General features: G+C 42.8%; 1 protein-coding gene across 6 annotated transcripts; it reads right to left on the bottom strand.

Annotated features, from left to right (window-relative positions):
* Positions 1-26,459: 26,459 nt before the first annotated feature.
* SOCS5 (suppressor of cytokine signaling 5) lies at positions 26,460-190,770 on the bottom strand. Of its 6 annotated transcripts, XR_007718797.1 has the most exons (4): positions 190,258-190,507; positions 39,915-40,860; positions 31,655-31,721; positions 26,460-27,389 (listed from the first exon to the last, which is right to left on the bottom strand). XR_007718797.1 is itself a non-coding variant. In XM_050754288.1 (3 exons), the coding sequence occupies exon 3, from the start codon at positions 129,773-129,775 to the stop codon at positions 128,165-128,167; it is 1,611 nt and encodes a 536-aa protein (XP_050610245.1). In that variant the 5' UTR covers positions 129,776-129,787; positions 157,158-157,278; positions 190,258-190,507; the 3' UTR covers positions 125,643-128,164. The 6 variants fall into 6 exon arrangements, 5 of the variants coding, with proteins under 5 accessions (XP_050610245.1, XP_050610246.1, XP_050610243.1 ...); XM_050754288.1 differs by lacking the exons at positions 26,460-27,389; positions 31,655-31,721; positions 39,915-40,860 and adding exons at positions 125,643-129,787; positions 157,158-157,278; XM_050754289.1 differs by lacking the exons at positions 26,460-27,389; positions 31,655-31,721; positions 39,915-40,860; positions 190,258-190,507 and adding exons at positions 125,643-129,787; positions 190,596-190,770.
* Between the last annotated feature and the right edge of the window lie 71,389 nt (positions 190,771-262,159).

Genomic DNA, 262,159 nt, shown 5'->3' on the forward strand with positions numbered 1-262,159 from the left:
GACACATTGACGGCCATGCAGGATAGTCTCACATCCTTCATATGAACCACCCGCACAGGCACCGTCTTCCTCGACCGGATTCCTTGCCTGCATTATGGTTCTCTGATCGTCACCCCCATCTTTGTAGGAAAAGCAGCACTCAGGCTGAAGCAGCGTTTCTTCCTCATTCCCTTGGCTGCACTTAGCCTCTCAGTTTTCTCCAAGACAAACATAAAATTCCTGAGAGCTGAGACTGTCCACCCTGGGTGTGAATGCAAATGGCGATTTAGCTTTTGGTTTCTCAAAGTCTGAACTTTACTGCCCAAGCTGCTTATTGACTTATGAGCTGATTAAAAGAAAGGAAAAAAAAAAAAAAAAAAAAAACCTCTCCCAGCTGAAAACACGCCCCGGACATTTCCAAAGTTTAAGTGAAGTTGAAATTCAGCAGCAGTTGGGCTGCAGTTGAGACAAGGGGCTTTGAGCCAGATCCAGCCTTCATAGTAAGAAGGTATTAAAGGGTCCAGCCTTGTAGCTCCAGGAAAGACAGTGTCTTCCCTTTAAGAGAGAAAAAGTTAGCTTTCAAAGTGGGTTCTCTCAACCTTGGGCTTTGTGGAAAAGGTAGAAGCAGCTACCTTTCCTTTCTTTCTTCTTCGTTTTTTTTTTTTTTTTAGAGTCGGTGTCTTGCTCTGTGGCTCAGGCTGGAGTGCGGTGGCACCATCTAGGCTCACCGCAACCTCCGCCTTCCAGGTTCAAGCAATTCTCCTGCCTCAGCCTCCCAAGTAGCTGGGACTACAGGCGCCCGCCACCACGCCCGGCTAATTTTTGTAGTTTAGTAGAGACAGGGTTTCACTGTGTTGCCTAGGCTGGTCTCAAACTCCTGAGCTCAGGCAATCCACCCGCCTCAGCCTCCCAAAGTGCTGGGATTACAGGTGTGAGCCACCGTGCCCGGCCCCTGTCCTTTCTTAAAGGAGCATGCCACTACAATTCAAAGTTGCCACCATTTCCCAATTTTTCCTGCCACTTCACTCATCTGTAGAATAGACACCCATTAAAAAGTCTTTCAGCTTAAGATTCCATGATTAAGAGATTTATGATTCATCCACATTTTGAAATACTAAAATCATTTTGTTAAAAAATGCTTGCTGATGTGGGAAAATGCTCACAATATAATGCTGTATACAGGGCTGGTACTGGAAAGTCATGCACTAAAATGTGAACCATGGTCATCTCTGGGCTTTGAGATCACCAGTGACTTGCGTTGTTTTCGCCGTCTGCATTGCATGTCATTATAATGATTAGTTTCTCTCTGACACTCTACTCTCGGGGGGACTGTAAGCTCTCTGAGTACAGGGTCTTTGACTAATGTATTTCTTGATATATCCACATCCCTAAGAACCAGAAGGCACTTGATACATATTTATTGAATGAATGACTGAATGAAAGGCTTCTTGAATTCAATAAATCACGGCACAATGAGCATATATAACTGTTGAAGGGCAAGGGAAGCAGTAGATGCAAATATTAATTTAAAAAATTAGTGTGTTCTGATGAAAATTCATACCCTTAAATGCTTTTATTAGAAAACAACATCAGAAACGAAAACCCGCAGAAGTTTGAATATTGTGTAATTAACCAATTGTTAAACAGAGCTTATCCTGTCACGTCAGTTTCTAGGAGAAGTCGTCAAGTCAAGTCCAGGAAACTGTAGGCTGGCGTCTCCAGCCATTGGGAGTCTCCCAAGAACACACAGAATCTTTCCAAGGAGTCAGTGCTGAACACACCTGAGAATCCAGAGCACAAGCAGTTTAGGAGCCAACTCAGGCCTGATCGGGCTGGGAGTTGGCAGGGGCAATGTTTACATTGGGTGAGAGTTTGAGCCTTTGATATGCAATTGAACTAGACTTTTTTATTATAGAAATTGGAGGCTGGGTGCAGTGGCACACGCCTGTAATCTCAGTACTATGGGAGACTGAGGCAGGAGAATCACTTGAGGCCAGGGTTTAAGAGCAGTCTGAGCAACACAGTGAGACTCTGTCTCTACAAAAGCAACATATGTATTTATATACGTATATATAAATTTTAGTATATACATATGTAAATATATATGTGTTTCTATATGTGTATATGAAATACATATATATATATATAGCTGGGCATGGTGGTGTGCCTGTAGTCCCAGCTACTAGGGAGGCTGAGTGCAGAGGATTGCTTGAGCACAGGAGGTCCAGGCTGCAGTGAGCTGTGAGGATGCCACTGTACTCTGGCCTGGATGACACAGGGAGACCCTGCCTCTTCCTGCATCCTCCCGTTCATCAAATGAATGGATTCGCCCCGTCATGTGATGAGAGTCACTGTGGCCTTGAGGGCACAGGCACAGCCTCCTTTACCTCTGTGTCACTAGCTCACATGGGCAGCACACTGCCCAGCACCATCCTGGTGCTCCTCACATGCCTGAGGTGGTCTGCGAATGTTTGTAAATGGAATGAATGGGGATTCTCAGGCAGGTGGGTCTGCTGCCTTTGGATATTTGATGAAAGGCAGAGGAAAAAGAGAGCAGGACCAAGAGGACGTGTGCACATGTGACGATGGCATTGAGGGGCAACGGTTGTGTGCAATGGTGGGAGCCCCCAAACAGATCCAAGTTCTATGAAGAAAAATAGAATTGGCGAATGAGGCCCAGCAAGGAACAAGTGAATGAGAAATGAATGCATGTGAAACAGGCAAGGACAAAAGCTGGTTTGCTGGGCCAATAGGTATTGCCTCAATTTCCAAAGCTGAGAGTGGTGAGCAGAAAACTAGCGCGATCCCCACGTGGCTCCCAAGTGCCCTCTGGGCCTCTGGGCTTGGATTGGATACAGCTGCTGCTCCCTAAGGTGCTATGTATGCCCTGCACTCTGGCCTCCTCCCAGGGTCTCTGTTGCCCATGGGGGCTGGGAGTCAGCAATCTGGCATCATGTACACAAGCCGCATGGTCAGCTTCTCCTGGGTAGAAACTCTGTCCTATTTCTGATTCCCTCCCCAGTTTGCTCTTGCTAGAAGCTTGCTGCTTGGTTGATTGGCCACACAGGGTAAGGTCCATTTAGCTTTCAACCTCAGCTGTGCATGAGAATCACCTGGGCAGCTTTTACAGTCCAGGGCTCATGCTCCACCCAGAACAATGACATCAGACTCTCTGGGGTTGGGACCTGGGCAACAGGATGTTTGAAAGCCCTTCTGCCACCCTTTCCTTCAGAGTTGCTGCCAATGAGCAGCTGAGGTTGAGAGCCAGGGGTTTACCTGAACTTGGCTCTTTATGCTGCCTGCCCTGGCCTAATCCTGCTCTGGCCAACCCGGGGTGCTCCCTCCAAAGGCTTTCCTGGCAGTTGGGAGCTGGGGTGACCCTGCCGGCTGTCCAGGGCAGGCTGCCTCTGGCTGTAGAAGAGGTAACCATGGTCACCAGCCTGCGTGCACTGATTTCTCACAAGTGCAATTTATCAGGCAAAAATTTCTCTCTATATAGAAAAGTCCCACGCTTTGGTCATGAAGGGTAATTGAGGCTTTTAGCTTCTGTGTCACAGTCATTATCCATTTTCTCATGAGCCTAGTGACTATTGCCCACAGGGATTTAAGTTATATTCTCGGTCAATGAGTAACAGAGAGGATATGAAATGGGCATCCAGGCCAGGTGACTCAGCCAGGATCCCAGAGGCCCTGGCAAGCATCTCTTCCTAGACCCAACCCCTTGGTTGAAGTTTAGAATGGGCCTCTGCATCCTTGTCTGTAAAAGGGGGTGAGCGTTCACTTTTTGAGGTTGTGATGAGGGTTAAGTGAAGTAATAAACGGGTAAGTCTGGTGCATAGTGAGAGATGGCTCGTTTTAGCCACCTGACCACTGCTTTCCATTCCATTGCCTCCCCCATACTCCACGGGGCCCAAACACATGCACCAGCACACAGTTCATTTGCAGCAACAGCAGAGTAAATGTTTGGGAACCGAATTCCAAACAGCTGTGAGTTAGGGTTGGTGTTGCAGGACTTCCAGCCCATGCCCTGGTCCTGCCAAGGCTCCCTGTCCACCTGTCAGCATCAGCACACAGTCCAGACAAGGCCTGCCCCTCCTCCCACCTGAGGCTGAATGGCCCACAACTCCCAGCCTGCCTCCTCACCTCATCTGCAACCCTGTGTGGGGTTGAACCTGGGAATAAAATGTGTATTATTCTTCGTTCTGACAGATAAGGAAACATGCATCAGTGGAAGTCAGCTATTTGGCCAGGTCACAGAGTCAGTTTCTCTTTTCCAAATGTTTTTCCAGGGCTGTCTGCACTCAGGAGCAGGGCGTCCCCTGGAGGATACTCCCCCTTTTCCCTGGGGGAATGGAGCCTGGGAGGGAGAGAGCTGGTGCTGGGTCAGGGTAGCAGCTGGAGATGGGGCGGCAGGGCACATGCGGAGACAGCGTGGTGCACGTACGAGCATCTGGAGTTGGTCCAGGCCAGGTCTACTGCTCCAATGCAGCACACCTACTCACCCAGAAAAAATGGTCAATTGCTGACAAATGAGTGGGGTTTGTTCCTGGAAAGAGCCCTAGAGTGGAACCAGAGACACCTGCATTATGATTTCAGGGCTGCTCCTGGCAATCTCAGGACACTGAAACAGTCATGTTTGGGAGATAGCATGAGACAGGCATGGCAGGGGCGAGAGGTTGGACTAGGCACAGGTGGGAAGGGTTTCTAAACCTGGCTCTACCAGTTACCAGCTGAGCGATCTTGGGCAGAGTTAGTTAACTCTCTGTGCCTCAGTGTTCCCATCTGGAAAGTGACTATCTCTGGAAAGTGACAAATTTCCATCTAGAAATTGACTATCTCTGTCAATGAGTTGTTATGAGGATTAACTGAGTTAATACATAAAAAGCACTTGCAAAGTCCCTGACCCAGAGCAAACCTCTGTAAACGTTTGCTATCATTCTAATGTCCATGAAGGTGCTGGCACATAGAAGGTTCTTGTTTCTCAGTGATTCTGAATTCACTGGTTCTTTTCCAGGGAGCAGGAGACAGCAAAGCCCTCTGTCTCCAGTTGCCCCATCCCATGGCCCCATGGTCCATGTCCACGACCCAGTTCTGCCTGGTCAAGGTGGGCAACAAGGTTCAGGCAGCCCAACCTGGTTTCAGGTTTCAAGCATAGAGGACGTTCTCTGTGTGCTTTTTGTCTTTGTTTGTTTTGTGTTGTCTGGGTGAAATTATAATTTGTTATAATTTGCATTTTCCTGAATACCAGTTCTACCCTTCCCCCACTCCACCACTTTATTTATTGGGTTGCCTTCTAATTTCAACCCAGAGACATATGTAATTTTGCATAGCATGTGACTTGAACTTTACAGTTTACGAAGCACCCTCATACATAAGAGCTAACCCAGTCCTCACAACCAGGAGATGGAGGTTTTCTTATTGTTCCCATTTCACAGAGATGTGGAAAGCAAGGCTAAGACATTACAATGACTTGTCTGAGATGCAAGTGGCCTTAATACAGTTCTTCTAATATCCAAGCCTGTAGTGTCCCCTGGTCTACCAAAATACCTGTCTCCTGGTTTTCTGCATAGCTCTACACACTTATGCATTTTAAACTCTTTTCTTACCTAATATTATTTTCAGAAATGTGGTTATCTTTGTCTATGCTACCACTCTAGTCATCATCTGAATGGCTGCACAATTTAACATTTTAACTTAATTTACTCAGCAGCCCAGGTCATGGCTCAGGCCACTCTGATTTTGCTGTATTAGAAGCAGTGCTACTGCAAACTTTTGGGACCAGAACAATTTTCTTCTCCTGAATAATTAAAAAATGACATTAAGGATTCAACAAGTATGAATTTATGCCTCTTGATTCACCTTAGTGTTACTGGCCTAAATAAAAAACCCTGGGCCTATTTACTCTTACCCTTACCCATAAATGCATGCATTCATTACTTCACTTAGCCATCCATCCATCCACCCATCCATCCATCCATCCACCCACTCACCCACCTACCCACCCACCTACCCAACCATATATCCATCCATCCACTCACCTACTCATCCACCCATCCATCCATCCATCCATCCATCCATCCATCCATCCATCCACCCACCCACCCACCATCCATCCATTCATCTACCTACACATCCATCCATCCATCCATCCATCCATCCACCTACCTACTCACCCATCCATATATCCATCCATATATCCATCCATCCACCCATCCATCCATCTATCCACCCACCCATCTATTCATCCATCCATCCTTCCACCCATCCACCCACCCACCCACCCACCTACCCGCCCACCCACCTACCCACCCATCTATCCATCCATCTACATATCCTCCCAATATATGCCAAATTTCCTCTAAGCCTTAAATATATTGCAGAAGTTCCAAAAAAGTGTACATTCTGGCATATGTGTGTGGATGTGGGATTACTGGGGGAGTTCCCTGCCCTCCATCCTATTCCCCAATGTCTACCCTTTGGCTGAGGGACTTTTCTTAGAGTAGCCCTGTCACTGCCCTGGCAACCCCTGCCAGCAACATGTTCCCAGGCTCTGCCTCCACCTCACTGCCCTCAGCAGACTCCCTCATTGATGCTGGCAGTCCTGGTTCCCTTGACTTTCCTTTGCTTATTTTGGAAGTCCTGGTCATTTAGCAGCAGGCACTGCAGTCATTTGGTTCCAGTTGTTTCCCTCAGGCCTGGCTGGTGGATGGTCTGTGCTGAAGACGGCTGGCCTGAGTTGGGGGAAGTCGGGGCCCTGCGGGTCAGAGACCAGCAGAACTCTGGGACATGCTCGAAGGCCAGTGGCCTGTTGTGGGAGAATTGACTGGGGTGGGCTTGGCTCCAGCTACCGCTTGTGGCCTTTGAGGGTCACAAGATATTTCTGAGGCGCTCTTTCTCCTGCCTATAGTCTGTAGCCCACCCAGCCCAGGCGGACACTGTGTGTGTGTGTGTGGTGTGGTGTGTGTGTATGTGTGTGGTGTGTATGTATATGTATGTGTGTGTGTGTATGTATGTGAATGTGTGTATGTGTGTATGTGTGGTGTGTGTGTGCTATGTGTATGTGTGTGGTGTGTATGTGTGTGTGGTGTGTCTGAGTGGTGTGTATTTGTGGTGTGTGTATATGTATGTGGTGTATGTGTGTGATGTGTGTGTGGTGTGTATGTGTGTGTGGTGTATGTGTGAGTGTGTGTATGTATGTGTGGTGTATACGTGTGTGGTGTGTGGTATATGTGTGGTGTGTATGTGTGTGGTATGTGTGGTGTGTATGGCGTGTGGTGTGTATGGGTGTGGTGAGTATGGGTGTGGTGTGTATGTATGGTGTGTGTATGTGTGTGTGGGTGTGGTGTTGGCACAGGCGTGTGAATGTATGTGTGGTATGTCTGTGTATGTGTGTGTCTGTGAGTGTGTGTGTGTTGTGTGTGTGGCATGTGTATGTGTGTGGTGTGTATGTATGTAGTGTGTCTGTGTATGTGTGTGTGAGTGTGTATGTGGTGTGTATGTGGGTGGTGTCTATGTATGGTGTATGGTGTGTGGTGTGTATGTGTGTGTGTATGTGGTGTTGGCACAGGTGTGTGAATGTGTGTATGTGTGGTGTGTCTGTGTATGTGTGTGTCTGTGTGTGTGTGTGGCATGTGTATTGTGTGGCATGTGTATGTGTGTGGTGTGTATGTGTATGTGGTGAGTATGATGTATATATGTGTGTGGTGTGTGTGTGATGCGCGTGGAGTGTGTGTGGTGTGTGTGTATGTGTGTGGTGTGTGTATATCTGTGTGATGTGTATGTGTGTGTGCATCTATGTGTGTATGTGTGTGGTGTATATGTGGTATGTGTGTGGTGGGTGTGGTGTATGTGTATGTGTATATGTATGTGGTGTGTGTGGTGTGTCTGGTATGTGTGTGATGTGTATGTGTGTATGCATGTAGTGTATGTGTGGTGTGTGTGGTATGTGTGTAGTGTGTGTGGTGTGTGCATGTGTGTGGGTGCAGTGTGTGTGTACAGGTATGTGGTATGTGTGTGGTGTGTGTGTAGTGTGTATGTGTATGTGTGGTGCGTGTATGTGTGTGAGTGCTTGTGGTGTGTATGTGTTTGTGTCTGTGTGTGTGTGGTGTGGATGTGTGTGAGTGGGTGTGTGTGTGCGAGTGTGTGTGTGCGCGTGTCTGGGGGATATCGGGAAGCTCTCCAGGAGACTCTTTTCTCCAAGAGAATCTTGGCAATGGGTTTTTCTTTTTTAATTTAAAAAACCCTCCATTTGTTTATTAAATAGGTAAAATATTGCCGTGGTAGAAAATACTGATAAGGAATCTTTTAAAATCTCTCTGATTCTACCATCTAGCAGTGCCCGGGCTAACACAGGGCACAACCTCCTCTAAGGCATTAGTGTGGCTACCGCGTGGGGACTTGGCTGGGTGGAGGAAGGAGTGAGGCTAGAAGACGGGGGCTGGGGCCAGATGGTTCTGTGTCATAGATGGAGAGACAGAAGCCACATGGAGAAAGAGCATGAGCCTTGTCTTCAGACGAGGTCACAGCCTGACTCTGGCCACTCCTTAGCTCTGTGACCTTGGACAAATTACCCAACCTCTCTAAGCGTTCACTCGCTCATCTGAATGAGAACAATCATGTCTACCTTGTAGGACTGAATGAGAGCAGACCTATCTTGTGCCTGACATGCGGTAGAATCTATTCAATAGCTTTCAGTCCCTCCCCAGGGAGTTCGGATTTTCTCCTGCGAAGCTGTATTTTAAGCAGCAGAGGGCAATGTTTATTTCTTATGACGGATGAACTGACTCCTTTAAAAGTATTTGTAGGATCATAGAGGCCAGTGTTGGTGCAGGTGTGAGGGAATGTGCACTTTCATAGGCTGCTGGAGAGGGAGCAGTTTCACTGGTACAGTCTTTTCTTGCAGAGTGGTTGGGTATTGTCAAATACATTTAGAAGAGCTCATTGGTTAGGACTGAGCTCCTGTGCTAGCATCGGACAGACCAAACCAAAATGGAGTCGCTGGTGCTGAAGCTCCACCCCAGAAAGCCGAAAATAAATTGTTTATCTGACCTTCCCAGAAATCAGGAGAGTGAGAGATAGTAGCCAGATTCCCAAACAAGCCAGTTCTAGCAGGCAGAATAAGGAAATCCCCTCTGTTTTAACCCTATAAGGAGAGTAACTTTAAAATGACCGATCCACTTTTTGTTCACTGTTCCTTTCCTCAGCCCTTTTCTGTCTATAAAGCCAACCTCCTCTGTTCAGCTATTTTGAACACTCGTTCCAAAAGAGGTGTTCCCCGATTCATGAATTGCAAATAAAAAACAATGAAATTCTTTAAACTAGATTTGGTGTAATTTTATCTTTTATTATTATTATTATTATTTATTTTGAGACAGAGTCTCACAGTGTCACCCAGGCTGGAGTTCAGTAGCATGTTCTAGGCTCACTGCAACCTCTGCCTCCCCAGTTCAAGTGATTCTCATGCTTCAGCCTCCTGAGTAGCTGAGATTACAGGGTCACACCACAGTGCCTGGCTAATTTTTAGTAGAGATGGGGTTTCACCATGTGGGCCAGGCTTGTCTCAAACTCCTGGCCTCGAGTAATCTGCCTGCCTTGGCCTCCCAAAGGGCTGGGATCACAGGCATGAGCCTCTGCACCTGGCCTAATTTTGTCTTTTGACAGTGTTATGCATCAAAAAACTTTTTTAAAAAAGGTCTACCTTTTAGTCCAGCAATGCTACTGTAAATAACTTATCCAATAGAGATGATCAGTCCAGATGCACTTACAACACTATTCATTCACAGCGTTGTTTCAATGTAAAAATAACAAATAAGATAAATATCCAACAACAGGGCACATGCATCCAGCTCTGACACAACCTTACCATGGAAACACAACCGGTCATAAATTTCAATGTACCAGTAACTAGTATATATCAGTAATGTACAGCTAGGTTTATTAACATGAAAAATGTAAAATGTTATTGAATGAAAATAGGTCACAAAAGAAAGGATGTATAGTATGATTTCATATTTGTAAAAAGTTGTATGTACCCGCATTGTATAAAAAATTTTTGGAAGGTTTCTAAGGCCCTCATCCCTGGTTTAAGAGACACCCTCGATTCCTTAAACTAAAGAATGTCAGCCATAGGGGACCTTAGTCACTGGTAGTCAAACGCATCACAAGCAATTCAGAAACTAGCCCCTCTGCCTGCAGCATTCGAGTTCTCCAGAAGGCACCCCTGGCAGCCACATCGTTAGAGTAGAAAGCAGATGCCTTCTGCCTCAGTTTCTCCAGGATAGGGTCAGGAAAGCATGTGAAGGAGACCAGCTATTCTTTACGTCATTAACTGAGGGGAATTCAGGCTTCCACAGAGACAGAAGAGACCAAGATTAAGCCTGGCTCTTTCCTCCTAAAAAGAACAGAAAGAGACAAGGTCAAAACTGGCTATAGGACACAGCAGTTTGGATTCATCAGTCCCAAGGCATTTATGAGCACCATTATGTGCGATGCATTTTGCTAAGTGTAGAAAGGTCACAGAGCCAGAGTTCTTGTTCTTAGGGAGCTCATTCTAGGGGGAAACAAAAATAACCTTGATGTGACTGGCAAGAAGAGAGGGAGGTGACCCAGAGGGGGAAGAGGTGTCCTGCATGGGGAAATAGAGAAAGGCCTCACTGAGGAGGTAAACCCTGAGCTGATCTTGAAGGATGCAGACAGGACAGGGGATTGATGTTAAAACAGGACAAGTGGCAAGGACAGAGGAAGAGGCTGCCCGCGCAGTTTCTCTGGGTGTCCGGGCATCTAGGCATTCATTGTCTCTCACAACAGCACCTCTCTGCTTCCAGATTGCAGAGTGGGGAAAACAGCCAACCAGAGCCCTCAATTTACATGGCTTCTGGCCAGTGCAGTTGGGCCAAAGCTGGAATTGTAGTCCCAGTTCCAATTTTCCATGTCTAATGCCCACTCCTGGCCTTGTAAATTGTGTCCAGGTGAGGGGGACATTGTATGGACAAGATCCAGAAGTCTCTGTAGCTGTAACCAAGAGAACTGGTGGGTGGAGGGCATTTCCCAGGGAAAAGGAGTGGGGTGGGATGCTGAGTAGACAGCCCCTAAACCTCCATGTAACCTCAGAGGGATGATTCCAACCAGAAACTGATGCCCATACAGCCCACGTGCCCTGTTATCTTTGAGACACAAGCTTCTGATTGAAGGACAGTGATTGTTACCCCAAATGTGTTAGGAAATAGTAATCTCCCAGATATAAGCTGTCCCGTGCACTTTGGGCTGGGGGCCCAAGCATATGGGTGTATGTACACACACATATACACACACATACGTGCATACACATGTGCATGCACCAGTCCACACACCCAGAGCAAGAGGAGGAACTCAACTCCTCCTGCAGTCTGCCTGCATCTGCAAAGGATCACCAACACAAACAATGCAGGGTGACTCATCACCTGTGACTAATAGGCCTGCGGGTCCTAAGGTCCTCACGGCAAATTTCTCATTATTGTCCTTTCAAACCTTCCGTGATGCGGGTCTCCCTAACCTGGCCTCCACCTCCAACCCAGAGGAGCCTGGAGGGAGAGATCTCGTTCAGTTAGGAGGGGAGGGGAGAGCCTAGAGGAATTCACCAGATCTGTGCAAGGGGGTGCTGGTGGGGGTGTTACTTCATGAGATGATTTACTGAAGATGTGCTTCAACACAGCACTCTGCACTGGAAATTCAGAACAAGGGATAATTTCCCCGTAATCGATTTCATGGCATCTTTTCAGAAATCCACGGATGGTGCAAAGTGAGATTGGAGTGTTGAGCACGAGAAATGTCTCAGGGGGACCAGAAATTGCCAGTTTGAAAGCCATCATCAGCTGACGCCTGTAATACCGGCACTTTGTAATCCCAAAACCACTGCCCTGCCTGTGGTTTTGGTTAGCACGTCCACCAGCAGATGGGCCCGTCCAGGGTCCCGGTTGTGGAATTGGGAAAGCATCTATTTATTCAACAAAGGAGGAACAGGAAGACCAATGTAACCGAGGATAAGAAGGAGGAATGGGAGACAGATTCAAATGATCCATGGAAGCCATCCTAGAGGTCTGCTATAGTTGGGATGTGATTTGTGCTCACCAAATCTTGTGTTGAAATTTGATCCCCAGTGTGGTGTTGGGAGGTAGGGCCTAGTGGGAGATGTTTGGGTTTTGAGGGTAGATCTCTCATGAATGGTTTGGTGCTGTTACCAAGGTAATAATTGAGTTCTCACTCTAGTGAGAGTAGATTGGTTCCTGCAAGAGTGGGCTATTATAAAACCAAGATGCCCTTTGGGCTTTGCCTTTTCGGATATGTCCACCTCCCCTTTGACCTTCCACCATGTGTGATGCAGGACAAATGCCCTCACAAGGACCTGAGCAGATGCTAGCACCATGCTTCTCAAACTTCCCAGCCTGCAGAACCAAGAGCCAAATAAACCTCTTTTCTTTGTAAATTATCCAGCCTCAGGTATTCCTTTATAGTAACACTAAGCAGTCCGGGAATGATTAGGAGTGAGAACTCCAGGAGAAAGACTACTTCCTACCAGTCTTAGCAGGTTGGGATCAAAAGCTTTTCTAATTTGAATGAAAATTAGGAGAAAATATGAACTTCTTCTGAACTTCAAGCTTGTCAAGGGACATCCTGATTGCTCACATAATGCATCACATAGGATAGGCCAGGTTATGCTAAGTCACAAACAGCTTTAGAAAATCTTAGTGATTCAAAACAACAAAGGTTTCTTTTTTGCTCACAATGACATGTTCACCACAGATCTTCAGGTGCTCAGCCTGTCCTAGTCAGCCAGAGGGCCAAGCAGCTATTATTTGGCACTTGGACAATTGTCATGGAAAAGAGTATGCTGACTTTAAAAGTTTCCACCTGAAAGCAACACTTATCCTTTCTGCTCATGTGGCAAGTCACATGGCGCCGCCTAACTTCAAGTGGACCGGGAGTAACCCCTTCCAAGAGTCCAGAGGAGGGAGGGCTGGAGTATTTGTGAACAGCCCTAATAACTTGCATGCTCAACCAGAGGACGTGGCATGCAGTTTCCCGGTACAGACTCTATTGGCCTCAGGAATTCCGAGAAGGGAGACAGCATCATGGCTAGATTCAGGGAAATCTTCCTGGAGGAGGTGAAGTCTGAGGTTAACTTTGAAGGACAGTTCAGCTTTAGACCTATTAGATAAGGAAGATGGACCAGAGAGAATAGCCTGAGACAGTAGATTTGGAAGGTGACCAGGTCTGGAGGCCATAGTAGTTCTGTATTTACATCTTCTCTGAACCCTGGTCTCTTTCAAGCTCCAGAACGCATGCTGGGGAGGGCAGAAGGAAATGATTGGGCCGAGGCCAAGCAGAGATGAAAGTTCTAGTGGTTGTTTTCAAGGGTTAACCTGATCAGGAGAGGATAGTTGGTGGAGACCCCTCAACATCCTCGGCCGCAGGCCCTTCACACCCATACTCATCTCCAGAGGAGTTCCAGTTGAGAGAGGCAGGCTCTAGCCAGACTGGCAGCTGTGCTCTCTGTCCCTCACTGACTCTTTCCTCCAGCAGATGGGCCCCAGGGCCCCACTGTCAGGCTATCTCCAGAACGAAATAAAAGCATTTTTTTTTTTTTTTTTTTTTTTTTGAGACGGAGTCTCGCTCTGTCGCCCAGGCTGGAGTGCAGTGGCCGGATCTCAGCTCACTGCAAGCTCCGCCTCCCGGGTTTACGCCATTCTCCTGCCTCAGCCTCCCGAGTAGCTGGGACTACAGGCGCCCACCACCTCGCCCGGCTAGTTTTTTGTATTTTTAGTAGAGACGGGGTTTCACCATATTAGCCAGGATGGTCTCGATCTCCTGACCTTGTGATCCGCCCGTCTCGGCCTCCCAAAGTGCTGGGATTACAGGCTTGAGCCACCGCGCCCGGCCAATAAAAGCATTTTTATGAAAGAAAGAGACAGAGGGGGAAGTGAGTCCTAGGTTGCACCGCTGGTCACTCACCCAGAAAAAGCACCAACTGGGGGTCTTCATATAGTCCTGTGGACTGAGTACCGAGAGAGAAGGAAAGACAGGACCTTGCTTGGGGCTGTCCTGGTGTGGAGGAGATGTGGTCCTTCCTTTTGAGATATCCTCAGGAAATGCCTTCAGGGTATTCCTGGTCTTAAAGGGAAGACAGAACTTCTCTGCGTCCTGTTTCTCATCCTTCATAGCAATTAATTGAAATTGGCAACAGGAACCCAAGATGGTCTGGGAGCAGGTGTTGGGAGGACTTCACACTCCTCCCAGCTGGGGCTGCTCACAAGAGAAGACTTAGACTTGGCCTATCTAACTGCTGGGTTATTGCAAGGAGTAAATGAGCCCTTTGATAAGAGAGTGCTAAACAACAAAAACAACATTAGGAACAGATCATTCAAAAGCCAGGGCCTGCAGATTGGATGGCTTGATGTCAAGGCTCTGAGGATGGTTAAGGACTAGACTCCTCACTTTCCCTATAAGTGACTGCCCAATAGTGCCCTAGTGATGGGTAGTCTTCTGTGGGGCCAGCTCCTGGGGGATAAAACAGGAACCACAGGACAGAGGTGAGGAAAAAAGAATGGAGTGGGATGGCTGAGGTGGGCAGGATGGGGATGGGTAGGAAGCACAGGAACTGGAAGAGAATAGGGCAAAGTGCCTCCTGGGGTTGAGCATGGGAGAGGGCCCCACAGTTGGTTCTAGGGTGGGTAGGGGATGAATCACAGTTCTGGGATGAGGGGGTAGAAGCCTGGTATATTGACCAGGGGGGAGGACTTGTGGCAGGAGATGGAAATTGTGGTGAGCTGTGTGAGTTTCAGATACACAGGGACAGCCAAAGGCAAGAGTGAAGACGGTCACAGCCTGGAGCAGAAGGCTGGCCTTCCCCAGGCTCGGATTCTGATGCCCTCACGCCTCTGGCTCCGAGTCAGGCTCACAAGCCCTGTGGGAATGTGTGGATGCTTCTGAGGCACCAGAGGGGCTGGGTACTGCTGAGGAGGGGAAGGTGGGGCTGGGGAGCAGACAGGGGCTTAGAGCAGGAACAGAGATGGGCTCCAGGGACTGGGCAGTGAGCTCCATGGTCTCTTTGTGGACCAATATCAGGGCCAGGTTTTCACCCTCCCTAGAGCTACGTGTCCAGGAGCAAAGAGCTGCTTGGATCTTCCTCGGAGCACTGCATACGCTAAGAGGAGGAATAGAATGGCGTCTGCCATCAAAACTGTCCCCCTTCATTCTCTCATTCAGTCAGCACTGGATGCACCATGGGTGGAGGCGTTTGGGGTGCTCACCTAGGATCCAGTCAGGAGATGGGGTGGTCTTCACCCCTGCACAGACCGCTAGGTGGCCAAAGATCGGGACTCTAGTGCTCAGACTTCAAAAGTGAGCACAAAGGCACATAATAACAAGAACAATAATAATAATAATAATAATAATAGCAACACATTCTTATCTTGTGCTTGGCACTGCTCAAAGGACTTTACAGCTGGAACCCCTACCATAACCCTGCTATTGGCACCCACGTTTTACGGATGGGGAACTGGGCACAGAGAGGTGAAGGAATTGCCCCAGGTCCCAGGGCAGGAAGGGGAGCAGTTGGATTCCAGTCCAGACAGCCCAGCTTGTGGGCCTGTGCTCCCACTGGACAGGTACTGATCTGCTGGAGGGTTTCTGTTACAGCCAGCAAGTCCTTCACTCAGAAGATCCTGCCAAACTCAGGGCTGGGCGCTGTTGGGGCTCTGGGATCAGTGCCCTGGAGTCCTGGGCTTAGGAGTTGGGTGAGGCCTGCCAGGCAAAGGGGCCCTGGGGGTCCGAGGCAGGCAGGTCAGCTGAGCAGGGCTTCAGGGTGCAGAGGGAGGGTCAAGACACGGGCCCAGGCAGGGAGTGGGGGCAAGAAAAGAGTAGGAGGGAAGAAAGGCGGGGGACTCTCCAGACAGCAGAGGAGTGAGTTGGGAGAGCTGGGAGTGAGGGTTAAAATGACAGCAAATGCAGGCCTCATCTGGTCTATAAACAAATAAAATTGGAGCCACAGGGGGACCCAAACAATGTCCTGGAGACAGAACAAGTTGCCACACGCCCTGAGTGAGGCTGGACGAGGGTGGGCTTGAGAGCTGCTCCTATTAGACGCCTCACTGGGCCACAGTGTCAGAGACTCAGAACATGTGGTCAGTTCCAAACTCATGGGCTGCCTGGAGTTAGGGATGCTGGAAACGGGAGATAAGGACCTCCTCAAACTCGGGCAGTCTCTGACCTTCAGTGAGGACTCGGGAGTCTGCGGGGACTCTGTCCAGGAGGCACACAGGGAGCTTGGCCTAGAAGGCCAGAAATGGGGGCTCCAAGTCTGGCCCTGCTCCTGCCCGTGAGGGACCTTGGGTAGTTCACAGCCTGTCTAAGCCTCATTGGTGACATGCGCACTATAACTATTGCTATTATCAGAATTATTCTCATCAGTGGAGAGCCTTCTGGGGAGCCCTGCTCAGGCATCTGGGCTCCTCCTGGCTTCTGTGGGCAGGACCACCCCTGACACCCCTGCCTACAGCAGGGCTTCTCAGCCTTGGCACTGGTGACATTTTGAGCTAGAGGCTTCTTTGTTTTGGAGGCTGTCCTGTGCATTTCAGGAAGCAGAATCCCCAGCTTCTACCCATTAGATGCCAGTAGCACCCCATCATGACAACCAAAATCCTCTCAAGACTTTGCCAAAGGTGCCCCTTGTTGAGAGCCATGGGTCTAAAGGGAAGACAGGTGAAGATGAGCCACAGGACAGATGAGCCAAGGGGCTGCACTGGCAGATCCTGGGGTGGGTCCCTTCATCTCTCCCAGGTCCTGTTTCCTGCTTCTTATCATGGGAAACAGAACTCTGAGCCTCCAAGACAGAAGGAGAGCTGCTGTTTGGAACCTGGAAGCTGTTTTAAGTCGGGTTGGGTGGGCTGGGGAAACACTGACTATCCCATCAGGAGAGCACTAGGAGGGAGGCGTGTGATCAGGGACACCTGCGTGCTTTGCCCCTACACGTAGCTCCACCTCATCCCTGGTGCTCCTCTCGTCTTCATTTCAGTTCAGATCCTTGCAGTTTTCCTCTGTACTATGCTGTTTCATAATGACATGCCTTTGTACATTCTATTTCCTCTGCCTAGAGAAATTTACGTGCCTTGTCAATCTGTTGATCTCTTACTCATTCTTCAAAATCCAACCTAGGAACCATCTCCTCTGTGAAACCATCCCTCGCCTCCCTGATTGAGTGAATTGTTCCCTTCATGGACCTTGTCTCTTGCCCTTCTCTCTAGAACGCCTGGCCTCAAGCAATCTTCCCGCCTCAGTGTCTCAAAGTGCTGGAATTACAGGCATGAGCCATCATGCCCAGCCCTGCCCTTCTCTCAGTAAGGTTTTATTGCCTGTCTATTCTACTAGACTCAGAATTCCTGGAGGGAAGTTCCTTGAGTTCAGTGACACTTAGCACAGAGCCAGGCATGCCGATCGGCCCAATCAATATTTGTCGAGTTGAACATAATTCAGAGGCAGAAGGAGATTCAGCCCATTAGGAAGGCCAATGCCTCTGCCAAGGTAGGCTCTGAATGCCCTTTCTCACCGCAGGAACTTGTAGGACACCCCAATATAAACTAACGTAGAAACCACAACAAGCTGTTCATGGGGCACCAGCTGGTCCCAAAAGTGGAATTCTAGAACCTTAAAATTGCAAGGGGGCTCTGAGAGCCAACCTTCTTTACAGGCAAGGAATCTGAGGCCCAAAGAAGTGACAGACTCTGCTCTAGCACACCCAGGTAGTTAGTGACTCAACTGGAACAAGAACGTAGGTCCCTGCAATCCCAGCTTGGGGCTTAGGCTGCCTCAGAAAGCAAGCTGGGCCAGGAGCCGTGGCTCATGCGTGTAATCCCAGCACTTTGGGAGGCCGAGGTGGGTGGATCACCTGAGGTCAGGAATTCGAGATCAGCCTGGCCAACATAGTGAAACCCCATCTATACTAAAAATACAAAAATCAGCTAGGCATGGTGGTGGGCACCTGTAATCCCAGTTACTTGGGAGGCTGAGGTAGGAGAATCTCTGGAACCCGGGAGGTAGAGGTTGCAGTGAGCCAAGATCGCGCCATTGCACTCCAGCCTGGGTGACAAGAGCAAAATTCCGTCTCAAAAACACAAAAAACAAAAAACAAAACAAAAAAAACCCTGACCCCTCCAAGGTGTAGCCCTGACTCTGAGGAGCTACGAGGTAGGAATCAGCCTCACACATGTGCACAGTGGGAACAACAGCACCTGCTTTGAAGGAGTCGGTAAATGTTACGAGGCACAATGGCAGCACACAGTAGGTCTTCATTAAGGCGAGGGCCCCCCGCCACCCCCAATTCCTGCTCCTCCTGGGAAGGTGCCAGCACTGAGGGCCGTTGTACAGTTCAGAATCAGGAAGTTTGTCACAGGCGAGGAGCCAGGGTTTACAACAGGAACTGCTGTTTCCTGAGAACTCAGTGTTCCCAGAGGCCAGCCCTCCCCTCCTCTCTCTGCTTAGAGCCCATCCACCCCCACTCCATCCCTACACAGAGTCACCCATTACTGTATGTTCAATGTGTGCTTTCAAATTTGCAGCCCCAGCCGCAACTTCCCTCCCGAGGACCCGGCCCACATTCCTCCCGGCCAGCTGGACTTTGGCCTTGGCTACCACATCCTCACCCTAAAGACCGAAGGCCTGAAACCAGGCTCTGGTCTGCTATGGGACACATAGGCGGTTTGTCAGGAGCTGCTTCTAGCCCTTCCTTGCTACCCTGGGATCACTAGACTTGTCTACAGAACATGAAAGGATTGGATCTGAGTCTAGGGGTTTTGTTAGCTCCATGGGGCACAAGACGTAGCTGTCTCTCTGTGCTCCTCCTCCCCATAATCTGCCCTCCGACCTCCAGCTTCTTGTCTTTCTTGGACTTGTCACCCTTACAAAATTAAATGCTTTTAGGGTCAGTGACCACATGCCAGGGAAGTGGGTCTTTCAACTGCAAACTCCCAAGGGCCAAAGACACAACCTTTTTATCTCCAAAGGCTCAAGGACACCGCCCACTCTCCTGTTTCTTTCTTTCTCTTCTTTTAAAATTTCTTTTCTTTTTTCAGTCGCTGCCACTGTCCACTCCAGGGGTCATGGTGAGATGGAGATGGCTTTAGATGCATATTCCATCAGAGGACTCAGAAGAACTCAAATCTTTCCTAACCTCTCAATCCTTCACAGAAAAATGTAAAGCAAAGTAATAGGATACCCTGTTGCCAGTTGGGGCTTTGACCCCCCTGCCCCAACCTAGGAAGCAATGCTGGGGCCACCTTTCTCCTCAGCCTGTCAGGCCCCATAGCCTTGCACCAAAGAACCTCTTTCTCCTACGGCCACACCTGAGTCTTAGGTGAGCAAAGGCTAGCACCAAGAAGCAGCAGGTGCCTCGATGTGTGGGCCTTTGTGGTCCAGGTGGCCTGCCAGGGAACAGACTTAGGATCACACTGTCTGAATGGGAGTGGACTTGCAGCAAGCAACGAAGAAGGTGCAAGAAAGCGATGTCTCGGGCTACTTGGAAGCAGGTGGGGGAGGAACTTCGACAGAGAAACACATGCTGTAAGGGAGCGCAGCCCCTGGGCTTTCCCTCCCTGCACTCTGCAAAGTGGATGAGGGCTGGGGAACCAGCCCCAGGCTCAGCAGTGCCCTGGCAGAGCCAGAAAGGGGCCGTGCCCATGTACACTGGGGTTTTTAAACAGGCACAGTGACCCCACCCACTAGTGCAGTGACCCAGTTGACATCTGAGTTGGCCCAGGAAGACAGTGAGAAGGTACAGAGAGACATTTTTTTTTTCCTGCAGAAGGCCACAGCAGTACTCCCTGCCCCAATGGGCCTGGCTTGCTTCCATGGGGTGACTTTGAAGGCTGTTCTCCTTTACCAGGTTCCCCCAAATCTTGATGGAGAATCAGGTAGCAGACAAAATATGTCACAGATGTAGGAGGTTGGGGGTTCTGCAGACCCCACCTTCTTTCCTTAGAGAAGGCCCAGGATGCCTGGTGACCTCTGAATCCTGGCATTGTGTCCTAATTTGTGATGCCCCCTTCCCACACCTCAGAGTATTCCTGATTCCCACAAATTCCTCAAAAAAATGACTTACATAAAACAAATTTGCAAGCAGTTGGCATAGTGAAAAAGTGTGGACTCTGGATTCAGATCTGGGTTGCAGTTTCCACTTTCCTGATATGTAGCAGTGAGACCCTGGACAGGTTCCTAGCTCCCACAGCCTGCGTTTGCTCATCCCAGGGGATGGGGATGTTATCTTCCTGGTGGTTGTAAGGATCACTGTGGAGACAACCTGTAGAGTGTCCAGGTTGCTCTGTGAGATGCTCCGTAAGTGGTAATGAGCAGTTACTTCAGACTTAAAAAGGAACTCAGATAGTAGTAATAAAAACCAGCGCAGGGAAAGTTCACATTTTATGCCAGACACTAAGCTAAGGACTTAAATCTAATCTTATTTAACACTCAGAATAGCTCTATGGGGTAGATACTATCTATTATGAACTGAGTGTTTCTGTTCCTGAAAATTCATGTTGAAGCCCTAACCCCCAACGTGGTGGTATGGGAGGCGGGGCCTCGGGAGGTGATTGGGTCATGAAGGTGGAGCCCTCGTGAACGGGATTAGTGCCCTTATAAATGGAGGCCAGAGGTCTAGCTAGTTCTTTTTCCACTGTGTGAAGACACAGAGAAGTTGGCAGTCTGCAACCTGGAAGAGGCCCTCGCCAGAACCTGCCCATGCATGAAACACCCTGATCTCGAACTTCTAGCCTCCTGAACTGTGAACAATAAATGCTTGTTGTATAAACCACCCAGCCGATGGTAGTCTGTTATGGCAACCTGAAATACTATTTCCATTTTACAAAAGGAATTTGGGACACAGAGAGGTAAGGAACTGGTTCAAGAGCAGAACCAAGACTTGAACCCAGAGATACTGACTCCAGAGTGGCCATTTTAGGAAGAGGTAGCAAGAAGGGGCAGAAATGAAGTTGGAGAACTAATCAAACATGGCCCAGAAGTTTGTCTGTTCTTAAGGATGGGATCCCCACTGAAACATCTGGTACAGATCTCATTTGGGAGGAAGCTCCAGGCAGGTAGCCCACCCCTATCCCCCGTGTTTGCAGACCTTGCTCTCTGAGCCATCCCAGGTGGGTTTTGGGTGGAGGGAGTGGTCTCTCCTGTCTTTTGGGGTCTCTGTTGAAAGAGATCATTAACCTCTCACCCAACTCTGATATATCCCAGGCAGCTCAGACCCAGCTAGTGTGGGAGGGGGTGTGGGCAGGGCCTGGCATCCCTCAGAATGTGGAAGGAAAGGTCTTCAGTAGCACACACGCTGGGAGTTTGAGCCAGCAGCTGTGATGGCAGCACTGCTGACTTGCAAAAGACATCTGTTGGCATGCAGGCGTTGTGAAGGAAAGCTTGTAATTGCAGCTATAAATCAAGTGCGGACAGAAGAAAAACTGTCAACCTCCTTGGAGTTATTTTGTAGAGAAGAGTAGAAAAATGCAGCTGTGATGTGATAGCTGGGCTGGCTGGATGTTGGCAGAGGAAGGACTCCTGGGGCCGTGGTGGAGGAGGGGGGTCCCCTACCTCAGAAAGCATTGCTGTGCCCTTCCCTTTCAGGATGACAAAGCAGCTGGACTCCCAGAGGAAGAGGCCTCTTCACCATGGGGGCTGTCCTGGGAACAGCTGCGAACTCAGCCCAGTTTATCTTTAGAATCCTTGTTCTCTTTCTGGATTTGAGTTCTGGCTCTGTCACTTATAGCTCTGTGCCCTTTGGCAAGTCACTTAAAGAAAATAACTCTATGTATTGAGTTCCCGCTATCCGTTAGCTCCTGGGGTTGGTCTTCTCAGCTGGAGTTTACCTTCTTCCTCACCAACAGAGACTGATTTTATTCGGGCTTCCACCTTCTCCCAGCCAGCCTCGGGCTTTAGCCCAGCTGGGGCCATCTCTAGCCCCTGAAGGTGGATCCCAATTGGTTCGAGCCAGTGAGAACCGTTCCACTTTTCTTACCTGTGACTGACTTAGGCATGGGCTTGTGACCCAATCCTGGCCAGTGAGAAGTCTGTAAGGGGTACTTTGGGAAGGTTTCTCATTTTATTCTCCTGAGATGCCCTGGATATTGTGCATGGAACCACTATAGGCATCCCGCCGCCAGCCTGAAGCTCACAGCAGCACTGAGGATAGCACCTGGGGCCTTGATGACGCCACTGAGCTTGCTCCTTTTCTGGAGCAAGGCTACCTGTGGTTTCTTGTTATAGGAGATAATAAATTTCTTATTGGTTAAGCCTCTTTGAGTTGGGTTTTCTGTTGATGGCAGTTAAAAACATCCCTACTGCTTCTTGCCTCACTGAAAAAGGGGCAGGAAAAACATGTTCTCTCTCCCACATTAGAGGATCCCATAGCTGGGTGGCTTGGTTTCTGAGGTGTCATTCTCTTATAGCTTTCACATAGCAAGCTGTCCCTGCCACCACTCAGGGTGCAAACACATCCCTTTGATGGCAAGATGGGTGGGCTCATGTAACAGCCATTTTGCCCTCCCAACACCCAGCCTGTTTTGCTGGATAAGGCCCATTGTGGCAGGTCTGTTCTCTCAGGCAGATGAAATGATCTGAGGAAGTGTTTGTCGCATAAATGTCTCTCACTGCTTGTTTTATGAGTTACTGGGTATGATGAGATATGTTACATGCAAGCTTGTGTTGGACAACATCGATGAATTATTAAGTATCCACTATCTAGTTTTGCCTTGGAATGTCTTGTGCTCCCTGAATATAAGATGAGGACTACAAACTCCACTGATCCCTGCCGGATATCTCTGACTTACTCATAATGAATGATGGGGACACTGCCCCATCTGGGACTCTCCCAGCTCAGCTTTTGCCTGAGGGAGGAGCTGATTAATACGGGACTGATTAATGTGGGATACTTTCTGGTGTCAAAAAGAGGAAGATTAAAGGTCTATACCTTCTCCCTCTCCCCTCCACCCACTTCCAAGCCAGACAGCTGAGACCACTGAGATGCTTGTCCCATGTCCACCTCTGAGATGCTGAGTGGGAGGAGTGCAGCTGTGGTCAGAAAAAGTCCATTTCTGCCTAAGAGGACTCACAGCTTGCATCCCTTATTTGATAAACGCATCCTAAACAAGTAGGCTTTTGTTAAAACCCTGGAGGTCAAAGAATTCAAGCCAACAGCTCCCAGAGAGGATTAGGAAGACTGCAAATGGACTGTCCCCACTGCTGTCCACAATTAATTCCTTCTAGGGAGCTCTATAAGTCCTAGGCTGAATATGGGAGTTGTGGATGCCCTGGGGAGGTCAGGGCTACAGGAGCTCTGAGTCCAGCTAAGCCCCAGTGGGGTAAGAAAAATCTGCTCACTTCAGGGCCAGCCTCATCAGCTTGCAGACAGAAGTGGACCTCAGCCAGGAGAAGTCAGGGAGCTCTTTTGGACTTCACATGACCAGTCCTGTCGTCCTCATGAGGGCTTCATGTTGCTTAAGAAAATCGATCTTGTTTTCCTACAGGCAGTAGGTTCTTTCCCTGCTACCTTTAGCTAGAAGGAAACTCAGACCAGCAACTCAGACAGCAGCCTCTGGAATCTGCCTAGGTTCAAATCCTGGCTGCACCGTGACTATCTGCGTGTCCCTGGACTTTATGTGGCCACTCTGCAACTCGGCTTCTTGTCTGTGCAATGTGGAGATCACAGCATCCCTCATGGAGTGGCCAGGAGGGTGAAAGAAGGTGGCACAGAAGCCCATTCGGATCTGGCGCATAGTCGTGAGCTCCCATGTGGGTCTCACAAAGCTGGGCTGTCTCCCAGGGCTTGCTGACCTAGTTACTTTGAGGTTTATCTGCCCCCACCCCATCTGTGAAACACACCTGCGTGCCTTGTGCTCGGAGCCCATTCCTGACTCTCATTCCGCCCTCATATGGGCTTTGTGAGAGGGTGGTCCTGTGTTAATGTTTCCATTTGAGCAATTTCCAGAGGTTAAGAAGGTTTGGGAGCAGCTGAGCATGTGTCCCCATAGCAACCCTGTGAAAGGGGGATGGGTATGTATTTAGAACCCCCCATGTGGTCCTGCCTGCAGTCCCCATGAGAATAGAGAACAGGCAGCACCTCCTAGTCTGCAAAACTAAGGTGTGGAGGGCCAGGGGCTGAGCAGGGAGGGGCCGACAGGGAGGATGAGCTGGTGGACAGTCCTGGGGCACCAGAGCAAGGGATCCAGCCGCAGACAGGGAGAGGGAGAAGGACTGGGGCAGGCAGCTCACAGCCTCACCTGTCTCATCCAGTAGAGAGGAAACTCACATACCTGTGAACCTAAGGCAAGAATACCGGGCAACAGATGTCACAAATGATGTCTCCCCAGGACTCTGGAGAAGAAGCGAGGGGTGAGGGATATTAGGACAGCTCCCCAAGCTTTTATTCTTCTCAGAGCTGGGCCCTGGGTGCTTGGACCCATGTTGAGACGGAGTCCGGAGCTGGAGGAAGCACCCATCATACCCAGAAGGTCACGCTCTTGGTCTATCGTTTATCATGAGAGAACCTAGGGGTGAAGGGCACAGGAGACCCGGATATCTCTTCTCTGATGGAGCTTCAGCAGTTCAAAGGTGCTGCCTGCCCCCGACTACCACCAGTCTGCCCCAACAGCCTCCCTGCCCCCAAGCTAGAATAAGCTGTTTCGTTTGAAAAGTCTGTTTCTGGACTGGCTCTTTTTAGTCTAAAACAACACGACCATATCTGAAATAAATAAATAAATAAATAAATAAAATAAAAGCTTGGGGAAAACAAATCAGCTGCAGTCCTACCAACCCTTGTCCTTGTTCCCTTTTTCTCCCAATCTTGGTCCAGGTGCTGGCCTGCCTTCACCATGCTGTTCTATGTCCTATTTGTGTCAGGAGCCTGGGTCACCCATCTGAAGATACGTTACCTCGGCTCCACATCCCTCCCAGGTGTGCGAACACCCCTGTCTCTCCACGTTCGTCACCCTGCTCTGGACCTGGGAGGCTGGCCTGTCTTGAATGTACCCACTCACACCCCTGCCCTCTGGCCTTGGTGGGGTTTGGCCAGAGGGGAGCCCCAGCCAGAGACAATAAGGAGGAAGGAAGGAGGTTTGGGGATTCACTGTATCTGCTCGCTAGGGCTGCCATAACAGCATACCACAGGCTCAGGGGCTTAAACAACAGAAATGGATTCCTTTCGGTTCTGCCTTCTCCCTGTGTCCTCACACAGTCTCTCCTCTGTGTGTGTGTGTGACCCCGGTGTCTCTTAATATGTCTGGATTACCTCTTCTTCCAATGACACCAGTCAGATTGGATGAGGGCCTCAAATTTTAACTTAATCATTTCTGTCTAAGCTCATTTTCAAACATGGTCACATTGTAAATTACTGGGGGCTACGGCTTCCACATATGGATTTTGGGGGAACAATTCAGCATAACATCACCTCCCTCCTTCCTCTTTGTGCCGTCACTGAGGGCCGGCTGTGTCCCATGACAGAAGGTCACAGCTTTGTCAGGCAGCGCCCCAGCTCCCTTAACCCCACTGCTTTCTCTCTTTCCCCACCTGCCCCCAGCCAGGTGGAATTAACGGTGCTGAGCTTTACCACCTCTGAGGACTGCATGACCAACCGCATCTGGTTTCCCCCAAGCCCGCCCACACCATTGTAAAATGGTCCCTCTGTAACCCTGCTCACTCATCCACTCTGAGTGGTGCTGTCTCCTGCTGGCCCTGCCTGACACCTGGGTATGTTAACCCTCCAGGCTGCTCTGAGGATTTCCATGAGGTGGGGCTGGGGGCCACTCCCAGTTCAGCTCTCCCTCGCTAGGAGATTCTGCCCTGGTCGCTTACTAAAGGCATGAGGATCAAGAGGGGCACGACCTTATGTGATAATAGAGCAAATGACTAAAACACAACGTCCCGCACCTCCAAGACTCTGGCGTGAGGAATCCTCTGTGCACAGACACCCGCTCGATGCCTGGATGTCCTACTGGGCAGCTCCTGTCTCCTCCAGCAGCCAGCCCCAACTCTCTCAAATTCCTGCTATTTCTTTTAATTTAATAGCCATCCCCCCACCGTCCCCTTCACATTTTGTGTTTCCTTTTATCCCGTCAGGGCCATTCCCTGGGGGCTTCACATTTCACACCAAAGAGGCCTCCTGGTACTGGGCCAAACAGATGCTCTCTATGGCAGACTCCACACCATCTTGTAAACCAACGATTCTCCTCCTTCCGCATTACGGCCTCTTTTTACCTCATATTCTACCATGACCCTCTTTCCATGTGTTGTGTAGTCTATGACATTTGGAAGAGGTAGCCTGCCTTTGTTTATCTGATCAGGCACCCTGTTGTTGGATATCTATGGCATTTATACTTTGTTAAACACATTTTTAGATCCAATTCCTCCTTTCTTCATTTCCCAGTTCTCAGGCATCGTGTATGGTTAAAATTAGGAGATGCTCAAAGTATGATTTCACAAATCACATGGTTTATTGCCCTACAAAGATGATATTTGTCCTAGGTTCACAATGCTTAAGGAGGGGGAGAGCAACATGAACAAATCTCACAGGGAATGCTCTGGGTAGACGGGGTGTATTAGTCACAGAGTGACTGAGTTCCAAAGTTACTAAAGTCTACTTGCTCAATTAGGATGCAAGCAGGCCTCGGTGGAGAGCGAAGGCTCCTTAAAGTGTGGCGTGTCTCTTTTATAAGAGCAGCTCTTGGGAGAGAAGCCGTCCAACACAACGGAGATTCACAAAGACACATACGGTCTGTCAATGCTAGAGGGCGGCACCAGTGTTGGCAGGCGAGGCTTCCAAGTTCAAAGGCTAGCAGGGTGGGGCCCTGTTGAAGAGAGGCTGACAGAGTGTAGCTTGCCACAGCCCAAGCTCTCAAAGTGTCTGTCAAACCCTTAGGTTTTCACATAGTTTGAAGTTCAGTGGTTGAGGTTGGTAGCTCATGCATACAATCTGATAAGGTGTGATGTCACATTCTTGATGGGGGAAGGATTACACTCCAAGTTCTTGTCATAGAAAAACATGTCACTCACGTAGCAAGCTATGTTTGCATTTGGAATCATTTCCAAGCTCCATAATGTCAGGAATGCTGCAGTGGTCTGTGTATGTGGTTTCAGTCACCTTCCACATAGAAAGCTTTGACTTCCCCTGAGTTAATTTGAGCCGATGGTTATAGGTGGTTCTTGCTCAGGACCGTCGTTCAGAGGGACTCATGGAGACCAGAGATGCTCTCTTAAGACCTTGGAGCTCATCCGAAAGGGAACACCTCATGGGCCTGCTGAATGTGAAGTCCATGCTGAAGGAACCACGACAGGAGGAGCTGCGTCCCCAAACATTCTGATAGCTGCTCCTTGCTTTCCAGGCATTTCTGGGTAACATCCTACAACGTATGCAACAAGAAAATGAGCAATGAGAAGCCTTGTTGTGTTGAGCCTGACAAAGACCGAATTCCCCAAAGTCTGGCACAAACACCAATCACGTGGCATCCTCTCAAAAAAAAAGTGTTGAGTGGTCAAGGAAGTTTGGAAAACACTTTACCCACCATTAACGCATTTAGTGAAGTCTCAGAATCATGCATAAACTTTTTTTTTTGAGACAGAGTCTCACTCTGTCACCCACGCTGGAGTACAATGGTGTGATCTCGGCTCACTGCAACCTCCGCCTCCTGTTCAACCAATTCTCCCACCTCAGGCTCCTGAGTAGCTGGGATTACAGGCATGTGCCACCACACTCAGCTAATTTTTGTTTTTGTTTTTGTTTTTGAGACAGAGTCTTGTTCTGTTGCCCAGGCTGGAGTGCAGTGGTGCAGTCTCGGCTCACTGCAACATCTTCCTCTTGGGTTCAAGCGATTCTCCTGCCTCAGCCTTCTGAGTAGCTGGGATTACAGGTGTGCACTACTATGCCCAGCTAATTTTTGTATTTTTAGTAGAGACAGGGTTTCACTACGTTTTCCAGGCTGGTCTTGAACTCCTGACCTCATGTGATTCGCCTGCCTCAGCCTCCCAAAGTGCTGGGATGATAGGCGTGAGCCACTGAGCCCGGCCAATTTTTGTATTTTTAATAGAGATGGGGTTTTGCCATGTTGGCGAAGCTGGTCTCGAACTCCTGGCCTCAAGTGATCTGCCTGTTTTGGCCTCCCAAAGTTAAATATATTCATTTTAAAAATCCAATATTTCCCAAACTTATTAGACTTTTTAATGTATATAAAACACCAATTAACACCTCACAAAGCTCAAGATTCATGGAATAGACTTTAGCAAACATTGCCCTAAGACCCTAGAAGGCTCTTCTGAATAAAAAGAGAAAAACACGATTATCAAAGATGGTCCTTGCTTTATAATAATCCTTTGAAAATTGTTGATACAGATATGAGAGTTAACTAGAGTGTTGGATTAATGAGGCCACCCTCATCCTTCAGTTGGGCTAATCAGTGGTAGCCCTGCAGTATAGAGTAACACAGGAGAAAATACTAATTAGGTCAAGGAAGGCTTAAAGTCTTGAGCAACAGGTTTCATTTTTACTGCTACACAAATAAAGACGACATTGGGAATATTTGGGACCTACTGTGACTCTTTTGAGAGAAAGTCAACAAGAAAGACTCGTAGTCTTCTCCAGACTTTTCCTTACCACCGTTTTTGAAGGCTGGCTCCTGAACTGGGGACAGGACAGGGGCTATGTTCTTAGATTCCCATCTAATAGGTCACCTGGCACTGTCATGCTTAGGCAGTGCAGAGGCAGCCTGGAGTGCAGGCTCACCTTTCCAATTCTATTTATTTATTTATTTATTTTTGAGACAGAGTCTGGCTCTGTTGCCCAGGCTGGAGTGCAGTGGCAAGATCTCAGTTCACTGCAACCTCCACCTCTTGGGTTCAACCGATTCTCCTGCCTCAGCCTCCCAAGTAGCAGCTGGGACTACAGGCACCCACCATCATACCCAACTAATTTTTTGTATTTTCAGTAGAGATGTAGTTTCACCATGTTGGCCAGGCTGATCTCGAACTCCTGACCTCAAGTGATATACGCGCCTCGGCCTCCCAAAGTGCTGGGATTACAGGGTGAACCACCGCGTCTGGCTCCAATTTTCTTTTATTCTTTTTTTTTTGAGGGGGGTGGTAGGGGGACGGAGTCTCGCTCTGTCGCCCAGGCTGGAGTGCAGTGGCGCGATCTCGGCTCGCTGCAAGCTCTGCCTCCTGGGTTCACGCCATTCTCCTGCCTCAGCCTCCCGTGTAGCTGGGACTACCGGCACCCACCACCATGCCCGGCTAATTTTTTGTATTTTTAGTAGAGACGGGTTTCACTGTGTTAGCCAGGGTGGTCTCAATCTCCTGACCTCGTGATCCGCCCGCCTCAGCCTCCCAAAGTGCTGGGATTACAGGCGTGAGCCACCGCGCCCGGCCTGGTTCCAATTTTCTTCAGAATGAAGGTGTGTGAAGCAGATTGTCCCAACTCTGTGCTATTTTAGTGCCTGCATTGCTTGAGATGGTTTTCCCAGGTGCGAAACAGGACACAGCAGGGTCACAAGCGCTGCAACATACCTCCTTCCCTACCCTCCTACTCCCACCCTCATCCCTAGTTCCAGCCTTTCCCCGAGGTCAGGACCCTGCGGAGAGAGGCTGGTGAGGGTATTCAAGCTGTAGCTCCTGGAGGCAGAGGCTCAGGAACCACTAACTTCCCATCAACCCTGGAGCTGCAGCAGGGAGGTATTGACTGCTGCTAACAAGGGACTCACCTTAGAGAGACGGAGAGAAAAGGGAGGGGAGTAGGTGAGATACGAGGTCTGAAACAAAAAGGTCAAGAACTGGGGGTGTGTGGCTGGCCCGGGCACCCTGTTCATGCATTTCCAGGAGAGACGGACCTGAGGCGAGCACAGAACTTTCCCCAGCTTCCCACTGCAGCAATCCCTCAGTCACGGGTGGAAAGGCTGCCTGGCCGTGGGTGCTCAAGGATAGGCTTTTGAGTCACCTAGTAGGACTTCTCGCCCATGGGGCTGACCTTGTGCACACGGGCTTCCTTGTGAAGATGCTCGTTTAGCTGCAGGGAGTCGCATGGATGTGCAGGTGTCTCCGGTTCACAGCTGCAGAGTGAGAGGCAGGGGACAGCAGCAGCCCCAAGGAGGAGGGTTGCAAAGAAATCAGAGGAGGAGAGAAGGTGCTCACAGCCAACAGGGTCTACACAGAGAGATAATGCGGCTTTTGGAGAGGGGCAGGGAGAGGGCACAATACTCTCAAGCCCGGTGGCATTATTCGAAGGACCTCATAAGAATAACAATAAAAACAATAATAAGAACCATGACAATGATAATGAGAACAATAATAAAATAATCATAATAGCTTCTGCCTCATTCATTTATTCAAGTAATATTTGTGGAGTCCCTACTGGGTGCCAGGCACATGCTGGGCACCCAGCACACAGGGAGGCAAGGTCCCTACCCTCCTGGCACTTACAGTCCAATGTGGAATCCAGTGAGCTTGCAAGGATTATACATAATCATGCACCATAATGGTGGTGACATTTATGAGACAGCCTCCCTGAAAGGACTGTGCTCTTCACCCACGCTGCCTCACTGAATCCCCACAACGAATCTCTGTGGCTAGTGCTTTTACAATTCTGTTTTGTAGTGGAAGAAGTGGAGGCTCAGGGACATGAAACCCCTTTCCTTCAGACATAAAGCCAGTATGTGACAGTGTGGACAGATATGGCCCGGAGTTACCAGCCCCCTTTCGGCAGCTCTTGGAGGGGAGGCTAAGTTCTCACACAGAGGTGAGGAGAGCAGAACATGCCTGTGGAGGTCGGCAGATCATGGGACAGGTAGTGCCAGGCATCAAGCGGCCACACACAGAAGCCAGGCCCAGGCTCCAGGAATCTGGGGGTGAGGCTAAGACCATGGGGATGAATTGTGTCCAGGATGCTTTCGGCCTCCTTCTCTCACCTCCCCTTGGTGCTCAGGACCTGTTCTCTGCACCTCCACCCAATCTCCAGTAGATCCCCGCTGAGCTGTGGACTGACACAAGGGTTCTCCTGCCAGGGGGATTTGCATTCCACAGGAGATGCCTGAAGACTTTGTACACTGGTAAGCCAGAGAATGTTGGGTGTGACTGAAGTCTGGAAGTAGGAACCCGCTGGGCATTTGGGGTGGGGGGAGGGCAACCTGGTGGGGCAGGGTCCATGTGCATTGGGGAGAGAGAGAGGAAGATTGAAGGAAGATTGGGAATAACCTTAAGTGCCAGCATGAAGCCCTTGACTTTATCCTTTTGCCAGCGGAGCCATGGATGGCGTAGGCTGGACGTCCTGACAGCAGATCACTGGTACAATCCAGCTGGAGGCCTTGGGCCTCTAGGCCGGGCATGGCGTGGGAGAGCTGGGTTGGTGTTGGAGGGCTCTGGGCTGCCTGTAGGTGAATCCAAGGGCCTTCTTGGAGGGGCCCACTCGCTCCCAAAGCCTGGCCCACTTCCCCAAGCTGCCCCCTTGTCAGCTCTGTGTAGCCGCCAGGCTTCCCTGCAGGGATTTGCTTTTCGCAAATAACAGAAAAGGGAGAAAAAAATCTCAAGCTCCCGGGACAGCGATAACTGGTTGTATCTGAAATTCAAGGGATTGACTAATAGCCCTCTAAGGATCAGGGTGACGTCAACACCTTGAATTACTCACCTGGTGTAAAATGGCCCCAGTCTCTCCAGCCCAGCAGCTGCTCATCATTGCTACACAGTGGATTCATCTGAGGAACCAAAATACGTAGATAGATAGATAGATAGATAGATAGATAGATAGATGCCTGGGCCCCATCTCCAGAGATCCCGATTGATTGGTCTGGGGTGCAGCTGGGATTGGGGTTTTAGCCTGTGCACAGGGCTGAGGACCATGGCCTCGCAGACTTCTGCAGCGTGGTAGTCGGAGATGCCACCAAGGTTGGTCACAGCTCTTTCAAATCAAGGTACTTCCTGGAGGCCTCAGGGGCTGATTCTTGCTATATGAAGCGATTGTATTATTATGGTTCCTGAAATGCCCTGAGGTCCTGGGAGAAGAGTTCTGGATTCTCACCAGAACATTCTGGGACCTGACCTGAAAGGGCCCTGTCCTCAGCCTCCTGCCCTCTCCTCTCCATCATGACTATTCTTTCCTGCCCTGACGTGGGATCCTTACTCCGTTTTGCCTCCCAAACCATTTATTTTGGACAATCATCAAAGATAAATGTTTAAAAAGTCATCTAAGAAAACATGTGTATCCCACTGGAAATTTCAAGGCAGTGAGTCATCACCCTCCTGGTCCCCCTCAAATTCCCATCTCTTATGTAAGGCTGAGTCATTTTTCTGTGAGGTCCGTGCATTACAGAAAAAAATTGGAAGGCTCTCAAGATGAGTGAGTGTGTGTGTGTGCGCGGGGGGGGGGCAGGATTGATTCATGTTATTTGCAGCTTTAGGGGACTGGTGGTATCCCTGAGTTAACATCAGAGATTCCTCATCCCCTGCACTCATTCTTTTTCTCTCTACTTCAATTTCCATCCAGCGATGTTTTTGCTCCAGAGTGCAAATGCAAGCCTTTGTCATCCTGCTGTCCCAGCTCAGGACCACTGTCTGTCATGGGGCCTGAGGACAGGCAGGCCCATTGAGAGGGTGCTCCACTCCCCAGCGTGCACACCCTGAGCAGGCCCCAGAGCCTGAGAGGTGGATGAACTATGTCTTCAGGTCTAGCTTCCAGGTCTGGGTTCTGGTTATTTCTGATTTTCTCAGAAAAACACAGAGGCTATAGAGCAGGGTCCAGGAGAATAAAGAATTGCAGGTATTTCAAGGGAGCAAACTGAGGGAGCCCATTCTCTAGAGGAATGAGGTTGCTCTTTGGGAGTTTGACCATAAAATTGACACATAGAAATCAAAGCAGACAGAGGCCAAGCCATGCTAAAAAGAGACAGAATGGGACCCAGGCCAGTGGGACCCACATATCTAAAGGAAAAGATGCTGGTCAGAAGGGGTCAGGTCTGCAGCAGAGAAGTAGAAAAGAGCCAGTCCTAGGCACACGGCCACATCCACATCCCACACTGCCTGGGGACAGGGAGTCCAGTGTCCCCATTGGCAATGGCATGTCTCTGTTGGGGGGGTGCATGCCTCCCACTTTTGTAGCCTGAGATTTTCAATCATTTGCACTCTGTAAGGAAAGGTCCTGGTTCTGAGCCCAGAAGTCCAGGCCTGGTTCCTTAAGCACTGTGCCTACAGGAAAGGGAGGGACTGAATGTAGGGACGAGAGAGAGCAGCCAGCTGCTTGCCTCTTTTCTTGTGAATGAACAAATCCACTGTATTAGTCTGTTTTCATGCTGCTGATAAAGATGTACCTGAGAATGGGTATTCACAAAGGAAATTCACAAAGGAAAGAGGTTTAATGGACTTAACAGTTCCACATGGCTGGGGAAGCCTCACAATCATGGTGGAAGGCGAGGAGGAGCAAGTCACATCTTATGTGGATGGCAGCAGGCAAAGAGAGCTTGTGCGGGGAAACTCCCATTTTTAAAACCACCAGATCTCGTGAGATTCATTCACTATCATGAGAAGAGTGCAGGAAATAACTGCCCCCATAATTCAATCACCTCCCACCGGGTTCCTCCCACGACACATGGGAATTGTGGAAGTTACAATTAAAGATGAGATTTGGGTAAGGACACAGCCAAACCGTATCATCCTTCTGGTTTGATACCGTGTGAGCTGATGTTGCATGAATTTCTCCCTTCGTCACCATGAGATCACCTCTCATGGATGAAACATAATCAGGAGAGAACCTGGAGGGGGTGAGGCCATCAGGTGAATACCATTCCATGGGATCCACTGGCCTCCCCAGAGGTGTCCTTGGCTTCGCCAGAGGCCTCAACCCTTTCTTCTAACTTCCTGAGCTGTGCTGTCCAATATGGGGGTGGCCACTGGCCCCATGTGGTTGTCAAGCACTTGAAATGTGGTCAGTCTAAATTGGCATGTGGTACACAGGTCAAATACATATAGAATTCTGAAGACTTGGTGTGAAAAAAAAATGAAGAATATCTCATTAATAATTATCTATACTGATTGTACATTGAAATAATATTGTGAATATACTGGGTCAAATAAACAATATTATTAAAATTAATCTCACCTGTTTCTTTTTACCTTTGATCCTACCCAAAGGCCTGCCAGAATGAAAATAAAGAACAAAGACAACAAAAAAACAGCCGACAGTGACAGGATCTTGTGAGCCTGATCAGGTGGGTGAGTGGTCACTGCACTCAACATTGTACTGGGCGAATAGTGTCCCTCTAAAACTCATGTCCACCTGGAACCTCAGCATGCAACTTTATTTGGAAATAGGGTCTTTGCAGACGTAATTAGGTAAGATTTTACTGGGTTTGGCTGATTATAAATCCAATATCTGTTCTCCAAGGCCACATAAAGACACAGAGACACACGCGGGAGGAAGAAGGCCATGTGGTAATGAAGGCAGAGGTGGGAATGATGCAGCTACAAGCCAGGGAAAGCCAGGGATTGCCAGCACCAACCCAAGCTGGGAGGAGGCATGGAGGGGTGCTTCCTGTAAACAAAAAAGTATCTGAGTCAGATATCAATCAATCAATGTAGAGGTTTATTTTGCCAAGGTTAAGGGCACACGCCCAGGAGACAGGTCTGTGCCTTTCTCCAAGGATGATTCTGAGGACCTCAGAAAAGGAGGTCCTCAGAGAAAAGCAGGCTCGAGGGGAAAGAGGTCACATAACTGAATCCATATGTTGCAAGAGAAAAGTAGGTAGGGGAATGGCCAATTATGTATTCCTTTCGAGTTCACTGTAAGATAAGGTGAACATTCAGTAGCTACTGTGGAGGTATTTTACTTTTTATCTGTCGCTATCTGCTCAGGGAAAAAAAAAAAAAAAAAAAAAAAGAAGGCAGCCTCTTCTATGACTCAGCTTTCAGCTTAATATGTTTTTCTTTTGGCAGGGTGAATTAGAGTCCCAAGTTCCTTCCTTCCTTCCTTCCTTCCTTCCTTCCTTCCTTCCTTCCTTCCTTCCTTCCTTCCTTCCTTCTTCCTTCTTTCTTTCTTTCTCTTTCTTTCTTTCTCTTTCTTTCTTTCTTTTTCTTTCTTTCTTTCTTTCTTTCTTGCTTGCTTGCTTGCTTGCTTGCTTGCTTCCTTTTTTTTTTTTTTCTTTTTCAGGGTCTCACTCTGTCACCCAGGCTAGAGTGCAGTGGTGCAATCTCAGCTCACTGCAGTCTCAACCTTCTGGGCTCAAGTGATCCTCCCACCTCAGACTCCTAAGTAATCGGGATCACAGGTGCATACCACCACACCCAGCTAATTTTTGTATTTTTCATAGAGACAAGGTTTTGCTATGTTCCCCAGGCTGGTCTTGAACTCTTGAGCTCAAGCGATCCCCCTGCCTCGGCCTCCCAGAGTGTTGGGATTACATGCATGAGCCACCATGCCCGGCCTGGGCTCCCAAGTTTTTACTTTGCTTTCACATTCCCTGGAGTCTTCAGAGGGAGCATGGCTCTGTTGACACCATGATTTCTGACTTTTGGCCTCCAGAACTGTGGGACAATACATATCTGTTGTTTAAAGCCACCCAGTTTGTGATAATTACAGCAGCCCTAGGAAGCAATACATTTAGTATGGAAAAGCAATGTGAAATTTCTCATTAGTAACTTTTTATATGAATTAAATGATTGATTTGATAATATTCATTTGGGTTAATATAAATATATTGGGTTAAATAAAATATAGTATTAAAACGAATCTCACTTTTTTTTTACTTCTTACGAAATTATGGTGATTAAAAAACACTAGGTTGCATGGGTGACTCATTTATGGCTTGCCGTATATTTCTATTAGACATCGCTGTTCTAGAGTGTACCAAACAAGGGACTCTGAGGTCCCTGTGTGTGAGACCCTGTGCCTCTTCCTCTGGAGAAGAGATAGTGGAGAAGCTTTTAAAACAGAAGCCCCGGCAAGGCACAGTGGCTCACACCTGTAATCCTAGTACCCAGGCCAAGGTGGGTGGATCACTTGAAGTCAGGAGTTCAAGACCAGCCTGGCCAACATGGTGAAACCTAATCTCTACTATAAATACAAAAATTAGCTGGGCATGGTGGCAGGCGCCTGTAATCCAAGCTACTCGGGAGGCTGAGGCAGGAGAATCGCTTGAACCCAAAGGCAGAGGCTGCAGTGAGCTGAGATCACGCCACTGCACTCCAGCTTGGGTGACAGAGTGAGACTCTGTTTCAAAATAAATAAATAAATACATAAAAACATAAACAAACAAACAAAACAGAAGCCACACAAAGGCAGGAAAGGTTTCTCCACAAAGTCCAGCAGCAGTGTCCCCAAACACGAGGAAATATCAACATTTCAGCCTGAGGTGAGACCTGCAGGAGAATGGAAGTCCCTGGATAGGCTGGGACGAGGAGTCAGGAAAAGTCTTCCATTATGAGTGGGATAAGCCATTATGAGCCGCATTATGTGCAGCTCCTGGCCAGGGTGGGCTCTGCCTTTGAGGACAATCACAGTGCCCCAAAAGGGAACCCTGTGCAGAGAAGGCTAGGGTAGGTGGAAGGCCAGACGGCCACAGGGAATGGTCCTGTCTCCTTTGAGGAGGGCTGGAGCTAGAGCCCCACACCTGCTACACTTTCAAAGTCAGCAACCCACAGCCAGGCCAAGGTTCTAGAATCCTGCCGGCATGCCTTTGCTGGCCGTAGGCTGTGTGGGAGTGGGGTCTTGGGGTTACCCAAAGAACTCATTGGCTGTGGAGTTGGGGGTGTGGGGATGGAAGGTGGAGAGAGGGAAGCCACCTGGCTTAGCCAGACCTGACTCATGTTTTCCTTGGCTAGAGCTGGGATGCCTTTCAAGGTTTCTGTCCCAAGATAGCATGACTGAGCTGGGCAGCGGCTGGATGCTGTATTTCACTGCTTGTCCAGGCTGAGAGGGGAACCAAAGATGGTCCCAGAATGTGCGTGGCATGAAGGTCTCCCTTGGCGCTCGAGATCCCGGCAGGAGCTATTAGATTGCCTTTGGAGGTGGGAGTTCAATGGGATAGGAGTTGGATGGGGATCTGACCCAGGACCCCCAAACAGCCCTCACTTTTATGAGGGCCCTGGGATGCAGAGAAGCAGGCCAGTCTGGTTCTTTTTCAGGGATCAGAGGAAGCCCGGAAGTGACCTTGAGACCACTCTCAGGAGGCCCTGTCAGAAGAGCCCCTCCCTCTCTGCATAGAGGTAGCACTGGTTTTACTGTTGTGGTTACTGTTATATGGCTTCCCTGAAAACACCCAGACAGGTTTAAGAGCACAGCTCACCCCAATTCCCCCATGCAAGTCATCTGTACCTAACCGAGCCACTCTGTGTTTGCTTTGAGGGATACCTGGTTGCTTTTTCTGAAATCCCTTCTCCAGGAAACTGGTCCCAGCTCAAATGCCAGCTCGTTCCAGGAAGACTAATACAGCAAGTTATTTTTTTCTATAGATATTTACTGAGTGCCGCAAAGCCACGTGCCAGACCTCATCTAGGGACCAGGGCGTAGCAGTGAACAGCGCTTCATGAAACTCCATCCCATTCTCCCTTTCTGGGTATAAATAAAGGAGTCCTCAGGGGGTGGGGTGGTACCTGCAAGGAGGCTGCTCAGGGAGCACGTGTTCTGACCAGTGAACAACTGGCTGGACCAAGGGGTCAGGCTCTGGTGGTGGCGTTGGACCCTGACTCAGCACTGTGTCAAAGCAACGGCGAGAGGTCCCTGCCTGCGTGTTCATCGGCGGCAGGGTCTGGATGCCTCAGCCTGCTCTCAGCAAGGAGCCCGCTTCCCTCCCTGGGCCCAGCTCCAGTTCTCAGACTTTCTCCGTCTGCTTCTTATCTCTGTCTCCAGTGTTTAGAAAATGTCATCTTGAGCAGTCAGGGCTGTGAACAGCCGTGGAAACAAGGAGAGGCTTGCAGCAAGGGAACAGGGGTCCTACCAGGGCCTGGCTTAGAGCACAAAGCTGGTCAGAGCTGGAGGGGCCCTTGGAGGCCAGCCTCTCCTGCCAGACACCTGCCTGTTCCCTCCCCGACCCCCACCTCACCTTGGGGAATTGGAGATTTGCAGTTTTGAAAGGTGGGGGAGAGAATGAAACTTTTTCTCCATCCCCAAACTTCCTCCCACCAGCACTAACTCAAGGGATATCCACTCTGTTTTACTTGATCAGAACAAGAAGACCGATTGGATCTGCTTAGGAAGACAAACCTCCCACGCTGTCCAGTCCACTCCTGCTGGGGACAGAAGATCTGCGGGCAGCCCTGGCTCTGAGACTTGCCCTTTCTCGGGGCAGCACAGGTTTCAAAGACGGGGTGCCCTGGGGTGAGGGACAGACACCCCCAACCTGCTTTCCCTAACATTCCAGGAGAACCCAAATCACTGGCTCTTCCAGTCTCTTGGCCACTTTCCAGTTCCATGAGGATTAAAAGGAAGAAGTGGACTTTAACTCCAGCGATGGGACTGTGGATAGACTGAGGGTGGGAGTGCCCTGAGACCCATGGAGTCCGCCAGCCGGTTAGTCATAGACAAACACCTCCCCCTTGACTTAGGTGTGTACCTAGTGGGGGCAGAGCCGAGAGATAGATGTTTTCTCCAAATCTTTCCAGCCTTATGACTCTTATAATTAGACCTGGAAAAACATCTTTTCCTTTCTTCATTTTTTTTTTTTTTTAAGACCAGATTGTCTCAAACACAAAGTGATCATTTGGGCCTTTGAAAAGCAAAAGAAAGAGAGAGATGACCTTTTGGAAACAATGCTTTATTTCCACATTCTGCTCCCCTACCCGCTGCCTTCATGCCCTTCTCCCCCTCTCCCCCACGGCCCCCGAAAATGCCCTGCTGCTGTGGCTCTGACTCAAGAGGAGATGGAAGATGACACCCCTGGGTTTCAAAGGCGTTTCCAACAAGGGCTCAGTTTCTTGCAAAGCCTCTGAGAAAACCTTGGCCAATCTCCTGGCTCCCTGCTGCTAGCCTCGAAACTGAGGCTGCTCTGCCTGTCAGGAAGCCTATAAATCCCCAAGTCCGCAGGAAGCTGCACTCTGGAGCTCTCCCCATTGCCATTGCTCAGATACCTGGCTGCAGGCCCTGGGCCGACTTCAACCAGTCTAGAAGCTGGTGTAAATAAGCACATTTATCTCAGACAGACCTCATTTTCTGACGAAGTGGATCCCCTCGGGGACACTAGCAATCAAAAAGTCAGTTGTTCCCTATGGGACCACAGCTCTTCCCCACTTGACAGCTGATATTTAATTGATGGCTGCTGTCCTCCATAAGAATATCACATGCTGTTCTTAGAGTTCCAGCAAAATGATAACTCCTTTGTCCCCAAGGCAGGGGAGCAGTGGCTCTCCTCATATCTATCTAACCTGGGGTAAATATATATTAGGGTAACTGCCTATGTATCATTGATCAAAAATTCCAACATGCTGCTGCCCTTCTTGAAACTAGAACCAAGCACAGTTTGCAGACAGGAGTTCCTGGGAGTTGAGCAATCTGGGAGAGTTGTATTACTCAGAAATGTTTCAAGTCTGGGAGAAAAAAACAGGAATCTTAGTCTTAGAGAGAAAGATCTGGAAAAACATCAGCCTGGAAGCCTCAAAGATGTGAGACATCAGCATTAGAAGGACAGAAGTCAGCAGTCGGGGTGGAATTCAGAGCCTCACCAAGGCCATCATGCAGCAAGATGTGGGGCAGACAGAGCTAGGTAGCTCCTCGGACGCTGAGCAGAGTGGCAGGCAGAAGGGAGCAGGAACATCCTAGGAAGGCCCAGGCTGCTCTGGGGAGCTCTGACAGAGAGGGGCTGTCCGACAGCCTGGCTGCCCAGATGCCTATGTTTCAGCCTAGTCCCACTCCTCAGTGGCTATCTGACCTCAGGCGAGTCCCTTGGTCTCTGTGCTTACTTCCTTACCTGTGGCAGGAGATGGAGATGCTCAAGTAAATGACAGAAACATGAAGGTCATGAACAATACACAAGGCAGGAGCCAACCGAGAAGGGCCGGGACCACCAGCCAAGTCTCACCAGCTGAGTTCCATCTCGGGCCCTGGAGGCAGCAGCATTTACAACCACAAAGCAGCATAAATGTGGCCAGCCAGAGGCCTTCTGCCCCTGGGGTGGGTCTCAGGAGCTCTTGCTGTACTGATGTTGCCCTAAGAGATCCTGGCTGGGCCTCTCCCCCTCACCCCACTCCTTCCTGCTCGTGTGTTTGGGATTAACATTCATCCCTTGAACTTTTTCATTTTTCTACTGAGATGGAAACTTGGCCAGTGACCAGGCCTGGTTGTGCTCGCAGTACGGCTGGGCTCAAGCCAAACTCACAGTAATTGTAATCATATGCGAGGTGCCAGCTCACTGGGCGCCAGGGCTGGGGGAGGCACAGGGTTGCCAGGCAGTGAGAAGGTGAGGGAAGGGCGCTGGGCTGGGCGCCAGGCCCTGAGCCAGTGTGCAGACGGTATGGCCTTGGACTCCTGCCCTCACCTCTGTGAGCCTTGATTTCCTTGTTAATAAAATAAAGGGATTGGCTTATAGGAACTCTAAGGCCCCTGTCCATGCTGTGGGAATTCAGGATATTGTGGGATTTGGACCAGATCTCATGTACTGCCTTTAATCCCTACAACTCCGGCCTGGCCTTTCCTATCCACATAGAGGGACTGTGACCAGAGTGTCACGTAGGAGGGTTCCAGGTTCCCACCCCTGCCCTCCCTCATCAACCTACCTGCTTTCTCACAGGACACAGAGCAAGGAGGGGCACTCCGAGTCAGCAGGAACTGCAAGTGTCACTGTCCCAGGAAGGCAAGCACGGGAGTAGCAGAAGGACTAGGATACCAAGGTGAGATGGGGATGCTTTGAGAAGAGTCTGGAAGGGAGAGGCCAAAGATTATCCAAGACAGCCTTCACCAGCTACCCTGGGGTTCAAGGGCAAACCTAATTCCCATTCCCCATGAGCCCAGGGCTGGGGCTGCCCTTCTGCTTGAGTCCACCCACTCTCCAGGGGACCACTGCTCTGCATTGCTGGGGCAGCCCAAAGAATTCTTCACTCCGTGGGTTTCTATGTCTTCTGTTCACACTGCAATCTCAAAAGCCTGAGAATAAAGAACAGGCAAAGGGCTGTGAACGGTTGTTACCTGGCTAATTACTGTTGCCCAAGAGCAAGGGTAACCTTGTAAAGCACCGTCTGAGGAGAGGTTATGAGAAGTTTCTCCAACTTTCCAGAACCCTTGGAGTTTCTCTCTCCTCTCTCCCTTTCTACTTCAAATAAGTCTGCTCGCCTCTTCCTTTGTCCATCTCCGTCATGTCCTCCCCTGCTGCTTTTCTCTTTCCTCTTATGCCTGCTTCTCCCTATCTATTAAGAGAAGCAGAGTAGAATGATCTAGCAGAAAGAGAATGGCTTGGGAGTCAGGCAACCTTGACCTCTTTAGCCTCAGGCTTCTAATCTATGAAACTGGGAAAATGACAGTCTAACATCAGCACTGCCGAGAAGATTGAACAGGATGTTTCCCCCACATCATTTTACGTAGCTTCTTTATCTGTGCCAGTGTGTCAGTCAGAGTTTGGTTATAATACTGGAAGCTGCTCTAGATATTCCAAATACACAGGGTTTTCATACAAGGGATTTAGAGGCATTCATAATGGACGGAAGGGCTGAATTAGGGAAGATCAGGGAAGCCACTGTCAGACCTCACAGAATCAGGAAGTGCCAGATTGCAGAGAAGGCATGGAGATCATCTCAATTGCCTGTAGCACCAAAGCAGAAAGCAGACAGCGTGCAGGAGCTTGTCTGAAAGCTGCCGTCTACCACGCATCTGCCCAGGCCAATTCAGAGAAGGACTTTCTCTCGCCTTCAGCTTCTGACGCTTGTGCAAGTGCATCTTACTGCCAGAATCTAACTTAGAACCATGCTGGAAAGGAATGCTGGGGAATAGAGATCCCTGGATTTCCCTACCCCGGGAGACAGAGGACAGGCAGAGGGGAAGTAGAGGCCTGCCGAGCCTGGCAGCATCCCCCGTCATCAGGGCATAGTCTCCTGGTCCACTCAACCCAATGGCCCTTCCCACTTCCTCGGCTGCATTTGGCAGGAACAAAGGGTTCATATGCCATTGTGTTCTGGGAAGACGGGTAAGGGCATAGGAACAGAGAAGAAATAGAAGAGTTATTTTACAACTTGTGGAGACGTGAAAAAAGGCAGTTAAAAATAGTTGTCTTTCCAGAGGGCACACCATGAAGTCCTAGACATATGGGATGTCAGGAGCAAGCAGCTGGCTGCAGGAGTACCCCGGGCAGGTCCTCTTCTGTGCCCGCTCTCTCTATATCTGCAAAATGAAGGAGCTAAACTCTAAGGTCCCTTTCGTGGCTAAGCTCCCGTGACTCTGACCAGTGAGACAGAAAGATGATGTGCTTGGCATCCAGATGTGATGTTTCAGGTCCCCTCTCCCTCTCCCCTGGGTTCTTCTCTCAGCCTATACAAATACTCAGGTTTTCGTATCCTTTCAAGACAAACAACCAAACACAGCAACGCCTCCTGATGAGAGAGGGGATCTTATAATCCTCTCCTCAACTGCTGCTCCATCCTGCTCCTTCTTTTTACTTCCAAACCTCTTGAAAGAGTTGTGCATGCGCACATTCAAGAGGAGACTGGTGTTCGAGCCCTCCTGGCTTGCAGGTCTCAGGCCTTGGAAGGGAAGAGCTGAAGAATTCGTCCACTGGCAGGTGAATAAAGTCAGTGCTGATGTCACCTGTATGGCTACTCAGCCTCCTGGAAGAAATTGCCTGACCGTGGGGTCCTGCGGCCCAAGAGGCTGGATTTTGAGCAACGTATTCGTTTTCTAGGGCTCGTGTCACAAATTACCACAAACTTGTTGGCTTCAAGCAACAAAAGTTAACAACAAAGAAAACAAACAACCTAATTCAAAAATGGACAAAGGAACTTGAATAGACATTTCTTCAAGGAAGATACACAAATGGCCAATAAGCGCATGAAAATAGGCTCAGTATCATCAGTCATCAGAGAAATGAAAATCAGAAGCACAATGAGATACCACCTTCCACCTCCTAAGATGGCCATAAAAACAAAAACAATGCAAAACAAAAAATTGAGAAATAACAGGTGTCGGCAAGAATGTGCAGAAACTGGATCCCTTGCACATTGCTGGTGGGAATGTAAAATGGTGCTGCTGCTTGGAAAACGGTTGGGCGGTTCTTCAAAATGTTAAACATACAATTACCATAAGATCCGGCAATTCCATTCCTAGGTATATAAGCAAAAGAACTGAGAGTTGGGACTCAAACAGGTATCTGTAAACCAATGTTTATAGCAGCATTATTCACAGCAGCCAAAAGGTAGAAACAATCCAAGTGCTCATCACCAGATGAATGGATAACCCAAATGTGGTATATATATACAGTGGAATACTATTGACCAATTTAAAGGGATGGAATTTTGATATATGCCATGACATGGATGGATCTCGAAAACATTATGCTTAGTGAAATGAACCAGACACAGAAGAACAAGTATTGTATGATTCCACTTACATGAGGTAGCTAGAGTAGTCAAATTCATAGAGACACAGAACAGAATAAAGTTTGCCAGGAGACAGGGAGAAGACAGAAGGGAGAGTGTTGTTTAATGGCTAAAATTTATGTTGGTCATGATAAAAAAAAAAATAATGGTGGCCGGGAGCAGTGGCTCACATCTGTAATCCCAGCAATTTGGGAGGCTGAGGCAGGTAAATCACTTGAGGCCAGGAGTTCGAGACCATCTTGGCCAACAGAGCAAAATCCTGTCTCTACTAAAAATACAAAAATTAGCCTGGCATGGCGGCACATGCCTGTAATCCCAGCTACTCAGGAAGCTGAGACATGACAATCTTGAACCCGGGAGGTAGAGGTTGCAGTGAGCCGAGATGGTGCCACTGCGCTCCAGCCTGAGCGACAGAGCAAGACTCTGTCTCAAAATAATAATAATAATGTAATAAAAATAAAAAGAATAAAGAAAAAGATAATGTTGATAACGTAGCCTTGTTCATGTAATTAATGTTACCGAATTTTGCACTTACAAATGGTAAATATGATATAATGTTGTGTATTTTTCACTACAAAAAATGTTAAAGCAAAACAAAACAAACATAAATGTATCCTGTCACAGTTCTGGAAGCCAGAAGTCTGAAATGGCAGGATTGGCCAGGCAGTGCTCCTCTGAAGGCTTCCTCGCCTCTTCCGGTCTCCCGTGGTTCCAGGCATTCTTCAGCTTGCGGCTGCATCATTCCAAACTCTGCCTCCGATGACATGGCCTTCTTCTGTGTCTGTCTTCTCTGTGTGTCTCTCATAAGGACACTTGCTATTAGAATTAGGGTCCACCCTAATAATCCAGGATGATGCCATTTCAAGATTCTTAATTATATCTGCAAAGACCTTTTCCCCCAAAAAGGCCACATTCACAGGTTTTGAGGATTAGTATGTGGACATATCTTTTGGGAGGATCATTATTCAACCTACTGCAGTTCCCCCTCCACACACACACCTCTCCGGGTGACTGGATGGGATGTGAGCCTCTAAGCTCAGGGCAGCTCATCCATAGCATGGCCAGCCTCCTGTGATGTGGTGTAGACTGAGTGCAGGAGCTGGGTTGATCAAGCTCATTCTTTCTGAAACGGGAGGTGGGAAACATGGAGAGCCTGAGCCAGTTTGCAGCAGGGCCAGAAGGTGAAATGTGCTTTCCATGTGTGTCCAGTGCAAGCAGAAATTGCGAGGGAGCCGGTGCTGGACGTAAATAGAGGAAACCAATGAGCAGAGAGGAGAGTGAGGAGACACACAGTGAGGAAAGAGATGCCACAAGGGAGATCTTGAAGCCCACCGGAGAGACAGGCTGCTCCCAGGGATGGCTGTGGTTGCTGGCAGCCCTTCAGGTACATGGGAGGGCCACGTGTACCTTCAAAAGTTCCCTGAGACTTTTGATTCCACTTTTGAGTGATTGACTTTTGAGACACTCGCAAAGTCTTTTCGTTGGGGCCACTAGATCCTGATCAGAACAAGGGCAGACAGACATGCCTTGTTCTATATAAAGGTGCCTCAGCCTGAGGTTACCGTGGAAGACCTTTTATGAAGGTGGCCTCAATAATTCCTCCTGTATAATGTGCCCCTTTCAATGTGACTTTGCTGCTCTTCCCATCTAGCAGTGAAGTTATTTGTCCTGCCCTTGAATACGAACTTGGCAAGGCGACTTATTTTGGCCGAGGGAATATTAGCAAATGTGATGCAAATAGAGGTTTGAAAGTACTTATTCATGGGGTTTGTCCTCTCCTTGGCTGTGGTTAGAATGTAGAGACCATGATGTGAATGAGCCTGAGCTAGCCTGTTGGAGAGACCACATGGAGAACTGAGGCCTTAAGCTGGTCAACTGCCAGAAATGTGAAGACATCTTTGACCAGGCAGCCCTAGTCAAACCACCAGATAACTACAGCTGCATGAATGACCCCAGGCAAGACCAGCAGGAGACCCACCAGCTGAGCCCAGCCAAATTGCCGACCTACAAAACTGCAAGCCAGTAAAATTGTTGCTTCAATCCACTACATTTTGGGATGGTTTGCTGTAGGGTGGTAGACTGGTAGATGTGTTCTATAGTTCTCACCTAGCCAAGCCCCCAGCACCCCTAAGTGCAAAGCCAGGCTGTAGAGGCAGCTAGCAGGGGTGTGTGGCAGAAGCTATAGTCTGCCGTGAGTCGTCTCTCGTTTGTCTTTTTAGTAATAGCACAAGTCCACCCAGCTAGAGACTATATTTTCTAGACTTCCTTCAGCTAAGTGTGACCACATTTTTACCAATGGAATAGAATGAAAGTGATATATGCAACTTCTGTGCTGCTTATTTATTTATTTATTTATTTATTTATTTATTTATTTAGACAGAGTCTCGCTCTGGCCTGTGTTGCTTCTTTAAAAGGAACTTGCTTGCCCTAGACTTCCTCTTCCTGCAGGCCGGAATGCAGAGCTGGTGCCAGCAAGGGTGGAGCTCTGTGACAACCTCTATGATAGGGCTACTCAAAGTCTGGTTCACGGAACTGGCGACTTGATACAGTCAATGAGAAGGTGAGTACAGAAATCAAGATGAAGTGTTTACAAACTTTCATAACAAATTGACAAACTAATATTAGGCCTATTGACTATAACAGTAGAAAAAAAAATGGGATTTTAAAACCGTGTTTGGGCTGGGCGTGGTGGCTCACACCTGTAATCCCAGCACTTTAGGAGGCCAAGGCAGGTGGGTTGCTTGAGCTCGGGAGTTTGAGACTAACCTGGGCAACATGCTGAAACCCCGTTTCTAAAAAAAAAAAAAAAAAAAAAAAACGAAAACATTAACCGGGCATGGTGGTGTATGCCTGTAGTCCCAGCTACTCGAGAAGCTGAGGTGGGAGGATCACTTGAGCCCAGGAAGTTGAGGCTGCAATGAGCTGTGATGGTGCCACTACACTCCCTGGGTGACAGAGTGAGGCCCCATCTCAAAAAATAAACAAATAAGTAAATAAATAAACTGTGTTGGGTTTTTTTTTTTAAGTTTTAAGTGTATTCCACAGAAGTACTATTACTTTATAGCAAATTGGGCAAAAAAAAATCTGACTTTTCCTCTAGATACACTGAAAAGCACTGCTCTAGGGGACGGTGAAGTAACAAGTCACCCTGGAACTTAGAAGTGACTTGAGCCTCGTCAGGATACCGTCTTTTGGTCTGTCATTTTCAGTACACCACCTTTCTGTATACCACCTTTTTCCACAAGGCAGGACGTCTAGCAGCATGAAGGTCTACAGTCTGTCCTTTCAGCCTTACACCCGAAAAGGAAAGCGGCCTTCTCTCCTTAGCTCTATTTAGAACAATTTCTGGGAAGTCTGTGGCTAGTCTGGCTCAGGTCAGATTGCCAACCTCACAACCCATCACTGGGACAGGAAGGAAGGATCATGAAAGATCAGGTCTCCCCAGGAGTTCAAGACCAGCCTGGGCAACATGGTGAGCACCTGTCTCCATTAAAAAAAAAAAAAAAAAAAGATGGAGGCTCCCATTGGACCACACAGCTGAGGGTAGGAGCAGCTCCACAAGGGGGTGGTGACTGCTCCCAGGAGAAGGAAAGTGCAGGGCAGATGAGAGATAAGTGTCCACCACAGGGAGTTCCCTGCTTTCTCCCAACTTCTTTATCTTGTTCCCCAGCCTCCTAAAAAACCTTTCCACCAGGAACAGCCTTCCAGCACCTAAACCAGGGGATGGGGAAAAGAGAGGGCAGCAGAGGCAACAGCACATGCAAAGGGCCAGAGGGGAGACGGGTCACACTACTTTTGTGAATGGAAAGCAGCTCAGGATGGCTGGTGTGTTCCAAATCCGGGAGCAGGAAGATGTGGGGCTAAAGACCAATTCTGAAGGGGGGTGGCAGGGAGTCCCCAACTGGCTATAACTTAAACAGAGGACCCTGCCTGCTATGTAGAGGACTGATGGGGGGCCAGGCTGGAAGCGAGAGACCAGTTAGGAGGCTGTTGGAGTCATCCAAGTGACAGATGATGGTGGCTGAAGCGTAAGTGATGTGGAGGAACAAGACAAGTGCATTCAAGAAACATCTGGAAGGAATAATCGGCAGGATTTGGAGATGAGCTTGCAGTGGGGGATATGGGAGAGGGAAGAGTCCTGAGTGACTCTTGGGGACACCCATGTCGCTCACAAGGAGAGGGGAAACAGGCAGACAGGTACGGATGGGGAAAAATGAGGCCGGCTTCCATCGTGGACAAGCTGGGTTGGAGGTGCCAATGGAACGTTCAGATTATCTTTGTTTTTTGCATACACCATTCCAGGAGCCTCTTGCCTGGTTGTGCTTCATTTATTTTTTTCTTTTTAAGTTAAATTAATCTGACCTTCAGTGGTTTTGTACTTTCTATACACTGCCATCTAAGATCTTTATCCTGGCACCTGCTCTAAGATCTGATCCCCACCTCCTTCTTCTACCACATAGACTACTGCTTCTCTTGCCAGGCCTGTGTTCTGGCTGCATGGAACCACTGACTTTTCCCCGTTTATAGTTCACTCCTCCACACCTTTGGTCATATAGTTTTCCCATCTTGGAGTGCCCTCCTCTCACGGATGCACACACAAAATTCCATTCTTCCTTGAAAGTCCAGTTCATAAGCTACTTCCTCCATGAGGCAGTCCCTGACTCTTTATATGGGAAAAACCCATGTATTTTAAATTATCACAGTATTTTATCTAAACCTTTGCCATCTCTCTCATGTCCTATCTGCATTATATATGTAAGCTTAGATGGTGATTGATGGGCTTGGTACTGGGGACATGGGTTATTTTGCTTGTTTAAGTGGCAGCTCTTCTGCTTCTGGTAATAGCACCTCAGTTTTCCTTTGGGGAGTTACCCTTTCTCCTGTGCTGAGCTCCTGTACTTTAGACAGGGCTGACCCCACCGGCTTCCGGCGCAGCAAATCAGCACATTTCACTCCCTGGCTGCAGTGAGCAGTTCAAGGCTGGGCTCAGGACTCTTCAATCCAAGGTGAGCCCCGGCAGGACTTTGGAGGAAAAGGGCAGACGGAGGCTGTCAGCGGGGCTGTGCTAGGCAGGGATCCTTCCTTCCTCTTCCTAGCTTCTGTTGGCTGCTGGCAATCCTTGGCCTTCCCTGGCCTGTCCCCACATCACTCGGGTCTCTGCCTCTGTCATCACATGGCCTTCTCTCCTATCTCTTTGTGTCCCTTTGTCTCTATGTCTTCAAGTCTCCCTCTCCATATAAGGACACTAGTCATTGGATACTGGGCCACCCTAATCCAATATGACTTCATCTGAACTTGATTTCATCTCTGTAAAGACTCTGTTTCCAAATAAGGTCCCATTCACAGGTACTGGGAATTAGGACTTGAACATCTCCTTTTCGGAAAGACAATTCAACCCACAACAGACCCTGTCTACCCTGGGGCTCTCATCGGTCCCATGGGACACCTCCAGGCCTCCTCTCTCTCAGAAGACTCAACTTTCGGCTAAGCTCAGCACAGCCACCTCCCCTTCAGCTCATCCCTGAGCAGCTGGTCAGCCATGCCATCCCCAGCCCTTCATATTTCTCAGGTGGAGGCCAGGTGCAGTGGTTCACACCTGTAATCCCAGCACCTTGGGAGGCTAAAGCGGGTGGATCACTTGAGGTCAGGAGTTCGAGACCAGCCTGACCAATATAGTGAAACCCCGTCTCCACTAAAAATACAAAAATTAGCCAGGCCGTGGTGGCGCACACCTGTAGTCCCAGCTACTCAGGAGGCTAAGACAGGAGAATTGCTTGAACCTGGGAGGCAGAGGTTGCAGTGAGTCGAGATCACGCCACTGCACTCCAGTTTGGGCGACAGAGTGAGACTCCGTTTCAAAAAAAAAAAAAAAAAAATTTCTCAGGTGGAGGCCAGTCCACTGGGGCCCCAGAGTACAGGCATCCTGGTTCCTCTTTCAGAGACATTCTGATGAAGCCACCCTCATAGACTTACTGTGAGAGGCAGGTGCTTTCCACTGTCTTTCCTGCAAGAAGAGGAACATGGCATTCAGTAGGCAATTCCTTTCTCCCTTAATCTCCAACAACCTGACCCTCAGCCATAAGTAGGGCTGCAAGAGTTGTAAAAACCTAGGTTTTAAATATTTCCTTATAAAATTTGCATTTTGCTCCAATGGCTCTGGGAGCTGATACCCAGCATCTTAACATCTCCGTGGAAACTTCCGTTTTAACGTGATATTACACCCTCTCATAAGGCCTGAGGAACTGGAGACCAAGCAGCCTTCACAGATGGCCTCCCCAGCTGGTCAGACCAGACCTTCCCCGGGAGAGAAAGGCCTCCGGAGCTCGCCCTAAGCCCAGCTCTGCCTGCTCTGCGGACTCCCCTATAGCAGTAGAATGCTGTGTGGTGGGGAAGGAACCTCAGTGGACCCAGTGGATTGCTACTTCCTCATTTTGTGACCTTACACAAACCACTTATTTGGTTGAGCTTTGTTTTCCTCAGCATAAAATGGACATTAAAAAAAAATACAGTCCCAATCTCCCAGAGCCATTTTCAGCATTAAATGTGTACTTGTGACTCAAGTGGATGCAGCGAATATATTCAGCTCCCCGATAACAAGTCTTAGTTGAAGCCTTCTGGCCAGCCCAGGGTGGGGGAAGGTATGGGGGTCTAGTCCTTAGAGAGCTCACATTGAGTTGGGTGGATGACATGCGCAAGACTGAAAACAAAAATAACAACCAACATTGTGTAACAGCCACCGGGGAGATTCACAGGCTGGCCACGGAGCCCTAGGTACATTGGTGGCCCAATCTGACCTCTGTAGGGATTTGGAGGACGGGAATAATCCTGGTTTGGAATGGAGGTGGGCCTTAGGCAGGGCCCTGAGGAGAGTAAGATAAGCCGGGCAGAGGAGAGAGAAGGGCACCATCTCTCCCTGTGGCCTCCCTGTGAAGAAGGCCTGGACAAGTGTGAGTGGCGAATGGAATTACGCATTTGCTCCAGTTTAGGTTCATAAGTCAGCCGGCAAAATGATCCAGGGGCTGGTAGCACTTGGCCTTGGCTGCTCATTAGAATCAGCCGGGGAGTTTTAAGAACCACTGATGCCCAGGTCCTGCCCCATAGACTCCCGTGTAATTGGCAAGGGGTTTGGAAGAGCACCCCAGTGGATTCTAATGTGCAGCCAGGGTTGAGAACCGTTGTTACCCCTCACACCTCAGCAGTATGGCTTCTGTTTTTTAAAAAAAACAGTGCTAAGAGAGAAGGCAACTTTAATTTTAAATGTTAAATTGCCAGGGTGGGTTGGTGATGTCAGATTTCCCTGCCACCTTTGCCTGCCTCTAGCCGCTGCCCCCACATTTTCCCAGCTGCTCCAAAAAAGCCAAGCTCCTGCTCAAAACACTTTTTTCCCTTCTCTGAAAAGTCCTGTTCCCAGGAAATTCCTTCCTGATCCCCTCATGTCTCCTGTGGGAACACCTCGTTCTTAATGCTTCATTCTGCTTCTCAGGAGTGCCCTGATCCTCCAACATCATGCAGTTTTGCTCAAATGTCATCACGTTGCAGAGAATTTTCTAGAAGGATCAGAGGGAGCCTTCTAAAGAGGCCACTGCAGCAGCAGAGGCCAAGTGGAAAGTATGCAGGACGGGGAGCCAGGATCCCCAGCCCAAGTGCTGACGCCGCCACTCATGGGCTCTCCACTCTGTGCCTTAACTTCCACATCTGTGAAATGGAGTGGCCCAGTGACCTCTGAGGTTCCTCCTCACCCTTGCTCTCTGAGACTTCAGAAACTGCTCCAAGCTGAACACAGCTGGGCCTGAGGCATGGTTCACCTCCCAGACTCTGCTTCCTGGGGCCTCAGCCAAGCCCCAGGCTTCCTGCCTGGTGAGCCACAGGCACAAGGGGCCTTCACAGAGTCTCTGCAGGGCTGTCCTGGGGAGCTGGGGGTGGGGAGGCAAAAAGCCTGTCAGAGCTAACACAGAGGCTTCGTCTGTGTCCAGAGCTGCGGAAGGAGTACACTGAGCAGCGCATAGGGACTCTACCTTGCCTCTCGATTTTTCCATGGCTTTTTCAGAACCTTTCATTTGCTCAAGTAACCCCTCAGCAGTAGAGACCACTAAGGGCCATTAGCTCAATTTGACATATGAGGAGGCTGAGGTGCCGTGAGGAAAGCGATGCTGGAGGAGGCAGCATGTCAGCGCAGGTAAGAGCATCTGCTGCTCTACCACTTAGCCTTTCCCAGCCTCAGTTTCCTCATCTAAAGTTGCCGATACTCTGGACTGCTCTGGCAGGCCTGCCCATGCTCCTTGGAGAGGACAAGGAGGCCCAGGAACACCTTTGATCTTGGGGTGGGACCCAGGAGCCAAGTCAGTGCACAGGCAGGGCCCCGAGAGATCCATGATGGGTCAGGTACTTTTCTAGAACATTCCATACATCGTCTTGTATTATCTTCACAGCAGTCCTGTCAGTCAGGCATCCTTTGCACCATTCTTCAGAGGGACAACTGGAGTCTGAGTGTTCACACACAGCCAGGGTCCAAACTCGGTTTCCAAGTCATGTTCTTTCCACTACTCTGGGCCATTCTCCTTGGAGGTGGGTCCAGCGCTGGAGAGTTGAGGCAAGCTCTGATTCTGTGTTGTCTCCTTGTAGACAGATGGACAGCAGGTCTCAAACTCTTGCCCTCAAGTGACCCTCCCACCTTAACCTCTCAAAATTCTGGGATTTCAGGCTCAGGGCCCAGTCCAATGCAGGCAAGGAAACCAGAGAAGAGAAACTACTGAGTTTGAGAAACTTCTGCTTTGAGATCCTCTTCTTTCTTCAACCAGAAGGAATTTTTACCCAGAAATTTTACATGGATCAAAGTTATTAATACATACTTTTTAAAAACCAAGGCAAACTAAAAGAGAGACTTGAACAGTTACCAAATCTCTGGAGGGAGAATGTCTTTTATTAAACTTAGAAATGATTGAAGAAATCACAAAGAAAAATTAGCAGGTTTGACTACAGAGAAATGTAAATTTTCTGTATTAGAAAAAGACTGAAAAGGGGCAAGTGGGAAAAATATTTGCAGCATTTAAGGTAGATAAATTTAAAAATTATCTGCTTTTATTGATATTCTATTTCTTTCCTAAAATGTTTTGAGGAGGATATATTACATAAAGAGTCCATACAAACTGATAGTTACAAACAAAAAGCCTTATATGTATACAAATAAGCAAGGAGCATAATGAAGCAATTTACATAAAACAAGTTATAACTAGTAAATGGATTTACAGAAAAATGTGCAGCCTTCCTAATCACCAAAGAAATGCAAAGTTAAGTGGAAAGTTTAACTTGACACCCAGAACTCGTGAAGATGTGATAAAATAGCTAGCCCCATACATTGCTGACCTGAGAAAATTGTTACAATTCTCAAGGAAAATAATATGGTGAAAGATATCAAGAACTATGAAAGTCTTTTTTATATTCAACAGTCATTTTAGAACTGGGAATTTATGCCAAAAATTCAACAATGTGAAAAGAGTTATGTGTACAAAAATCCTCACTGCAGTGACTTTTTGGGTTTTTTTTGTCTTTTTTTGTTTTTGAGATGGGGTCTCCCTCTGTTACCCAGGCTGGAGTGCAGAGGCGCCAGCTCGGCTCACTGCAACCTCTGTCTCCCAGGTTCAAACGATCCTCCCACCTCAGCCCCCTTGCCTCCGAAGTAGCTGGGACTACAGGCACATGCCACCACGCCTGCTTAATTTTTTGTATTTTTAGTAGAGATGGGGTTTTGCCATGTTGGCCAGGCTGGTCTCAAACTCCTGAGCTCAAGAGATCTGCCCACCTTGGCCTCCCAAAATGCTGGGATTACAAGCATGAGCCACCATGCCCAGACTTCATTGCAGCATTTTATTTTTTTTAAAGGGAAAAATTTTAAATGACCTAAATGTTCTAAAGTAGCGAAATGATTAACTGAAGTTTGCCCCATGCATTCAGTGGAATACAATATAGCCTTTTAAAAAGTGTATAAAAATGTATGGCAAATAAAAATGCCTGTGACAAAATGTTAACTTTAAAAAGCAGAATATGTAACTGCAATATTCAGAATATATAATTCATAGTATGAATATAATTATGTGAAAAAACACATGCATACAAATATGTGAAAAGCAGGCCTTCCGCCAATGTGTGCAAGGCCTGGGGTGGGGTATAAATGGAGACAACATGCCAAATGCCTAAATATTAAAAAGTAATAATTCAAGCCAACAAGCTGTCAAATCAAATATTTCACCTTCCTACCTTGTGATACATTAAGATATATATTGTAATCCCTAGGGTAGCCAGTAAGAAAATAACTCAACAATTATAGGGTAAAAATGAACAACAAAATTAAAATGGTTTACTAGAAGAATATAAGTTTAACATAAAAGAAAGCAATAAAGGAGCAACATAGAAACAAAACAGACATGAGACATGTAAAGAATAAAGAGCTAAATGATAGATATAAATCCAATAATATCAATAATTACTGTTATTGAGTGAATGTTTGTGTCCTTCACTGTAAATGTATATGTAAAAGCCCTAATTCCCAATATGATGGTATTTGGTGGTAGGGCCTTTGGAAGGTATTAGGTTTAGATAAGGTCACGGTGGTGGGGATGTGATGGGATTAGTATCCTTATAAGAATTGGAAAAGAGACCAGAGGTCTACATTTGAAGACACAGCAAGAAGGCAGCCTTCTGCAAGCCAGGACAAGAGCCCTCACCGGGAATTGAAATTTCTAGCACCTTGATCTTGGACTTCCCAGCCTCCAGAACTGTGAGAAATAAATGTCTATTGTTTAAGCCACTCAGTCTGTGGTGTTTTGTTATAGCAGCCCAAGCTAATCAAGACAACTACATTAAATTATAACAGCATTATTTATAATTACCCCAAACACGAAATAACCTAAATGTCTGTCAAATAGTGAATGGATAAACGATGGAATACTAGTCAGCAATTTAAAAGGAACAAACTACTGATAGTTATTTCCATGTGAACAAACTTCAAAAACACTATGCTGAGTGAAGGAAGCCAGATGCAAAAGATGACATGTTATGTGATTTCACTGACACAACATGTCCAAAACCGACAAATCTACAGTGGTTGGTGGGGACTGGCAGTGTAACAGGGATTGACTGCAAATGGCCACAAGGGGTTATTGGGAGGTGATGGAAGTGTTCTATCTAAAATTGGATTATGGTGATTGTTATGGTGATGAACAACCCTGTACATTTACTAAAAATCATTGCACATTTAAAATGGATGAAATGTATGGTACATGAATTATGCCTCAATAAAACTGTTTTTAAATGCTAAAGTTAAAAAATATTGTGTGCTTATGATAACATCAAGAAATGAAAAGACAGCTCATTAACTCTTTAAAGTACACGCATGTTTTTTCTGTGATATGTGGTTCAGCTAGGTGCATTTTCTGGCTTCCCATAACACAGGGCTTCACAAACTTTTCCTTAAAAATCCGGATAATAAATACCTTCAACTCTGCAGAGGTATCTGTTGCAATGACTCAACTCTGCTGCTGTTGTTCAGTGAATGAGTGTTGCTGTGTTCCAATAAATCTTTATTTACAAAAACAGACCACTGGCCGGAGAGCTGTAGTTTATCAACCCCTGACAGTGTTTCCCACTGACAAAATCACACAAGAGCAAATGCAAGATCTACATTATGCTTATATTGTTCCCTGATATACCAGTCATGTTGGAACAGGTTCTCATTTCCAAAACAAGCATCATGGCAGAACAGACTGAACTTGATTGCAGTTATGAGAGGGAAATGACCTAGTGCCTGTAAAGTCCCAAGTCACTGAGAGATTGGTGGCCCATGGATGTTTGTGATTATTATTAGCTATGTTTTATGGTTGTTGTTGGCATTAGATTTGACTATTTATGTGATACACTTAGAACAGTGCTTGTGGCCAGGTGTGGTGGCTCACCCCTGTAATCTCAGCACTTTGGGAAGCTGAGGCGGGTGGATCACCTGAGGTCAGGAGTTCAAGACCCGCCTGACCAACATGGTGAAATCCCATCTCTACTAAAAATACAAAATTAGCTGGGCATGGTGGCACATGCCTGTAATCCCAGCTACTTGGGAGGCTGAGGCAGGAGAATCACTTGAACCTGGGAGGTGGAGGTTGCAGGAGCGAAACGCCATCTCAACAACAACAACAATGAAAAGGACAGTGCTTGCAATTTAGTTATTTTTTAAAGACTCCTTTTTGGAGTAATTTTAGGTTCACGGCAAAATTGCAAGGAAGGTGCAGAGCTTTCCCATATACCCCCTGCCCTCACACTTGCATAGCCTCCCGTACTACCACTATCCCACTCCCACCCCCAGAGTGGTGCATTTGTTATAATTGATGAACCTACAATGACGAATCATCACGCAAAGTCTGTATGTTACATTAGGGTGCACTCTTGGTGCTGCACATTCAATGGTTTTGCACTAATGCATACTGACATGTATCCATCATTATAGTATCATACGGAATAGTTTCACTGCCCTAAATATCCTCTAGCCTCCACCTATTCATCTTTCCCATCCCGCTAACTTCTGATAACCACTGATCTTTTTACTGTTTCCATAGTTTTGCCCTTTCCAGAATGTCATATAGTTGGAATCATTCAGTAAGGAGCCTTTCAGATTGGTTTCTTTCACTTAAAACCTAGCAATTTAAAAATAAAAGCAGCCACCATTTTCATCAAATCTAAGACCTATAGCTTATAAAATTATGGTAAAATACACATAAAATTTACCGTCTTAATCATTTTACAGTGCACAATTTGGCAGCAGTTAGTACATCCACAGTGTTGTGCAGCCATCACAGCTGTATCGTTTCAGAACATTTTTATTATCCCCAAAGGAAACCCCATTCTTATCAGGTAGTCATCCCCCTCCTCCGTCTCCTAGTCTCTGGAAGATACTTTAAAAAAAAAAAATCACTTCTTCAAACATTTGAGATTACACAGTACTTACAATCAAAAACGTCTTTTTCTTTTTTTTTTTTTTTTTTTTTCAGGGCAGGGTCTCACTCTGTTGCCCAGGCTGGTGTGCAGTGGCACATTCACAGCTCATTACAGCCTCGACTTCCTGGACTCAAGTGAGCCTCCCACCTCAACCTCCCTGGTAGCTGGGACCACAGGCATGTACCACCACACCTTGCTAATTTTTATATTTTTTATAGAGATGGGGTTTCTTCATGTTGCCCAGGCTGGTCTCAGGCGATCCGCCCACCTTAGCCTCCCGAAGTGTTGGGCTTACAGGTGGTATGAGCCACCACACCCAGCCCCCAAAAAATCTTATAATTGTTGTTTATCCTATGGCGTTCCCACATAGTTGTCATTGCCTGAATAAGCGTAAATTTGGTCTTTGCTCTTTAGAGCTATGAGTTCTAACTGAATGCATAATTTTGTCATTCCTACATATTTTATGTGTTGAGTTTAACTGCCTCTAAACTGCCTTCAAGAATGCTATGGCTCAACAAAGAAATGAAGATTCGTTGAATGTGAAGAAGAACGTGAAACCAAGCGGCAGGGCATAAACTCGATATTAATGGGCAAATATTCACCAACAGAGGCACTGCCAGAGTCTGTGCCTCTTCCAGAATCACAACCAGGTACTTTATGGGACAGGAAAGGAAGATATAAACAGATGAAGTTGTGCTATGTTTTGTTACTGAGATATGTCTGAAAAGACGGCATGTCACATATCAAGCAAGGCAACCAAGGGCCAGAGGAATTGTGAAATCCCTTGGAATAGCTAATAAACGATTTCAAAGTAAAGGGAGGTTGGTGTATCTGGTTCATGTATCACGTGAGACTATCGTTAAGGTATTATGATTCAGTTTAATGGCAGTATATTTTTTCTTGAGAGTACATAAAATAACAGTACATATTACAATTGATAGCACCTTAAAATGATAATATAACATTATTATCATCATCACATTGCATTGTTATTTCCACTTACTTGTCTGTTCCTCCCACTGAACTGTCAATGTTTTGAAGAAAAGGAATTTCTCTTATTTGCTACTGTATCCTCAATGCCTTGACAAATGTCTGGTATGTAGCAGGAGCCAACAAATGAACAAACACAATTCATTTGGGAGATGAAGCTCACAAATTTAATTAGTCTTAACACCTGGTTTTAAGGTTGCTGTGAAAATTAAATGAAAAACAGCTTTTAAAACCTCGCCTACTATAGGGCTTGGCACAAAGTAACTACTCAATAAAGACTCATTGGTTGGTTGTTGTTTTTGTACCAGTTAGGATAGTATTTGGCTAAAGTGACAGAAGACCCAAAATATAATGGTGTAAACAAGAGAGAAGTTGATTATCCCTTCAGATAAGCAAAGTGTAGAAGTAAACATCCCAGGTATGGGAAGATCCATGACCACCAGCATCTCAAGTTCCTTAGTTGTATTATTGTGCCATTCTCACACACAGCATCCACCTTATGGCCCAAAATGGCTGTTTGAGCTCCAGCCATCATGTTCACATTTCAGTTGGAAGGAAGTAGAAAAGGACGGCAGAAGAATGGTACCTCACCATTTATCAATACTTTCTCAGAGTCGTAATGACACTCTGTTTAGCTCCCATTGATCAGAACTTGACTACATCTAACATATGGTGTCTAGAAAATTCAGGCTTTTGTTCCTACACACTTTAGATGTTCAAAAAACAAGCAACTGTTACCAGGACAGACCCCAAAGCTTGGAAGGGGAGGGCTTGGAGTTTGCACTTCCTCATGCCTGCTCCAGGTGGCTCACCACTTGTGGATCCCCTTGGGTGGGCATGGGATGTGGGGGGTGAAGGCACACAGATAGTCCTAGGATGTGAGACAGTGACAGGAAAAATTGGGGGAGGGCAGACCTGGATTGTCCCAGTGCCTGTTCCCCTCCCACCCCCACCAGGAAGCACCCTGTGTCAGTGTCCTGTGCTAGCCAGGGGCCACTCCTGGGACCTCTGAGCCTACTATAGTCAAGTCAGCAGGTTGCTAGGCTGACTCTGGAACAGGTCAAGCCCTCGGGGGCATATGCCTTCTTCACATTGCTGCGGGAGTCTCTGTGGCAGAAGCCAGAGGCCACAATAGGTGAGGGTGTAGAGGGGTGCAGAGTGCAGGGCAGGGTTGACCTTGGTCCAGGTCAGGCCTGGAGTCTCACCAGGCTGCTGCCTCTCCTACAGAGGGGCCAACAAGGTTGAAATACCATCTGAGTCATCTTGGGCTGCCACAACAAAATATGGTAGACCAGGTGGCTTTAAACAATCAGGGTTTATTCCTCACAGGGTTCTGGAGACTGGGAAGTCCAAGATCATGGTGCTGTCTGATTCAGTTTCTGGTGAGGGCTCTCTGTCTGGCTTGCAGTTGGCTGTCTTCTTGTTGTGTCCTCACATGGCAAGGCAGACAGCACTCTGGCTTCTCTTCCTCTTCTCATAAGGGCACTAATCCCCTCATGGGGGCCCCACCCTCATGATCTCATCTAAACCTAATTGCCTCCCAAAGGCCCCATCTTCAAATACCATCACCTTGGGGGTTAGGGCTTCACCTAATCTCCAACATGCATTCCATAGCAGACATCTAATTCCATCTGGACCCCTGCTTTGGCCCTGGGTTCCTGCTTTGTCCCTATACTTGGCTGTCCCTTCAGGACATGCCCCATGGCTGGTGGACTTCTGCTCTAGAAGTGTCGGGCAGGGGAGCTGCACCAGGCTGGTGCCTCTGCTGAATGCACAGAGACTGCCCTGGAGGCGGGAGGGTGGCAGCTGCGAGGGTAGGCAGACCCTGCAGCCACATGTCAAGCCCACCAGGTTTTATTGTGATGATAAAACCACATAGTGCCTTCTCTTTCCGTTTTTTTCATGAGATTGCTGCAAAGTGGGTTGTTAAGAGGAGAACTCTGGAGGGGAAGGAGAGTCCGAGAACTGGTCAGAGAGAGACAGGACAAAGAGGCACAGAGTGAGAGGGAGGCAGAGAGTGGCATGAGGACCTGGAGAGAGTGGGGGACACAGGCATAGACACAGAGAAAGAAGGAGCCAGAGATAGAAAACAGAGTGACAAGGTGGCAGAGATCCAGAGACACATGGAGAGGTGAGGTCAGCAACGCAATGCAGAGAGCACTTGAGGCAAGCGAGGCAGAACAAGGAGGATGGGGAGGACGGGGCATTCGGTGAGGGGAGGCAAAGGGCATGGGGGCCCCATCCTTCTCAGAGGCCCCTTCCCCAACCCAACCCATCCCAAGAGAGGCAGAAACAGCAGCACCCAGGGCAGAGCTGCCCACTGGGCATCCGTGTCTCCCCACACTCTTACCTGGCTGCCTGTCTCCTCCAGCCCAACACCTCACCTCGAAGTTAGGGGACCAGGGCTTGAGTGAGGAGGGCTGTAGGACCCCGAGGTCCCAGCTCACAGGGTGGCTGATCTCATGGGTCCAGTATGGCCAGGCCTACAGGCTGGGGATGAGGACCTCTGAAGCCCCTCGTAGCCCCCAGGCTGCCTGGACTGCAGTGAGGACTCACTCACACTTATGTGCTGTTGGCAAGGAGATAAGATGAAGGCTCAGGGCTGACGGGGTGGTGAAGAGAGTGCTCAGATCACCCTCAGACATCAGCGATGAGTCACCTTCCCTTGGGAGAATGTGGGCTTCCTGACCCAGGTGGCTGTGAAACATGCCCACCGTGAAGTGGATCAGTGGCCAGGCTGTTCCCTGAGAGCAGTCCCTGCAGGGCAGGGCAGGACCCAGGGTCCAGGCCTGGCAGGGGCAGGGAGGTGGCTTCCCTAGGACAGAAGTTCTGCTGGGGAGCCCCAGACGGCAGGAGCTTGGTTCTGGACCCAGGATTGGACGTGACCAGAAGCGACCAGGCAGGGCAGGAGACTAGTGTGTGTGCGTGCATGTGTGTGTGTGCACACATGTATGTGTGTTTGCATGTGTGAGTGTATGAGTGTGTGTGCATGTGTGTGAGTGTAAGCGTGTATGAGTGTATGTTAGTGTGTGTCAGAGTGTATATGTGTGTTTGTGCCTGTGAAAGTGTGTGAATGTGCATGACTGTGTGTATGTGAGTGTCTGAGGGTATGTGTGTGTATGTGAGCATGTATGAGTCAGTCTAGCGCCAGCACTGTGCACACATACACTGTGTGTGTTTGTGTGTGTGTGGTGTGTGTAGGGGTGCTGGCTGTCAGGGGATCACAGAAAATAGGACAGGAAAACCCACCATAAGCCAGAGGGTGAGGACGGAGGAGAAGCAAGTTCACCTGCAGAAGCGGGCGGGGCCACCTTCTCCCTCTGCCTGCTTCCCCACGCGTCCTCAAGTGAGTGTCGGAGCGAGGCCCTTGGCACTGGCTCTGAGCCATCATGGGGAGTGGCTGGAGCTGCTGTGGCACCTCCTCAGGAAGTTCCCTGGAGCAAGGAAAGATAACAGTGTTGTTCATAAACGAAGATGGTGGTGAGGGAGGCTGGGGCTGACAGGTCCTCCGAGATCGGCTGGTCTGACCCTTGCAGTGTATAGAGAGGGGCAGGCACTCGCCCAGGTCCATCTCCTGAAGCCCTGTTGGCTACCCTTCCACCGCCTCATAGCGTCTCTCCTCCGACTTGCCCATGTCTTTCCTGTCTCGTCTCAATGGCTCTCACAACAGCCCTGAGATGTGGGTAGGGTTGTTCCCATTTTACCAGTAGGAAAACTGAGGCCCAGTAGGTGACCTGCACACACTCGGGCCATCTGAGGCAGAGCTGGGCTAGCACTGACAGGGGTCTGGGCTCCCTGCTCAGCGCTCTCTCCACCTCGGCTGTGATGAGGCGGCTCATCTTCCACGGTGGGTGGCCCTCACTAAGCTCACATCCCCAGGCTTCCCTCCCCACCTCTCAGCCCCAGGCAGAACCTCCCTGTTGTGGCAGAGAAGGCGATCAACTCTGAGTGGAGCCCCCACTCTGTCTCTCTGACTGGACCACTCCTTCATCTGAGAGATTCATTCCTTTGGCAGAAGTCTTCTTTTCCATGAGCCACTCTTAAATATGCCCCCGCTTCCTCACCGTCTGCCCCAAGCCATCCTCAGTTCCTGACACCTCAGTGTGGGTGAGTGTGTCAGCCACTAGCCTTCCGTGGCAGGAGGCTTTGGGGGAGCCACAGCACGGTGATGCACGGGCTAATGTGCAATGAGAATATTTTAGATCTGAGTTATCCTTCCAAGACTGGAACTTGTGGCTGCCAGAGGCCAGAGGGCACTGGTTCCCGAAGAGGGGAAAGGAAAGGGAGAAGAGTATTGAAAGGGCAGAGAAGATGGCAGGGTGGGGCAAGGACAACCTAGCAGAACTCGAGACATCCTAAGGGCTGGCCTTAGCAGGCCACTGCCCTCTGATGCACAGGGTCAGTCCCTCCCAGGCCCTGGAAGCCCACTTTTGCCCTCTCAGGAGCCCCCGCCCCCAGCACGTTTCTGCAGCACCAGTAACACGTATCTATTTACCCCTGATTCCCCTGTGTGGCCCATTCCACCCCACCAAAGTGGGCCTGCACACCAGATGTGTCCCTCACTCCACTAGGAGATGTGTGGGAGGCAGGGGCAGTCCCATTACCTCATCCCCTAGATCCCAGGCTAGGGGATCCCAGAAACAGGATGGCAGGGCCCTGAATTCATCAACCACCTGCAAACCTGCCCGTCTGGGTTGGGTGCCCAAATCCTGTTTGGGGCCAGCTGGGCCAGGGCCCTTGCATAGACAGCACTCAAGAAGGAAGGGCAGCCCAGAGGAGAGGCCCAAGGGTGGCCGGTGAGCAGCCAGAGGGTGACACCGTGGGTAGCTGCCCTCCCCTGCAAGGCCGCCTTTTTAGTTTGTCAAGTAGAGTCAGATGGGTGGGGGAATGGCGGGGGCGGCGCTCAGTTCTGAGGCCTGGAGAGGCTGAAACGGCTCTGCCTTTAGGGCTTTTGCAGAAGCGCATCCTTCCCAGAGCAACCAGATGAAACTCAGCGGCCCTTAGGACAACCGCTTCCCTCAATGAACCTCCTCCCAAGAAGCTAGCTGTTGTGCCGGTTAGCCACCACCCCAGACACAGTCCCTGCATGGGGCAGAGTTTCTGAGCAAGCCATCCAGGAGGAGGCCAGCACCCTCCTGCCCGCTATCTGGTTGCCTCCCAATTCCCGGTCTAAGCCCTTGGAGCAGGTCGTAGATGTGGTTTTGCAAATCACCTGGCACCAGTCATAATAGCTTTATGCGGAAAGAACTGCCTGGACCCTTTCTTTCCTCCAAGGAGCTCTGAGAGAGGCAGGTGCCAGAGCTCCTCGGGATGACACCTGCCTCTCTCAGAGCTCCTTTGGTATCCTGGATCTCAAGGCAGGATTTCTTCATTCATTCAGTAAACATTTATTGAGTGCCTGCTGTGTACCAGGCTTTGATAATGCAGGGGATATACAGTCCCAACCCTTGCAGAGCCTTAGGAGTAACCCATGATTACAATCAAATTGGCGAGAACAGGGAGTTCTGGGAGCTCTTGGGGATCCTGATTCAGTACTAGGGGTCAGGGAAGATCGCCTTAGAACATGGACACCTAAGACAACGGCCGAATGATGTTCGTTAAGCAAGAGGGGAGCAGGGAAGAGCCTTCCAGGTAGAGAGGATGGCCTTGCAAAAGTGGGTATGGTGCTTTCCAGAAACTGCTCCCAGAGCAGGCGCTGGAGAGCGAGGGACGCGGAGATACCCAAGAGCCACTCACAGAGGGCCTTGCAAGCCCGGCGTGTTTACACCTGTCTCCAGTCTTCAGCCAGAATTTTTCTGGGCCTCCAACTCCAGCAGGAAATCCAGTGGGAAAGAGTTATTTCCTGCCCTCAGAGAGAAGAAGAAAACAAAAACCCCAGCAATTTCTGCCTAACCCCAGAATGTGAAAGTTGACTCCTGCTGGCTGGGGTGACAGAGGATGAGAGTCTTTTCTCTTTCAAAAGCAGCGCTTATGCTTTTCTGTTTAGAAAGGTAACACGCGCCCTATGTAGAAAAGTGTACAGAGGAAGGTAAAATCACTTAGAATCTTCATGTGGAGATAACCAATAAAATATTTTGTTTTTCCTTCCAGTCTTTTTTTTTTTTTTTAATGCACTTTTGCATTTGTTACATAGCTGTGGCAAAACTATATATGCAATTTATTACCTGTCTTGTTCCCTTAATGTCTGTTTTAATGTTATTACAAATTCTTCGTGGTTTTTTTTTTTCAAACGGAGTCTTGCTCTGTTGCCTAGGCTGGAGTGCAGTGGCGCAATCTCAGCTTACTGCAACCTCTGCCTCCCGGGTTCAAGCGATTTTCCTGCCTCAGCCTCCTGAGTAGCTGGGACTACAGACGTGCGCCACCACCCCTGACTAATTTTTGCATTTTTAGTAGAGATGGGATTTCACCATGTTGGTCAGGCTGGTCTTGAACTCTTGACCTCAGGTGCTCCACCCGTCTCAGCCTCCCAAAGTGTTGGGATTACAGGGGCGTGAGCCACTGTGCCCAGCCAAATTCTTCATTTTTAAGGGCTGTATAGTATGCTGCCATATGGCTGTATCATAGTTTACTGACGTTCCCTCCTGGGCACCCTTCCCATTGTGGTTTTCCTGGACTTTTCTAGGGTTCCCCCTCAGCCCACAAGACCCCAGCCCTCAGCAGCCCCAGAACAGCAGTGCCAGAGCCAGCCAGGCTTTGGAGTCACCTGCGGGGGCTGGGGAAGGCTCACAGGCTTCGAATAAGAATTGAGAATGTGGGGCTGGGCGTCTACATTTTTAAAAAGCCCCTCAGGATGCTGTGAAGCCACTCCCAGATCAGCATTTGGAAGATGCCGTTTTAAAACCTTCTAGGCTGCATAGCACCTGCATAGCCACATGGATTTGATATAGCTCATTTTAAATTAGACAAATCACACCTATTTTGCAGAATTGCTGGGAAAAATAGAGATATGGCTTGTGAAGCTCAGGGTCTGGCATACCTTAGGTGCTCAAAAAAATTGTAACTGCAGTTGTCATAATTCCAGGCAGAAGTCTTTGCATTGTGTCCCACTCAGAAGGACACTCTTGGTTCCTATACCCATCCCAGGAAGGGATTGCCTGCCTTAGGACCCAGTTCTCCTCATTCTCTTTTGCATCAAATACAGAATCTATGCTCACCTTTTCACGAACACATCTACTGTAGGGCAGTCAATAGAAAAAATCAAGCTGGGAGCAGTGCCTCATGCCTGCGTAAATGGGTGGCTCATCCCAGCACTTTGGGAGGCTGAGGCGGGAGGATTGCTTGAGGTCAGGAGTTCGAGACCAGCCTGGGCAACATAGTGAGACCTCATCTCTACAAATAATAAAAGTAAAAAAAAAAAATTAGCTATTGTGGTGGTTCACACCTGTAGTCCTAGCTACGAGGGAGGTTGAGGCCAGAGGATCGCTTGAGCCCAGGAGTTGGAGGCTGCAGCATGAGCTATGATCACACCATCACGCTCCAGCCCGAGTGACAGAGACTCTGTCTCAAAAAAAAAAAAAAGTGACCCAAATCAGAACACATTGCCCATGAGCCAGAATATGTATAGTCAGGACTGTTCCGTACGGCATATGGTATTAGATGACCAGGAAGGACCTGCAATGGGTGGAGAGGTTCTAAACAGACGGTGAGGGGCTGTCGGAATCCCTCCTCCTATCTAATCAAGGAGGAGGTCAAACGTGAGGAAGGAAAAGAGGGAAATTAACCTTTATGAAAGTGTCAGCTCCAAGTGTAGTGTGGTTGTCGTGGTACAAACCAGCGGTACAAACTGTTACTGGTTGCTGATGAGCTGAGCACAGACATTGAGAGTGAGCACCTAGAACAATTTTATAGCAATTTTACATTGACATTACCACGGTACCCAAGTGTGTGATCGTTTTTTTGGAAAATAACTTTTATTGCATTTTACAAAAGCATTGATCTGTGACTGATTATATATTTTAAAAGTTGATTCTTCACCACAGAGAGCTTGAGAGGCACTGACTTAGAGACTGATATTATGAGATCTCACACCACCTCTGCAGGGTCTTGAATTAGGGATTCCGTCACTTCTCCTATTGCCCCTCTCAGGAAGACAGCACCCATCCCATGCTTGCTTGCCAGGCTTTGGCCAGAGGAAGGCAGCCCTGTTCCCGGGTCCCCCATCCCACATCAACCACAAGGCAGGGGTCAAGACTCCCCAGGAAGAACCCAGGCAGAGTTTGGAGGATCTAGATTTCCCTAGGAGGACAGGGGTGTGAGACCCCCAGGACAGACCGATGTAGGGGGACTGGCATGTTCCTGAAGCTTTACGGGAAGGAAATTCCCTAGATAACTTCTGCCCTTCGGTTTAGAATCACCCCTCCTCATCAGGGAGCTTTCTCTTGTGTCTGATCTCAGTCCCTGCTGCTGGAGCTGAAGTCCTGCTCCATGCTGAGGCTGGTGCTAGCTGCTCTGGGGGCACATGCAATGGAGATATTTTTGTTAAGCACTTACTCTCATTAACTCATTTACTTTTCCTATGATCTCATGAGATAGGTCCTATTTTTATCCTCATTGCACAGGAGAATCTCAAGGAGGTTAAGGGACTGGCTTAAAATCACACAGCTAATAAGTAGGTCGGCCGCCAGCCTGCCCTACTCCAGGACCTGAGCCCCGAACCACAGTCTGACACTGTGACCTGCTTTCAAGAAGCTTACAGTGTAGTTGGGTCTATGAGACCCTTGAAGAATCCCAGCAGAAGCAGGTAGTCCAGAGTGTGTGGCCCAGGAACCTAGAGGAAGGAGCGACTCTGGGAGGAGGCAGCCAGCCCCAGGCCTTGCTCCTGGCTCCCCGTGCTCCCTCGGGAGGATGCTCATATCCTGTGTTTCTGCCTCCTCCCTCCCCAGATGTGATCTCACTCCTCCTCTCCCTGGAGGCCTCAGAAAAGTGGCTATTGTCTCCTCCCACACAGAGAGCTTGGGGACCCATGAGACCCCTCTCACTCTTTCAGGGGCAGCTCAGGTTCCCAGCAGTGATAGGGTTGGGTGGTGCCCCTCAGCCTTCCAACTGCACCTTTTATATGGGTTTTTCCTTCCAGAAGGGTCTGCATTAGGAATCTAGAGGAAGGAGCCCTGCTGGAGTCCTTCCTCTTTCCCATTCTCCTGTTCCCTACCCCCTACTTCTGGTATTCCCTGCTCTTTGGATGGGGCAGAACAGGGCAGAGCAAGTGATATCAGGAGAGCCCAGCCAGTGTCCTGCTGTCTTAAGCTCTCAGTGGCAAGTCACTGAAACTCTCAATGTGCTCATCTAGTAAAGGGGAGTTTGATGATCCAATAGGAAATGGCTGTGGAAGCTCTGCTAGCTCTAAGTGGCTCTGTCTGGTTTGGCTTCCCTCTCATTCTAGGCTTATTCAATTCTTTTTTTTTCTTTCTTTTTCTTTTTTTTTTTTTTTTAGACGGAGTTTTGCTCTTTTGCCCAGGCTGGAGTGAAGTGGCACGATCTCGGCTCACAGAAACTTCCACCCCCTGGGTTCAAGCGATTGTCCTGCCTCAGTCTCCCAAGTAGCTGGGATTATAGGTGCCTGTCACCATGCCCAGCTAATTTTTTAATTTTTTTTATTTTTAGTAAAGACGGGGTTTCACCATGTTGGCCAGGTTAGTCTTGAACTCCTGACCTCAGGTGATCTACCTGCCTCGGCCTCCCAAAGTACTAGAATTATAGGCGTGAGCCACTGCGCCTGGCCGACTTACTCAATTCTTCCAGCCTCCAAAGCTCGGCTCAAGTCCACTGCCTCCAGGAGGGTGTCTCTGACTACACAAGTCTGGACCCAGTCCTCAGCCTGGAGGGGTTATTGTCCACACTTAGTGACACGAGGCTGTGTTCCATCAGCCCTAGAGAGCCATGGGGACACCAGCCAACCCTATCATGACCACGGGCTGGAATCCGCCATGCTGCCCCACAGCCCCAGGCCCCATACAAGCTCAGGCCTGCTCTGCTCAGAACTTCTATGCTTTAGGACTTGATGGTTTTTCATGTGCTTTACCTGGGAACACCAGATATGGGGGAATCTCTTAACTCAAAGGGAGACAGTTTGAGAAGAGATCTTTGTTCTTCTCACCACGCTGGTGAGGAAACTAAGGAAGGACCTGGGCAAGGTCACAGAACTGGTTTATGGATTGCAGAGTCAGGACTCGACCCGAGTTCGATGCTCCCAATATACAGCAGGCTGCCACATTTGCCCAGGGCCTGAAGAAAGCCACACAACACAAGCGTGTGCACCTGGGGCTCATTAGACCTCTCAGTGGGCTTTTGCCTTTTCTTTGCTTCACCAATTGCTCCTCCTGGCATTCCCAACCTCTTCCAGAACCCTCCCGCAGCCCCACAGGGAGCCGGGCAGAGACAGTGATGGCTGGAACAGACCCTACACACTACATATATGGGGATCCCAGGCCGCAGCGGGTGCGGCTTTGCTCTTGGCAGGACAAACAGTCCTGGTTCCGAAAGGCCCCAGCGGCCAGGACAGAGTTTTAAATAGCCAGCGACAGGCTGATTGTGAGGCCCGGTTTAAATTAGTTGTCAGGGCTTCATTGAATCAGGTTTAATCGTTGATTGGTGCTGAAATGATGAATGAGATGTGGCTTTAAATAGGAAGCATAAGTGTTTCAACCTCACCCTGGGCTGGAACTGCAGGCATGATCTGGTGTCCTCTTATTCAAGGAGTTCTCTGGAGGAGGAGAGGCAAGAGGAGGAGCGACTGAGCGGCCTGGGCTGGCCTGGGCTGCTGCACCTGCTTCTGGGTGGGCTAGTGTTCCAGGACAGATATAAAGATCACCTGATGGAGGCTCAGGGAAGTAAGGTCTCAATAATTCAATCGATCAATCCTTCTTCAACCCATCTGTCCACCATTTTCCTTACAATCCTTTGACCAAGGGTGCTTATTCCCATCTGTGCCTTTGGAGGGGTCCCCAGACCAATCTTGCTGGAGTTGACAGAGGAAGTCGGGGGACAAGGCAGAGAGGAAAAGTCCACCATTCTTGGGAGGTCCTGCATTTGGAACTCATTCTGTCCCTCATCAACTGTATGGCTTTGAAAAGTCATATGAGCTCTCTGAGCCTCAGTTTCCACATCTGTAAACTAAGACAAAGCTTGCCCTACTCCCTCCTCCAAGGAGCTTTTGAGGGATCATGAGGGTTAAGGTGGGAAGGCGCTCTGAAAACTGTGATCGCCGCATTACTGATGACTGATCGGCACCTCCCCTGCCTGGCCCTGGGCCAAGCTGGGGGTCAATGGAGGGTGGAGTGTGAATGGGGAAAGGGAGCCCTCTATGTCCCTTTTGGAGCCCATGGACTCCCCTCACTGGCCCCCAAAAGGTCACTGCCTACTCAGTGGTGGTTTGGTACCTTCCCCAGGGTTGCTGGACAGTTCCAGTTCTCTGGGCCAGGGCCGGGTTCCCCACCCACCCTTCTCACCTGGGACCTCCCTGGTGGGTTCCCCCGGCTGCATCTTCCATCTCCAGCTTCCTCTCCACTTGGCCCCTGGAGCCAAGTGGGGCAGTCAGAAGAGAGGGCAAGAGAAGCCCCACAGAGCCAGGGTTGTAAACGCCAGTCTTCTTGGTAGAGGAAGCTGGAGGGCTGATTTCTGGGTTTGCCTCTCAAAGCTGGAAGAATGACAGCAGGTGGGAAGCAAGGACCAGCCACTGGTGAGGGAAAGCTGGGTAGCTCCAAGAAGGCACTGGAAACCTCCACAGTGGTGTTCCTGGGGCTCAGGGCTGCAGCAGCTGCTGCTAGTAATACCCTCCTGAGAGGGCCAGGTAGTAGCCCTCATACCCATGTCAGCTGGCTCCTGCCACCCCTGGCTACACCAGACTCAGCAGAGTCCTCTTCATTAAGAAGGCAACTGTCCTGAAATGCCACATTCTTCATGATGTCACTCCCCGAGTTGGTCAGCAGCTCCCCATGGCCTGTGGGGTGGCGCCAAAGCCCCTGAGCTCACCTATGACAGTCCTCATGGTCAGCTCCACCTGTGGGTTTCCCCCTCCACTTGTACTTTCAGTGGCAGAGGGGTGCACTGAGTGGACACAGGATTCCACACTGGAGTCCAAGCTCACATGTCTTGTTTTTGTTTTTTGAGACAGGGTCTTGCTGTGTCGCAGGCTCGCCCGTCTTGTCTTTGCTTCCTCACTAGCTATTATCTGGTCCCAGCCTCCTCACCTGCTGGCATGAGGAATATTTGCCCCAGAGCAGGGCCATGAAGGGTTGGGAGGGGTTGGGAGTAGTTAGGAGATGGCCCCAGGACAGCAGCACAAGGTGCACCTGAGGAGCTCAGGAAGGGTGTGTTCAATTTCTTTCCTCAACTTGCAGGCTTGGTGGGATTGTTCAAGGAAAGAATCTACAGGGGGAAATGTGCTTCTGAAAACTTTTAAGAACTACACAAATTCTGGCCTCAGGAGCCCCCTTCTCCTGGATTTCAAGCAAAGGGGACTGTGCACTCCAGTAGGGCCTCCCAGCTGAGGTGTGGGCCACCTTCCGCCACCCCCAACATCCTCCGATTCCTACCCATTTCTCTCCCACCCTCCAGATCAGTGGCCTTCGGTTCCCTGTGGACACTAGCAGTCCTTTCTGCACCTGCACACCTTCTCTGCTCTCTGTCTTTGAGATGTGTGCCATTTCATCTTCTACCCTCAACTGTGTTTTGAGTGTTACCACCTCCAGGATGGGGAATTTGAATCACCCTTGTTATGTTGTAAAGGGTGGGAAGACTCCAGCTGACCCCAGGGTGCATGTGGAGATAAAAAAGAGATAAAACACTTGTCTTTTGTTTTTTTGTTTTTGTTTTTGGTTTTGGTTTTTGGAGACAGAGTCTCACTCTGTCACCCAGACTGGAGTGCAGTGGCGTGATCTCGGCTCACTGCAACCTCCACCTCCCAGGTTCAAGCAATCTTCCCACCTCAGCCTCCCAAGTAGCTGGGACTACAGGCGTCCACCACCACACCTGGCTACTTTTTTTTGTATTTTTAGTAGAGACAGAGTTTCACCATGTTGGCCAGGCAGTCTCGAACTCCTGACCTCAAGAGATGCACCTGCCTCAGCCTCCCAAAGTGCTGGGATTACAGGCGTGAGCCACTGAACCTGGCCAATGAAATACTTGTCTATTTTTATGGGTTTTTTTTTTCTCTTTAGCTTAAAAAAGTTTGTTGGGGCTGGGGAGTGGCCTACAGAGGAGATGCTTTTGAAGAGAAAAACATCACAACCCTGAAAATTCTGGTGAAGGACAGAAGGCTCAGGAAACAGGCTCCCCGAAAAGGTGGTCAGGGTGCCAGAGCACGTGACCTGCTTTTCACGGTTTCTGAGCCCTCTCTGCCTGCATCATTGTGCGTTCCTCCCAGACATGTGAAGCTGGCATTATTGGAATGCCCACTTGCGTTGATAGGGGAAATGAAAGTAGGTATTGTAATTCCCACTCCATAGAAAAGGAGCCAAGGTTTGGAGAGGTTAAATACTATCGATGATAAAACGACAATAGCTACCATTGGCTGAGAGCTAATTGTGTGCAGGCTCTCGGGGAAGTGCATTTGAGACATCCTCTCATTGAGTCCCTTAGCCATCTGGCAATGTAGACACAATCGCCCCCATTTGATGGAAACTCAGAGATGTTAAGAAATGAGTCCACATTTAGGAAGTGGCAGGGCTGGTTCTAGGACAAGGACAGGGGCAGCCAAGGGTCATCTGGGGCCACCTTCTCATCTCTGAAGAACAGACATGGCCAAGGGCAGAGCTCTGGCTTTCCTCCCTCTGCCTGGAGTTAGATTTAGGACTTATAGGACCCATAGATGAAAGTGACAGAGAGGTAGGTTTTAGTTCAACCCCTAAAAACATTTTAGATGAGACTTCCCTTAGAAATAAGGAACACCCAAGGAGTTCAAAGTCTGGACGAACCTTCTACCTGGAGTGTTGTAGAAGAGACTCCTCCTGTGCCTGGGACAGACAGGGCTTGGTCTCAGAGCTGGAAGACCATATCCCAGCACTACCACTGACCTACTCATGTCATGACTTTGAGCCAAGTACTTGACCTCTCTGAGCCACAGTTTCCACATTTGTAAAAATGGGAAAGTAAGGCCTTTCCAAAAAGATTGTTGTGTGGATTCTGAAATATGAAATAACAGATGCAAAAGCACTCCTGGCTTGGCCCAGGGTTGGCATCTGGTAAATACTGGCTGGATCTGAATCTAAGCCAGGTCGGGGCTGGGATCAGAGGACAGTGACAGTCCCTTGCCACTCTGAGTGTCTATGACTTCCATCACCACACTGACCATGGGCCCTGCTTATTGTATCTGCCACAGGTAGCCAAATACCCAGGTGAGGATGTACCCACAGGATTGAGAAGAGACCTGCTAAGAGTATTGAGTTTAACTGCAGCACCACGTCCTTGGTTCAACTTCTTTTTGGAGGGGAGCGTGGAGAGAGGAGGGGAAATCTTATGATCCGTCTGAAGTGGAAAGAAAGCTCTTATCTCATTTCCTTCTCAGAACTACATGTGATGGCTGTGACTCGGCAGTGGACGTGCTGGGGAGAGTAACGGGAACTGACAGAGGCCTGGGCCGCGTTCTCTAGTCCTCTTCCCACAAAGGCTTCCAGAGAAGGGGAATCGGGCCCTCTTTCCTGTGCCAAAATAAACTCGCATTGTTTCCAGCTCCACGAGAGGCCTCGAGTGAAGCAGCCTTTGCCAAACCCTAAAAGGAAGGCAGGCTGAGCGGGGGCAGGGAGGGGGCCCTGGATCGGGGGATGCACCCAGCACCTCACTTTCTCCTGACTTTCTGAAAACTCCATGTGGGCAAGCTCTAAAGCAAATCTCAGAAGGCACCGTGAAAATCTGCGCTTTCAGGGGAGAAAGAAAGGACTGGAACTCCCATTTGTTAAGGGTCTACTACGCAGTAGGTACTTTGTTCATTAAGACTCATATTGGTGGGCTGGAGGCACATGAAGACCTGGGTTCAAATTCTGACCCCGACCCCATTTGCTAACTATACGACCTGGGCAGCAAAGAACTCTGAGCTTCCATTTCTCGCAGGTAAAATGGGCCTGTTATGTAACAGCAGTACTTCGGAGAGGTGTTGTGAAGGTTAAGTCGGGTAATGTGGTAATGTATGTAAAGTTCTCAGCATAGTACAGGGCATATAAATGTACTCAATATACATGAGTTATTATTACTGTTATACAGCTGCTACTCATAATAATGTCATTTTAAAACTTTCATGAAAATGCTGAGAGGTAGGTATGGTTAAATAAACACGACAGGTATGGAAAGTGGAGGCTCAAGAGAGGTTGAGGCACTTTTTCAGGGTCTGACAGTTAATGAGCGGTAGGCTCAGGATTCAAACTCGGGTCTGCCCAGCTTGAGGGCCATATGTGTTGCACCTGCATCTGAGATGAGAGCTGACTGGGTTTTCTGATACAGATGCCAAGTCGTTCTGAGGCTGGAAAGCTGGAAAACAGCAAAAACAGAGACTGCCGGGCATCACTTTCACGGCCCAACTGCTCCCCAGACTTCATAGGCTCAGCCACTCTCCAGCCGGGCCTGGCTGACCACCAAAGCCTACGGTTCTCCTTGCCAGGCCCCGGGGCTCCTCTGTCTTTCAGCATCCATCTGGAGTGAGCGTCTACAGCGTGGACCCTGTCTGCACCACTGGTCCCCAGGCCCTGCACAGTTGGCCTCCTGCTCCCGCATGGACAGCTTGTTGGAGCTGAGCCAAAGCAGCCTGGGACTGAAATCCTAGCTCTGTCCCTCACTAGCTGGGTGACTCTGGGCATGTTCCTTGCTCTCTCTGAGCCTCAGTTTTCTCATCTGTAACTCTGGAGCAATAGTACCTAGTGAGCATTACGGGAGACAATGAAAATCACAGTAAGTGCTCCGAAGGTGTCAGCTCTTCCTCCTCCCATTCCCTGCCTCTGGAAATGGGTGCTCCTGGCTCTCCTGCTCACTCAAGATCATGAGGCTGTGAAGCTCCAAGCCAGGACCCATTTTTCATCCTGATATGTACTCTCTGCATGTCATCCTTAATGAAAAACGAATAACTCATGTGTTCGTTTCATTAAATGCTGCCCCCACAAAAGTGTGGGCTTGTGCAATTCTCCAAAGACTGTCAGCTGGAAGATATCTCAGAATTCCTCGTAAATCAAAAGGTTTCATTTTGCTGCCAAGACAGTCAACTCTCTTGCCTGAATAAGGCGGTGGGCGGTGCTGGGCTGGGATGGAGTCGGAGACTTGCCTGCTTGTCCGGGCCTTGCCAATTACCCACACAGGAAGGGGGCAGACTGCTTGTGACTCTGGCAGAGAAATGGGTGGGGTGGGGTGCTGGATCCTACAGGGTCCTTCCTTCTCCTCCTCCGGTTCTAGAATTGTAGACTTGAGCTTTCCTTCTCCTCCTCCTTTTCCCAGCCCCCTCCCACTATGCTCCTCCCCCTCTGCTCCACAATCCCTGCCTCTCCAGTCAATCAGGTCAAATCAGCTCAGGGCAGAGTCTGCAGAGAAAAAGCGTCTATGCATTCCTGGCAGAGGATGATCTTCTAATGCCCCTTAGCGCAAAAGCAGCCCTCCTTAGGGGTAAAAAGAAGGGCAGCCAAAGTCTGTGTTTCTATTGTGGGGTCCAGGAAGTGGGGGGCATTTGCTCACGGAGCTAAGGATGGATACATTTCGAAGTAAAAAGAGGGTTCCTCTCCTGCCTCCAGCTTTGGAAAGGACTCCCAAGCCAGCCCAAAGGGGCTTTGTGGTCACCTAGTGGAGCAGGTTGCAGGCCACCCAGAGGGGTCTGCACATTGTGGGTGGCAGTGGGGTGGGGAGTGCACAGGGTGAAGGTCCCAGAGGCAACTGGGCCTCCTAAAAACCACAGTCAGAGCTGGTCTCTTGGGGAGGGGCGATGAGGGTTGCAGAATTAAGTTTCAAGGTCTTTACTGCTGGGCCAGCCGACTGAGAGTAGGAAATAGACGTAGAGGACCCGAAAGATCGCTTCTGAGTGCAGGGATTGGGAAGGAGAAGGAGACAAAAGAAGGACAAGGACAGGACAAGGATAGGAAGAGAGAGAGGCTGAGGGGACCAAGAGAGAAGTGAGGGGGGCAAGAGGAAAAAAGGGAAAAGGGGGCAAGAGGAAGAGAGAAAGGAGAAGAAGGAGGAAAAAGGGAGGGAGGAAAGCAGGCGAGAAGAAACAAAACCAGAAGGAAGAAAAGTGAGGAAGGAAAATGTTTCCCAAAACATGTCATCTGAGTGCTGCCATACTTGACAAGGGGGTGGGAGGTGCGTCGAGCCAGCCTACATGCTCAGCTCACGTCCTGGGCCCATCGCTGTGCCTGTCGCTCCAGAGCCTCCCCAAAAAAGGTGGGCTCAGAACCCGCCCATTGCACAACTCCAGGAACACGATTTACCTATAACACAAAGGGAACACGTGCCCTGGAGCGGTGCAAGGAGGTGGCACACCCTGTGTGGCTGACAAATCCCAGCAGCATAATAGTACAGGGACATAACAGAGTGCTCAAAATATAGAATGTGTTGTCCTATTCGCTAAATCATTAAATATGCTGCAGTCTCTGTTTATACCACACTAGCACTTTCATGTTTATAAAACCACTCTATTCCCCATGGGAGGCTTAAAAAATCCCTTCACTAGTTCTGAAAATAAAATCCCCTATTTAACAAAGACCTGCAACCATTAAGATGTCTATCCATCCATCTACCTGTCCATCCGGTCATCTGGAGTCCATGCTTTCAGTGACCTTTTAATTGAGGATCTACAGTGTCAGGCACTCTACTTTGGTACAAGCATGAAAATGTCCCAGTCCTTGCCCCCAGGGGACTCATCTTCTGCTGGGGAAGCACACTTAAGTAATTTATTATATATCATTATAAGTGAAGTCATGGATAAATAAATTTACCATATTCAGCATTCCGAGTGGATTAATAATTATATTAACAATTGTTATCTGGGAAAAACAAGACAGAGCAAGACAAATCACGTGTGTGGAGTGACCATTACAGGTCATCTGTGATGTGAGTCCCCGATCCTTCAGCAGCAGGGGGCCTGCTCTCTCTACCTCTCAACTGTGCCCTGAGCTCTTGCTTGGCTGGTGTGTCCTGAGTTCAGAACTCGCATCTAAAATGTTATTTCCTCTTTTTATTTAAAAAATAAAATCATTTAAAATGCAGGAAACATATGCATAGTTTAAAGCAGAACTATAAAGCAAATATTGGCTGCACATGGCGGCTCACGCCTATAATCCCAGTACTTTGGGAGGCCAAGGCAGCAGGATCACTTGAGCCCAGGAGTTCATGATCAACCTGGGCAACAGAGCAAGATCCCATCTCTACAAAACATTAAAAAATTAGTCAGGCATGGTGGCACATGCCGGTGGCACCAACTGCTTGGGAGGTTGAGGCTGGAGGATCACCTGAGCCCAGGAGTTGGAGGCTGCAGTGAACCATGATCTTGCCACTGCACTCCAGCCTAGGCGACAGAGTGAAACCCTGTCTCTAAAATAAATAAATAAATAAATAAAGCAAATACTTTTGTAACCACCCATGAGATAAATATATAGACTAGAACATCGCTAGTACCTGTGAAGTTCCCCACCTCCATCACCCCAGGTCCTTCCTCAGTCAAATCTCCCTTCCTTTGCCCAGAGGTAACACTATCCTGACTTTTCTGTTAATCAGAAAAAGTCCTATTGAAGCTTGCTTTCCTTTATGGTTTTACCATTTATGTATGCACCCTAAACAGTATTAGAGTGAATGATAAATGCCATTTGTAAGAGAAAAGTAGCTGAATATCTGCAAATTCATACAGCTTCATATAGTTTAACCTACTCATCTATTTTTAAACTTGGAAATAAATATACTGTATGCATTCGTTGATGATTTGCTTCATTTGGTCAACATAGCTACAGTTTCATTGTATATATTTTCACTGTTGAGACAAGCTCACAGTTAATGCCTTTTATGTTTGATGGACATTTGAGTTGTTCCCAGTGTTTGGTCCTTACTGACAACGTTGTTGTAAAGCTTTCTTGTCTCCTGGTGCGCACGTGCATGTGTTGCCCTAGGGTATTTATCTAGGAATAAAATTGCTGGATGACATGGTCTTCAACATGACTAGATCAAGTCCAGTTGCTTTCCACATTGGTTGTACCAATTTATGCTCCCAGAGGCATCCGCATCCTTGTCATCTCTTGGTATTACAGACTTAATTTTTCCAATCTGGGGGGTACAAAATGGTATCTTATTGCGGTTTACATTTTTATCTCCCAGATTATTAATGAAGTTGAGTTTTTGTTTGTTTCTTCACCGTTTGGATTTCCACTTTTCAGACTTGTCTGTTATCTTTAAAAAAATTGTTTTTTTCCCCTCGATTTTTAGTTCTTTCTATGTTCTGAATATTAGTCCTTCATTGCTTAAATGTGTAGTTCCAGTTTATGGTTTGTTTTCATCTCTTTATAGTCCCTCCTTGATCTCTCTCTCTCTCAAAAATAATTTACGATAAAATTCCAAACATATACAACAGTAGATGGAATAATATGATGAATCTCCTTGTACCTATCACTCAGCTTCAACAATTACAATTTCATGGACAATCTCATTGCACTTATACCTTTTCAACGTCTGCTCCTCTAGTTTTATTTTTAAGCAAATCTAAAACACTATTCATCATAACATTTTGAGGATTTATCTCTAAAAGATAGTCTCTCTCTTCATAACATAACCACAATACTAGTATGACACCTAAAAATTTTTAAAAGAATTTAATATCACCAACTTTTATAATAACTTTTGATAAACAGAGGTGCTTAATTTTAATGCCGGTCTGCTTCATGGACCTATTTATTTATTTATTTAATTTTTTGAGACGGAGTTTTGCTCTTGTCACCCAGGCTGGAGTGCAACGGCATAATCTCAGCTCATTGCAACCTCCGCCTCCCGGGTTCAAGCAATTTTCTTGCCTCAACCTCCTGAGTGCTGGGATTACACGCATGAGCCACCATACCCGGCTAAGTTTTGTATTTTTAGTAGAGACAGGATTTCACTATGTTGGCCAGGCTGGTCTCAAACTCCTGACCTCAGGTGATCCACTCACCTCAGCCTCCCAAAGTGCTGAGATTACAGGTGTGAGCCACCACACCTAGCTATTTCTTTACTTTCATATCTCATTAAAGAACTCTTGCTTTGAGACCACGAAGGTATTTGCTTCTCTCTCTTTTTTTAAAAGGTTTGTAGTTTTACTTTTCACATTTAGCTCTTTATTCCAAATTAAAGAGATTTTAGTATGTGGTGTGAAATAGAGATTCAATTTTTCCCCTTTATAGCTCTTTCCCGTCCCCCCTCCCCAGTATCATTTCTTAAAAAGACTTTTCCCCACTGCCCTGTAATCTGCAATCAGTCATATATCAAGTATCCATATATGTGTGGGTCTGTTCATGGCTCTCTCTTCTGTTTTACTGATCTATTTCTCTACGCCTGTGCTAATGTCACACTCTCTTAATTACTATGGCTTTATAATAAGTCATGATATCTGGTAGGGCAATTCCATCACCTTGTTTTTCTTATAATTATTGCACTTTCATGTGAGTTTTATAATAAGCTTACCAAATTCTACATGCAAAAATGTGTTGGGATCTTTATTGTGATGCATTGAATCTGCATATAAATTTGGGGAAAATGGCATATTTACAATATAGACTCATTCATCCATAAACATAGTATGTCTCTGAATTATTAATGCATTCTTTAATGTCTCTCAATAAAATTTTATATTTTTATACAAAATTAGCGTACATTTTGTTAGACTTATTCATAAATACTTCATTTGTGTTGCAAGTGTAAATGATCACTTTAAAATGTTTTATCTTCTCAATGTTTACTGTTAATATATTGAAATAAACTCATGATTTGCATGTTAACTTTATACCCAGCAATCGTGCTAAACTCTTTTACTTGGTCTAATGACTTGGATTTTCTATTTACACAATAATATTGTCTGTACACATCTAACATTTTATCTCTTTTTCCCCAAACTTAAGTCTTAACTTGCTTGCTTTCTCGCTCTTTCTCTTTCTTTCCTTCCCTCCCTCCCTCCTTTCCTCCTTCTTTCCTTCCTTCCTTCCTCTTCTTCTTTCTCCTCCTCCTCCTCTTCTCACAATAATATTGTCTATACATATTTATAGTTTTGTCTCTTTTTTCCCCAAACTTAAGACTTAATTTTTTTCTTTCTTTCTTTCCTCCCCTCCCCCCCCCCGGCCCACCTCTTTCTTCTTCTTCTTTTGAGGCAGTCATTCTATTACTCAGGCTGGAGTGCAGTGGCACAATTGTGGCTCAATGCAGCCTTGATCGCCCAGGCTCAAATGATCCTCCCACCTCAGCCTCCTAAGTAGCTGATAGAACAAGTGCATGACACCATGCCTGCCTAATTTTTTTTTTTTTTTTTTTTTTTTTTTCCCAGACAGAGCCTCTATTTGTTGCCCAGGCTGATCTCAAACTCCTGGGTTCAAGTGATCCTCCTGCCTTAAGCTCCCAAAGTGCTGGGATTATAAGCATGAGCCACTGTACCCAGTCTTCTCTTTCTTTCTTTCTCTTTCTTTCTTTCTTTCTTTCTTTCTTTCTTTCTTTTCTTTCTTTCTTTCTTTCTTTCTTTCTTTCTTTCTTTCTTTCTTTCTTTCTTTCTTCTTTCCTTCCTTCCTTCTTCCCTCCCTCCCTCCCTTCCTTCCTTCCTTCCCTCCCTTTCTCTTCTCTTCTCTTCCCTTCCTTCCTTCCTTCCTCCCCTCCCTTTCTCTTCCCTTCCCTTCCCTTCCCTTCCCTTCCCTTCCTTCCTTCCTTCCTTCCTTCCTTCCTTCCTTCCTTCCTTCCTTCCTTCCTTCCTTCCTTCCTTCCTCTCTCTCTCTCTTTCTTTCTTCTTTCTTTCTCTTTTTTCTATTTCTTTCTTCCTTTTTTCTTCTTTTTCTTTCTTTCTTCCTTTTTTTGAGATGGAGTCCCACTCTGTTGCTCAGGCTGGAATGCAGTGACATGGTCTTTGCTCACTGAAACCTCCATCACCCAGGTTCAAGTGATTCTTCTGCCTCAGCCCCCTTAGTAGTTGGGATTACAGGCACGTGCCATCACAGCTGGCCAATTTTCATATTTTTAGTAGAGACAGGGTCTCAACATGTCGGCCAGGCTGGTCTTGAACTCCTGACCTCAGGTGATCCACCCACCTCAGTGTCCCAAAGTGCTGGAATTACAGGTGTGAGCCACCGTGGCTGGCCCTTTTCTTTCTTTATTGAAATGGGTAGGATTTCTAGTACAATATTAATAGAAGTAGTGATAGTAACCATCCATTTTTTTTTCTCCATCTCAAAGGCTGGTTGGACAAGATGATTTCTTTCCAATGTAAAGATCTTGATTTTCCTCATAATCATCTTTCTGGCTCAAGCAACTACCCACAGCCTTCTAGAGTGAGACTCTATAAATCATAATTTATATCCAGACTTTATGTTCTTGAGACAAGGTCTGGTACTACTGCCCAGGCTGGAGTGCACTGGCACAATCTAAGCTCACTGCAACCTCCACCTCCCCAGCTCAAGGCTTCCTCCCACCTCAGCCTCCCGAGTAGGTGCAGACCACCATGCCTGGTTAATTTTTGTATTTTTCATAGAGACAGGGTTTCACCATGTTGCCCAGGCTGATCTTGAACTCATGAGTTCAAGTGATCTTCCCATCTCAGCCTCCAAAAGTGCTGGGATTATGGGCATGAACCACCCAGCTATATCCAGACTTTTGATAGTTGGATATCTCTAGCCTGAATGTAGAAGATCCTGGAGTCTGATCTCTTCTCCAACATTTCGTATTGGCTGAGTAATTTCCTCTCAAAACCCCATTCCTCCTCGAACTCCCAAGTCATTTCTGGTTCATATTTTGAATCATGACTAATCGTCAAAAAAAAACCCCCAAAAAACAAAAAAAAAACTGTGATGGCTGAGAGGTTGGCTGTGCCCATGTCCCTTTTTGAAGCTCTCTCTGCCCTCCTCCAGGGTGAGAGAGATGGACTGTGCCTTTGTTCCCACATCCTAGCACTGGCTGAAAGAAGTGATATGTGCTATCATCTCTGGGGTATCTAAGTTGCATCCAGATGTGAGAACACCAGATACGGCACAACTAGACTCACCAGGATCAGCCCCTTTCACCAGAGAAGTGCCTAATGTTCTGGTCTACTTATATTGAGGGTTGATAGAACAAACAGCTATTGGAAGAAGGTTTGCCAAATAAATACTGGAGATGGTGTTCATTATATTGTTCGACGTTCCCTACATAAGGACTCATATATTATGTTTGGAATTAAGTGTCAGTATAGTTAGTCTCTCCTGTTGAACTAACATGTGTCTGCAATGGGGTTAATACTTTCTGGAATTGTTTCTAGATACATTTTCATGTCCTGTAAACCGTGTTGTTCTGGAGTTTCTTGTACATTGGAGTAATGTCTGAGTCTCAGACAGAAAGCTAGATTTGAGAGAGAAAAGGTTTACTAAATTCTTTGGACCCTCATTTAGCACATCAAGAGGTAGGCCTGGCTGACTACATTTTAGAAGATAATGAAGGAAAGCTTATCCCTCTATCCTCATAGACTGTGGGAAGGAGGAGGGGGATAGAGAGGGAACAGGTAGATCAGGCACCAGAGCTCTTCTCTGTCACTACCACGATTACCTTCCCCACCTTCCCCACCATTGTGTCAGGGCACAACCTAGAAAGTTGGGAGCTTTTAAAGACATGCTTTTAAAGCATGCCTGAAGGCCACAGGGAGTGTCTGGGCTGGAGGCACCCTTCTCCAGGTACTCTGGGTCCAGGAGAAGCATCCACACAAAGGCGTGGAGGTAGCACAGGAAGTAGGAAGTAGGGGAGCCTGAGACAGCACCTGAGCAGGTTTTGAGAATGCCAGTAGAAAGGCAGAGGCCTGGTGATAGGACTGAGTGACCACTAGGATAGCTGGCAGGGACCTCGGGCTCCAGCGACAGCTCCAGGCACAGCGCCCCAGAAAGCAAGATGAGGCCATTACATCACAGCGGTCATGAGCTCAGGGGGCAGGCTGTGAAGATCCAGGCAATACCACGGGAACCCAAGTGCCTCCCTCCTGGGCTGTACAAGACTCTGGTCAGAATCATCTGCCACACGGGGATTCAGCAGCCAGAGACGGCTGTCTCCAAAAGGCTGACATTTACGTGAGTCAGCCAAATTATCTATGAAAGACAATTTTGAATCAAGCTTGAAATTTAACAAATTGGATAAAAGTTAGGATTTTACCCTCCTGCTTCCCAGTGGAACTGATAAGAAGACATTCATTATAAACAAAATTTTAGCCAGGTGTAGTGGCATGTGCTACTTGAGAATGTGAGCTACTTGGGAGGCAGAGGCAGGCAGATCACTTGAGCCCAGGAATTTTAGTCCAGCCTGGGCAACACATCGAGACCCCATCGCTTAAAAAAAAAAAAGAAAGAAAGAAAATTGTAAAAGTTACATTTTTTCCCCAGAATTGCACTGTAGAGTGAGTAAATGTTTCCCCATTTCCCCACTACACGTCACTACACATACTTTTAATGAAACTAAGAATTATTTATCTCATTGTGGCCTCTTTTTAGCTGCAGAGCTGACTCGCGTGTTACATTCGGTGACAACAAATGTTCTTGCACAAGTGTGGAAGGGGCACAAGAGTTGGAGTTTGGCAGGCCTGGGTTTGTGGCCTGGGCTGGATTGTGACTTTTGTAGACTCCAGGCACTTTTACAGTTGTAGACTCCTTCTTCCATTAAAAAAATTAAATATATTTTACCATTGTGTTGGCATGAGACAAATCTATTAATATCATATGTTAAAACATTTTTTTCAACTTGAATGTTCCTTTCTTTTCTTCTGATTTTAAAAGAAATTTTAAAACATTTAGTTTTAGCCCCTGAGTATCCTGGGCCCTGCGCCTATTGGGGAAGTGAGCCCTGCTTGCACCTTTACCTGCCCTGGACTTGCCTCTTTGCTTGTCTTCCTCATCTGTAAAATGGGGTTGTTGGACTAAATGATGGAGTACATTCAAGGACACGGCACCTGGGGTAAACAAATGTGGGTTTCCTTTCTTCATCTCCATGGATTTGATTTTCTATTTCTATTTTCGTGATCTTGCTGCATATGTGGTTTTCATTGTGAGTCACCTTCAAAATTCTCTTTGGAAGTAGGTGGGGTATAAATTATAAATAAAAATTCCTTTTTACTTCCTCAGCACTTAGCACAATGCTGAGCTTTATATTCCCAATCCTTGTTTGTTGACTGTGCCGGTAAATGGCTCCCTCCTGGCCAACCTCCGCCCACCACCCTGTCCCACCCCAGCCTGACTGCTCTTAGAGGAGGCATCCTTTCTGTCTTTCTTTGGCCTCTTCTCTCTCCCTCAGAATTCTTCTTTCCTTAGTGGCCTGTGCTCAGCTGGCTGTCAGAGTGAGGAAGGTGCCCACTAAATGTCACACGGTGAGCTGGGTAATCTTCCCATAGCCCCACAAGGCATGGTGTGTGCCCTGCTCCACCCTGGAGGATGCTGTGGCTCAGCAAGGAATTGGCTCCATACGTGGTGGGACTGGGACTTGAACCCAGGCCTGTCTGGCCAGGCGGTGGCATGGTATGTTAAGCCTCCATGATTTGCAGTTTCCAGAGATCTGAGGGGGTTTCTTGGCACTGTTCAAATCAAACACTACTGGAAAACGTGGAGGTCCCTTGAGGTGTGTGCTCAGCTTTGTCACCATCCCTCAGGCCCCACCATTCACCCAGCTGGAAGTTTGTGCTGAAACTCTCTTCCTAAATGTTAGAGGGGAGCAGTGCCACAAGCAAGCGGGGAGGAAGCGGGAGCCACATAGCTCACGCTGGAGATTCAGTGGTGTGCCATCAAGAGGGTGGCCATCAAACACATTTCCTTTATTGGCCGGAATTTAGAGTGCTCAGCTCCAGGGCTTTAAGACGGCAACAGAGTATTCAATGAGCTCACATACGTGAGGCGCTTACAACAGCGCCTGGCATACGTGTTGGCTGGAGCCAAACCGAATGTACCGACTCATTCAGCGCACATTGAGCACCTACTGGGCTGCGTGCTGGGAAGATGCACATGAATAAAACATCTTCCCACTTATTCAAGAGAAGGCAAAATAAAAATTGCCCCGTGATGGGATAGAATCTGCAATTAAAAAGAAGAGCATGTGCAAGTTTATTTATGTCCTATTACACAAGCTCCTCCATTCTCCACCCCCACCCCCACCCTCTCAATCTGTCGCATTCAGGGATCTGGGGCTCTGAGCATTTGCTTGAATTAAACAGATTCAATGGCATGTCAGGGTTGGGAGGAGAAATGGAGAAGGTGAAAGAATGAGATGGAGCAATAAGTTAAAAAGAGAGATGTTGGTAGTCAATGCACAGATGCCTCCTCCTGGAGAGGAGACGAGGTCAGACAGACAGACCTGGAAGCTTCCCGTGGGAATAATCATATTATTAATAACTGTGGCAACGATGCATGTTACTGAGTGCTTCCAGTGCCAGGCGCTGCTCCAAGCCCTCACACAGATGAGCGTATTTAATCCTCCCAATCCCCTAAGGAGGCAGCTTCTATCATAAACCCCATTTTAGAGCCCAGAGGCTCAGCAGGGAACAGTGACTTGACCAAGGGTACCACCGCCAAGAGGCGGCCTCCTGCCTGGAGCCTGCACTTGTCCTATGGCCTTCACACAGGTGCCTGTGACATTGTGGAACAGGTGAAGTCAGGGTGCGGTGTACAAAACCACTGCAGCCTAGTTGGAGTTTAGAGCAGAAAGCATGAGGTCGGACTGGAGGAGTTTGAATCCTGGCCCACCACGACCAACTCTGTGACCTTGGCCAAGGTCTTTCTATGTCTCTGTTTTCTTATAAATGAAATGAAGATTGAGGATGGTGATGAGGACACCACCTCCTGGAGTGGTTGTAAGGCTTTAACACCATTCTGCATACATAGGGTTTAGCAGGGCCTGCCCAGATGAGCGGGATACATGGCAGGCATCCCTGAGCTCATGGTTTGTCCCTAGGAGAGCTTGCCCTGCCATCATCCGGGCAGATGAGCTCAGGCTTCCAGGCTTCTGCACTCACAGATGAGGGGTCCAGCTCAGGACAGGCAGTGGGAACCACAGAGGGAGAAATGCTAATGAGAAGTGACTCCACCCATGGAGCCTGTCCCCAAACTGTTAGCATGTTGGGAAATGTGCCCAAGTGTGGCAGGACCTGGCCTGTGGAAATGCCTTAGACAGAGGCAGCTGATGACTGGCCATGGGGATGCTGGAGGACATCCCCTGGCCTCTGCCTCCAAGCAGGGCACCATCTGGCTGGGGACAGAAGACTCTTCACACGAACCAATGAGTGGCCCAGGTGGGGTCTTCCCAAGGGTCAACTGCAGTGTGTGGTTCTGGCCATCGGAAAGCAGAGTGACCAGGGAGCCATGGGCTGGGAGCAGGTATGGGCAGAAGGCCAAGGGGCTGTGGGAGGTGGCATGTGTGTGGGATGCTGTGACTCAGTCACCCACCCCAAGGACTAGCTTCAGATCTCCCTGCCCCACCTTCATCAGGTCTCTACACTTTTGACCAGGCATTTCTGATTTTCTCTCCTTTTCTTCTTTTTGATGAGAAGCAGCTCTGTTGTCATAAGTGAGGCACAGCCGAGGCCAAGGTCTTCCTTTCCAGAGCTGCTCTGGGCTGGGCCGACTCTGCTGTTTGAATGTACAGGGCTCATTCTACAGTATGCCAATAAATGTGCCCATGAAAAAGAAGACCTTTAGAGATGTGCTCATGCAGATGAGTCTATCCCACCTGTCACAGAGGGAGGCACGGCAACCATCTGCTAGATTCTCTATTCCCACCCCACCCCTTACATTTTTAACCACAGATTTTCACAGTTTGCCTTACTTATTTAAATCTGTTATTTAGAAAGACACATGTATTGCTAAGTAAGGAAACGGCAGCTTTTGCCCATTGAAGCCTGTTCTTCCCATATTCTGTAGCTGGCTGGGGTCCGCTGAGAGACCCTTATATGTCCTAGCCTGGGTGTCCTGTAACCAGGCTGGATTTAGGACTGAATCCACTCTGGATTATCGAGTGCTCTGTACTAGAGGGGGAGGAGAGCTGACACTTAATGTCTTATCTTGCAGAGTAACAGTGAGACCCCAATCTCTTGGTCTCTACTGAGGGGGATGTGGATCCCTCCTTTAACCCAGAGACAATACTGTGTGTCCAAATGCTATGCTCCTGAAGTCATGCTGCACAGCCAGACCATTGATTCAGTTATTCGGTGCCTACTGTATGCCACACATCATGTGCCAGGCACTGGCAATGCCTCGGGACGAGATGGAGTCCCCACCCTCATGGAACTGACACTTTTGTGGGGAGAGAAGAGCTAGAAAGCCCAACACAGACAAATTGTGTTAAGTGCCCTGAAAGGAACAAACTGTGATAGAGAATGGAGAATAGCAAAGAGGACTGGGGGGAAGGAGGGCCTGCAGAAGAATGATGTGGAAGCTGGGCCCTGGCTAGGGAGAGGCAGGAAGAACTCAACACGTGCAGAGGGAAGGCAAGTGCAGTCCGGGAGGACAGGGAGCTTTACATTATCTGGGAAGCAGGGGAAGAATCTGGTCCTGGGCCTCCTCCCTACCTCCTACCTGCAAGCCCCGGGGTCCTCCCTGGCCTTCTCTGTCTTTGCAGCTCCTTAGAGTGGGAAGGACCAGGCCCTGTGCTTCTGCCCATGGCCTACAGAGCTCCCTAGAGAGCCTGGGCTGCCTGCTCACCCGGTAGTTCCAGGCTATGCCAGAGCCTACGCCTGGCCAGAGTCCCAAGGAGTTCCAAAACCTCCCCCAGCCCACACGACACCCCGCCCCATCACACCCCGCTCGAGTAACAGAGCTTGCAGCCTCACAGCCACCGCTGCCATCTCTTTGGGCCTCTGGTCACCTCCACATAGCCTCATCACCCTGAGGCTCTCGTTTCTGCTGCAGCTACAAGGCACCACTCACTGCCCTGCCGCGCCTTCAGCCTTCAGCACGCTCTCAGGAATATGCTACTGCCTGTTCCCCTTCTTTCTGGTGACATCTGGTGACTTCTTTGAGATCTCTTCAAATGCTGCTCCCTTCTGCACCCCCTCTCCTACGCTTTCCTGCCTCCTTCCCCTCTGTTACTGGCACTTCACTAACAGGCTTACTTACCCTGTTGTTAGCTATTTGAGTCTCTCCCCGGCTTTCCAAGGGCAAGCTGTGAATCACTTTTATACTTGCAGTCCAGGAGCTGATGCAGAGAGTAAATCATCAATACAGCTTTGTTGAACGAATTCTTCATGAGCCCCTTAGAATAATAATCTCCTTCATGTATTCAGCATTTAACAAGCTCATCCAAAACTTTGGGCCATTGTACACTTGCAACACCATAAGAGTAGGTGCTGACCGGCTGCACAGGTAGGGAAATGTGGAGAAAGGTTACATGATTCATGTTCGATCACACACAGATTGGTGGCAGGGCTGGGGCACGGTCCTAATATCCTCACTCTTACTTCACTGCTCTTCATTAACTTCAGAGCACTCAAGCCTGGAGTCAGAGAAAAAACACATTTCTCAGTAACACATCGTAAGATATAAGCTGAGTGCATACCTGTTTTAACACAACCTAAAAAAAAAAAAAAAAAAACAAAACTACACTATATTTGATCTTGGGCTTCCCAAGCCAAATAAATAAATTAATTAAAAGTGCACTGTAAGATATGAGGTAAGCCTTTATGGAGCACCTATTATATACTGTTATATACAGAACTCAGTATTCTGGGAGACACAAAAGAATTTCAAGACTCTCCTACATAATACTCACAATTATTCAGGGAAAATGAGCCAGGGACAAACACGGCAATTGGAGATAATGTATGGGTGGGTAAATGCAGATGCTCTTGGAGCAGAGTTGTTCCTGCAGTGCCCATGGAGAAGGCCGTGGGAAGTCATTCCCATCCATGGGAGAAGAGGAGTGATAGCAGAGAGGAGACATGGGGATGAGGAGCAGGGGTGGGAAGGTGCACAGGACAAGGAGGCGTCCCAGGGGCTGGCCGGAGGGAGGGGCTTTATAGGAACACTTGTGGGAGTGCTCCTCTGAGGACCAGAGAGGACCCAGACGTGGTCTTCAGGGATGTCTCATCCACAAGTAAAGCATGACTCTTTCTCAGTTGCCAGAAACAGTTTTGAGAATAACAATCTCTGGCATTGGAAAGGGTGCCTCATCCCGGGGGATTCTAAGAGGGTAGGATTTGTCTTTCCAACTCAGCTCAGCTTCATTCAACTCAGTTCAGCTCAACTCAACTCAGCTCAATTTGGCTCAGCTCAACTCAGCTTGGCTCAGCTCAGCTCAGCTCAACTCAGCTTAGTTCGGCTCAGCTCAGCTCAACTCAGCTCAATTCAGCTCAGCTCAGCTTATTTTAGCTTGGCTCAGCTCAACTCAGCTCAGCTTAGCTCAACTCAGTTCAGCTCAGCTCAACTCAACTCATTTTCACTCAGCTTGGCTCAGGTCAGCTCAACTTAGCTCAGCTCAACTCAGGTCAACTCATCTCAGCTCAACTCAGCTCAGCTTGGTTCAACTAAGCTCAACTCAACTCACTGTAGCTCAGTTCTGCTCAGTTTAACCCAGCTCTTCATATTGTCTGTCAGTCATGGATCAGCACTTCCTATCCCCAACTGCCACAGACAAAGCTAGTGAAGTAAGACACACGAACAGAGGTTCCTATCTCCTCTCTGTCCAAACTGCAATCATGACATCCATTCCCCGTTACCTCCACCTACCCCCATTGCAGGTGCTCGTAACAACGTCCAAGGACCCAGCTTTGTTACTGAATATGGAACTTGCGGGATGGTTGGCAAAGGCTCCAGCCCTGATGGAAAGCCCTGGAGGACACACGGCTCAGCTGAGAGTGTGATGACTCTTCTCCCATTGCAAACTGAGACCATAGTGAAATGGACAGAAGGAGAGAAGGGGTTGTTGTAGAGCTGATGGCCCTGCCTGCCTGGCCCCAACTGACCTGGCCATTGAAGTTGTGCTAGAACCCAGGCAAGTGTCCAAGGTGTCCCTAGGTGAACTTCTAAGGTTGTAAGGAGGTTTCTGAAGGACACATCGGGGCCTCATGGAAAAGTAGGTTTGGTGAGGGCCTTTCTCTATTCTCTCTTTCAAAGCTGTGTATTGGGCTGGTTCAGGGCACCAGGCAGGGCTCTGCTTCTTTCACTCTGTCCTCAGGCAACAGTACTGCATTTCGGCAGCTCTTTAACCTCAAAGACCTGTGAGTCAGTGTAGAGCAGGTCACACACAGAGCATCTCTAGTTGAACCTGCTGGCCTCATCACAATACCTGTGAGCTGTTCACAGGCCTATAGAGTTCATGCCCCTCCCCATGTGTCAACACAGAAGCTAGTCCACGCTGAGGAAAACATTTATTGTATCTTTCCCCAGCAGAGTTTCTGTGGAGAGATTCTCCACCGATTTTCATAACTTCTCTCAAAGCTTCACAGCCTTTGTTCAGCTGTAACCTGGATCTAACCTCCTACTACAACACAAGCCGGTTCTCTTTGGTCTGATCCTCAGAGACAGGCCCTTGAGTGAGAAACTCCAGGATGTACACCATCACACTGGGAGTGGGAAGGTGGAAGAGAGAAGAGACAAAAGAAAGGGGGAAATGCCTATAGCCATTGCAAAACCAACAAGCAGAATGGTGGTAGAGACTAGCCTGGCCAACATGGTGAAACCCCATCTCTACCAAAAATACAAAAATTAGCCAGGCCTAGTGGTGTGCACCTGTAATCTCAGCTACTCAGGAGGTTGAGGCAGGAGAATCACTTGAACCCTGGAGGTGGAGGCTGCACTGAGCAGAGGTCATACTTGGGTGACAGAGCAAGACTCCGTCTCAAAAAAAAAGAAAGAAAGAAAGAAAGAAAGAAAACCCAAAACCATTTGTGGAGAATGTATTACATGCCAAGCACTATTCTAGGCATCATGAACATACATGAATACAAACAGGTGGACACATATCTGTGCCTCACTCATTTCAGAGTTTTTCACAGAGTCACAGCTGCAGTGGAGAGAAGCAATTATGCACAGATGGGTAAGAGAGCCCAGGGATGCTGAGTGACATGCTTTTGGTCACCCAGGAAGTTGAAAGGCAGAACCAGGTGTCTCGACTCTTGACCTCTCCTTGTTATTCCTCTCATGGTTGGAAGTGAGCATTTCCCAGGAAGACAAAATAATCTTTTATTTTCTGGGTTCCTAGACAGGAAGTCCTGTTCACTGCTTTGGAGGGGTTTTCCTCGCCCAGGGAGACCCTGGCAGGTCAGCCCTTGTGTTCATGGTGCCTGCTGCTTGCAGAGCAAGTTATGTTCCTGGGCCTTCATCTTCTGGAAGTATGTAAATGCATGACATTACTTTTTTTAAATGCTTGGGATTTCTGAGATCTTTTCCCCCTGAGGCTGCCCCATGTTCTGAAATGTGAACATGGTAAGCAGGATGGATACATTTTTGGAGCAGTAAGTACAACCAGATGTGTGGATGGGGCTGAAGAAACACCAAGCTTTTGTGAGGGATGCAGAGCCCAGAGACCTAGCCTGTTTCTCTCCTCTCAGGGGAAATTAGTTTAAAACTGGCAAAAAAAAAAACACCACAGGTCAAGGTGTTACCTGCCTACCAGTTTCACATACTCCCTGCCAGACTGCGAATCTGGTCTTGCTCCCATTCACCCAGCTCTCAGTGACAGCAGATGGCAGCCAGGTGCTGACACAATTCTCTCATTTCACTCTAACAATACTACCCAATAAATGGATAAGCAAGCTGAGGATCAGTTTCGCTAGGTAACTTGGCCAGGGCCACACAGGTAGGCAGCAGGAAGGGCTGAGATGCAAACCAGGACAGCTAGGCTGCAAAGGCAACCGCACTATCTTTGCAGACCAGCCTCTTTCCCCCAGGGACTCCCTGTCCAGTGGCAGGAGATCTGCAGGGTTCCAGCAAAGATGGGAGGCTCCATCCCAGGCAATGAGAAACACCTCCTGGCAGTATTGTAGCAGCCAGTGGTGAGGTTTCAGTGGAGAAAAAGTAGTACTCATCCTTGCAGGATTCAAAAGCAATGGTGAAGCAAGACGCAGATGCATCAAACGAGTTGTGAATGACACATGTCACCACACAACCATGCTTAATTTTGGAGAAGCAAGTGGTGAATGCTTTAAGAGTTCTGCACTGTGACCTGGAGTAACCTGGAAAACATTCAAACTGGAAGGATTTAAGCTGCATGTTGAAGGATGGGAGGAATTTGGAGAGGCAGCGAGGTATGAGAAGCATATTAAGTTGAGAGTGTGTGAAAAGAGCAGGAACACAGAGAGAAATTAAAGAGGTGGTGCTGGTGAGATGAGAAATAACATTTACTAAGCACCTATTGTGTACCATGGATGGTGCTGGGGCTTGTGCATATTATCTCGTTTATTAAATCAACTATATTTAGTTTTCATTTACATATATAAGAAAAAGCATACATTTGAAGTGCACAGTTCAATGAGTTTTGGTAAGTGTATATACCTGTGTAATCATCATTACAATCAACATACAAGACAACATTCTGTATCTGCAGCTCCCCTTGTATGAATTCAACCTACTGCAAACAGAAAATATTTGCAAAAAAACCACAATAAAAAAATAACACTACCACGCCTGTAATCCCAGCTACTTGGGAGGCTGAGGCAGGAGAATCACCTAAACCTGGGAGGTGGAGGTTGCAGTGAGCCAAGATTGTGCCACTGCACTCCAGCCTGGGCAACAGAGTAAGACTCTCTCAAAGAAAAAACAAAAACAAAAACAAAAACAAAAAACCCATATATATATATACAGCAATGAACAACAATATAAATTTTAAGAACAATAGAGCATAACAACTATTTCCATAGCATTAACATTGTATTAGGTATTTTAGTAATCTAGAGATGATTCAAGTATATAGAAGGATGTGGGTGGGTTATATGCAAATAGCACACAATTTTATATAAGGGACCTGAGGACCCGAATTTTGGCATTGGCTGGGTTCCTAGAAACAACCTCTTTGCTGGATATGAAAGGACAACTGTATACATTTCCATCATTCTCAAATTCCATCATTCTCATGTTCTTTTTGTGATCAGTCACCAGCTCCCTCCCTCCAGCCAGTCACTGATCTACTGTCCATCACTGTAGATGAGGTTTGCTTTTTCCAGAATTCACATAAATAGAATCCTACAGCAAGTGGTCTTTCATGTTTGGCAACTTTGGCTCAGCATATTTCTGAAATTCATCCATGTCGTTGCATGTATCGGTAGATATTCCTTTATAATACTGAATAGTATTCCATTGTAAGGCTATCCTCCCCCCTATTTGTGAACATTTGAGTTGTTTCCAGTTTAGGGGTTTAATGAATAAAGTTTCTATGAACCTTTGTGTGCAAGCCTTTGTGTAGGCATGTTTTGATTTCTCCTGGATAAACATGAAGAGGTGGAATTGTTGAGTCATACGGTGAGTGAAAAATTTTATAACAAACTGATGAATTGTTTTCCAAAGTTGGTTAATCATTTTATATTCCCAATAGCAATGTATGAGACTTCAAGTTGCCCCACCTACTTGTCAACACTTTGTATTGTCAGTCTTTTTAAGTTTAGCAATTCCAGTAAGTGTGTAGTCGTAGTTCGTTGTGGTTTTAATTTGCATTTCCCTGATGATTAATAATGTAGAGTATTTACTTGTGCTTATCGACATTTGTATATCTTCTATGAGTGTCTGGATTAAAATTAGCTTAAATAATTAGGCCACTTTAAAATTGGGTATTTGCCTTCCAATAATTGACTAGTAAGAGTTCTTTAGGTGTTCTAGATACAAGTCCACTGTAAAATACATGTATTACCAATATTTTCTTCAAGTCTGTTGCTTTTTTATCTCCTTAAAGAGTAGTGTTAAAGAGTAGAAAATTTTAATTTTTATGAAATCAAATTTATCAATTTTCCTTTTGTAATTTGTGTTTTTTGTGTCCTATCTAAGAAATCTTCATCCATCCAGAGATGGCTGAAGTTTTCTCCTGTGTTTTCATCTTGCTGTTTTACAGTGTTAGCTTTTACATTTAGGTCTATAATCCATTTCAAGTTAACTTTTGCGTGGTGTGGGGTAAGGGTTAAAGTTTGTCTTCTTCTATATGATATCTAATAGTTCCGGAACCACTTCTTGAAAAGAATATCCTTTCCTCATTAAATTGCCTTGGAAACTTTGTTGAAAATCAATTGACCAAATAAGCGTGGGTCTATGTTTGGACTCTATTCTGTTCTATTGATCTATATTTCTGTACTTATGCCAATACCAACAGTCGTGATTACTACTGTGAAACAAAAATGAAATCCAAAGCTCCCTGACTGACTAAACAGACCCCTTTTGGCCAAAGAGAGCCCCAAGAACCTTAAAAACTAAGTGTTCTGACCAAGACGAGATGGGAGGTTGGTCACGCCCCATTTACCCCCTCCCTTGCTAACCACCATTAGACTTTTTCCCTAAGAGTTAAACAGAAACCAGCCCTGGAAAACAAAGAAGAGAAGATTCACTCAACAACTTGGTACCTTGGCCAGACTTCCCTCCCCTTTCAGTTTCAACAGAACAATCAACCAGTATTCCTTCCTGATAAGAGACTGCTGACCACGGACTGGCTCTGGCGTGCCCACGGAGGCTGCACACGGAGCACCTGTGTGTCCTTTAACTTTTGATGTGTACAGCCTAATTTTACTGCATTTTAATGTTAAGTCTCCACTCCAAAGTGAACAGGGGACAAACATAACACATGTTTGCTTACTCTGCATGCGTGCAACGTCCCCTCATGCATATTCATGGCCCCTCCTGTAACCTGTTAAATATGTATGTCTATCCAATTGACCAAGCATGAGACTCCTGTAACACACTCCCTCCCTCGAAATACCTGCTTTCAGTCTCTGCCAGAGGCTACACCTCCAAGTCTTCAGGTTGCAACCCTTTATAAGAAATAAAGTTATCCTTTCCAAACTTACAAATTTTGTGATTTTAAGTGAACACTACCATTAAGTCTTGAAATCAGGGCATCTAAATTATGTAATGGTATTTTCTTCTCATTTTTTTTCCTAGCTATTTAAGGTCTTTACTATTTTCTTATAAAGTTTAGCATAATTTCCACAAAATAATAATTTTGTAGAAATCTTATAAATTTCTATACAAAAGCCTGCTAGGATTTTGATTGGGATTGCACTGAATCTGTAAAGCAATTTGGGAATAACTGACTTTTTTTCTGTTTTTGTTTTTGAGACAGGGTCTCACTCTGTTGCCCAGGCTGGAGTACAGTGGTGTGATCATGGCCTACTGCAGCCTCAACCTCTCGGGATCAGGTGATTCTCCCACCTCAGCCTCCTGAATAGCTAGGATTACAGGCACATGCCACCATGCCCAGCTAATTTTTTGTATTTGTTTAGAGATGGGGTTTTGATATGTTGCCCAGGCTGGTCTTAAACTCCTGGGCTCAAGTGATCCACCCACCTCGGCCTCCCAAAGTGCTAGGATTACAGATGTGAGCCACTGTGCTGAGCCTTACACTTTAAACACTATTGCTTGTTTTCATCCAAGTTCTCTAGAGAAACAGAACCAAAAGGTTGTGTGTGTGAGCATCTGTGTATGTCTTAGTCCCTTCTAGCTGCTATAACAAAATAACTTTGACTGGGTAATATAAACAGTATAAATTTATTGCTGGAGGCTGGGAAGTCCAAGACCAAGGTGCCAAAAGATTCAGTGTCTGGTGAGGGCTTTGCTTTCTGCTTCAAAGATGGTGCCTTCTTGCTGCATCCTTACATGATGAAAGGGACAAACAGGCTTCTCATAGCTTCTTCTATAAGGTAACTTTTTCTATAAGACCTTATAGCTTCTTCTATAAGGTCACTAATCCCACTCAAGAGGGTGGAGCCCTCCTGACCTAATCACCTAAAAGTCACATCTCTTAATACTACTACAATGAGGATTAAATTCTAACATGATTTTTTTGGGGAAATCAACATTTAGACAATAGAATACATATATTTATTTAGAGAGATTTATTTTAAGGAATTGGCTTATGCAATTATGGGGGCTGGCAAGTCCAAACTCTGCAGAGTAGCCTGGTAGACTGGAGATCCAGAGAAGAGCCAATGTTGCAGTTCAAGTTCAAAGGCCATCTGCTGCCAAAATTCCTTCTTGCTTGGGGGAGGTTAGTCTTTGTTCCACTAAAGCCTTCCATTGATAGTATTAGGCCCACCCACATTATAGCATATAATCTACTTTACTCAAAGTCCACTGATTTAAATGTTAATCTCATCCAAAAAGAAATCTTCACAGAAACAGCCAGCCAGTACACTGACTAGCCCTCCAGTACAATGTTGAATAGGAGTAGTGAGAATTGATATCCTTGCCTTGTTCTTATTCTTGGGAAGAAAGCATTCAGTCTTTACTATTATGGATGATATTAGCTATAGGTTTTCCCTAAATTTTCTTTATCAGGTTGAGGAGATTCCTTTTTATTTTCAGTTTGTTGAGAGTTTTACAATAAATGATGTTGAAATTTGTCAAATGTGTTTTCTGCATCTGAGATAACTGTTTTTTATTTTTTACTTTGTAAAGATGATGAACTACTTGATTAATTTCTGAATATTAAATCAACTCTGCATTCCTTAGATAAGTCCCATTTGGTCATGAGGTATTATTTATTTTATATATTGCTGGATTCTTTATGCTAATGTTTTGCAGGAACTTTTGTGTCTGTGTTTGTCAGGAATATTGGTTGGTAATTATCTTATAATATATTTTCCTGGCTTTAGTATTGGTAATGCTGGACTCCTAAAATGAATTGAGAAGCATTCCCTCCTATATTTTCTGAAAGAGTTTGTGTAGTATTTGTATTTCTTCCTTAAATGGTGGCTAGAATTTCACCAGTGAAGCTACCAGGGGCTATATTTTTCTTTATGGAAAGTTGTAAATCAAAAATTCAGTTTTTAATAGATATAGGGCTATTTAGGTTTTCTATTTCTTCTTGATTCAATGTTGGTAATTTGTGTTTTTCAAGAAATTTATTCATTTTCTCTGCATTGTCAAATTTATTTAAAATTGTTCATAGTATTTCCTTATTATTCTGTTTATAAGATCTTTTAATTTATATAGAATTCCTGATACTGGTAATCTATATTTTCTCTCTTTCTTTCCTTGATCAGTCTAGCTAGAAGTTTATTACTTTTGTTGATATATATAAAGAAACAATTTTTTCATTGATTTTATCCTATTATTTGTTCATTTCATTGATTTCAATCCATTTCATCGATTTCCGCCTTTATTGTTTCTTTTGTTCTACTTACTTTAGGTTTGATGTACTCTTATTTTTCTACACTCTTAAGCTAGAAGTTTAGATCACTGATTTTAAAGCTATTTTCTTTTCTAATATAAGCATTTAAAGCTATAAATATCCCTCAAACACTGCTTAGCTGCATCTCACAAGCTTTGACATGTTGTATGGTCATTTTCATTTGGTTCAAATATGTTTCCATCCCCTTTGTGATTTCTTCTTTGATCCATGGGTTACTAGAAGTGAGTTTTTACATTTCTAAGCATTTGCATATTTTCCACATCTTTCTGTTACTGATTTATAATTTAATTTCAAATTACTATGACCATTCATATTAGTATTAGTACTTTGGATTATTTAAGTTATTTTAAGTTTTTTGAGACTTATTCTCCATCTCAGCATCCAGTCTATTTTGGTAAATGTTCTATGTGTACTTGAAAAAGTGTGTCTTCCGTTATTGTCATGTGAAGTGTACTATATATGTCATTTCTGTCAAGTTAGTTGATAGTATTGTTTTTTTTTTTTGGAGACGGAGTCTCGCTCTGTCGCCCAGGCTGGAGTGCAGTGGCCGGATCTCAGCTCACTGCAAGCTCCGCCTCCCGGGTCTACGCCATTCTCCTGCCTCAGCCTCCCGAGTAGCTGGGACTACAGGTGCCCGCCACCTCGCCCGGCTAGTTTTTTGTATTTTTTAGTAGAGACGGGGTTTCACTGTGTTAGCCAGGATGGTCTTGATCTCCTGACCTCGTGATCCGCCCGTCTCGGCCTCCCAAAGTGCTGGGATTACAGGCTTGAGCCACCGCGCCCGGCCCGTGTTTAAGTCTTCTGTATCTTTGTTTTCTGATTATTTGTTTTATCAGTTACTGAGAGGAATTTTGGGATCTCCAGCTACTATTGTGGATTTGTCTTTCTTCTTTCAGGTCTGTCATTTTTTTGCTTCATGTATTTTAAAGTTTTCATATTGGGTACATATACATTTTGGATTGCTTTGTTCTTGATCTATTGACCCCCTTATCATTATGAAATGTTTCTCTTTATCCACAGTACTACAATATTCTTTGTTCTGAAGTGTACTTTGATATTAACATAGTTACACTGACTTTTTAAATAATTAATGTTGTGCATGGTATTACTGCATGGTATATCTTTTCCCATCCCTTTCCTTTAATCTAACTGTATCTTTATATTTTAGGGTTTTCTTTTTAAAGAGTGCATAGTAGGGTCTTGCTTTTATATCCAGTCTGACAATCTACGTTTATGAATTATAGTGTTTAGATAATTTACATTTAATGTAAGGATTAAGTCAGATATATATCTACCATCTTGCTACTTGTTTTCTATTTGTCCCATCTGTTCTTTGTTCCCTTTTTATTCCTTTTTGTCTTCTTTTGCATTCATTGTACATTTTTTAGTATTCTATTTTATCTCCACTATTGACTTGCAAAATATATCACCTTGTTTTATTGTTTTTAGTAGTTGCAATAGGGTTTAAAATATACATAATTAATATATCACCTCTACCTTCAAACAATATTATACTAATTAACATATAATATAAAAACCTTCCAAAAATATACTTTCACTTTTATATTGTTGTCATGCACATACTTTACTGCTGCATGTTATTAACATCACAATACTTTCTTTTGTTTCAAATCATTGTTTTAAAAACTAATTTTAAATAAAGGAAAAGGAAAAAAGGTAGTTTCTTCTTATCCACATATTTGCCATATCCTAGTCTCTCCAGTTATTTGTATTGATTCAAGTTTCCACTTGACATCATTTTCCTATTGCCTAAAGAACTTTCATACTTTTTTAAGTCCGGTACTCCTGGGAACAAGTGCTCTCATCTTTTGTCTACCTGAAAAAGTCATCATTTCACCTTCATTTTTAAAGTGGGTTTGGGCCATAATCTTAAAAGACATAATCTTAAATGCCATAATCCTGTTAAAATCCCAAGAGATCAAAATCCCTAAAGTCTAAAGTCTTAAAAATCATAATGCTGAAAGATCAAAGTCTGAAAATCTAATTTTGGAAAACTAATTTCAAAAAATTCTTTAAAGATATTTATTTACATTTTTAAAGAGAGATTTCCTTGAGAAACATATAAAGACACAACAGAGCACTTAATACTTTACCCAATAAAATGGGCAATCATAACATACATATTTTTACAAGCATAAACACTCAGGTATACTAACAATAGTCACATGGATGTAATAGTTATAAGCAGATGAATCATATTCATAAAGGAATAGGTGAAAAAGCAAAATGTATGCATGCATGTCAGTATGGTCAGTAATTGTGTGTGCCCAGCTTTATAACCTCTGTCATTTGAAATAACATGATGGGAAACCTAAGTCTTTTGATGAAATCAATCAAAAACCTCGGTGGGTCACCATTGTACATGCAGTGGCCCAAAGAGCCAAGATTTTGAGACATTTTATCTTTCTTAAGTGCAGATGTACAAAAATAACATCTTTTCATTTGCTGAGGAAGTTTCAATATTTTACATTCATGGACAATGCTTATACGACAAAGTCAACGCTGTGATAATGCAATTTTGTGGAATTACATTTGCAAAAATTTCATAAAACAAATTAGAACTCACTAAAAGTCTTTACACAATTTATACTTAGTACTGGAAATGATGTGAAGATGAAATACATAGCATAGCAAATTGGTGTTATGTGTGAAGGGGCAGAAATCACACATAATTGAATAATTTAGCAGGGGAGATTTCTTGTATTTTTTGCCTGCATTTTCACTTCTTTGATCTTTGAAACACTCATTGAACTTGTATTTGGAGAGTGGTCGTGGTGTACAAATTTTGTAAGTATATGATGTCCTTTTGAAATTCTGGTTATTGCTTGGCTGTTGCAATTAAGCAATTTTTTGTTTTTGCAGTGTCAAAAATAATTACTTTTTTTTTTTTTTTCCCTGAGACGTAGTTTCACTCAGTCGCCTAGGCTGGAGTGCAGTGGTGCAACCTCGGCTCACTGCAATCTCCACCTCCTGGGTTCAAGCAATTCTCCTGCCTCAGCCTCCGGAGTAGCTGGGATTACAGGCGCCCACCACCGTGCTTGGCTCATTTCTTGTATTTTTAGTAGAGACGGGGTTTCACCATTTTGGCCAGGTTGGTCTCAAACTCCTGACCTTGGGTGATCTGCCTGCCTCGGCCTCCCAAAGTGCTGGGATTACAGGTGTGAGCCACTGCATCCGGCCATAATTAGCTTTTTTTTTTTTTTTGAGATAGGGTCTCGCTCTATCACCCAGGACTGGAGTGCAGTGGCACAATCTCAGCTTACTGCAGCCTCGACCTCCTGGGTTCAAGTGATCCTGCCACCTCAGCCTCCCAAGTAGCAGCTGGGGCTACAGGCTTATGCCACCAGGCCCAGCTAATTTTTTTAATTTTTTGTAGAGATGGGGTCTCTGCCATGTTGCCCAGGCTGATCTCAAACTTCTGGGCTCAGGTGATCCTCCTGTCTCAGCCTCCCAAAGTCCTGGGATAGCAGGTATGATCCACCATTTCTGGCCTAAAATTAGCTTTTAAATTTGTATCTTTCATCATTAAGTAACCTTGTACACTTTTAACTTTTCACTTTTTTTTTTTTTTTTGGTAAGGAAACAATTTCACAGCTCTTTTCTATTGTTCTGTAAGGAATACGGTAAGAAGGAATGATACTTGGCTTCCCCAGTACCAAATCTGTATTAGGCAGTGTTCTCCAGAGAGGTAGAAGAAATAGGATTTGTATATAGGTATATGAGAGGAATTTATTAGGGGAATTGGCTCATGCAATTATAGTGGCTGAGAAGTCCTATGACAGGCTATCTGCCAACTGTGGAGACTGTGGAATATGGGAAGTGTGGTTCAGTCCAAGTCTGAAGGCCTCAGAGCCAGGGAAGCCAATGGTGTAACTCTCAGTCCAAGGCTAAAAGCCTTGGGATCTAGGCGGGGGCTGCTGATGTAAGGCCTGGAGTCTAGAGGCTGTCAAGTCTGCATCTCTTATGTCCAAAGTAGTAGAAGAAAAGCCTGTCCTAGCTCTCAGAGACAGACTCATTCACCTTCTGTATCTGTTCTCTCTTGATCCCTGGATGACTGGATGGTGCATACCAGCGATGAGGGCAGATCTTCCCCACCTAGTCCACTCAGACTCACACAGCAATCTCCTGTGGAAACACCCTCACAGACCCACCTGAAATCATGCTTTACCAGGTTTCTAGGTATTCCTTAATCCAGTTGAATTGACACTTAAAATTAAGTGCACAATTCCCCTTGTCAATTTGGCACATACACGCATCTCCTTAAACCAAACTTAATTTCCAAATAAAGACAATAACAAGGTAATAGTTCTGCCTAGCATGCTGCAGCCAACATGATTCAACTATCTTGTGTACAACTGAAGATGCACTAATCCCTTCTCCAGAATTTGGCTTTCAGAATTTCAGTTCAGTTTGAGATTTTAATCTTTTAGGATTATGATTTTTCAGGATTTTAGACATTAGGGATTTTAATCTTTATTTTTTTATTTTTTATTTTTTGAGATGAAGTCTCACTCTGTTACCCAGGCTAGAGTGCAGTGGTGCAATTTCAGCTCACTGCAACCTCTGCCTCCTGGGTTCAAGGGATTATCCTGCCTCAGCCTCTGGAGTAGCTGGAGTAGCACGTGCCACCACACCCAGCTTATTATTATTATTATTATTATTATTATTATTTTTAATAGAGATGAGGTTTCACCATGTTGGCCAGGCTGGTCTTGAACTCCTGACCACAAGTGATCTGCCCGACTTGGCCTCCCAAAGTGCTGGGATTATAGGCATGAGCCACCATGCCAGGCCAGATTTTAATCTTTAGGATTTTGATATTCAGGATAATGGCATTCAGAATTATTATTGGCAACATTTTAAATTATATTTTTGCTAGACTTAGAATTCTAGGTTTGGTTTTTTCCTTTCCATACTTTAAAATGCATTCCATTGTCATCTGAATTGCATTGTTTCTGAAGAGAAGTCTGCATTAAGTTTTATCTTTTCTCCTTTGTACAAAATGTTTCTTTTGTCTCTGGATGCTTTAAAGATGTTTTCTTTGGAGCCATTTTTCAGAAATTTGGTCATATATTAATAACATCTTGGTGTAAGACATTTGGCTCTATAGATTTATATTTCTCCTCAAATTTAGGAGGAAATTCACTATAAAATTTTCAAGCTTTTTTCTATTTCCTCCTCTCTCTTATCTTTGTGGCACTCCAATTTCATGGGTACTAGACTGCTTCATATTGTCCCACAGGTCATTGAGGCTATGCTGTCTCTCCCTACTCCCCCGCAAGTTTTCTTTCTTTCTTTTCTTTGGTTTAGATAAGTTTATATTGCTATGTCCTCAAATTCACTGTTATTTTCTTCTGCAGTGCCGAATACGCTGTTAGTCTCATCCAGTGAAATTTTCATTTTATCTCTTGAAGTCCCATTTAGTTCTTTTTCATGTCTTTCATTTCTTTCTCATTATATTCATTTTTCTTTGACTACATAAACTTATTTATAATAGCTGTTTTAAAGTTTTTGTGTGCTAATTTCATCATCTCTGTCATTTCTTAATTTTTATCTACTGATTTTCTTCCTGGTTATAGGTCACATTTTCCTGCTTCCTTTCATGCTTTGTAATATTCTTTTGGATGCTGGACATTGTGGATTTTATTTTGTTCTGTGTTGGATTTTGTTATGTTCTTTTGAAGAATGTTGATCTTTGCTCTGGCAGGCAGTTAAGTTACTTGCAGAATAGTTTAACCCTTTTGAGGACTGTTTTTCAGCTTTGGTAGCACTTCTGCTAAGGTGTGACTCTTTTGTGGTCTCTAACTGAATGACTCTGAACCTCAGTGTGGACTTTCTATGCCAGCTGGTTGAATGCAAGTATCTTGTAGCCCTGTGTGACTGCTGGGAATTGTTCAGCTTATATCTGCCTAGTAGTTCTTTACTTAGTCTCATGGAGTTTCACCGTACTCAAGTTCAGCTTAGTGTTCAGCAGCAGGTTCAAGGGGACCCCTCTGCAGATTCTGAAAGTTTTCTCAGCATAACTCCCTTCTTCAAGGTACTTTGTTACGCAAATTCTGGCTGACAGCCTCCCTGAACTCTGATCTCTGATACTTCAACTCAGTAAGACCATCATGCTCTCCCAGGATCCTACTCCCCGCAATATGGTCCCAGAAACTATCCCCAGGCAGAAACCTGGGGCAATGAGAGGGTTCACCTCATTCATTTTTCTTCTCTCATGTATCATAGTCCTGGGTTGACTGTTGTCTAATACCTGAACACAGGTGTGGTATATAATTTGTCCATTTTTGTAGTTGGTTATGGTAGGAGGCAAGTTTGGTCCCTGTTTCCCCAAAATAATATTTATCATTTTTAAGAAAATGAAAAATTACAAGCACAAAGAAAAATATGGAGAAAATTCAACCAGTGAACATGTTAAAATTTGCCATATGTGCTTCAGCATTTTTTTTAAAGAACAAAAGTATTCCAGATACAGCTTAAGTGCTTTAAATCTTTTTTGATTTTTATAACGACCCTGCCAGGTGGTGATAATTACTTGAATTTTATCCAAGGAAAAAGAAACTTTCCAAGGATAGCATAGCTGGTCACGCACAGAGCTGGGTTTAGACCTTTTTAGGCCATCTTCAGGCTACAGAAATAGACTCTCAGGTGACCTGCACATCGTGTGTGCAGGAGCAAGACGGTGTCTGGGCTGACCGGGTGGCAGTGGAAGAGTCCATATGGAGTAGTGGGAGAAATGACTTTAGGTTAGCTGGGTGTGCCCACCGACAGACTCTTGAAAAGCACACAGGAAACTGGCTCTCTTACTATGAGTCAATGATACGTGAACCTCTTTAACATGCATATGACTGGGCTTTTGAAATGAACTCCAAAGCAGTGTGACTTAGCCAGGGCCAGATGGCTGTGGGAGGACGTGAATAGCCAGTAGGTATGGATGAACTCATTCCTACACAGGATTTTTCCTCAGGTGCTGCCATGAATCAGGTTAAATAAGGCTCCCTGGAACATCCCTATCATCACCTGAAGTGACCAATTTTGCTAGGTCTCTGTGGCATCACTGTCATGGGGCTCCTCTCATTGTCTGTGATTTAGTGACTGCTTTCTTCCAAATGGCTGTCTTGCTGCTCATGTGATCCACCCACAGACTGCATGGCTCAGGTCCATGTTGAATTTCACAGATTGTTTCATTATCAAATTTTAGTAGTTGGAGAGGAGGTGAAAGTTTTCACGCAGGTGTGCAAAGTTCTAAGGAGGATATAGGAGTGGGAGGTGTCATCTGGAGCCCTCCATGGATGGAAGAACAGTTCTTTTTAACCAAAGAGCCAGATTAAGCAAACACTAATAATCATGGATATCATTAAAATTTCCTGTTTTGGCCGGGCGCGGTGGCTCAAGCCTGTAATCCCAGCACTTTGGGAGGCCGAGGCAGGTGGATCACGAGGTCAGGAGATCGAGACTATCCTGGCTAACATGGTGAAACCCCGTCTCTACTAAAAATACAAAAAAAAAAAACTAGCCGGGCGTGGTGGCGGGCGCCTGTAGTCTCAGCTACTTGGGAGGCTGAGGCGGGAGAATGGCGTGAACCCGGGAGGCGGAGCTTGCAGTGAGCCGAGATCACGCCACTGCACTCCAGCCTGGGAGACACAGCGAGACTCCGTCTCAAAAAAAAAAAAAAATTTCCTGTTTTGTTTAGGGTCCGCTTCCTACTTTCTGGGAACCATCCCATCCTCTCACTACACAGCTTTGTGGGGAGGGGGACAGTCATATCCTTATGTGGCTTGGCTCCTGGCCATAGTGGTTCTCTCAAGCTGGGCCATGAATCCCTTCACAGGACCTCTGGACGTGGGACCTAGAGTAGCATTGGTGTCTCTCTGCGAAAAAGTTTCTGTGGGCTGTCAACTCTGTCAAATGTGGGGCAGTCCCCACATTTCCCACCCTGGGGAAGCAGAGGCTGCTCATCAGCAGAGAGAAAATTGGAGCAGGTGCTTTAAGAGGTACACAGATAAAAGACGGAGAGAGCCCCATCCTATGGCTGAGAGCCTGGTGGCGTCCTTGGATCTTATGACACATCCCAGGTTGTTTCTTTTTTTAAATCTCCATCTTGTGTAAATTCAATGTGAGATTATTTAATAATAAAATCTACGTTGGGTCTCCATAATGGTAAACATTACATACATAATCTCACCTAGGGCTAACAGCAACTATAGCACAGCAACTGCAAGGGCATGAAGAGGATTGCTGGGGGCAGGTGAGAGGGTTTCCCTGGGGTAGAGTGGGGGCTTTAGAAGAAGGTCCATTTTAGCTGCACTTGTTGAGGCTCAGCATGCCTGGAGGCAGGAGATCATGTGTGTTAATTCCTTGAGACTTCAATTTCAGTATTGGAACTAATTAATGTGATTGCTAAAATATCTACAGTTCTTCTTTCTGGGATATTTCAGTATAAGGCAGGGTATCCAATAGAAATATTTAATATAATAATGTGAACCACATATGTAACTGTAAATTTTCTCATGGCCACGTTAAAAATGTAAAAAGATACAGGTGAAATTAACTTTAATATTATCTTTATTTAAACTGATATATCCAAAATATTCTCATTTTAATATAATCAATATAGAAAAAATATTAGTGAGATATTTTACCTTCTTTTTTTGGCCTTAAGTCTTCAGGGTGCAGTGTGAATTTTAGACTCACAGCACATCTCAGTCTGGACCAGTCACAGTGCTTGAGCTATAAGTGCTTGAGAGCCATATGTAACTAGTGGCTGCTGCATTGGACAAGGCAGGTTTCTAGCATTATTCTCAACTAGCCAGGAGACCTGCCCTTGATAAGTAGAGGTTCAGAAACAGAGACTCCTCCTTGGGCTGGCTCAGAAAAGAGGGGTTTTGTGCAAGGATCTATGTTGAAGAGATGGTGTCTCAGAACAGGAGCCTTGGCCTGGGTGGCTCTCATGAGAGCTGGGACTGAGAGGGCAAAGCCATCCCAAGCTAGGGCCACATTCCCACCTTTCCAGGAACCTGTGGAGCATTGACCCTGCTCTCTGAGCATCTGTTCCATTCTCTTGACTCTGCTCCTGGCTCCTTGATGCCCTCACCTGCACATGACCATCATGGAGATGACCTGTTTCTCTTTGTTTCCCCGCTTTCTGCACCAAAATCCTGCTTTGGCTCACTTCAAATGTCAACGGCCACTCGGTTTCCCAAACTTATGTCCTGAAGGAGGAATCTTAAGAGGCCAGGATCATCTTTTTCACCAGGCCACAACTCAGTGGCCTTGGGAGAGGCTACCGTTTAGTCAGAGCGCACCCTGATCTAGCTAGTTATAGCTAAGAGGGGAGGAGGGGCAGATTCCTATGGGGGTGGTCTCTGGGAGGGTGATACAAGATTGGCCTCTCATCTGACATCTTTTTCCTTATGGGAACAAAGGAGACAAAAGCCACTCTTTTGTCTTTCGAGGCTTCAGAGATAGCCTTCTCTATCCAAAGGGAAGAGAAATGTCCTCTCTACAGGCCAGGTCAATTCAGTGGCAAGTCTAGAGACTTCACAGGGAAACGGTCTCTGTATGGCAGCAGCTAGACTCAGACTTGAGGGTTTAAAAGGAGCGAGAGACGTGAATTCCCAGTCATCTGTGCCCTTGTGGAGATCTAGGCACAATAGCACAACATTCACAATAGACTCTTATTAGAGAGCTTCCTTTTGGTCTGATTCCAGCAGAAGGGTTTCGTAACTTGCATTGTTGAGTCCTCACTTTCCCGGGAGGAAGATGGAAAGGTTAGAGGAAAATGCTGGTCAAAAAGGTCACAATCCCTGGAGTTGCTGGACATGACAAAGAAGCTGGTATTCCAGTAGAAAGGGTACCAATTTGCCTACTCCTTGCCCCCCAGTTGGGAGACTTCAGGGCACTCTAGGATTCGGAGTTTTCCCTCCACATGGGACTGAGCAGGACTGAGCAGCGGGGCCAGGCCTGGAAGGGCTTGGAGTCTGTGGTGGGTGGATGCGGCGGGTCCCTGCTTCCGGCTCCACAGCTAGCCCTGCTGGGAAGGCTTACGGCTGCTCCCTGGCCTTGACCACCCCTGGGGAGCAACAAGCAAAAGGTTCTGAACCAGGGCATTGGTGCTGCCGGAAGGGCCCCAGCATCCTGCCAGAACTGAACCTGACATGGCCACCCAGCAGCCCACCTCCCCCAGGTTGGCGAAAGCAGCCTCAGAGATCACATTCATTCGGCCTCAGAGACCACACTTTATTAGGATTGCTTTCATCATATCAACACAAGCAATAACAAGTGCTTTCAACATCCTAAACCACACATCTGAAAGCTGCACTAGGCTATATAGATATAAACCCTTCAAAGAACCGGCCACTTGTCCAGGCTTTAAGAGGCTCTAATGGACTTCAGGCCTGTCTCATTTGATCCTGAGCCCAGCCCCACATCACCATGCTGCCCTGCCCATGCACGGCCAGGTCCCACGGTCATGACTGCCCAGGCACCAGCCAAGCTCTGATATTCTATCCAAACATTGCCATCCCTAGAATCAATAGAAAAAAAACAGGACTTGGAAATCTCCTTGGTAAAAGAGCTTTCTGCTGTTAGAAAGTCCAGTCGGCTACAGTGAGGACTCAAGAGGACAGGTGGGTAGAAGAGAGCTGCATCTATAGGTTCTGGCTTTCTGCCCCTGGCGGGGCCAGCCCAGCCCACTCCTGGAATAGCGCTGAGTCCGCCAGCAGAGGGCCGGCACCCTTGGAGCCTGCCATAGGAGTGAAGCTGCATTGATAGGCTTTGTGCACTCCCCTGACCCACGCTACTCACAGCTGGGGCACTGAGAACACATTAGCCAGCATCTCAGAGGTGGGCTTATAACCCTTGCCTTGCTCACTGCACAGGGTGATTTTAAAAGGACAAAATGGAAGAGCAATGTAAGTGGCTGGGTGCTGAAAAATGTAATGATGGCACTTGCTGAAATGCCATTTAACCTGGAGAACATATTTTACTAGCTGCAAAAGTGTAGTCTCCTCTAAGGAGTAAGGACAATGGAAATTCCAGGGCAAAAATGTAAAACAAGAAATACTGGGCCAACAGCAAGCCAGTAAACGGCATTTCTGATTCCACTCCTTAAAAGCCTTGGCTGAGCCTCTGGGTGAACGTGGCCTCCCTGGCATTGGCCCTGGGGCCCACTGGCACAGTTGCCTTTGCTGATAGAGGCGGGCTCCCATCCCCGATTCCTTCCCCACCACCCCCAAGGATGTCCACTATCCCCAACCTCCCTCTTCCTCTCACACCTTCCACGCTAGGCTCCTGCCAGAAATGCCATCTGCCAACCTCAAAGCCTCACCTCATCCCTCCTCAAGCCACACCTGAGTGTCTCCCACTCCTCCAAACTCAGCCCTGAGCCCCAGTCCCAGGGGGTCCCTCTGGCTCAGATGTGCAAAACCTTAGGACGGCATTGCTGTCTTCCTCGGTATGCCCCCAGAAGCAGACCCTGAGACAAGGATTCGGGTGCAAGTCGTTTATTCGGGAGCTGATTCCTGGAATCATGGAGAGGTGGTGAGGAAGACAGCCAGGGAAGGAGGAGAGCTGCTGAGGGCCACGCGAATGAGCTGTGGCCAGGGAGCCACTGCAAGTCAGTGTAGGATGCATCTCGGAATCACGCCACCAAAGGCACGGAGGCTGGAGTGGTAAGGAAGCTGGGGTATTTCCACTCAATCTGGGCCCTTATTGTTAGAGAGGTGCCTCTGGAAGCCACTGACCCCTGAAACTTTCAGTCTAACCTGCCCATGTGCAGATGGTGTCAGAGAAAGCCCTCAGGGAGAGAGGCACAGTTCCTTGGGGAAGGGAGTCATCTGCATGTACAAAACTGTCCTCCAGTAGACCAAGGGAATGTGTGCTGGACATAAACACCACCACACTGACCAAGGCCCCAGAGGAGCTCTGGAGCCGGCAGGCAGGTGCTCAGTGCTCAACAGGTGAAGGCCTGCAGGATTCAGAGTTGGAAGATCTGAGTGGGAATCCTGGCTCTGTTCCAGAGCAAATCTTGAGCAACTTCCTTTCCCTCTAAGCCTCACCTCCTTTGTTGAAATGGGATACTCATACTTTCTCCACAGGATTGCTGTGAGCCCTGAAGCCAAGACACCAGGTGCTATTAGAAACTGGCCTTCAACCTTTCAGATAATGTCTTTTTGAAGTTACAAGTTGAGTGCTTCCCATTCTTACCAAAAGTTACTCATATTTCTGACTAACATTACTAATGCCAAAGCAATCATGCTTTGAAAACATAGCTAATAACTGATAGACAGTATACTATTAAATGGAGGAAAGTAATTAAAAATATACATACATATATACATATACATAAACATATATATATATAGAGAGAGAGCGAGTGTGTGTGTGTGTGTGTGTGTGTGTGTGTGTGTGTGTGTGTATTCAGCCCTGGCTGGGAAAATGTTACAGGTTGGATTCTCCAAAAACAGATAATGAGGCAGAATTTCAGGTGCAAAATTTTGTTAGGGCTCAACACCTGTGAAGGAAAGAAGGCGTGAGTAGAATGGGAAAGAAGTTGAGCTGCAACAAGATCTCGGCCAGTCTAGCAGGAACTCTGGAGTGGATATTGTCCTGCACAGCATATGAAATGGCTGTGCTTTCACACCCCTTTCACACCCCTGCCTCTCCGTGACAGGATGCAAGCTGCCACCAGAAGAGCATGACCTAGTGCAAGGTGGCTCTTTGAGCAAGGCAGCTCTTTGTAGGTAGGCGGCCCTTTGCAACAAGGCAGGCCCTGAAAGAGCTGATAGCTGCAGGTTGGCTGCTGACCAAGCTTTCAGTGGATGGACAGCAAGTCCTTTAGAGGAAGGGGATCTAGGCTGTGCATCCCCACACCTAAAATGGCATTAACTCTTGGTCATTTTATTTCAATAGCTTCTTTTGGCTAACCATAACATCCTGGAATTTCCCTTCCACCTCCCTCTACTGCCCCCCACCATTTCTCTTGGTTTACTTTCGATCCTCCTTGCTAAACCAAAGGCAAATAGGGTAGGAGAGTGAAGAAAGAAAGAACTATTCCAGTCTGCTTCTTCACCTCTCAGCTCTGGATATGGCTGTCTGCAAATATTCACAGCACCAGTGACCTCCATTCCCTCAAGCTAAGCTCCATCTTCCTGCCTCTGTACCCTCATCCAAACTAATATTCTCTTGGAATGACCCTTCTACTCTGCTTCTATCTATTTCTATTTATCCTTCAAGGCCTTTTTAAGTCTCACTTTTGTGAAGAATGAAAATCTCTTTGTGTGCCCTATTCTCATTGTTTATAAGCTACATTCAAGCATTTGATTACATTTGAGGCAATATTTACACATTTTCTTAAATCCCAGTCTGGAGTGCAGTGGTGCAATCTCAGCTCACTGCAACCTCTGCCTCCTGGGTTCATGAGATTCTCCTGCCTCAGCCTCCCCAGTAGCTGGGATTACAGGTGCGTGCCACCACACCCAGCTAATTATTGTACTATTAGTAGAAACAGAGTTTCATCATGTTGGCCAGGCTGGTCTCAAACTCCTGACGTCAGGTGATCTGCCCACCTCGGCCTCCCAAAGTGCTGAGATTACAGGCGTAAGCCACTGCGCCCAGCCGCAAAAATTAATACTTGAGGAGTAGGATATGCACCTTTTGTATTCCCTTTAGTACATGGATAGTATGGGTGCCTGATATGTACTTATGAATTTTTACATTAAATCAAAAGAAATTGCTTTTAGAAGGAATGCTCAAAATGTAAAGTGATTAAATTCCAACCATATGCAACACTTCTAATTGCTGCAGTTTCCGCTTGAGTGATCATGAAATGATCTGGAGAAGCAACATGTGGGAATTTAAATCCATTCATTTATCAACAGCAAAACAGCTATTTCCAGCTTTTTTCTTTTTTTTTCTTTTCTTTTTCTTTTCTTTTTTTTTTTTTTTTTTTTTTTTTTTGAGAGAGTCTTGCTCTGTTTGCCAGGCTAGAGAGAAGTGGTACAATCTCAGCTCACTGCAACCTCCGTCTCCCAGGCTCAAGCAATTCTCCTGCCTCAGCCTCCAGAGTAGCTGGGATTACAGGCATGTGCCATCACGCCCAGCTAATTTTTTTTTTTTTTTTTTTGCTTAATTTTTAGTAGAGACGGGGGTTTCACCATGTTGGTGAGGCTGGTCTCGAACTCCTGACCTCAGGTAATCTGCCCGCCTCGGCCTCCCAAAGTGCTGGAATTACAGGTGTGAGCCACCGCACCCGGCCTATTTCCAGCTTTTTAACAAGGACTGAATCAGGGCTTCCAGACTCATGATGCAAAGGTAGAAGGAGTTAATGGATCAAAATGAGAATTCATGGCTCTTGAACTGTTAACCTCTGATGTCTCTTACTTCATTCAAAGCATCAGCAGCTCCTGAAATCTGATTTTAGGTTCTACAAGGTGCATCAAATAAAGAAAGTGTAATAAGCATATTTAAGATAATCGAAACTCATTTAAAACTGATGGCTCCCTAGACCAGTGATTCATCAGACGTAGTCTGGGGACTCCAGGGGGCGCTAAGATCTTTTCAGGAGGACTGTGAGTTCAAAACTATTCTACAATAATATGAAGACATCATTTGTTTTTCTTGCTTTCATCCTTTCTTAAGAATATGGTAGAGCTTCCAGAGGCTACACGACCTAGGATGCTTTGTTCTGTCTGGCAACAAGTGCTTTTCGTATTCTTGTGTTTTTTAGAATTTTCTAAGGTGGTAGATTTAGAATATATATATGTACATTTTTGGAGATTAACTCAGTTTATTCTTAATACTTTGACTGCAGTATCTATCTTTCATTATACCTGCTATAATTTCTGTAACCTCATATTGTCCAATGTATTGTTGTTTCAAAATCCCAAATTTCCCTTGCATCTATTTGAAAACTCAACAACAAATAATATACTGTGTTGTTTTGCAACATTTTAAATTTTTTTCAAAAATTCATAAAGTTAAAAAAAATCATCTAGGCCGGGCGCGGTGGCTCAAGCCTGTAATCCCAGCACTTTGGGAGGCCGAGACGGGCGGATCACGAGGTCAGGAGATCGAGACCATCCTGGCTAACACGGTGAAACCCCATCTCTACTAAAAAATACAAAAAACTAGCCGGGCGAGGTGGCGGGCGCCTGTAGTCCCAGCTACTCGGGAGGCTGAGGCAGGAGAATGGCATAAACCCGGGAGGCGGAGCTTGCAGTGAGCTGAGATCCGGCCACTGCACTCCAGGCTGGGCGACAGAGCGAGACTCCGTCTCAAAAAAAGAAAAAATCATCTAAAACTGTTATTGCTTTAAAGTTCAATATTCTAAAATAAAAAGAAAAGTTATTTATAGAATATTTTTCTTATCGTTAAGGATAGATCATTGGCTTGCTTTCTCAATTACCACATGTAGCACCTACATGTCAGATGCTGACGTACCTGAACCTGAAATATCAGAGTTCCCTGACTCATGGAAGGGTGGATCAACTTCAAAAAAAAACTGGAGGAAGAAATGAAAACACAATGAAAGATATCTTCCCCTCCCTTTATGGTTACTAATAATTCCCCTTATTGTGTCTTATGCAACAAAACAATTTCAAATTATCATTTTGAGACTGATAAGAGTATAAAGGAAAATAAATATTTTTAACGTACAAAATATGAGCTTTTTAAAAGCTAAATATTTCTTCAGGTTTTCAAACTAGAAATGAAAAAGACACCAAAGCATCCTACAGGGTGAGTTATCATATTGCATTGGCTGGAAAAGTACATATACTAGCTGAATGACAAAGCCTTGCACAGCTGACGTTGCTCAATGCCTGCTGAAGGACAAGTTAGTAAAAGAAACCAGTGCCACTTCCCCAAAACAGGGTAACTCGTCAAATTTTGGATTTCACTATAAACATGAAGACTAATATACCATCTGCAGAATTGCACTTGTGCTTTAAAAACGGACACATCTACAGATATAACTGTATTTGTTATTTTTCTTATTTTTGTTCTTATTGGCCCCAATTAATGATTGAAGACATTTTATTACATAAATGCTTGGCAACAAACACACATGTGCTGAAATAGACAAAGTGTTGAATAACTGTTGGAATCTTATGGTTTATTCTGATACAACTGCGTTGAAATGTGCATGGACGGTGCAAAAGCAATTATCAGCAAAAGTCATGCCTTAGCATCAATGAAATCAGTGTACTAGGAGTTAACTGACTGTTTACTGCTATGGCCTGGCAAAAGCAAAAGAAAGTCAGCTTCACTCAAGAATATCCTGGGGCCAGGCATGGTGGCTCATGCCTGTAAACCCAGCACTTTGGGAGGCCAAGGCTGGAGGACTGCTTGAGGCCAGGAGTTTGAGACCAACGTGGGCAACATGGCGAGACTCTGTCTCTACAAAAAATTTAAAAAATTAACCGGGCTTGGTGGCGCACACCTGTCGTCCCGGCTACTCAGGAGACTGAGCTGATCGTGCTACTGCACTCCAGCCACTCCATGTCAAGAAAAACAACTGACAGTATTTGTTGCTAATGATAAAATTTGAGTTTTCAACCAAAAATTGGAATTTGGGGGAAATTTGTATCCAATATTATGAGTTTCCCAGTACTTAAGGATGAGATCGGCAGTGCTATTATTAAATAGGACTTAAAAATATTGTATACTGAAATGACTAAAAATTTGGAAGAATTGTGTGACTCAGTGAACCAGTATTTTCCAAATGACCAATGCAATGCCTGATGCTACAAAATCCACTCCGAGAACAAGATAGATCAGTGCATTTTAATGTAATACATTTTCACAGTTCACTCATCAGGTTTCAGATTCTACTTTGCAACCAGCCTTTAAGAAACTATGATTTGTCAAGTTTTGCTCTAATATCACACAATTATTTGAAAGAATACCCACAATTATTTGAAAAGGCTATCAAACTACGCCTCTCATTTTCCAACTACATATCTATGTGAAGCCAGATTTTCTTCATATTCTTTAACCAAAGTAATGTATTGGAACAAATTGAATGCAGAGGCAGATAAGAATATCCAGCTGTCTTCTATTGAGCCAGATGTGTGTGTGTGTGTGTGTGTGTGTGTGTGCGCACACCTGCGTGTGTGTGAGAGAGACAGGGTCCCTGTTGCCCAGGCTGGAGTGCAGTGGTGCAGTCATGGCTCACTGCAGCCTCAACCTCCCAGGCTCAAGCGATTCTCCCACTTTAGCCCCCTAAGTAGCAGCTGGGACTACAGCCTCATGCCACCATGCCCAGCTAATTTTTAAATTTTTTGTAGAGACTGGGTCTTGCCATGTTGCCCAGGCTGGTTTCCAACTTCTGAGCTCAAGTGATCCTCCCATTTCAGCTTCCCAAAGTACTGGGATTACGGGAATGGGCCACTGTGCCCAGCCTAAGCCAGATATTAAAGAGATGTGCAAAGATTAAAACAATGCTGTTTTTCTCATTTGTTTTACAAAATGGTTATTTTCCAAAAACATGTTATTTATGCTAATGTATGTTGGGCTTATTGTTATTTATAACCAAATATATATTTCTAATTTGTGTTTTAATTTTTAATATGGTAAATATTGGTAGGTAAATCCACAAATAAAAGCGTTTTGGGGTCATCAATAATTTTATGGCATGTAATGGGGTCTTGAAACCAAAGAGTTTGAGAAGCACTGCTGTAAACTGAGGGGAACCTAGGGTACGTTGAGAAGTGGGCTCAAGTAACTTGAGGTGTGTATCAGTTAGAGGAAAGAAGTGAGTCCACCTAATTCCAGAAAGAGACAAGAGAAAAAAGGCACAGGCCAAAGACCACATACCTACCACACCTTAATGTGTTTCTTGTTACAACTGGTGGGGACTAGAGCAGAGCTTTCAAGTTCTTTCTTGGAGGAGTCATTTACTGGACATAGAGGTGGTGAGCATGAGATATCCTTTTCCAGAGATGTGAGGTTCAGAAATTCCAGATGGATGATATTTTTTTAGCCACTTAATATATTTAACCAAAAAATGCAAATTAAGTATATTTTGGGCCATTAGATTTTATCCTTTCATTCGATAGCAGAATAAAATTACCACAGAATCAAAGACTACATAAAGTTTTTAAACCGAAAAGAACTAGCCACCCAAAGAGCCAGAGAATCAGAGATAAAGGGATTAAGATCATTTACTTTTCCTCAAAATTTTTCTGATTTGATTATGTAACTCACATGACATTGGTTTTCTTTTTTGTTGTTGTTGTTTTTGAGATGGAGTCTCAGTCTGTCACCCAGGCTGGAGTGCAGGGGCGCGATCTCAGCTCTCTGCAACCTCTGCCTCCTGGGTTCAAGGGATTGTCCTGCCTCAGCCTCCCAAGTGGCTGGGATTACAGGTGCACACCACTATGCCTGGCTACTTTTTGTATTTTTAGTAGAGGTGGGGTTTCACCAGGCTGGTCTTGAACTCCTGATCTCAGGTAATCTGCCCACCTAGGCCTCCCAAAGTGCTGGGATTACAGGCGTGAGTCACCCCACCCGGCCTTTTTTTGTTTTTGAGTCAGAGTGTCACTTTGTCACCCGGGCTGGAGTGCAGTAGTGTGATCTTGGCTCACTGCAACTTCCACCTCCCAGGTTCAAGCAATTCTCCCACCTCAGCCTCCCAAGTAGCTGGGACTACAGGTGTGCACCACAATGCCCGGCTAATTTTTGTATTTTTTGTAGAGACAGGGTTTTGCTATGTTGGCCAGGCTAGTCTTGAACTCCTGACCTCAAGTGATTTGACCACCTTGGCCTCCCGAAGTGCTGGGATTATAGGTGTGAGCCAGCACACCCGGCCAAAGCGTTACTTTTAATTAAACTTTTCGACATAAGGCAAGGTAAAACTAGCAGACAATATTATTCTTTTAATTCTTCTGAACTGAAGCGATTTAGTTTTAGGGCAAAAGACCATGTTTTATGCTTTTGAAATATTTATACAGTAGATAATTAAATATTTTTGAAAATTAATTCATTTTTCAACAAATATTTACTGAGGGCCTACCATAAGCCAAGCACTGCGCTGGGCTCTCAGGATGCAGCAAGGGCCAGGATGGTAAGGTCCCTGCCTTCAAGGAGCTCCCAGGAACAACTAGCACGTGTGTAAAAGGAAGGAGGGACCAGCAGAAATTAGATGAAAGGAACACTTGGGAATCTTCCCAGAAATTTCTGTCGTAAAAGGAAGCACAGTGGTTTTCAAAGTCTTAGGCAGCAGCTGGAGACAATGTAGATTTCCCACAGATGACACACTTGTGATGATTAGCATTAGTGGGAGAAGATGGTAAAAGAGCTCTTATGGCTACTGTAGCCATGTCCCAGGTCATGTCCTGTGTGTGTGTGTGTGTGTGTGTGTGTGTGTATGCTTCCTGGTCCTATATTCATAGCCAAGGTTACAAAATAGGATGGTGCATTTGGAGAAAAAAATTAATGAAACTTTCATTTTTATGTGTATTGCTACATTTCTACCAGGATGTGAAAGCATAAACTAAATTTATAATGACTATATTTCTATTGATTCCAAAGATAAATTCTTTCACTTGATGGAAAACTAAAACATTTATGAGTATTAAAATAAAAATTTGAATAGAATTATGGTTTGCTTTTATACTACATGCTTTCTAGTAATTTTCTGAGCAAGATGTTTTATAGATTTTTTTTTTCTATGAAGATTTGGAGATAATGTTTCAACATTTTGCCTCTGTCCTTCAATAAAACTCCACAGTAAACCAATAGTATATAGGAGAATTACCAGCTGAATTTACATTTTAGCCAAGCCTTAGGCAGAAAAAAGAAAGACTGCAATTTTGATCAGGACCCCTGGATTCCAGGACTGCATTTCCACAAATGGACTAGCATGCATAGATGGATGTAAACACAAAGAAAATGATAACAACATTTACCAAGCACATATGCTATGCCAGGCCCTGGGCTACATATCTCTCAAAGATTATTCAGTTTACATTTCCACACCACGATGAGGTAGGTGATGAAGAATCCACGCCTGGGAAGAGTTAAGAAACCCACCAGTTAATAAGTAGCTGGGCTGAGCACAAGCCAGGCAGTCTGATAGCAGTTCCACAGCTACGGAAGAAATCTGAGCTCTTCAGAAGAAAAATGTTACCGAAAGAACAGCTTCTCAGCTCAAAAATTATTTTAAGTAAATCTGCTCTGTCTTATATTAATTCATATACATATGTTACAAAATGTCCATTCTTCCCAAGTGCCACAGTTCTGAAAACTAATCACTGGTACTTTATCTGTCATTTCTTATCTGAGATGATTTCCAAATAGAATTCACTGGTGTAGGCAGGTGTTGTTTTCTTCATGAGAGGAAGACACAAAGGTCATTGGAAACTGTGATCTGACCAAGATGATGGAGTGACAGCCCCCAAACCTTGAGTTGGCACAATTTGCCAAACCCCACCATATCTCGACTCCCAAAGATCTCATAAAACTTCATCCAATGTTTATTCAAGGGCATTGTTTTTCATTAAAAAATAAACGACTTTCAGTATCATATAACTTAGGACCTGTAGTTTCACAGATACAGTTACCTCTAATTAGATAAGCCTTAGTGTTTTCCAGCATTCATTTGTTCTGTATTATGCACAGACTTCTCCATTCATCACAGGAAGACCAACATGTTAGTTATCTACTTGTCTCTTTTCTAAAGACAGTTTTGTGCCCATACTGCAAGAGAGGACACAGTACCCATACCTACATTTCATCCATTCAGATGTGAACGTAGGGTTCCCTTGAGCCTCATTTATTAAGGTTGAACAGAGTAAGCCTGCACCTGTCCACTAGAGGTCAAGATCAGCAAATTGAGACTGTAATCACAATCCACTTGAAAACATCACACCACACTTTCGAGCATTTCTCCATTTCCAAAGCAGCACTTTTTCATGGTTTTACTGAAGTTCTAAATGGTTTTAAGATGCTAGTATAAAAGCAATCACTTTTTATTTTTGTATTTATAATACACACACCCCTTTGTGTTGGAATTCACAAAAAAATTACCCAAAGAAATTTGAAAAAGAATATGTATAAATAAAAACTCTCTTAATGTATAAAGGAGAAAAATATTTGAGTGTGAAAACAAGATTGAGGAAACAGGTGAAGAAGGAAAAACAGATTTGTCCATTTAATTTTATCACTCATCGGGCTCTGTATTCTGGATACTCAGGTAGAGAACACAATCTAGATTTTTTTTTTCCATATGAAATCTCCTCCTAAACACTTTCTTTTCTTTTTCTTTCTTTCTTTTTTTTTTTTTTTTTTTTTTTTTGAGACAGGGTCTCACTCTGTCATCCAGGCTGGAGTGCAGTGGCGCAATCTCGGCTGACAGCAGCCTCTGCGTCCCAGGTTCAAGCAATTCTCCTCCCTCAGACCCCCGAGTAGCTGGGATTACGGGCGCCCACCACCACGTCCAGCTAATTTTTGTATTTTTAGTAGAGACGGGGTTTTACCATGTTGGCCAAGCTGGTCTTGAACTCCTGACCTCAGGTGATCCACCTGCCTTGGCCTCCCAAAGTCCTGGGATTACAGGCGTGAGGCACTGTGCCCGGCCTACTCCTAAACACTTTCTAAAGTTTCAGATGTGGCAAATTTTCAGTTTTCTAACTTTAGTGAAAAATACCACTCTGCATTCTTTTAAATATCTAATTGTACTTATAGCAGCTACAAAAGTGTATTTTATCTTAAAATGCAGACTTTTCAAGAGGAACTATTTTAGAATTACCTGTTTTTGCTAGACAGCCGTGGCACATTTTAAAAAGCACTTATAAAGATATCTGATCTTATTACCTTTGGAAAGTATTTTGATTACAAACACACACACACACACACACACACGCGCGGTTTTAGTTATGTCTGAGACAGACTATCAAGGAAATGGTATATGATATAATGTTGATAAATGATGGAAAGCTCGGCTATCCAATTCCTATTACACTTCCACTTTTTCTGGAAAAAGGCAGAAAAGCTGGCAAGAAGAAATCAACGGTCTGAATGGGTGAGGGGATTCTAGAAAAAAAACATAGTTACTATAAATGTTACAATGTCCTGGCCTGGATTAATTTCTTCTAGAGAACTAAGAGTCTCCAGATAAAGTCTCTGCTGGATGTCATCAGAGGTGCTGAGGCAAATGAAAGGCAGGCTAGAAGACCAGAGAGAGGCGATTCTCATCTTTAAACAAGGGGAGTCAGGTGGTCCCACAACCTGCAGACTGATGAACTTGACATCATCCTGGACAGCATTCTGGGATGGATGATTAAAGGTAGGGCCTGTGAGTATTTAGGGGAAAAAGTGTAATCTCCAAGAACCAGCATGGGTTCACCAAGAATAATTCATGTCAGATTAATCTTATTTTTCATAGAATAAGTGGGAGATTGTGGAAATATGTGAAGCAATCTAGATTTTAGAAGGACAAGCAGTAGTAAGGGTTTCATGACTTTTTTGTGGGTAGACAGGAGAAATAAATACAAATGAATTAATTATTCGTTCATTTAACAAATATTGGGTTGGTGCAAAATTGTGGTTTTTGACATTAGAATGGCGAAAACTGCAACGTTGCACCAACCTAATAAATACCTGCTCTGTATTAAGCACTATACTAGGCATTGAGGATAAAACAGCAAATGATAGATATGGTCTCTGTCCTCAGTTTCTCAAGAGGGACAGTCAAGACCCAAAAGCCCAAATAAATAACATATGCGCAAGTTTTTTGTAATACAGACGATAAAGAAAACAGAGGCAGGGCAGAGATAAGAGAATGGGGGGGGGCAATCTCCTTTAAATAGCATGAGCAGGTCTCTCTGAGGAGGAGGCACTTAAGCTCAGGTGTAAAGAATGAAAGGAATCTACCTTGCTACAAGGAACAGCGGGAAGAGGACAGTTTCAGGAGGGGTAGCATGTGCAAAAGCCCAGAGGTGGGAAAGATATTGCAATAAGGGAGCTTTGAAAGACGGCCAGCGTGTCAGGAGAGTGGCGAGTAAGGGGGATAGTTGTACTAGATTAAAGTTGGAGAAATCGGCAGGGGCACTCCCCAAATAAACTGGAGAAGATGAATGAAGGAGATTCTAGTGGCCAGTTCTTTCAACTCTTTTACCAATGGTTTAGAATCCATTTTTATCAGTTATGTATAGCCGATTGTTTTGAAATACAATAAAAGAGAACAAAGCATTGAAAGAAATGTTAATTTGGTTGACAAAATTAGAATCCAAAGAGCAAAGTATAATCGATCAGCGCTTAGGCTCTGGTCTCAGACCAGTGTTTGAAATCTAGCTCCAATATTCTCTCTATGGCCTTGGACAAGTTATCTAATCCCTCTAAGCCAGGTATCCAAGACAATATAAAGGCTGGCACAGTGGCTCACACCTGTAATCCCAGCACTTTGGGAGGCCAAGGTGGGCGGATCACCTGAGGTCAGGAGTTCGAGACCAGCCTGGCCAACATACTGAAACTCCATTTCTGTTAAAAATACGAAAATTAGCCGGGCATGGTGGTGCGTGCCTGTAATCCCAATTACTAGGGAGGCTGAGGTGGAAGAATCTCTTGAACCTGGGAGGCAGAGGTTGCAAGTGAGCCAAGATCACACCACTGCACTCCAGACTGGACGACGGAGCGAGACTCCATCTCAAAAAATAAAAATAAACATAAAAATAAAAAATAAAAAAGTATAGGATGAGACCCAGGCAGCTCAGTTAAATCTTCTATATTACACAATAATCTGCCTGTTGCATCAAGTTATATGTGGCTCGCTTGGTGATCGGGAAACTACTGTGGCAACTTTCCCCCAGAATTATTGTAAGTACATTGCCCAGCCTCTGACAGAATTGTTTATAGACCAAATGTGGGCCCTTATATTTATTTTGCTTATATCACCAATAAACTATACGGCCTCTCAAATTATCTGTTTGAAGGGTTGAGAAACAGCATAGCTAAATTCTAGAAATTAATTTTAGCCTTTCAGTTCTGTTCTCATCATTGGGAAAGAAATTGCTAAAAGTTAACACAATATTTTAAAGACACAATTTGTAAATTTATATCATTCAGTATTGGAATTACTATACCCAAATATTTCTCTATTCCTTTAGTGCCATCAAAATTTAATGCTGTTGCAATTACACCCAAGGGTACTTAAAAATACTTTTTAAATTAGGTGCAAAGCTTTAAAGTATTCAAGTTCGGCCTGGCATGGTGGCTCACGCCTGTAATCCCAACACACTGGGAGGCCAAGGTGGGCAGATCACGAGGTCAGGAGATAGAGACCATCCTGGCTAACACGGTGAAACCCCGTCTCTACTAAAAATACAAAACATTAGCCGGGCGTGGTGGCGGGCGCCTGTAGTCCCAGTTACTCGGGAGGCTGAGGCAGGAGAATGGCGTGAACCCGGGAGGCAGAGCTTGCAGTGAGCCGGGATAGCACCATTGCACTCCAGCCTGGGCGACAGAGCGAGACTCCGTCTCAAAAAAAACAAAAACAAAACAACAACAACAACAACAAATTAAGTATTCAAGTTCAATTTTAAAAAATGACTTGAAGAGTTAAGAAAAGCACAATAAATTTAAAATAATTCACCCTTTGTAAATTAAAGGAAATAAAATGTTAGGTAGGATTAAGGGCATGATTATTTATATATTAAAGACAGGTAAGAAGAAATTAAACCATTCAGTGTAATGACAGATTTACATTAGGTAAAAGACAAAAACAACCCTAAAATCTTGGGTTGCCAGCTGGGAAGGAATATTCAGTAAAAATACCCAGAAAAAGAAATGTCAGGCAGTAATGCTATATATTTCTAAATATACTACTACTAAGCAACAAAAGTTCAAAACAGGCCGGGTGCAGTGGCTCACGCCTGTAATCCTAGCACTTTGGGAGGCCGAGGTGGGTGGATTGCCCGAGCTCAGGAGTTTGAGACCAGCCTGGCCAACATGGTGAAACCCCGTCTCTACTAAAATGCAAAAAATTAGCCGGGCATGGTGGTGCGCGCCTGTAGTCCCAGCTACCTGGAGGCTGAGGCACGAGAATTGCTTGAACCTGGGAGGCAGAGGTTGCAGTGAGCCGAGATCATGCCACTGCGCTCCAGGGTGGGCGACAGAGGGAGACTCTGTCTCCAAAAAAATAAAAATAAAAATAAATTTAAAAAATTCAAAGCAGTTTTCATACTTAGTATAATTGAGAAATGAGAAAAACTACATCAATTATAATAGTGTTTTGGGGATTAAATTCAGTAACTCCCTCTTAAGATTTAAGGTTGTGCCACCTCTTCTTAGCATTTTTGTCAAGTAAAAGTTTTTTTGATGTTGCTTTTTTTTCATGTTCCTATTTTCTCTACTTAAGCAGAGTTAGCAGTGATAGTTTTCCTTAATCACATCTTATATGTTTTGCATTAAAATATGCCTTTTAAAATGTTATCCATAATTAAAATGTTATCCATAGAAAAGTTATCCTATTTTCTCTAACGTAAGCATAGTTAGTAGTGATGTTTTCCTTATTTGATCGAATATTTACTTTTTGTATTAAAATGTCTTTTAAAATGTTATCCATAATTGGATATCCATAATATCCAATATACATGTCTTACTTTACTGTAAACTTATTACTTTACTGTTGGCTTATGATTTGCTTAAATTTGGAGAAACTATGACTTATTTAACTAGAAGTCTCCTAGGCACGCATACTGCTTGCTTTTCCTTACTGAAAATTATGCTGATTTTTCTTCTGCATGTGCTCCTGTTTGATTCCAGTGCTAGCGACCTGATCTAGGCAAATTTCACAGGACTTCCTAACTCCAATCCCTCTTGGTTATAGGCTGTCTTACAGCTGCTGCCATAATTTCTAATTCTTCCTTGCTGCAGAGCCTAGATAATTTCAGACTGTTCAGTCCAGCGTATGCTACAAGCACCTGATTCCTCCACCTCAATCCTGCCCCTCTTCTCTTGCTACCTGCCTCTCTTACTTCTGCACCGGGCCTCTCCATCATCTTCTGCTAAATGAAATTCTCATTCTTGTAATAAAAGAAACCCAATACCTTTCCAATCATCCCTACTCCACTTTTTACTTAATTACTTATTTCCATATATTCTCATAACCATACATTTATATATTTGCCTACCTCCCCACCAGTTTATAAACTTAGTAAAGTAAGGGTCTTAATCTTCTACTGAAATCCTATTTCAAAAAAATCCTTCAGTAACTGACTCAAGATGTACAACTTTATCTTTTATGTGATTTTTTTAAACTGTTAAAAATACATGAAAAAAAAAAAAAAAAAAGAAACGGAATGTACCAAATATTAATAGCAGTTACCTCTGGAAAATTTCAAAAAGGGAGTTGGAAGGGGCAGGAGTAGGGTTGGTCATAGTAATGTACCTCAATACATACCCGTTACCTAAAACGGTGACTGGCACATGGTCTTCAATTAATATTTGTGGAATGAATGGTCAGAGTCTAAATGTTCAGTTAACAGTATGAATGTTTTTTGGTAAGTTCTTTTATAATCTTTAGTACTTCTTAAATATTCCATAACGAACTTGGATTTATCATATAAAAACTCACACTAAAAAAGATACACAAGCAAATCTGACATGGAAAGCATGACAACCAAATTTGACACGGATAAAGTTTTAAGATTCAGCGCAAGGTTTGATCCCAGTATCTTAAAACTTTTTGGAAGACAAGTCCTCTATTGAAAGCAGACGGCTTTTAAAAACATCTAATGATACAGAATCTTGAATTGACAAACTAAATGTTGTCATAATTATTTCCTCCAAAGAAATTCTTAATCTCATGCAAAATACCTAGCTGTTGCATCCTGTTCTGTGGCTTCAAATACTATCAATATAGTGATTCCCCATTTCATTTTTAATATTTTTTTAGAGACAGGAGCTGGCTCTGTCTCAAGTGATCCTCCTGCCTCAGCCTCTCAAGTAGCTGAGACTACAGGCGCATGGCAACCCACCCAGCTAATTTTTATTTTGTAGAGATGAGGTCTTGCTACATTGCCCAGGCTGGTCTCAAAATCTGGGGCTCAAGTGATTCTTCTGCCTTGGCCTCCCAAAAGTGCTGAGGTTACAGGTGTCAGCCACCATGCCTGGCCTAGTGATTCCACATTTTAATTTTCTCCCCTAAACTCTACACTCATATGTCCAACTGCCTACTACACAATGTCTCTGTTAGAATTATTAATAGGAATCTCAAAACTCAATTATGTTCAAGGCAGGATTTGATTTATACCCTCCAATTTGCTCCTCCATTGGTTTTCTTAAATCGCAGTTAATGGCAGCACCACCCCTCTCACACCAAACATTGGAGTCATCTTTTGATCTTTTTCTTCTTCTTCACATCTAATCCATCACCAAGTCTTATCAGCTCTACCACTAAAACATACCCCAATTCTGACTTCTCCCCATGACTATCACCCCGGTCCAAGGTCCCACCATCTCTCACCTGGATGACTATAAAAGTCTTCCTTACCTTGTTCCTCTAGTCTTTTCTCCACTGACCAGTGAAATTTACAACACACCACACATCCCCTTTGCTTAAAACTCTCCAGTGGCTTCTCATCACACTCAAAACAACATCCTAAATCCCTCACTGTAGGTGCATAGCCCTAAATGGTCAGGCTCTTGCCAATCTCTAGAACTTCATCACCTACTATTCTCCTCCACTCAATGGACTTACCTTACCGGCATTCTTTATTTCTCAGCAAATAATTCCATTTGTGCTTTGGGGACTAGTTTTATTGTTCTCTTCATCTCAAACGTTTGTTCTTTGATCTTGGTCTAATTTTCTTATCATTCAAGCTTACGAACCTATAAAATTGTGCCCCAGTCCCTCCACCACCATATTCTGCCTCATTTTACTCATAGCTTCGGAAATTACCATTTCATTGCTGTCTTATCTACTATAATTCAATAAACTCCGGAAGGCAGTAAAGCTTTGTCTTGTACCCCAATGTACACCCAATACTTAAAATAGTGAGTGGCACATGGGTCTTCAATAAATATTTGTTGACTGCATGGCTGAAGAGAGTCTTAATGTTCAATCAAGCGTCCAGGGCATGAAAACAAAACAATTGCTCCAACTCATCTACACTTTGCAATAGCAACCTCTCCTCCCATCCCCAACAAATAACCAGCTACCTCCCACAAAATTTCCACCCCAAACCTCTTTAGAATATACTATTTTAAAAGTCTATGTTCTGGATCAGCTGTTGCAAAATTATACAACAAAACCAGAGCCTCAAATATATGTAGCTTTTATGCACATGGGCCAAGCAGCATGCCCTCTTTGGAACTTTCTTACCCTCAAGTCAGCCCTTGGTATACATTTCTATCTAATTTCATCTAAGTAAAACTGTATGTGCTGGGGTACAGGTAAGCAAACAAATCAGTGCTATTTGCTTTATGTTAACACTGTCAAAGGCGGACCTGGTTCTGTATCCTTCTTAGGAGGGTCCTATGGCCAGGCGCGGTGGCTCACGCCTGTAATCCCAGCACTTTGGGAGGCTGAGGTGGGCAGATCCCCTGAGGTCAGGAGTTCAAGACCAGTCTGGTCAACATGGTGAAACCCCGTCACTACTAAAAATACAAAAATTAGCCGGCAGTGGTGGTGGGCACCTGTAATCCCAGCTGCTCAGTAGGCTGAGGCAAGAGAATCACTTGAACCTAGAAGGCAGAGGTTGCAGTAAGCCAAGATCGGGCCACTGCACTCCAGCCTGGGTGACAAGAGTGAGACTCTTGTTACCAAAAAAAAAAAAAAAAAAAAAAAAAAAAAAGGAGGGTCCTGATTCAATCACAGGCTCTTTGGCTTGACTAAAAAGCAGTATTTGCTATAAAAATAAGAGATCTAAGACCAGTCTCAGTAAAACTTACCAAATTAGTGCTTAATGCCGAGAGAAAAGAAAGATTTGAAATAAACATAAATAGCAACCAGATCAAAATGTGAAATAAAAAAAATCTTAAGCTTTGGATTTTGTCAAATTCCAAATTCCAAAAAGCTTAAAATTCAAGTATCAGTTCTTATGGTTCTGGCCATTACAAACCTTATGTAAACATGAGAGCTAAAAACAGATTGGTGTGTGGAGAATGATTATAATGATTATTTGGGCCCAAGTTTTGTCTAAGAAACATAAATTTAATGATAATTCTTAGTAACTATTTAATCCAAGCTGTTTTGCTTCCAATATTTTGTACTGTGTTTAGCCAGAAAAGAAAATACAGATGAACGCTTTCTCTTTGTAAGGTGACTGTATTATAAACAAGGCTAAAGTAGCAAGACTAAACTTTTAGTGCAGATAATAAAATTTGAATAGTACAAGAATACTCTTCAGGTAGTATCTATAGGATAAGATCTCTAAATGTTTTTGTATCAGGTGGCAATGCCATCTAAAGTAATATTAACAACATAAATGTATATATGTGCATACATACACACACATATAGGCGAAGGGAGAGGGGTGTGTGTGTGTGTGTGTGGAAGAGAATGAAGAGAATGAGTAAGAATGGGTACAAATCAAAGCAACCTTTTCTTGGGTTAATTATTTCAACTATAAAGATGTATCTCAACTTCTAAAGAAATTCCTGGTTTGTATTTAAATGCACTTTAAAAAGACCATAACACACTCAAATTTAGTTGACAGGCTACAATGGGATTCAGAAAAGGACACAGTGAATATAGACTTAGGTGCAAGTTCATGCTGGTGATTTTTGTTTCTGAAAATGTAAGCCACTAATATTTTAAGAAAAAAATTTAAACCAAAAATTGCATATTATTATACACAAACTGAAACATAAGTGACTTTTAGCACAGTGTATACATGCTTACATAAACTCAAACACATTTAAAACAATTTCCATTTAACATATGAAAGTTTTGAAATACATAAAAGCATTAATACTTTCTATAAAACTACAGTTAGAACATCAATTTGCTACAAGCATATAAAAACATCAAGTGCTTTCTTGGAGTTTCAAGTTTCCTCTCTAAAACACAATCTTGCTCACATATATAGTCCTTTTCCAATAATCAGTATGAACTTTTTGTTTCTCAAGAGGTTTATTTTCCAGGTACATTATAAGCTCAAGAAAACAGACCCAACAATTATGCGATATAATTATGTCATAACAACTTAATTGCACATAATGCTTTAAAGTAGGTTTGGATGAAGTTCTCAAACACTTTGGTATATGATCTTCAGGGACTTTAACTAGAAACAACAGAAATTCTAAGTCCCTTCAATCCCCATTTTGCTTTAAAATGGACAAGTCTTTGGTTAAAGTTCTACATTTTGGGCATTTATTTTTAATTAAGATGGTCCCCAAACCAATAAATGGTACTGATGTATTACAAATTCACAAGACTTCATTTAACCTGCTTCTGATGCAGTGGGAGGTTACAGATACTCATTTACTATAATATGTCATTGGACAGTTTCAATCTTTCACTTATAAGCAGAGAAATCAAAAGATTTATTACTTCTCTGTCAGTTTTCTGTTATAACCTAAACTGTACAGTAATTTGCAGTAACTATACTGCTCCACAGTATATATAATTATGACTGATAAGATGTAGAGCATTAAATTTAGAGTTAGCTTATTTTGATAAGTCAATATTAGACTGTACAGTAAGTCTGCATTAACTATGAAAAGGTTGTTAGTTAATGCTTATTTAAAAACCCCAAACCATTCCATTTACAAGAGAAATTGTTGCAAATGTATAAAACAGCAGATATACAAGGAGAACACCAAACATACTTTATTAGCACAAAAAAAGCAGCCATAACAAGGCACAGCAAGCAGAAACATACATTAGCAGTCAAAGGGTTAGTGTTGCATACAAATATAGCTCTTCTTTTTTGTAGCCTTGGCAATAGCCATAGGGATGTAAAATAACATTCTGTAGCAGCAGGTAAGGAAACTATGGAGCACTCACCAGTGGTACAGAGCACATTAACAAAAAGACACAAGAATGGATTCGGCTACTGTAGTGCAAAATGTCTAGGACAGAACTGTAAATTCAGTTCAGTTACTAAGAAGCAAACACTAGAACTTGATATAACTTCCAAAAGAGCTCACTCAAGTAGTAGTACATATTATTCTAAGTGACAAAAAGGTGCTAAGTAAAGTTATTTACAGATATAATGGTTGTACAGTACCTTTAAATCTGCAATTTAGGTTTCAGATTTTCCATTAAGAATTAACTGCACTGAAATTCTATAAATTATACTTAAGCAATTCAGCTATGAGAGTTTACAAAAAAGAGACAAATTCTGCCATCCAAATTATTAATTACAGTTCAACAATATCTCAACATCAGCAACCATTGTAGTTACTATTATCTGACTTGTTTGGGCATCTTCTAGTGTCATGTACTTCATGGTTCACAAAATCATCCTGGGCATAGGAACAGATCCAACTTTTAGGAAACAACAATTAGACTGCACATCAACTTAAAAAAAAAAAAATCACACGCAAGACTACATTGCAGCAGCTATTCCAAACGCCTAAGTTAAAGCACTCATTTAAAAAATTAATACCTAGGGCCTTTCAATAAAATTCTACTACTAGCTTTGTAAGTCTGAAATTTTAAGAATGACTATTTAGAAAATCTGGTTTACTTAACAGTACCTTTTGCAGAAGAGAAAAGGCGTCTGATTATAAACTACATCAACACGTAAGTGAACTGCACTATGCCCTTGTGGCCAGAAAATTGCATTTTTTTCTAAAAGGAAGGCAGTCTTTTATTCTTTTTGGACTTCCAAAGCTTGATTTATAGTAACTACAAACATCACTATTTTTGGAAGGTTATAGAAAAACTCTTAGAAAAAATAACTTCAAACATTAGTCACACTGTTGAAATACTCATCCAATATTAATAATTTGTTCTTCAGTAAGAAATAGAATTCTTCATAACAAATGCCCCAGAGTTGCCTCACTCAAATACTACAGCCATTAAAAACCAAACTGTTAGCGAAATCGGCAAAATGTTTTTGTAGTCTTACTTAACACCTGTAGCTCTATCCTCTGGTGTTCCAATAGGCACCATGTTTATCTGAATAAGTAACAGCAGGTCGCATCTGACAGATACTAACACTAAGCTTACATACTGTATGAAAAAGCCTAACACTGCTACGTGTGCTTGCTATAGGTGTACTGTCTGATGCACATGAAAGCGGACCTAGTTAACACCCTTTGGGGACCGGAAAGTTTACTTTGCCTTGACTGGTTCTCGTTCTAACCAGCGAACTCTAACTTTTTGTTTATAATGATACTCTTTTAAAAAATCCTGTAACATTGAGGGTAGAGGGAGCCCATCAATTCCATCATACGTAGTGCACCTGCAGATTACCGCGCGACAGATATACTGGAGGCTAAAAGGAAAAGTCCTATTTAGTGATATAGTAAGCAATGGTTCAAAAAACATGCACGAACTGGGATCTTTATAATGTTCTAAAAGTCCTGTTACAGTGGAGGAGTGAAATACACAGGGGTCATGGGCATCGAAACTAAAGTTGTGATTCCACTGCTCAATTCGGGCATGCAGGGATCTGTTGTAGCGGCGGAAGCTCACAGAGAAGAGGTAGTCCTCTTGCGCAGAGTCCCTGAGCAAAAACGTGCCTTCAGGTTTCCCTTCGAGAAGGGCTTCTGCTTCATAACGGTCCATCACTCCCCAGTAACAGGGATTCCCTGTAATTTGAAGCAAATCAGGCACGAGGCAGTGTATGTAATCAATCTGTGTGTGGACTTTCCAAGCTCCCTGTCTGCTAACATGGGTATGGCTGTCTCCAGATATCTGACGCTGCTTCTGCCTCCGTGACTGCAAACACAGGGTGGTTGTATCCTCTTCCGAGTCACAATTAGCTTGTGGAATTGCAGAACTGTCCCCACTTATTTCAGTCATTCCAGGAGCTAACTTTGGTCCCAGTTTATATAATGGATTAACCTGTGCAGTAGCTTCAAATGTATGTATTTGTGCATTGGGAGGGGGATCAACCCCTTCTTCAATACTAAGCCGCCTTCTCTCTCTAAGCCTATCTTCTTCATCTTCTGTAGAAACCAAAGATGGATCAAATGTATCAAAAAATGTTGAATGTGGGCTCACAGGAGCTGTATGCTGTTTAATCAAATGCCATTTTTGGGCTAAATCTGAGCCAGCAGGAAATGGGCATTTCTCAAGCATTAATTCAGACAGATGGATTTTTCTTTTATTGGAAAAGAGAGGCTTTGACTGCTTGCTGTAAGTTCTCATGGGAAAACACAAGCCCACAGTATCCTGCAACCTCTGTCTCAGAGAGCGACTTCCTACAGTTCTGCTGGAAACACTGTCCATGTCGTGTACAGAACTTACGCCGTAGCGCCTCTCTCTCCTTTGAAGTCCACTTCGAGTTCTACCAAACTTCTTATCAGCATCCAATGAACTCTGGGTCTTTGTAGAACAGGAATGTTTTTTCTTCCCACCCCATGGAGCATGTCGAGAGTAGGAATCTCTTCGTGCAAGTCTTGTTCCTGGGGTAACACAAGAATCATTATCCTTTTCGATGCTTATTTCAACAATTTGAGGGATTTCTGTGGCACAATTTTGATTTCTCCTTGAAGAATTCTTTGACGGGCTTAATCCCAGTTGTAAGGCAACATTTTCTCTTAAGGGACTGCTTTGTTGCTGAGGAGTTGAGTCTCCTATGCTGATGTTTTTCTCTCTGACAGACAAACATCTGTTGGAGTTCATGTCCACATTTTCACTACGGCTTCCTCCCTCATGACCGAAGAGATTCTGACACCTGTATTTGAAGTTATTCCACATTTTCCCCACTTTATCCATTGATTATAAAATCTAAAGACAAAACAGGAAAAAGAGAAAAATAAATTAATCAGAGTAGCATGTGAAGGTAGCTAAGGCAGTGCCCACGTCCCTTTCCATTCGGAATTTCAGTGATACTGCCCAAGAGTTCATCTACACTGCCCTGCTGAAGTGATGAGGTGTGTGTTCTGTTGGGCAGCAGGAAGGCCACCGGGCCTTTTAGGCACTGACCTTGTTCAAGCCAGTCCTTACTTCCCATTTCCTTTCAGGCAGAATATTCTGAACTCAGGTGAAAGGAAATAAACACTCTTAAACTCTGGTTTCTTTTTCCCGTGCTTCAACCTGTCTCCTTAACTTGAATATTACAAAGGCAAAATATGTTCCATATTGTTGAAACACATTTGTATTCAACTTTTCAAAAGTTATAACCAGGACCACATTTTGTAACACATTAAAATTAGTTCAAAAACCTTTCATTAGTAGCAATCTTCTCAATTTCACTTAACCAGTTCCTTGCAATTCTAAGGTTTACAGGTTCATCACTTGTGAAAAACCCGTATCTTCCCTCCCACCCTGTAATGCATCAAATTTATCCATGATTTTGAAGAAGCAGTTTGAGTAGAAAAGAAAGAAAAATAATGTAATATTTAGGAAAGGTGTCTTTTTTTTTTTTTTTTTTTTTTTTGAGAAGTCGTCTTGCTCTGTTGTCCAGGCTGGAGTGCAATGGTGAGATCTCGGCTCACTGCAACCTCCATCTCCCAGATTCAAATGATTCTCCTGCCTCGGCCTCCCGAGTAGCTGGGATTACAGGCATGCACCACCACGCCTGGCTAATTTTTGTATTTTTAGTAGAGACGGGATTTCACCATGTTGGTCAGGCTGGTCTTGAACTCCTGACCTCAGGTGATCCACTGGCCTTGGCCTTCCAAAGTGCTGGAATTACAGGTGTGAGCCACCATGCCCGGCCAGGAAAGGTGTCTTAAGCTTTCCAATTCTTAATCCTGGAAGAGTTTGGAAATTATAATAGAGTAATAGAAAGAAAGGCTATACTACTATAGTAATCACAAAAACAAAAACCAAAAACATACAATTTGGCATCTTCTTGTTCCTTAAAAAAAATCTAGGCTGGGCATGATGGCTCACACCTGTAATCCCAGCACATTGGGAGGCCGAGGCAGGTGGATCATGAGGTCAGGAGATCGAGACCATCCTGGCTAACACGGTGAAACTCTGTTTCTACTAAAAATACAAAACATTAGCCGGGCGTGGTGGCGGGCACCTGTAGTCCCAGCTACTCGGGAGGCTGAGGCAGGAGAATGGCATGAACCTGGGAAGCAGAGTTTGCATTGAGCCAAGATTGCGCCACTGCAGTCCAGCTTGGGTGACAGAGCGAGACTCTGTCTCAAAAAAAAAAAAAGAAAAAAAAAAAACTAAAGCAGTGTATGACACTTTACAAATAAATTCTTTTAAGACTACAATATCAACAGGCACACTGTCTAGTTCAGTAACTACAAATCAACATTAGAAGAAATGGAAAAACCTAAACTTAAAATTCAATTGGTTTTGTCACATTATGATAGCAGAAAACTTTGGCTGATCTTGAACTTTGACTAGTTATTTTTGTCATAAACTCTTATATTTTCAAGAAGTTGACTATGAATAAGAGAATAACAGAGAATAAACTTTCTTAGAATGAACTGTAGGTCTTCCCATTAGTTTCTCACAGAAAGGGCTCTTGACTAATGGAAACACAACATAGAAAATTAATATCCATGATATCATAAAATGTACTTTCAGATGATTTAATTCTTTATTAAAAGCACACTGTCAGGCACATATGAAGTTTGCACGGTAGTTGGCATCTATTATAATAAAATGTATTAGACAGAACTGTTAAATCTCAGCAAAGTCTATTTTAGAACACGGCCTCCTCTGTCTTGGAAAATCTTTCTCGTAAGCCTTTTTATGAGGTTTATGCCATTTGAACTTCACGTGCCTTGTTATCATTTATTCTTCTTCTTAAATTAAGATTTCAGTTCCTTGCCCATAGTCCTGTTAATACAGCCGAATTCCTGCCATATTCTTGGTGACTCCATTGTCTTTGTAGATGTTCTCTTCCAATATCCTAGCCCCTTTCTATCCTGGTTTCTTCTCATTTATTTTAAAGTTAGTTTTTATTTTTACCTAATTCACATATTTGTAGTTTGAAGGTCAAATACCACCACAAGACTCTTAACAAAAAATAGCACCACCACCCACCATGTGACTACTAGAAAATTTAAAATTAACATGTGACTCAGGTTACATTTGTATTGAACATTACTGATGTACAGCAAGGGCCGGCAAACCAAAGTCTGAAGGCCAAATCTGGCCCCTGGCCTGTTTTTGAAAGGATCCCAGCTCAGAAAAATTTTTACATTTTTAAAGGGATTAAAAAAACATACACACACAAAGAACATTTGACAGAGACCACATGTAGTCTGCAAAGCCTAAAATATTTTCTATTTAGCCCCTTTCAGAAAAAGTTTACTGACCCTACTCTACCTATTTGAGATAAACCACATCACTCTAGACACTAGAAGAGCCGTATTCAAGAAGTTCAAGAATTTAACTCTCTTCTCTGTGTTTATAAATTTTGTAGCTATCTAAAGATACTTCTCTGACAAGCAAATTATACCCAAAAAATAACTTTTAAAAAGTGACCTAACCTAAAATCACTCATCTCTTTATATAGCTCTTTATAAGTTGTATGAATTAGTATGATACGCAGAGAACATCTGCACTTGCCAAGGCACAAAAGGCAGTTTCTAACACTGAACCCTCCGGTTCAGTTTCACAGAGCATGAAATTTAGTTATTTCTGTATTCTTATTCTGGAGCATGTTATCAGATTGTGTCTCACTCCATGGAGAAAGATAGTTGATTTTTCTTGACATGTGAAATGTGATGTGGGCAGTTTTAATATCAGGAAGGAAAAAATACTGACAGTAATTCATAGACTAGTCGACATAACAATCAGGAAGGCATTTCAACTATCTTGGTATTAACAATGTCAGATTCAAAGCTCTTTTGTTTGTTTTGTTAAATTTTTAGAAATGTGTTTAGGACAGAGCTGAAACCCTTTGAAATCTAAATTACAACTCTATTACTTTATGGTTTTATATAAAATTATACAGGGCTAAAAAGAGTGTAAAATTTCAATTGCACTGATTCTAGAATAAAAGTTTATCATCCATTACAATCTCTTAGATTTCTATACATGCTTAGCTATTTGAAAACTATCCAAAGCAAATTTCTAAAAAGTTATTCTTTCCCCCAAAGAATAATAATTTAAAACCGATTTTATAATGCTTTTGGAAGTTAAATAGCTTTTGTTGAAAAATTATATTTAACTGGATAAGCTACAAATTAGAATTATGGAAAATTAGGTCAAATTCCATCACTAAATTTACATATATAAAAATGAAATAGTACAGTCAATGGCCCTTCTTAATGCCAAGTAGTATCTATTATAAAATTTACACAAAACAAAATAATTGAAATAGTTCCCAGGAGTTTATTTCAATGGGACTTAACCCATGCTTTATGAGAAATAAATTAAGTTTAATGTGCTTTAAGAATACAGTGAGAGAGAACTATTAAACTTACATAATTATAACAGTTATATTCTTAAAATATACAGTTATAACATAACAGTTATATTCTTTTTTTTTTTTTTTTTTTTTTTTTGAGACGGAGTCTCGCTCTGTCGCCCAGGCTGGAGTGCAGTGGCGCGATCTCGGCTCACTGCAAGCTCCGCCTCCCGGGTTCACGCCATTCTCCTGCCTCAGCCTCCCGAGTAGCTGGGACTACAGGCGCCCACAACCGCGCCCGGCTAATTTTTTGTATTTTTAGTAGAGACGGGGTTTCACCGTGGTCTCGATCTCCTGACCTTGTGATCCGCCCGCCTCGGCCTCCCAAAGCGCTGGGATTACAGGCGTGAGCCACCGCGCCCGGCAACAGTTATATTCTTAACGTTGAATGCCATAAAGAGGAAGAATGTGACAACTCAAATCCTTCCTCTTCTTCAGTCTATCTAGACTTCTTAGCCATAACACCTTTCCATTAGAAAGTCCTTCAGTTACAGTAACAAAAATTGGGACAGGTAGACTGATTAAAAGTATTTCTGTATCAAATTCAGGCACAAGAGGCAGTTTAGGAGACAAGTTCTGATTGATATTTTGGTGGCATTTCGATAATTTTTAGAAAAAGAGAATACATTTGACAGTAAAACTGACCCAGAATTTCAGGAATGTGTGGCTGTCATAGCTATAGCTTCTTAAAAGAATCTAAGAATCACCTGGCTTTTTAAACATGATTTATTTTTGATTGTTATTTACACATCATATTGTGACATGATCAATTATTATCTAATTGAATGGCCATTTATCCTTTATACTGTTATTTAATATTAGGTTGAACTATATAAAATTGCTATTTTGTGGGTAAAACATAAACATATAATTCAACCTCAGAGTTACACTATTACAGTGTACATAATATGTTAATGCAGTAGACCATGTACACTCAAAAAAAAAGGTCGAGCCCTCTAATCTAGTATACCCAGACACTTCTGGTTCCTAGCAGTGAGTTACACTTTTAGTTGTGTTTGGTTCCAAACCTGTTCATACCATTTATATTACTGTAACTGTGTGATTTAATTAAATGTTAAGTAACGTAATGAAGTATGGAAGAGTGGGGAGTTTTATAAAGTTAAATGACTCTGAAATACTCAATAAAAGTGAAATACTTACGCTGCTGAATTAGGTATAGGCCAAGAAAATAGTTCAAAGAAATGGAAAAAATATTGCAAAGATCTATAAGGATTCTAAACTAAGAATTCATCTGAAGAGCCTAAATTCTTGTTCTACTTAAAAAACCCAAACTGGAATCTTACATGATACATTATGGGCATGGCTTCCCCAACACAGATAATATGGATCTACAACAAGTAGACCTACTCTGAAAGAAAAGGCCTTGGCTCCTTCAGAGGTGTTTGAACTGGAGCAACCCCATCTTGAATAGGGCCTGGGTAAAATGAGGCTGAGACCTACTGGGCTGCATTCCTAGGAGGTTAGGCATTCTAAGTCACAGGATAAGACAGGAGTCTGGCACAAGATACAGGTCACAAAGCCCCTTGATAAAACACGATTGTGGTAAGGAAACCAGCTAAAACCCACCAAAACAAGATGACAACCGAAGTAACCTCTGGTTGTCCTCACTGCTCATTATACATTAATTATAATGCATTAGCATGTTAAAAGACACTCCCACCAGCACCATGACAGTTTATAAATGCCAGGGCAATGTCGGGAAGTTACCTTACATGGTCTAAAAAGGGGAGGAACCCTCAGTTCCAGGAATTGCCCACCCCGTTCCTGGAAAACTCATGAATAACCCACCCCTGTTTAGCATATAATCAAGAAATACCATAAGTATACTCAGTCAAGCAGCCCATGCTGCTGCTCTGCCTATGGAGTAACCATTATTTTATTCCTTTGCTTTCTTAATAAACTTGCTTTCTCTTTTCTATATTGACTCACCCTGAATTCTTTCTTGTGCAAGGTCCAAGAACCCTCTCTTGGGGTCTGGATCAAACCCCTTTCCAATAACAGCTCCTTAATCAAAAGACTGGCAAATGAACATAATTATATTCTTAAAATTAGAATAAACTAAGGTATGTATCCCTTCTATGATTTATTGCTTTATTAGACTTTATAGACAACTAGTTCTGACTGAATCAGATAAGAGGCCTTCTTCAACAATCATAATTAAAATTTATAGTAGTAGTACCAGGATTGAGTAGCAAGTAACAAAGTCCTAAAGATAACAGGGAAACGTGACCTAGTTTCAGGGTTGGGGAGCAAGGAAGACTTTTCTGAGGAGGTGATATTTCAAAATTTTATCCTGAAGGATAAGAAGAATCAGGACAATGTTCTATAGGCAGAGGGAACAGCATTTGCAAAGGCCCTGAAGCAGGAATGAGCATGGCATGAACAATGGCTGAAGTTAACACAACCCAGTGAGTGAGGGGAAGTGTGTCAAGATGAAGTCGGAGAGGTAGGCCTCATAATCCGTGATAAGAGAGCAAGGGTGGATGCTGATATGGCACTGAAGACTACCGCAGGAGTCCAAGTAAGCACCCGACTAGGATGGTGACAGTAGAGATGGCTATGAGATGTTCAGATGTCAAATCTATAGGATTGAAGATCAATTGAAAATGAGAAATGAGGAGAGACTGATGTCGCAAATGACACTAGGAGTCTAGCTTAGGCAAATAGATGAATAGAGATGCTGTTTCAGAGAGAGAAAACATGAAATAAAACAGTTTTGTCAGGTAGGGGTTTGAAGAGAGTCAACAAATTGAATTTTTAAAATGTTGCTGTTGTGACTGTCATGGAGATATGTAAGTAAATGCTAATTAGTCCGTTAGTATACATTCATATAATGGAGCACTAGGTAGCAGAAATGATCAACTACAGCTACCTGCATCAATATAAAATGTAACACTCAAAACATAATGCTTAGAGGAAGAAATTATAAGAGATGAATATATCCATTATGAAACAATTTACCTTTTAAACAAGCAAATCCCCAAATATATTGTTTAGGTATACATACATATATAATAAAGATACAAAAGCAAGGGGATGTCAGCAAAGTTAGGATAATGGTTGCCTATTACGGGGAAGGGTAGAGAATTAGAAGAGGCACTCAGAGGCTTCTAAAACAGCAGTCCCCAACCTTTTTGGCACCAGGGACTGGTTTCATGGAAGAAGGTTTCAGGATGAAACTGTTCCACCTCGTATCATCAGGCATTAGTTAAGATTCTCATAAGGAACATGCAACCTAGATCCCCTGTGCGCAGCTCACAACAGGGATGAATCCTATGAGCATCTAATGCTGCCGCTGATTGGACAAGGAGGTAGAGCTCAGGTGGTAATGCTCACTTGCTGAAAAAAAACATAGATTAAAAAACAACAACAACAAAACACTGAACTACATAGGTTTCTCTAATGTGGTGCAGGGCTCAGCAAACATTTTCTCTAAAGGGCCAGACAGTAAATGTTTGGTTTTTTTTTTTAAATTTATTATTATTTTTATACTTTAAGTTCTAGGGTACATGTGCATAACGTGCAGGTTTGTTACATATGTATACTTGTGCCATGTTGCTGTGCTGTACCCATCAACTCGTCAGCACCCATCAACTTGTCATTTACATCAGGCATAACTTCCAATGCAATCCCTCCCCCCTCCCCCCTCCCCATGATAGGCCCCGGTGTGTGATGTTCCCCTTCCCGAGTCCAAGTGATCTCATTGTTCAGTTCCCACCTATGAGTGAGAACATGCGGTGTTTGGTTTTCTGTTCTTGTGATAGTTTGCTAAGAATGATGGTTTCCAGCTGCATCCATGTCCCTACAAAGGACACAAACTCACCCTTTTTTATGGCTGCATAGTATTCCATGGTGTATATGTGCCACATTTTCTTAATCCAGTCTGTCACTGATGGACATTTGGGTTGATTCCAAGTCTTTGCTATTGTGAATAGTGCCGCAATAAACATACGTGTGCATGTGTCTTTATAGCAGCATGATTTATAATCCTTTGGGTATATACCCAGTAATGGGATGGCTGGGTCATATGGTACATCTAGTTCTAGATCTTTGAGGAATCGCCATACTGTTTTCCATAATGGTTGAACTAGTTTACAATCCCACCAACAGTGTAAAAGTGTTCCTATTTCTCCACATCGGGCCACACAGTCTCTATGGCAACTACTGAACTCTGCCACTGTGGCCTGAATGCAGCCATAGGGGACATGCAAGTGAATAAGCATAGCTGCATGTCAATATAACTTTACTTATGGTCAGTGAAACTTAAATTTCATATAATTTTTCCCTTGTCACAAAATATTATTCTTCTGATTTTCATTAACCATTTAAAAATGTAAAATCCATTCTTAGTTCATGGTGGGCTGTACAAAAACAAGTGGTGGGCTAGATTTTGCCCATTCGCCATAGTTTGCCAACCCCTGATGTACTACATAAAACATTTAAGATTATGTTTACCAAATCTAACAGTCATTCTATGGAACAGTTTGAAGATCAGTACTCTAAGAAGAGGATCTTAAGTGCATAAAGTAAATGGATGATCAGTAGGGCATAAAGTGATAAAATAGAAAACTTTCTTAGAAAAATAGTACACACACAGAATAACTAAAATACTCCAGAAATACTTTTAAAAATCTAACCCTCATTTTAAGTCCCACCACCTAGAGATAATCACTGTTAATATTTTGGTGAGTATCTTTCCACATTTTCTCTTTTATGCAAAACCTGTACATAATCTTCTCTTACAATAACAATAAAAAAGAAACTCTTCCATGTCTGTGTCTACATTCCTTTTTATTTCTTATAAAGTGTATTTTGTTTTTAAGTAAACTATGTCAGAGATGGAATCAGGCTAGCAAAAGAGATAAACCTCTGGCAATTACATTTTTAACAGTAAATCTAAGAGTCTTTGAAGTAAGTAATCAAAGAAATAAAACTCTGGAAAAAAGCTGAATCTTGAAAAAAGAGAGTAATAATGATGATAGTAATGGCTGCGATGACAATTTACATTATTGGGGGCTAACAATGTACCAGACTCTGACATAAGCATTTTACTTCTCCCAACAACCCTACGAGTAATAATTATCTCAATTTTATAGATGTAGAAACCCATACATCTGAGAGATTAACAACAACTTGGACTTCAATTTCTTCTATTATTATTTAGTCTATTCAGCTTCTCTCCTCTTTAGTCAATTTTAAAATTGTATATTAATTCTTCTAAGTCCAAGTACTATAGTACTTGGTTTAAAACTTCAGAGAATACATCATTTCCATATTTTGAATTATTGGAGAGCATAAAAAGATGGAATATATCTCAAATTATTATACAAACTCAGCATCACTCCAACATGAAAATTTGACAGAGGTAGCACATGCAGACTCAAAAGAAAATTTCTAGCTTATTCCATTTTAATTGTAATGAAACAATACTCTGACCAAAAGAATCTCAAGTATATTCATGGGCCTACCAACAATGTTTTGGTATCTCTACTCTATATGCCTATCAACTATTAAACCCACAACCCTTTGTGTAGGCCTGTATACCACTCAGAAATGTTCTGGTACTATTGTAACAAATGGTTCTATATTAATAAATTCTACTGCTTCTCTGAATACTACTTTTAATTATATGGTCAGTTAAGAATGTATTTTGTAATCATATGCCTAATTTCAAGGGATGGAGTTTAATAAGTTCTTATATTTTCTCTGTACATTAATATAGTGGTCCATTTTTAAAAAGAAGACACAGAACCAAATTAAGAGTCATGTGTTATATAGTCCCTGCAATCCTACTCTCCAAAAAAGACAATTTTAGGGCTATTTCTTTCTCTAATTAAAAAAAAAAAAAAGTATTTAATTTTACATTTCCAGTTCCTAAGTTTTATCCATCCACACAATTCTAACTTCTAGTATCATGTAGGAGGACGCACCAGGCCTAGCAGAAATCCTATTCTTAAGCCCAAATCTCTTGTAAGATACTGCCTATGCTTTGCTTAGGGCACCAGAATGAAAAGCGGACAGACAATGAAATAATCAAACACTTGGGAGGCAGGAGCAGAAAGGATGAATTCCAGTATTACCATTTAAGAATGCTAGAACCTTGAATGTCTTTCTTCGTATTTCTGAACCTAAATTTGCCCCTTGGTACAATGAGGATAACATCTACCTTATGGTTTGGATGTGACGATAGAAATAATATACATAAAATGCTTGGCTCGTAGGAGACCCTCAAAAGACAGAGAGGTTTTAAAAATGTTACCAGCATCTAGCATCTTCAGCTTTTCTCTCTTTTAAACATTATCTAGCATCTTCAGCTTTTCTCTCTTTTAAACATTATCTAGCATCTTCAGCTTTTCTCTCTTTTAAAAAACACTTCTTTCAGTTCTTCTGGATCATGCCACAAATGTCATTTTCCTATGTACAGTATCTGCCACAGTGAAAGTTCTATCCATGACTCCAACTTTCACATCATAGCCTAAGAAACGCTATGGAGATTTTCTTATATAATATATCTTATATAATATACTAACAAATATACCATTCATTGAAATGTTTCTTCACTGACTCTACAGCTCATCCACAAAAACTAATGATAGCTAATCTCTGCAGTACTGGGTAAGGTCCAGGAACACAGTCCTTATTCATTTGGAGGGGCTTCTGATTCCTTTTTAGTCTATAAAACACTACCACAATTTAAATTTTGCTCTATAGATACCATACACTAGAGAAGCCTAAAATCCTAATAAGTTATGCTTCATGTTCTTATATAATATATCTTATATAATATACTAACAAATATACCATTCATTGAAATGTTTCTTATTTGGCCAGCATTGCTGGCAGACTGGTATAACACAAATAACATAAGCCTTAGATTTAGCAGGACCTAAAATCAAATTCAAGCTCTCGCTAGCTGTGTAAGAGACCTAAGTCTCGGCCTTTCCAGGATAACATGACATAAGGTAAGAACAACTAAGCATATATAATAGGGCCTCAAAAATGATAGCTTCTGATATACAACCAATCCAAAGCATGTTAATTCATGTTAGTGACAGTAGCAAAAAGTAAGGCTATTTTATCCTTAGGGAAAGATTATTGCTGAGTCAGTTCTGCATTGATATCCCACCTCCAGGGAGACTACTTCTGTTAGCAAACCAACTTAGTAAAGTAAATAACATTTTACTCAGCTTTATAACCAAATGTGACTAGTACTGTCAGCACTGCCTCTACTGATCATGCTTACTACAGCACAGGGCATCAATGCTTCCTACAAATCTCCCTTAACATAAAAGGTAGTTAAATATAAACAAAAAATCCAACAAAGTAAAACAACTCTCAGTTGAGGAATTTAGTAGATAGCTTAATCCAGCAAAGAGTCTCTGATTGGGGGAACTACCTAACAGTGAGCTCATTATGATCCTGCTAATAATTTACAAATAATATTCAGTTACCAATGGTAAGTGAGCAAATGGAATCTGCACCACTTCCTTCTCTAGGGAAGATAACCATTTTATAACCCCAGCAGTTTAAATCAAGTATCACAAGAAATACAAAGACTCTAAGGACTAAAATAAAATAATGTTTTGATAATAACAACTTTTTTACTTTTTATCTAAAACTGTTTAGAATACATTTACTAATCTTTAACAAACTTAAAGATACTACTGTCTCCTATGCCAACTTTTAGCTCTAAAAAAAAACTAATGGAAAATAATTTGACAACTTGTAATGAATCCAAGAAAGAAAAAAAAAGAAAGAAACCAATCAGGACAATGTGCACCCCTTTTTGGATCTACCTTCCCTGACACCATAAAAAAAAGGAAAATTTGTCCAGACACAGTGGCTCATGCTTACAATCCCAACACTTTTGGAGGCCGAGGCAGGAGGATCACTTGAGCCCAGGAGTTTAAGATCAGCCTGAGCAACACAGAGAGACCTTGTTTCTACAAAAAATTTTCTAAAATTAGCCAGGCCAGGTGGCACGTATCTGTGGTCCCAGCGACTCAGGAGGCTGAGGTGGGAAGATTGCTGGAACCTGGGAGGCTGAGGCTGCAGTGAGCCAAGATCGTACCACTGCACAACAGCCTGGGTGACAGAGTGAGACTATGTCTCAAAAAAAAAAAAAAAAAAAAAAAAAAAAAAAAGAGAAAAGACAATAATGGAAACATCTTAAAATTAGTCTTTAGAAGGATATTTGAGAAGGGTATCAGGAGAAGTAAAGGCAAATAAGGATAACTTTTAATCATGTAAGAAAACAAATGTAAAGAGAAGCATGTTGAACAAAATCAACTAGAAACTTCAAGTAATACAGTTTAGTTTTGGTTTTACCAATTAGCATGTAACATACAAATTTAGTTTTTAGAAGTAGGACAATCAAGAAATCTTTAGTTTATTAACAACTAAAATTAAACATAACCTATCAAAAGCTGAGAAGCTGAAAAGATTTTTAAAATATTCATTTTAACATTTGCTGAGTACCACATGTGGTCAACATGATGATAAAGTTCAAGCTCTCAGATGTGAATATTTAAAGCTCTTTCTCTATGTCTATTTACTCTAAATTCACCTTCGATTTAAGCAAACTTTATTTGCTAGATACCAAGTGCATACTTAGAAACTGCAAATTAGAAGGGCTGGGGATGTGGTAATAGAGGAGCACTACATGTAAGTACAATGACCACAGCAAGAGAAGACCAAAGAAACCTTAAAAAGTGTAACAGTCCAGGGCCACAGACTACATGGACACATTATGCAAGAATAAAAAAGGGAACACATGGAGACATAAAGATTTAAAAGATAAAAGACCAGTTGGGCACAGTGGCTCATGCCTGTAATTTTTAGCACTTTGGGAGGCCAAGGCAGGCAGATCGCTTGAGCCCAGGAGTTTGAGACCAGCCTGGGCAACAAGGCAAAACCCTACCTCTATATACAAAAGTTAGCCAGGTGTGGTGGTGTGTGCGTGTGGTCCCAGTTACTCTGGAGGCTGAGGTGGGAGGATCACTTGAGCCCAGGAGGTCAAGGCTGCAGTGAGTTGTGTCTGTACCACTGCACTCCAGCCTGGCCAACAGAGCAAAACCCTGTCTCAAAAAAAAAAAAAAAAAAAAAAGTAAGAGACCAAGACCACTAAGCAAATAAATTTAAAAAGTAAGAAGAAATGACTAGATTTTTAGAAAAACATAAATTGCCAAAACTGACTCAAGAAGAAATTAAAAATCAAAAGCCGTTAAAGACTTTGAAACAGTAATTAAAATCCTTGCTGAAGGAAAACGCCAGCCTATGCAAAGTGTTCCAGGAAGAAGAAACAATTCTGTCTAGCAACCTTGATGTGTAATCACTGATGGCCAGAACAAGAGATCAAAAGACATGCAACAGCCAGCTCAATAAGGCAAGAAAAAGGAATAAAGTCATGCAAATTGGAAGAGAAAATAAAACTCCATTTTCTGATGACACAATTGTCTACACAGAAAACCCTAAGGAATCTTAAGAAAGAAAAGTAAATTTTGCAGTTTAGTAGGGTCACAGGATATAAGATCAACACACAAAAATCAATTACATAACTATATGCCATACTAACAACAAACATGTAGAAACCAAAATTAAAAGAGATGCAACCAAAAAATGTAAAGGAGACGGGCTGATGGGATATTTCTTCCTTTTTTTTTTTTTTTTTTTTTTTGAGACAGCATCTCGCTCTGTCACCCAGGCTGGAGTGCAGTGGCGTGATCTCGGCTCACTGCAAGCTCTGCCTCCCGGGTTCACGCCATTCTCCTGCCTCAGCCTCCCGAATAGCTGGGACTACAGGCGCCCGCCACCACGCCCAGCTAGTTTTGTATTTTTAGTAGAGACGGGGTTTCACCGTGTTAGCCAGGATGGTCTCCATCTCCTGAACTCGTGATCCGCTCGCCTTGGCCTCCCAAAGTGCTGGGATTACAGGCGTGAACCACCGCGCCTGGCCCTGATGGAATATTGCTATACTCCAAAGGAGAAGATTCAAATGGCAAGAGAGAAAACATGCTAGATATCCTAGAGTTACCACTGTCTTTGTACTTACTCTGGGGAGTGGTGAATAATAAGAATGTGGGTCTATAGTCTACTTCACAGCCATATCAGGCCTATCCCTCCTCTCTATCTCCACTGCCCCCTAACAGGTTCAGTCTTCATCATTTGCATGGATGAATCAGATGCCTAAAGAGTCTACCTTTCTCCACTCTCACTCCCTTCTGGAGCATCCTTCATAATATTGATCCCAGGATTTCAAGCATCAAAAAAAAAAAAAAAAAAAAAAAAAAAAAAAAATCAAAGTGCTCTGTGTCTGGCTACTTCCTCCACCCTTTAAAAACTGGGAAGAAAAAGTACAGCAAAACAACAGTGAAGGGTACTATAATTTAGGAATATTAAGATAATATAGCTGGAATTATGCCATCTGGAGAATGAAGGTGATCAAATGGTTGTTTTTACATATACAGAGACTCTTTCTTTAAAAAGAGGAATTCTGACTGACCACTCTTTGATCCTTCTAAAGACCAAAGACAAAGAAACTCTCAGGAAAAAATTAACTTTCAAATGATTAAAAATGTAAACAACCAACCAAAAGAGATTTGTGAAGAGTCTTTCACGGGAAATGTTAAGAGGATAAACAACGCTCTGTCTCTAGCCAGCCCAGGTAGTCCTTCCTCTACACGCAACTCAATTAACCTCAAAGATCTGTGATTTTTCTTTTAATATCAGAATTTTTAAAATAAGCAGAGTACTCCACAAATGGAATCAAGTTATTTAAGGTCTAACATAGCATAACAGTTACAACTAATTTTGATCATACTACTCTCCAATTAAATTAAAATCCTAATGTATAATACTGAGTTATTTAAATAGTCTCATACTCCACAGCTGGACATGTTTTTGATCAGGTACAAATTTATGTTCAATTTAAACAATGTAAATGCAGTGTCAGATACAAAAATATGTAATCAAAGAAATGCTGTTCTTCCAATACAAACTTTCCCTTTCCTGTCTCCCCCTAAAATAACTTCCTACACAGTTTAAGGTATAGTCATTTCCCATAAACATGGCTTAAGATTTGAGACTTCTTTTGCAGATAAAGAAAAGGAGGTTTAAACAGTCTCAAAGATAAACTGAGTAGTTTAAAGCAGAATTCTCAATATTCTTTGATAAGGATGTAGTGCTTCATTAATATCCCCAAAATTCTTAGACATTCTCTGAGATGTGAAATGAATTAACACTTACTATTAACTTAAACAGTTCGCATCATAATTGTTTGAAGTGTAGTGGGTAAAAACCCTTTCTTATTGCTTGCAGGTCAATCCTGGAAATCCACTTAAATGGGATGATTCTACATCTTGTTATATAGATTTTCTAATTTTCACAATAAAATGTAAAACTTTCCAGGGGAAATACTTAGATCTAGTATGGATGAACCATTCCACAACTATTTCCCAAGTACTAAATAGAAATCACAAATACATGTAAAATAAAATCAGGTCAAAAATCTTGATTACGGCAGGGGATGGCGGCTCATGCACGTAATCCCTGCACTTTGGGAGGCCGAGGTGGGTGGATCACCTGAGGTCATGAGTTCAAGACCAGCCTGACTAACATGGTAAAACCCCATTTCTACTAAAAATACAAAAAATTAGTGGGCATGGGGGTGCACGCCTGTAATCCCAGCTACTCGGGAGGCTGAGGCAGGAGAATCACTTGAACCTGGGAGGCGGAGGTTGCAGTAAGCCAAGCTTGCACCATTGCACTCCAGCTTGGGCAACAAGAGCAAAACTCCCTCTCAAAAAAAAAAAAAAAAAAAAAAACTTGATTATTATTTTGAAATAACTAGTTTGGGACTATCTCACCACCCACACTGATTTTCTATGTTCTATCCATTATCAAATTACTTCACCAGAAATATATATATATGTGGTTTGTATTATTTTGGCTCCCTACACAAATACTATACCAGAATTACAACTTAACGTTATGCTCTCAACTTCTTAAGAGTTTATCAAATAAGTGGTCTTGTATTATTCCAGGTTCTATAAAAATGGTATCAAAGGGCTGGGTGCAGTGGCTCATGCCTGTAATCCCAGAACTCTGGGAGGCAGAGGTGGCTGGACCACTTGAGGTCAGGAGTTCATGACCAGCCTGACCAACATGGTGAAACCCCATCTCTACTAAAAATACAAAAGTTAGCCGGGTGTGGTGGCGCACGCCTGTAATCCCAGCTACTCGGAGGCTGAGGGAGGAGAATCGCTTGATCCCGGAAGGAGGAGGTTGCAGTGAGCCGAGATTGCACCACTGCACTCTAGCCTGGGCAACAGAGTGAGACTCCTTCTCAAAAAAAAAAAAAAAAAAAATATCAAAGACATCACCCCTGATATAAACACCTACACAAAAATTTCCTCTTTGACTTTACTGCCAAGGTTTCTCTTTAAAAAACTGATATGCTTCCTTTATGCAGAAAATTGAGAAAAATACAACTCATTGTGTTTCTCCTTTTTCTCCTATTACCAACAGAAAACACAAATGGAAGGTCTTTGCTTAAATTTCTGATATATTTGGAGATGCCCCCCAGTTCCTTGTATGACTTTTAATCAATCATCATTATACTAAATATTCGAGTATACGTATGTTTGCCAGAAGCATATGAACCATCTTGAGTAGGGGTTGGGTAAAATGAGGCTGAGACCTACTGGGCTGTATTCCTAGACAGTGAAGGCATTCTAAGTCACAGGATGAGATAGGAGGTCAGCACAAAATATAGGTCATAAAGACCTTGCTGATAACAGACTGCATTACAGAAGCCAGCCAAAACCCCCGAAAACCAAGAAGGCCACAAGAGTGACCTATGGTTATCCTCACTGTTACACTCCCATCAGCGCCATGACAGTTTACAAATGCCATGGTAAAGTCAGGAAGCTACCCTATATGGTCTAAAAAGTGGAGGCATGAATAATCCACCCCTTGTTTAGCGTATCATTAAGAAATAACCATAAAAATGGGCAATCAGCAGCTCACAGGGCCACTCTATGGAATAGCCATTCTTTTATTCCTTTACTTTCCTAATAAACTTGCTTTCACTTTACTCTATGGACCCACCCTGAATTCTTCTTTGCGCGAGATCCAAGAACCTTCTCTTGGGGTCTGTATCAGGACCCCTTTCCTGTAACATGTTGATTATACATACACACACACACACATATATATAAAATAGATATATATATATGTGTGTGTCTATATATATAAAATAAATACAAATTTTATACAGTGATGGGCAGATATATATATAGTGGAGGGAGGGAGGAAGCAGACGAAAAACTTATAAAAAGTGAACAGTCAAGTTTTCTGAAACTAAAAAACTATACTTTGGGGCCTAAAATTGAGTAATCTCAAATGTTCCCATAAGATGAATGGGTAAGAATTTCAACGGATTATAAAAACATAAACCTACCATTAAAACGTAGTAAACAGGCTGGGCGCGGCAGCTCATGCCTGTAATCCCAGCACTTTGGGAGGCCGAGGTGGGCAGATCACAAGGTCAAGAGTTCGAGACTAGCCTGGCCATCATGGTGAAACCCCGTGTCTCTACTAAAAATACAAAAATTAGCCAGGTGTAGTGACGTGCACCTGTAATGCGAGCTACTTGGGAGGCTGAGGCAGGAGAATCACTTAAACCTGGGAGGCAGAGGATGCAGTGAGCAGAGATCACACCACTGCACTCCAGCCTGGGTGACAGAGTGAGACTCTGTCTCAAAAAAAAAAAAAAAAGTAGTAAACATAGAAAAACTTATGATTTCTCAAATAAGAGATAAGACGGCCTATTTAAGCAAAATGCTGAAGCAAGAAACCAAAAGGCAATGATCAAAAGACTAAATGACATAAAATTTAAGACTTCTGTATACCAAAAATGTCATAAACAAAGGTAAGTGATAAGCTGAATAAAACATTTTCAACATGACATATGGAGATGACATATGACAGTATGTTGTCATATGCTGAAAATTAATATGTGTAATTTATAAGAAAAAGATATGCCAGACGCAGTGGCGTGCGCCTATAGACCAGCTACTAAGAAGGTGGGAGTGGCGGTGGGGGTGTGGAGAGGATGCTTGCTTGAGCCCAGGACTTCAAAGTCTGGCCTGGGCAACAAAGCAAGACCTGTCTCTATTTAAAAAAGAAAACAAGACAAAGAAAATGGTAAAACACAACAACTCAATTAAAAAACAGCAAAGGATATCTCCAGAATAATCACAAATCAGATGTATACTTGGCCAGTAAATATATGGAAAAAAGGTCATTCTTGGAATTTGTCAAAGACATCCAAATTAAAATGTGATACAAGATTTATCACTAACCAAACTGGCAAAGTCTGCTTTTATTTCTTTTACATTTTAATGGTACTATCTAGCATGGGTATTGAGAAAGTAGCACTGTCACACACTAATGTGAGAGCATAGATCCACATGACATTTCAAAAAGGAAACTGTATATTATGTACCAAAGCTTTAAAACTATGCACATCTTTCTATCCAAGGCTTCACAATTAGAAATTTATTCCAAGAACATAATCAGATAAGGATACAGATTTATATGCAGGAAATATTCATCCTAGCATTAGTTATATTAGGAAAAAATTGGCAATAATCATATTGCTCAGTGAACAGAGGACTGGTTAAATAAATTCTGGTGCCTTTACATGCTGGAATAATAGACATAAAAAACCATGTTTCTGGAGCATTTAATATTCTGGAAATGTTCATGATATTAAATAAAAATGGTTATAAAACAGTACAACTAAATAGACCTTAACACACATATATACCACAAATATTTTTTAAAAATATATAGTTAGGAAATAACACTGTGGTTATCTCTGGATAGTTCTATTTACTGTAATTTCATTTTTTTTTCTTTTTTGTACTTTGAAAATATTAAATCCAATATTTTTAAAATGCTATTTAAAAAGGAAATAGATCTTGGGGCCAGGTGCGGTGGCTCACGCCTGTAATCCCGGCACTTTGGGATTTGTAAAAATACAAAAATTAGCTCAGCATGGTGGCGCACACCTGTAATCCCAGCTACTCGGACACTGGAGTAAAAGAATTGCTTGAACCTGGGAGGCAGAGGTTGCAGTGAGCTGAGATCATGCCACTGCACTCCAGCCTGGGTGGCAGAGCAAGACTCCATTTCAAATAAATAAAAAGGAAGTCGATCTTGAAAAAGATCAATCTAATTTCATATTATAAACTCAAAGATACATGCAAAATGCAGAAGAAATGGATGATGAAATATTTTTAAAACTTTTTAAAGATGAAGCAACAGTGAGGAAATAAAGACACAAATAAATGGTGGGTTAGAGGGGCAGAGAACACAATCAATGGAGAAAAGAATCACAAATACAGGTCTCCACTCAAGCCAGTGTGACTTTCTCAAACAGTATTGGGAATTAGTGGTAAGTAATACAACTAATGAATTTCAACTCATTTATGAGTCTCTTCTGGTTGCAAGGTTCTGACACACTAAGGGTAGACAAATGTAGATGTGTATGGCTGAGGAAGGATCCTGATTAATAAGTATGGATTTGATAGTCAGAAGTCCAAGAACAAAATCAGTAACACAAGTGGGTCTGGGCCTCAAGGATACTGGGACTGAGAATGGGTGTGGTTCCAGGTCTGCCCTAGGAGGCAGCAAGAGGAGCAGTAGGCAATGGCAGATCTTCATCCTAGAACTTTGGTTCTTACTGGCACCCAGCAACATCCTGGGTTTCAGCTTTAGATATGTGATTTGCCTCCAGCCACCAGCTGTATCTCTGCTTCTAGACTCCGTATTCTTCTACCTCATAGGTGCCACTTTCTCATACCTTTTGCTAATTCTTGGTCTATCACAGGCCCCTCCTATCTCTTTCTCTTGATTTTTCAAATTCTGCTTCCAATACTTAACTGCCTATCTCTATTTCTTTTTGTGAGTTTTATGATACGCATCATGTGTATCCTTACAGTAACCAGAACTCTACCTTGTTTATCTGGAGTACATCCAGACAGAAAATTAAAAGCAAAAGCAATAGTTCTTTAACCAAATATAGCCAATTGTAAGGCCTGTCAGAACCTGATTGGTTAAGCTCATTCCCATTTGGAGACAACTTTCTGTGCTAGTTCACCTGGTTGGGCAGTGTCCGACCAATCACTGGTGACTTTAATTTGGATACCCATGCCAGTCCAATCACCTATTGCCAGGTAAGGTAAGGTCTTTCACGATCTAAAGCACAGCTACCTTGGTTTACGCCCTCAGTGAATGTTCTCCTTAGACATGACTGTAGGAATAGCAGGCACTGAAATTCCTCAGTGACAGAATGTAATAACAAAAGGTCTTATCCAGTATTTCATAACTCATGTTCCCTAGAATTCTAGTATATCACATGATATTAAGAAGTATTCTACAAATAAAGGTATCCATTTGAATACGTTAATACCTTTGTTCTCTGAGAGAGGTGATCCTCCTGGGCATTATTTCAACTGGTCACAGCTGTGTTTTTCAGTGTTATAAAGTAGAGCAGAATACATATATTATAGTATATTGATACAATGGAATAGTATATGCACAATGGATTAGAGAAATAAAAATATACACATGAATACTGACATGTATACCTATGTGTGTAGACATGTGTACAAAAGAGGCAAAACTAAACTATACCATTTAGGGATGCACACATAGATGGTAAAAGTTTAAAGAGAAAGAAAAAATGATGTTCACAAAAGAATATAGTTACTTTTGGGGGATGGGATGCGGTGGGGACAGATGGAGTTTGACTGGGAAAGGGCACAGAGCAGGCTTCTGGTTCACTGGCAATATTCTATTTCTTAATCTGGGTAGCAAATATGCTTTATAATTACTCATTAAACTGCCCCTTTATAATATATTCATTCTTCTATATATGGGTTACATTTTACTACAGAAAAGGAGAATAACCAAAAAGCAGCATACACAAGAGAGACAACAAAGAAAGCAGAAAGCAGTACTGTACTTGTACTTGTAGGCACTCACAAAGTGTTACTAACAACCACCTCAGGTATCCTTCAGTGAAACCCCAATAATAGTCCACCCCTACATAAGACTATTATTTCTAATTATATTACCTTTCTAATTATCATTCCTGTAAGATATTACTTCTTAGGACAATTTACAATCCAATAACAATGGATATAGTCTTCTGCCAAGTTTTTTTTTCTCTTTGACTCTATATGGTTATATATGTTTTGCTATTTACAAAAAGAGTCATTCTGAGAGAGAAAGCCACAAATAAAATTTGGCACAGTCAACCCAACTAAATATTCCACCAAAGAAAAACATGAAGCATCCACTTTCTACTGGTACATTACCTCAAATGTTGTAAAATTAAACGTGTTAAATAATTCAATAATTTACAATAATGAAGAATATAATGTCATACCAAGGATACGTTTATTCTAAGATGTTGCTCCTTAGAGAATCTGAGTTCTTATCCTGGTTCTGCATCTTTCTTACTGCTAGCAAGATGCAGCTTACTACCTTTCTTATTTCACTGTATGGGGGAAAAACTTCAGTTTCCTGGATGTGACTGATGAACTTCATCTATTTAACCATCCTAGTTCCTTCAAGTGAAATGATGCTAATGGGGAAAAAATTTTATTTGACTTAAAGATTTTTTAACATATACATAGAAGCTATGAGAACATATGTTCCTGCCTTTACAGTTATAAACAAGTATTCTCTAGGACCAATTTTCACCTCCTCAAATACAACTGGATGTGTATGGGAAACACACTTCTAGTCCATACATTCAACACACTCTTCAGTCCACTAACAGCCTAAAAGTCTGTTCCAATCTGGCTATTCTCCACTGCACCTCAAATTAACTATATCCAAAATTAACAATATGTCTCCCCAGGTTTGTACTTGAAATGTCATTTACCAGGTTTGTACTTGATTTCTTGGGAAAATCTTAGACTATCTTACTCTTCCTCCACTTAATACCACCATATTCAATGTTACCTAGTTCAACAGTTTCTTTTTTCAAGATGTCCCTCCAATGTACCTTTTCTGTCTACTTTCACCGCCAGAAACTTTGTCCAGATTTCTTCTGTCCCATTTCTAGATTTCTACAACACCTTAGTCTCTCTCGGTCTTCCTGGACTCATAATACTGCCAGATTCCATTTCTTTTAGGAACATTCAACAGTTGGAGCATCTTGCGCCTCGCATTCACTCATTACCACCCATAATCAGGCCCTGCTTTATCCAAACTAATTTCTCCTTACTCTGAAATACCTCCCTTAGTTGGCCCTCTACCATTCAATTCTATTTTTAACATCTACATCAAGTTCAAATGTCTCCCTGTTGATTTCTCTAAAAGGGTTTACAGTTAACACCACAATTTGTTCTCTTCTTTTCAGATCATTTCAAGCATATCAATTTTATCTCTACAACTGTAAGATTCTAAAGATACAAAATGGTCTTATATTGCTTCTTAAAACCCAAAGCACATAGGAGAGGGATGGAAATTTACATCCCAATTTTTTTTTTTTCTTTTAGAAAAGACAGAAAGTATCAGAGCCAAGGTACTATATTCTATTCTGTTGCTTTGATCTTGGCTCAGGTAACTGATTATACCAACAGCTGGTGTGTGAGTTGGCCAGTAAAGCATGACTCACCATTTTGCCAAACAATCAGCTTCAATGGGAAAGCGTCTATGAAATTGTGTTTAAACCACTGGGTATGTATTCCATGTAAATGCATGAATTATTTGAAATCTTTATCAGATAATTTTAATAGAAGAATTTGACTGCTAATTTGGGCTATGTGCCCATTAGGATACAGATCCCAAATCAGAATTTTCTAGGCATCAGGCAAAGTACTAGCAATCAAGCATCCAAAAATAATTATTGTCACCAAACTGATAATAATCAGTTATCAGATTGCTATCTGATAATAAAAGTCACGCAGTAAGAATGGAGTTAATTTTTCTTACTCTACCCATTAATAATCTTTTTCTCTTCACTACCAGATGAATTTTATAAAAGCAAAACCATCAAGCTACAGCTATATTTCTTCTCACTCCAGTCATGATAAAATCTTCATAGTTCAAAAGAATAGAAATTCACAGATTGTATTGTCCTGTGTCTCTCACCAAATAATTAAGAGACTCTTAAAATTTAGTCTTTTATTGTGAAAGGCCACTGTATTTCTCTAATTCCACTCTTGGATCTAATTTTAAGATTTGACACCTAGATAACATTCTTCATAACTTTCTTAGTTTACATTTCAGAAGCTAAGATTAGGAGAGGTGATAAATTACTTGCTAGAAAAATAAGTTCTCAATATAGGTGAGCGTACTTTTCTTAAATTTCCTTTTAAGAAGCTATGTGAGTACAAGTTGAGCATCCCTAAATCCAAAAATCCGAAATTCAAAATGCCCCAAACTCTGAAACTTTTTGGGTGCCTACATAATGCTCAAAGGAAATGTTCATTGGAACATTTCAAATATCCACATTAGGGATGCTCAACTGGTAAGCATAATGCAAATATTTTTTAAAAAATCTGAAATCCAAAACACTTCTGGTCCCAAGCATTTCAGATAAGGGATATCAACCTGTATGTGGCTTGTATTTGTGGGTAATAGGTGTTTGGGGGTAGCACAACAACCCAAGCATCCATCAACATATGCATGGACAAACCAAATGTGGTACATACGTAATGGAATATTATTCAGCCTTAAATAGGGAGGATATTCTAACACATGCTACAACATGGATGAACCTTGAAGACATTGTGCTAAGTGGAATAAACCAGTCACAAAAGGGCAAATACTGATGATTCTTCTCATGGGGTTCCTAGAGTAGTAAATTCATAGAGACAGAAAGTAGAATGGTAGTTTCCAGGGGCTGGGGAGAGGAGGAAATGAGGTTAGTTTTTAATGAGTAGAGAGTCTCAGTTGGGGAAGATGAAAAAGTTCTGCCGATAGATGGTGATGATGGTTGCACAAGAACGTGAATGTGCTTAATGCCACTGAACTATACCCTTAAAAATGGTTAAAATGAGCCAGGTGTGGTGACTCACACCTGTCATCCCAGCATTTTGGGAGGCCAAGGCAGGAGGATCACTTGGGCCCAGGAGTTCAAGGCCAGTTCGGGTAATATAGTGAAGCCTTATTTTTACAAAAAAAGTTAAAAATTAGCTGGGCATGGTGGCACACACCTACAATCCCAGCTACTTGGGAAGTCAGGGCAGGCGGACAAATTGGGCCCAGGAAGTTGAGGCTGCAGTGAGCAATGATGGCACCACTGCACTTCAGCCTGAGCCAGAGAGAGAGACTGTGTCTCAAAAGAGGGAGGGAGAGAGAGGGAAAGAGAGCTAGAGACGGGGAGAGAAGGGAAGGGTGGGGGGGAGAGAGAAATTGTTAAAATGGCAAATTTTGTTATGTATATTTTACTACAATAATAAAAAAAGTATAACACAGAGAATCATATTATCTTTTAAATAACTCTATGTTCTATGTGGTCAATTTTGAGGCATGCCCTCTACTATTGACTGTGTCTATTCTTTTCACATAATAGAGAAAATAGGAAAAAAATTAAGTATAAGAAAAGACATCAATGTCTACATAAGCAATTACCTTTGTACACATGGGTATTTAAATACTGCCATCTGCTTATGTCTGATATTTTTGCTGTACTCTTCCCAAATGTCTTTATCCATTCATTCAACAAGTATGAGCATGGACTATGTGCTAAACTTTATGTAAAGTGCTAGAGATGAAAAGATGAAAAACACAGTCTCTGATAAGTCCAGAATCCAGCAGAGAAGGCAGATGACAACATAGCCTAAATGTGAAATGATTAGAATGCTCAGGAACACAAAGCACAAAGCAACTACGTCTAGTTGGAGTAATGTGGCAGACTGCCAATTGTCCCCATACCTGTTCTCTTTTCTTCCATAATAATATAACCTTCCCTGTGGCCATGGACTAAGTTCTGGCCAATGAGATGCAACCAGATACATGGTGTGGGAGGCTTTAGGGAAGCTTTTTAAAGAAACAGCTGGCATATGCCCTTTGTCTCTGTTTTCTTCCATACTGCTGCTTAAAACAAAGATACCTCAATTTTGAACCATGAGGACAAGGGTCAAATCTGAGAGCTTCCAAAGCCATGAGCTGAAAATTACTTCGTGGAGCAGAGCTGTCATTTTAGCCCTACACTGCAAACTCTGAACTTTTATAGGAAAAAAATTCTCATTTTTAGGCCATCCTTATTTTGGAGTTTCTGTTACTTGCTACCGTACAACTAATCCTAACCAGTGCAGGGGGTCAGGAAAGGCTTCACAGAAAAGGTGATCATGAGCTAGGTTTTAATGACTGAATAGCTACGTGCCAATGGCATTTCAGGCAGTCGCAAAGGCATGGACTCAGGAAAGGGCCTGGCTCTCCAAAAGACGGAAAGTGATTCAGATGGCTGATCACGGGGCGGATGGTGTCAAGTAAAAGACAAAGCAACCTGAAAAGTGGGGAAGAGAGAGACTCTCAAGGGTCTTCCATGCCATGTTTAAAAGGCGATTTTATTCCTGGATGTGGTCTTATTAAATGACTAAGACTTAATTTCTCTGCATATGCTAGAAGAACCAAACGGCTCAGCTGGAAGACAAAGCAGTATGGATTACGTATGATGAGGACAGGGGTTCATAAAAAAAAATCTTATTTCTATAAGAGAAGGGTACACTATTATTTTAGTAAATACTGAGGACTAGAAGAAATATTATATGACATGAAGAAAAGATTATGTATGACTCTAAGAGTTAAGGGAGAAGAATATGGATAAATGCACACTTTGGTAATGTCTAGATTAAGTAAAGATTCAAATATCTGCCTATTAGAGTGAACTAAGGCCAACGAATTATGGTATAACTGTAACCGTCTATCAATAATAAAATTCCTTTTTATTATATGCCTACACCTGTATGTAGGTTTCCTTTCACAAATGGCTGTCATAGGTTAGTAAGTGATAGCTGAACAGCATCTTACTAGTAGCAGAAACTTGGTATTTGATGATCTGGCCCCTATCAAAGAGTTACAAAGAAAAATCAGTGCTTTTAAAGGTTATTAAGAGCTTTAATTTTTATTTATACAAGTAGCATTCTTTTATTTTCTACAATGATTGTATATTATTTTTCTAATAATATACTTTTCTATATTCGCTTAATTATATAGTTTAATATATTAGTTTAATAATACATATAATTTTAAAATAATATAATTTTCTATATCAGTTTTCTAATTAAAAAAAAACAGCACCAACTATTGCTCTACAGAAGTACCAGAGACAAATTACGGAAAGGGTATATGGCCTCTGTGAATCCATAATCCATTAATTATACTCTCCAAAGTTTCAAAGATCAGAAAATTCAAAAGTCCCACAATGTTTCCATTATTTCTTCCTAACTCTCCCTTAAGTACTACATTTTAGTCTTTTAATAAATAGTTACTGCATACTGATTACATCCTAAATAGAGTATGTGATAGTTTATCAACTAGAAAACTGTAGAACATGGTTTTTATGTTTTAACCTGATATTCCTGCCTTCAATTACTTTTAGTGTGTCATTAGTATCTTCAACCAGATTATGAGTTTTCTCAGCACCTTACTCTGTAACAGGCACCAAAACAATTGCCAAGGAGCACTGTGGGAAAATACTGATTTTTTAAAGAGTGGGATATATGGCTTATTTCATTTAGATGTGTTATTCAAGTCATTTGTATCTAATTGTAACTTTTGCTTGAAAGAATGTTACAGCTTTTTTTAACCTTGAATTTTACTTGCTTATTATTTATTCATCCTTTACAATGGTTATTTCTTTTTTTTTTCTTTTTGAGACAGGGTCTCAGTTTCACTCTGTCACCTAGGCTGGTGCAATCCAGGATCACTGCAGCCTCGACCTCCTGAACTCATGCGATCCCCCCCACCTGAGTTTCCCAAAGTGTTGGAATTACAGGCATGAGCCAACACACCCAGCTAGTCATTCTTTATTATAAAATAATCTGGGACTGGGCATGGTAGTTGACGCCTGTAATACCAGCATTTTGGGAGGCTGAGCCAGGTGGATCACCTGAGGCCAGGAGTTCAAACCCAACATGGCCAACATGGTGAAACCCCGTCTCTACTAAAAATACAAAACTTAGCTGGGCATGTTGGCGCGCGCCTGTAATCTCAGCTACTCAGGAGGCTGAGGCAGGAGAATCACTTGAACCCGGGAGGCAGGGGTGGCAGTGAGCCGACATCATGCCACTGCACTCCAGCCTGGGCAACAGAGCGAGACTCTGCCTCAAAAAATAAATAAATAAAATAAAAATAATTTGGGCAAAAATAGGAATCTAGTACATAAAGAGGCCTTTGACCCATGTAATTATTTGCCAATGGATACACATTAAGATGTTAAAATCCTCCAATTATGATTCACCACACGATTTTTAAACATTGTAAGAATAAAGCTAACAGTGAAACTAGCTATTGTGAAAGCTGGTTATAAATTCACCTGACTCATCACCATATAAAAGGCTAACTCTCATGGCCCTGGCCCTTAATACCAAGAGATGAAATTACAGTGATAATGATTTCTAGGAACAAAGAAAGGACACAGTTGCCAGTGAGCATCTATAGCTTTTACAATATTCTCAAAGGGGCCAAGCCTATTAAAGACACACATTTGTTCTTCCTTACCTCCAGATTCTGAGTCCAGCTGGCCCTGCTTCAAACTATCTTCCATGCTGTCTCTAGGAGAGCCACATAAATCAGCACTGGGACATGGTTTCTGTTCAAAATTCTTCAGTGGTCTCTCCCCCTTGAAGGATAAGATGTAAATTCTTTCAAGTGGTACATTGGGCCATGATGAATTTGGCTCCTGCCTAACCGCTAAATTTCATTAACAGTGTTTCTTTTTCTTTCCAAGTTCAAACTACATAGGAGTTTTCTGGAGACACGAGGCTTCCTTCTGCATGCTATTCCACAAGCTGCTGTTCCCTCTGCCTGGAATGCCCTCCCTCTACTTATACTATACCTGGCAAAAATATTACTACACTCATTCAGCAAATCTCAGTTCACTCATCATCTTCTCTGTAAAGGCATCCAAGACTCCTCCAGGCTGATGGACAGCTCTTCCCAGTGGTGTGCTGGTAAGCCAGCTCTCGGAATGGAATAAAAGCCCTGATGCAGTTAGTTCTACTGTAATGTTTGTTTTGAAATCTACAATTTGTTTCAATGTGCTGGTTACACTAGGGCACAACATGAGCACATGAATCCCATTTGCTTATGTGCCATTTAACACTAGACAGATGAAATAAAACTGCATCCAGCCACAGCCTGAACATAGGAACACATAAAACATATACCTCAAACATCTCCCAGCTACCTCAGTACATCTCTTATGTTACCAGCCACAGCCATCCACATCTGGTGTTAACTTTCCCTCAGATTTCAGGCAACTGTCCTTCCACCATTTCATAGTAACTCACAAGAGGCATCTTTTCCCATGACTATATTCAAAAGCAAACTTCAGGTCTTTTTAAAGGTAAAGTGCCATATTTATTGTAGTTTTTATGTTTCTCTTAACCATTTTAACATGTAAAACCATTAAAACGGTGCTATCATTTTTATTAGGTTCCTACTTCTTTTAAAAATGTGTTACTGATGAAACTTTTATATGTTGTGCCCCAATCTTATTTTTCCCTACACTTGGTGATTTTTAAGAATGTATACATCTCATTATAGCAGAACTGACTGGATGCAGTATTTTGCTGGTTTCTGTGGTATATGTACCACCAACAGCACATCCACAGTACATATCTGTATCATAGCAATCACGTTTTTGGCATAAGTCCTTTCCTGTTTATTTCCATAGACAGTAAACTCCTTGAGGGCAGGGTCCTTGTCTTAGTATTAATATTTTCTGGCTGTCATAGCGAAAACACCATAAACAAGGTGGCTTATACACAAAAGAAAGGTATTTCTCATAGTTCTGGAAGCTGAAAGTATAAGATCATCATAGCACTGGCAGATTTGGTGTCTGGTGAGGACCTGCTTCCTGGTTCAGAGATGGTTATCTTCTCACTGTAACCTCACACAGTGGAAGGAGAACTCTCATCTTTTCGGCTCCGTATAAAGGCACGAATCCCATTCATGGGGGTACCACCCTCATAACTTAATCACCTATCAAAGGCTCCACCTCCTTATACAATTGCACTGGGGATTAGGTTTCAACATATGAATTTTGGGGGGGAATACAAACATTCAGTCTAGAGCAGCCCTTTCTACCTTAGTACTGATACTCCTTGAAGAGTATCCAGCAGATAGTATGCATCTTGCTAATGCAGACACCTTGGAGTAATGAACTTAAAATTGAATACAAAAAGAATGGCTATAAAGCCTATTTCTACAATGGAGAATTAATAACATCTGCTCTGCTCCAAACCCCCACCAACCTTATTAGTAAAAGGAAAGCTCAGATTTAAACACAAGTGTTTCTGACCCCAAAATTTATCACAAAAGAGACAATGGTCCATAATTAACCTTCACATCTGAATATACCTGCTAATCCAATATACTAGCCTACATATACTTCAAGGTAAATGAGAATTATGGACTAATTAAAAAAGCAGACTTTGGAAATGTGGTTGACAGATTTTTTCCCATCACTTGGTAAGTGTATATAAAATGTCTTATAGGAATATGCAAATTAAATGTAGTTATACATTTAATATTTTGTGGGAAAAAATTCTATGAAATAGGACCCATTCTCCAAATATGGGCCATTTAATCTTTTGGAGACAGAGTCTCACTCTGTCACCCAGGCTGCAGTGCAGTGGCACAATCTTGGCTCACTGCAACCTCCGCCTCCTGAGTTCAAGTGATTCTCCTGCCTCAGCCTCCAGAGTGGCTAGGATTACAGGCACCCACCAACATGCCTGGCTAATTTTGTATTTTTAGTAGAGATGGGGTTTCACCATGTTGGTCAGGCTGGTCTCAAACTCCTGGCCTCAAGCAATCCACCCACCTCGGCCTCCCAAGGTGCTGGGATTACAGACATGAGCCACCATGCCCAGCCAACCTAATCTTAATCTGAGCCAATCTCAAAAGTTACCCTGAAATCTAGGACAAACAATATTAATATCCTGAAATTTAAAATACAGGGCATTACATAGCATAGTAGTTACCAGACGTGAGGTGATTTGTTGGCAGAAAACCGTATCTAAGATTGATTTCTTTATATATACAGTCATGTGCTGCATAACAACGTTTGTGTCAATGAGAGACGGCATATATGATGGTGATCCCTTAAGATCATAACAGAGCTGAAAAACTCCTATTCTAGTGATGTCTAGATGATCCTAACCAGGTGTATGCTCAGGACAAATGTGTGTTTGTATCTTAGTCTTTAACAAAAAAGCCAAAAATTTAAAAAAACATTAAAAAGCTTATAGAATAAGGATATAAAGAAAAAACATTTTTGTACAGCTGTATGTTTGTGTTTTAAAATAAGTACTACTACGAAACAGGCAGAAAGTCATAAAGAATTAAAAAGTCTACAAAGTAAAACAGTTACAGGAAGCTAAAGGTCATTTTGTTATTGAAGAAAGAGATTTTTAAGTAAATTTAGTGTAGACTAAGTGTACAGTATTTATAAGGTCTACAATACAGTAATGTTCAGGGCCTTCACATTCACACACCACTCACTCTCTGACTCACCCAGAGCAACTTCCAGTCCTGCAAGCTCCATGCAAAATAAGTGCCCTATACAGGTGTGCCATTTAAAAATATTTTATACTGTATTTTTACTGTATCCTTTCTATGTACAGATGTTTAGATACATAAATACTTGCCATTGTGTTATAACTGTCTAGAGTATTCAGTACAGTAACGTGCTACACAGGTTTGCAGGCCAGGAGCAACAGGCTACGGTAGATGGCCTAGGTGTATAGTATGCTATAACATCTAGGGTTGTGTAAGTCTCGTCTATGACGTTCGAACAATGAAATCGCTTGACGATATATTTCCCAGAACGTATCCCTGTTGTTAAGCAACACATGACTACTTTTGGAGCCCCTATTATATGCATACATTTAAATTTTTTAAGTCAAAGTATTTATATTTTAACTACTGTTGTCTTGAGTAACATAGAAAAGTGTGAATTTGAAGCTATATGTCAGTGATGTTAGTAAAAAATTAGATTTTAGCATACTAGCATATGTCTCAAACAATAGTGAAAAATCAGTTTCTTTTATTAAGGTTTTGCTAAGAAACTAAACCACACATAGTGCTTGTGAAGTTATACAGCATAGAGAAATGGTTCTCAAATTTAGTATGTATCAGGATAACAGACGGCTTGTCAAAACTAATTACTGGGTCCCACTCCCAGAATTTCTGATTCAGTAGATCTGAGGTAGAGCCAGAAATTTTGTGTGTCTAACAAGTTCCCAGGTTGATTCTGATGATGCTGGCCCTGGTACCACACTTTGAGAACCACTGGCATAGAGGCAAATGGCAAAGCTTTGGGGGTCAGAAATACAAATCCCTGGCCAGTGTGGTGGCTCATGCCTATAATCCCAGCACTCTGGGAGGCCGAGTTGGGCAAATCACTTTGAGGTCAGGAGTTCAAGACCAGTCTGGCCAACATGGAGAAGCTCCATCTCTACTAAAAATACAAAATTAGCTGGGCATGGTGGCACATACTTGTAGTACCAGCTATTCGGGAGGCTGAGGCAGGAGAATGGTTTGAACCCAGGAGGTGGAGGTCACAGTGACTGAGACAGCAGCACTGCACTCCAGCCTAGGCGACAGAGCAAGACTCTATCTCGAAAAGGAAGAAATACAAATCCCTGCTTGTATTTAACATCTATGGACATAGGTTAACAGTTTTACCCTTAAATTTCCTCATGTCTAAAATGAGGAAAATTATTGGAGAATTAAACAAATAATATATGTAATAAGTGCCCAATACATAGTAAGCACTCAAATGATAGCTATGTGTGTTGGCTGAATAAATGAATGTCATAGTTAACAGTACACATTGCTTCAATGCAAACCAAGATAGAGTAAAAACACTCCATCCTGTCTCTCCTACTGAATATAGCTACAAAACCCCAGAATGCTTGGAGCAGCTATTTAAAGACTCTGAAAAGTAAATGGTGGGAGGTAGATGGCAAAATATCAAAATTCAATGGTAACATGGAACCAGTGTTAAGTTTACTTCTTTCTCCTCTTGTATCCTGCCACCTGGACTTGGGGAAAACCTGGAAGTGGAAATCAATGCAGAGATCCAGGAGAAGCCCTCCAGTTCAGGCTTAAGAAGCTGGGAAAAGGATCCTGGTAGTTAATAGTTGGGTGCCCACAGGTACCTAAAAATCTGAGGGAGGGAAACATTTCTCCACAATCCCAGAAGCTGTCGTTTTCAAGAGAGTGGGCAACCTCTTTCCATCGACTTTTTTTTTCCTCTCTGTACTCCTACCACTTAGCCCTGGATGTGGGTGCAATCACAGGAAGTGAGCAGAGTAGAAAAAGACCCAGCTTTTCCTCTCAAGGACTGAAAAGAGGTTGGGAGCAGACAGCATAAAGGAAATTGCTGAGAGGGAGGAACTCACAGAAAAGTGAATCCATAAAGTTGATTATAAACTCCAGGCTTCATCCCAGAGTTGAACATGGCATGGATCTCAACCTAAACAGCAAACCAAAAACTATGAGAACGGAACTAAGAGAGAGATTACCACCTATCTCAAACTGGAACAATATCAAAGTGATACTGCATACAGGACAGACCCAAACAGCAAAGCAGTACAGGCTCTGAAAACAAACTGTCATTGAAATCACCACCCACAGAAAGCTGGCTGCAACTTGAAGGTTGAACCTAACAGAGTCAACTGACTGCTAAAACACAAATAGCAAATTCTCCATGGAATTTAAGTAAGATCCAGAGTCTTATAATGTAATATTGAAAATGCCCAGGATGCAATCTAAAATTACTTGGAATATGAAGGACCCAGAAAATATCAACTTGCATGGGACAATAAACAGACACCAACACTGAGATGATACAGTGTTTGAATTATCTGACAAACACTTTAAAGCAGCTATGATAAAAATGCTCCAACAAGGGAAAACACTCTTGAAACAAATAGGTCTCAGCAAATAAACAGAAGCCATGAAATAGAATAGAATGAAAATTTTAGGCTGGGCGCGGTGGCTCATGCCTGTAATCCCAGCACTTTGGGAGGCTGAGGCAGGCAGATCACCTGAGGTCGGGAGTTTGAGACCAGCCTGACCAACATGGAGAAACCCTGTCTCTAATAAAAACATAAAATTAGCTGGGCGTGGTGGTGTATGCCTGTAACCCCAGCTACTCCGTAGGCTAAGGCAGGAGAATAGCTTGAACCCAGGAGGCAGAGGTTATGGCGAGCCGAGATCGTGCCATTGTACTCCAGCCTGGGCAACAAGAGTGAAACTCCGTCTCAAAAAAAAAATTTAGAACTGAAAAATACCGTAACTGAAATTAATCACTGGATGGGCTTAATAAGCAAAATGGAGATGACACAGGAAAGTCAGTGAACTTGAAGATAGACTGGTAGAAACGATCTAGTCTGAACAACAAGTGAAAAACAGTGAACAGAGCCATAAGGACTTTTGGGATATCAAAAGGTCTGGTATTCATGTCATTGGTATCCTGAAAAGAGAGTGAAAGAGAGCAATGGAGAAAAATATTTGAGGAAATAATGGCTGAAACCTTTAACAAACTTGGTAAAAGATACAATGTATATCAGATTCTAGAAGCACAGAGAAACCAAGTAGAACAAACCCAAAGAGGGCCGGGCGCAGTGGTTCATGCCTTGTAATCCCAGCACTTTGGGAGGCCGAGGCGGACGGATCACAAGGTCAGGAGTTTGAGATCAGTCTGGCCAGTATGGTGAAATCCTGTCTCTACTAAAAATACAAAAAATTAGCTGAGCATGGTGGCGTGCGCCTGTAATCCCAACTACTCAGGAGGCTGAGGCAGAAAAATTGCTTGAACCGGAGAGGTAGAGGTTGCAGTGAGCTGAGATTGCTCCACTGCACTCCAGCCTGGGTGACAGAGCAAGACTCCGCCTCCAAAAAAAAAAAAAAAAAAAAAAAAAAAAAAGGATTAACCCAAAGAAACCCATGCCCAGACAGTCAAACTGGTAAAAAATGAAAACAAAAAATTTTGACAGTAGCAAGAAAAAAAAAAGTGATGCATTACTTACATACATTATACATTTTATGTGACTGCCTATAAATTATATACATTAAATATATACAATAAAAAAGTGATGCACCACTTATATACATTATACATTTTATAACTTGACTGCCTATAAATTTCTAACCAGAAACAACGCAGTTCAAAAGGAAATAGCACATTTTTAAAGGGTTGAAAGGAAATAACTGTCAACTTAGACTCCAGGGAAGTAAGCAAAATGAGGACACGTTTGGATAAAGGTAAAATTATGAGAATTCATTGCCAGCAGACCCACTCTGAAAGAGTTACTAAAGGATAGAAGAGAAAAGATATCAAGGGAAAAATGTATTATCTATAATTAAGGAAGATTAGAGAAATGGTAACCATCCAGCGGATGCTGAGATTTAAAAAAAAAAAAAAAAAAACCACACACAGTAACCATCAGGTTGAAAGCAGAGACTATATAATTATCTGATGGGGTTTTATATGTATGTAGATGTAATACAAAAGACAATACAACAAACAAGGAAGAAGGCAGAGAAATATATATGGTGTTAAGATTTCTACAACCCACTTAGATGGAAAAATACTTATTCTAAATAGACTATACAAACTTAAATATATATGTTATAATCTTAGAGCAACTACAAACACACTATAATGAGATGTAATAATTTTTAAAAACCCACAATAAAATTAAAATAGAATACTAAAAACTGTTTAAATAACTCAAAAGACAGCAGGAAGGGGGAAAAGAGGAACAATAAAGAGAACAAACAGAAAGCAAATAATAAAACAGCAGAGCTAAATCTAAACATATCAGTAATCATATTAAATGTAAATAACCTAAAATACCAATAAAAGACAAAATTATTAGATTTTTTTGAAAAGGATGACCCAACTGTATGCCACCTACAAGAAATTTATTTCAAATATGATAAGTAGGTTAGAAATAAAAAGCATGAAAAAAGATATACCACAGAACTATTAATAAAAAGAAACCTGACCTGGCTATATCATTATCAAATAGGTACATTTCAAAGCAAAGAAAATTACCAGGAATAAAAACAGCCACAACATAATAACGAAAAGGCCAATTCACCAAGAAAATATAATCCTAAACGTGTATGCACCTAACAACAGAACTTCAAAATATATGAAGCAAAAACAGAAATGGAAGGAGAAATAGACAAATCTACAATTACAGTTGTAGATTTCAACACCCTCCTCTCCAAAAACTATGCAACAAAAATCTAATAGACAAAAATATCAACCAGAAGGCAGAACACCATCAACCAACTGTATCTAACTGATACCTACAGAACATTCTACCCAGCAAGAGCAAACAAAATACACTTACTTTTCAAGTACATGCAAAATGTTCACCAAGACAGATCATATCCTAGGCCATAAAACAAATCTTAACAAATTTGAAAGAACTGAAGCAACATAAAATATGTTCTTTGACCATAATAAACTTAATCTACAAATAAATAACAGAAATAATCTCCAAAAATTTAGAAATTAAGTGATGTACTTATAAATAATCCACAAGTCAAAAAGGAAGTCTCAAATGCAGTTAGAAAATATCTCGAACTGAAAAGGAAATAAAAATACATCATTTGCATGATGTAGTTAAGCAATGCTCAGAGGAAAATGTATAGCATTAAATGCTTATATTAACAAAAAAGAAACTTATCAAATCAGTAATCTAACTGTCCACCTTCAGAAGCTAGAAGAAAAAAAGAGCAAAACAAACCCAAATCAGGTAAAAGGACGTGCCTACAGCTAACGTCATGCTTAATGGTGAAAGCCTGAATGCTTTCACTCTATAATTGGGAAAAAAGCTTTCCCCTCTATAATTGGAATCAATGATATTTACTCTTGTCACTTCTATTCAACATTGTATTTGACGTTCTAGCCAGTGAAAGGAAGTAGGGGGAAAAAAAAGCATACAGATTAGAAAGAAATAAAACTATCGCCATTTGCAGACATATTTATTTACATAGAAATCTCAAAGAATCTACCAAGCAAACCTCTTAGAACTAAAGAGTAAGATGACAAGGTCACAGGATACAGGTCAACACACAAAAGTCTATCATATTTTTATATATTACCAATGAACAGTCAGACACTAAAAATTTTAAAACCCATTCATAATAGCTCTGAAATACTGAAATATCAAATCTAACAAAACATGTACAAGAGCTTGTTTGCTAAAACTAATAACACTATGAAAGAAATAAGAAAAGATGTAAATAAGCAGAGAGAGATACCACATTCAAGGGCTGCAAGACTCAACACAGTAAAGATGTCAATTGTTCCCATCTGATCTACAGATTTAACACAATTCTAATCAACCCCTCCCCAGGATATTTTTCAATACAAACAAACTGATTCTGAAACCAAAGGCAAAGGAACTAGAATAGCCAAATAATTTTGAAGAGGAATAAAACTGAAGAATCATACTTCCTGGTTTAAAAACATAATAAAAACCAACAGTAATTAAAACATTCTGTAGTATAGGGAAAGGACAGATACATGCAACAGAATAGAGCTGAGAAAGAGACCCACACAAATGTGACCAACTGATTTCTGACAACAGTGCAAGATGACTCAATGGAGAAAGGGCAGTCTTTCCCTAAACAATAGGTGCTGTAACCATTAGACACCCATAAACCAAAATACATGAACCTTAAACTTCACACCTTATACAATAACTCAAAATGGATCACAGATCTAATGTTCTGTAAAATGCAAACCTATAGAACTTTTAGAACATGAGATAAAATAATTGTGACATGGAGTGAAGCAAAGTATTTTTAGACAGGACACCGAAAGAACCATCCATAAAAGAAAAAAAATTATGAACTGGACTTCATCAAATTAAAAACTTTTGTTCCATGAAAGACAGTGTGAAGAGAATGAAAAGCAAAGTATAGACTGGGAGAAAATATTAGCAAATGACATATCTGACACAGGATTTGTATCCTGAATATGTAAGGAACTCTCAAAATTCAACAGTAAGAAAGCATATAACTATAGCCATTAAAAAATGGGCAACAGACTTGAACAGAGTTCACTGAAAAGAACAGATGGAATGCAACTGAGTACATAAAAATATTCAACGTTATTAGACATTAGAGAAATCCAAATTAAAGCCAAAATGACATAAGAACAAATAAGATAAAAAGTGGTGGCAACACAAAATGCTGGCAAGGATGCAAAGCAACTAGAACTCTCATAACATTGTGAGTTGGGGTGTTTTCAGCTATTCTCGAAAACAAGTTTGGCAACTTTTGATAAAGTTAAACGTACATATGCCATATGACCCAGCAATCCCAACCCTTGGTATTTATCCTAGAGAAATGAAAACTGTGTTCACAAAAAAACCCATATATAAATGTTTATTCATAATCGCTCCAAATTGGAAATAACCCATATGTCCTTCAACAGGTGAATGGATAAACAAACTGTTAGTGCAGCTATACAAAGGAATACTATTGAGCAACAAAATGGAATCAACCACTGATACATGCAACAACCTGGTTGAATTTCAAAGACATTATAATGAATAAAAGAAGCAAGCTTGAATATACCCACTAATCTAACCTACTAGCCTACATACACCTCAAGGTAAATGTGAATTACAGACTAATTGAAAAAGCAGACTCTGGAGATGTGGTTGACAGATTTTTCCCCCCTGACTGGCAAATGTATATAAAATGTCTTAAATCTTTTGAGTATATGTGCATCAGTGAAACAGGAGAATGAAGACAGCTGGAAGGAGACTTTAAAAAATTACTTACAAAGATATGACATGGGTATAAACTCTAGACTGAGAAACAAGCGTATCTTCAACCACCCATAGAGGCTATTAATACTTAATATCAACTAACCACAAATATTTAGTATCACCATGTAAAAAAGAGAATTTAAGACAAAGTAAAGAGTATATACAAATCAAATAGAAGTTTAAATAAAGGTTATATATTCATACTCGATATTCATTGGGTCCTTGAAACAGAAATGACAATACTGTCCATTATTAATATGGAATGTGCCTTGTTTTTTCTAATAGCAGTTACAGATTTATACCAATCTATCCACATTTTTTTCACCTAATTCCCTCTGACACCAAAACAGCACTCTGAATGCTGACTGGGATCAAGTACTAAGACTGGTCACAGTTGTACCCCTCTGTAAAACCATCCTAAGAAGTCATGAAGTATTTCTTTTTCCTCCAAGATAAACCCACAGCAAATCAGTACAACAAAACACACAGAGGATTATAATTCATTAGAAGACAGCTATTCATTATTTGTAACTACATATATTTTGGGATGATGCCATAAAAGTTAGTAGACTAACCAGATGACTAAAAACTATTTAAATAAATGACCTGTCTCACTCTTCCTAATTTTAATTCTTAACATATTAAATATAAGTCTTATGTGGAAGCACTAGGCTCCTCTTAAATGACAACAGCAGTAGATAACTTCTCTATCTTAAACCTTCTGAGGATATGAACTTTAAGTAGCAAATCTAGCTCTTCATAGGTTTTCCATTATGCTAAAATGTAAAATTTGGTGCAATTAAAAAACTGATAACAAATATTTACCTATTAATCAAGTTAATTATTGGATGCTTAAAATATCCCATGCCCTAAGGGTCATACAAAAGCGAGATCAAAATGATACAGGGCCTCAGGGACTTGGCTAAGGAGACAATGCAGATCTGAGATAATTAGACACCAGAACTGTGCATAATAAAGTACTATGGAGTACAGTTAGGGAATAACATCTAAATAGATGTCAAAACATTCTTTAACAAGACTCCCATATAAATCTCTTCCATGGAAGAGAAAATAAATTAATTTAAAGTAGAGAGGTACTATGATACAAAGGAGTCTCAGCTCTACCATTAAAATGCTCTTAGATAAGTCTCAACTGCTCTACAGTGTCTAGGTAGTAGACATGACACCTGACACAAAAAAGACATCTGTTCATTCACCTCTGATTTGGATTTGGCTAATCAAGAAAGCAGGGGCAGGCAGGGGTTCCTCCTAGAACAGACTCACTCAGGATGTCTGCACCTTGGGACAGCAAGCTCGCTGCTTAATTCAATACTGCTTTCTCAGAACCGTGTGAAAGAAAGGATGCTGACACCCAAAAGGAGGAGTTGGCTCCTCTCCCTGCGTCCTTCAGAGTACACACACTTATATTAAGGGCCTCACTGTTCTGGGCCCAGCTGCACTGGCACCTCACAGTCCCAGGGACCCCCTATGATGCATCAGCTGTCTGGCTTAGTTTCACTCTGGTTCTCTGTAAACTCATCTGAAAAACAGGGAAATGGACCAGATCCCTTACAATACCACAATCTACAAATACAATGAATTAGAAACACTAACCACAGAATACTAATCTTACAAATTTGTCAGCTATTAGTAAAAACCGCTTATTAAATTTGCTACCTGGATTTTACTTCTGGTTTTATAAATATCAAGCTGTTTTAGAAATGCCAAATTGGAAAAGCAAATACTGCTGAATTCTTTAAAAGAGATTCTTACCATAGACACAAAGTAGTAAAATAGCCAGATCTCACGGTAAGACATAGTCTGTGCAAAAACTCATCGTAGTTTGTTACTAGATTAAGTTTTACCACTCAGAACAAAAATATTCTTGTAAATGAAGTAATGTTAGTATCCTACAACACCAAGAGCAGTACAGTTCCCAGCAATGTCTGCAGGAATCAAGAAAAGATCAAGTGAACCTTTAAGTTCAAGACCTCAAATTCAGATGTACAGGAAAACTATCTGAACAGCAAGGATGTGCAAGGAATTGTACTAATCACTTTACTTCGATTATCTTTAGTTCTCACAACGATCCTGTGAGGTGCAAGTTTTTATCACCATTTTAATGATGAGAACATTGAGGCTCAGGTTAAATAATAAGACTTCAGAACAACATGCTCTGATCAGTGAACCCAATCACTCACATCCTTTCAGCAGATATAACCCTACAATGAAAAGGTGGGCCATCAGACTATCATGGCTTGATACTGTTTCTCAATATAAATGTTTAAAATTAGTTTTGCTTTCTTTACCAGTTTTCCATAAATCTACTTAGAATGGAATCAGTTCCCTGACCAAACTGAGTTTCTAGATCTGTGACTGCCGAGGAATAGACTCCAGAGTCTATTAATGACCTTAGGTTAAGGTCATTATTTGAGGTTTGGTATGAATGATGCTTCCCTGAAGGACGCACTTATTTCTTTGTTCATTAACCACAATAATGCTTTGACTTTTAATTACTAACTTTCTGCTATGGATTTCCAACATGTTCTATATATAGCAAAATATGTGGAGTTGAGTCACTACAGTGAGTTCCTTAACAGCACCAGGTCCATATGCTTAAGACGCCAGGGATACAGACAGCAAACATAATATTTTATTGAGAAAACGAAAGACTATGACGTCCATTTTTTCTTTAACATAAGGACATTCACACCTGCAAGGAAGTGGGCAGGAACATTGGCTGAGAAAGCAAGATCAAAACTTCTTTAAAACCAACTCTAGAAATAAGAAAAAAGGAAAGATAGCGATATTAAATTTGTTCAATTGCATAAAGAACTGTTTGATAGAAACTCATAATTTTAAATTATGAAACATGAGAGACTGCCTTAGTTTGGAAAAAGTTCAGGATACATATTACATGTACAGTGTAAGAATAAGTGGTCCTTTCATTAAATCTAATTATAAAGCTCAATAAAGCTCAAGCTAAAGTATCTGCAAAAACGGAAAAAAGGATTGGACATATATCACCCTGCTTTTATCATTCACTATATTGTGAACAGCTTCTTATAACCATCAAAATCCAAAAGCTCTTAATTTTTCATCTCCTGTCAGTTATTTTTATTACAATCAGTACAGTACACTAAAAAATTTTAAAGAACATGATTTGTAATAGTTTTATGGTATTTGGTTACACAACTAGAGCATAACCTAATCATTTGAGGCTTCTAATTTTTTTAACATTATAAATACCACTGTAATGAATAAGTAACATACATTATTGTGTGCATCTCTTATTTCCTTATAATAAATTCCTAAAAATTAAACTTGGGCAAAGGGTATGAACATTTTAAGGATTCTGAATATTGCCAAACTGCCATTTAGAAAGCTGTATTACTGCATATTCCTACCAGCAACAGACATTTGCCAATACTTTATTCTTTTCTGTGTGACAGACCTATTGGAGCACACAATTATTAGTATCATAACTCTAAGCTCTTTGGCTTTTTCTGTAATCTTATTCCTTAAGCCTAGAGAAAAATCTTTTAGAAAGTATTATCTCTGGTAGTAAATATTTATCTGTGGTTGAGCAGTTTTTCCCGTATTGCTTTTATTTAACAAATTTAGCTCTGTTAAACTTAAATGCTTTATATCAGAAATAGTATGAATGGCATTTTAAAAATAAAATAATTATCCTTTTATGAGTAGATGTGCAATAAAAGATGCCCAAAATGATGTACAGATAACTAGTAAACTTTGGGTTTGGAGATAGAGTTTTTCCTCCTTTTTAAAAAAATTTCTTCTGTAACTCTCTGTATCACTTGAAAATTAAAATATGAGCTGATATGATTTTTAAAAATAAGGCCATAGCCTAAAAAGTATAATATACCAAAAACTGTAAAGTTTTTAAAAAGAAGAAGTAAACTCCTATATTTCCACTTTCAATTATGATGGAAACTGTATTGGGCTAGATCTTCTGTAAACAACTATAAAACTCGGCAATATACATGAAATATTATTTTCAGATGTCGGACAATAGGTAGCACAGGGCTGTGATTCCTGAGAAAAGAGAAACAAAGACTCAAAGACTCACAAATGCTCTGGCTTTCTGCTTATACCCCATAGAGGGGAAACACAAAAAAACACATGAATCTCAGAGTTGAGGAAATACAGCTTGAAGTTTGAGGCTACTGAGGTTGCTGGAATTTGAGCAGCAAAACTAGAAGAAGGGAGCTGTGGAGACAAAGCTTCAGAAATCTTTAGAGAGATCTCCTGAGTCTTTGCCTAGAGACTAAGCTGCACATGTGCAGGCAATACTCCATCAGACCAGTGAAAGAATAACATCTAGGCAAGAGCAACTAAAGAGTGTGAACCAAACAACTACCTGAGCTTGTAAGCACAGGTCTGGAAGACATTAAAATTTCTAGCAGCCCGAGTGAAAAGGCCTTGTTGAATTCCTCATGCTCTCAACACAGACTCAGAAAAGGCATGCCTCTATATTAGAGGTAACCTAACCCTAAAATTTACAAAATTGCGTAAAACTAAAGATAAAAAGAGAAATCTTTAGAGCAGTGGGAAGAGAAAAAAACACATACTGCATCAAGTGAGCAATGCTAAGAAATACCACTAACTTCTCATCAGAAATAATATAAGCTGGAAGATTATGAAATGATGACCTTAAAATATTGAAAGAAAAAAAAACTGTTAACCCAAAATTGTATATCTGGCATGAATATCCTTAAAAAATGAAGGCAGAAGACTTCTTACTTCTAGTCATGAGCCAGAAGCAAAGTCCAGAATTGTCCTGCTGTTATAAACAAGTAGAAAACGAGACAAAATATCAAACAATAGTTTTCACACAAGATAAGAATACGAAAACATGATCCCCTAAAGAAGGAAAACAAGTAAGGGGAGCCCTATGATTGCTCCAGTTTTCTGCCTAGAACCAAAACACAGGGAGAGGAAGCCAAATAGAGTCAGTAGTCTCACTAAGTTGAGGTGACAGAGCTCAGAATTTGTAGAGTCTGAGGCAGCTAGAATTTGCAGAGCATCAAACCACAAAGGAAGAAGTTACACAGAGAAAGTGCTCCAAAAATATGCAAAAGGGGTCTTCTTGAGTTTCTGGCCAAACACCAATCTGCATACATGTGGTGTGTAACTCCATGAGGCTACACAAAGAAAAACGTGCAAGAAAATAACAAATACTGGGACACTCTCCAACAATTTAGAGTTCACACAGGGCCAGGATCAATAACCAGCTGGGATGAATAAACCTTGATGAATACATGGGGAAATTAAAGGAGACACAAAAAAGTGCACACATCAGTGGTGGGCCCAAACGGGCACTAAACTAAAAGCTATTCCACATCTGTCCAAAAACAAACAAAACTTCCCCAAACAAAAAACCCTGAAAACAAAACTTGAAAGTTCAAGTTGATCCATAAAATTGGCCAAGCGCAGTAGCCCATGCCTGTAATCCCAGCATTTGGGGAGGCTGGGGCAGAAGGACTGCTTGATAGAAGTTCAAGACTAGCCTGAGCAACACAGAGAGGCCCTGTCTGTACAAAAAAGTCAAAATATTAGCTGGGTGTGGTGGTGTGCACCTATGGTTCCAGCTACACAGCAGGCTATGGCAGGAGGATCTCTTGAGCCCAGGAATTCAAGGCTGTAGGAAGCCATGTTTGCACCACTGCACTCCAGCCAGGATGAAAAAGTGAGACCCTGTCTTAATTAAATGTATTAGTTAATTAAATAAAAATTTTTAAAAGTTGATCTATAAATAAACTGCCTGCCAGGACAAAACTCAACAATCAAGAAACACCGTACTCAAAAAAAAAAAAAAAAAAAAAATCAAGACATTCAACATCATGAAATCCATAACAAATTACCAGACCTATGAAAAAGAAATAATAACCTATAATAAGGACCAAGAAATGGCTGGGGTAGGTAAAGGACATTTGAATAAAAGACCTTATAACAGCTATTAGAAAAGAATTTAAAGACATAAAGAAAAACATCAACACAATGAAGAAAAAAGGAAATACCTCATAGAGAAGTGGAAACCATATACATGTAAGAGGAACCACATGGGACTTCTAGAACTAAAAAAAAAAAAAAAAAAGGGGGATATCTGATATGAAAAACTAACTGGACAGGCATAACATCAGACAAAGAAACTATTAACAAAAAAATCAGTTACCTTGAACACAGGGCAACAGAAAAATTCCAAACTAAAGGAAAAAGACACAGATTGGAAGAAAAAATGGACAGGGCCTCAGGGAACCTGCAAGTTAATATTAAGTGGTTGAACATATGTGGGATTAGAATCTGTAAGAGAAAGACTCCTGAGAAGAAAAAAATTTCAATATAGATGGCTAAAAATTTTACAAATTTGATGAATACAATACATCCACAGATCCCTGAAGCTCAATAAACTTCCAAAAAGCCACACCAAGGCACAACATAATAAAGTTGCTGTCAATCAGTGATACAAAATCTTAAAAGCAGCCAAAGGAAAAAAAAAATTATAAACAGAGAAACAAATACAAGAATTACAACAAATTTCTTGTCAGAAACTATGCAAACAAGAAGACAGTGGAACAACATCTTTAAGATGGTAGTGGGGGATCCTAAAAACCTAGAATTCTATATCCACACCAACAACTTTCAAAACTGAAAACAAAACGAGAGGAATGTTGTACTACAGGAAATGTAACAGCAAGTTTTTTTAAGCAAAGGGAATATACTAGATACAAACTTGGATGGATACAAAGATATAAAGATCTAAAAAAAAATGATTAAATGAAGTAAATATTAAAGACATATTTGGCCGGGCGCGGTGGCTCAAGCCTGTAATCCCAGCACTTTGGGAGGCCGAGACGGGCGGATCATGAGGTCAGGAGATCGAGACCATCCTGGCTAACACGGTGAAACCCCGTCTCTACTAAAAAAAAAAATACAAAAAACTAGCCGGGCGCGGTGGCGGGCGCCTGTAGTCCCAGCTACTCGGGAGGCTGAGGCAGGAGAATGGCGTGAACCCGGGAGGCGGAGCTTGCAGTGAGCTGAGATCCGGCCACTGCACTCCAGCCTGGGCGACAGAGCGAGACTCTGTCTCAAAAAAAAAAAAAAAAAAAAAAAAAAGACATATTTTTTTCTTCTTGACAGGTCTCATTCTCTGTCACCCAGGCTCAAAGCACAGTGGCATGATCTAGGCTCACTGCAGCCTCAACAGCCCAGAGCTCAAGCAATCCTCCCACCTAAGCTTCCAGAGTAGCTGGAATTACAGGTACGAGCCACCATGTCCAGCTAATTTTTGTTATTTTTTGTAGATACTGTGTTGCTCAGGCTGGTCTTAAACTCCTGGGTTCAAGCAATCCGCCCACCTCAGCCTCCCAGAGTGCTGGGATTACGGTATTTTTGTCACTTTTAATTGCTTGAAAAGGTGACTGCCTGACAAAGCAAAAAGAACACTTAAACTCAAAATGCATGTCAACAAAGCACAAAATATGGAAAAGAAGAACTGGAAGTAACTATGACGATTCTTGAACTACACACTAAGTGGTAAAATATTAGTTGAAGGCAAATCATGATTAACTAATTAAGGCTGCCAATAAAAAAATTTAAAGAGATATAAGTTACAAACCAACAGGAAAGATAAAATACAATCATAAAAAATAATCCATCCAAAAACAGGTAGAAAATCAAGGAAAAAAGAAACAACACGGACCAACAGAAAACAAATAGTAAGATGGCACATTTTCATTCAACTGTATCAAAATTACATTAAGTGCAAATGGTCTAAGCCATTGGTTGGCATGGGGGCGTGGCTATGTTCCAATAAAATTTTATTTACATAAACAGGTGGCAGGCCAGATTTAACCTGCCAGCCATAGTTTGCCAACCCTGGTCTAAACACATCAATTAAAGGAGAGATTATCAGACTAGATAAAAAAAGTGAGACCCAACTACATACTCCCTACAAGAAATCCACTCTAAATATAATGATATAAATAGGTTAAAAGTAAAATGATGAAAAAGATATATCATGTAAATACTAATCAAAAGAAAAGTTTGTATCAGACGGAGACTTCAGAATGACGGAAACTACCTGGGATAAAGAGGACCATTTCATGATGACAGAGGGGTCAATTCATCAATAAGACTTAATCTTAAATGTGCATGCACTCAACAGTGCTGTAAGCTATGCTTGAAATAGGAAACAAAACCTAATAGAACTAACTGAAAGAAGAAACAGACAAATCCAAAACTGCAGTTGGAAACTTCAACCCTCCTCTCACAATAGTTGACAGAACCATAGACAGAAAATCAATAAAGATGTAAGATATAGGAAAATCAGACTAACCTAACTGGCATTTATAGAACACCCCACCTAGTAACAGGAAAATAAATATTCTTTTCAAGTACCCATTGAACATTCACCAAGACAAACCATATGTTGGGCCATAAAACAATCAAAAAGTTTATATTGGTTGAAGTTATTAAGAGTATGTATGTTCTCTGATCACCATGGCATTAAATGAAAACACAGTAACAAAAGGATACCTGAAAAATACCAAATATTTGAAAATTATTTGGAAACATTTTTTCAAACAACCCATGGGTCAAATAAATTACAAGAGGAATTTAAAAATATTTTGAATGGAATAATAATTAAATCATCAATATCTGTGGGATGCAGCTAAAGAATGCTTACAGGGAAACTTACAGCTTCAAATGTTAATAATTGTTTTTTAAAAGGAGTTTTGAAAATCAATGATCTAAGCTTTCACTTAAAACTAGGGAAAAAAGAGCAAATTAAACCCAAAGTAAGGAGGAGGGAAGGAATTAAAGAGCTCAAATCATGAAACGGAAAACAGATAAACCACAGAGAAAAAGCAATGTCAAAAGTTGGTTCTTGGAAAGGATTTATGAAATTGATATTCTTTTCTCAAGTTAGATTAATCAAGGGGAAAAAAGGAGAAAAGGCATCCAATCTCAAGAATGAAAGAAGGAAAAGATCCTACTGACATAAAAAGGAAATACTGTTTCATAAAATTTATAATTTATTTTCATGCTGATAAATTCAACAGATTCTCCAAAACACAAATTACCAAAACAGACATAAAAAAGAAAAAGAAAATCTGGGTAGTCTTATATTTGTTTTAGACCCAGAGACTCATTGTGTCACCCACCCTGGAGTGCAGTGGCGTGATCACAGCTCACTGCAGCCTCCATCTCCCAGGTTCAAAGGATCTTCCTGCCTCAACCTCCTGAGTAGCTGGAACTACAGGTGTGCACCACCACGCCTGGCTAATTTTTAAATTTTTGGTAGAGATAGGGTCTGCCTATGTCGCCTAAGCTGGTCTCAAACTTCTGGGCTCAAGTGATCCTCCCACCTCAGCCTCCCCAAATGCTGGGATTACAGGTGTGAGTCACCATGCTAGGCCTATATTCATTATTTTATAAATTAAATTCCTTAATTAAGAACTTTCCACAAAGAAAACTACAGGTCCAGATGGCTTCATTGATAAATTCCATCAAACATTTAAGAAAGAACATCAATTTTACCCAAATTCTTCCACAAGATAAGAGAAAACGCCTCCTAATGCATTTTATAAAGTCAGCATAACTCTGATACCAAAACAAGATAAAGGCCTTAAAAAACAAACAAACTACAGACCAAGAATAATCCCTCATTGAATCCAGAGGAAACAAAACAAAAAACAAAAACAAAAACAAAAAACAACAATACATCTCAACCAAGTTTATCTCAAGAATGCAAGGTTGGTTTAATAATCAAATACTAATCAATGTAATTCACCATCTTAATAGAATAAAGAAGAAATACCAATAAGCATCTCAATAGATGCAGAATCATTTTTTAAGAAAGCTAAACATCCACTTATGGGGGGAAAAAAACCTCTAAGCAAAAAGAACTTCTTCAATCTGATAAAGGACATCTATGAAAAATGTATAGCTAACATATACAATGGTAAAAGAGTTCTTTCCACACTAAAAAAGAAGATCTAAATAGAGCTATATTATGTTAATGTTAAGATGGTAATTCTCTCCAATTCATACATTCAAATGCAACCCTAATAAAAATTCCAAAAGGCTTTTTGTAGATATTGATAAGCTGATTACAAAATGTATGTTGAAAGGTACAATTTCCACCTAAAAAAAAGAAAAAGTCTAAACAATCTTGAAAAAGAACTAAACTGGAGAAGTTCTATTACCTTATTTCAAGACTTAATGCTACGGTAAATCAGGACAGTGTGATAATGGCAGAAAGACAAATAGATGAACAGAATAGAGTTTAGAGACAGATCCACACTTACTCCATTAACTGAGCTTTAACAAGGTGCCAAAGCAATTAATGGGGAAAGGAAAGTATACTGTGTTGGAACAATTAGCTATCCATATGGAGGCAAAAATCTAATCTTAATCGATAACTCAGCCTCAATACACAAAAATTACTACCATAAAGCATCTGGAAGAAAACACAGGATAATATCTTCACAACTGTGGGGGTGGCAAAGATTCTTAGACAGGACCCAGAAAACACTAACATAAGAGGAAATATTGATAAAACAGATGACTAAATATAAAACTTTTGTTAATCGAAAGATGCCACCAAGACGATCAACAGTCAAGCCACAAACTAGGAGAAAAATCTGTAATACATTTACATGACAAAGAAGTTGTATCCAATTAGTATACAAATCCTAACACTTAACAGTAAAATGACATAAAATTGGTAACTGGCTAGTGTCTTGAACAGACATATCACTAAGGATGATAAGCAAAATAGCCTATAAGCACATGACAAACTGCATGACATCAATAGTCACAGGGAAAATGCAAATTCAAACCACAATGAGATAACCCAGTAAGATGACTAAATCAAATATTGATGATAATAAGAAACAGAACTGTCACGGATTGCTAGTGGGAATGTAAAATGGTAAAACTATCTCAGAAATTGAATTGTTCTGCAAGTTTCTCATAATGCTAAACACAGACCTACTTTAAAACCCAGCAGTTCCACTTCATGTATTGACCCAAGAGAAAAGAAAATGTGTCACAAAAAGACTTACACGAGAATGTTCATGGTAGCTTTATTCACAACAGTTGAAAACTAGAAACAATCTTTTCCACAATAATAATATTCATACAATGGAATACTACTCTACAACTAAAAGGAACAATTATTACATGTAACATGGATGAACCTCAAAAACATGCTGATAAAAAGAAGCCAGACTCAAAAGAGTACATACTGTATGACTCCATTTATATAGAATTCTAGAACAAAGTTAATCTTCAGTGAAATAAATCAGAACAGTGACTGCAGTCACGGAAAAGGAGAAACAGGAAGGACTCAATGGGAAAGGAGCACAGGGGTTCTTTCTGGGTGACAGAAATCATAAATTACAAAGAGGTATTAATTGTCCAAACTAATGTTGAACTTAGGTGTATCCTGAACCTGGTATATATCCCTATTTACATCCTTAAATTTTCTTTTTTAGTGTAGAAAGAACTCAGTCTTTCACCACTGAACATGATGTTAGCTATAGGTTTTTAATAGATGCCCTTTATCAGACTGAAGAAGTTCTCTTCTATATTTAGTTTGCTTAGAGTTTTTTTTTTTTCACAAGTAGATGTTTAACTTAAGGTTATTAAAGATACTTAGTGTATGGAACTGTACATACACTTAATATCTGTGTATTTCACTATATGTAAATTATACTTCCACTTTTTAAAAAAATTAAAGGAGGCCAGGTACGGTGGCTCACACCTGTAATCACAGCACTTTGGGAGGCTGAGGCGGGTGGATCACAAGGTCAGCAGGTCAAGACCAGCCTGAGCAACACGGGGAAACCCCATCTCTACTAAAAATATAAAAATTAGCTGGGAGTGGTGGCACACACCTGTAATCCCAGCTACTCAGGAGGCTGAGGCAGGAGAATTGCTTGAACTCAGGAGGTGGAGGTTGCAGTGAGCCGATATTGCACCACTGCACTCCAGCCTGGGCAACAGAGCAAGACTCTATCTAAAACAATTAAAAAAAAATACACAATTAAAGGAAAACAACAATCAAAAACTGAAATTCTATCTTCTTACTCTTTGCCCACCCTCTAGAACAGTATCTCCTACACTTTGGTTTGAGGACCATATATATCAGAATCACTTGAACCCTTGCCTTAACTTTTAATGAATCAGAATTCAAGCATGGGGGTGGGAGACTAGAAATCTGTATTTTAAAAAAGAGCCCCAGGTAATTCTCATGTCCAGGAAAGTTTAAGAACTGCTGTTATAGAATGTAAGGAGAAAACAAAAATATACAAGGGATTTAAAAATAGTATGTAAATTAAGTAATCAGTGCTACAAACATCATAAACTGTAACAGTGGTCACTACCCCTAAATTGCTATTTAAATTATGTTACAGTATCCTCTGTTCTCGTTCAATTTTCTACTTAGTGCTTTAGGGAGTTGCAATTCCAAATTTTAGTCTTCAACCATCTAACCACCCGAATTTCTCATTAATCCTAACTCAAAATGTGCATTTTAGATAAGAACTCTTGTTCACCAGGTCCTTCGCTTCCCCCTGCTGCCCCACCCTTAATGTTCTATTACTTTCTTGATACTGTTTTCCCCATCTCTTAATAGTGTTATTCCTACTTTTCTCTGCACAGCCTTGTCTTTCTACCTCCTTTAAAACAGAATCCAAAACTCATCTTTTCCACTAAGTGCTAAACACCACCTAAGTCAGATTCTTGCCAAATTCCCTTCAGCACTTGAAGATCTTCCTCCTAACAGACTTATTTTACTGAAATTGGACATCTCATCTTAATGACAAATTAACCCCATCTCTTGCTTAGAAAGTAGAACCTTTGGGGGAGAACTGAAAAGATTACAGTCTCTTCTCTCAAGCTGTTTTTATTTTTCCCTCTTTAAGTTGCTCTAAGGGGCTGGAGAGGTAAACAGGCAAAGAGGGAAAGAGGCAAGGTGCTAGTTGCTTGGGGATGCTCTGAAATAGACACACAAAAAAGTGAAAGCCTGTAATGCCCGCACTTTGGGAGGCCAAGGTGGGCGGATCGGAAGGTCAAGAGATTGAGACCATCTGGCCAACATGGTGAAACCCCGTCTTTATTAAAAATACAAAAATTAGCTGGGCGTGGTGGTGCATGCCTGTAGTCCCCACTACTTGGGAGGCTGAGGCAGGAGAATCGCTTGAACCTGGGAGGTGGAGGTTGCAGTGAGCTGAGATGGTGCCACTGCATTCCTGCCTGGCGACAGAGCAAGACTCCATCTCAAAAAAAAAAAAAGACTTCAGGATTCAGTATCTGTTCAGACCACTTCACAGCCCAAAGAAGCAAACAGGGATTCCAAAAAGAAATTCTAGTTGAGGGATAAGGAGGTGCATTTGTGCATTTGTCTAAGAATCCTGTATTGTTCTGGATGGCTAGCCAGGATACTGAAGGCAGGAAGCAAGATCCCAATTGGCACAGTGTTTCAAGGACACACAAATATTTCTGGCTTTCTGGCAGCAAATATTTTTCTGTATTTTTTGTAAGGCTAGGTAGCAGAGTTTGGGGTGGCAATGGGTAACAGGTAAATATTATGAAATGTCTACACTCTTGAACTAAGTACCAGTAATGGCAGTTACTTTTTGTTCTGAACACATTATCATTTAGATATTATGGGCATTACTCATCTATTTTCAACTACAAAGTATATGCCTTCAAAATCGTATCTATAAACCTGACCACGCTCCTGATCCAGACCCGTATTTCCAACTGACATTGGAATTAGTATCACTACTTACCTAAAAAGCATTATCACTTACCTGAAATTAAACTCAGTATTCTCTCTCTCCCAAACTTGCATATATTATTCTATTGCCAAGGCAGGAACCTTATACTCATAAACAACTTCTATCACCTTCTAACATTAACAAAATCTGGAGGACTCAAACTTTTAAATATCTCTGAAATCAGCAGTGTTCTTGTTTCCAACCCCACTACAAATTCCTTAATTCAGACCATCCTGAACTACAGCAGAGCCTTAAATGTCGTCCTTGACTGTCATCCATCTACCACAAGCCAAAGAGAATTGCTTCATTCACTCACCTTGCCCATGTGTATTACAGACAGTCCCTCACTTACAATTTGGTTCAACTCACAACCATTCTGTTTTCCATTTTCAGTACAGTATTCATTAAATTATATAAGATATTCAACACTTTATTATAAAATAGGCTTTGTGTTAGATTATTTTGCCCAACTGTAGGCTAATGTAAGTGCTCTGAGCACGTTTAAGGTAGGATAGGCTAAGCTATGGTGTTTGGTAGGTTAGGCATATTAAATGCATTTCTGACCTAGTGATATTTTCAACTTAGGATGGATTTATCAGGACTAACCCCACTGTAAGTTGAGGAGCATTTGTATTTGCTCAGTAATTATCTGGTAATGTGTCCAATCTTTTCTCCTCCAGAATATTCTCTTTATTACTGCTATGATCAATTTTCTAAAACACGAAACTGTTCGTGTCACTTCCCATCTATAAAACTAAATAAAAATCCACACTCCTAGTATGGCTACATACAAAACCCTTCACAATTTATTCCCCTCCTGCCTCGGTCCTAGTCTGATTTCCTAATTTTCTTTTGCACTAATTTAGAAAAATCAAATAGCATCTTCCTCCTTAAATACTCTATGTCCTTTCATGTCCAATAATCTACAATGAATAGTACTTCAGTCCAGCTTATTTCATTTTTATGAGCGCTCTTATACTATTTACAATCATTAGCTAAACCTATACAGAAGTAATGAGTGAAGAAACAATCAGACAACACACTAATTCTCAATTAGCTTATTTTCATAGCCTTATTAACATGGCCAATATAGACTAAATGAAAAGTGATTAAAAAGTTTCAACTATCTCCTGAGCTTCCACTTTACAGTAAATTGTTGTTAAAATTCTTCCGTTATAGATGTAATACCTACCTTTTGACTGACAGGCACAAAGAGAACTATAATTCAACTTTCTCCACATTTGTCCTTTCCCTCTCATCTTTAACACCTCCCTTCCCCACTTCTCCTCTGCCTTCTGTGCTAGTCCTGCCACCTAAATTTTCACTGCATCCTCTTTGTCCACTCTGCAAAAGGAACATCAGTATTCCTCTATCCTCATTTGTACAGCATTTAAAATCTGTAAAGCATTTTTACATACACTTACTCACTTGATCCTTACAATCTTACTTTTTGAGATTCCAAAATCAAAGGCTGTCCTTGGTACTTTCTTATATTTTATCTCAGTTTTGAGGAAACTGCAGTTCAAACAAGTTCAGTGACTCATCTAATATACTGCTATTCCCTCTGCCTGCAACTCCACAACCCCTCTTCAGACTGGCTGATCTCTCAAGACACAGTTCAAGCTTTCCTCTACCTCCAGTGCAAAAAGAATGTTATGCTTATTTCCATGCCATCCTAATGTTTTTCACATCACTACTTTATACCACTAGAACAATCCAGGTCTCTGGACTCCTATTCTGGTGACTTTTCTATTAAACAATATTTTCCTTGTTAATTAATGTTCCTTTTATTAATATAACCATTCAGTATTTTATAAAGTCAAAGGGAGAAATGTCAGGGGTCACCAGAGGTGACTAAAACTGTACACCAAGACATTCCTAGCTTTCCTTAAAAATCAAGAATTTAAGGAATGTCTCTAAATCCTCTCAAAGTATTTAGATACCATCCTTGTGGTAAAATGACATCCAAAGCCAACCGTAGCAAACAGTAAAAGAGCACTTCACAAACCCTAAATTAAATTATTACAAGTTTTAAGTGCTGCCTCCTAATATCCTGGGAAATGTCTAGGATTAACAACCAAAAGACTAGCACATTAGTCCCAACTCTACCACACATGCGCTGACTTGTGAAAGTCACTTAACCTTCCCGTGTCAAACCTGCTCTTCTATAAAATGGGATAATGCCACCCACCTTTCTGAACTAAGAGAATTAAATGAAAGAACGGTCATAATAAATCACTTAGCCTGGAACATAATAAACAGTCAAAATACGATAACCCCTTTATTATTTTTATATAACATCATTTTTATTTTCAGAACCATGCCCAACATGTTTAACATATCCTTGGACTTTCTGGCCCAGCAACAACCACAATAAATACCTTCAAGGAAGTCATCTAGATAACTTCTGGATCCCCTTCCTGGGTCACAATTCAGGTCCTATAAATATAATTTGGAATATCTTCCCCTAAGTGCATTATCTTGTTCTGTGCCACATGAAAACTCATCAGAGAATATCCCTGTAGCTTCTCCTTGCTGGCTTGGCTTTTAACTACCTGGAACGCACATGGAGTCAGCTGCAAATCTGGCAACTGTCACTGCCAGTCCGTCTTTTAAATCATTTATAAAAATGTGAAATAAAACTCATCCTAGTACTGATCACCTGAAGGATAATGGGGTTGGACTGCTGTTCTCATGTAAATAGCCAATGTCAAAAACTAAATAATTAGATAAATGAGCTCCCCTTTGGCCATACGCATATTTTAACTGTAAGAAAGTGCTTGAGCTTCTCCTTAAAAGATTATATTCAACATTCAGTGGGTTTATCCTTTAGCTTTAAGTACATTTCAGACGCTTTCCTGTCTGGTAATCTGCAGGAAAAAACAAACTCAGTTTCTTCACACTGTCCTTCAACAATCAACACAGAAGACTTTTGTGACCTCAAAACATATATGTAGGGATTTCTCTCTACCAAAAAGCAAGCAATCAATTCTAAAGTGACTAGCAACTGGGTGTCCTCTAATTCAAACCCATTCTGACACCAGCTACACCTAGAGAGAGCGTGAGATTGCACAGGTTGAGGACTCAGTCCCAAAAGACTGAGCTCCACTTCTGATGCCAATCTCAAGCTCCATTATTTTACCTGTGCTTTTCTGACCAACCGGCTACAAACTGGGTTTCCTACAACCCTCTCCTTGAGTTTGATTAATTTGCTAAAGCAGTTCACAGAACTCAGGGAAACACTGTAAAGTAAGTAATAGTGTTTTACAACACTTTTGCTGGTTATTACAAAGGGTATTTTAAGGATACAAATAAACAGCCAGAAGTAGTGATAAATATGGCAAGGTCTGGAGTGCAGGAGCTTCTGTCCCCATGGGGTTGGAGTGGGCCATCCTCCCAGCACGTGGATGGGTTCTTGTCCATCTTCCTGGAAGCCCCCACAGGTCTGGCCCTCTCTTCTCCCCAGTGGTTGGGAGGTGGAGTGGAAAGTGCCAACCCTCAGAGCCCAAGGCTGATTTCCCTGGAGGATCAACACCTCCAACCAGTGTTTACCTAGGGACTTTCCAAAAATAGCCTCATTAACATATGCTCAGGAGTGTTTGAAAGGGCTTGTTGTAAATAACAAAAGACTATCTTTCACCTTTATTGCTCAGAAGCGGTTTCAGAGCTGCTTCAGGAACCAAGGATAAGAGGCCAACTGCTTTAACAAAAGATATTCTTATTGCTCTAGTGCTTAGGAAATAACGAGGCTTACAGGAGCTGTGTTGAGCCAGGAACCACAGTCGAAAAGCAAACTGTATACAGTACATAATAATATTACATCCTGATACAAAGGCGTGCCAACCTGTGGGATTCAGGATTTACACTACGGTTAAATTCCTACAAAATCCAGTTCACCTCAACACTTTTCTCTATCCAACCTCCAATTCTTATCCTAACTCCCCTTCCTCCAACTACCTACCATATACACAGGTCTAACCTGCAGTTCCCATATCATTTCCATTCCACCATTCTAGTTCTCATCGTTCCATTTTCCCTATATCTATTATTTAAATAAGCTTCCATCCTTTTAAATTGCTTGAAATACTTCTAACTCAAGGATACTGCTCAGAATAGGAAGACTGGACATTGTTCCTGTTTATAGTCATCTTCAAATAAAATAAGGAAGTCAATTTAAAGACAATCCCAGAGCACACAAGCCCATTTCAAATACAATTTTAAAAAAATTATCTTCATTACTGTTTCCTCTTATCAGCTTTGATAAAAAGATTACTGTATGAAAGTTCATCAAAGTAAGTTAAATTTAATTTTGGTGTTAAGCAGCATATGAACCTGTGAAAATATATTCTTGCTATATTATATTTCATAATACAGTATGGTCTCTCTGAAATCATTCCCTACAATTTTTCACCTACATATAAAGGCAGAAAACTAATTCTCAGGTCACTAAGATGCAAATTTATCCAATATTAACATGAGTCAACAATCCAGCCTAATTACCCTTTCAAGATTACTTCTGCTCTAACCAGATTCAAAAGCCCTCCCCCTCCCCTCCCCTTGAAAGTAGGATAGCTGGCTAACACAGATGAAGAATTTGTTAAGATGGACAAGGCAAATAATTCATATTTTCCCTCTTTCATTCTCTAACAACTGCACTAAAGCTAAGAAAGTAATTTGTACAGTCTACACCTACTCAGTTCACATACCCATGAATTTTAAATATGAATAACAGCCCATTCACAATGGCATAATTATCTTTAAATGTATAAAGAAAACTCCAACCTAATGAAAAAATGAGCAATGGTTGGTTATATTTTAACATGACATGCCTTCTAAAACCATATTTAACTAATTTATTCACATGATTAGATTATGTAATAGACTTGAAGAAAGTACCTATGAAATTCCTAAAAGTATGTCATGAATGCAATAAATGTCCAATAAATTGTGGTAACTTCATAATCCTTATTATAAGCGTTAACCAAAAGATTATTAGAAATTGGTCACCCTTCACACACTAAAATTCTGTATCAGTGAAAAAAAATAAGTAACTGTGGAAACTTGTGATGGCTACATGTGACTTTCTTAGCCCTGCTAGCATCGCTTTGGACTAAAGAGTTGGCCCAGGTATTTATCAACTGAAGTACCACCAACAGCATGCCTGCCTGAGATCTAAAACAGTAGCAAGACTATTACTAGTACAGTAACAATGCTTTTGAGCTATAGCTTGTTTCTAATTTTAATCCTTCACCTGTGAAATAGACTCACTTCAATGAAACTCTAAAAATAAGAGCAATTAAAAGACATTATGTGAGATACATTTAAAAAATAATGAAAATTAATGTTAAAACATAGTCATTAAAAAAGAGCTCTTGCAAAACAGATAAGAAGTTACATATTGTGACAGAAGGCAAAGATGCTGTAAGGAAAGACCACAAAGATGCATGAGAATCAAAGTTAAAAGGACTACAGATGGAAGAAGGGCTGTTACAAAAGCAACAGAAAAACCTGAGAAGGCAGAACCATTGAACACCAAGAGAAATTCACCATTCTTTAGGTGATACACCATTAACAAAGATTCTGAGAGAACTTATGACTCAAACTATCACCGTCAAAAACATTTGCTAAAACACATGGTCATGACACTAGTTGGACCTGGGTTACAGCAAATTAAAAAGAACCATATGTTATAAAATTGGAGTCACACAAATTTTATCACTAAAATCTCAGCTTAATGAATGAAGTCATCAAAATATTCACTTAATAGAAAACAGGGTTCAATGATTTTCCCATGGTTCCACTGGCAGAGAAGAGCTGCGATCAATAATTAATAATTCCTGACTTATAATTCCTGACTTCCTCACCTAAGCATACCCACCAGGTCTCTAGTACTCTAGTACTGTATTTTCACTAGAATACCTGCAATTCAATTATTAATATTTTTGTTCTAGAATAATGAAACTGCAACAAGGATCTCCCAACGACATTCAGAAACACATTCACTCTAATCTGATATGCAGACCTAATTAAAGGTCCAAGGTAAGCAGAGAAGGAGAGCAATACCAAACATCAGAGCATCATTTGCACCAAGCACCCCCCTACCGAAGACTATGATTTGATCGTGCATTTTTCCAGGAATTTTTGTAACTTGTAAGTGCGCGTACAGCAAGGAAATAAATGGGCACACAACTACCTAATTACACTTAACGAACCACAGAGAATAATGTCTAATATTTGCTGTACCCTTTCTCTGTAGTAGGTAGGCACGGTTAAACCTCACCACTATGCTGTGAGGTAGGTACTTTTAACACCCTCCCTTACAAATGAGTAAACTCAGGTACACAGTGGTTAAATCACTTGCCTGAGATATGTGAAGGGGCTGGGATACAAACCCTGTCTTTCTCTATTACAACTATGATAGGAATGATGTATTCATAATGACCATGTAATTCTACTCTCTTTTTAAAGGTACTAAACTCATTTTAACAAAACCCCACACTAACTGAAAATAATAATTTTCATATAATTTACTTTCAAAATATAAAAGCCTTTTGAATTTTGAAAATCTTTTAAGCAATTAATTTTTAGCATAAAAATTACAGAATGCTGAACTACTCTAAGACATTCATTGAATATTTTCATCTAAATGACAGTTTGTCTCTTTCCAATGACAGGGAACTATCAGCACTAACACTAACAATGCAGCGTATTGTTTTAAACTTTTAAATAAAAGCTCATCCAGTTTTACATAATGTCACGGATAAAAGTAGTCAACTCAAACTTCTTCATCCTTAGAAGGGAACAATATCACAAATAATCCAAAAACCATTAATAGTTGGCACGAGAATGCTTTAGAAATAAACAATGTGAAAGTGTTCAGTAGAAAAATCTCTGTACTGGAGTCCATAGACCTGCCCACCAATCCTGGCCCCACCACTAAATAGCAATTTAATCCCTTCAACTGCTCTGGGCCTTGGTTTCCTAATCTGCAAAACATCATCTCCATGGTCTACCCTTCCAGCTCTAGAAGAAATGTGACTCATACACATACATCTTCTTTCCAAGCCTCCCATTCTCATTCTGTTTAGTTATTACTACAACTTCACAGCCAGTAAGTGTTATTTTTCCTTAGTTCCACAAAAGGAGAAAACAGTCCAGTCTAACTAAACAAAGGTGATAGGGGAAAGCTTTCCTGACCACTGGTTTGCCATAGATGATTATCAAGGTGAATAATGTAGAAGCTATTATAATGTTAAAAGGTGTTAGGTTTCAATATTTTAGGCTACTGTTTTGCATGCCAGTACATTCTCCCTGAGGACGAATAGTAAAATTCAAGGACAATAGGGAGAAAATATATATAATTATCCACTAGTTATTCAAGAACTTAGAAGGTGCCAACTGAAAATATTAACACCTTTCTGCAGAAATGTTTTCTCTGATGGATAAAAGGGCCAAAATATGATCTACAAATTTTTCCAAAAGATGTTCAAGAACTAATCAGCTTTCATTTTGTAAACCGTACTCTACAAATGTAAAACATTACTAACATATATAAAATTAAGAAAATATTCGTAAGATTAAAGATCTCTTCTCAGTGAAATGAAGAACCGCCACGGACTGCAACAGAGGTGCATTCTGGGGACCACCACTGCCTAAACCCGGTGTGCATTTTCTATGTTCCCAACCCACTCTCAAGAGTGCTATATAAATGAAAAATTATTAAAATTAAACTCAACAACTGACATTAAGATTACCAATTGTTAGGAAACTCAACCTGATTTTAGTATTGCTTAATAGAGTTGCTAGCTTACCACCTCCTTCCCAGTCAACACAAGTTAAAATATTTTAAAACTTCTATAGAATCCGTAGTTCAATTTTGCATGATCTTGTAGAGAAACGAAAGTAAGAAAAAGAATGTGAATTACTTATTAGTCCTCTAGAATAACAGTCAGTAGTACATAATAGCACAATCCATTCTAAATGTTAAATAGGGAAGAAGTAAGCCACCACTATGGATAGAGAGGTTGCTACAAAAATTTCAAGGTGTAGTTATGAGAATTTCCAGAAAAACTTGTAACTGATAGAATATCATCAAACATACACATACATTTTTCAATAAAAGATAATTGACAAAGTCCAGCAGCCAGGCACCCTTTAGTTGGAATGCCACAAGAAACGGTCAAAATTTCCTTGTGACTCCAAACCCTCAAGCCTTTCAAAGTTCAGAACCAAACCAAGATGTACTTACAGTGTTTTTTAGCATCCTTCTTTAAATGCAATTCCCTCTCCACAGAGTCACTCCGCTTCTCCTACTCGGATGCCCAAACCCCACATCAAAGACTCTTAGGAGCCCAAGTAGTTGCAGAGGGGTCTTCCAGCTCCCGCCTCCGCATCCCTTACCCACGTAGGTTAGTTAAACCTCCCGGGGCACTCAATTCATTTCCCACATCTATACTCCTCGGTTCCCTCCCTCATCCCCCAGAGGATCTTTTCTCCTCGACCTTGAAGACCCCCAGATCGGGCTCTTGGAGCCCCAGGTGACTTGGTCTGTGCTCCCTTCCCTTCAGCCTGCGTAACTGCTTCAGTCTCCAGTGGCCTCCCCGCGACCCCCCACGACCCTGATCACGAATGCCCTCCTACTGGCCCCGGACGACTCCCTTCCCCTTAGGTACCCCACGTTCCTCCAACCAGGAAAACAATTCCACAGAAATGCATCGAGAGCCTACTAAGCGCAAGCTCCCACTGTGCGCGGCATGGTCTGCACGGGGCTCGCGGCCCGGGCTCGCCGTCCTTTTCCCGGCCAGCCCATCCCAGCCCGAGGCCGGCGCTGCCTCCGCCGGGGTGCGGGGGCGACAGCCGGGGGCGGAATGAGCCAGGCGCGGGCACTGGGGCACCGAGAGGCGGCCGCGGACAACGGCGCGGGGGCCGGGGTCCAGGCGGCGGGCCGGGCGCGACCGCAGGGACACTCACCGTTCGGGGCGCGCGGGGCGGCCTCATCCAGGGCACCTGCGATCAGGCAGGACGGGCCCGGACGGCGCAGTCACCGACAGGGCGAGTCCGCCTGCCCTCTGGTGCGTCCTGTCCCCTCCGACTGCCCAGCGAGCGCAGCCTCGCTTCCTCCGGACGGAGCCCGGGGACCCCAGCTCCGCCGGATGCCCCCGCCAGGCCCCCACCCCCTTCCCTGCCGCCTCCCCCTCTTCACCCGTTTCCCCTCCCCCCTCCCCCCAACCCCCACCAGAATGGAAAATACCTCCCGGGGCGGGGGGCGGGGGGCGGGGAGGGGCACGCCTCTCTGAAGGGCAGCCTACCGTGACCAATAGCAGGCGGGGCTTTAGAGGGGCGGGATTCCTAGCGGCCAATCCGGAGGCGGGTAGGTGAAGGCCGAAGGAGGGAGGCAGGGCGCGAGAGTGGGGCGGCCCTGGAGTCAGGGAGGTCCGGCCGCTTGGGTGCGCGCTGTGCGCGGCTGCCATTTTGGAGTCGGGCAGCTGCGACGGCGGCCGTGTCCGGCCGGGGAAAAGGAGGAGCCAGTCAGGTGGGAGAGAGGCGGTCACGTGGACATGAGAGGCGGGGTAAAGCGGGCTGCGGCCCGAAGGGAGGGGTCGACGGCGTTGAGTCTCGGGAGTTGGGGGAATGTCACGTGGTCGGAGAAGGGCCAGCGGTGGGCTTGTGGGTGGAAGGTCAACCTGAAGTAGCAGTTGGGGGAAAGCTTTGTCCCTGGTTTCAAGTCTTAGGGAGAAGGAGAGGAAAGTGCTGAATGGAGGGCGTGAGTGCCGGGTAGGAAAATGTGAATGAGTCTCCCTAGCGCCCTTCAGCATGGAGCCACCCAGTTAACAAGTTCCAAGATCCACGGGAAACCGGGCACCTCCTGCAATTCAAATATTCCCATCCCCGCCCCCAGCTGCCACAAAAATGACTCACAAATCGGAGGGAGGGGTGTCGGTCTCCCTCGTTTTGTCTGCATTTTATATGGAAGGGCCCCCTCCCTGGAAATGGCTGAAAGGGTAGAGGAAGAGAAGCATAGTTCACGCCTGCAAGGGCTGTTCCCGCTGGCTTTTTTTTTTTTTTACTTATTTTTTTGGTAGACGGTGTCTTCCTGTGTTGACCAAGCTAATCTCGAATTCTTGGGTTCCAGGGATCCTCCTACCCCGGCTTGCCAAAGTGCTGGGGTGACAGGCGAGAACCACCGTGCCTGGCCCCACTAGCCTTTTAGAAACCCTGTCGTCGTTCACAAACTTACCGGTCACTTCATAAGTGTTAGACATAACCTTGATAATATTCCAGCACCTCAAGTTAATAAACCAGAAAGCTTTCCTGTGAGACTGTCTAACTCTCATCCTTTATTTAAATTCATTCCTCAAGTACTGGCTAAGTTATTCTCCCAACTAATCCACTGAAGAGTGCTTCTCTTAAGGCTACCAGTGACACCCGTATGACCGGGTTCAAAGGTCGATTTTTAGTCATCCTGCTTGGTCTCCTGCAGTGGATTTTGTGGACTACATGAAGCCTTTTTCTGTTCCCTGATGCACCCCTCACCCCACTTTTCCTAACACCCTAAACCCTCAGATTGTCTTTCTGTTCAGTTAGCTTTTCTGAATCTGTGCTCTGTTGACTCTTAAGCCCAAGGATCTGACCCTCAGTCGTCTACTTAGTGGGCACGCAGTCGTTTCTCTGCCCACTGGGTGATCTGACCATTCTGATGGCTCAACAGCTGAATGTATGTTTAATGACGTCCAGATCTTCAGGTATAAGTGCCTCTCGGGCATCTGCACTTGCAAGCCATGATGTCTCCAGGTGGGACCTCATATACCCTCTGAGGTTCACAAAACCTGCTCCTCCTTCTCCTTTCCTTATCTTTTTTTGATAACAACCATCCACTTACTTGCCCAAGCCAGGAACCTGGGAGTAACCTTTCATGCCACTTCCTCACTGCTCTAACATCTCCCCACCTCTTCTAACTTTATTGTGTTGGTAATATTTACTAAATGCTTTCTCCTGTTCATTTCTACTGCCACTGCCTCACCTGCATCATTTATTTATTAGGCCAGTACTTAACTGAGCACCTTACTATGCACCAGGCATTGTTAGAGATGTTCAGGATATAGTGGTGAACAAAACTGACAAAGTTCCTGAGTGGGACAAGACGAATGGCAAGAGAAAATTAGTAAAAACATGAGATAATTCAGGGAGTGATAAATATTATGAAGACAATAAAGCAGGGAAACTGATTAAGAACTTCCCAAGTTGTTGCTCAGCTCTTCACTGATGTCCATTCCCCCTTCCTTCTGCTTTCTTCTTACTCTCCAAGAAGAGACTGCCTTGATCGTTTCACTTAGTGTGTTGATTCCATGCCCTTTCATCAGCCAGGACTTTCCTCTATCTTTATATTTTTATATTACAGCTACCTGAATGCAAATCCCTCAACTGGATGATAAGCTATTTGAGGTCAGGGTTCATATCTTACACATCTTTGTACCCCCACAGTGCCTTAGCTCAGAATAGGTGCTTGCAAAATGAGTATTAAATGAATTGGTGAGTCCCCTGACACCTGAAGCAGGCTACCACGTAAGTATCTCCAGCCCAAATGAGAATGAAAAGTCAGTGAACACGCCTGCTTGAATGTAGCAGTGGTGATGCCTGAAGGCAAGGGACAGAATTATGAATGATATCACCTGTTTTGGTCCCTTCCGGGCCTGGGACTCCATGATCCTGTGCCCCATGTGTGGCAGCAGTTGCTTCATAAACGCTACTTTACTTGACAGTGCCAAGTACATGCAAGCAATTTAAAAGTACTCTTTGTTTCTGATGATGAGCTTCAAACCCAGAAAACTCTGGGTGAACTGCCAGGATAGGCCCTGCAGGAGAAGGCTGCAGTTGCCACTTCACTTTGTATTTCCAGGCCCTTGGGTATTGCACCCCAACAGGGAGCAAGATGTTGCCAGTTCTGTCATAGTCATTGTAATTAAATCCAAGTTCTGGCAAAGGGCAGTACGTAATTATGAAGTATTATTATGGTTTTTATCATTATTAGGCACCCAGCTGCCCAGCCCAGGAAACCACAGTAGTAAAACACTGAGAAGCCAAGCTCCTTTCCCAGCTGGCATGAACCAATACCAGGTGTATTGGCACATCATCCTGCAGCTTCACACTCATCAAGATGAGACTTTCTGTCCCCTCTTTTTGGCAAAATAAAATTGTAAATGAATGGAAAGAGGAAATGTAAAGAGAGACCTTTGCCACCGCCTCTGAATCAAATTCCTTTTTTTCCATCCCCTAAGAACGCTCTCTCCTCATCCACCTATTTATTGCATAAATCTTTTTCAATTTTATCCTTGACCTGCTAGCTTTGTAAACATCATTCCACAATGACTCCTGAGAATATATCCCACTGTATTAGGGTGAGAGTACAAAGCACGGGAAAGAGTGCTTTCACATTCAAGAAACTTAGAGACTAAATATTTAGGAAAGGATAGTCAGGTTTGACAAGAAATTTGCCATGTATTGAGCACCTACTCAATGCTGCCATTGGCATTTTCACATATACGATCTGACTTAATTCATACCACCCTGCAAGGTAGGTTTCATTATCCGCATTTTCTTCAAGATCACAAAGACTTAGTAAGTGATGGAACCAAGATACCAACATAATTATATAAGTTTGATGATTGTATACTCATAGTGGATTTGTTCATACTGGTAGCTGAATAGAGGTAACAGATTTCTGTTACCTCTTTCTATCAAAGTAAAAATGGTTTCTTGTACAAAATAGATTTTAAGCTGAGCACTGAAAGGACAGTTCAGAAGTGATGCTGGGGGAATTATGCCAAATGAGGAGGCCAAATTGGCCAAAAGCCTAAAATCAATCAATAAGGAAAGATTTCTTGTTCAGCGATGAGTCACATTGTATTCTTCAAGTACCTTTGTTGTCTCAGCCACACCAAATGGGGAAGTCAACCCAAGTGGTACTGGGTTGGCAGGCATAGGCTGAGGGAGAGTGTGCTCAGGGTGGAGGCAGGTGGTTTGGGGAGGGAATAGGTCTTTGAATGGAGAGATCCCCCAATGGCCAATAAACTGGCACATCTTGCAGTGCCTTCTGAAACAACTGAAACCATGGCAACTTTCTTTGCTGCCAATCACTTGTTTTTAACTGATGTGTGTAGAACTATTTCCCCTTAAATAGTTATATAATTAATTTAAACTTAGCTATTTAACTTAAGTCATTAATTTCATCTTTAAATAGTATAATGTTTGTCAATTTTTTAACAATTCAGTGCTTACTATATTGTACAAGGCAGTTTACTTCTACTAATTTTAGTGGGATTTAAGTTTCAGTAAAATACACGCGTTCTAAGTGTACCAGTTTGATCTGTTTTGAGAGATACATAACCCTGTAACTATTACCATAATCAAGAAATAGAACATTTGCATTACCCCAAAAAGTTTCCTTGTGCCTGTTTACAGTAGGAATTTGAATACAACTTGTATTTTGATGACTCTAAAATTCATATCTCCAGCTTCAACCTTGTTTGCGAAGTCTAGAACCGTATTTTTAGCTACCTGCTCGACATATCTACTTACCTATTACAAACAAGCATCTCAAACCAAACATGGCTAATGGTAAATGCTTTATCTTAGCCACAAGAAAACTTCCATCCCCCACCTACCATTTCTTTCTCAAACCACTTTTTCTGTACGCTCCGATTTGGTTGAGCTAATCATCATTTATCAAAGTCACATATGCTAGAAGCTGTCTAAAATAATCTTCTCTTCCCTGTCTTCTACCTCCCAAGGTCAATAAGTGACTCTAACTCACACATGCATTTTTTAGTAAATATTTTCCATTTTCACTATCCTCATGCAGACACTTACCCTGCTTGCATGATCGCAAAATCTCCTAACTTGTTTCTTCATGCTCCAATTCATCTACCAATCTGCCACTCTAATTTTCTTTTGAAAGCCCAGATCTGACTGTTTCAGTCCCCTGCTTTCATGGACTACCCAACTGCATACAAAATGGCACAAAATTGCCCCAGCCCTCCCTATTGGACCTCTCTGCTACCTACTACATAGAATGTGCTGTTCATTTTCATCTTTCTGTGCTTTTTCATCAAATCTTTGCTTAAAATGTGACTCCTTCTTTACCTGAAAAACTGCTCTCTGTCCTTCACAGCCCCATTTAAATGACTTTTCCTCAGTGAAGTCTTTCCAGACCTTTCCAATAAGAATAGTCCTCTCAGTCACACTTAACCTCCTATAACAGGTTACACATACATTTATCACACTAAATAGACACGGTGATGAAGTAGAACAGGAGACCTGAGTCAGAAGATCTGGGTTTACTTTTAAAATATCAGTTATTTGCTGTGTCATCCAAGACAAATCACGTAACCTCTCTGAGCCTTGGTTATTTCACATATAAAATTATAATAAAACCATAGTAATACCTTACCTCATGGGACCCTTGTGGTGATCAAATAAAGTAATTATAAATATGAACATGATTTGCTCTATGCAGATATTAGATATTATAATTACAGAACTATATATCCTGATAGATTTTGAGTGCCTTCAGTAAAAAACCAGTGTGCAATCATCTTTGTTTTTTTTTTTTTTCCACTTTTTTTTTGAGATGGCATTTCGCTCTTGTTGCCCAGGCTGGAGTACAATGGCACAATCTCAGTTCACTGCAATCTCCACTTCCCAGTGGAGATTTAGGTGATTCTCCTGCCTCAGCCTCCCGAATAGCTGAGATTACAGGCACCCACCACCACGCCTGGCTAGTTTTTAGTATTTTTAGTAGAGACGGGCTTTCACCATATTGGCCAGGCTGGTCTCGAACTCCTGACATCAGGTGGTCCACCTGCCTTGGCCTCCCAAAGTGCTGGGATTACAGGGGTGAACCACTGCGCCTGACCTGTCCAGTCATCTTTGTATGCCTTCTACCTAACATAGTGCCTGGGCCTCCCTCGATTGGTTTATGGCATAAATTATTGATTTTTGTAGAATCACGTTCTCCCAATTAGTCCCTCAATTAACTCTCTTAGCCTACTTTCTTTTTTTTATTTTTTGAGACAGGGTCTCACTCTGTCACCCAGGCTGGAGTGCAGTGGTGCAGTCACAGGTCACTGCAGCCTCAGCCTGCCAGGCTTAAGCAATCCTCCTGCCTCAGCCTCCCAAGTAGTTGGTACTATAGGCACATACCATCATGCCCAGCTAATTTTGTTATTTTTTATAGAGACAGGGTCTCCCCATGTTGTCCAACCTGGTCTCCACCTCTGGACTCAAGTGATCCTCCCGCCTCAGCCTCCCAAAAGTGTTGGGATTGCAGGCATGAGCCACCATGCCTTCTTTATTGCCTTTATAATTAGTCACATAAAAAGGTCTCTACAGAAATGAAATGAAATGAAATTCTATCCATGTTTAATTTTAAAGGCCTTTATTTACTCAACAAAAACTTTATGAGCATTATATACCCAGTCCTATTCTAGGCATCAGGCATGCAGAGATGAACACGAGTCTTCATCAAACTTACAATATAGTGGGGGCAATAAACACAAACCAAGATTTTCATCTATATAGTTAAAGATGCTACAAATAGCATAGAACAATAATGTAACTGGAGTGGTCATCGTGGACTTCGCTAAGGAAATGGTGTTTGAGCATCGATGACTAGAAGGAAGTAACTACATGAAAATCAAGAGGAAGGCATTTCAGGCAAAGGGAAGAGTGCAAAGACCCTGAGCCAGGAGCAGGCAAAGTAGATTTGAGAAACTAAAAGATCTTTGTGGCGTGACAGAAGCAAGGGGTAGTGGTAGGAATTGAAATCAAAGAAGCAAGTGGGGCCAGATCATGCAGAACTTTGAAGGTCAGGGTGAATAGTTTAAACTTTAGTCTAATTGTAACAGGAAACCATTGAAGGGTTTTAAGCAGATATGTGATATGACTTATTTTTTAAAAGAGTGCTCTGGGCTAGATGCAGTGGCTCACGCCTGTAATTCCAACACTTTGGGAGGCCTAGATGGGAGGATCCCTTGAGCCCAGGAGTTTGAGGCTGCAGTGAGCTGTGATCACACCACTGCACTCTGCCCTGGGTGATGGAGCAAGACCCTGTCTCTAAAACAACAACAACAACAATAAAGATTGCTCCAGATGCATATGGAGAATGCATCCTGGGGTCTTTGGGAGTGAGGATCAGAAGGAAGATTAGTTGTTTTGGTTCAGACTACAGATGTCAGTGGGTGGTAACACTGAAAATGGTGAAGAGAAGTGGGTTTTAAGGTATGTTTTGCAGGTAGAACTGAAAAGTCTTATTGATGGATTTAATGGGGTGAGTGAGGGAAAGACATTCAATATGACTCTTAGCACTTTGGCCTAAGCAATTCGGTGGATGAAAGCTTAGTTTATAGAGTGCCAATCTTGTGGCAGGCACTGTGATAGACTCTGAGAATACAAAACTCAATGAATAAGACACATAGCTTGCCCTCAAAAAATTCAGTCTAGTGGAAAAGACTACCTCATATAGTGATTCCCATGGGATGTTTTAAGCTCAATACCAAAGCTATGCACAGGTGACCATGAGGGCATCAAGAAGGAACCCAGTCCAGATACGTGAACCAGGAGTCTCACCCTCTTGGGAAGATAACTAGGGAACTTTCTTGGCATTTGTGAATATATGCAATAATCCACATTCTTAGTAAGGCTTTAACTTAACTCTTTATTAATGAATAAAGTATAATCATTGTCAGCAGCATCTTCCAGAATCTCTGATTTCTTAGAGGAAAGAAAGCTATGAAAAGATAGCTAAGCACACTGAAGATACTAGACAGGCCAGGTGCTCAGCGAATGGGACAGTCAGAGAACAGGAATCTGTATGGTCTGGGTTTCTGTTGCAGCCCCCAACTTTACCCCTACCGACAGGATGCCTTTCATTGTAGAGGGTGGATTCAGTGTTTTTGTTGTGGTTTTAAAAGCAACTACAGCTTTTGTGAAATTTCCCTCTGACTCCTGAATGACTTCTCTCAAGCGTTTTCTTTTTTAATATTTATTTATATTTAACCAGCTGATACATTCACATTTTACAAATCAAAACCCCATCCATCGTTTTGCTTTCTGTGATTTGTTACCTCTAGTCAATCGTGGTCTGAAAACATTCGATGGAAAATTCCAGGAATAAACAATTCAGAAGTTTTACATTTCACATCGTTCTGAGTAGCCTGATGAAATTTCCCATCATCCCATTCTGTCCCACCCAGGATGTGAATCATCCCCTTACCCACCCATTAGTCACTTAGTAGCATCTTGCTTATCAGATTGACCGTTGCTGTATTGCAGTGTTTTTCTTTAAAGAACCCGTATTTTACTCAAAAATGGCCTCAAAGCATAAGAGTAGGGAAGCTGGAAATTCAGATACGTCAAACGAGAAGCTGAAAAATGCTCCCTTTAAGTAAAAAGGTGAAAGTTCTTGAAGAAAGAAAACAAAATAGTAGGCTGAGGTTGCTTAAATCTGCAGTACAATAAGGTATTTTGAGAGAAAAAGACCATTCACATAACTTGTATTACAGCATATTGTAATTGTCCTGTTTTATTATTAGTCGTTCAAATCTTTTACTGTGCCTATTTTATATATTATACTTTATCATAGGTATATATTTATAGGAAAAAACATAGTATATATATAGGATTCAGTATCATTTGCAGTTTCGGGCATCTACGGGGGATCTTGGAACACATCCCCAAAGATCAGGGGAGACTACTATAAAAAGGTGAAGTGGAAAGTCTCTCTCCTTCTTTGTAAGAGCTGACCATGAAAAATAAAAAAAGTCTCTCTCCTACCCTGCCCTTTCACTCTGTTCTCCCCCTTAACCCACTCTCATAGGTAAAGCTATCAATTTATATTGGCTTGTCTGTATGTCGTTTCGGTGTTTCTTCATACAAGTACAAGCAATTCTTACATTTCTTCTCTTCCCGTCTTCTTACATAGGAGGTGGCATATTGTATCCCTGATCTGTATCTTGCTTTTCCAACAATGTGCCTTGGGGATATTTTAAGAGAGCCTCCTCATTCTTTCAACATCTGCGTGGCGTTACCCTGCAGGATATACCATAGTTTATTTCATCGTTCCCCTCTTGACGAACACTTGGGTTGTTTCCAATTGTTGCTATTTCTTACAATTCTGCAGTGAATAACCTGGCACATCTCTGTGCAAATATATCGTTATGATAAATCCCCAGAAGTCTCCGAAAGTTTAATAAACTGATAACGTCTTCCAAAGGAATGTTCTAAGATGTTGGGACTCCAAATTAGAACCTCAGTTTTCCAAGAATTTACTTTCTCATTTCATTAAGAGTAGCCTGTACAGGTTGGCGCGGTGGCTGACGCCTGTAATCCCAGCACTTTGGGAGGCTGAGGTGGGTGGATCGTGAGGTCAGGAGTTCGAGATCAGCCTGGCCAATATGGTGAAACCCCATCTCTACTAAAAATACAACAAATAGCCGAGGGTGGTGGCATGTGCCTGTAGTCCCATCTTGTCAGGAGGCTGAGGCAGAAGAATTGCTTGAACCCGGGAGGCGAGGTTGCAATGAGCCGAGATCGCGTCACTGCACTCTAGCCTGGGTGACAGAGTGAGACTCTGTGTCAGAAAAAAAAAAAAAAAAAAAAGAGTACCTGTACATTCTTTGTGGGTTTTCTTTTGGTTTTGTTTGGTTTTGTTTCTGAGACAAGAGTCTTGCTCTGTCACCCAGGCTGGAGTGCAGTGGCACCATCTCAGCTCACTGCAACCTCCTTCTCCCAGGTTAAAGTGATTCTTGTGCCTCAGCCTCCTGAGTAGCTGCGATTACAGGCACCCACTACCATGCCCAGCTAATTTTTGAATTTTTAGCAGAGACAGGGTTTTGCCATGTTGGCCAAGCTGGTCTCAACCTCCTGGCCTCAAGTGATCCACCCGCCTTGGCCTCCCAAAGTGCTGGGATTACAGGCGTAAGCCACCACACCCAGCCATATTTTTTCTAATAAGGAACATTTAAAAATATTTAATCTGCCTCTCCTGCAACCAATAATAGTTGGAATGATGCTTTAAAAGGAAAGAAAAAAAACTCAGAGGGAATAAAATTTGATTTGATTATGCCCTAGCTAGTGAATTGCATCCTCTAGAAAACTTGCATTTTCTTAATTCAACATATAGAAGCATCTCTGGAATGAAGTCTCAAATAGGATTGATGGGTTTGGAATTGAAAACTTGTAAGGTATTCCCTGCCCCAAACAGCTCTAGTGCTACCCTAGCCCCAGGGCCAAATACCCTTTGACCATTTTTCATTAGCGTCCCGTCTCATTTCCCTTAGTAATGTTTCACTTTCCCTTAGTTGCTTTTGGAAAATAGATTTTAGGGCTTGGTGAAGTGAGTAGACTCTTGTAAATGTGCTTTATAACTGGGCCATGTAGAGCAGGTATTCTATCTTTACATTAGCTCCCCCGCTACTCTCAAAAGACCTTTTCTTATTTATCAGATTCTAGATATACAAGATGAAGATAGAAGGATCCTAAACTTACATGAGTTCTTTGTGAGAATATATACAGATGTAGAAATGTGTATGAGTGAGGTGGCAGTGTGAGCTGCCATTTAAAAAATATGTACCTCTTAAGAAGCTAGCCCAGACACATCACTGTGATTTTTATTTTTTATTTTCTATTTTTTTGAGACAGGGTCTCACTCTGTCACCACAGCTAGAGTGCCATGGTGCAATCATGGCTTACTGCTCAGGAGATTCCCTCCCTCCTCAGCCTCCCAATAGCTGGGACTTTAGATATCTAGAATGACAGATGCCTCCACACCTGGCTAAATTTTTGTATTTTTGGTAGAGACAGGGTTTCACCATGTTGCGCAGGCTAGTCTTGAACTCCTGGGCTCAAGTGATCCGCTCACTTTGGCCTCCCAAAGTGCTGGGATTACAGGTGTGAGCCACCACACCTGGCCACTATCATTATTAGAAAATAAAATTATCGGCCGGGCGCGGTGGCTCACGCCTGTAATCCCAGCACTTTGGGAGGCCGAGACGGGCGGATCACGAGGTCAGGAGATCGAGACCATCCTGGCTAACACGGTGAAACCCCGTCTCTACTAAAAAATACAAAAAACTAGCCGGGCGAGGTGGCGGGCGCCTATAGTCCCAGCTACTCGGGAGGCTGAGGCAGGAGAATGGCGTGAACCCGGGAGGCGGAGCTTGCAGTGAGCTGAGATCCGGCCACTGCACTCCAGCCTGGGCGAGAGAGCGAGACTCCGTCTCAAAAAAAAAAAAAAAAAAAAGAAAAGAAAATTATCTTTCCACATAGAATCTCTCTTTGGTTCTGTTTCACGTGTATGGAGGTTTTTCTGTTTTTGTTTTTTTTCTTCTTTAATTATAACATAAGAGAAAGTGTGTAAAAATAGAACATGAGGTTAACAAGATACAGCAAATAACCATCCAGAAAGTTTTTCTTAGCTCCAATGCACTTCAGGAATCATAAAATCTACAAGTTGTAGAACTGTCCAAACTCTCTGAAGAGTATCTAGTCCTAACTCTAGTTGAAACTGTCTTCCATTTTTAAAATGGTACAGTCTATGCTTTAGCTATTACCTTTCTTTTTTTCCTTAGCTGGTAAGACTTGGACTCTATCTATCCAGAATTCCTTCTTATGTGAAAAATACTATTTTCTGAAATTATTTGTGACATAGTCCCAACGTCTGTCGAGAACATCAGTTCTACTGACCACACTCTCATGGTCTTCAGGGAACTATGGTCCTCGCTTACTCTCAGTCCACGGGATTGACAAGGGGAGTGATGTCCCCACCTCTAATCCCTCCCTGCCTGCCTTAGGGGTGAAGCATATGACCTTGGCCTATAGCATCTAGTATGTCCTATTCCCCTGGCCACAATAATCCATTCTGGACTCACAAGAAAAAGTCAACTTGGATCTGAGCCTAGGTGCAAGTAGTCCCTGGAGTAGCTTGCATCCATATTGGGTGTACAAAGGGTGAACTTGCCCAAGGATGGAATCAATATTGAAGATGCTGAATTAAGAATGGAGAGAGAGAAATCAGGTCCTGGGTCACACTGTTGGAGCCCTAGATCAAGCTTCACCTGAATGAGATACCCTAAATTGTTCAGTTACATAAGCCAATAAATTAACCTTTTTGAACTTCTCTTCCTTTTTAAATTTTTATTTATTTATTTATTTATTTATTTTTTTTTTTTTTTGAGATGGGCATCTTGCTATGTGGTCCTGGCTGGTCTTGAGCTCCTGAGCTCGTGATTCCCCGCTTCTTGGCCTCCCAAAGTGCTAGGATTACAGGCACAAGCCACTGTGCCCGGCCAAATTCACCTTTTTCATTAAGTTAGTTTGGATTACGTTTTTAAATCTCTGGCAGAGGATTTTTAGTTGATGTAATATCTTCAAGCAAAATTAGACAAATTAAACTCATGGTGTTCCCATGGTTTGACAAATGATTTATCTAGTTAATTCCCACAGTCTGCTTTTCATGGTAGGAATAATGCTACTATTGCAGCCCTACCCAAGGACTGAACACCAATCCAGGCCAGAATTCCCTCCCCTTCCCCGAAGGACTCCTTCAGGTCTATGATTAAGCTCAGCCCACTGGTGAAGTTAAAGAAAGAAGGGAACAGATGGTAATCTGAGGGAATTAAGCCAATTTACTTTAGGGGTCAGTTGCAGTTCACATTCAGCAGTGAATGAAGTTGTTTGAATCAGTTTCTGGTTCAGGCCTGTAATCATCTGGATGGATCCAAAATTCTTCACATGGGACAAATATTTGGAGGGTTAAAATGTTATTCCAATTTGAGAGAACTATGAAACATGGAATCAGGTAGCACCTGTCTTACCAGGTCTTTAGTACTGAAAGAGGTATCATATGAGTAGGGTAGAGGGACATTGATAATATAGTTAACACTTTAAAAAGTGAGTCTAGACTGCATCCAAAATAAGCGGTGTCATAAAGCCTGCCCTTTGGATTTACTTTCAATATTTCTAATCCACATGAGAGCATACTTTGAAATATATCCTATAGTGGCCACTAAGTTACTAAAGTGTAGATTAAAACATCTTTTGTCATTTTTGCCTCTTTTAGAGGAACAAGATTTTTATAGGTGAAACATTTATAACCTGTATTTGAAAATTATTTCTAGTTAGAGTGATATTTTGTCAGTATCTTAAGGCCTTAAGACCTAGTGAGCAGTCTTGGGACAGAATTATTCGCTGGAAAATGTCATTAAAAAACACAGACTCAGAATATCAAATAGAGCATTTTAAACTATTTCAGGTAATCTACTGAATATGCTCTCATATGAAGTATCATTTTTTCCATTGCTTCCATAATTTTTTTAAAATTTCAAGACACTTAACAAAATGCTCAGCTTGTTCCAGCATATATTTTGTGAGTGGGTGGCATGCAAACAAAAGATAGAATGACAGATGCCATCTATATATTTTACAAAAACACCTCTTGCTTATGCATGTGTAAGCAGAAGTTGGATTTGACAAGATGCAAAAAGATGTCTTACAGATGGTACATGTGAGAAGGACAGGTCTTCCCAAACTGATGGAGCCCTCAAAGCAGTTGTCATGAATATGTGGATGTCTGTCACACCTGTTCTTCTGCAAAGAAATACCCTCTTGTAAATATAAGCAGATTTTCAGATGGGCCCAAGGTTCGCTAAGCTTAGTTCACTTTCCCATTAGCTTAAGAGAGACTATGGCTACCAAAGTGGATTGCATGTCTTTTTGTCTTATGTGTTCCTTGGTTTTGTATTATTTACAGTTAAAGTTTGAGATTTAAATTCTTTTACTTGGCCCTCAAAAGAGTAACCATAATTAATCTTATAGCATTAAATTCATTGGCAATCTGCTTTGGAGGGAATAAACTTATGTTCTGCAAAAGGGCTTGGATATACAGAATTTCAATGCTTCAAATGATGTAATTGTCTATAATATTTAGCCTGCCATTTTTAGTTTGGTATTCGTATAATATGAGATTTCGAAGAAAAAGCTAAAGAGAGGCTAATTTGCTTGGTAGTGCTTCTGTTCTTTTGTTCTTTTAGAATCTAAAATTAACCAACATCTGCAGTGTCAACAAGGACTCCATATGGCATTCAAGTTTGTACTTTTCCTAAATAATGCATTTGAGGCAATGTAATCTGAGAGGAATTCTGAGGTAATAATGAGCAGAATGTGTTATATTGTATAGCACTTTATAGTTTCAAAGTGATTTAACAACTAGGACCTTATTTGATCCTCACAACAACACTAACAGGCAAGGAGGTAGGGTATTTATTATCTCTGTTGAACAGATGAGAAGGCAGAGATCCAAAGTATTGAAGAGACATGACCATAGTCACAAACCTGGTAAATAGCAGGGTGAAAATAAAACCCAGGTTATCTGGTTCTTAATTCAATGCTCTTTCTACCATATTACTAGAACCAAGTTATTGAAACCCATGTTACAATAGCATGCTTTGAAAATAATAGATTCCACAAACAACTCTGCAGGTAAATAAAAAGAACTCAATCATGCATGTTCGATTTTCAAAAGTTTAATGGATTTCATTTGCTCAGTTAAGTTAGTAGATGATTTCTATAGGAGTTCATCTGTAGTTACACTTGTGATTTTCTATTTTACCTCCAAAAAAGTTTTCACTCAAATCCTTTTTCTCCTTGTGAAGTTGTACCTCATAAATCTTTATTAGTCATATCTAAAAAATTCAAAAACTTTCCTGTAAGAGATGTTACAACTAAGTGTTTTCCTCACAGTAATGAATATAATTTATGTCCAGCTGAGTTTTGAAACTTTTTGTTTCCATTTAAACTTCTGTAAATTTCTGTATCACAGCAGCCAGAATTTCTGGGACCAAAAGAAAGTTGTTTGAAGCTAAAGAACGTTCTAGAAACATAAACGTAAATTTAGAAGGACTCATTTTTTAAAGCATAAATAACGCTACTGCCAATACATACCTGATAGAAATTTCTAGCTCAATGTAATAGCACCATTTCTACTTTTAAATGCAGTGAAATTCAGTTGCTTCCATTTCTTGAAAATTTGAGGCTTAAAAATTATGAGTGCTGGCATTCTGGAAGAGGTGCACTGTGAGTTTGTAACATCAAAAAGGTGCTGGCGTTCTCAAACATTGACAGGCAGATGTATTTCCAACAAGTGGAAACACAGGACTGCACTGGCAGAAGGAGCAGACAGCAAGAATTTTCATTATGATTTGGCTTGGTCTATGCTGGTTCTGCAGAGACTTCACAAAGTGCATCTTTAGAAAGCATCTTCTACCAAGTGGAAAGCTGGCAAGAGGCAGCAGTAGAGGCTGCTGACACCAAAGCAACCAGAGCTTACTTAAAACTTAGAAAAAAAATTGTTTCCATTAGTTGTTTGGATATGTCTCAAAGAACCACAAACAGAAAAGCAATATTTAAAGTTGCTACTGTCCAAACATTCTTGCAACTCTAATATCCTACCTACTCAGTGTCTGAGATTCATGGAAATACACTCCACATGTTTGAAAAGGAGATCATCTAACCTAAGTAGAATGTTGTCTCTCCACACACGAGCATACCTGGATATGGGAGTGGTGAAAAAGAGAGAAAGAAAGAGACAAAGAGAACAATATGGAATGTACCAGGGAGTGAGAGGAATTGAGGGGAGGTGGAGAATTTAGGGAGGAAAGCCTCAAGAGACGAGGTTTAAATCATTTGAGAAGGCAATAACTCTGGCGAGTCCTGGGAATCTGTGAGGAGGGAGCCAAGGGTGACAAAAGAGAGTGGCTGTGGCAGTAGCATTCAGAGGGACTCTGGTTGCACAGAGATGGCAGGTGCAGAGGCGGGGCATGAGGAAGTACCCGAGCCACCATGAGAACGTCCACTGTGGCTGTTTGCTCTTCACTTATTTTGTTAGGTCTAGTTTTGGCCCCCCTTCCCACTATGCCGGAGTCATGACCCGGACAGTTCAATTTCCTGTCAGTCCAGCAGGGTAGGGCCTCCACGTTTAAACTGAATCACCATGTTCTAAAGATCCTAAGGAGCCATGTGGGGCAAGATCACCTTTATTTTGTTTAATTTGTGTCTCTTTATTATTTTTTAATTTGCAGCCCCCGACTGCAAGAAAAAATTGTGTTCAGTAGGCTGAACTTTGTTTAACTTAGTTTTAATTGTCCACCAAGTGATTTGTGGAGATGGGGACTGGTAATAACTTAGCAATGACTTCAGAATCCAGAATCAGAATTGGAATGATAGAACTTTGTTCCCAGTCAATCCAGTCACAACCACAGACCTCTCTGTGCTACAGCAAAGTAATGTGGTCCCTTGACTATTCTGCTGCTGATGAATGGATTGGACAGAAAAGCAATGGAAGGGCCGATGCAACTCTCACAACAGTCCAACTCTTTTCTGCCAGATTGGCTTTAAAAAAAAAAAAAAAATTAGCTGATCATGGCAAATCAAGTTAGCCAATACCTGTATTGTCTGCCTGAATTATAAAGCATAACAGTACATCCTGTTCTCTCTCAGTCCTTTATTAAAAGAAAGAGGAAGAGGAAGGATTGGACTATGCCTATAATAGACAAAATAATTAGAAAACCTCCTACACTACCCACTGGAACTTGTCATTTGCACACTGACACAGTGATAATTACTCTCGAAGTTAGACACAATATCACCCCCTCTTCCCCTCCTTGCTTAGACACAGCTAAGCAGTGACTCTCAGAGGCAGTGGGAAGAGGACAAGGCCTTGCCAGCTAGTGCGGAGAAAGACCAAACATTTAACTACACAAAAATAGCTCATGAACCTGCCTTTCCCAAAACTCTCAGGCCAAATGCATCATTGCAACAAGAACAATCAAGTCCCCAAAAGTCATCCTAAAGATGTCTGTGGTGGGTGGCTGGACCCATGAGACTTTGCCTTCATCCCTTAGAATGGCCTTTTGGAGCCTGGAGACTCTCAGGAAACTGATTTCTCATGTAGGAAGATATTGAGACCCAAGAAGAATTCAGCACAATGTAATTTATTTCTGAATCTTTCGTCCTATTGGATATGCCCCAGGGTGGAGTAATTCTTTCGATCACAGATAATTCAGCCCTCAATGGATCAACATGCTTAAGAGAAGTTTCCAAATATGTCTAAGACTCTAGGTGCAGAGACTTAAGTGCCTATTAACAAAGGCAGATTTAAAATAGAACAGAGATTGGAAATTAGAAAAAATGAAGAGGCACCATGATATAATAGAGCCAGCTATTGTTGGCTGTTAGTATCTGTCAGTAACTAGTAGCTGTCAGTAACTGGTTGTGTCACTGTATGTAGCTAGTTGTGTGCCTTTGGTCATTATGCCCATGTCTCAGTTGCCTCAATTCTAAAATAAACACTAAAATGAAAGGAATTTCATTTTAGAAAACACTTAAGAGGAAAACCTTTGAAATACTGATTTAATTTCTCTCTCTGTATTTTCCCCTTTCCCTTTTTCATTCTGGCTGGCTCTGTGTCTCAGTCTCAGGAGAGACTTGTGGCTGGATTCCAGGCTTTCATTCCGAATAAATCTGCTGAGAAGAATAGGGTTTGAGGAGGGCTGTGTTTTCCTAAACTAAAAAGATCTGTGAATCCAGAAGCATCAAGGATGTCACCCTGCTTCTTGGCGGTACGCCCTTGCTGTATGTGCCTCAGGGAGGCTGGGTCTTTGCCAAAGAGTCTTCTTCTTCTTCTTTTTTTTTTTTCTAGAAAATATTTAATAACAGAGGGGTAACCCCAAGGATACCATGCAGACTGGGTCATGCTCATGTGAACTAATGATGGGAGGGGCCTCCGGATGACCTAGTGCTTCTTAGGATGCCTGGTTCCTACCAGGGCCCGCAGCAGGTGTGTGAAAGATGTTCTGGGAGTGACCCGGACAGCTGCACTTCATACAATGGAGTCATGACCCGGACAGTTCAATTTCCTGTCAGTCCAGCAGGGTAGGGCCTCCACGTTTAAACTGAATCACCATGTTCTAAAGATCCTAAGGAGCCATGTGGGGCAAGATCACCTTTATTTTGTTTAATTTGTGTCTCTTTATTATTTATTAAAACTAAGCCTAAGCAAAGCTTGCACACTCTAGGAAATCTGCTTCCTCAGGGTTGAATTCACCACGGGTTTACTTTGCCGGCCATCCTTGTCATATTTTTCCCACACCAGCCCTTTCTGGGTTCCATATTTTCCCATTGGAGATGTTTTATTGAGAAAAACTGGTGGCACCTTGAAGAATATCACGTGCCTGCTCCCAAATCCCCGGACATTTTCTTCAAAGTTGGAAAGGAGTTTCTTTCAACCACAAGGACAGCTATCGGATGTCTGAAAAGCAACTCATGTCTGTGGTCCTCTTATTCTCTGGGGCCATGTGTGTTTTTGGAGTTGCTAATAAAACAGACAATACAAAGCAAAATACAAACTTAAAATAAAACATATCTTATACAGTTGTTTATGTTGTTGCTGTTATGGTTTGATTGGTGAAAAGTATTTTTGTAGGCTGGGAGTGGTGGCTCACACCTGTAATCCCAGTACTTTGGGAGGCCAAGGCGGGCAGGTCACCTGAGGTCAGGAGTTTGAGACCAGCCTGGCCAACATGGCAAAACCCCGTCTCTACAAAAAATACAAAAATTAGCCGGGTGTGATGGCGTGTGTCTGTAATCCCAGGCTGAGGCAAGAGAATGGCATGAACCTGGGAGGCAGAGGTTGCAGTGAGCCAAGACTGCACCACTGCATTCCAGCCTGGGTGACAGAGTGAGACTCTGTCTCAAAAAAAAAAAAAAAAAAAAAAAAAGAAAAAGAAAAGTATTTTTGTAGTTTCAAGACTGTGTTGCAGTTGGAAAGGGAGAAAATACTAGCAGAAGTGAAAACGCAGGTCCCAGGCTGCCAGGTTTTTTGACTCTGAAAGCACTTATTTGACATTATCTCTTGTATCTTTTTCTGGGTGGAAGACATAATTGCCATGTTCTTCTAAGAACATTTTCCTACTGTTCCTTGCTTCTCTCTTTAAGTATTTTCAGGAGGAAAAGTAATGTGTTTTTTGTTGGTTTTGTTATTATTCTTTTCTTTTTTTTTTTTTTTTTTTTGTAATTTAGAGAGCCTATGTTGTTGATTCAGTCAAAATAAGCTTTGGATCAATTTGTATTTCTTGCCAAATAGGCTTTCTCAGAACTTGGAAAACAAAGTAAAATGGTACCCCAAATCTTCTCTTTCCTCTTATCCTCGAAATTCTCCCATATAGCCAAGGAGTTGCCATTCTTGGGGGTGGAAGGAAGCCTCTCTCTAATTTAAGGCCTTCTAAATCTAGATTTTTTTATGTTGTTCAAGGAACTAAGTAATCTAAAATTTCTACAAAAAAAAAAAATGCAAATAGTCTTCTCCCAATAGAAACTACTAAAATAGTCACATGGCCTACCTCTCAAAGTAGAGTGTATTCCTTCTTTCTTAATTAAATGAGAAATAAAAGGAAGTCATGCACAAGCTTTCAGAGCAATGAGTATAATATTAAAAAATGTAGTTCTGGTCAGAAAAAAAATGTTGAAAATGGAAACTGTGAGATCATACTCAAGTAGATCCTTATACTCCAACCAAATGCTGGAAGAATCAAGAAAACCTCTAAAGCAAGGTAGAAGAATGTGAACAAGGGAGAAAAGCAGAGGAGTACAGAAAATCACTAACAAGTGCATAAATTCATAAAGCAGAGTCTGAGGTGCTGCTTAAATTACTCTCAAAGTTTTCAAATAAAACATGAGATTAAAAAAACTCATTGCCGGGAAAGATAACATCAATTTATTTTATTCTATTTTACTTTGTTTTATTTTATTTTATTTTATTTCATTTTATTTTTGAGACAGAGTCTCACTCTGTCACCCAGGCTGGAGCACACTGGCACCATCTCAGCTCACTGCAACCTCCGCCTCCAGGTTTCAAGCAATTCTTGTGCCTCAGCCTCCCAAGTAGCTGGGATTACAGGCATGCACCACCACACCTGGCTAATTTTTGTATTTTTAGTAGAGACAGGGTTTCACCATATTGGCCAGGCTAGTCTTGAACTCCTGACCTCAGGTAATCCACCTGCCTCCACCTCCCAAAGTGCTGGGATTACAGGCATGAGTCATGGCACCCAGCCAACTGGAGTGCAGTGGCGCAATCTCAGCTCGCTGCAACCTCCGCCTCCTGGGTCCAAGGGATTCTCCTGCCTCAGCCTCCCAGGTAGCTGGGATTACAGGTGCCCACCACCACACCCAGCTAATTTTTGTATTTTTAGTAGAGACGGTTTCACCATGCAGGCCAGGCTGGTCTCAAACTCCTGACCTCAAGTGATCTGCCCACTTCAGCCTTCCAAGTGCTGGGATTACAGGTGTGAACCACCGCATCTAGCCAGAAACAGTAGTTTTGTCTGCCACGTAAGAGGCCAGAAGTTCTCCAAGTGCTCTGCTGTGAACACGACTGTCTCCCTCCCCGATAAGCAACTACTATACTGACATCTACAGAAATCACTTCCTTCTATTTTTGTGTGTGTTCTATTTGTGTGTGTGTGTGTGTGTGGTTTATCACCCAATTGGCATCCCTAAACACTATAGTTTAGTTTCGTCCATTTTTGAAAACTTTGATATGTCTTTAACATCTCTTAAACCTACAGTTTTCCTCTTCAAACTTTTCTTTTCCATGCAATTTATCTGTTGAAGTACCCAGAGCATTTTCCCTAGAGTTTCCCGCAGTCTGGATGGCGCTGGTTGCTTACTCCTGATGCAGTTCAACACATTCTTTTGTCTTTTACATATTTCCTGCAACCTGCCAGCTGGATTTGAAGGCTTAACCAGACTCAGGTTTGATTCCTTTGGCAAGACAGTGATGGGTGGTACATCTAAGGGCACACAACATCTGGTTGTCTCTCTTCATGACATTAGCAGACATCGATGCTCAATGTCTGGATCTATTAATTTATTGTGGGCTATTGAATATTCCAATTCTGTTATTTCTTTTTCACTTACTAGTTGGAATAGTTCTATAAAAAGATACTTCCCTTAATCTATTATTTGTTTAATCAGTGGCACAATTCAGATGGGAAAGGCAAAGTAAAAGCTTGATTTTATTTACCAGTTTTCAAGACAATGAATTTTTCCTATCATCCTACAAAGGTGACCTTTCATTTTCGTTTTCCTGATCTCATGTATGTATGTATTCACACATGCATTCAACATATTTTATGGGTTTTAAGCCATTGCGATCATTATCTTTATTGCAGCTCAATTTGACCTATCTTTGGATAGTGAGAGCCTCTCCCATTGGCACTTGAATCCTTTTGATTTGACAGTAGTAGCCTTTGATAGCTGCCTTGCTATCTGACATGACCAGATATTCTAGGCTCATCTTGTACATCTCACACCCCAGACCTGGAATCTGTCATTTCTCCAACAAACCCTGATTTCTTTTGATGGGACATAGTATTTCAAAACCAAAATCCAGGCACTAAACATGTTCATCATTACCGTGTTAGTTATAGTTTGTAAACCTTTTCAGTGGTCACAGCTAGAAAATTTCTCTCTCTCTCTCTCTCTCTCTACATATATATATATATATATATATATTTTTTTTTTTTTTGAGATGGAGTCTCGCTCTTTCAACAGGCTGGAGTGCAGTGGCGTGATCTCATCTCATTGCAAGCTCCCCCTCCTGGGATCAAGCAATTTTCCTGCCTCAACCTCGTGAGCAGCTGGGACTACAGGCGCTTGCCACCACACCCGGCTAATTTTTTGTATTTTTAGTAGAGACGGGGTTTCACCATATTAGCCAGAATGATCACGATCTCCTGACCTCGTGATCTGCCTGCCTTGGCCTTTCAAAGTGCTGGGATTACAGGCGTGAGCTACCGTGCCCGGCCCAAAAATATCTATATATTTTTAAAATATAAAATACCTTTTGAATTTATTTTGATATTCCAATTCAAATTTAGTCCCATTTGTGTTTATAAATGCAACAGGCTGAAAACAACAATGCTGCAGTACCTCAACCAATATGATTACTAAGAGTTATGCCCAGGTGTGGTGGCTCATGCCTATAATCCCAGAACTATAGGAAGGCAAGTTGAGAGGACTGCTTGAACCCAGGAGTTTGAGACCAGCCTGGGCAACATAATGAGACCCTGTCTCTATTTTAATAAAATTATAATAAATTTTTTTTAATTATTAAGATATACATTTTTTCACTTGCTCTTTGTATTTGCCTCTATTTTCTAAAAGTAACTTTTACTGTATCTACATTGTCAGAGTATGTAGCCATTACACATGATACTTGATCTCTTTTATCACTCACTTAATCTTTTTTTTGTTTTAAGAAATGGGGTTTCGCCATGCTGCCTAGGCTGGTCTCAAACCCCTGGGCTCATGGGATCTGCCTGCTTCGGGCTCCAAAGTGCTGGGATTACAGGCGTGAGCCACCGTACCTGGCCTTAATCTTAATTCTACAAGTAGTTACATATTTAATGCTCACCAGGAGTCTTTATATTGATATGTCTCTGGTCATTCTGAAGTTTGTTTTCCAGTAGATACACAAGAATGGTTCACAGGAACAATATTTCCTGAATCCTTGCATATTGATAGCAGTTTGTATTATTTGTAACGGAAAGTCAGTTTTTCCACATATAAAATCCTCAGATCATATTTTCTTACGAATCTTAAATATGTTACTCCATTTATTTAGACATAAGTGTTCTTGTTGAAACATCTGATGCTAACTTAATTTTCTTTCCCTTACAAGTCACTGTCTTTTAGAACTATATACCAAACGACTTTTTCCTTTTTTTAAATATTCAGTAATTTTATTAGAATATATCTTGGTTCATCACTCTAAGTCAATTCTCACGTACATGGTGTGCTCTGTCTACACACAGTTTTAGATAGATAGATAGATGATAGATAGATATCTTTTTAATTTCAAGAAAGTTTCTTGAATATTCCTTTTAAAAATACTTGTTCTGTTCTCATGCTTTGAGTTTCTTCTTCAGGGACTCCTATTATTGTATGTTGTGTCTTCTTTGCCTACCATGATACTTGTCACTTTCTCTTGGAACTTTTTACTTCTTTCTTCATTTCATATGGATTTTAAAGATTTTCCTCCTTTTTACCTTATATATATTTTAAAGTCTTATTTGTTGTATTTATTTGCTCTTTTGTTCCTTCTTATTTAGTAGTATTTTTGAAATAAATTTTTCTTTTACTTCTAAGTCTTTCCTGAGTTCTGACTCCTCATTTCTGAACTTTTCTAATTTTGATTTGTGTTATCCTTTCATGTGTTATGTAACTTTCCTAGTGTCTTTCATTTCATTTTGAAATGGTAGGTTACAGTTTTGATCTTATTTAATACTTTAGGACTTGCCTTATTAAGTTCCTTATTCTCTTTTTTTGTATGGGATTTAACCTGGATCCTTTTCTGTTGTTCATTTCTATGTAAAATTAGTTTTCCTAAATTTTTATCAGGGGCATGTTTAGTTAAAAGACATGGATCAGGATGGGTGCAGTGTCTTACCTGTAATCCCAGCACTTTGGGAGTCCAAGGCAGGAAAATCAAATCACTTGAATCCAGAAGTTTGAGACCAACCTCGGCAACATAGTGAGATCCCATCTCTTAAAAAAAAAGTCATGGCTCAGAAGTTAGAAAAGCTAACTTCACAGAGGTCCCTGTTTTGTAACCTTTGTGAGGTGTACAAAAACACAGTGGCCAGCTTTCTGAGATGTCTGGCTGTGTTCTTCTCCCCTTTCTTAATTAGAAATGTATCCTCCTTTGTCTCTATTATCCTAATCCAATTTTTTTTGGTTCTATTCCAAAAGTAGAACCACAATTTTGGTTCTACTCTCAAAAGTTACTCCTCAATGTGGAGCCCTGCCCTGGAAAGATGCTCTGGCTTTTCAGTCTCAAGAGTTCATAAGGGTTACATTACTTCAACCCCCTTCAGTTCTTCTCACTGTGGATTCTGTGCACTCATCCACTATTGAAAAGGGTGAAATTCCTCCAGATTCAGCCGCTGTTATTACACTGGCCCACTGTGCCTTCCAATTAATACCTTTCATATTCATAGCTTTCCTGCTCCCAGATCTTTTAGATACACTATTCCTTCCCTCTGCTTCTTCCTGCATGGGTGTTAACAGCATGCAGGTCTTGTGGCCATCCCCTATTGCTAGTGTTTTGAAGTTTATGGAGATACTCTGTCACCTAGCTTTATCATATATGTTTCCAAGAGTTTTGGGCTTTGCTATTTAGTTACTCTTTTTGTAAAGGGATCTGGGGAAATTTACCTTGATGTTTCCTCCTCTGCCATCTTCCAAGAATCCTCTCCTGATTTAAAAATTTGATAGGTATTACCAAACTTCTTAGAGGATGATATGCTTCTTGTGGACATTTGCTTTAAATTAATAAAAGTTTCCTATTCCTAAACAGCAAAAGGAAAACTATGAACATTCCAGGAAGAAGCCATATGTCCTATGCCTTCTCATTCTGAACCCAAAGTCTGCGAATAGTATCAAAGAGCTTTGCAAAAAGGGGTTGGTAGGATTGTAAATTCTGTGGAATCTTTACAGAATCCTTTTGGGCTGCTCTGAGATGATTAATGCAGCTAGAGGACAGGGAAACATGCTGACTTCCAGAGTCCCAGTCAGAGGAAAATGTATATAAATCCTTCCATGAGCCATCATATCTATGAAACAGAAATTGCAAATCTCCGCAGGGTCAAGTTTGTATCTAAATACATTGAAGGAGTTTATTTGGGAATCTCTCAAACCACAGGTCACATGTCAGTGTTTCTTCAGCTTTCTTCAAAAATTAAGTCAGCTGAGAAGGACAGTTGGTTTTTATTATATTCTATTCCAACAGGCTTTTCATTAACAACAAGCAGCTTCTGACAGGGACTTTTAGTTATGTTCTCAAAAAAGCTAGCTTTTTTGAACCTCACATGTAGTTTATGCCTATACTGTAAAAATGATTCCAAGGCCTCTAAAATTAGGAACTGACAGTATTGTCTAGTCAACTAGTGCAGATATTTAAGTTACAAAAAGAAAATATTCTGTGAGTGACTTATCTTTCCAGACTGATATGTGGATGGGTTCTTAGTTGTTGACAAATTATATATTTTAGAATATTAGATTTAACAATCTTCTTCCTTATGCTTGGGTCAACATTATTCCTGTGAATTTCATGTTTAGTTCAAATTCACTGAAATATAATTCCACCTACTTACTTAGTGGCCTGATTACCTAGAGGTGAGGATCCCATCTACATCTTGGTGCAGCCCTGTGGCATTGAACCTGCCACTGGAAAATTCAGGAAGAAAACTCAGTAGAGGCTTTCTTTGGGGAGTTCTAGGCCAATGATGGTTCTGTAGACTAGGCTAAAAGTACTTAGAGTGGACCAGTTTAATAAAAGGTTTAAGACCCCTGGAGTCCCATTACTATCAAGTTTCATGTGCTTTTTTTAAGCTTCTCCAGTGAATGGGTACAACAGCGAATGAAACCTTTTTGAGGACACGCCAGTGAAACATTAAAAAGCATTAATTTCTAGGACTCATTAATTTATTTAAATGTATATTGCTCCCATATTTGCAGGAATTCTACAGAACACTAGCTCACAGACCATCTATATGGTACCAAAGGACTATTACCTCCTAAAAAGGGAAAACCCTAACACTCCATCCCATTCTTCACCAGGCCACCACATGATTGCCATCCATTCATCCAAAACATTCACAGGGCTTACTGAACTTCCACCAGATATCTGCATTAAAAAGTACAACCTACAAGACAGTGGGATATTTTTCACGTAGTCATCAGAATAAAGACCAATCGAGTATTTAATATATATTTCTTGCACCCAAGGCACCATCCTAAATCATATCCAATGTTGTACAGTCTAGTTTTAAAGCAGTTAATTGTTACCTAAATACACTTTTACAATTGGCATTCATAAAATATGAAATGTCAAGAGGTTTTTGTTTGTTTGTTTGTTTTGTTTTTTGAGACAGAGTCTCTCTCTGTCACCCAGGCTGGAGTGCGGTGGCACAATTTCGGTTCACTGCAACCTCCGTTTCCCGGGTTCAAGTGATTCTCCTGCCTCAGCCTCCCGAGTAGTTGGGATTACAGGGGCCCACCACCATGCCAGGCTAATTTTTGTATTTTTAGTAGAGACAGGGTTTCACCACGTTGGCTAGGCTGGTCTCAAACTCCTGACCTCAAGTAATCCGTCCGCCTCAGCCTCCCAAAGTGCTGGGATTACAGGCATGAGCCACCATGCCCAGCTAAACACTATATTTTTAAGTTCCATGCATAGAAGATACTGTTGATTACTAAAAATTTATTTGGCTTAAGAGACCTATTCACTCCTCATTGCATTAGCTATGCATTAGCTGGAGAATAAGCAGTCTTTTCTTTTTGTTATGCTTTTAACATACACCATGCCAAAAAAAAGAAAAAAAAAGATTAGAAAGAACCCCTACAGGCCAGAAGAGAAAACGGAGTTTAGGGAGGGAGTAGAAATAGGTTAAACAGAAAATAAGGGGTATATAGGGAATAAGGAGGTTTTTTGTTTGGTGTCTTGCAGGAAGAAAGGAGGGATATATTATGTTTTGTTCTGTTTTGCTTGTTTGTTTTAAGTACATAAATGAGTGCTTAAGTGTACACAGAAAACCAAAATCAGGGAAGAGAATGCAACAGCAGACAAGGAATTTTAAAGGAATGTGCTAAACAGGTATCCGTTACATTAGGGTTATTTTGTTTGTTTGTTTGTTTGTTTTTGCAGTAAAAAAGTTCATATAGCAAAAACGTGTCTGGATCAGAAACATGAATTAATGATAAATGATTGTATGACATACTGACCTATGTATTATTAAGGAATCATGGAGACATCAACCTAAATATATACAGAATCACACCGTCTACATTTGTGTGTTTATTGCCTACTCTTTTGTCAACCACACACATCAATAAAAACATGAAGAGCTAGAAAATTTTCAGGATGACCTCAGAAATGACTTAAGGACTGATGGCTTACTGCAGGGGATAAAGCATTTTGGAAGGAAGACCGAATAGGAACTTGATTTCATTTCCTGAAAATATGAAGTTTATATACTGTGTAATCAGGAATGGTTCACCAGATTCTGCAGCACTGAAACTGAAGGGAAGAAGGAGCGCTTGTGTGTTGAAAGAAGTAATTTTAGAACATACAGAAGGAAATTCTACTCTACTCTTTGAGTTATACATTCATCATGCCAAGCAGTACTAGAGACATGAAGAGAATACATGCTGAAGGGATTCAGATAACCGCATGGATAAAGTACTCACAATGAGTTGTTAAAGGGAGACAGAGCTGTTTAGGATATGTCTATACTTTTGTAAAGATGATGTACTGAAGATGATTTTTGTTCTTCCACAAAGACATTTCTTAGCTTGTCTAACACAGTAGTCTTCTTAATGAACTGAGTGTCACAGTACCCAGGACGATGCCTGGCAGGAAGTAGGCTACAGGTCTTTGCTTGATTTGTTGAATCCCTTTTGGACTTCAGAGAGATATCACCTTCAGAAGACTGATGTTGTTGACCTAATATGCTAATATTTAATTTGGATGAGGAAGTTATTTGAGCAATGCATATAATTGTCATTAATAAATAAACAAATGGGATGAATTACTATTAGCAATGGGATATTAATGCATAGGATGCCAGACTGGGTTCAGACTCCTGAGTTTCTCTGTGGCTTCTGCTACTGCCCAGGGAATGGTTCATTCCCTTTGAAGTAAATGGATACAGATAAGCAAAGCTAGACCAAGACAGACAGCTGTCTGTGTAGGCCAATTTAGTATTGCTTCAAGCTCATATTCTTTAAATATGTGCTTATTATTTATTTAAAGACAGCCTGATAAGCACAGAGAAAAGAGGATAGGATAGACCTCTTCTCCACTGGCTTGAACAATTCAGTTCTGACTAAAACTTGTACCTTCTGCTCAGCAGAATGTGACAATAGCAGTAACCAACACCCCCAGCCCTCTGTGAAGGCAGGTAGGTGAAGGGAATGTCTGTTGTTACTTGAGCAGGCCCTTGGAAGTTTTAGCGTTCCATTGCCACCCCAAACAACTTCCTGAGAGGCTCCTAGAAAGCATATTATCTGTTTTATTACATGTCAGTATACAGATCGATTCAGTATACTGTTTCCATTTTCAGTATATGTTTCATTTACAGAATGGTGTCTGGAGTTCCACCTTTAGTTCAGCTCTTCAGCTAAAACAAAAAGAAGAGTAAGAACGATTATCCAGTAAATTTGAGAATTTTACTTAAATTGTTTGCAGTGGCCACAGATGATCAGTATATTGGGACTCTGTGAGGGTAGAGATTTGTGTTATTTCTGTATTCACATCATCTAGGCCAGTGACCAAAAACGCTTAGTCAATGCTTATGGAAATAATGAATGGATGACTGATGGAAGACACAATACCAGGTCACTCCCTCATTCTCCTCTTCATTTGGTCCATGGAGACACCCCAATGACCACTATACTTTATTCTTACACTACACATGGTGAGAACTATACAAGTTTATGAAAGAAGGAGGCCTTCTTGGGAGGGGCTACTCATTTAATGCTAGCCAACAACAGCACATGAAGTTCAGTTTTCAAGCTCAGCCATTTAAACTATTTTATTCTGTCCAAACAGTTCAATATGCATTGGGTTAGACTGCACCATATGAAACAGTCTATTTTCAACTGTGATTGGCCCACAAAGAGGCAAATCATAGTAGAAACTGCATTGCTTTCAGAATGACTTGATAGAAGAAACATGGAGACCAGATTCTGGGGTTCTGAATTCAGCTCTCAACATTGAAAATCACTTTCATTGACTCATTCAATAAATATTTAGCTTATATCATACGCAAGACTGTGAAGAATACTAAGATGTGTGAAATATAGTTGCTGCCTTCTTCAGGCCCACAGTTTATTTGGGGAGATAAAATTCACCAACAAAACACTATAATCCAAGGCAGAGTACGATGGCACCAAAGTTGCCCATTTTTTTTTTTTTTTTAATTAACTGCATTTCGAGCAAGAGAAATTACTTCCTGCTGTAATAATCAGGAAGGCAATATAGAAGACAGGACAGTTGAGCTTGGGATTAAAGGATGATTAAGTTTCATTAAGCAGAGAGTTGGGGGAGGGTGGTTCAAGCCAGCGACAGGGCAGGAGCCAGGGTGCAGAGGCTGGAAGCACAGTGCTATTTCGGTTTGGCTGGACAGATGGTTTGCGTGGGCGGACTGTGAGAGATAAGACAAGAAGCCTGTTTCTTCCATGCCATGTAGTAGGCACGTTTTCATTTGAGTTGGTACACTGAATAAATGAAATAAGAAAGATCAGTAGAAAGAATCCCAGAATGGAAATCAGGAGACCAGATGTCAGCTTTGTCACCAATTCTCTGGGCTTCTTCAGACAAGTCACTATGGGGCTGCATGGTTCTCGTTTGTCAAATGCAGGTAATTTGACTAATCTCTACATGGTCCAAAGAGGTACAAGGACAAATGAACCATGATAAGGAAAACTCTCTGAAAAGGAAAACTGGTGTGCCATTTCCCCTAACACGAGTTGTTACGGATTAAAGTTAAGTTAGACATTCTTGGTAACAACAAACATATGCACCTTCTTCCTAGAGCACTTGTTGCATGGTAATCCACTTCGTCAGTAACAGGCGCTTGTGATCACCTAAGTCAACCAAGAATACAACAAAGTCTCACAGATGGAGGCATGGACAGAGACAGTGTGGAAATAGCTGCTCAATGTCAAATGAAAGGCCCATCATGGTACCCGGGGGAGAAGCCAGGGGAGGAAGCCTCCTGGAAGTAGGAGACTGGATGGAAGAATTCCTTGAGCCCCAGGAGACAGCAGAAACCTCCTGGTGTCCTTCCAGTCTACCCTTGCTCCAGCAGCTCATAATCCAGGCACAGGTTGCCGATGCAAGGCAGGAAGAAGTGCTGTTTTCTTTACCAGTAACCTATCTGGAACTCATCTACAGTGCCAGCCAGCCATCGGGGCAGCATGGGTGTGCCTCCATCACAGCTTCTTGGGTGAGTCTTGCCCTTTTTAGCCAATTTTCCTCAGCTCTTAGGTCCCGGGATGGATCCTACCAGAACAGCCCTGCATTTCCAAAACAGGATTTGTTTTGACAGATTCTCCCCTGTGGACTCCAGTCCGGTCAGATGCCTGCTAAGACATTTCCTATGCAGGTCCCAGGGACTGTGGCTTCTTTTGGTGTTTATATTCTGTGGATTTGAGAAGGCTACCAGGTAGACTGACCCATCTGTGTGGCACTGCCACCAAAGCCACAGGGAGGAGCAGCCATTTTCTGGGGAATTGTCCTTGACACTCCTGATCAGTCACTGCCATCTGTCTGATCAGTGACCGGATGAGCTCATTTTCCCTGGTGCAGTGAGTTGTCCTAGAAAATCCAGGCCAAACCCCTAGGAGGCAGAGCCTCAGGGACTCCAGTTTCTGCACAGAGTAGCTCCCCAGGCATCTGCTTTCTAAGTTTGGAGTTTCCATCTTACCTAGAGCTCACAGGCAGTTTCAGGAAAAGAAATGAAGACTGGGTGGCCATGGAATTTGGAACTGGGCAGAGATGTGGGGCCTAGCTCCACACCGTATGCGTCTGCTTCTTCTGTTCTCTGGGCAAGGTGGTTGGGGCCAATCTCAGGTGTCTCTGATTGGGAGATCCCCATGCTCCTTCATTCAACCTGGGTCACATCGTGGAGAAGCAGGAGTCGCAATAGGAGAAGTCCAACCACAGGGGGAAAGTACTAATATCGTGCAGAAGGGCAATGCTGCCACTTACCAGGTATCAGTACGATGAGAACAACCAATGTTGCTGCATACAGAGACTTAGAGCAAAGCAGCACTTGTCTGGACCCCTTGGGAAAGTTTCTCTTAAAATTCAAGTGAGCAAGAAACATCCAGTCCAGGAAAATTCTCCACCATGTAAGTTTCCTGGTCTGGAATAGAATACCAAAAACTCTCCTTTATATCTGGAAGTAAAAAATACCTGTCATTTCCTTGTGTGCCTGTCACAACATAATTTCAGGAAGAGTGGTTGGTGCTCATGGCGTGCTTCTGCTACCATGAGGTGGATGAGTTTCAGAAGAGTATCGTTTATGGCATTTGAGAGTCTTTCAGTGTTCTGTTATCGTAAAAGGAGATAAAGGTTAGGACAGAGTTATAACTCCAAGTCGACATGAGCCCGACGTTGAGCTATTAACAGGGCTGGCATTTCACAGCAGAGCTGCCATGAGCGTGATCAACATTAATTAATAATACCTTGGCATACAGCAGGGAATTGTTTGGCAGCTCAGAAAAGCCCTTGTCAAGACAGGCAAAGGTCTAAGCCTTAAGGCTGTAGATCTGCATGCTGAACCATCCAGGAGAACCAGGGTCGAATTAGGTCTCTGAGTGATAGGGATAACGATGCTCTTGTGACTCCTGAGGACACAGTGAGATTGGGCAGTTGGGAATGCGTGGATATGCTGCATAAGGATGTATCACCACGTGTTTGCAGTCTATAGACTTATATATGTGATTATTCATGGCTTGTTTTCATACAATGATATATAGTTACAGTAGATATTTGTGTATTGGGTGTTATTTTCTGCCAATGTACACTAGGCAAAAGTTTTTCTATTCCTCAATCAAGGCACACTTGGAGAATTGACTGGATGTGTCAGGTTTTCATTTTCTGACACATACTTTCTAGATATGTGTCCGCATGGCTTCACTGAAGTACAATTCTAACAGCCACAGAATTGAAATTGGAATGGCTGGGCAAGATCTGTACCTGGGCTTCCTTTGTGTATGACTATTGGATTGGAAACGGTTTTCTCTTTCAGCAACCTTTTTCCTTCCAAATAACCCCAACCTATTCTGTTCACTCCTTCACTGTGTCCGCTCAATATTTTTAGACTCCTTTCCCTTGGAACTGTCTAGCACATGGTACTCCATGACTATTCTTTTCTGGTAAGCCAAAAGCTCTCCAGCACTAGGACCTACCTATGCCTCATAAGTTGGGATTTCCTAAGAGCAGAACTTTCCCTTTTGACCATGGGTACTCTTGGGGTAGAGGCTCCTGCCTCTCACCTCCCCTCAGGTCCTTCGGAGAAGGGGCTGCGGTTGGCTGACTCAGTTCAGGTTACCATTCAGTCATGTGGTTGCAAGGGATCTGCAGGCTAATAGACCTGTCTTCACAATAAAGAATTCTGTCATGGCCAGAGCAGGTTCACAGACCGTGGAATTTTCAAGTGACTCAGTGGGTCTGTTCCTTCTCCCCTCTCTCTTTCTCACATACTCTCTCTGTCCCTTCTCTCTGTCTCATGCTTATTTGCTGTAACTTAGCCTGAAATCCTTGAATATAAGAGACAATCTTCCACATCTGACTTGTACATTTTGCGTAAGCTAAAATAAAACAAAACCAAACAGTAAAATATATTGCAGATCCCTGGCATTGCCCTGGAGTCCCTGTAGCGGGTGGCATCATTGCCAGCTGGTGAATTGGGGAGGTGGGGAGTGGGGTGATGATCAGATGCCTGTTAGTTTTGGAGGCCCTTCTCTGATTCTCTGAGCTCCACTATATCATATAGCCCAAAATTATTTGGATCCACTTTGGGGCAACCTATTGGCCTAGAATGTCCCCCAAGGGCTTTTTTTTTTTTTTTTTTTTTTAAAGAAATGAATTGGCTGTATTTAGCAGAGTAGAGTTAGTGTTTTTAAAAGTCTGAAAAATGATATCCAGATGTTCAACACAAAGTTGGGGGGTGGGAGCTTTCCTCCAACTCCAAGCCTGCCACAGTGATCCTTACTTTGGTTCCTCCCATCTGGACAGCTGCCCGGAGCTCTCTGGGGGGCTACCTTGGGAAACTGCCCGGGAGCTCCAACTGGCCCCAAACCCAAAGAAGGAAGGCGGGCCATCTGGAATGCATCGTCCAGATCGGCTCCACGCTGCCCAGGCACCCTGACAGCTTTTTGGGACTGTGCAAAGCTTGGATTTAATCCATCAGGCTCTCTCTCCAGTCGGAGGCCTCCAGACTTCTCTTTGTCTCCTTCCAGAATTTGGATTCCATAGAGGCACAATTAGACCTGCTAGTCACTTCCAAGTTTGGCTTTCTCAGGAAAAGGACCAAGGTGTACTCTGAGAGACACTGTCCAGCAGCCATTGGGCTGGGAACAAAGGAAGGGGAATGGTTTAGGCGGGAACCTTCTCACCACCTCCTTTTATTCCCACTGCAACATCTCAACCATCCACTTCAGTCCGACGATCGATGCTTATTTGGAGAGGAGAAAGAAAATTTGGCCAGGATACTATGGGGAGCCTTACAAAAAAAATGGCAACCTGGCTTTCCGTGTCATTTCCACATCATGGAAGGCCTGGTTGGGAGAAATAAAGGGATGAAAGTTATGGGAGAGAAAGGGGTTAGGAAGAAGTTTAGAACTGTCCTCAAACCAAATTGCAAAAAAGGATTGAGGGTGTCACATTTTAAAATTTTAAAAATTCCTGTAAGCTACTGATGGATTTATTGCAAATTATTTTTTTAGGGCAATAAACACTTTGTTAGCATGTGAAAAGTACTGACTTGTTCCTTTACAAAATCTAAACCCTCTCCCTATCACTTTGTTTCTACTTCGGATTTGTTTCTTCATAGACAAGACAAACGATTATTTCCCCCAAACTTCTGACCAAGGAAGCACAGATTCCAAGGTAGTGGAATCTAAATGAAAGAGTATCTACCAGCTGGGCGTGGTGGCTCACGCCTGTAATCCCAGCACTTTGGGAGGCTGAGGCGGGCGGATCACTTGAAGTCAGAGTTTGAGATCAGCCTGGCCAACATGGTGAAATCCCATCACTACTAAAAATACAAAAATTACCTGGGCGTGGTGGTGGGTGCCTGTAATCCCAGCTACTCGGGAGGCTGAGGCAGGAGAATCGCTTGGACCTGGGAGGCGGAGGTTGCAGTAAGCACTGCACTCCAGCCTGGGCAACAGAGGAAGACTCTGTCTCAAAAAAAAAAAAAGAAAGAAAGAAAGAAAGAAAATCGACTGTGTCTCACATCAGGCTAGTTCTCTCAAATGGCTAGTGTGTGCTGACAATAAATTACAGAATTATCCAATACCATCATCTAAGAGTTGCCTTTGAAGTCTCTAGTATGTTTGGCAAACATACTAGAGTAAACTAGGTGTATGTTTCATGCCTCTACTCAAGTCACCCATCTGCCAGTTGCCAGTTGCATTAAGCTCTCCTTGTTTCTTCTTCCAGCCCCATTTCCAGCCACTGCTCACTCCTCCAGGTTCACCACCTAGAACTAATAGAGTGCAACCTAGAACCAAGTTACAATGCTGCTAGCTACACGTAGGTCTCAGTAGAGGTGAGTAGAGCAGGCCACACTTCTATATATGTCCCTGCTCTTTCACTTTGCCCCCTAACCCCTGCCACCACCACAAAAGCTATACAAATGTATCAAGATTTGGAGCAAGAAGGAGGTCATATTGTCCTATAGTGGACACATTAAAATTGAGTGGCGAAAGTCCTATGGCTGTTCCACACAGGGAATTTTTCTGCTTTCCCCATCTATGTTCCAGCCTCCTGCATCACTCAAATTGCTCCCATCTCCTCCAAGATTCTCTGTTGTATTTTCTCCATTACCTCCAGTATCTACCAATTCTTTATGCAGAGCAATTGAGCCATCCCTTTGCCTCCTTCCAGATGACCACCTCCCATATCAAAAGAGACCTGCAAACTATTACTATAGACAGGTTAGTGTACTCCTTCCCCATGCTGGAAAAAAATCACTTGAAGCACTTGTCCTCTGTAGGACATCTTTGTGCCGGATCTCACTGGCAGATGAAGGCATGTGGCCAGGGTGAGGTGGGGCTGGGGAACTGATCCAGTGCAGAAGCTGGCCCTGGAAGTGCCAGTGACAGGTAGACAAGCATCTCAAGGTCAATCTCAGCTTTGATTTCATATCAGGTTGAGCCTGAGGTTTCTAATCTGGCAGGCAGAGCACAGCCCAGGGAATTCGAGAGGCAGTCGGAGCTCAGAAAGCCTCTGGGTGGGCAGATACCATATGGGCGGTTGACCTGTGGGCTGCAGGACTCAGCAACCAAATTTGGGTATAGACCAACACTCTAGTTCAGGAATGAGGACCAACAGAAGTAGAGTCTCCCATCATGGGATCATCATTCAGAGTGGAGCTCTAGCCTCAGCAGAGGATTTAGGTGCTAGGCAGAATAATGAGCTGAAATGTCCGGCATCAAGGTCAAAGCCTCAGGAGAGCATGGAGAATGTAGAAAGAGCTATATATAACTCAGGGCCAATATGCACACCCAGTAGTCACTGCAAAGGCCTCAGATCTCCAATTCATTTACCAGCAATAACCCTTGGACAGTAACATAGACACCAGGTGCTTAGGCACCTGGCTGTGGGGCATGACCTGATTCTAAGCCCCACTGGTTGGTGGGTGAGTGGGCTGGGCTAGGCTATTTCTGTACTGAGCCAGCAGGGCAGACTCTGTTGGACTGGGGAAGGCAAAGGAAGAAGAAACCATGCAGGGACTGGTAATCTTCAACCATGAAGGATAACATGTTTATTATTAGAATAGCAACTCCCTGGCATCCTGGCCAGGTACCAGCCTGATGTGGTGGAGAAAGCACCAGATTAGGAGTCCGGCAATCCCTGTTCTAGTCTGGCCTTAGCCAATAACCAGTTGTGGGTGCCTGAGCATGCATTTTCATTAACTGTTGGGCTTTTGGGCTTCAGTTTCCTCATTTGTGAAATCAGGAGGTTAGACTAAATCACTGGTTTTCAAAATGTGATCCTCAGACTGGCAGCACTAGTATCACCAGAGAGCACATGGGAAATGCAAATGATCAGGCCCTGCCTTAGACCAACTGAATCAGCAACTCTGCCGGTGGAACCCAGTAACCTGTGCTTTAACATGTCTCCGGGGGTGCTGATTACAACAAGGTTGCAGACTCAATAGGCTAAATAATTTCTAAGTCATCATCTATTAGGAGAGATGAAATTAACCTCTCTGTTTCTCTATGTCTTCTCTCTCTCTTTTCACACACACACACACACACACACACACACACACACACGCCACATATAACTTGGCCAGGAAGACAACCCTTCTTCTAAAATCTTGCAGTTAAAAGCCCCACGAGCAGGTCTTGGCTGCTTGTACCAGAGACCCAACCCACAGCTTCTCTCTCCTCAGCCTGTCCTTAAAACCAGAGCCTGCCTCTGCAAGGGCTACATTAGCGTTCTAGTCAGCAGGAGGCAAATTGTACAATAAATTCTTGTCTCTTCTACCTCCTGCCCAATTAGCCAGAGGTAAGATAGGAAGATTTACTTTTTCCCACAAGCAAGGTCACAACCTGAAATCATAATAGAAGCCAGTTTCCATCCTGGCTCTCCCGAGGCTGTGGCAGCGGATTGGCTGATACACAGATGGCTCTGCCTGGTAGCAGGGATTTAATAGGCAAAGCGATGCAGGGAGGAGAACCGAAAGGGAAGAATAGCTGTGCTAAGCCTGTTGCCTTCTGGTTAAAAAAATTTATAGATCTATTTATAACCTGCCTTGTTCCACAAAGGATTTGAGGCGGCTGCCTTCTTGTTGGGAATTCCTTGATACCAACACTTGGCATCTGATACCATGAACTTCCTGGCCCACAGCAAGAGGCCAAGTCTTCCTCATTCAAGAAACCTCTGTGGAGGAGAGAATGGCTACTCCTCCCAATCTGTTCTAGAATATTCATCTTCCTGCTCATCCCCTTCCTTCTGCCTGCCTCCCCTCAGAGAAGATGTAGTCACCATGATCCTGTCTGGTTTTTGTTTTTAAATGATATAACCTGACTCCTGGCTTTACATTTTTTCCATTCAGGCCAAATAAACAAGATCCGCAAGGAAAATGTTCAAAAGCCCAGTTTGAGGAGTGGTTGTCAAAGGTCTATACATAAAGGAAATTCTTCATCTTTCCTCAGTGATTTATTCCTGATGGGAAATATGCTAACAGATCAATCATCTATTGGATACATACTCTGAGTTGATTTGAGTGGGCAGGGAGCATGGAAATAAGTGAATACATATTAAATGCTTAGAAGAAAGCCCAGCCCAGAGTAAAAGCTCAATAAGTATTATCTTAAATGAATAACAAAACCAAACAACTAAAATAAACCCCAGTAATGAACATGGATTTGTACTGAAACCATCTAAATTCCCTTTGGGAAAAAGCAGGCTGGAGCTATGGATTCAGCTAGGTTTGTCTCTTTGTGATACTCATTGATCCCAGTGAGTCTGAATCCCAACTCTGGCCTCTTTTCCATCTTCACTTATGTTCTTAGCCTAGAGTCATATTTAACAATTAAGTTCTTCCTAGCTTTTTTCCTCTTTCAGAATAAATAATTCCATTTCCTTAATAAACCTCCCAAAGGAGGCTTATGATAAAGGTTTAGTACCTTTGTGATGTCCTTGGGCAACTGGGATAATAGTAAGCAGAGACAGTCACCCATCATGTTTTGACATTGGCTGACCCTACCTACATGGGGTGGCCTTGCCCTGGACTGCAGACGGGCTGTGGTCTCTGACACGGCTTTGCATGGTCTGGCCCCTACTCTGCCCCAGCACTGCTGCACCGGCATTACTGAACTGCACGTAGATGCTCATCCCCGCCGTTGCTGTTTACCCTTGACACTGCCTGCTCAGGCTCTTTTTGGAATCTGATAAACCATTTAAAAATCTTCACAGGGAAGAGTCAAGGGCAAAGAATATACAAGATACTTCTAAAGAAGAAAAAAGGACTTATCCTGACAGATATCAAGACTTATTACTAAGCTATAGAAATGGGAACTGTGGGCCAGGTACGGTGGCTCATGCCTGTAATCCCAGCACTTTAGGAGGCCGAGACAGGTGGATCATGAGGTCAGGAGATCAAGACCATCCTGGCAAACACGGTGAAACCCCATCTCTACTAAAAATACAAAAAATTAGCTGGGCGTGGTGGCGGGCGCCTGTGGTCCCAGCTACTCAGGGGGCTGAGGCAGGAGAATTGCTTGCACACAGGAGGCAGAGGTTGCAGTGAGCCGAGATCATTTCACTGCACTCCAGCCTGGGCGACAGAGCGAGATTCCATCTCAAAAACAAAAAAGAAAAAAAAAAAAATGAGAACTGTGTTATTGGTGCAGGGACATAATAATACACCAGTGGAATAGAAAAGAGAGCCTAGAAACAGACCCACATGTTTATAAACACGGGGCAGAGGAGGCAGTCAAGATGGGCATGCGGGGCTGGGCATGGTGGCTCACACCTGTAATCCCAGCACTTTGTGAGGCTGAGGTGGGGGTGGATCGCCTGAGCCCAGGAGTTCAAGACCAGCCTGGGCAACATGGTGAAACCTGGTCTCTACAAAAAATACAAAAATTAGGTAGGTGTGGTGGCGGGCGCCAGTAGTTCCAGCTTCTTGGGAGGCTGAGTTGGGAGGATCACCTGAGCCTGGGGAGGTTGAGGCTGCAGCGAGCCGTGTTCATGCCACTGCACTCCAGCCTGGGCAACAGGGTGAGATTCAAAAAAAAAAAAAAAAAAAAGAAAGATGGGCAAGGGGGCTGATAGTCTATTCAATGAATGACACTGGAAACTTGGTTTCCATTAATATGAAAAAAAAAATGAATCCCTGCTATATACAAAAAAATGAAACTTAAATGTAAAGGGTACAATTTTAAATGTCTTTTAAAAGAAACTACAGAAAAACATTATGAATTCAGTATAGGAAAGAATGTCTCTGATAAGTCACAAAAGACACAAACCAGAAAGAAAATGGTTAATACATTTTCTCCATTAAAATTTTAAATGTATATTCATCACAACTCATTATTAAAATAGTGAAAAGACATGCCACAATCTGGGAAAAAATATTTGCAGTTTATCTAACTGGCAAAGGCTTAGCATCTAGAATACATGAAGGAAACCGATGAATCAATAAGAAGAAATGAAACACTGCAATAGGAAAGTGGACAAAAGACACAAACTGGCATTCACAGAAAAGAAAACCAAATGGGCAATGAAGAAGGGGAAAGATGCTCAACCTATCAGTAATAAGCAAAATGAAAATCAAATCTACAATGAAATACCTTTTTCATACCTACCAGACAGGCAGACATTTAAAAAGTCCAGCAATAACAAATGCTGGAAAGCATGTGGAGCAACCAGAACTCTCAAATCCTATTGGTATGAAAATACATTGGTATCATTACAGGAAAACAATTTGGCATTTCCTAGTAAGGAGAAAAATAGGCAAACCCTACAATACAGCAATTTTACTCCCAGGTTTGTACCCTAGAGACTCTGTATATATATGTGTGTATATTATGTATATGTGTATCTAGGTCTTTACCAAAAGATACATACAAGAATGTTTTGTGACGTGTGTTCAAAATAACCAACCCAAATATCCATCTCCACCACTAAACAAACTTGTACATTTGTATATGTTCATCCAATGCAATACCATATGGCAGTAAAAATGAACAATAACTGCACGCATCAATATGGGTGAATCTCACATATATTGACAAAGGCCAAGAAAAAGAAAAACATACTGTGTTCCTTCACTTAAAGATCAAAACCTGACTGAACTAAAATATTATTTATGGACACAGTATATTGTTATATTATATGTTTAACTAATACATATACTATAACAATATGTTGCATAACATATATATGTTAGTGTCTTGGCAAGAAAGAGATAGCACATGCGAAATGGGTGACTAAAGAGAATGTGTTAGAGGGAACTACAAAAATATGAGTTGGGTTAGGGTATACATTCCTAATAAGGTCAGTATCACCTTCGAGGGGTGAAAATTGCTTCTTGGTGAGCGAAAGATAGTATTCTTGTCATATATAAAACACAAAGATATCTACAGTACATAAATAGATCAACAGTATATGTGTGGTATTAAAATTTCATGGCAGGGAGATGACTGGGGGAAAAAGTCTGAAAAGGGTATTTAGGGGAGTCATGATTTTTAAAAATGATTAAGAAACACTAGGGTTGGGAAACCAACAGGGAATGGTTCAGCACCCTAAGGCTGGCAGAGCAGTCAGGAAGCTTTACCATCACTAGACCTGAAGTAGCCGGGAAGGGCAGGGAAGGGGCTGCAGGGTAGAGAGGGCTACCTGCCAGAGCCAAGAGTGACCTTGGTAGATGAACGCAACCAATTCACGGTGGGTGCCCCGGCAGAAAGGGAGCAGGGGAGCAGATACCCTGGCCTCATTCTCATCCTCTGCCTTCCTGTCAGTGTTTCACTTCGGCCAAACCCACCAGGAAGCCAAGCATCAAGGGAGCTCCCTGGTGCAGTCCAGATGGGCCAGCCTCACGGGACACACGGCAGTACGGAGAAGCCTGGAGATGGATCTGGAGGGGCAAATGGAAATTACACAGCAGACGTATGCGGCAACATTGTAAAGGGTAAAGGAGTCATCAGCGGACATTTCAGCATCGCGGTCGCCTCTGAAGGGTTTCGATGGCAGTGGTAATATTCTAAGCCTTAAATTGGGTGGTGGGGTCACAAGTGCTTATTTTATTATTCTTCAGCAAGACATATATTATTTACACTTATTTGCAGATATAATTCATTTCATAGAATATTTTTAGCAAGTTAATATGGTAGTAACTAGGTAGGCGAGGTAAAATGAAACGAGCATTCACTAGGCCTGGAGACAAAAGGTGGATGGAATCTAGGCTTTACTGCTAAGTAGCTCAGATTAAGCAAATAAATAATCTCTGATGAACCCTGTCAGAGGCTGGGGAACCACTGTCCCTAGCCCCATCTGAAGTTAAGTACTGTTGCATCAGCAGCCTTTTGGGGGCCTAATCCTCAACTGAAAGTCAAGAGATAGTACTCTTCTCACATGGTTGCTATTATTAAATTATATACAGGATATGAAATCATGTGCTACACTAACTGGTGTCTACTAATGTATTTTTGCCTCTTCTCTACCCTACCTATGTCCTGTTGTGTATTTCTTTGCAAGTTCCTGTGCTCTGGCCAATCCGATCTCCCTGACCCCCGACCCTGTCCCACTTGGTGCTGTATCCAGACAGAAGTCCATGCCCCGAGTCCTTCCCCAGCCTGGTCCTCTCACATGTCCATCAGCCTGGCTCAGGCCCCACACATGCTCTCATTGAATGCAGCTGGGGCCGGGCACAGTGGCTCATGCCGGTAATCCCAGCACTTTGGGAGGCCGAAGGTGGTTGGATCACCTGAGGTCAGGAGTTTGAGACTAGCCTGGCCAACATGGTGAAACCTGGTCTCTATTAAAAATACAACAATTAGCCGGGCATAGTGGTGCATGCCTATAATCCCAGCTACTGGGGAGGCTGAGGCAGAATTGCTTGAACCTGGGAGGCGGAGGTTGCCGCGAGCTGAGATCGTACCATTGCACTCCAGCCTGGGTGACAAGAGCGAAACTCTGTCTAAAAACAAAAACAAAAACAAAAAGCAATTGGGACTGTTGTTGGCCAGTTAATAGAAAAAAGTAGTTAGAACAGGATAATCACTAACACAATGAAACACACCAGCCTTCAACATCTTATTTTAACTTAAAATGTACAGATACGTGCTTCTTTGCCACTGTTTTGATGAAAGACCCAGGTATTTTATTTGAGTATGAGCTTGTCATCATCTTTCTTGCATCATTCCAGTTTCTGTAAGTTGGAGCAAGAACATAGTCAAGTGTTCTTGTCAAGTCTGTGACCCTGAGAAGCGTAAGAACTTGGAACAGACCTGGTACCAGAAGGACTCTGTATTCCTTTTTTTTTTTTTTGAGACGGAGTCTGGCTCTGTCACCCAGGCTGGAGTACAGTGGCCGGATCTCAGCTCACTGCAAGCTCCGCCTCCCGGGTTCCCGCCATTCTCCTGCCTCAGCCTCCCGAGTAGCTGGGACTACAGGCGCCCGCCACGTCGCCCGGCTAGTTTTTTGTATTTATTTTTTTAGTAGAGATAGGGTTTCACTGTGTTAGCCAGGATGGTCTCGATCTCCTGACCTCGTGATCCGCCCATCTCGGCCTCCCAAAGTGCTGGGATTACAGGCTTGAGCCACCGCGCCCGGCCAGGACTCTGTATTCCTAAGCACAGTGCTAACTGGAGTAATGTCCTATAAATTTAGTTGAATTGTACAGAGCTTCTTGGATGGAGGCCGGAAGAGGACTGGGACAAGAACAAAATAGAAGAAGCTGTAAGATGTGGTGAGTGCCAAAGGAAACTTGTCATAAATGATAACACTGCCTCTGGTGGTCAATCTCTAGATCAATTACTGGCCACAGTTTCACAGGTACCAAAGCCTTGCACCCTGGGAGATCCTTGTCCATGTGGGGGAAATAAGATTATATTTATTAAAAACAATATAATCTACAGCAGCCAGGTGCACACCTTGAAATTCCCCTCATATTCAGTTGCTGAATCTTCTTTTCAAGTGTGTGTATAGGGGCTGGGGTTTGAGACGCTGGGGAGAAGAGAAAGACAAAGATGGTGAGTGGGGCAGGTTTCACTTTCCCTCCTGAACTCAGCTTCCTTGGCATCTCCGTGCCATTCTTTGTCCACTCTTTGCTCCTGGGTCAGAATTCAGTTCTCAGCAATTTACAAAAGTCTTGACGTGGCCCTGGAATGCTGGCAAGCTCCAGTGGAATCAGAGTCCTGAGCACAGTTTCCTAGGGCTGTTGAGGCTTCTTGTGAAAGGCTTAGCAAATCCCAAGGAGACAGTCAGTATACACACGTGCATATACATATGAATGTGTGAACAGGTATGTATGATTCTTTCCCCCACCTAAGCCAGGTGAGTAAAAACTGTAAATTGCAGGGATTAAAGAAATGCCCTTCCAGGTTATGGCCCCAGGAATTTCAAGGTGTGCACCTGGCTGCTGTAGATTATATTGTTTTTAATAAATATAATCTTATTTCCCCCGCATGGACAAGGATCTCCCAGGGTGCAAGGGAGGCCAGGAAAGTCCAGCTTGTCTGGCGAGGATCAGTCCTTCCCATAGTGCAGCCAGCTATGGGGGGCATGCGGGCTGCGTAGGGAAGGACAGCTAGATGGAGGCATGCCGGCTACAGTGGCTGGGGCAGAGGGTGGGCAGAGGTGGTGACACAGAAACCCAGGCCCCTTTAGCACTGTGTTTCTCACCCTCCTGTCCACCCAGAGATCCTGATTTAGGAGAGCTGGAGCACGGCTGTGAAACGGCTGCCTGGCAGGAAAAAGGAAGGGAATTCCTGATGTGCTCCTTATTAGCGCTCCCGGAGTGTTAGTCATTTATTTCTTGTTAGCATGACTTGGGTTCTTTAAAGATTTGGACGGGACATGAAGAAGTCCTTTTTGAGAACAAGGGCAATTAAAGCCTGGGTTAAAAGCTCGTAGGAGCTAGAACCTTCTAGGACAGGCTCCTAACATTAAAGATGTTCAAACTATAGCCCAGAGAGGTTCACTGACTTGCCCCAGGTCACACAGCTCATCGGATGGCATGCTTCATGATTTTTTTTTTTAAAGACTGAAACATTCAGAAAAGTTTCATTTTTACACTAAATGAAGAACAAATTTATAACTGGCTGCTTTGTCGACTACCGTTGGAACTTTGTGCAGTGATTATTTAAAAATTATTATCTTTTTGTAGAGACAGGCTGGTCTCAAACTCCTAGGCTCAAGCAATCCTCCCGCCTTGGCTTCCCAGAGTGCTGGGATTACAGGCGTGAGTCACCGTGCCCAGCCTGTGTAAGTGATTTAACCTCCATTTCCTTCTCTGTAAAATGGAGTAAATAATACCTCCCAAGATCATTGTGAGGATGCATAAGTTAGCATGTATGAGGCATCTATCTGAAGAACTCCAAGGACCCAATAAATGTTAGGTCTCCTTTCCTTCCCTCAGTATTCATTTTCTCCTCCCTGCCCTTTAAAATCACAATAAACGAAAAATAAGTTCACAGCTGATTTCATAGGCAAGCTCACCTCAGTCCATATTGCAATGCAATGCAAACAGAGATGTCCTAGCCAGTCTGGGTAAATCAGTGGCATAGTGAAAGGGATGGTGAACAGGACGCTGGGAACAAGGGATGGGACTGGATGGGGCAGGGATTGACTGAGGAGAAAAGGTCTCCAAAGGGAAGGTCGGAGGAGACTCTTCCCAGTTATTAAAAAGATGCACTACAGAAGGACAGGCCTCGAGAGAGAGAAAGGGAGATGATAGTGACGGGACCAGAAGAGGAACTACTCAGATGGCATGGGTGGGAGTCCGATTAGGCAAGGAGGCCTGGGACGACTGTAGAAGCCCACAGATCCCAGGAACAAAACAAGCAGTCATTCAACTCCAGTTCCCCAAGGCAGACAGGTGAGCATCAAAGTGTGTGGGCTGCCTGGGGATGAAGTCCAAAGAAAGACACCGCCTTCCTCTGCAGCCACATGAGCTAAGGGAAGGATATGCCTGACCTTCTGCAGCTTTGGCAGAGGGGGCCTTGTCAGTTTCATACACCAGCTACCAAATGAGTGATTCTAAAAACTGTTTTATGTTCATTACACTTCTTATTACAGCTCCTGTGCCAAAGATGCTTGGCAATGGAAAGCAGAGTACTTGATTTGTGTAATAGATATTTTCACATGCAGCGTACAGAAAAAACAAAAACAAAAGTGTCATAAAATGTTTAATCTGGTCTTTTTGTCACAGCAATGGAAAATACAAAGGTTTCATTATCAGGATGTTCCCCTATAGGATCTGCAGAACCAAACAGAACATGAGTGGAAGAGGGTGTTACTGCTGTGTAAAATTGGACTGAGGGAACCCTGGAGCAGAAACGCAGACCTGAGTGCCCAGTGTGGGTGGCCCACTTTTCAAGCCCAATGAAAGTCTAGCCTTTTCTTGGAGACTTTCCTAGCAAAATCTTAGAGGCACATGATGACTCTAGTGGTGTCTCTCCAGGCCATATCAGCCCTGAGGGGAACCCAGTTTGTGTGGAACAATTCAGTCACCTCTAGCCGCCTGGGTTCCCAGGTGCTCATTTTCTCTCACAGAAACCCCTCCTTACTGTTGGAGGTAAATCTCCTTGTTGGGTTCCACCAGCCACATCCCAGCCACAACCTCAAGACCCAAGAAACCAAGGTTGAAATGCAAGGCACCAAGGCTGCTGCAGCCATCATTTAAATCCTCCACACAGGCCAGGGGCTGCTAGGCACTGGCCCAAGGCAGGGGGTAGCATCCAGACAAGGGGGGGAATGGAATTTGCCAGATAACAGAGGCCAGTGATTTGAGGAAGGCAGAAGGGAGAAATTGAAATGCAAACCAGGTACTGTCCAAAGCAGCCGTGTACCCAAAAGGGCTCAGGAGAGAGAGGGAATCCATCTGGACGCAAAGCAGTACAGTCAAGTAGAATTCCCTGAGCCTGAGAGCACAGTCTCTTTTTAAGAGATGGAAGAGGCGGAAAGGGATCATGACTTGGCTGGATGATCACTGTCCACTCAATGCTTACTGCTCTTATCACTTGCCCTGCAGAAGAGTTCTTGTTCTCTCCCTGCTGCTAATTACAACTCTTAATAGGTTTCCAAAGTGCAACTAATACACCCTCTGATGAAAAATGTGGGGTGAGTTCCTAGGACTTTGCCAAGAATCTAGAGCTATTAGTGAGTAGCATTGCTACATCTCTTATCAGAGGTATTCCTCTCACCCCACCACAATTCCTCATCCCTGGCCAATCCTCTTTGCTGACAAGGTTCCCAGATTGGGGCTGGAGTGAATGGAATGTCTTGCCTGGAATCAGGGGGGCACAATAAAAAAAATACAGGCCGGGCGCGGTGGCTCAAGCCTGTAATCCCAGCACTTTGGGAGGCCGAGGCGGGCGGATCACGAGGTCAGGAGATCGAGACCATCCTGACTAACACGGTGAAACCCCGTCTCTACTAAAAATACAAAAAGAAATTAGCCGGGCATGGTGGCGGGCGCCTGTAGTCCCAGCTACTCCGGAGGCTGAGGCAGGAGAATGGCGTGAACCCGGGAGGCGGAGCTTGCAGTGAGCCGAGATCGCGCCACTGCACTCCAGTCTGGGCGACAGAGCGAGACTCCGTCTCAAAAAAAAAAAAAAAAAAAATAAATAAATAAAAAAAAATACAGCAGGCGAAGTGAGTGGACTGAGGTCAGTGAGCCAAAGATGGTCTAAATGGATGAAGTCAGGGAGATCATGTCAACAAACAGTGGTTTCAAGCTGGCAAGCAGGAGGCTGGTCATGGCAGAAATCTGGAACATCAGCTAGAGCTGCGGCCCAGCCCAGGCCTTCTGCAGCAGGAGTCAAGACGGGGCTGCACTGCTGGCCCTCCACAGCTGGCCCAGCCCCGGGTCGTGGTGTGGGCTTTTCCAGACACCTCAGCTCTCCTATCTGGGCTGCTGAGGGCTTCTTCCCAGAGGTGAGGGCTTGCTCATGGTCCCTCTTAGTTCAGGGAATGAAAGCCCGGAGTTTGGAGGCCAACTGTCCATGCTTAAAGTCCTCTTCACCATTTCTCTCCAAAGGCCTACAAAGTGTCTCATGCAAAACAGATTCTTCAGACCTGACCCCCTGTTCCTCAGTTCCTGTGGTATTTTATGTCCCTTGCCCCACCCCAGACTTTTACTACCTTGCACATTTGGCCATTTTCTTAAACTATCAGCTATATTTTTGGTAATTGTAGCCTATGTATCTTATCACACCAATTACCTAGTGAGTGACTTGGGGTTTGAGTGCTTTAAATGTTTCCGATCCTTTGCTAAGTGCTGTATATAGACTATCCCATCTAATCTCCATAACAAATCTATGAGGTAGAGGTCATAATTTATTATCCTCATTTTTTTTTTTTTTTTTTTTTTTTTTTTAATCTCCCCATAACAAATCTATGATTCTCCCGGTAGAGGTCTAGTTTTTTTTTTTTGTATTTTTAGTAGAGAACCGTGTTTAGTCTCGATCTCCTGACCATTCTTTTGAGAGGAACTAGGGACTAGAAATGTCAGCAAACTTGCCTAAAGTTCTGGCTCACTGTGTGAGTTTAGCAAGTTATAGCCACTGTGCGCCCCAGTCTCTTCATCTGTAAAATTGGGTGAATAACAGTGCCTACTTCATAAGATTGCTAGGAGAATTAGATGAACTAGTGCATAAAGTGCTCAGGACAGCGCCTGGCCCATTGGTGTTTGTACCTGGTTTGCATTTCCATTTCTCCCTTGGCTGCTGTCTTCCTCAAAACATTGGCATCCATTATCTGGCAAATTCCATTCCCCGCTTTGTCTGGATGCTACACCCTGCCTTGGGCCAGTGACTAGGGGCCCCTGGTCTGTGTGGGGGATTTGGATGATGGCTGCAGCAGCTTTGGTGCCTGGCATTTCAACCCTGGTTTCTTGGGTCTTGGGGTGGTGGCTGGGGTGTGGCAGATAAATAAATGAACATCTAAGAGGCAGAGCTGGATGTAATCTAGGGGGTTTGATTTCAGAGCACAAGTTCCTACCTACTATCTGTGACTTCTTTCCTTGTTGACTGTGTCTTGTTCTGTTTCTTCTGCAAGCTTTGGCAGGGACCTCATCATTTTACAGATGGGAAAACTGAGCTATCATAGACATGATCCGGCCGGGGCCACAAACCTGTTTCTCTTCCTGAGAATTCCATGGTGCTACTTCCTATAATCATATGGACCAGTCACCATTCTGAGCACTTTATACATATTAACTAACAGAGCTTACATGCAGTTTTAGGCACAAAGTGCTGCTATTTATCCCATTTTGCAGATGAGGAAGCTGAAGCACAGAGTGGCCTGATTCTGCGGTCATACTTGTCCTCCGCCTGCGCCCTCCCTCAGAACTGGGGCCAACTAATTCTGCATGCAAGACCTAGAGCAGGTGCTCTGGGTTGGTAGTCTAGGGACTGAGTACCAAGGTACTCGTACTGAGGAATCTGTACCACCCTTTGTCCACCTTTTCTGCATTGGTCTGTGGCCAAGGCCTCAAATTGACCCCAGATTTCAGTAAGTGTTTCGGCCTAACTTCCACGGGTACATCGGATCCTCCCAGTCTGGCTCACTGCCAGGCGACCAACTGTCATAAGTTTGTCATGAGAATGTCCCAGTTTTGAAGCTGAAAGTCCCGTGTTTCAGACAACCTCTAAGTCCTGCAGCTATGTTCTGACCCAGCGATGTTTCGCTCCTTAGCGGTCATTAATCCGCGCAACTTCCTATAGATTTCCAGAGGATAACCTCTCTGCTCCAAATGATCCTCCAAATCATTTTAATTTAGCAGCAGCTGCAACACATTTTAAACCACAAGAGTATAAGCAACATTATTAGGGATACTTTCTTTCCTGATGAAAGACATCTCTTGGGTTTACTTTCCTAAAATCACACCAGAGGAACATAACTAGCCAAGTCAGCAGTTTCCTCTCTGCCCTTCGCACATGACCCACTGAGCTGTTATTTCATTTTCCCTCCCTCCCTTTGCATTTTAGTTTTCCCCAAGCACTTCTCCTAATGGTTTCCTTTCTGCCAAAGCAAGCAGCATAATGCAGAATAAAGAGATCTGGGCTTGGCATCTGGGAGACAGCTTCAGTAGAGGAAAGAGCACGGGCGCTGTCAGCAGAAAGACCTGGGTGTGAATCTTGACTCTGACATGTCATTTTATGTCTTTGTATGAGTTACTTAACCTCACTGCACGTCGCCTGTAAAAGGATAACATGAGACAGTCAGCAGCGGTGTACGTAAAGTGACTTGCACAGAGTGGGATGTGATAGACATTAGATGACTGACGAAACAGGCCACAGTTCAAGATAGGAGTTCCTGACAGACTGGCAGGATCCTGATCCTGGATGGGGTAAATGCGTCCAGGGAGGTGCTACTGGGCGGCTGATACATGCCTGATGTGGTCTCCTGGCTGGATTCTACACTTCTTACCTCTAATGTCACTTCCCTAGGGAAGCCTTATTATAGACTCACACACTGTCCTCTTTCATAGTGCTTTTTGTAAGTTGAATTCAAATTCTATTTCAGTAATTATTTTATTTCTATCTTCCCACCTGACCACAAACTCCCTAAAGGCAGGGACCATGTCTATCTTGTTCACTGTTGTAACTTCAGCTGCCAAATCAGTGTCTGGCATACAGTAGGCATTCAATAAATGCTTGTTGAATAAAATGAATAAATCAAGTGGCCATTCAAAGGTAATGAAAGAAGACAGAATTCTGTAAGGAAGCGTAGGCAGTAGTATACCACTAGATGGCGCTAATGCCATGCATGTAAACTATCCCACCAGCTTTCTCAAACCAGAATGATGGGTGGCTAACACTCAGTTTCCAATTTGACTTGGAAGTGATTCTGCTGAGAGTGTAACATCTTGTATTGTGCTAGGCAATTTACCAGTTACTACAATTCTTAACAACAATCACAGAAAAAAGTAGCCCATTGTACAGATGATGAAATAAATTCCCAGTAATTTTAAGTAAATTTTCTAAAGAGACACAACTTGTTGGTGATAGAGTAAGGCTCTGAACCCAGATCTGTTGGCCCCCAAGCCTATGTTCTTTCCAGAATATCTCAGTGCTTCCACTTGAGTGGTCTAATGCAACCAATAAACACGCTTCCTGGTGTGATAGGGCCCCCCTCCCACCCCCACCGTTATTTTATTACATTCCCAATTAGAACTCTCCACACAGTCACTGATTTCTTAAAAGTCAACTTACAAGAAAGGGAGAATAAAAGGCAGAAGAGATTCAACGTCTCTTAAACCAGACTTTTACGTCTTGAGCTCCATTGATGAGCGAAGTGTACCATTCTGAGGAAGTAGTCTTTAACGTATCAATCAATCATCGATAGTTCTTCATTCAGCACCTCTGTTGCACACACAGGGCTGAGCAAACACAGATGGGCTTACAATCTGGTTGGGGACAGAAGATATGCACATACGGGACATACCAATATACGGCAGTACCTAAGTACCTTGTGGATGATACATACAAAATGAGCACTAGGAATCCGGAGGCCAGAAAGATTCCTGTGACTGGGGTGGTCAGGGCTGACCCTCACAGAAAACGCATTCAAGGAGACAGCACGTTAACTAGTCCCTTTCTACGCAAGGTGTAGATCAAGGACAAGCGGCGTTGATAGCACCCGAGAGCTTGTTAGCAATGCAGAATCTTGGGTCTCTTCCCTGACCTCCTGAACCAGAATCTGCATTTTAACAACATATCCAGGTGATCTGCGATGTTTAAAGACTGTGGAGGATCCAGCGTTTGTATTCATCTCTCTTTAAAATGAACGAACACTCTAATTTCACTGTTTAGTTTTAATTTTGCATTTTGATTTGCTTTTAGAAGAATGTACTAAATACTCTAAGCTTCTGCCATTCTTCACTCCAAGAATCTATGGAAAATCCTAACAGCTAAATCTTCTGTGGCCTGGTGATTTCTTAACTGGAAGGAAAGCTCTTTATCAGAAGCACCTTTTCATGTATTTATGCAACAGAAATTATTGTTCAAGAAATGAGGCTTTAAAAAGCCAAAGATACATTGTTTTTGAGTTACTAAAGGAAGTTTATGTTATGTTCACTACAATTCGGGTACAGTCTAATTCTTTGCAGATTGCTAATCTATGTATGGTAGACTATGGAACCACAATACTAGATCATGCTTCTTCAGGTCATTCCCCACCTCCCCACACTGTCCCCTCATACATCATTTTGAATCAATGAAAGTTGTTGTCATGTGGAATGTGTAATAACTCTGATAGAGAAAATTAGACGTTTCACACACCAGCACATGGAGAGGACTTGTTTTTTTTTTTTTTTTTTTTTTTTTGAGACGGAGTCTCGCTCTGTCACCCAGGCTGGAGTGCAGTGGCCGGATCTCAGCTCACTGCAAGCTCCGCCTCCCGGGTTCACGCCATTCTCCTGCCTCAGCCTCCCGAGTAGCTGGGACTACAGGCGCCTGCCACCTCGCCCGGCTAAGTTTTTGTATTTTTAGTAGAGACGGGGTTTCACTGTGTTAGCCAGGATGGTCTCGATCTCCTGACCTCGTGATCCGCCCGTCTCGGCCTCCCAAAGTGCTGGGATTACAGGCTTGAGCCACCGCGCCCGGCCGGAGAGGACTTGTTTTAACATCTCAGTAAGAAGTGACGGTGGCCCTGTGTCTAACTGTGGTTCCATGTCTCTTATCCACTCGCGGAAGCTGGGTGCGTGCCTTCAGAAAGGCAGTGTGGTAGAAAGAAAAGAGCACTAGAAAACTAAGCAAGAAAACATTCCTCTGGAGAACCCTGACTAACACAAAGCCCAGTCCCCATCAGCACACCATGTGACAAATATGCATATGGACCCTGAATCTAAAATGTTTAAAAATAACAATATATAAGTAAACTGCCTTGCAAAAATCACTCATTTTGAAAAAAAGAAAAAAGAAAACTAAGTGAGAAACCACAGGCTCAGGGCTGACACGTGTTAGCTGCACAGCGCCACTTCTCTGCGTCTCAGTTCCCATCTATGAATGAAGGAGGTAGAATGAGATGGTTGCTGATGTTGCTTCCTGGTCTAGCATCCTATGAGCCTAGTTAACTAGAAGTTAGAGCACGGGTAGTTATTCATTAAATCCAGAATACATAGTCCCAAACAGAAGGGGCCATATGATCCTTACTTCCAGATATGAAAGTTGAGAAGGCTGGTTACCATAGCAACTTACCTTCATGAAGTCATTTATAAATTCAAGTTTGTAAAGTGACAATATTATGTACTGGCACCTGCAAAACTCCATAATGTTTCCTTTGCTTCCATTCTTGCCCCGGGCGATGGTGCCAAGAATTGTCATAATCTGGAGAAGCAATCAGAGTTCTCAAGCTGCCTTTCGGTCTGCTAGAACAGAAGGTGCTGACAGGGGTGGGAGTAAAGGAAGGCCTCCTTTCAGTTTACTAATTCTGCAGCCGCCCTTCACAAACTCCAGCAAATATTTTGCGATGTTGCAAGGTGTTACGAAAAGTGAAAAGCAAGCTGTGATTCAGCTGGTATGAAGACTTTGCAAACAAAAAAGAGTGATCTGTTTGCAGCAGACTATTACTTCTGCCAGAGCCCACAGACTGGAATACTAAAAGAGGAATTTCTGCAAGACATTGCCATCATACCGATTGGACTTTCAAAACAAAACCAATTTTAAATTGTTTGGCCTGGTGGGTTTCACCTTGTGAACCTCAGATTCCTAGGAGATGTAGAGTCACTGCAAGGGATCTGCAAACCAGTGTGCATGTTCCGTCTGTAGAGTGAATGAAAAATATGCTCATCCATATGGACTACTTTTCAAATATGCATAAATGTCATTGTGATGAATACAAGAAATTAATTTGCAATGTTAGTGAAGATACCTCAGCTTGTTAGGAATTTTCGTAACTGGTATTCAAAGTAGAGCTAATATCATGCTTGAGTTTAAGAAAAGTCCTTTTCATGTTGAAATGCAGTCTTCACACTTGTCAGATCACTCGTCTTGGTTCTTGGGGCAGAGAATATGGACACCTTACCATTAGGAGAGAAACTTTCCCCCAGGATTGGCTCTGCTTTCATGGCATATGTTGGATAGTATACCCACCGTTTGCTTTCTAGAACCTTAACATTTGTTAGGAAGACATTTAAATGGCCAGCTGAGCCCTGTTCTTCCATGAGATATGTCATCCCTGAATATAAGATGTGAGCAGTGGACACAATTCTAGTCCAGACATTTATGTGAGAAACAGAACCTAATTTTGATTTCAAGTGTCGCTTTCTTTGCATTGTCAGAAACCATCTCAGTGAACTTGTGGATTTCAACCTCGCCTTCCCCTGGGGTTGTATCTAGTTTCTGGGAGGGGCTTCTGAGATGCAAGATGTGCAGAAAGGGGAGGAGAAGGAGAGAGAGTGAGGGATGTGGTCCTCAAGATCATCCTTCCACACTGGTATTTATTGAGACATTCTTCACTCTTGACTGTGTGACCTTTTCGGATTCAGGAGCACTCTCCCTTTCTCTGATGTGCTCTTGGGCATGAAGAGACATGCTTCTTTCTCACTGGGGCATGGAAAACTTTGTACATCTGCCTGTGTCTCTTCAGTGGGCACCCACTATGCACCCATTTCTTCCCCGAGGCTCCACTGAGGAGGCAAAGAATGTGTCTTTTCTGCTTCCAACTCTCACAGAAACATCTGCGATTGTGTCACCTTCCCAGGGTGAAGTAGCACACAGGACCCAGAAATATCTCTGCCCTCTGTACCTTCCCATGAGTTCACTTCCTCCCCCTAAGAATAAGAAACTCTTTTCTACTCTTGTTATCTTTTCTTCCAAATATTGTATCTATGCCACATTTGTTTGTTTTGTTTTTTCCTTCCCATAAAGGCAACTTCTGAATCCAAAAGCCAGGAACATACTTTTATTTCTCTGCCTCTTATTATCACATCTCATCTCTGAGATAAGGAGTACAAACAAGGCTAGCTGTCCAAATGAGGGGAAGGAAAAACGAGGGTAAGGAATTGGCTAAAATTATTCTGCTGATTAATATAGATTTCACGAATCTAGGGCCTGCAAGAAAGGAGGTCAGCCCCAAATGAAACCAAACACTGAGCAAAAAGTGATTTTCTAGAATAATTAAAATAGGACCCCCAGCATTGGTGCAGTTTTTCTACTGGCTCTTGGTATTTTCTGCAGTAGGGCATCCAGAGCTAAGTGCCTGGACTTTGGGCATAGTGCTAAATTAAAAACGATAGGGTGAACAATTAAAGCTCCATCAGCCATATACAGAGGTGCTTCACAGCCTGTCAGACTTGGGTATTGGAAGAGGAGGAATGGGAAGGGAAGGAAGGGAAAGCAACCTAAGTTTCTAGCTCCACAGTCTCTGCCCCAGTCAGATCTGAAGTCCTTTCATTCACTCATTCATCCTTTCATTCAAAAACCATTGAATTTCTACAGTAGGCTATATATGGGAAACAGGGAATTGTATTTTAGTCCTGGCAAATTCATCTGAGAGTCTTTTTGGAAAAAAAAAAAGACATGGTTTCTGGATTTAAGGCTCTCACAGTGTAGTTGGAGGAAGAGCCCATGCAAAGATAGGCAAAGTAGCAATTTCAAATTTATGATGGGGAAAATGCAGGTGGTAGGTGACTCTGAGGCAGGACACCTAGCCAGTCCTTGAAAACTCAGAGAAGGGTTCCTGGATAGACCAGAAAGGAGTGAGTGGAAACTTGTCAGAGGGAGTGCCAGGGCTCTGGGGACAGAGCAACCTTAAACAGGCTAGACTGCCTCTTATATAGAAAAGGACCCCAGGAGCGGCTGGTCTGGCTCTGAACCAGCCTCAAATTTCCAGCAGCAGGGATGGATCTGCATTTCAAACTTGGCGATGACGAACATACATTTTTCTGATTCAAAGGAGCTAGCTGCTGCATGCCTCGGCAAGAAGATTCCATTTCCCTGTTTCTTAACTTGTGCTGTGTGAATCAGGAGCCTGTGGGAGGAACACGGGGGTGGAGGGTCCTTCACAATGAAAAGCCTCAAACTCTCTTCCCCCTCGCATCTTGAAGAGAGAGTGGCAGCTGCCTTCGAAGAGCCTATATTTCAGGCAAAGATGAGTTTGTTGGCAAAACCATGTAGGAGGCACCAGAGTGCTAAATTAGAGCTTTGCAAGCAATGTATTTTTATCACTAAACTCTTGGCTAAAGCTCGTTTGTTCCAAATGGGCTGCCTTAGGGAGTATGCTCACCTGAGTATACGGGGTGAGCACTTTGAAAATACAAGTTTGTTCCAAAAGATGCACAAAGAAACAAAATTAACATTTATTTTTTAAAAGAAGGATAGTGTGAAAAGGGAGACGGCTCTTTGATTCACTAAATCATGAGATTAGACTATATTTCTCCTGCCACGAAGAGTGGAAAATTAACATCCTGTTTGAGGAACCTCAGCCACATAACCTAAAGGCCAACTCCATGTCATGGAGTCAAATCAGAGAACTAACTTTGAAGGAGGGCCTCAACATTGCAGATCCCACAGGAAATGATGACATACTATTATTCTTGAGTGAATGTAGTAAGAAAATATAATCCTTGAGTAAATAATCAGAACAGACTAAGTGCATTTGTTCAACTGTAAACAATCATCTAGATCAAATTACTTAATATTTTAATCCATGAATGTAGAATAATATGTGCTTTAGCTTATGCCAGTAAGACAATCCTTAGAGATGTCTGAGTGACTTCTGGCCCTGAATTTAATCCACAAAGTGATTAAGGAATTAAGAAACAATAAAATAGCCTGGGAAAACAATGTATCACTACTGTGCAGCCACTAAGCTTCTGCATCAACCCGAGGATTTTCCACACATGCTGATCATTCCAGAACTAACTAAAACAGGGGTCAGGAAACTTTTTCTTAAAGGGCCAAATAGTAAATATTTTAGGCTTTGCAACTCTGCCATTGTACACAAAAGCAGCCATACACACTATGTGAATAAATGGCTATGGTTATGTTCCAATAAAACTTTATGTGCAAAAATATGCAACTGGCCTGTGGACCACAGTTTGCTGACCCTTGATCTTCAACAACTGTATAGGTGCAGAAAGATGGTCCTTTTGGAGAAATTATGAGTTCTTTAGAGCTCCATGGCAGATCAATTTTTGTCAGGCTATATGGTGAGGGTGCATTAGTTCACTGGCCTGCAAACTGCGCCCTTTTTTTTTGAGACGGAGTCTTGCTCTGTCACCCAGGCTGGAGTGCAGTGGCACAATCTCGGCTCACTGCAAGTTCGCCTCCAGGGTTCACGCCATTCTCCTGCCTCAGCCTCCCAAGTAGGAGTAGCTGTGACTACAGATGCCTGCCACCACGCCTGGCTAATTGTTTTGTATTTTTAGTAGAGATGGGGTTTCACCGTGTTAGCCAGGATGGTCTCGATCTCCTGACCTCACGATCCACCCACCTTGGCCTCCCAAAGTGCTGGGATTACACGTGTGAGCCACCGCGCCCAGCCCTTTTCTTTATAAACATTATATAAGGAAGCTTGTATACAGACTGACGGGTGCCGTCAGAGAGGCCAGATGACTCAGCAGGAGCAGACTTGCTGTGGGATTCAGGGAGAATTGTTAGTTAGAATAAACCACAGGAATAACCACAGTGAGCCAATCCCACAGTCTTTTCACACTTTCACCTTGACTGTGGCTTTGTGGGGTAACATGGGGATTCTGCACCTGATACCAATTTCAGAAGTTAAGGTTGTACACCAAAAAGTTCCAGTTTCCTTTCTAACTCAGCAAATGTTTCATTTGGGGCTCGGTAGGTCCATGTCCCTGCTGAATAAACATTGCTTTGTAAGCCCCGCACCCTGCCACTCTCCACAACCTATCCCCTGCCATAGTTGGCCACTCAGTTATGTGTAACTTGCACCCTGTCTTGAAAAGTGGAGCTGGGCCCTAGTTCTCTTTCAGTCATCTGAACTGAAAGCAAGTGGGAAAATGCAGGCAGACAGGCAGTCAGAAGGGTTATGTGGCCTCAAGGCCTGGAATAGCCTCTAGGGAGGCCTTGTACAAGATGTGTTCAATGAAAAGGTACAAGCAATATTATGAAAGTGTTTCCAGTTCTATAATCCAGGCCAGTTGTTCCTACTCAGGAATCCTTACATTCCAGAAAGATCACTCTGTGGATGTACAAAAGCTTTTCTTTCTCTTTTCTTGAGTTGCCTTGAGTGGGCCTCTCTCAGTAACGAATAACTGACTCTCCAATATGCATTCCAGAATCATGTGACGCTCTACTGGGCACAAGTCTTGCCACATGTAACATTGGTTGGTTGCCACAGAAACATGCCATGAAACATTTTATTTCATGTTTTTTAGATTAGTCATCCAAGAACACAAGCTTCCATAGGCTTGGCTGATATCTAGTTAACTTCTATATTGGCTGTAGGTAACAAATCCAATAAAAATTTCCTTGTCAATGGCTTTAAAACAAACAAGCAAATAAATAAAGATTAGGTCTCATTATGTTGCCCAGGCTGGTCGCTGGGCTCAAGTGATCCTCCTACCTTGGCTATCAATGACTTTTCCTTTTTCTTTTTTTTCCTTGAGACAGGATCTTGCAGTGTCTCCCAGGCTGGAGTGTAATGGTGCAATCATGGCTTACTGCAGCCTTAACCTCCTGTGCTCAAGCACCTCTCACCTGAGCCTCCTGAGTAGCTGGGACCACAGGAGCATGCCATCATGCTGGGCTAATTTTGTAAATTTTTTGTATAAATGAGGTCTCCCTATGTTGCCCGGGCTGGCCTCAAACGCCTGGGCTCAAGCAATCCTCCTGCCTCAGCCTCCCAAAATGCTGGGATTATAGGCCCAAAACACTCCACCTGCCATCAATGACTTTTTGATCTGTCCTTCCCATGCCCATCTCCTCCACTATGGCCTAGTACTTGATCACTCCTATCTGGATTTCACTCATAGTCTCCTATACAATTCCTTTGACTTTACTCTCTCCCTGTTCTTGTCCATCTGTTGTCAGAGCTATTAGATTAAACCTACTTTCATCAGATTATTTCTCAGATGAAAAGTCTGGCTGGGCGCAGTGGCTCATGTCTATAATCCCAGCACTTTGGGAGGCCGAGGTGGGCGGATCACGAGGTCAAGAGATTGAGACCATCCTGGCCAACATGGTGAAACTCCGTTTCTTCTAAAAATACAAAAACTGGCTGGTGGTGGGCGCCTGTAGTCCCAGCTACTCGGGAGGCTGAGGCAGGAGAATTGCTTGAACCCAGGAGGCGGAAGTTGCAGTGAGCTGAGATCATGCCACTGCGCTCCAGCCTGGCAACAGAGCAAGTTTCCATTAAAAAAAAATAACAACAAAAAAAGTCCATAGTACTTTCCTATTATTTCCTGGATCCAATCTGAGTTCTTCAATCCAGTATTTTAGGTGCTGTAATCTGGTCCCACCTAATCTATTTATTGTATTCATATCTCCCATGGTCCCTCAACATGAACTTCAACTTCAATCAGGTTCATCTCCCACATCCTCTGTTATATCTCGCTCTTTATTCCCACCTCCATGCCTTTGCTTGTCTTTGTCCCCACTACTTCTACTAATTAGAGTATCCTTTCTGTGTCAAAATCTAATTATAATGTTATCTATAGGCCACACATTAGGAAGGATGGGAAGAAAATGAAGGAAGGTTATATCTATCACCTTCCACCTGACAACCCACATTCCACAGTAACAGTCAACGTCTGGCAACCATTAGAAATGTGACAAAAGTCTCAAAAGCATATGAAATTTACACTTCTGGAAAAGAGAATGAAACAGATTTTTTTTTTTTTTGAACTGATACATGCCTACACCCTTTATTTTATTTATTTATTTATTTATTTGAGATGGACTCTCACTCTGTTGCCTAGGCTGGAGTGCAGTAGTGCCATCTCGGCTCACTGCAACCTCTGTCTCCTGGGTTCAAGCGATTCTCCTGCCTCAGCCTCCTGAGTAGCTGAGATTACAGGGGTGCGCCACCATACCTGGCTAATTTATGTATTTTTAGTAGAGACAGGGTTTCACCATGTTGGTCACGCTGGTTTTGAACTCCTGACCTCAAGTGATCTGCCCACTTCAGCTTCCCAAAGTGCTGGGACTACAGGCATGAGCTACCGTGACTGGCCTATTTTTTTTTTTTTTTAATTTTTTGAGACAGAGTCTCATTCTGTTGCTCAGGCCGGAGTGTAGTGGCATGATTTCAGCTCACTGCAACCTCTGTCTCCCAGGTTCAAGCAATTCTTCTGCCTCAGCTTCCCGAGTAGCTGGGACTACAGGTGTGCAACACCATGCCCCGTTAATTCTGTATTTTTCACAGAGACGGGGTTTCGCCATGTTGGCCAGGCTGGTCTCAAACTCCCGATCTCAAGTGATCTGCCTGCTTCAGCCTCCCATAGTGTTGGGATTACAGGCGTGAATCATAGCACTTGGCCGAAACACATTTAATTTTGATCCTTCCCAAGTGTTTCCACTAAAACTATACAAAAAGTATGGGGTGGGGGCGGTGGGGCTAGCATAAACCCTAAGGATAACGATGTGAAAAAATATATCAAAGGAGCCAAATTTTGGAGGGTGGAAAGCAGAGAGATAAGTGGTAATCTACTTGGCAGGCTTGAAAAACCACATTGTAAATGGACATTAAGTAAATATAAGAACAAATTCAATATGCACTCCAGTATTGTCAAAATGCTCAAGAGTTGATGAGACCTCTAGAAGTGGGGTGAACTGGGATGTTGGATTAAGGAAGACTGGTTGAATGAAGGCTGAGAGTCAGGTGAGTTCCTGGATTTCTCCTTTCCCCCACTCTGTACTACTGGTTGATTGCTCCTCCCACACTCTGGCCAATGTCTACAGGTTTAGGTTCCAGAGAGGGGAAAACAGATGGTTTCTGGGTGAAGGAACACCAGCACAGTTGAGGGTGAGCATGAAGTACTTAAAGTAGGGAGAATAAGTGAAGGTATGTGTATTGACTACTTGAGCTCCCTGCTCTCTTCCTGCACTTTATTCTTCAGGCAAGGGAAATGACAGGGCTATTTTCTGGAGAATATGACTATCTCAATATGAACCACTTAAACACACCGACTTCAAGAGTCTCCTCACAAACATCCTAGATAGATACTCTTATATTAGTGTTTCTCAATTGGAGGTATATGGCAATGTCTGGAGACTTTTTTTTTTTTTTTTTTTTTTTTTTGAGACAGAGTCTCACTCTGCCACCCAGGCCAGAGTGCAGTGGTGCGATCTTGGCTCACTGCAACCTCTGCCTCCCGGGTTCAAGCAATTCTCCTGCCTCAGCCTCCCGAGTAGCTGGGACTATAGGTGTGTGCCACCACACCCGGCTAATTTTTGTATTTTTAGTAGAGATGGGGTTTCACCATGCTGGTCTTGAACTCGTGATCTCAGGTGATTCATCTGCCTCGGCCTCCCAAAGTCTTGGGATTATAGGCATGAGCCACTGCACCCATCCCTAAGACATTTTTGATTGCCACAAAACTGTGGGTGGCAGGTGGAGGTGTACTACTGGCATCTAGTTGATAGAGCCCAAGGATGCTGCTAAATATCCTATAATGCACAACAAATGCCTCCCACAACAAAGAATTATCCAGTCCAAAATATCATTAGTGTCACTGTTGATAAACTCTGCCTTACGTTAAACTCATGGTCAATTGGACCACAAATACAAGCAGAGTTTTCAAACAACCCAATGGTCCTCCCACTCCATTAAGAGTGAGCAAGCTGCCAGGTGCAGTGGCTCACACCTGTAATCCCAGCACTTTGGGAGGCCGAGGTGGGCAGACTGCTTGAACCCAGGAGTTTGAGACCAGCTTGGGCAACATGGTGAAATCCCATCTCTACAAAAATACAAAAATACAAAAATTAGCTGGACGTGGTGGCATGCACCTGTGATCCCAGCTACCTGGGAAGCTGAGGTGGGAGGATCACCTGAGCTGGGGAAGTTGAGGCCGCAGTGAGCCATGAGTGTGCCACTGCACTCCAGCCTGGGTGAGAGAGTAAGACCTGAAAAAGAAAGAAAGAAAGAGCAGACAACAAGAAATGACCAGACATCTGAGGAAAACCTCTAACAACAAACAGAGATCTAAACAAAAAGAAAACAGCGACTTGGAGACTCTACAGGAAGATGAAAGCTTTAAAAAACTATAATCTATTTCCACTTATGGCCATGACTGACTGTGAGGGACCAGATTTACCTTCTTGCCCTAAGCAACTAGAAAACTGGGATATTTAGAAAGTATCTTCTAACATTGAGTAGCAGGCTGCACAGGACTGTGACTCCTGAGAGGGGTGAGTCCTGAAGACACATTCCATACCCAAGCAGATATTGTTAATCTTACTGGGTGAAGAAAAACAGATTAGGCCAGGCGTGGTGGCTCGGGCGTGATGGCTCACGCCTGTAATCCCAGCACTTTGGGAGGTGAAAGTGGGTGGATCACAAGGTCAGGAGTTCAAGACCAGTCTGGCCAATAAAGATGGTGAAATCCCATCTCTACTAAATATACAAAAAAAAAATTAGCTGGGTGTGGTGGCACATGCCCGTAATCCCAGCTATTTGGGAGGCTGACGCAGGAGAATCACTTGAACCCAGGAGGCAGAGTTTGCAGTGAGCTGAGATCATGCCACTGCATTTCAGCCTGGGCAGCACAGCGAGACACCATCTAAAAAAAAAAAATACTCAACCCAAAAGAAAGCACAAAAAGAGGAAAATAGGCACAAAGAACAGGTAGGACAAATAAATGCAAGTTATTAGATTTCAACCTTTCAACCTAACTACTGAATAGTTACACTAAATGAAAATAATCTAAACACTTCACAGGCTGAATTTTTTCTAAAAGTCGGACTGGATAAAAAATAATACCCAAATATATGCTGTATACAAGCAGCCCACTTTAAACATAAAGGCATAGGTAGATTAAAAGTAAAATCATGTAAAAATATATGTCATAAAAACACTAATTATAAGAAAGCCAGAATGGTTATATTAATATCAGACAAAGTAGACTTCAGTACAAAAAATATTACCAGGGACAATGAGGGATATTTAATAATGATGAAGGATTAATTCATAAAGAGGACATAAAAATCTTAAATGTGTATGCATTTTTAAAAAGACCCTCAAAATATATGAAATGAAAACTGAAAGAACTGCAAGGAGAAACAGAAAAATCTACTATAGTTGAAGACTTAATCTGCCTGTCTCAGTAACTGATAGAACAAGTGGGAAAAAAAATCAGTAAAGCCACAGAACTAAATAACAGTATTGACTAATCTGACCTATTGACATTTCTAGAACACTGATCCAACAACAGCAAGATTGGTATTTTTTTCAAGCACATGGAACATTCACCAAGATAAATCATATGCTGGGCCATAAAGCTCCATTAAAAAAAAACTGTCACTATACTCATAGGCAGAAGAAAAGCTAGTATACCCATGGAACAAAAATACTCTAAAAAATCATAGAACAATAACAGCAAAATCTTAGAAATTATAAATACACAAGATAGAAGAAATGAAAAACTATAGACATGTGACAAGATAAAGTGAGGAAATCTCCCATAAAGTAGAGCAAACTGCAAACACACATGCACACAAAGGGGAATGGTAGAGAAAAGATTAAAATTTGTGTGACATCTCAATAAAAGGAGTTTTGGAAAGAACAGAAAATTCGAAGGGGAGAAAATGGACACATACTACTTTAAGAAAATTTTCTTAAAGGACATTGGTGTCTAGATTAAAAGGGCCTATTGAGTATCCAGTATATTGGACAAAAATAGACTCACCGTAAAACAAGTCATCACAAAATACTGAGGATGAATTTTGCTACAAGTTTCCATGGGGATGGGGAGCAATAAAGGATCTGAAATCACAATGGCTTCTTTCAACAGCGACACTGGGATCTAAAAGATAATAGAGCAATGCCTTCAAGATTCTGAAGGCAAGTGCTTTTTAATTTGAATTTGATACCTTACCAAACTATCGATCAAACATGAAAGTAGAATAAAAACAAATTCTAGAAATCCAAGGTCTCAAAATTTTACCCTCCATGTATCCTTGATCAGGAATTTACTGGAGGATGTGCTCCAGGAAAACAATGGAGTGTTTGGGAAGCTGAGGTGGGAGGATCACTTGAGCCCAGGAGTTCAAGACTGTACTGGGCAACATAGTGAGATCCTGTCTCTAAAAAAAAAAGGAAAAAATGACTCGAGTGTGGTGGCGCATGTCTGTTGTTCCAGCTACTTGGAAGGCTGAGGTAGGAGGAATGCTTGAGCCCTGGGAAGTCAAGGCTGCAGTGAGCTGTGATCGCACCGCTGCACTCCAGCCTGGGCGACAGAGCAAGACACTGCCTCAAAACAAACAAACCAATCTAAGCAAACTAAGAAAAAGACATAGTGATAAAGAAACAGGACATTCAACATGGAAGAGAGGTGTAGGGAAATCCAAAGGTGACAGCTGTGCACCAGGTGTACATACAATCAGTTCATACTAGAGTGAGTCTTAAGAGACAGGTACACTGGGGGCTATCATCACCAACACGCTTGCTGCCATTATCCTTTTTCATTTTTAAATCTGAACCTGACCAAGATTATCTGTATTTGCCTTGCTTAGATCATGTACTGGTAAAATTCATGTGTTCTCCTCCACACCTTACAGCTTGAATCAGCTGAAGATACTCATTTCATCCTATAGACATGTTTTCTCTGACCCATTCCTCAGAGCTGGGGGTAGTTAAGATTGAGTTTAGAAGCCAAATTCCTGCTGCTGTACATGGTCCAAGGTACATGACCAGTGAATGGTCAGTACATGGCCTACAGTAACGGCTAGCCGCATGTCTAGACTATAGCAAGTGCTATGTTCCCCAATACTCATTCGTTACTTTGCCTGCTGACTTTCTAGAAAGGTATTCTTGTATACTTTCCAAAATGCTGAAGCCAAAACTATGACTTTGTGTAGCTTATCTTCTCTTAGGAACTTTTGTTCTGTTTTGCCCTCTTTTGGCACAGATAGGTTTGTGCTTGCTCCTACGCTTTCATGTTAAAACTTTCATGCTAATTTATATATAAAAATTGCAGAAAATATTAACCATATGATTGATAGATTTGGTGACAGTAAAAAACAATAATATGAAGTAGGCTATGCCAGTTACCTCCGCAGAGGTGGCAGCAGGCAGTAAGGAAGGGCCTGAAAAATGTCGGGGGTATTACAAGACCCAAGGAAGTTTTCAAGGCACACAACACACACTTCACATCTCCCCACAAAGACATTTCTCACTCTGTTCTTATGCACACCCTTCCCTCTTGAAATGTCCAACTCTGTCTGATCTTTTAAGTGTCAGCTCTAATGTCTCTGCTTTAGCGAGGCCTACTCTGACCACACTCCTCACTCAGTTACTCTCTGTCACTTTTCACACTCTGTAAGCATCTTGTTTATTTGGTTACTATGTACCTTCGCATAGTCACCACAAGCTCTGTGCAGGCAGACAGCTTGTCTTGCTCACTATTGTATCCTTGGTGTTTGAAAGAGTCTGGCAAATATTAATCTCATCCAAAATGACACTGAATGAATGTTACTGAAGGAAGTTGGTTCTTCAAGTGAATGATGTGGAAGCAAAAACAAAGTCGAAACCACAAAAAAGTTAAATTAATTTTGAAACATGGAACCTCATTCATAGTTGTTCTCTAACGGTTTTGTCTTTTTTTTGTGGCTTTGATTTTTTTTGTGTGCATGTATGGTTAAGAGATAGGAATCCAGTTTGAATTTACTGACGAATTTCCCCAGTGATCTACAATACTACTTGTTTCATATATCACTTTTACATCTATGTAGTTTCCTACTCCTGGTCTGTTTTTGTGTTGGTGCATATTGTCTCAATATTTCAGCTTTAAAATATACTTTGACATGTGGTAGAGCAGGTATGTTATGAAAAATTTTAGGCCGGGAGTGGTGGCTCACGCCTGTAATCCCAGTACTTTGGGAGGCCGAGGCGGGTGGATCACAAGGTCAGGAGTTCAAGACCAGCTTGGCCAATATGGTGAAACCCCATCTCTACTAAAAATACAAAGATTAGCTGGGCATGGTGGCAGGTGCCTGTAATCCCAGCTACTCAGGAGGCTGAGGCAGGAGAATCGCTTGAACCCAGGAGGCGGAGATTGCAGTGAGCTATCGCACCACTGCACTCCAGCCTGGGTGACAGAGCGAGATTCCATCTCAAAAAAAAAAAAAAAAAAAAAGAAAAAAAAAAAAAAAAAATAAAAATTTTAAATATATATAAAGGTAGAGAGAATAAGTTCTTCTAGAACTTTGGGTATATGTCAGAACTTTTCCTTCTATTGTTCATGTCTCAATTTCTATTTCATATTTTTTTTCTAATGTCTTTGCTCATGAGTGATAATTACCTGTCATTTTGTTTTTTTGAGATGGAATTTCGCTTTCTCGCCAAGGCTGGAGTTAAGTGGCGCAACCTCAGCTCACTGCAACCTCTGTTATCCAGGTTCAAGCAATTCTGCCTCAGCCTCCCGAGTAGCTGGGATTACAGGCATGTGCAACCACACCCAGCTAATTTATTTATTTTTAGTAGAGATGGGGTTTCACCATGTTGGCCAAGGTGGTCTTGAACTCCTGATCTCAGGTGATCCACCTGCTTTGGCCTCCCAAAATGCTGGGATTACAGGCACGAGCCACTGTGCCCGGTCCATCATTTTCCTTTCTTTATAATACTTGCTTGGTTTTGGTAACTAGCCTTTTAAATGAGTTGTGAGTATTCTCGTTTTTCCATTGTTTGAAAAAGTTGTGCAAGCTTGGAATTAGCTGTTATTAGAATTTTGGTATAACTTGCCTATAAAACCACTTCATTCTGGTGTTTCAATTATTATTTTTTTAAGGAAACTATCCATTTCTTCTATTTTTTCAAATATAGATGCAGCAAAGATCACAAAGACTGTTATGAGCTATCTTACATCTATATATATATATATTTTTTGAGACAGAGTCTCACTCTGTTGCCCAGGCTGAAGTGCAGTAGTGTGATCATGGCTCACTGCAACCTCCACCTCCTGGGCACAAGTGATTCTCCCACCTCAGCCGCCTGAGTAGCTGGAACTACAGGTGTGTGCCACCATAGGCATGAGCCACTGAGCTTGGCTTTTTTTTTTAGGCAGGGTCTTACTCTGTTGCCCAGGCTGGAGTGCCGTGGTGTGACCCTGGCTCACTGCAACCTCAACATCTTGAGCTCAAGCAGTCCTCTCATCTTAGCCTCCTGAGTAGCTGGGACTATAGATGCACACCACTACATCTGGCTAATTTTCTTTTTTTTTTTTTTTTTTTGCAGAGACAGGATCTCATGTTGCCCAGGCTGGTCTTGAGCTCCTGGGCTGAAACAATCTTCCTGCTTGAGCTTCCCAAAGTGCTAGGATTACTGGCATGAATCACCACGCCGGGCCTATTTGTCATATTTTCTATCATTGGATCTTTGTGCTTAAGTTTTTGGAGAGGTTTCCAACTTTTTTCTTTCCCACTCTTCCTGGGGCTAAGGCCAAGATACAAAAGTATTCCCACCGTCTTTCTCGTCATACGTGAGGGGATATTCCAGTAAACACACTAAAACTGCTGCTCTTCAGGGCTCCATGCTTTGCGCACGTATCTCTGATCTAACCTCCTCACCTTGCTCAAGTCCTGGCTTTGTCTTCCATGCATATGATGCCCTTTAAAGCATAGGCTTTAGACCCTGAGAGAATGGTGGATATTTCTAGGGCAAGCATTAGCACTTTTTTTGAATTTGTACTTTCCCTTTTTTTCTAGCCTCTGAAGATAATCATTACTTCTTGATAGTTTAATCATACTCATGTTTTAAAACTGTATATATATATTTCCATATGTATATGCACATGTGTGTTTATATATCTATTTTTTTTTCAGGCTTTTTATTGTTGTATAGCAAGTTTCTCTGGCAGTTGTCAGAAACTTAAGTCTATCTATTTGATCTTTAAAGTGCTGTAATTGCAAATCTTTTAGCATGGTAAATTAAAAAGTAAGAAAGAGCATCATTGCCATCTGGTGGAGAGACCTACTATCACCAATCTAAATGAGACCCAATGATTCATGCAAGGCCTTCTCATTCCTCCCACATTTAGTAACTGAGTCCTGCCAAATCTTTAACTATTAGGTCTTTCAAATCTGTCCCCTTGACTTCCATTCTCCCAGTACCTCAGTCCAGTTTTTTTTTCTTTTTTTTTTGCTAAAATCATTGCTTTTGAATTGGTCTCCTCCTCCTTTCTTCTTTTTTTTTTTTCCCTAAAGAAAAGGGGTCTCCCTTTGTCACCTAGGCTGGAGTGGAATGGCACGATCATAGCTTACTGCCACCTTGAATTCCTAGGCTCATGGGAGCTCTCCCACTTCAACCTTCAGAATAGCTGGGACAATAGGCGCACGCCACTGTACCCGGCTAATTTTTAAATTTTTTGTAGAGATAGGGTCTCACCATCTTGCTCAGACTGGTCTTCAAATCTTGGGCTCAAGTGATCCTCTCACCTCAGCCTCCCAAAGTGCTGGGATTATAGGCATAAGCCACTGCACTTTGCTTCTCTCCCTTTAGTTACTATTCTTTCAATATATTTTCCTTTTTCCTATTGTCAATCTTATTTTTACACTTCCACATTAATTTGATGTTTTTTGTTTTGTTTTGTTTTGTTTTTTGAGACAGTGTCTCACTCTGTTGCCCAGGCTGGAGTGCAGTGGTGCTATCTGGGCTCACTGCAACCTCCACCTCCTGGGTTCAAGTGATTCTCCTGCCTCAATCTCCCAAGTAGGTGGGATTACAGGTGTGTTCCACCACGCCCAGCTAATTTTGTATTTTTAGTACAGACGTGGTTTCACCATGTTAACCAGGCTGGTCTTGAACTCCTAACCCCAGGTGATCCACCCACCTCAGCCTCCCAAAGTGCTGGGATTACAGGTGTGAGCCACTGTACCCGGCCTTAGTTTGATGGGTTCTGTATCAAGTTCTTGCTTATGAGCAAAAACTGTGGAACCAATAACAGCAGTCTGGCTAGAGATGAGAACAATGTAGAAGTCCAATAAATGTTGGCTGAATTGAAGAAGTGGCACCATTTGCTCATTTGCCTAATTTATCTAGGAAGCAGTACATGCACTGAAATTCCCAAGCTGTTTGCTATAATAACATATTAATGAATGACATTCACATGTGTAATACTCCTGTGGGCTTACCCAGTTTTTTTTTTTTTTTAAACTTAAAATTATTTTTAATTACAAAAGGCATACATACCTAACACTTAAAAAATTCACAGTTTTGTGAGTGAACAAATACACTGATAATGCTGACTGCCAGGGTTTTCACTGTGGAAGAAGGTAAAAAGAAGGAATAGGGAAAGGCAAGGAAGAACCCTGTAGGGTTGGACCAGAACTGGAGACACCAGTAAAACTTGTGATTTCTAATATATGTTTCCTAGCTCTTTCTGTCCAAGGGGCCTATAAGCAATGACAACCCAGGAGGCTCAGATCATAGTTTCTAAAAATCTTTCTCCACTTAAAGAAACTAAGGATCTTTGGAGAAATGGCTAATTCCAAGGCTTTAGTAGAAGATTTTCCTTATAGTAGAACGCCACAGAATAAACATAGTAATAATAATAAAATTGGAAGAATCCCCACTTGGCAACACCAGAGTAACAATTAATTCCACCAAGAAATATCACTGGATGCTAAAATGAGTGTGTAAACGTTTCCTGAGAAACAAAATAGTTATCATCTGAAAGTATTTCCCCACAAAATGCTTATTAGCTTAATGGAAAAAATCAAACTTTACAGTAGAGTAATACAGCAGATATCACCTAAAACAAGTGATCAAAATTAACATCTTTGTAATGAGACAACTGACACCATGATACGGTGCACTGAAAAGAACAATGCCACTTCTGTGGTATCCCTGCCAAAAATGTATAAGCTCAGTCTAGTCATCAAGAAACATCTGAAAAACCCAGATGAAGAGTTACTCTATAAAAAGTCTATGGGATGGCAACAATAGACACTGGGAACTACTAGAGGATGGAGGGAGGGAGGATGCAAGGGTTGAAAAACTACCTATTGGGTACTATGCTCACTACCTGGGTGTCGGGATCAATGGTGCCCCAAACCTCAGCATCACGCAATATAATAGGAATAGGGAAAGGCAAGAAACAAACTTGCACCTATACCCCAAGTCTAAAATAAAAGTTGAATTTTTTTTTTTTTAAAAAGTACAACTGGCCCATGACCTTCGCATTTGGAAAGATCGGCTGAAGAACTGTTCCAGAATAAAGGAGACTACAGACATGACAACTAAATGTAATATTACTCCAGACTGGATCCCAGAACAGATTTTCTTTCACATTACTGAAACAATTAGCAAAATATGAAAAAGATTTGACAGTAGTGATGTATTAATGTTAATTTTCTGATTTTGGTAATTGTGCTACGGCTATGCAGGAAAACACCCTTGTTCTTTGGAAATACAAACTTAAGTAATTGGGGTAAAGAGGTATCACATCTGTAAGGAATATTCAAATGGCTCAGAAAAAAGTACTTACTCGAAGTTGATGATAAAGGGAAACCTCTTCCTTACAGTAGAATGACAACTAATTAATACAGAAATAATAATGGAGTTAAAACAATCACAATTTTGGAAACATCCTAGTACAAATTTATTCAGACAAGAATCGTCAAAGGATGCTAAATCTAGGAGGGGTAGATTTGATGAGGAACAGAATTGTCAACCAGGTCTCAAAGTTTCTCCTCACAAATTACCCACTAATGCAAAAGCAAAAACAGTAACAATAATGATACAGTGGAGAAACTGGACAACATCTTACCCAAGTGATCAAAATTAGTATCACGAATAAGGGGCAAATGGACATTCTGTGCATCTGGATGTATACCTGCAATACATATCACTTACAGTATTTCAACCCACACTGCACAACCCAAATCTAACCATGAGGAAACATCAGAAAAACCCAAATTGAAGGACACGCCATCCTTTAGCTGTCCTGTATTTTTCAAACGTATTACTATTACAAAAAACAAAGAAAAGCTGGGGAACTGCTCCAGATTAGAGAGTTATGGCAATACAACGTATGATCCTAGGCTGGATCGTCGAGCTGAAAAAAAATTACCAATAAAACAGCATATGAAATTGAAATATGGACATAAAGTATTATGTCAAAGTTAAATTTCTAAACTTGGTAGCTGTACTTGGGTAAGATAGCATGCTTGTTCTTATGAAGTACATACGTACTATTAAAGGGTAAACAGTATGATGTCTACAGTATATTTTCTAATGGGTCAAGGATTCTAGGATGCACACCCCCAGGTAAGGGAACTGGGAGTTAAAAGGTATCTGAAGGCTGCCATAAGGATGTAAAGGGTTAAGTCTCTACTTTACCCTTACACCCACTCCAGAGAAAAACAGTACTATTAGCTTCCTGTGTTTTCCATATGGATACATAAACTTCTGCACACACATGTAGTTCTTCTATCGTTCTGACAGCTATATATTCTAATGGATGAATATGTAAAATGTATTTAAGTGTTCTATTGGCATTTGTTTCTAGCATCTTTTATATTACAATCTGATTAACAATTAAGTTGTTTCATCACTTTTATATTTATTTTGATAAAAGTTGTTTGGCTTTAATTCTTTCATGTTTTTAACCTTTTTTTTCTGCTTTGTATTTTTCAACTTTGGCTGTGGCATAAGGCCTTAATTCTGTCATCTTATTTTGTTATAGTGTCTGTTTGTATGCCTTCCTTTTAAAAATATTTTATGTTCATGTTTTGTTTTAGGGTTTTCCTCCTCATCTAGTAAATACTTCTACTCAATTTATGACCATCATTATTATTATTTAGAGAATATGGAGATGGTTCTGAGGTACAACACAACAAAAATCTCCATAGGAGAACCTAAGTGTGGCCACTGGATGATCCATTCATGGAAGGAGGCTATTCAAAGTATGAAGATAAAATGTGAGCTGGACAAGAACTACAAAACACACTGAAAGAAATCAGAGATGACACAAACAAATGGAAAAACATTCCAAGCTCATGAGCTAGAATAATCGATATTATTAAAATGACCATACTGCCCAAAGCAATCTACAGATTCAATGCTATTCCTATCAAACTACAAACATCATTTTTCACAGAATTAGAAAAATCTGGCCAGGCCCAGTAGCTCATGCCTGTAATCCCAGCACTTTGGGAGGCCGAGGTGGGTGGATCACAAGGTCAGGAGTTCAAGACCAGCCTGCCTAAGATGATGAAACCCTATCTCTACTAAAATTACATAAATTAGCCGGGCATAGTTGGTGGGCACCTGTAACCCAGCTACTCAGGAGGCTGAGGCAGGAGAATTGCTTGAACTTGGGAGGGAAGTTGCAGTGAGCTGAGATTGCACCACTGCAGTCAGCCTGGGAGACAGAGCAATACTCCGTCTCAAAAAAAAAAAAAAATCCATTCTAAAATTCATATGGAACCAAAAAATCAATCCTAAGCAAATAAAACAAAGCTGAGGCATCGCATTACCTGAGTTAAACTATACTATAAGGAGGCTACAGTAACCAAAACAGCATGGTACAGGTATAAAAACAGACCCATAGACCAATGGAATGGAATAGACAGAAATAAAACCACATACCTACAGCCATCTGACCTTTGACAAAGTTAACAAAAATAAGCAACAGAGAAAGGATTCCCTAATTCAACAAATGGTGCTGGAATAGCTGTCTAGCCATATGCAGAAGAATCAAACTGGACCTCTTTCACCATATACAAAAATTACCTCAAGATAGATTAAAGATTTAAATGTAAGGGGCCGGGTGCAGTGGCTCATGCCTGTAATCCCAGCACTTTGGGAGACTGAGGTGGGTGGATCACTTGAGGTTAGGAGCTCAAGACCAGCCTGGCCAACATGGTGAAATCCCGTCCCCAAAATAGAAAAATTAGCCAGGCATAGTGGCATGCGCCTATAATCCCAGCTAGGTCAGGAGGCTGAGACATGAGAATCGCTTGAGCCCAGGAGATGGAGGTTGTGGTGAGCCACGATTGCACTACTGTACTCCAGCCTGGGCAACAGAGGGAGACTCTGTCTAAAAAAATAAAATAAAAATAAAAGATTTAAATGTAAGACTTCAAGCTGTAAGAGTCCTAGAAGAAAACCTACGAAATAACATCTGGACATCAGCTATGGGAAAGACCTATG

This window comes from Macaca thibetana, chromosome 13, assembly GCF_024542745.1.
Source record: "Macaca thibetana thibetana isolate TM-01 chromosome 13, ASM2454274v1, whole genome shotgun sequence".
Taxonomy (NCBI): Eukaryota; Metazoa; Chordata; class Mammalia; order Primates; family Cercopithecidae; genus Macaca; species Macaca thibetana.

What these genes read in the sequence shown, in the direction of transcription:
- SOCS5 (XM_050754289.1), bottom strand. Translation starts at nt 129,775, where the DNA reads ATGGATAAAGTGGGGAAAATGTGGAATAACTTCAAATACAGGTGTCAG.